This window comes from Drosophila sechellia, chromosome 2L, assembly GCF_004382195.2.
Source record: "Drosophila sechellia strain sech25 chromosome 2L, ASM438219v1, whole genome shotgun sequence".
In the NCBI taxonomy this organism is placed as follows: Eukaryota; Metazoa; Arthropoda; class Insecta; order Diptera; family Drosophilidae; genus Drosophila; species Drosophila sechellia.
Window position 1 is genome coordinate 7135015 of NC_045949.1, and position 282367 is coordinate 7417381.

Genomic DNA, 282367 nt, shown 5'->3' on the forward strand with positions numbered 1-282367 from the left:
TTAATGCATTGGCTGCAAGCCATTTTACGCCTAAGCAGTAAGCGCGATTACCTTCACCACGCCCCAAATATTAACTTAACTTAAAAATAAACTTCATTAACAATTACATATAACAACTCTAGGCAACAAGATCTTGTCGCTGTAAATACGATTTTGTTATCTTTGTTATTGAATTCAGATCTTTTAGTTGTGATAAGGTAAAACTATTTCTTTGGCACGTTAAGGATTGCCGATAACAATTTTGGCTTGGCTTTTGAATCTCCAAACAGAGTTTGTGACACGCCAATTTGAGCCTTAAGATGCCATATAGGTGAAATGGAATTCTAGATTAAAAATCCTCAAAGGGTGCGGTTGCACTCCAGTTGTGTGCGCCAAGCCTTTGTTTCTGCCACTGACTGCAGACGAATCGTGCAACATTTTAGCCCAACCATTGCATTTGACACTTATCATCCTTCAAGAACGGCAAATCTGCTTCGTTAACCATCAAAAAACTCCTCCTTCTGGCACTCAATCTTCAACTGCTTGGCATTGCAGCTTCCGCTTGTTGTTGCAGTTGCAACAGCAACATGCAGTGCACACAGCTCTCCCTTTCATTGAATACATTGCCAAACTATTTTTCAGCTAATATTAGATGATTTTGTTGTTGCTGCCGTTGCTGCCACTGCCGCGTTTATGGCTGGTATTTTCTCGTTTATGCTTGAACGGCATTCCAGCAATTTGTCTGCATTTCTTTTCATTTTTGTTAGCCGCTATAATTTCTCCAGCATTTTACAGAGATTTGTTGTTGCAGAGGTAATTTTGTGTAAAGACCGAAAATACTCCGCCAAATATAGACATCTTGTTACTGATTTATAAGATAGCCTTTGCATTTCAGAAATCAACTTCCAATTCCCTCTAAATTGAGACTTATTTATGGAATTGTCATAACATTATCTCTTCTCCGCCGGGCAATTAAAATTAATTGCTGGCATTTCGGTCCTCGGTTTTCCCGCTCTTCTCCAAAGTTTTCCCATAAAAATTGCCAGCGAATAGATTTAAATTAATTTTCCTGGCAATTTTCCTTTTAGCTCCAAGGCAACGACCACCAGCGGGGAAACAAAGCTTAAGCTTAGCTATTAATGATTAATTTTGCGACTTGGCTTGACTGTTTTTTATACACTAAGAGAAATGTTCGAAAATCATGATAATTATAATTACATTCATTAAAATCCAAATAACAGTAGATTTTATAGAAATCTTTGACTTTCTGTGAGATTTTAAACAATTATTTAAGCTTATAAGTTAATATAAACTTAAATATTTTCCTAAGTGCATGTGGAAGAATAGGTGGTGGAGTAAGAGCTTTGAATAAGAGACTCGCATAAAAATTAAACATCAACGCGAAACGCAATCAACATTAAAAGTTTGCGAGGGAGCTCTTGGCTTACATTTTATTTACTTTCCCATAAAAGAGAAACGCACGGGTATAAACCGATAAGAACCCGCATCCACGCCCAGAATTCTGGCTCAAACCGAGAGCCATGGACTCCAGACTCACTTGCTCTGTGGGATCCGGATCCACTCAAATGCGTTTCGCATAAAATGCGTTTTTATGACCATGACGAAAAAACGATCCTGATATCACACCCCGAGCAGGCCACAGCGAAGCTAAGAAGGAAACCCCCCGGCATCGCTTTCCACGCCATCATCAGCTCATTTCCCTCGGAAAACGAGAAACCTTTTGCGGGGGTGAAAGCGTGGCTAACATGGCCGCAATGATGTATTAATGGACGGTCACGTAAAGCTCGTAAGATTTTTACAAGCAACCTTCGCTTCGCGCTGGCCTGGCTCACAAAATGGCCTTGGAGGTGGTGTTTTCCTATATGCACTATAGGTTTTGTATGGGCGGGATTGAAGTACCATCGCACACATTCCTCGACTCTTTCCCAGCTCTCCAAGTTGTTCATTGAGTGCTAATTAAGCAAAAATCCCGCCCCACAAACGAGGCCAAGTTGGCGCCATATACACAAAAAAGATGCCACAACCAACAGGCAACATCCACGCATAGATTCAGATTCAGATACGGACACAGATACACATACAGATACAGAGACAGATACAGATACACGTACTTGTACCAGATAGAGATACAGAAAGGTCTGTGCTTTATTCTCTAAACAAATCAAATGCTGCCACGAAGGCATTCAATCAGTTGAGTTCACTTGCTGGCACTGTTGTTGTTATGAGGTGATAAAACAAGTTCATGTTGCACGGATCTCTTGCCTTCTGGCATCTTCTGGTCTGCTTTCGATTTGTAAACTTTACAAATTCGATTATTGGCCTATTAGTCGAGAGTAGTTTCCTCCAGAGCTTGGCAAGATCGATTGTAAATGTATCATTCCAGTTAATGAATATTGATGCCAGCATAACAAAACGCATAAACATTGGAAAACAAACTAGAAGCAACAAATCAAATGCATTTTTAAACATAAGCGTAATGGAGGAAGTGTTTTAAGAAAATGGTACAATCTTTCAGGGAATGTCGCACTCTGTTAAGATTCTCTAAAAATACTGTTATGAAAATATTTTTCCTAAACTCAATTTTGCCACTCCATATTCCCAATTTGTTGGCCGCTTCCGTTCGTTGTTTCCACTCAACACTCTAACAAATTTAAGCCAAACAAATGACCAAACACAAACGAAAAATTCAGAGGAACAGATGCACAGAAAGAAAAAAAGCCAAAATTCCTTAAAAAAGTCATTTGATTTTTAAATTCTTAAGAAAAGGTTTTTCAAAAATTATTAAGACATCATTCGCTACGATTTTCAAACTCATCGTTTTAATCTTTGCTTTTGGAAGTTCTTTTGAATATTTTCTTGAGTGCATTTGATTTAGAAAAACCGAGGGGCTGCCGATTTCGGAATTGAAAAAAACTTTTGCTGTGACCACACAAAATTCGCTGGTCTTCTCGTCGCATTTTGCCAGCCGGCTGTCAACGCCAAGAAGCGCTTAAGCATTATTAATCGTTTTCGAAATGAACTGTGCGCCATGATAATGAGCGGCGAAATATGCAATGCAAATGCACTTGCCGCGAAAAAGAGTTTGACAATCCGATGGATGTGGCGGGGAAAGTTGCAGCAGCAGATCGCCAGTCACATCCATTGGCATCTGCTGTATAGCTGCTGCTCTGTTGGCCAGAAAGGCAATTTTGCATAATTTCCGAAACACATGTTGCCTTCAATCATGCGAGAAAGAGCAGCAAGGGCTGGCAATGGGAAAGGGTATGGGTATGGCTTGTAGGGAATATGGGATATGGTAAAGCGCCCCGAGGGCACATAGACAAATTGACTGACTGACTAACTGCTTGACTGCATTTGAATACATCTGACTGCCTGAGTGCCTGCTGAATGCTGCCTGTTGAATTTTACCCGGGAATCGCAATGCGACTGGCAGTCAGTCGGGAAGCAAGTGAAAACGTAGCGGAAAGCATTTTAATACTAATTACAAAGAATTTGTGCCGCCGCCACTTTTACTTTTTGCCCTCTTTTGCCCAGATACTCTAACTGAAAGAGCGCAACCCCATTGCGATATCTTTTATAGTTCGGATTGTAAATTATTTTGCCCTCAATTCTCAGAAAATATTTATTTGGACAGTTACAAAAGATATGTAGTATTGAGAAACCTGAATATTTTGTACAAAATTTGCTAGTCTGTTCAATTGGTTTTTATATCCTTTTTGTAAAAGCGCATCAAATATTCATTGGTAAACTGCACTTTTCCCACAACTCACTCTCACTTTCCAGTGGGTCATCGCTCGTAGCCTGGCTCTACTTTTTTCTGGCTCGAACTCTTTGAATTTTTTCGATTTCCGAAAATAAATGTTAGCGCATCGCCTGCGGCACAGGACTGCGTTTTAATTGGAAAACACGGAGAGCAAAGTGGAGTTCCCAGCTCCATCTCCAGCTCCAGCTGTTGGCGTTCGTATCTTTATTTCGTTTTTATTTTTGAGACCTCGAAGGCGGCGGTAAAATCACTTTAATCAAATCGTTTTATGACAGCGCGCTCACTCGTTGCGGAAAAAAGGCAGGAAAGTCAGAAAAAGCCGACAAATGACACACGCAGACGGTCACAAAAGACACATGAACGTCATTAAGTAAACAATTGGCTGGGAAATCGTGTGTATTTGTTTGTGTGGAACACGGGTGGGTGGCAGGTGAGTTTTCCCAGTTTGACATTAAACGCGTGTTAATTTCATTTAATTTGGGCCGTGATTCGCCCAAAGGGGAAAATGGGCTGCGGAGCAAGGGGGGCTTCAGACATTCACGGTAAACGACCCGTCCGTACTTCTGTTCATCCATCAACGCCCCGATCGCTCAACTCGCTGTGAATTTTCCCCCAACTGCATTTGTCAATCAGCGTTTTTCCTCTCAGTCTGTGGCATTTTCCTCTCATTTTCCTTTTTTTCTTCGACTGCCATTCAAGGTCCATCATCTCTGTTCCTCGCTCTGCTATTTTGCTCTTGAATTTCGCCTGTGCAAAGTGAAATTTACTGGAGGGATCCAGAGGGAGATATTCTATATGGTTTGTGTCTGGGCGATCACACAACGTTTTGTCAAGTGGATATTTATGTTCCGGGCTATGATCTACAAAACTTGAGATGTCAAGTGGGTGGTGCGGTTTATTGATGTGGTGTGGTTGGGGGCCAAAAGTGATACCAGCTAATAGGAAAGTTCTTGGGGTCTGAGTGGGCTGCGATATGGGGCAAGAGGGTGGACTGATTTGGGGACCTATCAGGTTCGCTTAAATATTAGCCAGCTAAATTAATTCATTTTGGAAATACTTTTGACATTTATTTCGTTACGAAATCTTCATAAATTGTGGTACAAATAAAGGAGACATATTTAAACCAATTTTTATATCACAGTGCGGCGGATTTATTTTTTTATAAGTCATTTACTGCTGTATCAGTAAACTATGGTAATTTACTTATTAGATGACACTTAATAATGCTGATGTTAAATCATTAAAATGAAATTTTATTTTAGATTCCTATACAAACCTCTTTCCACAGAAATTACTAATTTTCCATTTCCTTAAGCTTGCTGACTAAACATCTTTCTTTCCAGATTCAGTCACATTACTCCCCAACCTCAAACCGAGCATATCCATTTCATTTTACCCCTCGACATGCCCACAAATTGAATTAAAATACCCAGCATGTTTGTTTTTTTCGGGGTAGCATTCAATGATGATGTCGTGCTGTCGGCTACTTCTTAACTAAGCTCCTGTTTTTTTTTTATTCTTTTTTGAGAATCTTTTTTTATTCCTCATTTCCATAACTGTTTTCGGTTGTCTGATTGGCTTGGAAAATTCGGAGATGCTTGGCTTTTATTTGGTTTTTATGTCGCCGCCGTTGTCGCGTCTTTTGTTCAGGGTCAAATTGGCCATATATATCGATCTGAGGAGTGATTCCATCCCACAAAGAAATGCACATTAGCACCTACGACACTCGACGACAAGTGCATCAAGCGGTGCCATCTTGGTAACACCTCTGAAGCAGGCGAGATGAAAGCAAATGAATCCGGAGAGGCGGCTTAGACCATTAGGCTTCAAGCCTGAGCATCAATTAGGCTTAAAGACCCCGCCAACGATGTTTGACGGCATGCCATGACTCTTGTCGCTAATTTGCGCAAATTATGTGCCGGGCCTCTTAAAGTACCGCAAAGTGAGTGCCAACAGCCCAGCCAACCCAACAGCCCAGCAATCCCGGCCAGGAACCAACCATCCAAAACTCCAATTATGTCAACAGCAACCGCGGCAGGCGCAACATCAAAGCCCAGCCAGGCGGCCTGTCTTGCGGCTCCTCACCTCTTAGAGACAGCACAAAGCCGGGAAAGCGGGGAAAAGCAGGGCAAAAGCCGGGAAAAAGTGCATGGGATGCCGCCACGCGGACAACATGTTGCTGCGGGACAGGTTGCAGCAGCATTTCTTCGGCGACAATCCGTGGCAGACAAGATCAATTGAGTCTTGAAGGGCGCAAAAGATATACTCTTAAAAAAAAAGAATAGAATTCACTTATGGCAAGTCAAAATAATTTATAATTAGCAAAGAATAAAATTGCTTTAAGTTTTCTATAAAAATAGTTAAGGCTGCATCTAAATATTCTAGGAAAGTGTTATAATCATTATAGAATTACAAATAAAGTCAATTAATTGACTAGCTCGTTGACGTAAGAGTTTGTTTTCATAACTATCTCCCATGTCAAAACTCCAAGCATTCTGCAATAGATATTTTCCAAAGAAAACAAAAATACCCACAAACGCCAATCGCTTGCGAAAGTTATCATAACCCGAGCAAAGGGTTAAGTAAACAGGAACGTCAACGCTTTGTAGGTTAAACCGTTTAGACAGGATGTACGAGTATGTGAGTGGAGAATGGGAAATGGTGGGGGGTATTTGGGGCTTGTGACTGCAATTGGGAGTCGCAAACTGCGTGTGGCAAAACGCTTAGGCCCCCTCTTTGATCTCGCCCTCTGACGCTTTGATGTGCGGTGCGTGCCTCAAGGTCCACAAAACTTCAAGGTCCCAACTGCGGGTGTATCTGTATCTATGCCTTGTATCTGTATCCACATGTGTGTGGAGCAACTCGTTGTTTGTCTTTGATGCAACTTCCTCAATGCGCTGCCAAACTGGCAAACTGGGAAAACTTTGGTCCAGAGACAGAGACAGTTAAAAAGATGGATGATGAAACGGTGGGGCGGGGGCGAGGGATTGCTCCGCGGCAGATGAGATCAAAGGCAACTCGAAAAGCCATCACGCTTTTAGACACACGACCAAAACACGGCAAACTCCAAGAAATGAAATAAAACAGAATCAACCGCATCTTGCACTTGGCTGCCACCTAAGACAGCATTTGTAGGTGCACTAAGAAAAATATTTCAACTCAAAAGAATTTAGAATTATAATAAAACGAAGCCAAATGCATCTTATTATTAAAGAAGAAAATTGGCTCAGGGGTATCTGCTAAATGAAATCAAGATAGAATTTTTGGTTTATAAAAATAATATATTTTTCCAAGTGTGCAACTGCATTTGGATCTTTAATCTGTTTCTGCATCTGCTCCTCGAAGTTTGTCTTACTTTTTACACCTTTCAATATGTGTGTTTTGTTGTCTGATTTTAGGCTTCACGCTTGAATCGCTTTGGAATCCGGCTTCGAGCTGCCTGATGATTTGTTTAAGTCATTTGGACGATTTTCTTTACGCACTTTCCGATGATTACATGAAAATGCATTTTATGTCATGGGAACGCTGCGCTGAGGCAGCCGAATGCATTCTATTGTTGTTGTGGCAGTTGCAACCCTCGGAAATGCAGTTTCTTTTCGGTGCTCCGGAGTTGTTCGCCATCAGCAGCATCGACACAGAATCATCGGCATTTCTGTGCTGGCATTTTTATTGGGTTTCATCATGGCCAATTTATGACTCCGATCTCGCTTTTGTGTGCTGCTCCCTCGTCTGGCAGCTGCTTTTTGTTTAAACTTTTATGGCGCAGCTTTAGCTTTTTCTTTTGCCCGCCTTTCATTTCAACAAAAGGACATTCGGCATAAAGGAATTTACCCAAAACGGGAAAAACTTATTCACAAAAAAGTCCAAAACGAAGACGGAGTAGAACCCCAGTTTATCATTAAGAGACAAAAACCTCAGCAACGGAAATGCCATCAGGAGTTGGAGGAATAAAAAGATGTCGAGAAGCAGTCCAAGTTGAGAGACAACGGCCTCATAAAACGCAGCCATCAAAAACGACAAAATTAAAAAGTTCAAATGGCAAATGGCAGGCAAATTGTTGGCCGTAAAATCACTAGAAAAAGCTATGGAAAACATTTTCCATAAACAACGACGAAGTGCTAATACTTTAACCGACTTGAAAGATAGGAATATTCCAGAGTCGAATAATCGCTAATTTATTAGCATAATGATGTGAAATTCCTCGCATGCTGATCCTCAATTGGGTAGCTAATATATGGGTTTTATAAGAGATGGAAAAATGCAAAATAAAAATATCAGCTAAATTTATATTTAGTGGAAATTAGGTTAAGGTGTTGGTGGTATGCGATCAGGCTAAAAATCAGTTAATAATGTTTGCATATAAATTCGCTTATTCATACTAATCAAACCAAAGTGAACCTACTGTCAGCAGAAAATGAAGTAGTACAAGAAAACAAGAACTGCCTGAAATTACATTTTTCAGTAACAAGTACAGGGTTCATAAGTCGTCCAGCTGCTGCCCCTCATCCTGTTGTTACGCCCCATTACCAAATCTGAACCTCAAGACCCGCCGACATTTTCATTGTCGTCTTATTGAGACAAATAAATTTCGGGTGGTGCCACATGGCGATGCCAACTGCAGTCGTCGCAGAATTTGCCTGGATATTTTTTTTTAATTTTGCGGCGAGAGTAAGAAACAAAACTTTGCACATAATCGTTATCGTCGATGTTGAAAGGAAAAGCCCTGGGAAAATCCCACAGGAAAACCCCTCGACTTGACCATAATTTGCGGCCAAAACAAAGGCTTTTCTTGTGTCTTGGAAATTAGCATTTTTATGCTTCCGCCAGGGTTACACACAACCCACACTCGACTCGACTCAACTAAGATGATATAGTCGAAAAGTTTTTATCCACAACAATGGAAACTTGCACCCATAGTTGGCATACAGACATCCAATGAGGTAAGGACATGAAAGCAAGGACATAAAGGCCGGGTGAGGCAACCAAGGAAACGGTAAGTAAGTTTTAATTACTCTTTGACAAATATTGAAGTTCGGGAGTTGCCAAAGAAGCGCAGGGAAGGGACCTTGTCTTACGCACAATTAAACAGATTTTTGCCGCTTATAAGGCCAATGAAATCACGGAAGGGCACAAAGACAGTCTGGGATACAGCAGATACGGATACGGATTCGAAACTCAGATCCGTTGGGGTTGTAACAACATAATTCTGCGCCGTATAATGTCATAAATGCCTGTTAACAAAACAACAGACGACGGAGAACGGTGACGCAGACTGTCAAACATTATTACATTATTTGCCTTTTGCCTTTGGGTCCGTCAAAAGGCTGAATCTGAAACTGAAACCAACCCCGTGGCTTCTATTTTAGCATCTTTGGGATTTCTGGTTCTTAGACTAGCAACACTCATTGCCAGATCAACCCTGACATGGGAGATTAATTGCGCCAGTCTTTTACAACTCAGAGTTTTGTGTTCCGGCAACCGGAGGGAACTTCATCATCATCGAGAGTGCCCCCTGACAGCAATTATTAAATTTTCATTACATCCCCTAATCAGCATTTTGTGCATATTGATTGTGTAAACAGGCGTCACGCAGTCGCTCCAGAATCTCGTTCACATTTTGATTTCGAGCTCGGGCACGGGGAAATTGATTTCAAAGTCGAGTTATTTGGCAAAGGGTTAGTGCTGTGATTTGCTGGGCTGGCAAAATGGTTTAGGCAGGTGTTGAAGTGGCCAGCTCAAGGGGAATGGCTTTTTAATGGGCTCAATTGATTGAGGACCTAAATGGAATAATTATCAAATGGATAAAGGGGTTATTAAAAGGGTTGCCTACTTTTTTTCCTAAAGTCTTTGGCCTGTAGTCCGAGTATCTCACTGGCTAAATCCAACAATCATTGCCTAAACCAACTTCATTAAGGCACAAATGCAATCTGCTTCAAAACCAAACCCTTGCAAATCACATCGTGTGTCTTGGGCAACTTTGAGTGTTGATTTGACTTTTACGATTCGTGCTGACATTTCGAATCAATAAAGTCGCACTTTGCACTGCCACTGCCACCTGATCGCAATTACGGCGAATTTGGTGGGTCGGCAAGTGGGGGAAGCACACACACGCACACATAAACCAGTATTACCATCCAGTTTAATGGCCAACAGCAAACGATGTCTTGCTCAAATAAGCCGATTAATTGTAATCAAGCAGCGCGTCTAAATGGACACCGACTTCGTATTCAGCTGGGCCCGGAATCGAGCGGAACTGGACGTACTTTCTGGATGGGATCCCCTGTCTATCGATTTCTGTCGTCTGGCCGCTTGGGTCAATGCATGTGCTCGCAAGGAAATAAACAAATACAAAGAAAAAAACAGAAAATAACAAAATTACAAAGCAAAATAAGTGAAACACTTTCTACCCCACGAGGAGCCTTTTCCCCACCAGGAGTATTGTGTAATAAACAGAATGGCCAATTGCGAGAAAGGCTTCAAGCTTATACGCACAGAAAAATATTTGTTAATATTGTCTCTCTGTTACCACCAATGTTAACTAAGGATTTATATAAGTTTTTACGTACAGTTTAAACTAAAATCCTCTAGATTTTTAACCAATCTTTACAATGTCTCTTTGGTAGAAAAAACATAACTTCTATTATGGTTTAAGGTAAAAAAAAAATAATAATAAAATAAACAAAATTTTCCAAAAGAAAATGCTGACAAGTTTTTAAAATATTCATAAGCACACCTATGACTCAGAAAGAGCCGCGCAGTGCAGAATCTCATCCCTCCAGTTGCAGAAACATTATGGGATTTTCCCCTTTTGTTGGGTGGTTTTGTAATGACAAATAATAACTGGTGGTCCTGCCCGTTGGCCCCCACCCATGGCTGCCCTGTCAGTGGGCAAATTAATGGTGAAGTGTAAGTAAAATTTACGCTCTGCCACCGCAGCTGCCCCATCCCTGCCCCATTCCCGTACCCACTTGCCACTTGCCACCTTGCCACTCCACTGCTGTTCGCATCTGCTAATAATCATAAAAAAGGCGGCTAGCAGCATTTTGACAACCGACAACCCCCCACAATTGCAGCACCCCCTTGTCAGAAGGTTTCGGCTGACAGCCGCTGAATGAGCACCAGCCGCAAGCTAAACAAATATAAATAATTTTACTTTATTGTTTAAACCCAACTCGGACCCCATCCCTCCCCTCTGCCATTCCGAGTGTCTGAGTGCGGTTTCTACTTATGTTGCATTGCAACTGATTAGCAAATCGGGAATATCGCAGAGTCCAAACTGAAAAGGGCTTGAAGTTCGATTCGTATGCCGACTGCTGCAATTTTCGCGTTATTTTATTTATTTGACTTGGCAAGTAAATTGCCAGATCAAAAGAGCGCTGAAGATATACAGAAGTGTCTGGGGGATCAGGAAGCGATTATTATAAACTTTTCAGAATTATAAAGGCATTTGAGGACGGGCAGATAGTTTTAGGCAAACAGGAAATCAATATTTTCGATTTCTAGAATTTTGTCCGAGTTCTTAGAATTATTTTATTTTGCATCCCGCACTTCATTGCTTATGGTAAGTTAGGTAGAACTTTTATTTGTCAAACCTAGAACTGAACATCAACAAATTCTGAAAATAATTTCCTCGAATAACAAGAGCTTTTGACCTTGTATTAATCTAATTATGTTTTAATTTAAGAACCCCTCAACTTGTGCTTTCCATTCACCTAGTTACCGCGATCTGACTTGCTCTAGCCATAAATTGTCGATTTTAAGTAATCAAAGTTCACCGAGGGCTGTTCAGTTAAGAAATCAGAATCCCAAGCAAACCAGAGTTCACAAGATGGGTTAAACTTGAACATGTGGGCATGTTTTAATAATTGCGGACACAGAAAATAATTGTAAACGTTGATTGCCCAACTGGAGTTGGGGCCACAAAAAGCGGCATAAAAAAGCGCCCATAAAATGCGGCGACTGCAGAAATGCTCGTAGGACAAAACAATTTGATGGCCGAGTGAAAGATCTCCATCAATTTATAAGATTTCAGTTCAATTAAGATGGGGAGTAGCTCTAGATTGACTCACTTGTAAAGGCCTTGCTGCATATCCATGTTATTAGTGCTGGAGCCGATTCCTAGGCCCATTCCGGCAGCACCTCCAACTCCTCCGCTGTTCAGCATGGTCCCGCCGTATCCCAGATTCCCAGGTAATCCTTGGCCGCCCGGCACTATGATGCCCAACTTGGCCAGTCCAGCCAGAGCGTGTCCATGCGGATGGGAGCCCATGTTGCCGCCGAGACCGTGGCTCGATGGTAGCCCCATTCCGTTGCCAGGAACTCCGAGTCCGACTGCCGAATGCCAGGGGTTTCCCAAGGACCCCACGCCGCCTCCAATCACCGAGGGCACACTCGATGTACTGCTGCCCAATTGGTTGATCATGGATCCGCCGCCACCCGGGGAACTGTTCACCACCTGACCAGCATTGTTTCCCATCAGGGTATTCAGTAACGTGCTGTTCATGTTCCCGTTGTTCAGATTGTGATTGCTCTGGTGCTGCTGATGCTGCTGGTGTTGTTGGTGCTGTTGGTGTTGCTGGTGGTGAATCGCAGGATTGCTGCTGTCGAGATCGCCATTCTGGCCAACCATCAGCAGCTGGTCCTCGTTTCGCACCTGGCCCAAACCGAAACTCAGGTGGGTGAGGATCATTAGCACAAAGACTCCCGTTGGCGATGTCATTTTACTGATTTATTGGACTTTTTATTATTTATTGTTGATTATCGAAGCGGTTGTTGGTGAATTGTGGGTTTTGCTAAATGCGGTTTCTATAGTCTACTTTTTGGCGTGATATATTGTGGATGCTTTTGTGGTAAGTACTTTAGTTAATAAATTACTAGATGCTAGGGTTCTACGTTATTTAATATTTATTTCTTTAGCGTTATTATTAAATTTACGTTTTGTATGTTTGTCAAAATGATTTCGATTAATATAAAATTGTTAAGTGGCCGTATAAAAATTGTTTAATATTCTATTCGATGCGATTTTGTTTTGAGATTATGTGCTTTGATAGTTGCGTGAATTTTGTTTTATTTTTGTGTAACTTATTTTGGACTGCTTAATACTTTTCGTTTGATTTCCACTTGCTTGTTTCAGATAGCTACATTTTTGTTTTTCCTGCTTGTTAGCGGACAGTATAAACTTTTAACTTTTCACATTGGCACTTCAAACGTTTTTCTCTTGTGATTTCGAACGGCAAAAGATGATTTATTTGCTTAAGCTATGTGCGTTTTTCCCGAGTGGTATTTTCCTTTGCGCTTCCTGGGAAATCGAAATCTCTCCGATCGCAGAGCGCTAGATCAAAAGGCGCACTTTTCCCCCCACCCAAGACGATCGGGCGTATCAAAACGCGGGGAAACCCGTTTCGAAGGTGTTGCTGCTGATGCAGTTGGAAAGAGTGTTGCTGACCGCCAGCGACGCCGTCGCCAGTGCTTCTTTATACCGCCGATCCATCCATCTGGGCAGTCTGGGCTCGAGGGTTTTCCGCAGCACATGAAAAGTCGCCGCCACGCATTTGGAGAATTTTCTTGGGGCCGGCCGGCCGGCCACTCGCCATACGCACAGCAGCTAAAAGATCACAGAAGTTATCACACACCGGGGATCCACTAGAATTTCGGAGTTTTTTCTTTTTGTTTTTCTTTTTCCGGATGCCAGCAGTTTTCACGCTTTCCCAACACTTTTGATGCGTGCGAGTTTCGCTTTCGACGGTACTGTCTGTTTGCTTGAATCTGATTTCGGGATTTTTGCTTGGAATTTTTTCAACCACCGCGCCACACGTGCGTCCATCAGCTCGTTCGGCACTCGACTGAATCTGAATCATCGACAGCCGACCGTCGTGTGTTGCCGTTGCCGATGGTGTTGCTGCTGCTGCTGCTTCTGCTGTTGGTGTTGCTGCTTTGGCTGTTGCTGTTGCTGCTGCTGTTGCTGGTGGTGTTGCAGCCGTGCCTGGCCGTCTTTAGTGGCCGTTCTGATAGGCAAATGCGTGTGCGTGCGCAGCCAGTGACAAACTTGAAACATGTTGCTCGCCAATTGATCGCCGTCACAATATGTGGACATCACTTCATTAATTATGGCGACAACTTGTCAGCCGTAATTGCTCCGTGGCTAATTGGCAGGCAAGTGTCTCTGGGTTAGTCACTTGTACCAGCTACCGCGCATTTTCCGGCCACTACGTTTATCTTCTTTACCCAGATAAACCGGGGTTTGGTTTGCCGAGGTTTTTCCATGTTTGCTTGCCCAGTCCATCCATCAGGCAGTCTTTCAATCTCTAAGACACTTTTCTCCTCAGGCTTATCCATCCGGTATTACTGTAAAAAATTCTGGAAAATCTGTAATGTATTTTGATATATCCTAGAAGTATAAAAGATACGAGTATTTTGGAAGTCTTAAGAATAATAAATTTTCTTATTGCGATTGAACATCAGCTTTCGTTTTTTTTGTTTACCAGAAGAAAATTGAAGATATTTTGAGCTAAATTCAATTGACAGGTGACTTTTACAATAAGTTGAATACATTTCTCCCTGTGCATGCAACTCACCTTTCCACTTGTCTTCAACTTTAGCTGTTTGTTATTTACCTTTTTTCTCTCACTCACCAAGACTCTACGCACATTCCCGAAAGGGCAAGGCACTCGGCAAAAATATTTTAGCTACACTTTTTGACCCAAAACCCTACGATACCACAGATACTCTTACCTGACCAGTACCCAATATTTGCACAAGTTAATTACAAAAACAACAACGGGGGAAAAATCATCGCTTGGTTTTTCTATTTGTCCAAACATTTGTCGATTTCATTGAGCTCTGACCAGGCATATTTCCTGCACCATCGATCGAAGGGGCGGCAAACCGACTTTGATCGTCCATCGCCGTCGTCTTTTTTGGTTCAATTAAGATTCATTTTAACGCTCCAAGAAAGGCCAGTAAATATACTGTATGGCATGATTGTTCGTTCTCGGCGTTTATCTAATTTACTTTTACTTACACTTACACTCCCAACTACAAGCGCCCCCCAGTCCCCAAAAAAGATAAGTGTCTGTCCGATGGGAATCGGAATGGGAACGGGATCGGGACTGGAATTGGGCATGGGCATGAGTATGGGACAAAAAGTCGAGACTTGAGACTCGAGAATCGGAGCTGACCAGTTTTATTGGCTTGACAATGGGCCCGTGTCTTTGGGCGAGAAAAGGTGAGGGAATTGCTGTTCAAGTGCCTTTTCATTGCGGCACTTTGAGATCCCATCCCATCCAGATCCCGGAGAAAAGAAGGAGAGAACGAGACGCCGTCTAATCTCTGCCCCGGGCCTTCATTCTAATGGTTTCTAATGAACTACTTAAGCTGCTGATATGGAAGTGATTGACGATGATTCGGCGGAGGCATGATCGGTTAATCTCATCGCTGAAGTGCTGTCAATACACGAATCGATAGCGAAGGGGCTTGAAAAATATTAGCCATCCCCAAGGGTTTATCTACAGAATGAGTCCGTTGAGGACCTGCACAAGTATCTAAAGAAAACATTAGATACTCCTTGGTGTCATATGTGTTATAATTACCTTGAAGAAATCGTGAAAAGCTTGGTTATAGTAAAGCTGCAGTTTTTAAAAGAAATGCAATTTTACCCGTTAGCCACCTATTAGGTAATGAAGCAAGAGAGCTATATAGAAAAATGTAATATTCGGCGGCAAATCAAACACCATTTTATTTCAGAGTAATTAAGCCTAAAAAACATAACCCCTTTATGGCAAGAAAAGGTTCAGTGACTGTGTGCCATTGGGAATGCTTAATGTAGCGTAAAATTGCAAATGTCAAAACATTTTGTGCAAATCAAACGCCCCCAAATGTCCAAAAACTCCCCTCTTTCAGCCCCATCTAATGTGACAATGGCATGACTGAGATCCGTTTAAAGGTTCGGCTAATTGTCGCCGAAAAAGGCACTTTAAAGTGGCAACTTCACTTTAAACTGTTGTAAACCATTTCCTGTGTTTTTCCACCTGCGAGAGAAAATTCCATTTCTCTCGAAGTTGTTTATGAAAAACAAATTTCGTGTGGAGGAGAAAACATACACAGGTAAATCAAACACTTGCCAAGCTTTTTGGGCAGAAGTCTAAACATTTTTACAGGCACCTGCCACAAAATGACGTCTTGTTTTTCGCCGTTGGCCCAAATCGCTCAATCATCTCAAGTGGTCAGCGATCTCGATCGAGATGCTCCCTAAAATCCTCCTAATTGGCCAAAGGGCGCCACCCGATGCAGTTATTATGATTATGACTAGCAGCACTTCAAAGAGCCAACGACTTCAAAGAGTGCGCCAGGTAAACGACACTCTAAATGCTATATGCCACACAAGTTGGGAGGAAGAAAAGCGAAGACCAGGTGGAAAGGGGAGGAAGGGAAAGGGGACCGCTTCCTTCATTTTGCGGCTGCACGCGACATTAATTTCAGTTCCTGCCTCGGAGACTGCAACTAACAGCTTCTGTCCTCCACTAAAATTAATTTCATAGCCAATTGCTCCGTCGTAAAATATACTTTTACTTGGACGACCTCTGTTCGCCTTCGGTTTCGGTTTCGGTTTGGTTCGGCTTGGTTTTATGGTTCCCCAATTGAGGGAGGCCAAGTACCGCCCGGGAATTCTTTAACTCGCTGCAATTAGTGCGTCATTATTATTTGCAATTCAAAACTATGTGGGAATTATCAAAAGATGAAGACGAGCTCCCCGCATTCGGATATATGCGGTTATAATGGACCCGCATGCCAGTTCGCCTGTCAAATTTATGACAAGTTATGAGCGGCAGCAGCATAAACAAAAGCGAAAAGAAATCATACAATAAACCCATCATCATTAAAATTGAAAGCGATCTCGCAGGGCCCAGACGGAAATCGAAACTAAAACTTTTTCATTGCCTCGAGCTTCGTTGGCTGCTAAACATGCGATAAGTTGGTGTAACCTCTTTAAGCCGCTTAAAGGATAAGTCCGGGACTTATGCGTAGAAATCGAAATATGCAAGGCGTACACTGAGAAAAAGAATCATTGTAGTAACAGACTGCTATGCTATCATTTGTATCAAATAATTAAAATACTAAAGTTATAGCACATAGTTCAAAAATGAATAAGACTGATAATGGCACTCAATAAAAATAGCCAAGTTCGGCTTCAATTTCGTTAGTTTCTCGAGTGTATCTGTGAAATAAGAAAACTGCTCCTTAAAGCTTTCAACGCAGCAGCTCCATTCTCAGTCCTTTGGGTGAACTTGTTTATGCGACAAATATCCATAAATAGTTTTACGCTCTTACGGGTTCGAGTACTCGAAAGGCGAAAGGGCTCGGCCCAAGGATATACGATAGGCAGCTCCTGCTGCCACTTAAGGTAACCAACTGGAGAGCCGGGAAAGGGCCGAGGGCTAGACACATTTGGGCCAAAAAAAAGGAGGAAAAATATCGCCAGCTATTGAAAAAGGTGAACGGGAACAAAGGCGGCGACCAAAACGAAGACGCCGTCATCATCCTCATCGTCTGAAGTAAGTAGCAATTTAATCAGCTCGAAAAGTGGAGCATGGTGATGATGTTGTCAAATGGTTACTTTTATCCCAAACCCCCGTTTGTGTTTAATGTGGCGCAAGAAAATCCGAAAGGGAGCAGCGGAAATATATACATACTTTGGCCACTCGGCCGCTTCCTCCTGCAGCAGCGGAATTCGAAATATTGTTTAAATGCTGTTCAGTTTTCGTTTTTGATTCAATTAAAGCGCGTTTCGTCCGATTTTGCTTACAGTTAATTAGCACAAGTCAAGAGCCTGCGGGCCCTGAAAAAAAGGGGTCGATGGCAACGGTGGGCCGTGAGCCAATGGTAACAAAAACGAGAAATATAATGCGTTCCAATCCAGTCCCAACAAACCTGCCAACCTGCAGTACGGAACACCCAGCCACATGTTGCCCCAAACCAAAATGGGTGCGCTGAAGAAGTGGCGCGTGCTGGTTTCCGATTTGGGTTGCGAATACGAGACGAGGAGTTATTTCTATAGACAGCCCACAATCAATTATCAAGTGAGAGTGGCTGATGCAGATGGATTGAAAACTTTAAAGAGGACGTTGGGATAGAAATTCTCCATTTATGGTTTGAAGTACGAGAAATTATCTTTAATAAAATAAGCGAAATGAATTACTCTAACTCAGGTCAGTTTTCGGGAATAACTACTTACAAAATACTAAAATTACAATTTTTCCCCACTTTATTTATTTATTTTATAAGAGTTTTCTAAGTGTTCCCTGTAGTGGCGACACCTTTCGCTTTAAAAGGTTACTAAAAATGAACAGCGCCCCGCGTTGGCAAGAATTGTGATTAGCCAAGAACTGCACCAATTCTGGGCATATGTAGAAATGCGTGTAGAGAACAGGTAAATTATGCGTAAGTATCAGTAGGTTAACGGATTTCACTGGCAAAATATGTTGTATAATATAAGAATTTAAATAACGTACTTGAGACTTTTCTATCTATTTACAAGTTTGCATGGTAATTGATAATTGCAATTATTGATAATTGGAAATATACTGTAAAGTAATGTGTAGTATAATAGAATTCTTTTAATTATTAAAGCAAAAAATAAGCTGCTTTTAAGTATTTGCTTTAAATCTTAAAGTTGCTCTTACACAATTTTAGTCTTTTTATTTGACTGAATTGCAGTTTTAATTCAAATATTCCCGTGTGGTTATGCATCAGCAGATATTATGCACCTGGTTCGGGCCTCTTTTCTTTCAAGCGCTCTTCGCTGCACCATATAATAAGGCCTATCTACCAACATGCATCTATATGTGTGTGTGTTGCAGGCTGCTGGTGCAGCGTCCTTGTGGCAGCTACAAAATGCGAAAACGCCCGCAGCTGCCAATCTCAGGGAAACACACGTTTCGCACAGGAAACAATGTTAATTAATAAAAATATATAACTATAGTAGACTACAATGTATTACATACTTACATTATGCAATTAAGTGGTTAAAGATGTAAACACCCTTACTTAAACAAAGCGATCTATGCCACATGGTAAAATTATAGATTTATTATCATCAGGAGAAAGCAAGTCTTATCATTTTCAGTGTGGAATTTGGGAGTGGTTTGGGGGTGGAGAGTTTGAATCTGAAGAGGGAGTGGTTCCAGTGGTGCAGGGTGCAGTACACTTGACGCAATCTTAATAACCATAAAGCAGCGTGGCTAATTAGCACAAAAAGCTTGGCAATAACCATGCTCAATGAGGCACAGGGAACACCAGGCAGAATGGAGAACGCAGAAGTACAGTGAGGCAGGCACCGCAGCAGCATCTGCAGCAGCAGCAGCATCCGCACCACAGCAGCAATAACAATAACGATTGCAACGGCGAGGGCGTGCAACACGCGTCGTATGCTCAACGAGCCGAGGCTTCAGTCGCTTTCTCCCCCTTTCACCCCATCCAGCCAGCCGCTCTTGAGCTTGCCCCATGTTGCGTGTTGATTTTTGTTTCAGCTCTCGGTTTACATATCAAAACAATTAGCTTTCAATGCTCCACACTAAGGGTAATCAAGGCAAAAGAAGAGCGAAGGGTCACTGATTAAAAAAAATCCTAAATTGTAAATTGAAGCTACTTTATCTTGGCATTTCATATAAACTATAGATCTACATTCCAATTTCGGAAGTTAATTATTTTATAGCTCCATATAGATCTTTCTGTTATGTTCTGTTTTATAAAACAAAAGTTTAACTCTTTTGAATACAGCACATAGTCCCCAGATATAAGATATTTTTACTTCGCTTTTCACTTAATTAGCTGAAAGGGTATTAAGCTTCCAACAATACAAAACAGGTTTAAAACGGACCTATGGGAACTGCAGGTGGAGACCACGGTTCCTCTTGCCCCTGCTGGGTGCATTTTGCAACATGAACTTTGCTCTGAATGCAGCGCTGGCTGACTGGCTGTTTGCCCCCAAGGCCATTGCTGATGAATTGGCTGGGCCACCCTGCCCACACCCACAAGCCCCCTCTGCTGATTCATCACAACCCGAACTCACTCAGCTCTGCCACTTTCCCCAGAAGTTGCTCAATTGTTTACGTGATGTTTTGACAAAATGAGAAAAGCGAGGTGAAGAACAATTCCTGGTCATTGCGTATACGGCAGGTGGTACCACCGCTGGGAAAGTGTTTAACCCTTAGTACCGATCTCACATGCACCTACAACGAAGAAACTGTCGCTTTTCTTTCACAATAAAAATATTGATCTATTGTAATACAATGATATGGACGAAAATTGTTATAATAGTGTTAATGTAACATGGTATAGGGTTAAAGGAACCCCACCTGAAAACTGGGAAAACTTTTGCGTCGGAATTTAAACAGTGTTTGCTCGTTCGCTTCAGTAACAGCCTTGAGTCAAAAAATTTCTATTTCTCCAATTTTCCGCCAGACGCTCACCCCTTTCTCTATCGTTTTCATTAATTGGGTGCACATATTGCCAATTAAGCTTGGGAAAACGGAAAATTAATTTGAATTTGAAAGTTCGAAAGGTGGTAATTGAAAACTCAGTTTGACGTTTGGGCGCAGAAGGAACAAAAAATGTGAGGGGCAACTTGCAGCTGGTCATAAATTCCGCAAGAAGGCAAAACGGTTAATTGATAATGGCTGATTGGAAACTAGTTTTCGTTTTTCGATACCAGCATTAACATAATCGCTTTAAAATTGAAACTCAGCCAACTGAATTTGAAAATGCAGTTAGCAGCGCCAACAAATTGTATCTCGAAAAATGTATCTATATGTGTGGATTTGCATTCTGGCCGGTGGCACGGGAATTAACATATCAACATTTGTTAAACGACATTTGACTTTTGTGTGACAACGCGATTCAGATTCAGAGCGCCGAACCGATTCGATTGCCTTTGGCCTACCCACCTCTGCTTTATCTTATTTTTCTGGCCAAATAAAATATTTAAATAACTCAATTAAGCATAAAACGCAACTGGTGGGCACTCTTCGGCACCAATTTGGTAGCGGAATTCCCAATGAAGGGCCCTGATATATGGCCAAATAACAATAACTGTCAACGAACATTTTTTAATTAGCAAAACCCCCTCGCAACAAAAACTGTTTGTCGATAGGCTGACTAACGTTTGGGAATTCGCAGGGCGCCATTACTATATGAAAAATACTCGAAACAAAATGAAAATATATTTATATATTCATCTAAAATAAATAAATTTAAGAAAAGGGTATGGGCAAAAGTGGGCTGGATCGACACCATCAAACTTAATTCGAGATTGTTACATATATCATAGGATATAGCGAACAGGTTATTTATCATAAAATATGTTTTTAGGTTATTAATTGTTATTTCATATGTTATTTTTTATTAGACAAAAAGTAATTAAAACCATATGCAATCCAGAAATGCACCACGGCATACCCAAATATTTGTTATTACAGGGAATCAATAAACTTAAGAAAACCAAATCCCTCATTTAGCATATCTCATAGATACTTCCAAATGATGATGATATGGTTTACCGCAGGGCAACTCGTCAGCAACCATAAGATGTCGAGCAGAGTTTAAAAAATTGCTTATTAATATGAAATAAATGCTTCGGCCCACCAACGAATAACGATTAATGCGACTGGAAGGTTTTGCGATTTGCATCTGATGAATATGCAATCAGACGCTTTGAAATTCAGAAACTCGGAAATTAATAGAAACATTTGGCTTGAATTCAACTTGGTTTTCTGCTGGAGTGGCCACCAAATGAGCGTAGCTGTTGAAATAAAAACATTTGGCATTTTATTTGATTTCGATTTTCGTTATTAAGTTGTATGCATTTCATTACTGCGCTTCGTTTTGGGAGTTTAAGACTGGAGGCACTTTTGATTTCTCTTGGCTGAAGTATTTTTAGTGATGGAAATGAATCACTTTTGTGTTTTTTATGACTTAATTACTTTATTTGAGATCGCACTCTCAACTTTACGACCGTTGCTTATGGGTTTTTAATAAGAACTGATGGGGTTTTTTATTAGATCATTCGGTCAAGGGAAAATATTGACACAAACCGCTGAACAAATTTACAGTTAAAGATATTTATAAATTAATAAATATATTTATATACATATATACCTTTTTAAAATTTTAAAACTCCATTTATTATTTGGGCAATCTTGAGATAAGGTAAATTTAAATTGACAACTAGGGGATGGTTAATAACATAATTACAGGAAATCATTAAATGATTTCAGCCAAAGAGAATACCTATGGTATTATACTAATTTAATAATCGCAGGAATATGGGGCACGACCCTTCTCAATGCATTTAAATCCGTCGGCAGCCTAAATTCAATACCATCCTAAAAGAGTATAACCATTTTTCGAATAAATTAAATTCATGGGGATTATGCCTCAGACAACTTAGACTTGGCATTTCCCACACACAGTGATCAGACCGAAAAGAGGGGATAGAACGGGTAGGTTTTAAATGAATAAAAATCCACACAAAACGTATGTTTAATCAAGTTATTAACTCGTGAAATATCAACACATACGAGCAATCGCCCAGAAAGATTAAATAATAAATACTAAATGACATAGAGAAACCAACAATAAAATGAAAACAATGCGAACGAATGGAAACATCGAAAACGTATGCGATATGAAGATATTGAGACATGAATAATTAATTTCACTGATGAAAACTTAATGAAGAAATAGAAATAAGTGGAATCTCCAGCAACTCGAAATAAATTTGTCATAGTTTCGAATGCGACGCAAATGCTGAAAACCAGAGGCCAAAGAGCGAAATCCCAGCTCGAAATAGAGACGGAGACCACACACTTGGATCGTTGGAACGAACTCTGAAATCGTCTGATCATCTACGTATCCAATCCAATGCCTAAGCAGATGGGCAAGTTTTTGTTGGCTAGGGCAATTAATTTATTATTGGCAACTTGAAAATTTATCGAGGTGACCGCCGTGCTGGAGAGAAAAAAACGCTTGATCAATTTGTAGATCATAAAATTTTTTCCTGCTTACACGATCGTAACTTACGCAAATTTGACATTTTTACAACTCTGGGGGTATATGTCCATCAGTAGCTGCCATTGATCAAACCGCAAACGGCACGGCAATTCATTAAAGTCTAGGAAACAGTGGGAACTAAAAGTGCACATGAGAAAAACTGCATTAGATAGCACAAGTAACAACAATAATTTTAATATATTAATAGAAAAAAGTTTTAAAATTTTCAAATGACTGAATAACTTATTATTTGGTTTTAGCAATTGTCAGTGCTTTAAGTTCTAGAAACATTTTCTTCAAGTGCACGGGACAAAAAAATGTTGTCTCTAATCAGCAGGCCAAATAACAACTTAATTAAAGGCCCTAAAACGTAGCTCCCCATGGCTCCAAAGCCCAAAGACTATACTCAATCCTCACCTGCAACTCCGTTGCGCCATTGTCATCGTCAGTGTGTGTGGGGTGCACCAAAAAAAGCATTTCCAATTTACACTTTGCTGCTAATTTGCGTTGACGCTTTTAGAACCGCCTGGGGCGCTATCCCCCGACTTTTTCCCCCTCCTAACCCGCTCCGGCGCATTCCACGAGGTTGTCCTTGTCCGTCAAGAAGTATCTTTTAGTCCCGATCCGACTGTGTGCGTCTGTGTGTTTTATTATTATGATGCATGCAGGAGGAGACGCTTGGCAGGAGCCTTCGTGGTCGTCGTCGTCGTCATCATTGACATGCTCCTCCGGCTTCACTACCCCGATCCCCATACCCATCTACTCCTTGTGGCTGTTGTCATTCAACTTGGTCGTCAGCGCTGAAATTGTTCATTTCGAAAATGCCTCAATAACAATAACAATTGTCGTAAAACTGCACAGGATACTCTAGACTGTGTGTGTGTTTGAGTGTCTGAGCTTGTGTGCGCGATTATCTATAAAAGGATTTTCGAGCAGATTAATTGCGCGTGATTGAAGCTCGCTGTTTTGTGTGCTGTCATTCGGCAAGGCACATTGGTTGAAAGGCAATCGGAAAGGAAGCCAATAGGAGGAGATGCTTCTGATGACGAGAGACGGAAGTTCACGTCGCTTACGAAGGGCGAATGAGAAGCGCAGAGAGAGACGATTCATAATTAAAAGGAATTGCACTTGTATTCAGGACAGTAACTTGACAAGCTTTTGTTAGGCGTCGAAATAAAACAACAATGTGAGACTATCATTAACTAACATTTAACTTCCTAAAATGTTTTTAAGTTGCAAGCAGGAGAATATGTTATAGGATATGCATAGATACATAGAAACAATACAATTCAGTTTATTTATTTGAGCTTCCAAACACAACCACTGTCGAATGGATCCACATCTCTTTCTGGCTTGACCAAATTGGCATGTGTTTGTTGGTATATATACCCCGCATCATATTGCCATATAAGTTTGTTTGGCCCCTGTACCCCGTGTCTGGCTTCTTCTGCCCCGACCCTCTGTGAGCACAGCGGTAATATGAGCAGTAATAAAATTTGAATTTATGACGAGATTCCATTAAAGCTTCTTCGCAATACTCACGCACACAGGGGCGACCCAATATTTGCCCGGGGTGAGATAAAAACAAACGTGAGAGTGAAAAGGACAAGACTTTGGGGCTAACAACAAATTCATTGGGCTAAAACAAAAAGATGAAGACCAACGGCAGCAAAAAAAGCAGAAGCTGTAGCAGAAGCAGCAGTTGCGAGCGAGCTGAATGGCAAAACACTCGTAATAATGTGATTTGATGGTGGATACCCACTCCTGGGCCCCCCGATAAGTACGAGCGCCAGCAGCTGGGCAACAACTTTGTCTGGCTTTGGGTGCCAGATATATCTGTATCTGAATACAGATGCGGAGATACTGACGCACCGACACGGACTCGGATTCACATTCAATAACTGTCCCGGCCACGATTATATGACTTCCATTTCATTACGCGTAAACGAATTGAAATGAATTTTTATTGCACAACAGACTCCCCCTTTGGCGCTGCTCTTATCTTTTGTTTAATGTAAAAACTTTGTTCAATTAGTCGTCGATTAATAATTTTTAAATATTCCTCTCCGCCTTTTCGCACATTTAATCGAATGGCATTCGTTAAATTTATAATTAGCATTGCGCTAATTAATTAATCGCCCTGCCATTAATGCCCCGAGTGCTGGTGTGTTTATCCACGGAGGGATGGGGCAAGAAACACTCGGGTTAAACAAGTAATGATACTCCCACGCTGCAGATATGACACTCGTCTCCATTCTCCCACGCCAAAAGGAGATATTGTCATTAAACATATTGTCATGGAACAGGTTGGGGGGGAAAGTTGAAAGAAAACGATCTGTGCCGCAAATGCGATTTCCAGGAATTTTCTCTCGTCACAAGCAAAAGTCAAACAAATTTCCACGTTCCCATCAATGGGAATGGGAAATAAATATAGAAAATACATAATATAAAGCACTCTCGGCCGGGGCAAACAATAACAACAAATTGTTTAACAACAAAAAATAAATCTTAATTGAATTGTGATACTCGCACCGATACTGACAGACTGCCTGGCTGACTGCGTTTAGGTTGGGCAAGCGACAAGGTTCTCATTCTTTATTTGGTGGGTTCCCTGGTGGAGCACATGTTCTCCAGTGGGTACAAGGGGGGGGCGAAAGGGCCTGGGCTTTGTTTTGAAAGTGGGTGTGGCCCACGGCAATGGCGCATTCCTCACAACTGGCCATATCTGCCACAATTTACCTTTGTGCTCGCTCGTCAAGTCAAAGCTATCTGCAAGATACAATATCTCCCATGCCCATGCGCTATCAGCCCAGTTCAGAGTTTGGCTTGTATTTAAAAGTTCCCTGCTTTTATGACTGAGTACACATGTCTTTATTAATAACCATTATTGATTCTCGTTTACCGACTGTTGGCTGCATTTGTTGCTCTTGTTGAAAAGCGAGGAAGTAGTTCTGAGATATGACATTTGCGGATATAAGTGCTAAAGAGATTTACAGGTAACAAATATATATTAAGTTGGAAACTTTCTGAGATAACTCAGAATACCCAACATTGATTTGTTTTTCTTTATTGCATCAAATTATCCATTTCGCTTTTGCAACAAAGTAAAATCATAGTTTAAACCCCTCTGAGAACATCTTCTAAATATCTAGCTTAAATATGTTTACCTATCCCATCGATTTTCAACTGCTCCCATTGTCGCAACTTCGATTCATAAAATGTTTGCCTAGGCGATTGTATTGTGTGTTTCCTCTTGAAATTTATCTGGAGATTTGCGAATGTCAAAGGCTGTTGTGCGGGGCCCTTGAGGAAATCGCTCGAGGAGGCTTAATACTTACGAAATGTAGTCCAATTTCCAGGCATTACCCTAACGCCCTTGCCCCTGCCTCTTTGAACTCTCGGCCCGGATCCCTGATTAGGATTGGGATGTGCAACCCGTGCTACTTGATGGACACAATGGAGCGTTGAAATGCAAAACAATAAACAGCCGGAAAGCGATCGGTGCGTACACAGAGGTTTGGATTTAAATTAATCTAAATCCGCTCAAGCGCATGCGCATATGCGAATGCCAGTTCCGTATCCGAGCGAAAACGCTGTTCGCTAATAGACAACAAAAAGGTACACGACAATCTTGCAGATACAGATACGAAGGGGAACTCAGAAACTGGCAGTGCTTAAGTGCCGAGTACCTACCTCCTCGACAGTTGGACAGCTCGACAACAAGTGCCACAGCGGCAACAACAACAACAATCCAGCACCACAATCGCAACAGTGTTGCCAAGTTGGCTATGCTCAGGTGCCTCAAAGGATAAAACGTTCGGAATTTCTTATATATGAAAAATAACTTCACAGCCTCATTTCGCTACCAAAACTGCACAGAGCAAAAACGATCTATTACTTAGAAGATTGACGAAGTAGCATAATTACTCAGAATGATATTCAGATTGATTAAATTATAAAGAGACCTTTATCAATATTGTAATTTCACGAACATACATTTATAGCATTTATTGCTACAGTCTCTATTGGCATTACTGCATCGAAAAGAAGCTGACAATGAGCGGGGCCCATAAAGTAGGCTAAAAACTCACGTAGCTGCCGATGCTGCTGCCGTTGCTTAATTTGCATAAAACTTAAGATGCGCAAGAGGGAGTCGGGTGCGGGCAGGGTGAGATGGGCCGATGGGCCACTCGCGTGAATGGGATTCAGCTGGATGGCTCGAGTTGGCCTGCGACTGCTTGCTGGATGGCAGCTGCTATGAGCGCGCACGCCAGGCGCAACTTCCTGGAAAAGGACCGCCAAAGTTGCTGCCGCTGCTGCGTGCCACATCTCTCGCTTCCTCTTCGGATACCGACTCATACCTGTGCCGGAGGTGAGTCCGTGATTGCGATTTAGTCGCGCAATTTGGTGTTCTTTAGATGAATACACCTTGAATGGAAGTATAGCTTAAAAGCAAGTTTGGCAATTATTTAGTGAAATATATTTCAACAAAATATATGCATTTCAAATCTGTGTAATATGTTCCTCACGAGCACATCCCTAATCTAAGCGGCGTGTGTGTGAGAAAAAAAAGAAACGCTGCTCCAGATCATCAGCGTTGTACCAGTTTTTCATTTGGCCCTGTTTGGCCAAGTGCAATCGATACTTTTGCCCAGTGAGAAGGAAAAGCTGATGGGCGGGGAGCGGACTCATTAAATCGCATATATCTCAGTTATCTTTATGCATCGGCAGGAGTTGAGTAATATTGTCAACTTTGTGCAGTTTTATGAATGAGCGCCGATCGGCGATGTCTGCTTGATGATAAGCAAAAAGGTACAACACGATCACCGGCCCCTGAGAGCCTCTTTTCCGCCTGCGTATCCCTCTATCTAAGCATCCATATCCATATCTATATATGTATCTGCAGATATGTGTATCTATCGTGCGCAGCCGAACAAGCCTCCTTTCAGCAAAGTTAATCATTGGAAAATCACTTCCTGCTCAGCTGCTTGCTCCTCACATGTGCAAGATTAAGCGAAAATTTAATTTGTTCAAAACAAAAAATGTTTCTTTTTTTTTGAGTTTTCGAGTGCTTTCAGGCATGTACAATGGAAAATGGAGTTTGGCAGGAGATAAAATCCCAACCACACACAAAGTGCATCGGCAAATTTGCATAGGAAAACGGATCCCCAAAAAATGATGCCCAGCCGAAGGGAAAATTAAATGCTACGTTTCCATTTTCCGGCTCACCACTTGACAGCTGTCAAAAGAGTTTGGCAAATATTTTGTCAGCCCGAGAACGGAAAGTCTGCGTCTTCAAGGGTTTCCAACCGACATCGACTAATTAAGCCATTTTCATTTTCCCTTCTTGGCCCGAAAAGTGAATTCTGATTTCTGTTTTTTTAACAAATTCTCAAATTCCCGATGCTGTTTGTTGTGTCAATTTAAAGAACTCACGCGCCACGACCTTAACCCTATATAACAGACTATATATCCGTGCTATATGGCCAATACAGGTACGGCAAGGGCCAGCGGTGAAAAAAGGTTAAGAATGCATTTAGCCTTCTGTTTGAACAGCGCCTTGCACGCGTTCATAAAATGCATCAGCGAATTGGGAAATGTTTTGGGCAAACAAATCGGATAGCGAAGAGGCGGGGAGGAGTAGGAGGTGGTGATGGAGGACGAGGATGGAGGGCAAAGAATTACTGAAAGAAAAAAAGGGTGCCAAATAAATATGCCTTTAATTTCAAATCTTTAACATAAAACAACTTAAATGAATTTTAACTCAATGTACCTAACAAGAAAGTAGCGTCTACGTATATATTTTTGTTCGATTAGTTTCTCATTAAAATGTTCAACTTTTTTCTCAGTGCAACGGCTTAGGTCTAGGCGGCAAAACGCTAAAATCTCTTTTGCTTCCACGGCCTCTCACTCTCTGTTTGCTCACATTCATGGGAAGATGGGCAAAGCAAGTGCCTTACTCCCCGCCATCCTATCCTATCGCATCCCGTTCCGTCCCATGCCATCCTCCTCCGCCTCCAGCTCATCCATGAAATCCACTTGCCACCAAGACTGCGCACTTTACGATATTTGATTTCCTCATTTACGGATTTAATTTTCTTTCAAATTTACCGATCGGCAAGATCTCTACCCGTTCCCTGATCGCCCCTGGGCCAGTCGTCCGCATCGGAATCCATATAGACATCCACACGATCTGCTGGCCCTGCTTTTTGTCCCTCTCTGTTTGCTTAGTTTTGGATGTTTTATCGCTTGATTGGTTCGTTTTAGTTGGTTTAGTTCGCCCGGGTTTCTTTGGTTTGGTTTGCCGCTTGGTGGCTGCCGCATCTTGGTCTGCTCCTGAGATGTTGACCCAGGGGCGATCTCTGGCCAGGCATCGGTGCAGATTGTGATTGAGTTGTGCTAGTGGAGCACACAGCACTTAGCCGTAGCTCCTCATCCGTGATCATGATAATTGCTATGATAATAATGTTGGTCAGCGGAATAAAATATGAATAGAATATAGAATATGGAATATGATATGTTGCTTATGTCTTCCCAAGCTCCTCCTATATCCCTGACCTGCCCCAAAATTTCGACACTCTAACCGTGATTAATTCAACTCGCTGCGCCAGTTCCTTATATATTCCAGAAATCGTTCTCAGTTGGCCACACATCAACACCCCAGCTTGAGATCGGCGGATAGCCCCCATTCTCAACATCCCTCTGTCGTATACGTAACCTCAATTTGTCGCCACATGTCACACCAAAAAGAAGGAAAAATTGTGTTTTTGGAGGCGCCACCAGCTGCTGCGGCTGCTTTCCATACTGTAAAACTGATGACATCTTTGATCGGATCGCCTGGCGTTTCATTTAATTGAGTTCACAGCCCGAGAGCAAGCCACCAAAAAGACAATAACAATAAAAATTAATTCAAAGGCAACATCCACAATGAAATGTTGAACCTTTTAACCTTTTTCCGTGTTCAGGTTTGGCTCGCTTAATGGTCCAACATGGTGTTGGAGATGGAGCTGGAATCGAAGTTGAAGCCAGAGGTGAGCACTCCTTGATCGGATCGCAGTTGCTACACTGAAAGAATTGTCTTATACGTTAGTAGTTCAATATTATGTTATAAAGACAGTGTTGAGACTGTGAAAATATTTTCCAATAAGGTTTAAATTGATAGTGTAAGGATTCTTTGCTAAGTTTGAAATTAATATTACTTTCGAACTATTTGCACAAGATGGTCAGGATTTTTATCCACCCTAAATTTGATATTTTTCTCAGTGTTTGGCTGTGGACATAGCGCCAGCTGCCGTTTTCCGGTTACTTTTAGACCCGCGGTTGTCAATTCAATTAATGCCTAGCTTCATCTCAATTAGAACCTCTTAGGCCCGAGCCAATAACAAATTGTGAAACATTAAGAAACAAAACCATATTTTGTAGTGGCCCAAAAAAAAAAAGGGAAATTAAATGTGCGTTTGCGTTTTTAACATTCCTGCGGTGAGGTGACTCCACGGGCACCATGCCCATGCCCGGCCCCGTCCAAGCCGAACCGATCCAATCCAATCCAATCCGATCCGATCCCATCTTAATGAAGATGAAGCCAATCATTAACGCCCTGACTTGTTGATCTTTTGTGGCACAATTAATGCTGCATAGGGCTGCACTTTGTTGTTGATTGTCGATCGCTGATCGCTCGGCTGATCGCACAATGAAGATATTTCCTTTCTCACACTTTCCACAAAAAAAAAAAGCGAAGGGAAAGAGGGAGCTGGGGAAAATGAAAAAGAGGCGGCATGAAAACGCACAAAACCTGACACGATGGATGACAGCGCAAAAAGAAGCGCCAGCACCGGAGATCGGATCCAGCATTAAAACTTGACCAATGGCAGTACGACAGTCCAACAGGCCACCAGCTGGATCGTGTGGAGTTAATGCGAGTATTAAAACCTTTTAATAAAAATCTTTAATGAATCAATGAGCGAGCGAGAGGGCGAGTGAGAGGGCCTGAATGAACCGAGAACGAAGATCCCACAGCACCGGAGATTCTTGGCTCAGATTAGGAGCATTAATCGATTTAAGCCACAATCATTCGGCCTCTTTTTTTGGTTTCTCTTAACGAAAATTAAGGAATGTGGGAGCCTGTTCGTTCAGCTGTGGGGCCTCAACTTTGTCTGCGCTTATCAAAAGGCATTTTTTTGAATAAAAATTAAATTAATTAAATTACAGGCTCTTGGGTTACGGTTTCGGTTCCGACTTGCTCTTGGTTCGGGCTTCGGCTCGGGTTTGGGTTTTGGGATCCCAGCCAAGCGAGTCCAACTAAAGAGCTGCAATAAAATTGTTTTTAATCTTATCTGGCCTCGACGACAGCCAGAGCCTTTTAGTCGTTTGCTCTCGTTTTATGCCCTCCTCACTCGGCATCTGCCTTGCTCCTCCTTATACTAACATATAAAACCCACTAAATATGCCGCATTACTTTGTCCCACATCCAGGCGAGATATCTGGACTTGAGGCAGCTGCCCAGCTGTTCCGCATTGGTCGAACAGATAGGCAATACAGTAGTTCCTCGCCAAGTCAAATTCATGTAACGAAATCTAAAGGTAGTGCAACAATATTTATTATACTGTCTCTTAATTTATTTAATTGTAATACTATTAATTTCTAGTAATACTATTACTTTGTTAATATAACTAGCTTGTTCACCTATCGACGTGCCACTGTATGTTTTGCTCATCAAGGCAACCTATCAGTTAAGGGCATTTAGTTGGAATTATAAGGGGTTTGTTGGGGGGGTCACTTTAAATAGTGCCCAATTCTGTCCCTTATTTATTTTTATCTTTGTGGCATATGCGGCGCCGGAACTGACCAATGGAAGCATTCAGGCCAACGGGAAAACTGGGAAAGGGAAAGCAAACGGAAGCACTTGACGACCAGCTGCCAATTTGCGACTCCGTATGGGATACCGCTCTATCCAGAGTCTGCTACCATTTATCTCCGTTTCTAGTCAGGGGCGATGACAGGCCGAAGAATGCCAAACGCAACGGGCAGTCCCTCAGTTCCATTCCGATTCTTATGCCCATTCCCGTTCCCATTCCCATCATATTCTCTACGAGATCTCAGGTTGGGCTGAGCTGGGTGGTCGCCTGTTTTGTTGGGCTGCTGTGCGGTTGGTCCGACATAGAGCTGCATATGTTGATGATGACGAGCGGTCCGGTCCGGTCCGGTCTTGAGTCTTTAGTCTTTGGTCCGATCTTGGCTCAATCTTGGCTACCGCCACACGCGGCATGCGGTCGACCAAGTCGGAAAACTGAATTCGAGGACCGAAGGGAGGCGAAATCAAAGAAGTGGTAGCAGCGAACTGAAGTGATGGTCAAACTGCAGCTCCGGCAGCAAATGAAGTGATAAAGTTATGCTCGCCAGGGGATCCCATTATTCGCACACTGGGCTGAGCTCATACAAAATTATGGATGTACAAGTTGGTTGAAAAATTAGTGATGTCAAATATGAAAAATCACAGGCTGTGAATGTGGTGTTCAATCAAGATAAACCTTCATTTTTAATAATGCAAAATGAAACTGATTGAGCTGATAACATATCATGATAATTTATAAAAATAAAGACCTTTGTTCTATGTTATGTGCTTTAAATAAAATCATACTTCCGTGTCAAATTTTTCTAGCCCCACTGTGCACAGTCTCATCGTCTTCGCTCGCGTCTTGTGCGACATTCCCACCGGCGATAATGCAGCCTCATGTTGCTGGCCATTTGAATAAAAATTGTGTCATGTCAACCGGCAGGGGCCTTACGCCTTATCACAGCAGATATATATATACATGTGTGGATGGATGGTGCTGGGGCTGTGGACCGGAGGAGATACAATTGTGGATCGGTTGAGGTCTCATTGATCGGATCCGGGCCCACCTAGATGGCAATTTTCAACGCTGTCTTTCACCTTTCCCAGCGAGCTGGCCCGGCTAATATGTGTAAACCACGTTAGTTACGCTTCAACAATAATGAAGACATTATTAACTTGTATTTCTCTTCTTTTTTTTGGGTATGTGTTGTGTGTTTCCTGCCGCAGCTGACAAGCATTTACTTTCACAGAGGGTGAGCACCCGAGGACCCAGCCTCCTTATCGACTAGGATTTTGGCCCATTCTTTAGCTGTCAGTTGCTGGCATACAAACGCCTCTGTCCGACGGTCCATCGGTCCCTTCCTCTTCATCTTCAACGTGTGCGATGAACAGTTAGTTCCTTTTGTCGGCACATCCTTCAGGACCTTCAGGGTGGCCCAGAAGTAACCAAAAAACTACCGATCGCACAATTGCAAATGTTTTTTAAACGATTTGCGCCACAAGTGGCCCGCTCATCATCTAGAAACTTTTTTTCTGATCTGCTGGCCATTCAGTTGTCTTATCATCCATAACCTCGTCCAACTTCCTCATTTATGGTTTTGCATATTGAGCGGTCCATTATGGGTATAAAAACAGATGGGCGGCCACATGGCCCTCGAGGCAACTCCGTTTCCATTTCCATTTCAATTTCAATGTCAATTTTCATTTTCGTTTTCCCCATTCTCCAATCAGAAAGTCTTTGCAAAATGTCTGGAAATGGAAACGATAATGTCGGGCCTAATGGGGCGTGTGTCTGCCTCGATGTCTGCAATTTTCAATTCAGATTGCCTAGTGGCCCCCTTCTCCGTACTTTGAATCTTTCACCTGCGAGATACACTTTGGCAAATGAAATGGGGGCGGTTATTGACTTGGCCGGAGAAACAGATCCGGAAAATAAAAACTCTTGCTTTGTTTTAGGATTAAGTAATCAAAGTGAATTAAATAAATTGGATGTGTTTACGACTTTGTTGAATCACTTAAGTACATAAGTAATATGTAATAATAGCTAAGAATTTGTTTTAGCTAGATGGAATAGTTGACTAAATATTTCTTCGACATTATTTTTATCAAAATCAGGAAAAATCGAGAAATCTCCTGAACCTACCAGCACATCTTACTCATCCATTTAATTGCATTTTGATTGAATTTACAGATTTTGTACACATCATTCGAGTGGCTCCCATGGGTCCATTTCGATCAGCTTCCAAAAATCCATTAGATGAATCAAATCGAATCGCAGGGAAGCAAACAAACCGTGGAAAAAATGAATGTCGCTACAGAATGTTTAACCCTCGTTAAAAATGAATGAAAGCTTATTAAAAATATTTCTTTATTATTGAACAAAGAAAATGGTCGAGCGAGAGACAAAAGAAACGCTTTTTTTATTGTCATGACCTTACGTGAAAAAATCACGAAAAGCTAAGCAAAAATTAATAAATAAAAAACAGGCGTACAAATGTTAAACATTTGCCACGATGCCATGACGAGAGTTGACTGTCCAAAAGGATCGAAGTTGGTTGAATTGAACACCGACTGACTGACAGCTCGGGATCTGCCCAAGAAGATAATGACGAATCCGTCGCGTAACAAGGATCTGCAATGCAAAACCGTCTCAGAAATCCTTAACGAAAGAAATAAATCTCCGAGGATCGTTCTAGTTTTTTGCTGGCCAGTACAAAAATGTCTCCGGAGAATTGCACGCTCTCGGATATGAAATGTCGAAGAAAAAGTCTGCAAAAAAATCCAAAAACCAAATGAAATGCGTACACAAAAATGCCAAAAAGCAGTAGAAGCCACAGCAGAAGAAACAGAATTTTTTGCCAACTTTTTGACGATGCGAAACTGTCACAGGAAAAAGGATTTTTGGTTCAAGATTGGTTTTTTCCATGCCTCTTCGCTGCTTCACATGGCATATTTAAAGTTATGGGCCTCCGTCTTAGCCATTTAAAACGTTTGCGAAATTAATATTGGCCACAAAAACTGTGAAATGCTGTGAAAAGAACGCGCGGCCAGCAGTAGAGGTCCGAAGACTTCTTTGGTCAGCAAAAAGTAATTTTTGCTAAATCGCAAAAAATCAAACAAGATCATGATCGGACGGATGACCATAATGATGGCCATGGTCATGATGGCCAGGCCAGTCTGACAAGCGAATGACGAATAGCCCATAGCTCTGCGGCTCGGAACGAATGCGAAATTTACGGAATCCGCCAAGACCCAAACCAGCAATTCCAAACAATTCCCCACAACGACAATTAAGCACGAACAAAAGGCGAGCCACGGCGAAAAGATCGTGTTTGGAGTATCTGGAGGATCGGGGAATTCTGCCAACCCACCTATGTGTCTACTTCTCTATGTGTCAGCTCTCTGCAGAAACTCCCACGGCCCACCCAGTGCTACAATTTTTACTCCTTCGCCGGCACTTTCCCATCGGCATTGCTCGAGCTTTATGCACTCGAAAAAATTGTTTAACTTATCATGTAGAAGAAAAACTAACTGCAGTTGTAGTCTTCAAGGCTCCTGTGGCCCAGCCATAGTTTAATCAAATTTTGGGCCACTATTTTGGCCAATTTTGTCCGGGTGTATGGGCCACACCTCCTAACTCATGCCATTGTCAGCAAACAAAGAAATAGAGGAGGCGAAAGACAAAAGACACTCGACGGCAAACAGAGAAGGCGAGGAGTGACTATAAAAAATATTCTGTAGTGAAACATTTTTATGTGCTTGTCCATCCGTCACAAATTATATAATTATCACCTGTAGATATTGGTTAGGCCGCTTATCGCCGGTGTGAATCTGACTTCGACTTGACTCAAACCGACTCTGCTCGAAATGTTCGATTAGCCACGCTTTATGTCTTCATCTGTATTTCATTCCCATTTTTCGGGGAGCGAGTTTTGGTCAATGGGTGAGGTCGAGCCAACCCGATTCCGATTCCGATTCCCTTTCGGCCTTATCTTTCCAACGAAAAATGCCACCCAAAATGTAATCTTTATATGAACAGTAAGTTGCTTCGATTGCTCTCACAGAGAAAGTGCCGACAGCCAAGAAGACTATGTATGTATATACGATTATAAAACAAGCGCAACTTTCATTGAGCGGAAAGCAGAAGAACGGAGGCAGAAAGCAAATTCCACGTTGTCCTGGGGAATTTCCCAACTCACTCTCACATAGTTTTTCCGGGCCCTGGGAATGTTTTCGGGTACTGCTGCACTGTGTATTGACTCTTCGCATGGGAAACTCAATGCTTGAGAGGGATTAGCATTAGCTGTACGGAATCCGTCATCAATTGGAGATCACTTAGTATTATGTATTTGCAGGATCTACTTTTTGGCAACAATACGGCAAAGACAGAATTAGCAAGGTATTCATTACCAGTAAATTTTAAAATCATGTGTGTTAGTGAATTTCTCCAAATATATAACAAAATATTTTAAAATATATTGCCAACGACATTTATATACAAATTCGCTGGCACTGTAAAAGTGTGTTTTCTAATTTCTACAATCAGCTGCAATGGTTTTTCTCAATATCCCTAATTGCTTCCTTGTCATTTGAAACCCTAACCTTAGTTAATATGCGTACTTTTCCCGGACCACACGACACGGCCACTTACCGCTGAAAAGGCCAATCCGAGTGGGAAAAAACAGGGACTAAATAACCAAACAGGGGCTTAGCGTAGAGCCAAGCCCTACTTAGAGAGTTTTGGATATGCGGACATGTTTAGCATCGGTTCCTGTTCCGCAGGCAAAAGTCAATGTCCTAGGAAAACATTTAAAAAGTCCTTGATCAGCGGACGGAGCGGCACGTGTACGTGATTTTCCTACGGCATTGTGCATCCACTTAAGCGTGTAAATTTCCCAAACTACTCAATGACGACAGAAGGAAAACAACGTTGAGTGCGGGAGGGAGACACTTGCATAAAATGTGGAAACTTATTAACTGCTGACCAAAATTCGTTCCGAGTTGTCGCGCCGCCAGCGATCGGAAAAAACGCCAGCGAATGTGTGAAAAACCTGAATCAAGTCGAAATAAACAAAAAACTCTCTCGAGGATTTGGCGAGACCGAGGGAAAATACCAAAAATAGTCGGCGGCGGCTGGGTTTCTTTTTTGTGCGCCAGTGTTTTGGTTCTGCTTTTGGTGGCTGTCATCTAATAATTAAAATGACTTAATTATTGCGTCAGACTGTGGAGATCAGTGGAGGGAAATCAAGTGCAGGTTTGGCGCCGCCTTGATGTCGCTGGATTTCCTGCCACTACTTAATAATTGAATTTTCCGATTCTCCAATTTTCGGATTTTCAGATTCCACCGATTTTCGTGTGGGGCCGCAATTAGATTATGCATTTTATGAAGTGCGAATCCAATTGGGAGCGGGGGCACCACCATTTCTGGCATTCTTTTTGGCGCCAAGATCGAGTCGCGACCTGGTGACGCCGTTGACGCTGCCCTTTGACCCAATGCCGCCGACCCACGTACGACAGCGCTCTGTCTTCTATCGGATATTGAATAGAGCCAACCCATCCATCCAATCGAAATCCCGGCCCCCATTCGCTATGGTCGAAGGATAACGTTGAATCCTCGAAATCGATTTTAAGTGGCCAGCTGTTGGCTGTTGGCTACCCTCACGAATCCGAATCTATCCTACATGTGTCCGTTCATATGTACGTGTGACTTGTGCCGCCAGGACAAAAGGTCAGCAGTTCGCAGGCCGACAAAAGCCGTGAAAAATAATGAACCCCTAAACAACTTAATTATTTGTGTAATCTTCCAGGAAATCCTCCAAACCATCGGTAGCCAAACAATTGTGCCAAAAAGGCCACATATTAATTAGTCATATGGGGCGAACAAAGTGTGCATTTCCAGGAAGCGAAATAAACCATTTTGGGTGGTCGCTTCATGTGATTTGATTTGATACCTACCACATCACGGATCCGCTAGCTGGGATCCTTAAAAAGCCCCTGGTGTAGCTTAATTCGTAGAGAACCTATGGTTCTTTTGCTGCCACGATAAGCCAACGATCTTGGAGGATCCATCTGGAACAAGGGCAGCCACTCGCGATTACCATTTAACGCCACTGATCTTCAATGATCTCGATTTCGCCTACTCCCATCTCCTCCTCCGACGACCACAATCCCCGCAGATGGGAGGTGCGCATCAAGTTTTGTTGGCTTTTCCCACAGTTATTGACAGGCGGCGGTCGAGGCGGCTTAAGGCCATAAACAAATAGGCAAACACGGTCGCTAGTCACAGCGACCAACGCAAGCCAAGTGGCTGAGTGGCTTTTGGCCAACTTGTTTTCTTCGATGTTTGCTATTTGGTGTTTCTGGCTTCGTTTTGTATTTGGTATTTCGTCTTTGGTATTTTGTGTTGGTTTGTGTGGCGGATGCTGCTACTAAGATCTCTCGGCTTTTTTGTGTGTGCTTTTGTGGCGCGTCACAAAAAAAAAGAAGGCGCAGCGGTAGCAACTTGTCTTCGACTGCTGTTTAAACGGCAAATAATGAAGACGAGGTGGTGGCTACTGACGGCGACAGGCGACGACAGCTTTGTCATTGTGCAATTAACGCCAGGAAAAATTCAAATTAATTGCCACCAAAATGGCGCCAATAACGCTGCTGAAATAAAAAGCCATCGCCGATGGTTGATGGCCAACTGACACGCCCAAGATATGTGGCCATCAAATGAGTGGTAAATAAATGAGTGGGGCGTGTTACCCAAAGAGTGGCCAAGCAGCAGTGACTGATTAACTTTTTACTAACTAAACCATATTAATTCTGCACAAGCAGGAATTGTTTTTATTGGGAACTCCGTGTTATGTTATATGTAATATGTTATTATTAAGTCAGGCATTTGGTAATATAGTAATTCCATTTAGGACAATTACGTTACTTTTTTAAGTAAGAGATATCTGAATAATATCCTTTTTTCATAGAAACCCATTACCAATCATAATCAATTTCATTTGTTTTTATCAGCATATCGATCCCTTTCCATCCATTTCCCTGATATTTACCATTTCGGTGCCATTTCCAAGTGAACCCATTACGGATCTTGTTACCATAATGTCAGCACTAAAATGGCTTCCTCTGCCGCCGAAAAGAGATCGCCACCACCACTCCACTCTTTTGCACATGCCACCACCACCACCACACGCTCCGGTGGTTCCCCTTTCGCCCCGCCATGTTTCCTCGATGGCTGCTCGTCGGATCGCACTTCCGGAGTTCGCGGACCGCCAGCGTGGACGATGATAATGCATTATGCATTCCGCCGCCTGGGTTTTAATTGTTATTAACTCGAGATAAGCAGAACTTTAACACCTATAGTTAGGCCGGGCCAGAAAATGTAGCCGAGCATGCTAAGATATAATTTCAACATTTTATAAGCACTTAACAACCCAAAAACCGCTGGTCATGCACCGAAAAAAAGTAGAAGTAATGTGAGTAATAATAGAATATTAGTTGTGTAATAGTAAAGAAAGAAAAACATTAAATGGCAAGAGAGTTTATTTTTTGAAATGAGAAATGTATCTTTATCCAATTATAAAATATATCCCTGATATTGAACGATTTAAATTTAGTTGCATTCTTTTTCCGCTGTGCATAAATTTTTTGGTAACAAAAACTGGCTGCCTTTTCCTTTCGCTGGCGGGGGAACGGGAAATATAAATTGTCGGACCCCGAAATTCTACACTGTCATCAAAGCGTAACTAAACGCCCATTTTTCTCAACTTTTTGGAGTCTCTTTCGGGCCGGACAGCCATTTTCGGTAGTTATTAGTGGCATATTTTGGCCTAAAGTGCGTGAACCATGTCGAACAGCCAGCGCAGGCAACAAAATTTATTGTTTAGTAGTGGAGTGAAGTTAACAACAAAATGGACCTCCCAGCGAAAGAGAAAGACACGCAACGATCCCAACGCGGACATGGCCAGAAAAAATATTAACGCCTCGAGCGGTAAGAGAACCAACAGTTGGTTAGTGGTAACTGTTGTTTTTGTTGCCAGGTGAGAGGTAGTGGGAGGGGTGGACCAGGCGGCCGAACCTCTCACCTTATTGGTCGACCAGGTCCATAGACCGACCACCCGACCACCATCATCGATGCTTGGATGCCCCGGCCCCTTCATCCTCTTCTTCGGCCGATGATGATGATGATGGCGTTGATTATGGCTTATTTTCAAATCTCACCCATATACATGCGCACCTCTCCGTCCAGCCTCATTCCCACTTCTTGGAAGTGAAAAAGTGGGCAAGAGCAAATTATGTGGAGTCATCAATGGCAGGCCCAGGCATCAGAATCGTAACATCTTAGCCGGAGTGGGAGTGGAGAACACGCAAGCCCTGGCTCTGGAATCTGGAATCTGAAATCTGGAGTTGGCCATTGGTGGTTATTATGGCAATGAGTGTGGGCAATCTTCAGGCTCTTAGATGACCAGCATAGAAAGTCTTGGAATCTTTAGCTGATCTTGAATTACTGCAGCTTAGACTCGTTCATTTCTGAGAATAAAATCGATCACAAAAGGATCTCCACCGATCTGTTGATACTTGCAAAGTGTTTCAAAAACCCACTCCAACAATATACAAGCTACTAAAATAACAGATTATATAGAAATTAGGCGGAAAAGAGAGTTCCCTCCCCAATTATGACCAAAAATGCCCTAATGGTGTTGATCTGCCATAAGAGCCCACGAAAACATTTACAACCTCTTGCACCGGGTTAATCGTCTCATGTCATGCCCATTAGACTCGATCAATCTCGACCTATGCCCGATCATCTGGCCCGATCTCTGCAGCAGATTCGAGCGTAAAATCGAGTGCAATAAAACATGCAGAAGACACACAGCAAGTGCCCGGCTGTTTTCCATCAACAAAGACACGACACGCTCAGCTGAAGATCTCCTCCGATCGCGAGCTGTCCATGATCGCAGCAATGATCACGGGACCTCAACCTGAACCTGGAACCTGGAACCCCGGATCCCGATACCGATCCCAATCCCAATACCAATCCCGATCGAAGCGTAGCATTTTTGCACGGCACATTAGCTGTTTGAGAAACAGGAGGCCCATAAAGTTGTAGTGTTGCAAATTTTTATTTGGAAGCAATTTTCACACCCTGCGAGGGACGAAACGGGCCCAGCGAGTCATGCGGCGATCGGTGCTGACCTATGACCCCTGGCCAGTGGCCGTAGCTGCTGCTGCTGCTGATTCTACCAATTCTGCTGACAGGACACAGCGTGGCTAATTCGGAAACGCTTGACAACTACATATTCAGAGGGTAAAAGGCGAAAATTGGTAGAGGGAGTCGGAGTCACAGAGACGCAAAGTTGCAAATGATGCCAAATGATTGCCGACCATATAAATTCCGATTGTGAGCGATTAGCAGGGAAGTCTGCCTGCTGTCCAGGTACAGGACCACGCCCCCCGCCTCCAGCGTTTTAGTCGCGCTTCAACGCCGGCGATTATTTGCAATTATGAGGCGAGATTTTACACTTTTAGTGAAACAACTCCCACTGAAAAAATGTGCTAGGAAATGGCTGTGGAAATTCAAATGCAAATGCAACGCAACACAAGTTTGACTTTTCGACTTGTTTTCTAATCACCTGAGTTTGGGAAACTCCTCTGAGTCCCAGCTCCTTGTTGGTTGACCAAATCGTAGACCTTCAATAAATTTCCAAGGACACACACCACTCGGTTGGAAAATATTTGGTTCTCTTCAAGGTCGAAACTCTCGGGGGTTTTGGACATCGATCGGTTTTGGTTTGTTTAGAATTGTTGTGGCGTTGTTTTACGAATAGATATTACTTTGATGGATTAGCCATATCGCATTGAAGGTCGCCTCTTGGTTAGCCTCGAATTTGTTACGACCTGTTTTGTGTTGGCTAACCAAAATACAAACTCCGCACTAACAGTGCGAGCAACAATTATGCAGAAAAAACGCACAAATAACTTATGGAATTTACACTTTGACATGTACAGATATTGAAATATACTTCCTTTTTCTATATGCTTTGATAATCATTATCGTATATATGGAGTTAGTCTTAGAGATATATTGTTATAAATTCTTCTTAGCATTTTAAGTTATGCCCTACTATTTCGAATAGTCTTTGATTTGATTAAAAATTTGTATTCCCAAAAAGACTTTAATTGCCTCAGATAATTGTTTATCGTAAAGAAATTACCACCACTCTCGCTATCTGCCATTAGTTAATGAATAGACCCACCGGACTTTAGTAGGTCTGCCGATTTGGGTTATTTTTACAACCTCGGAGGGCGAGCGGGATGGAAGACGAGGAAAGGTGATCACTACCTACAGCGGAGAGAGGTTTAGATTTTATGATATATTTACATTCCAGCCTTCTGTTCTTACTCACTCGCCGTGAATGTCTGGGAGTGCGTGTGTGTCTCATCATTTGGATTTTCCGCGGTAATAAAATTAATAAGAACTCGCTAATTTTTCAGGCCCCGGGGCCTAAGCAAATAAACATACACTATTTCCTGCAACTCCTCCACCCTTTTCCCCTAACTCTTTTCCAGCGCCCAGACTGTGCTAATATTTGCCAAGGGATATTATTGGGCCTAAAACGAAAACGGAACTCTTTCCGTTCGCCATTTTGCTGGCCAGCAAAACGCTCTTCCTGTTGTTGTTTACCGATGAATTGAAAAGTAAATGAATATATTTATTAGAAACATATATGTCTTGTCCTACACTATAATTAATTTAAAATCACTATCAGACCTGGCATGCTCTGAACAGCGAATAAATGTATAATTCATTGAAAATGGCTGAAAGAAAAGTTTTCTATAGGTGGGGAGGACGGATAAGGTGGGGGATACCTGCTCTTCTTGGGCTGCACACACTGTCCAATTAGTGGAAGCGGCCAAGCAAATGGATGAGGAAAAGGTAAGACATAAACTCGGTTCGGAATGCCAAAGTGTGTGTTAACAATCCTCTGAGAGTGAGGGAGCTGGCTGCATCCAAGCGCAGTATATAAGACTACTCCGAAATCTACTCCGAAAAGCAGCAGAAAACTTGTTCTGACACGGCAAATGCATGGAAATATTTAGGGAAACAGGCATATTAAAGAAACTTCTGGTTTAATGTTTCTCAATATTTATAGTGATAAAGTGACATTTATTTGCTATCGATATGAGAATACTTTCATAGCCAAAAGCTAGAGCGTAAGGGTAGTAATACCTCTTTTTGAATAGGATTTGATGCTAAAATTATACAATCATAAGCTAAAGATAAAAGACCACCTCAACAGTCGAAAATAATAGTTCAAACCCTTTATTAGCCAAACAGTAAGCGTATCAAAAGCACCATGAAAACCAATCCCATAAATACCTTACAGAAATAGGCGAAAAAATTGCGACAAATATGTATAATTAAATGCAGTCAAAGCTATGACGAAATTCATGAGGTTGCGCAAATAATCGGGCAATACAATCGATTACACCGAAAATGCCGGGCAGAGTTTTTCCATTTCCGCCATTTCTTATTGGGCCATGCTGGCTATGTACCGCACACACACTCACGCACGCACACTTCAAAGCGCAACACACACGAAACGTTTACGAAGAGACAGAGAGAACGAACGATCACCGCGCCATATAGCGGTGCTCTTCTGGCGCACGCAGCTGCAAGGCAGGAGACAGGGTATAGCTCCACCCCACTCGCACACACACACCATCGGGCGGTCGTGTGTGCGATCCGAAGACGAAGACCGACGATTCGATCGGATCGGGGATCTCGGGTCGCTGCTGACAAACGCAGAGTCGGACGAAAGAACGCACCGTGTGTTTCAGTTAAGCGTTGGCACTGAACCGGGCAACAATCTTCACTCCTCCGCTCGAAACGCCGCGATCGACCGATCTATAACTAGCCATCTATAACTAGAGCGAGCAAGCCGAGTGTGTTCTATCGAAACAGCCGAATTTACGATACAAGATATATTTGTATATGCGTGGAAAACTTACAAGTTCTTGTTGTGTCCCATGATTGCCGTGTGATCCAGCGGAATTAATCGCACAAATATGAGCAGCAATATCGGCATACGCATGCTAATGATGATTATGCCTCATTTATAGTGCGCTAATTGAACGCGAAATTGCTCGATACATTCAATATAACCAAACCATTCGCAAACAAACAACAACTCGAAGGGAAGTATCTATCATACCCCGTGTGTCAGTGAGAGTGTGTGTGCCGTCGAACAGATAAACCCGATCAGCAATAATGGATATCAGCTATATCTTCGTCATCTGCCTGATGGCCCTGTGCAGCGGCGGCAGCAGTCTGAGCCAAGTCGAGGGCAAACAGAAATCCGGAAGGGGCCGAGGCTCCATGTGGTGGTAAGTTCATTGAATATTTTCCATTAAATTGGGCAATTAGCGGGTGGGCGAAAATAATATCAGCAAACACCAGCCAGGGAAAAATTGAAAAGCAGAAGTCAACGAACAACAACAAGGCACGCGCCGAAACATTTGGGGAAACATTTCCCACAGTAACAAACCTACACGCAAACAAAATCAAAAGAAAAAAAAAGTTTAAAGGTCTTGTGCGTCACGCACCAAATGCGGAAGCCACAAAATGCACACACACTTAAAACTGAAATAAAGCTTCGACTTCTTCCCAACTTCGTTCATCTTCTCGCCTGATGAAAGCAATTAAAAATTCTAAGCGCGCATTCAACTTTTACTTGGGATAAACTTTGTGTGTGTGTGACACAGTTTTAGATATGAATGGGGTTTTGGGTGAATGGCAGGGGAGCAATAAAGACTCGATAAGGAAGTCAAGACTTGGGGATCTACCGCAGAGATGCAACAACAGTTATTGATGGAGTAAATCAAGTTCGTTGCCTAAGTCTTTCGTTTGGCAGGCGGAAAAATGGTTGATGTACATTTAAAAAATTTATTAAAAGTGTAAATTGATCCAAAGTAGTGTGAACGAATACGATTGAAATTAAGCAAAAAATGGTTTGTTTCGTTAAATATAAATAATTTACTAAGGCTTCTAAAACATTTTGTCATTGATATTATTACCCAGCTCCCAGAGATTCCCAACTTTGATGAGTTGTTTGTTTGACTTTTATCATGTGCAAAACTTCAGCTAAGTCTTAATAACTTTTTATAACGGCATAAATTTCGGCCTGAACAATAAAAATCGACACAAATACATAAAAACACAACGACACAAATTGCGACTGCGACTTCGGATTGCCGTCGCATAAATCTCAGTTCGGGGCATCGATTTAATCCGCCTGGGAATTGAAATCGATTGGCAATCGCTGACCCGCGGATACTCACAGATGTTACACTTTCGATCAAGTTTTTATTTTATTTACGTACTTTTATTAATTTTCGATGCATTGCGCAACGTTCTGTTCCCACCCCAATCAGCATTCAATTGAATTGGCAATTAATTTGCATTCTCCGCTGCCTGTCAATAAACATTTGTTTATACTTGTTTATTGTTTGTTATGTGAATAAATAAATGTATATATACGCGTTGTTGCTAATGAAGCGCAGAAAAAATATTATAAAGATCAACAATTGAAACAAGAAAATAAATTATGACAGGTCACAGAGAAGAAAAGCGTTAGCCGACAGGTGTCTGCAAATATTTGTCCATCCCCGTGTGAGTGTACCTAATTTATATATGCGTTTGCTATGTGGTTTATGCTTGAGTAACGCCGGCAATTGACGTATACCGCCCAGAAACAACAAATATTCGAAATAGAAAAGACACAGAAAAGCCGCAAATGAAAAACCGAAAAAACCAAAAGAAAAACAGCTCGATCTCAAGTCAAGTGGAAAGACACATAAGCCGCTGGAAAATATGACAAAAAAAATATTGTTCAGCTGGTGGAAATCCTCGTCCCCTTTATTCTCGTTCTCATAATTAGGCGAAAAACTCAGCCAAGCGTTTAATAGTTTTGACAACCTCTTTCCGAAGATTGCTCTATTAACTTTCGGTTTTCTGGCTCATTTTCTTTCAGGGGCATTGCCAAGGTCGGCGAACCCAACAACATTACGCCCATCATGTACATGGACCCAGCGATCCACTCCACGTTGAGAAGGAAACAGCGTCGCCTGGTCAGGGACAATCCCGGTGTACTGGGAGCCCTGGTCAAGGGCGCCAACTTGGCCATAAGCGAGTGCCAACACCAGTTCAGAAATCGCCGCTGGAACTGCTCGACGAGAAACTTCTCGAGGGGCAAAAATCTATTCGGCAAAATCGTTGATCGAGGTGAGCTAACATTATGATTTTTTCTTGATTGAAAATAACACTTAATTTAATCACTGCCGCAGTACTTGTAACTCACTTAAGACTCCTTTCACCATGGGAAATATGATCCACTGATCTATTCTTGGCAACGCCTTCTTTTTTGCCTTAGCTAACTACTAGAAAACAAGGCTACCACACAAATTGCTTGCATAACCCAGCTCGAATCCAGTTTTTCCCTTTGACTGGCCCTTTATTTATGTTATGAAATGTCACTCCCCTGGACCTCTTCGGTATATGTGGCGCTTGTTTGTTATTGTAATACGATCTGAGCACTTGGCAGCATGTATATATTTTGTATATGGGTTGACTACCCTTTTGAAGGGGCCACTTTCCCCTGGACGGACAAGCGGATCGGATCGGTTCGGAGGAACAAAGAGTTGGCTCTGTGCTCGCTGCACTTGCTCCACTTGCGATTCGGTTTCAGCGTGTTTATGCTAATGAGCACAAGTTGGCAGCACCACTGGAACCAGTGAACCACTGTTGTCACTCACTCAGTCATTCAAATCAATCAAACGTGCTTGTCTTCTGGGAGTTCAGTTCGCCTGCTGCGCCAGCAAAATCCCAGGAGAACGGCCAGTTTTTCTTATATCAATGTAAACAATGTAAACAGTCGCGCATGCGCAGTTTTTGTCCTGGCGCGTTTTTAGCTGGAAATCCATACGACTCCTGCTGTTTTATTAGCTACTGTTTTGTCCTGTTCCCTGAGATCCTGCAACTGAAACTGAAACTACCTGATGTCCCTATATATATGTTCATGGTGGGCGTGGCAAGCGTCGCGTGGCTTCGATATTCTGATTCCGCTGCGTCCGTCTGTCAACGGCAGCTGACTTTTATAGCCAGGCTCTTGACCTTATCAAGTTATTTTGACTCTCCGCCAACATCCTTTTTATGAGCTCTCGACATTTTATGGATTACTTTAAAAGAAAAGGGAAATTATTGCCCTGGTGACAGCTTTTTATCGCAGCACTTTCATCGCTTTCCACAATCAAATTTTTAATGTATTTGCCGTGCCGTGCCCTTGGCCCTAATTAACACCTAGAGCGCACCATTAACACTTGGGGTTCGGAGCTGAGTCAGTGGCTTCCAAACTGCTGGAAACTAAAAGAAGAAGGAACCCTGCCAGCGGGGCATAACGAAATTCCCGTCTCTTGACTGGGTTCTCTTCTTTTTGTCGTTTTTAGTCCTAGGGCTGGCCTAACTTGTTTTCTAATTGGTGACACCTTGTCAATTTGCCACGCCACACGCTTTAACAGGCAATCTCTATTAGTGAATTTTCGTTGGGTTCCTCGTACAGATCCCTTTTTGGCAATCATCGGTTCGTGACGAAGCCGCCCCGGGTGTCCCTGAGTCCCAGTGTCTCTATATTCCTATGCCTATATTCCTGTGGGTTTTATATCAAGAGGTCTAAACTATTCCGGGAACTGCTGACGCTCCTGTCACTAAGCAGCTTAACCCCGAGATGAGCTGTACTCCCGGTTTTTGGTGCGAGGCTGAGGATCAGCAAGGCATCCTGCTTCTGATTTTCGTCCTCGAGCCACGCCCACTCGCAGCGGAAATCCGTTTTGGCAATTATATAAAACAGAAAGACAGAAACGTATCGCATTACATGCGGAAATTTATTTTTTGGTTGCTCCATTTTGGCCACACCCTTTCTTTGCTTAATTGCTCAGGGTGCACCACCCCCGCTTTTTATTTTATATTTCGTATTTATTATCTTTTGTTCGCTATTTACACATAAAACGAGGAAAGCAAAGCCACAAAAGGAGAGTACGAACTGCAAACAACATTTCGCTTCCAAAAGGTAACGCGAATTCTTGCTAAGCTAATCACCAGAAAAAAACAAAGTCACCAATGACTGTGTCACGCCTGAGTCCGCTCCTCCGCCCCCCGTTCCGATCCCTCCTCGCACCCCCGCCTCTGTGATTCCCATACCGTTTGCGCATGCGCCGCCGTCTTATCGCGGCCCAAACATCTTGCACATATTTACACACAATTTACCTGTGTGCGCCTTCAATTTCGTTATATACGTGAAATTATTTAAGGAAAAACGAAACCACCAACGACAAACAAACAAACATTAACCGGGAATTGGAGGCTAACTCCGGTATAGTTTCGAAAAAATAAACCAAATTATTTCGTGGTCGAATTCCAGGAAATCGAAATCAAAAGCGGCAAAATTCCTAACACCAAGCGGAAGTCGTTTTCCGTGATACGGAGAGCGCAAGAATGTGTCAATCGTCAAGTGCAGACTAGTCAATCACAGATGCGTCAATCAACACCTCAACAAAAATAAGTTAGGCAGTGATTTTGGTTGGACTGGCTCCTTTCGAACTGTAAATGTTACTACTAATATCAAATCGGGAAAGAGTTTTTCATTTAATAATAAATACTACACTCAAAGTACCTTACACTCTTCGAAACGCAACTGGAAATGCCAAACAAGGTTGACAAGACTCTACCCAGGAATTTTCAGCTACCTGACCGGCGGGACCATCCCTATATATATATCATATCTTGAGCTATGAACCGAGGCGAAACCACTTGAAAAATTATCTGCAACATGTAAATTCAATTTTCATTGTTCTTTATCTGTGATGGTCTCGCTCTCAGAGCAGAAACCGAAACAGAAACAGAAACGGAGGCAGTTACTAAAAATAAAAAATAAATGTAAGACCACAAGGGGAAACTGTCCACTCAAAATGGATTGTGCCGAGATGGGCCCAAAGTGTTAAGTTGGAATTTATAGTTGAGCGTTTAATCTGTGTCAGGTTTTGGTGCGTTCATCTCTCTTTTCCGCCGTGCCATCGTGGCATTGATAACTTGAAGTGTCATAATTGACCAGGCTTTGGAAGACAAGTGCCATTACTCATAACGAAAATTTCAACTCTTGCCCACGACGTCTCCGGCCATCACTTCACTTGGTCGAGATTGAGATCTTGTCTTGGTCGCGGTATTGGTCTTCGGTGCCAAGTGGAACACCCAGAAGGCGAAAATAATGACTGCACAGAGAAGAAAACTCATGAAATCAGCCACGTGGACATTCCAATCGCTTAAAAAATATATTTCTGACCCAAATAGTATTTTAATTTTCTAAAAATATGTTACATTTGACTAACTGAAATGTTTTATTTGTGATAATTCTAGGCTGCAGAGAGACGAGCTTCATTTACGCAATCACCAGCGCGGCGGTAACCCACTCGATTGCCAGGGCCTGCAGTGAAGGAACGATAGAGTCCTGCACCTGCGACTACAGCCACCAGTCGAGATCCCCACAAGCGAACCACCAGGCGGGCAGTGTGGCCGGCGTGCGGGATTGGGAGTGGGGCGGCTGCTCCGACAACATCGGATTCGGGTTCAAGTTCTCCCGGGAATTCGTCGATACCGGCGAGAGGGGTCGCAATCTGCGCGAGAAGATGAATCTGCACAACAACGAGGCGGGTCGAGCGGTAAGTTTAGCCACACAACATTAATACACTGGGAAACGGATATTCTAAATAGAGCCAATATAATACTATACGAAATGAGGTATTATTTGGCTTTATTTCGTATACTCTTTTCGCAGTGTACCTCGTAATAAGTAGTCCAAATGTTCGGTTTAAGCCTGTCTGGGCGATTTACGACTGGAGCGCTAATAAAAACCAGCGACGACAATTTCCGTCCCCACAATTAATTGGAGCCGAACGCCAATTGGCCTAGCTTGTAGAGATTAGCGCTCTCTCTTTCGCTCCCCCTCCAGCTGTCTCTTTCATTCGAATGAGAATGTGGGGGGATTTCTGCACTCGTTTGCGCTTGTGTCGCTCGTATATTAACTCGTTGACAGCTTCCAGTTCCCCTCCACATGCAAGAAAATAGTAGGACTCTAGTTTTGGGGGCACTGTACAGTGGTCGAAAGTTGAGAAAATTGTGATTATACAGAAATGTAAATAAAGCAATTTTCTTCATTGCCGATAAATGAGTTTTACTGGTGGGACTATATTTAATTATTCACATATTGCAATGGACTTTTTTGGCCTGACCAAACCACTGTGCACCGCCACTCCTGCTATCCACTTTAGTGGGGCGTAGAAAGTAGCACACTGCGCCAACATCCACTACATGCACTGTATCCAACTAGAGTCGACCGATCCCTCCGGATCCGGGCCTAGTCCTCCAACTTTTTGGGGAGGGAGCAGGGCCCACCGCCTGTGTTATTATTTTATTACTTGTTATGGGCCGCAGCTCCGTAATCATTGCGATCAGCATGATGATGATCATCGGGCTGCTGCGGCCGCTGCTAACCGAACTAACTGAAGGCCCCCAACTGCGTTGATTTCTTACTTTTGGTCCGCGCACAACAATTACAACCAGCAACTTCGGGGGGGACATGCAACAAGCGCACAGCAAGTTGCAACAACATTTATTGATTTTTAATAACTGCAACAACGTGGCAGGCGGGCCGCCAATCTCCCAGCCAGCCAGCCATTCAGCCAGTAAAACGGCAAAAACAACCGGCCAAGAAAAAACAGCAAAATAATTAAGTGAAAAACATATTGCGAGTCGATACGCAAGAAGCCTAATAAAGTCATACTAATGAACAATCTCTCCCCGCTCTTTTCCCATCTACAGCACGTCCAGGCGGAGATGCGACAGGAGTGCAAATGCCATGGCATGTCCGGCTCGTGTACAGTGAAGACCTGTTGGATGCGACTGGCCAACTTCCGTGTGATTGGCGACAATCTGAAGGCCCGCTTCGATGGAGCCACCCGCGTGCAAGTGACCAACAGTCTTCGGGCCACCAACGCTCTGGCCCCAGTTAGTCCGAATGCAGCCGGCTCGAATTCCGTGAGCTCCAACGGCCTGATTATCCCCCAGTCTGGTCTGGTCTACGGCGAGGAGGAGGAGCGCATGCTGAACGACCATATGCCGGACATCCTGCTGGAGAACAGCCACCCGATCAGCAAGATCCATCACCCGAACATGCCGTCGCCCAACAGTTTGCCCCAGGCTGGGCAAAGAGGCGGACGAAATGGACGTCGTCAGGGGCGCAAGCATAATAGGTAAGGATCGCCAGGATATTTTTGTTTACAAATCATAATTTAATTTCTTAAAAAGAACACAGCTTAAAGATTATAGTAATCTCACAATATAGCATGTTTACTCATTACCTTCTCGATTTGTTCCTTGCAGATATCACTTCCAACTGAACCCGCACAATCCCGAGCACAAGCCACCCGGCTCGAAGGACCTCGTCTATCTGGAGCCTTCGCCGAGCTTCTGCGAAAAGAACCTGCGGCAAGGCATCCTGGGAACCCATGGGCGCCAGTGCAACGAGACTTCGCTGGGCGTCGACGGCTGTGGGCTGATGTGCTGTGGGCGTGGCTATCGGCGAGACGAGGTCGTCGTGGTGGAGCGGTGCGCCTGCACCTTCCACTGGTGCTGCGAGGTGAAGTGCAAGCTGTGTCGGACCAAGAAGGTCATCTACACGTGCCTGTAAGGACACTGCCCGCCTCCAGCCATCCCGTCCTCTGAAGCCGCCCTCTTCGTTCTTTGTATGTGTTATGTATTTTGTCTACGCTTAGCCTTTGTTATTAGCACCTTAAGAACCTAGACTATAGCCTAGTTAAAGATACGACTAACCGCCCCTGAAGTGTACCATGCAAAACCCTTTAAACTCTCACTTTTTTTTTAGCAGTATTACACAAGGAATATTAACGAATAGATTTCAAGAAGAAGTGAGGAATACAACATGTGTTTGCCCAGTTTTTAGTCATGTAAGCCAGCTCCCAATCGAAGCAAAATATTTTGTAAATTACAAAGCCCCCCATTTTTGTACCCCTAGATAATAGTTATCGATTTAAAATACTTTAGTGTAGCTTAAAGTTTTCGAAGCGCGCCCCCTTTCTGCTGAATCCCTCCCCACGCTGTCGTTTAAAATCTTTTTAAATCATTGAAAACAAGACTGAAAATTCAAAAAGCGCGCAGCTCCTTCCTTCTCTATAGCGAGCACTGCTTGAACTGCTTGCATACTGCTTTGGCCAGGACCAAAACGTATGCGAAGTGGGCAGTATAATAGTTCGAGAAAATCGGTAACCAGGGCTGGAAAACATTTGGAATGCAACACTAAAAATTCCACTACTGTTTTTCCATTTCCATGGTCATACAAAGCAAAACTAATTCTTTTGTGTACATAAATAAGCTTAAATTAACTTTTAGTTTTAGATTAAATTCATACCAACCCCACGAAGTACAGAAAAAGATTTTAGTTGCTTGGAATTTATGAAATTTTGCACACGAAATATTTTTTTTGTAAACACATTTAACTTAAACCACCCCATGTAGGTATTACTAACTAATTAAATGCACTTAGCTGGCTAGTTAAACTAAGTATATGAATAGCTCGATATGAATATAATATTTAATTAATTTATACTAGCTCATAGACATTCAATTTTGTAAAGTATTAATGCGAAGGAAAACAAGAAACAAAAAAGCGAGCAGAAAAATGCGAATGCAATCGAAAACAAATCAATAAAAAAACACAAAACGACAATGAGTAAAAAATTACAAAAAATAAAAGCCAAGTGGAATTCATTGGTACGGACTGTTGTTGCTGGGGCAATTATTTGGACCATGTGTGGGGCAATTAGCAGGGAAGGTGGAGTGCCGGGGCAGGGGCACGGGCACGGGTCAGGGTCGCCGATCTGCTCTGAGGCATTTCAATATTTGATTTAAGCCAGCTCGCGGTGGCAGCAGCAGCGGCATCGGCAGTGGCAGTTTCCCAAGCGCATTTTTTGCTCTTGCAGCAACTGTCAAGCTGGGCAGCTACAGAAAACAGAAACAACTGCTGCAACAAGAAGCGACAGTTGCATCTTTTGTATATCGTCGGCAAAAGTCGGCGGATAAACCCCCCTGGCTCAGCACCGCCCCTCCTTCGCCGCCCATGCCAGCTGACAATGCGAACGACAATTCCGCGCTGTCAGCGGCCAGCCATCGAATGCGGCTTTCAAGTTTTAGCGACTCAGGATTGAGGATGTGGATGTGGACGCGGATGAGGTTCAGCTTGAGGTTGAGGCAGATCTTCGGCGCTGGACGATCGCGACATGCAATTGCCGGCCCAACTATGCAACCTGACATACGACAGATCTAGACGAGAGCAGGCGGTATAGATAAACCTAAGCCTGGATGAGGTTCACATTGATCCTGATTTCAGCTACTGATCTGCAGATGAAGATGGACCTGGAACTAGAGCTGGAGCCGAAGCTACCAGGCTAGCTAAACACACTCTCGCCGAAACAAAAAAGTGATCGTGCAACATGTGTCCACTCTGCTTGACAGTTTTGTTTCGTCTTTTCTTATTGCTACGGGTGGGAAAACAATTTTTCGTCCGGAAAGCGGGATTCCATCGAGATGTTTGATTAGCTCGAGATTTCTCTGAGACCTTGAGCTGAGTGATCCTTATCTAATTGCTCGCCATTACCAAGGCTAACACCATCTGAGGTGCTACACGCCTTTTAAAATAGTATTCCCCCCACATTCGAAGATGGATTTCTCTCCTCTGACATCATGTGGTTTCCGTGTACCTTAACCCACTCCATTCCCATTACCCATTATGCCACTTGTAATTAGAGAATATCTTTCAAATGGTCGACAAACGATTCACAATCTGTTGACTCCAACGATGCACTGAGAAATCAGTTATTTAATATTTGGCCCACATTTGTTAGTATATTATTAATACTTTAAGAAATATTTGCTTTCAAGTTTTGTACTTTAGTAATACTAAGTGTATGATGTAGTAACGTAGATTCGTTTTTTTCAGTGCTGCCCAGGGATAGCCTATTGGGTCTATTGGCATTATTGGGAATCTCATAACCCCTCGGGGCACACAGTACGCCCAGTTAGAGAGTGATGTGCCATTGTTGTTATTTAGTTGGCACCCCGAGGCGACAATTGTTGTCTCCAATGAGTCGTTGTCCTGGTGTGTTGTCGCTGTCTGGTCCGAGGAGACATTGCTCCTAATCAATAAAACTAACGAGCGGATTAAGATTATGTTGGCATGGAGTGCTATTGCTGCTATTGCCATTGCGTCCGCCGAGGCGAGAGACCAAAAGCGGCGCACGCTCCTCCCAAAAATGGTCTGGCGGCCTAATGAATTGCGAGTCGCCAGCGTCGTCCACTATAAGCAGCCTGTCCAGCATACAAAATTTAAAAAAAATCGAAAGAAAGTAGAGCTTTATGAGTGGAATCCTGAGTACCCTATAATAATTAGAATGAAAATGTTTATAAAAACTTTGAATAAAATGTTCAAAGTGTTCGATATATGTATATATTATTATTAATATGAAGTTTATATTAAAGATACAAAACGTTATTAATATTTTCATATGATGCTTGAAATAACATAAATATATGAATTCAAAAGTAAGACCTTATTTAATGGACTCCTGCTTACTATTGGCCCAAAGTGTCATACCCGCTGGAAGAGTCCGATGAAAGGAAATGAAGGAAAGAAGATCGGCCCACAACAAAAAAAAAGCGGATCGGGATCCCCATGTCGGTCATCGTCATCTTCCTCCGCTCGGTCGTCAATCGCTCGGTGGTTCGATCAGCGGATCGATGGTTTGCCAGTGCGCATGAGCGTTCGATGGATCGACTGTTTGGCCCGGCTGATGTGAATGTGACAATGACAGTTGTTGTTCGTCATGTTTGGAGCATGTAGTGCCCATGCCCCTCGTCCCCTCGCTGCTGCAAGCATACCTCGCTCCTCTTTTGTGTTGTAATTGCAGACGCCACACGTTTCGCGCGCTGTTTGATTTGGAAATTGCAACAGATCGGCTCGGAATGGGCAATATATATGGCGATGGGGGCATCTCATTGACTTGGCATTCCCGGCACGCGCACTTCTTGGCATGACAAGACTTTCAAGCCTCCCCTCCGCCCCCCTACCCATGGCTTATTCACTCTTTCGGCCCTTTGGCCACAATGAAAATTTCGACTCAAGCCTCCACGAAGTGTGTGTGTGTGCGTTAATTAAGTGGCAATTGTTGCGAGGCGTGAGAATTTGGCGGATTAGGCAAAGAAATGTAAGTGACCTTCGACAGTCAGCACTTGGTTTTGGATTGAGTTTCAGCGCTGTTCTCCCATTTGGGGCAAGGGTCTCCCTATATGGCATCGCAACTTGGGAGTTTTCTGCTCCAAAGCAAACTTTTGGGGTTAATACTATGTTTATGGGGGTTTTTAAGTTGTTAAATTGAACGTAATGATAGTCTGTATCCAATAGATTAAATTATTCAAAAGAACCATTGGCATAGCTGTATTCTTCTTCAATACTCTATTCAATTCTTCACCATAGCCATTGATTTGTATGCCCTTAACCAGGACTGAAACGTTGGCCTAGTGCCTATGGCTATCAATCATCGAGCCGCGATCTGTTAACATGGGCGACAAGTTCTGCGATTGCCGCAACCAGGAAGCAATGACCAAGCAGCGAGAGGAGACCAGCAGACCACCAGAGGAGCAACTGGCCACTGGTAATGCCCTCTGAGACCGACTAGACCAGACTCCCGACCATGTAATTAACAGCACGCAAAAAGTGTTTGCGAAGCGTTTATGGAGTATGGATGGGGTTGGGATTCCGCTGAAGGCAGCTATTGGATATGGGTGTCCCATTGGCCGAAGGCGACACGCATGTAAACATTGCCATTTTTGGCTAAAGACGCGACAGCTGCTCTGGACATCGGGACTGGACTCATCACATCACCCTTTCTGCTTCGCAGTACACAGAGAAATATTACAAAAAGATATTTTGTAATTTGGCGGAGAACTTTTTTCCTTTCTTTCCTTACAATGAAGAACCATTAACAACGCATAACAAACAGCCAGGTACAATTTAAATTTAAACAGATTTTTTTCTCACCGTGCAGTCCAATCCATTCCCATCTGGGTGGCCAACTTGGCAAAGGCGATCTGAAGATCGTAATTGAGTTACAAAAAGGTCAATCGATCCACTGGGCAATGTGGAGTGTCAGTGCTCGACTTTAATTTATTTTATAATTACACGCACTTTATGCCTAATTAGTTTTGTTTTTCTGCGCCCCTCCGTACCCCATGGACCTCCCCTCCCAGTTGCCTGTCTGTCGGATCGGGGCCACAAAAAAGTTTCCCATCATTTGGCTTATATTATGCAGCGTTCGCGGCCACCGAATTCCAAAGGTGCGCGCGAATGGGCGTCAGGTTTGCACAAACACACATGTGTACATGAATATGTGGCTCGAACAAAGGAGCAAAGTCAGGTGAGGAGCGGAGCGGAGTGTGGCGGGGGGTGGTGGTGCGCCTGGGTGCCCACTACGATTCCCAGTCAACGGATGCGAGCACATTCAGGTCGAGACCCTGCACTGCGGGAAAATATTCATACTACTAGCAAAGATGTAGGTATTTCGGATATACATATTGTTTTAAGCTATAGCGTTATTATATAGTTATTTTTTCACAGTGTAATTTCGCGCTGAGCGTCGGGGCAAGGAAGTCCAAGGAGGAGACTGGAGCGATCATCTCATCGGGGCGCTTTTGTGGCCGTCTTCATCGACATGAACGCGCTCCTTTGTTTGCCTGGGCCCTTTAGCCTGACCCTTGTGCCCGATCCCGATTCCGATCCCATCCAAACCCACCCGATCCCAGTCGATCAGATCCGATCCGAGATCCGAAAAAGAGAGTGAGTTGGTGCGCCAACTTTGTTTAACTTTGCCTCAGCTTATTGTTTGTTGTTCTTTTTCCACATTGCCTGTCCTCGTTGTTTTTGTTGGCCGAGTTGTTCCTGTTGTTGGTTTTTAAGGATGCCCTTGCCGAAAATGAAGAGGATGCCCTCGGGCATTTCGATTTCGATGCGGCTTTGGTGACGCCAGCTAATTGACGATGAGACGTGGTGATGTTGAGTTAGGAAGAGTATAAATGTTTTACTTATGAGTTTTTAGTTTAAAAAAAAAATAGATAATAAGGTCTTGAAAATGCTGGACGCAATTGTTAAAAATTACTCTATATAAAACATTTTTAAAATAAAATGAAATCTTCCTATCGAAAGGGTATCCACAAATAGATTTTGCTCAGGAGATAAGCCACATTTCGGTGGGTGCGATTTGATAATACTTATAAAGCGCAGGGCTGGACATCCTTACCACCAATTATCCGAAGATGAAAGGAACTCTTACGCCGGAGACACACCCTCTCAGCTCAGCTCAGCTTAACTGATCTCACAACCACTTGACTACAGGAAGTTTCACATATCTGCAGTAACAAAAGATCTTGGCTTGACCAAAACCCAGGCATATCGAAATGTTTGCAGTATATATAAATACGATCCATCTCGCGACTTCCTTTTCGCCGCAGCACTTGAGACAGTTTTTTGTTGCACTTGTTGTGTTCGCGAAGAAGACTGAACTTGGCGCGGCATCTACTCCGTGCACCTTGATTGTGAGAAAGATAACAACAACAAGAGACAGCGGGACATGAATATAACTATGCACTGAGAGAAACACATGGGGTTATAACTTAGTATACTTATTCATTCCTTTGAAATAAGATATGTAGATATGGCACGAAGCCGAACCTGTTAGGTAAATCTGTACATTACTTCTGATGTTTCTTACTTTACATTTCTCTCTGTGTAGCAGGGAAACAATGAGAAGGCCGCAGGAATTCCTCGGCTGAGATTAAGGAGGGGCGAAAAGAGCGGGCAGGGACTTCGAACAGGTGCTGAGCAAATGGCGAACTATGCCACAAGGTATTGGGGCAATTAGTGCTCAACTAATTGATTTAAGGCATTTCCTCTCTGTCTCCATGGAAAAAGAGGAGATCTGGGGATGCTGGCGATACGTCCACCAGTTGCCTGCAAGTTGGCGATTTCCGCATGAGACCAAAGTCGTCTTCTTGTCTCCGATGGAACGTCTTCGGTTGGAATCTTTGGCATTTGGACATCGCTTTATCGCTATCCTGGAGCTGGTCAGCTCCCCTGCCCACCAAATAGTACTCCTCCCTTTCTCCTGGGAGGCAATTAAAAGCTACTCCGCACTGATTGCAACAATTTCTGGTTAAATAAATGGAACGAGCAGCGCTCGACAACAGCCATATCTCTCTAAGCTAGAGCTCCTGGACCCGCAGTCCGATGCTGCTGGAACCGAATCTGTATCTCATCCTGCGGCTCGATCTCCATTTCCATGGGCTCGCACTGAAAGTATTTAGTTTCAATTTGTTGCTTTGTTACTGCGTGTTCTGAGATTTTTCATCTCTGTGTTCTCTGTGTCGTCGATTCTGGAATAATGATGATAGCGTGATTAAAAAAAAAAATGTATCTCTGTGGGATGAAAATTTAGCATTTTGCATTAAATGAGCGAATTATCTCAATATTTAAAATGAGTCAGGAAATTATGAAAAATCATCGAGGAAGCTTATTACAAATTTTTTAAAAATACTTTTTTGTAATACTCCAATATCTACATTATATTTCCTATGTCCTGTTTCATTGGGCACTGTCTTCAAAAACATCCTTAATGGGGAATTGGACCCTCGCAGAATTCAGTTGTTGACTATTTCTATTCTCGTGTCACGCTTTCTTCTCTGACCTTGGGGAGAACCTGCTCCAGCTATCGAGCCCCCCATCCCCTTTTGGCAGCCCACAACGCTGATTAATTTTTGCGCTATTTACACGCTCGTTGGCCCGTTGTGCTCGAGTGCAGCAGTTGCCTTTTAGCTGCAGCTTTAATTTTGTAAAATTAGTCACGCGATTTTTATGTACTCGCCAAACGGGAGGAGCAGCGATATTGGAGGAGGAGCAGCAGGGGCAGGAGCAGCGGGAGGAGGTGGTGCAGGATGGACGACAGTGGAGCGCTGGCTGGCTGGCTAACTAGTCGAGCTCCAGTCAGATGACAAATGATTTTATTAGCTTAGTTGAGTTAATCAATGTTGATGGTATTTATTAATTATGTTGTGGGCCTGTGTGTTGGCTGCCCGGGCCTCGGTTATTCGATCTCACATGTCGATCGATGGGAGGAAGGAAGTGGCCGACGACATGCAGCTATGTTAGTGGCGGTGCTCCGATCTGGTTTTTGTGTTTTCTAGGGAGGGAGAGGCTATGGAAGAAGGCACCATCTAGAGATCCCGGGGATCGGCCTCTGCAAATATTGGAGGCGCAGCGAATCCGTATGCCAAATTCAAGGCAAAGTCAAATTACACGCGCCGGCCAAATTGAGTTCAATAATAAGCATGAAGCCAGATACAAGACTGGACCTCAGTCATCGTCACGAAACGTCTTCATTCGCCTTGGTCGCGGGAAAGGGATGCCCAGAGGTGCACTGAGCGAAATGAATCATTAAAATAGATTTAAATATTTAATCCATAGTTTTCAAAATTGGTCGTTTCGCAGTTGTTTCTTTGTTTGGTTAAAGTTAAGGTTAAATGTTATTCTACTTATTATATTATAGTATTTCTGTTATCGGAACCGCTTTCTTTCAGCGCATGGAGCCAGGGAGAGACCTCCGGATGCGCCTGGCACTTCTCTTAGAGCTTAAGCGACTGCACCCGATAGTAGTCATCAAAATACACAGACAGACAGTCGAAGCAGCAGATATCCAAAGTGCCCGGGGCCAAAGGGATGGCTGAAATGGACTGGACTGGACTGGACGGGAGTGGACTGGAGTGGACGGATTTAACTCCCAGGTAGTCACGGCCAGTCACGGGTGGGCGCATATGCAAAAGCTCAGCGCCTCGGATTTTCAGATCCACCGGTCCAGGCTCCCTCGCCATGGCAATTTAACACACTTTGGCGCGTGAATTAGGGCCAATTTGGGAATTAAGTAATCTGGCTCTGGGTTCAGGCCATCCTCGGCATCAGTTGGCGTTGCGTGATGAGCTGGCCGATGGTTTATTAGTGACACTTTGCCGATCGGGGATATTAATATATATATCCGTGTGATCTCGCTTATTTTAATTGTATAAATGATTAACCAAATTTGGCTAGATATCCTGCCAAATGCAGCAATTATTATTAACATGACATATCACTTTAAGCCAACACGGCCACTTTATCGGCGTGTCAGCAACTTCCTGTTACCAAAGACAAGGTCGGGCCCAAATGACTTCATCCCATATTCATATTGTTGACAAAGTGCAACAAGGGCGAGAATCGTTAGCCGAAAAAATTAAGATTCTGTTAATGAGAAATGTCGTTTGTCGGTTTTGGTTGGCTTTTCTCCTCCTGCCAAAGTCGAAGTTGAAGTTGAAGTTGATGGCTGTCAGGCTAAAGCTCATTTCGCTAATCGCATCAATAAAGCTTATCAGGCTCACCACAAGGATGGCGATCGGGGGCAAATTAAATGCCCCCAAATCTCTAGAAGTCGGCGACGCTGTCGTCGCGAAATGCGAAATGCGCTTAAGCGTGTTGATCGATAAATTGGCACAGATCGGGGCCAAGATCCCCTCGATCGCTGGCATCCAATCCGATCGGATCCTCGAGTCCAGACAAAACGCACACAAAACGCGAATGAAGTCATCTCGCCAAAGTCGCTTTGTCAACCGATTTCGCGTGTAGTTCGAGGCCTAAGCTGACAGTGGATCGCCCTAGCCGCAGATCCAGTTAAGGGTTCCTCGATTTCGATCCCGATCCTGATTCAGATTCAGAATCGGTCCCAGACCCTTTATTTTCTGTCGCTCACACGGCCGCCGACAGCTGAGCGACATTAATGCCTCCTGGCAGTCGCCCTGCACAAATTAGCAAAAATGTCGAACTGCCGGTTTGCCGCGAACTCAGTCCTATATGCCTGCCCTCAAAGGGGAGTATTAAAATATTGAAATTACCTAAAGTAACAAATAACCTTAAATATTTACAGAAATGAATAATGCCTATATGATCAATAACTATCATCTATCTATAATAATTTGTCTATCTATTATCAACACTTTATAATGTAGTTATGACGATTTTATTACCCAAAATAAAGGGTATATTCCACTTCGATCACCATTGTTGAGTTTTATGTTCATTTTGTTGTCATGATATTTTTGGGAACTTTGATGGGTTATCTGCGGAAGATCGCTTATGATCGCGCTTATGTTTCTATGATTCAGCAGCCAGATTGGTAGCCATCCATCCACATTCAGCCAGGCATTGAGGCATTCAGTGGTGCTTTTCCTTTCCATTTGGCCAGCCCTCAAATTGCTTTGATTTCAGCTTTTTGTCTGCGCTTTTATTTTTGTTTTGTTTGCGGTTAGTCCGCATCATAATATTTTTGCGCATGGCAGATCTAATCTTTGTCCGAAAAAATGATAATAAAAAAGGGTTCCGGCGCGCGCATTTTTCGACATTTTTATGGGGAAATTATTGTAACCCAATCTGGTTTGGGCGCACCACAGAAACCTCGCATTGCATTTTGTCCTAACGTTGACATCTTGCGGTCAGCACAGCTCTCAATATCGCACCCATCACTCCAAATTCGCACTGACAAATGCATTGGGCATGGCGATCGGATATGACGGTATTGCGACAGGAGCTATGGGAGGTTTTTAACGATTCCGAAACTCAAAAGATGTACATTGGTTAGATTTAAAACCTAGGTTGTATTCTATTTCGACAAAATCGAATAAGAATGGCATGTACGTATTCCAACTAGTCTCATGTCACGTATCTTTTCATGTCCGTGGTATTTCTGATCTTATCAATACATATGTTCTTCCATTAAGATCGATTCTCCTATCTTTTCAATGATTTTTCATCTGATGCGTCACAGAATCAGTAGCTGACTCACTGCGATTCAGTTTCAGGAATTCACGAAATTCATTTTATAGTTGCTCCACGTGCCCTTGAATTTCTCAGAGTCTGACTAATACTTCCTTCCGCTGGGAGAACTCGCAGAGCAGAGATGAGTCCACAACTCACAGCTGTAACTAATTGGCGCTCTGTGGGGCGGGGGATCGCCCAGATTGGAGATACTTATTTCAGGTAATACGGAGCTGGTAGCACACGCTTCCAAAGCGGCATTCAAAAAGGCCGCAAACACATGTAAAACTCAAATGGCAACATGCCACACGCAAGTTGAACTTGGACTGAGGATCTGGGGATCCGGTGAGCTACGGAGCTGCGGAGGAGCGTTGCCAAAAAAGGCAAAAGACCGACAAACGATGAAGCGAACTCAGACCGCAAAGCCGCAACAGAAGCTCAAACAAATATATATATATATATATTCTGTTTTATTTATTTTTTGGTAATAGTTTGTTGTTGGCATTGCCTGGCTTTCTGCTATTGTTGCCGGGCTCTCTGCTGGCCGACGTTTAGTCATAAAATATTCCATTTTATTTCGTATCTTGTATCTGTTTTTGGACCGCCGTATGTGAAACAATTTCTCACACAACCTTCGATTTGCCGAGCGCTCGAGCATGGATATTTTGTTTCCGGAGCACACCTTGCGTGTGGTCTCTTAATTTGCCCCGATGCCCCAGCGATTGAATCCCGAACCTCGAATCGGTGAATCAAATGAAACTCAATTAAGCCGCCTCCGTTAGACAAAACGCCGCGTGTCAAAACAATCGTTTTTTCTCCCAGCGAACCTTTTGCCTGGGAAGATCGGTGCACTCGACAAAAAAAGTTGATCTTCATAAATAACATTTAGTCAAATGCGAGAAGTAAAAACAGTTTTATACATTTCTTACACATTCTGTATGTCTTTTCATAGAAATTATATGTTATATTCAAAGGACGTTAGATGGTTTGTATTTCTCTGGGTGTACGATCATTGCCTATGAGGCGGCGTCCATTTTCATTTCCATTTCGTTTTCGATTTCAGCCGGGCTAGAGAGCAACTTGGCCTGACTGTGGGGCCTTTGATGTCATAATTCATGTATATTAACTCATAAATAAGCGAATGCAACTTTATGCCACAGTTCACCCCGAACTGGGACTCCTTGTTCGCCGCTGTCCAGCCGTTTGTCTGCAGCTCCGTCTGCGTTTCTGTTTTTCCGTCTTTGCGTCTGGCGATCGGCGGGAGTCAAATCGTTTCTGGCTCTTCTAGCCGGGCTTTTGGTATTTAGTGCACTTAATCTACGCCAAAAGTACCAACTAAGCGAGATAAATAGCTGCAAAATAAACTAAGTCAGTGCGATGGAGCGCCATTCCGCAGCATTGGGTTGGGATGGGTTGCTGCTTGGGTCTCGGCGTGGTCTGGGATGGGGTTTGGTTTTGGTTTTGGGATTGGGATTGGAATTGCGAGATTGGGATATTCCTGTGTCCAGTGTGCGGTGTACAGTGAAAATGGCTATAAAATCGGCACGACTTTTCAATAAATGTTGACAACACAGCGAGCCACAACGCAATGCACCAAGTTTTATGATATCCTGAAGGAAGTGAAATATGATATTATGAATCGCCCGCTCAGACAGTTGGGACAGTTTTTTTCTCTTTGCTCCATCTTTTCCCCATCTAGATGCAGTCCAGTTGAGTGGAGGAGTTGGAGCTGGAGATGGAGTCGGAGTCGGAGGTACTTGAACCCCCTTTTATCTTGTGGTTGTGGAAACCTGTTGTCGCCGATGTTGTGTATTACGAGTTTGCGGTTTGTCATGTTAAAGTTAAATGCATGCAGCACATGCCCTGCATTCAGCACTGAGTGCCATTGACAGCCAACAAAAACAAAATATAAAAAATTAAATAACAACAAAAGGAAAAACAAAAACAACGACGACAAGTTGATGTCGCTTCCCCAAAGGCAGCGCTTTTTGCCCAGGTGAAGCACTTTCTGCTGCTTCTGCTTAATCAGGTTCAAAATTGTTGAGTAATTACCGATGTAACCAAATCTCTAAAACATAGTAAACGAAGGGTTGACATGCGAAATGCGATCCCTCAGATGAGAGTTTTTAGGATAGAAAAGTCATCCTCGCTTAGGATTCACTGAATTGATTGCTTTTACAAACAACGAAGTTTTTATGGTACATCGTTTATAAATGTCGTTTCATAAATCAAATGCTTTACAAATATCACAGTCTTGCAAGTTGTATGAATACTAAACAAAAGATCTGACAATCTCAATTAGTACGAAAGTGTGCAGCGAAAATATTTCACAAGTTAAGTTAGCAAGAAATAATGAAAAGAAAGAAAAGAATCTTCTTTATCAAGAAGAACCCAAGAAAAAAATTACCAAAACAATAAATTCCAGCAAATCATAAAAATAAACCTTCTGTTAACCCTGACTTTCTCCTGGAAACAACATTTTTCTTGGGAACCCTCATTAGTGTGAGTGAATCACAGAATCTCACTACACTCGTTCAACACTGCGTATGAGCAATATGGGAGTATACGTCGTAGTGTATGTAATTCACTTATATGGCTAAACACGCGTCCGCCATTAACTCACATGGCGCATACGCAATATCAGCGAAAACATACAAATGCGTTCAATTATATGCAGATAGATACATACAGTAAATTTGTTAACAATTACGAAGCGGAAAAAATTGCTATACAATTGCTAGGGGTTTTTTCCACACCTCTTTTTTTCGTACAATTGAAATCCAATTGGCCAATTGGCCGTGCAACAAGGCTGAGACCACGAGCGCCAATAAATTTGCATTTTAATGAACTTCGGTGCATAAATATTAAAATAAATTTCGGCATTGGCCTAACCAAACTAACTAAACAGCCAAACTAATGCTACCTAAACAAATCGTTAACAATAATTATAATTGCCCATTTTGTCGATCATAACTTGTTGGCGCGTCGGACAGGAAGAGCTCTGGATATCTGGTCGAGACCGAGGAAATTAATGGGCTGCCGAAACACAAACCGAGCTACACCAATTGGCGTCGAATAGAAAGATCGGGAAATAGACCACCAAATCAGACACCCTGTAATATGAACAATTTTAATTTAATGTTCGTTTCTCAACATTAGCTATAGGTTCTTTAATAATACCACTACCACTAGTTCTTAAAAGTGTGATATTTAAGCAATAATTATAAATGACACTAAAATATTGGAAATATCCAAAAATACCTTGAGTTTTCGACAACGACTGGGACATTTTTAAGTTGGCCGCTTTCCGTGACAGGTAAATTTTTATTAATTTTATGCTCATCGTCGCTGTGGTGGGTGCAAAAACGTAATTTGTTTTAATTTGTTTAATCGCTTAATCCGCAGCGAACGCAGCAGTCCGGACCGAAAAAAAACCCGTTTTGGCCATTATACAAGCGCATCGGAGATTCCTGGTGGTCCTGCGGCAAGGCTGCTCTTTGTTTTTGATCGGACCGCTCGGCATCAGCTCAACACTAAGGCCAATTTATGATGAGCCGCATGAGCGCTGGGATGTGGCTTAATTAAGCTTTGGCACTTATTTTTCGGTAGGTGACCGAGAATGGAAATGGAAATGGTCGAATTGCTGGGGCGATAGTGGCTTAATTTATGTCGGCCAGTAAAAATCATGTTGAAATCCATTTTCATAGAGTCTGAACTTGAGAACCGAGTGGCGGAATGTCTGCAGTGAGTGAACAGCTGACAAAATGGGCATAAATCTCTTTTAGCACTCGGCCGCCGCTGATGCTGACTGTCCGTTTCAACACGCCTGTCCCACACAGATACTCGAATGGCCAGATACACAGATACCCAGATACTTGGATACTTCTTCGGGGGCTGGCTAGTAAATCAACTGAATCGCTCGTAAAAATCCAAGCAGTTGACTCGAAATATATTATTTTTGTGGCTCTTTTCGTGCCTTTGTGTGGATTTTTAATTGTTTAAGCAACAATGGGTGGTAAAAATGGTAAATAAATAATAATAAAAGCTGAAAATAATTTATAAACTAAATCTGTTTGCTGTCGCTTTTGTTTTTGGCTTTTATACATTTTGGCGGTTTTTGTTCAGTGGTTAAACGGGGAAGAATCATTTCCTGTGGCCGCGCACTCAGCACTTTCTACGTTAATTACGACTAAAACCGAAAAACTAAAGCAAGAAAAAAATCCAATTAAATTAATAAAATTTTATGATCGCCGTGTGTCGGCGCACATAATAAAAACAATTGAATTATGAAGAGAACATTGCGTAAAAATGAATTCGAGGCAGAGTATTAACATTTTTCTCTGTTTGTTTCTCGTTATTGCTGTTGTTGTGGGGCTACTTTGTTGTTCCGATTTTATGCGTTTTTAATTACAAGCCGAAAAACTCAGACACAGATACCTGAAATGAGCCAATTCGAGAGGAAAACGAGAACGGAGAAAGGAAGAGAGTGTTCAGATTGAGCTTTTTTTTAATATTTTTTGGTTTATCACGTCTCCGAAATAATTAACATTCTGAAGTGAATTAATATTGCATAATTGTAAATTTACATACCAACGGTTTAAGGGGGTTGGTCTTAATACTACATTGCTAAACGAAAGTGGTTAACATACTTATATTTAAGTAATTTCATATTTTCAAGCTACTGATAGTAATAAATAATTGTATCATTTGATATTAAACTATAGAATACCTTTTAATTAATAATAAGCTGCCTTCCCTTAGCTTTATTAAAAATCCGCCCATTAAATTCCTTTTTAGTTCAGCTCTCTGTTTATTTACCCTCGTCTTCAGTAGCTTCAGAGTTTTCATTGTAGTGCATCAAAGAGCGCTCTAATTCCCCCAATGCCATTTTCCAATTACGTTAATAGCTCATAACACGACGTTTTTGTTTGTTGTTCTTCGCTTCGGACTCTTTAAAGCCGTTTTAGAGAGAACTGATTCCCCGAATCGGTCATTCGTCCGAACAATACCAAACAATCCGTGTAGCGCCCTCCCCCACGAAAATGTTTGGTTATCGGGTAGAGCTATATATACAAAGTGATATTTGTAGATCTGTTGTGGCATATTTTTCAGCTGACTTTGGGCTCGAGAGTAATTACGCCGGAGGGCACTTAAAAGAATTGTGTCTGCTGCTGAGGCAGCTTCTTTTTTGCCGGGGAGGGCCATAAAGTTTTAATGATCGCCATTAATAGTGCGAGAGAATTCAATGGCCAAGCGCCCTCCGCCCACCGCCTTTTACGCCCACTCTTTGATTTTCCAGCCAGATCATCAGATCGGATCAGATCCGGTGTACATCACCGATTTGACAGTTGATTCTGAGTGGTGATCGAAGCCAAATGCAGTTGTCCAGGGGAGCAGGTCCCTCGGAAGGCCTTTGTCTCTGTGGTTTGGATTTGTTTATAGGACTTCACATCCGTTTGGCACCCATTAGTCATAGCGGTGGAAGTATGTCGGACTTTTCCTTTCGTTCCGCATTTTATTAAGAGAGGCTAAGTGTTCCCTAAGTGTGCACAGAAAAAAATGCAAAAAAAATCAAATAATCCGATTTCAAATCTAAAAGCCAAGCTAAATTAATAAGGGTATATTTTATAAGGATTTATGCACATTTACCTTCACATTTAAAGGCTAGAAGCAATTAGCAACAAACTTAAATAAGTTTCGGCTATAATTTCTCTCCGTGAGATTTTCACCTTTTGTTTATTTGTTGAATCAGCCCGTCAAACTGGGGAAAACACATCTCGAGTTGAACGTCAGTGCTGGTAATGTGTTAACACAGAGTCAGATATGTACGGGCCACTAAATGCTCCGGGTCTGAGACTTTAGCGCAAACATTTTGACAACTTGTGAACTTTAGACTGACAACCCGCCACTGCTCCTCTACATCCACTTTCCTCGGCTCCTGCTCGATACTACAATGTGGTGGTATCATAAACCATAACCGCAAAGCTCCCCCCCCTAACAAATAAGGAACAATCACAAAAAGCTGCCGAATTCTGGGGATGCGCGAAGAAAAATAAGTTTGAGATATATAAACAAACAGAAAAGCGCCAAGCAGCTGTAGCATCATCGTGAGGGGCAGCTACATCAATAATACCAATGGCGATTAGCCCATATTTGAGCAGAGCTACCGAGCTATGAAGCTGACCAGAAAAATCGAGATCATCAAGCTGGGACAGGGTGGATCGAACAGTTATGGAAGTTATGGAAAAGGCAAGAAATGATTTGTAAGACAATCATATTTCGGAAAATATATGTTCATGCTTATAACTCTTCTTACAAAAATTTTGATAAAAAATAAACAAAAAATAAATAAAACGTGCAGATAACGAGGACTCTGACAGTGAGTTAAACTAGTATGAAACGCGACTTCCTCTTTAATAATACGTGGTCGTTTTGGCCTAGAAGAAACTAATGTGAGTCACTTTTGTATAAACAATTATGGTATTTTAAAAATTTACATAATAAATAATTAATATAAATTAATCAGCTAGACAGCATAATTAGCAAGCAGAATCTTAAATCAGAAGCACGAGATTAGGTGGTTATATAGCGGAGATTTGTGCCGACTGTTGACTGATGTGGCTTTTGGTGGCTGCTCCCGTTTCAGTTTTAGATGGCTCTTAGCTTCTTGGCCATCAGCTGAGCTCTGTGAGATGTGTTTTTATGGTATTTGAAAATGATTAGCCGCCCAGATACGAAGCGAACGTGTACGGGGATGGATATGGAGATGTAGCTTATGCAAACTCGGTGGCTTGGACGCAAGATTTCCGAGTGACTAGTACAGTGATGGAGTTCAAAAGTGGCACAATTTTTATGATCATGCGACTTCGTTTGATGCTCATTGCTGTGTGTGTTCAACCTCTCTTTTTTTTTTGACCACCAGTTGATATTGTTTCTGCTTTTTATACTCTGTTTGTTGTTACCTGAGCTCGTGGCCTAGCCCAACAACCGGAGAGCATGCCAAAGACCAAGTCGCTAACCTTTTTTATCATCCGAGATGTACACGAAAAAAAAGATGACAAGTTTGTCGCGTGTAAACAATTCGCGGCGGCCAAAACAGCGCGCGGGTGGAGGAGCAATTCAAGGGGGAAGAGTTCCCGGAGGAGGAGGGTTCAGAGGTGCGGACTGGATAGCAGAGCAGTGTCACAGAAACGGAAATCAAGAGGAAAGATGTCGGGCTGAGTCGGTGACCGTAACAGAGTCAAAGAGGCAACAGTGAGTAGGAAAAGCAGTTTCCAATAGAGTGGGCGACCACAATATAATATTGTAATATTCGAAGTGGAAATGTTAGACGCCAAATATTGCCAAATCTAGTGAGTAATGTAAACTTATTTTAGTTCTTTGGTTTTTAAATCTGCACGCTTAAGATAATTAAATACCGGTATGTGCAATTGTCTTATATTTATAACCTCACTTTCACTCAGTTTGATTACAAATGGCAAGCACTGTAAAAGCCAAATGCGCCGTCAAAAAATAAAGCACATCCAACACAATCTACAGATACATTAGAAAATATCTCAAAAATCAACACAAAAACTACGGGCGGTGGCGTCGCAGCCAACTGAGACGTCAACTGCGCTGGCGACGTTGCACAGTGGGCCGGATCTGCTTTTTTGTTTAACAAGCTTAAACATTAAATAAACGGCAATAAATTCCATTCTGTTTGAAAGCAATTTTAATTAAATTAATCAGCCTGATTAATCATAAAAATGTATCTTTTACGAAATGCATGAATATTGATCATCTATATAAAGTATTTAGCATATTAACCATTCAAAAAAAGGGTTGTATACATAATTAGTATTGTGCTATTGCTATTTTGTAGGCTCTCTCGCAAATTTTTTCGACTTTTGAGCTGAAAATGCCCACTGTTCGTGGGGGGTACAGAACAGAACGCCACAGATTTTGAGCGTTCGGATCGCGCATGAGTGAAATAAATTTTCACGCTTCCAAACAGAGCGTCAGCAGAGCAGCTGAAGTGGGAAGAGACTTCGACGGCGACGTATCACAATCAGAAACGATCCGACAACCGACCGACAACCGCCGTCCATTCATAGAGTGACTTATATTTTTTGTGGGGTCGCAAGATCTCTCCGATCCGATCCCATCCCATACGATCCTATCCGTTCCGTTTGGATACGATCCGATCCGATCCGCAACCGATCCGCAGAATCAGTTAAAGAGTCCGGGCCCGATCGGTATTCGGTACAATTCGCGAGTGAGTTTTTCGCGAGCGCGGAGGAGGTGGAAAATCCCACGGTTGTTACGCCTTTACGTTCTCGAAATGATCGGCTAGCGATCCGCCAGATCAGATCCATATGAACGGTCAGCGCGAGTGTTCCGAACGCGAGAAGAATTCTCCTCGACTCGACTCGCCGCCTCGAATGTGTGCGTCTTGTGATGTTGGGAACATGGGAAAAACGGGCGCAAAGGATGCGCCACAACTTCTGCGGAGATCGAAATTAACGAAAACATAACTGAGGAGCAAAAAGGAAGAGATTCAGCCAAAAGGCAGCGGGTATAGCGAATATAAAAACCAAAATAAAAAGTGCGGACAAAATCAGAGTCGCGCGACTTGGGTCTTCGGCCTGGGATTCTGATTAAAGCGCACGTTTAATTTCATTTTTTACGCTACTCCCTGGTCGTCCTGCATCCCGCCATATACCAAATCCCCATATCGCGGGGCCAACAAAAAAATAAAAAACACAATTCCCCAGTTGGACTCCACCCTTGGCCAGGCTTTTGATTCGCTGTTCAACTTTTTGGCCTGGGACTTTTTGTTTGTTTCGTTCGCTGGATCGCGAAACCCGGCCGACAACTCCTTGCCAATATTCCTTTTGGCCTTTTGGCTCAGTACGCCGGCAGCTTTCTCCGTGTGCGTACGCAGCCCCAGTCGCAGACAGCAGCGAAAACAAAAAAGTGAAAGATCGGGAAAGATCAGCCAGATCCGACAGATCACCTCGGATCAGATCGGTGATCATGTCGCCCGGGATTCCGCCACCGACCGCCAACTTCCCCCTGATGAAGTACACACATAAAAATATCCACTCAGCTCGAGCCGCTTGATTAATTCGCACACGTCAACGGTATTCAACTAAGCATCTCGTGTACTCATCGTGGCCGCAATAAAAACGGCGTTAACTTTTACTACCTGCCAAAAAAAATACAGCAAAAACATTATATATACATATATGTATACATATATATATTGCACTCACTCACTAAACAAAGTAAATTAAAACAGCTCAACGGGCCAAAATTTGGTTTGTTGCCGCTACATTTGGCGGCTTCAATCGATATGCGTTTGCTCATGGTAATTGCAATTTTAATATTCGCAATGCCAATGACTGGATTCGGCTGGTAAGTGGCACTTAAATACCTATTATCCATTCAGAGATACTTAAAAGTCTGTACAAGTGATTAGTGGGGAAATAATGTAATTGTTTAATGTATTTGTATTATTTCCACTCACGCTTTTTATAGCCTGTTAAATAAATTAAGTTGCTCCAAACATAATAAGTTTGCGATTTCTTGAATAATTAAAAGAAAATAATAGATATTAGCAATTAAGGATAGTTTAACCAATATAATTATTTTAATCACTTTACTTCACTGTCAGTCGAATATGAAGTACATAATTTATTATGCATGTTTATGTTTGAATAGTATAATTATTATGTTATGTGCTTGTACTAAATCCCACCCGAATATTATTTAGAAAGTCTCTTATTTGAATCATCTAGTTTAGTCTTAGGCACACCGGCTAACAAAGTCGCTTCGATTTGGCTCGTTGGTGGTGGTCGCTCAACATGCAATTTATGTTCTGTTTCAATGCCAAAAAACCCATTACCACCCTCGCGAAGGCCTTTTGGCCACAGAGCATCTGTGTTCACGTCAAATCGCATCAATTTACGAGATAGAGATTGGCGTAACCGCTTCCGGTTGCGGGGACAGAAAATAAAAAAGTTCATGCCCCAAAATAAATGCGTTCGAAATGCAAAGGCAAATGCAAATGCAAATGCAAGTCCAAATCAGAGCCAATCGAGCGTGGCGACCGACTCGGCGGACCTTCAAAATGTGACGTTTGATTTAGATTTAATTACATGGCAACTTTTCTACTCTCCCTCTTAGTTTTTGTGGCCAAAATAAATAGCAAAATGTGTAGAGGCGGATGAAGCCAAAAAGCCAAATGACACTTGGAGCAATTTATGCGCGAAATTACAGGCGAAAAGGCGTCCAACGAGATGAATAAATAAATAAACAAACCGCGGAGGACAGACATCAAATAGAAAGAAAAATGGTGACGGGCCGGCAGGGGCTTCCTTCTAACACACAAGTTATGCACTTTGCCAAAATATTTGCCAACAAAGTGGCATCAATGAATTTGTCCCAAGAGGTCTCATCCTCCTGTACTTTATCTATATACATATATGTATATTTGGCAAAAGGTAGAAATATTGCGGCTGTCAACGGCGTCGAAAGCTTCAATTTGGCAGGGATGCAGGGTGGCCAAAAGGGGGCGGCGTGGGCGTCGCGTGGCGTAGACTGCATGACGATTACGTGGCTATATCCACTACAAACATATATATTTATATATGTACTTTTCATTCTCATTTATTTAATTTGAGTTCTGTGCAACTGGGCGCGTCAGCAAACGAAGGTGGACACCTGCGAAATTAAAGGCAGGCGGGGTGAAAAACGTCTGGGTGTTTCCATGCTGCATCCAATGCAATTGCCCCTTTTTCACCATAAATTAATTAAATAATTAAAGATCAAGTCCAGCGCTGTCAGTTCTTTTTGCTGCCTTTTGATGTCGAACGTTGAACGAGTTGTGAGTGTAAGTGTGCGTCCATGTGATGTCGACACAACCCGAAAGTTGCACAGAGAACAAAAATGAAGCCTTCTTCTGTGCCACTTTCTATGCTTCATCTGTTGCGCTCAAGGGCTCTATATTAAAACCTAAAACAGCTATAGTTTAGCAAATTGTATTTTAGACTCCAGAAAAAGGGCTATTTACAATTGCATGCATCTAAAAAACTTAAGCCCCACACTATCAAAAAGATCAAAAGCAAACTATAAAGCAAATGTGGCTAATAAAACTTCACTCTTGCCATATCCCCAATATAAGAGCCACCGAAAATAATACAATTTTAATAAAATCTCTCAAATCCATCAGCAACTTAAGCGCACAAAACCGATCGATAGTTTTACAATAACCACTCAAGTGCGGATCTGCGCAATTTGCGTTTTGCAATGGGTCCGGAAATAGCGAAAATTAGGCGATTTGGGGGGTTTACAGCCCCACAAAATCGTATCTCATTTTGTTTGTGTGCATTTCGCGAAATTCGCAGGCGAAGTGCACTAAATCAAACGGTCGTTGTGTGAGCGATTGAGATCATAATCGATGGGCCAGAGATGATGGGCAGAGACGAATGTGGATCGCACTCGTATTGTGGGTAGATGTTGCGTTAAATGAATGGAAATTCCAGGCAACAGAGGGGCAGCCAATTATACTTACATCAAATTGCCGTTGATCGGGCAGAAATTTAGCGCTGATGTGTCTGGAATTTAATTAAAAACAGCGCGCGAGACGATGATGAAGATCTCGCAAATTGGCGAGATCTGCTGAAGTTTGATTTTTCCACTAAGAAACCCTAAATGAGCTCATATCCGTTGGAAAATCATTTGACATTTGCCGGCGACTTCCTGCTTTTCATTCAATTTACAGCACAAATTTTCATTCATCGAAAATCCGTTCAGTCAGTGCCCCTCGTCTGGTGATTTTCCTTCTATTTTTTTTTTTGGCTCTCGCAGCATGTGAAATGGTAATTAATGCCAGGCGCGGCAATAATGGGTTAAGGCAAACAGGGGGTGGTGGGTGGACCAGTGGCCACTTAGTCTCAAGCTGTGCTGGCTCCACAGTCGGTGGTTGCATCAACAACATTGCTCATACGCCCCGTGCACCACGAGATCATCGATGCCGCGAATTTGGCACACTTCATGAGCCAGCAGCAACAAGCACCCCCAACAAAAAAGCAAAACAAAAACGCAATAATTATGTTCAACTAACGAGCAGACAAAAGTCGGCCAATTGCCAAAATCCAATGCAGATGAGTTGATTATGAGCAGCAAAAAAGCGTCTCTGACACAATTCGCTCGACATTAACGAGAATACCTGTGCCCGTGCCTCTAAAGAAAGTTTCACGTTCAAGTTTCTTTCCCCAACCTTAAGCCCCAAAAGTAGCTAGTTACCGTGCTCTAGATCGCTGCAAATCTCTTAGTCAAGAGTCATGCCATTTGTTTATGTTGTTAATTTGTCGCTTTCCCCCTGTTACATTGACGAATGTGTCTGTCTTCGGATTGTCTGCCAGATGCATCATAATTAAATTGGATGACGAACCAAAGAACGCGGACAGACATGGGTCAAGTTGGAGGACGGTGTGGCCCATGAACAGGTAGAGGGCTTGGCCATGATGTCTGTCAAGTGGCCCAAGAATATGTGCTCCTCGCCATCTCGAAAGGATGATGATGCGCTGGGATCAGCGGTTTAAGAAAGTACGGAAGCTGATTAATGGATTCAAGAAATTCAACATAAAAATTTGAGTTTTAACAGAACTTTATTAATTTATAAAAAAAACCATACCGTACATTAAGTATTCCATTTACCTTGCAATGTCAACATCATAACAAAATACTTTTTGATCTCTAATGCCGCTGGCATCCTAAGCTCCATGGAATCCTTGTCCATCGGCCGGTGCCCAATTCCTCTTTCCCACAGCCTCAATCATCGTGATTAAGCACAGTTTAGACATCCTTGACATGAACATGACCATGTCCGTGTGCCGATGATCGTTCCCTGGGCCCAGCTACGCCTATTTGAGTCGTAATTAAGTTAAACGTTGTCGCAATTTGCGCACCTCAAAGTCACCAAGCCCTGAGATTGATGTCGCCTTTGTTGGCCCAGAGAGTTAAGCCAGGTTAAGGCACTTAGGGCTAAAGTTGAAGTCGTGCCCTGCCCACTGGAACCAACGAAGGAGGCTTGTTAAAGGAATGACATTGCCTGGCATCGTAGAAGACACTCATAGTAAATATGCCTGAATTATTAGCCAGCGTTTTTGTTGCGCCAATTGGACATGGACATGTCTGGGAAACAGTAAAAAAGGCTAGCTTAACGGATATGAGGACCAACCAAAAATATGTTTTAAATATGTAAGGGTAAACTTAGTGCTTAAATAAAAATAGAAATTATATCAATGTGAATTTGAATGTGTTCTTGGCATTAGAATGGTTTTATTCACTCAAGCTTAAGATTCATATGCAAATCAGTGATAAATAAGATGTTTATCTTTTAGAACGAATTAGAGGATATGTCGGGTGCCAAGTAAACATGTTAATATGCTAATTGTCAAATGACAAACATCAGTGTTTCCATACCCTTACTCCTATACTCCTTCCCCAAAAAAAGGTGCCAAAAAGCAGCATGCGGCGCCCACACACGATGCCGCACCCACCGGATCAGATCGGTTGCCAACTCCCAGACATGTCAACACCTTTTCGGTGTTTCTTATTTATTTTGTCGACTTTTTGCCAGTAGCTGTGGCTGCGGGGATACCTAATCGATTGTCAATGCTGCCGCCCACATCAAACGCTTCACCCTCGAAATTCGTATGCACAAGAGATCAGCACTTGCGCTGAGGCATTCTGTAGGCAAATATTTGAGCGCGTAAATGAAACTGACCAGCCGCAACAGCACTTCACTTGGCCAAGGCGATAATCCAACGGACCAGCTCACAGGCAGTCAGCAAGAGCAGTCAGAAAAGTCAGCAGGCCAGAAAATAAAAAAAATCCAGAGAGCCGGCCAGGCGACCAATCCAATGGCCATTCATTCACTTCTCAACGCTTTGTTTAAATACTTTGCCACTCGCATGTTGACAAGTGGTTTAAGTCGTTGATTTGTTTGCACGGACCCTGGAGAAAGGGGGCAAGAGTCGGGGATGTTGCAGCTATCCCCGACTCTTCCCCCCTTTCTCCAGGGTCCTCACGAAAATGAGTCAATCAAACAATTCTACTTATTTACATAGAGATATTAAGATAGCAAGAATTAAGAACTTCAGGGAAGTGGAGTGTTAAACTACTTGTGCATTGAAAGGGAACTTAAGTAAAGCAAACTAATAACCCTCAATATCCTGGAAAAATGGTATTCAAGAGTATTGATATACTTCAATTAAAGTTCCTGCATTCCAGGACAGGCCCGAATAGTGGGGCAACTTTTATCCCCTCGTTCATAGAAACTGCAAGTGCACGGGGTATGGGTTATTATGGGAAATTTCAACCACTTGTCTGTTCGGGAGTACCAAACCAAACCGGGCACTTTGATCAATGCCACAGCAGGCAAGGAGAGAGAAAGGCAGATACAAAAGAAAAGAGAGGGAAAGGAATCACTGAAAGTCCATTGAGGCCTATAACGACACCCATACCAGGCAAACAAACGCACACAGATACTGGGCGCAAAATAAAGATACGTTTCCAAGTGTTGCTTTCCTGGATGCGATGGTATGGTGTAGTATGGTATATTATGGGGAATGGGATGGATGGGAATGGGAATGGAAATGGGCAGAGGGATCGGATCGGATCGGTGGAGGGACCTGAGAGACCTGAAGTTGTGCTGGCTCCTTTTCATGTTCGCCGACAACTTCGCTGCCGACTTCGCTGGCAAGTAAACTTCAGTTCAACTTCAAAAACCAAAAAGTGTCGAACGATCTGTTGCTCCACTCTCTGTGCGGCTATTTTCCGCTTAACGAAAATCTCCTTTTTTTGTGTTGAGTTGCCATGTTTCGAGTTGCTATTTGTGTTCGGTGGTGGTGGCAACTTGTGTGGTTGAAAGGTGTTTGAGTTCTTTAGATCTCTCCAGTCATCAACGCAACGCAGCCAAGACGTCATCATCATCAAAGCAGCTACATTTAGAGTAGCAGCAGCAACATCTAGATTCCCAACAGCAACATCTCGATCGAAGATGAAGATGATCATTGTGATTTGAACTTCAATTGTTTCTACTTTGTTTACCAGCGCGTCTATCATTTGAAGTTTGTTTTTGGCGGTCGATAGGCGGTTGTGATTGTTTTTGTTGCCTTTGGAGTTAATATTTTCGTTAAGTACTTGTGCGTGCGTGTGTCTGCTCTATTTGTTATTCGGATTTTTTTCATTTTGTAGCTATTAAGTTGTCATAATCTCGTCGAGTGTTTGGGAAGTGTGTGTTCACATTTTGTGGCATTGCCACAGGGAGCTGCACTGCAGCAACAGCCAGGTGGCAAAAGCAACCCAGGTGGGCATCGATAATGGGAATCTGAAGCGGTTCAAGTGGTTTATCTACTTGCTCCGAGAAAATTGGGGCCACCAGAACTGGGTTATCTGATATGCGGGAATGCGGGGAATTTTTCAGTAATTGGAATTTGTTAAGGATCATTGAAGTCAGCAAATTATTTTATATAAAATTATTATGATAAAAAACTAAATTAAAATTGCAATTCTTGTAACGAAATTTCCGATTTGATGCTACACAATACCACCCGGAAAGTTCTTTCAAGCACTGCCACGTTTCGCAAAACTATAGTAAAACTGTTAATATATATCTGAGACAACAAATCAGATCCACATATCATCCGGTAATTGGCGTATTTGTCGGCTAAGCCACTACACTTATGAGTCTGGCGCCATCCAATGCGTAAACCATGCCGCACACAAGTTCATTAAAAATAGTTTTATTTATTTATTTGTACTGCTTAGCCGAAATTTGTCTGCGCTTATTTGCTCAGAATGCCACAACTGCAGAAGAGGGAAAAGCACATACTTCCAAAAAGATGAACTCAATTTTAGCGCGGTTTTTCTGCGTATTTTTTTCGCCGTCAAATGCTGCGTATACGTAATGGCGACGATAAAGAGGTCCTCATCGAATGTTTATTATCATAAAGCCGATGCGTAGGCAGAAGTCAATCAATAAAACGTTCACACATACATGCAGCCACCAATATTTAGCCAATTTTTCCAATAGATGCAATTTTCGTTTTCATTTTGAATGCCATTTGCCGGCTAGTTCTGCGGCGTTAAAATTTAATTTAGGTGGAAAATTAATAATTACCCAACAATGTGGGTGCAGTGAGCACACATCGATATATAGCCGTGTGTGTGTATACCTATAGTAAAGTATATATATTCATTTCGAGATCGACTTCTCGGGTATGTGTCAGCCAGCATTCAGAAGCGGCCACTGGAAATTGTTTCTGCGGGCACTAGTGCTCGCCTTTTGGCGCTGATTTATGTTTTTCCATTTCAGATTTATGACTTTTTAATAGCTCAATCGCTCGGCTCTTCGCTTTTTTCACATTGCACATTCGCGTGAAATTTACTTTGCCTGTGTTCCTGAACTTTGCGCCGATTTCCATTTGTGTGGCAAGTGTTTCAGATGGTTTATGCTCGTCCCGGTTTGAGATTCCTGGGTAAATAAAGCGCTTTGTAGGGCCTGCTGTTGTTAGTTTTGCTCAGCCCTCAAGCATCGATTGATTGATTTGTCCATCATCTATTGCTGCCAGCAAATCGCGATTGCCATTTTCAGAGCCATAAAATTGAGGGGAATACTCAACTGAGTCAGTCTAAAAATACAAGAAATCACTGCCAAGCCTCAGTGAACCTCAAAATGTGAGCTACGTGCAGATTATTCATCGATGACAAAGTGCTTGTCTGGTCTGATAAAAGGCTTCGGGGCAAACCCTTCAGGGAAAACAAAAAGTTGGTCATAGATAATCGAATTTGGGTGCGCCCTAGGTGGGAACTACGTGAAATGGGTCTCTGAAAGGGTTTAGTCAGAGCAGAAGACTAAAAGGCAATACTTTGAAATTAGAATGAAACATCTTTTGGCAATCAATTTAACCTAAAGCTGATGCAGAAAGTATTACTGATTTATGTGTGTGTTTCCTTTAATTTTTTCAGGGCGGAGGGCACCAACATCCTTCTCGATCCAAATCTAATGTGCAAAAAGACACGTCGTCTGCGCGGCAAGTTGGCCGAAATCTGTCGGCACGATTCGGCCCTGCTCAAAGAGATCATCATCAATGGCATCAACCTGGGCTTCCGCGAATGCGAGTTTCAATTCCGCAACCGCCGGTGGAACTGCACAATTCTGCGCAAGAGCATGAGGAAAATCTTAATGCGCGGTAAGTACTTTTCATAGTCGAAGGAAACTAGTTTCGGTGCAGGGGGGATATAGTTTATTATGCACTGCCAACGGGCAATGGGCTGTCAACACTCCGGGTGAGTCAACCTCGGTGGGGAAACCAGGTGGAGTTGCCATCGCCGGTTAGCTGCCTAATTACAACTCATCGTTGCACGCCCCGACTTTGACTTTATTGTACTTTTTTTTCGGGTTGTCATGGACAAGGCCTTGCAGACCGCACCATCCATCAAGTTGCATAATAAAAATGCAGCGACCCGCGCTGATGAATAGCGCCTGAAATGAGCCTACAAAGCTGTCAATTTTAATAAATTATTGCATGGCAAAAAACGAAAAGGAGGAGGACTGGATGGGATGGGATGGATACCGCTCTCCTGATCCTCGATCGCCGCACTTAATGACAACAATGCGCAAACAAAACACATACCAAACGGTGGGTATGTGCCATAAATTCCACGGGCGTAACCACCGAAATTCTCCGCTGGTCGGATTAAAGCCTCGCCCTGTCAACCTGTCAGCGAAACTGAAAAAAAAAAAAAAAATATTCGCGAACAGAGCCCTCATGTAACACTCCATTTTAGGGTGACTCAAGACATATCACCTGTCGCGGTGCAAAAAAGAACCAGCACTTCAACTTCGAGCGCATTACAAGCGTATGCAAATTAAAATCCCGGCGATTACAATTGCGATTCGGATTTCGATTGCGATTTCGCTTTCATTAAACGTGACTGCAAACACCACTTGCGATTTGTGATTTGCATAGAGCAGCGATCGCTGATTGGTGATCGCCAGTCGAACGAGCAATAAATCATTTTGTCGCCCAGGCTGGCAAATTAAAATCAATCAGGCGACACGCGCTGACAACGCCAATGATTGACGATTGATTGAGCACGCTTGCACTTAATTTTCTTTGAGGAAAATATTGAATAAAAATTTAAATTCAAATTAAAAAAAAATGGTAGTTATAATGCATCCTTTAAATACTTAAATAGAGCAACTCCTATTTTCCAGATTCCCGAGAGACGGGTTTCGTGAACGCGATCACAGCCGCTGGAGTGACCTACGCCGTGACGAAGGCCTGCACAATGGGTCAGCTGGTGGAGTGCTCCTGCGATAAGGCGCACATGCGCAGAAACGGCGGCCAGCCGCAGATGGTGACGGCGGCCACGGCAGAGGCAGCACTGGAACGGCAGCAACAGGCGGCGATGCTGCGACAACAAATGCCGTTGCAGGATCAACATCCCAGTCAGCGGCTGAGTCGCATGAACAACACCAACACCATGACCGATATAGCTCCGGTGGAGCATAGAGGCGGGCGAAATCGTAGGCCCGGCGGAAGGCGGGGGCGCCGCAAGTTCTGGGACAACATAAAATTTCCGGAGGGGCAGTGGGAGTGGGGCGGTTGCAGTGACAACGTGAACTTTGGCCTTCGTCACTCGCGCGTTTTCCTCGACGCCAAGCAAAGGCAAAGACGCAGCGATCTGGGCACGCTGGTTAAGTTCCACAACAATAACGCAGGTCGACTGGTAAGTAATACAAAAATATTAGCCACTAACGCTAGCCACCATTCCAATCATCTTAGTTAAATATAAGTTATATAATTATTATAAATAACAAATGCATCCTGAATCCTGGCATACTTTCAGGCCATTCGCGATGCCATGCGGCTGGAGTGCAAGTGCCACGGGCTGTCCGGCTCCTGCACGGTGAAGACCTGCTGGCTGAAGATGCCTCCGTTCCGGGAAGTGGCAGGACGACTGCGAGACCGGTACGACAGTGCCAGGAAGGTGACGTTGCGCAACGACGGGAACAGCTTCATGCCGGAGAGTCCGTACGCGAGGCCGGCGAACAAGTACCAGTTGGTCTTCGCAGATGAATCCCCCGACTTTTGCACACCCAACTCCAAGACGGGAGCACTGGGAACTCAGGGCAGGGAGTGCAATGTGACCAGTTCCGGATCGGATCGATGCGATCGCTTGTGCTGCAATCGAGGACACACACGCAGGATTGTGGAGGAGCAAACCAACTGCAAGTGCGTCTTCAAGTGGTGCTGCGAGGTGACCTGCGAAAAGTGCCTGGAGCACCGGGCGGTCAACACCTGCCTCTGAGAGTGTCCTTCATTACATGTATTACTTTCTTCGGTTTAGTCAGGAATAGAATTTTGAAAGCTTTCCATTTCGCGTGATAGAAAACACACACTTACAGAGAAAACGTTTTAAGTATTAACTAACAAGTAAACACGAGTATCTCTAATCTTTTAGCTAGTTGTAAATACGAAATAAAAACCACATAAACATGCCTACGTTATATCATTCATATGCAGCTCATGTAAGCCTTGTAAATAGTCGCAATAAAAATGAAAGAAAAACTAAGCCAGACAACTAGTTTTTATTTTTAGCTAATGGCAAGTAAAATATATTTAAAAATAGTAACTAACTTATAGGGGACAAATCTCAGCCCATTCTGGATTACAACTCCATCCGCTTGTCAACCAATTAATTGCAAACAAATTGAATTTTAAGTAACCAGATTGTCTACAACAAAATGATATGCTAAACGGAAATGTATTTCAAAACGATTCGGCCATTGATTGAAATCTGCATAAATGATTAAACGTAAATTAATGAAGACAACACACAAATCGATTGAACAGACGGGCAGCGAAAACGAGTTCCCAGTTTCATTCAAGTGTATCTATCTATCTTTTGGGCATAGTCATTCCGTTGACTTTCCCATAAATTAACACAATTTTATTGTTGTCGACACGAGATAAAAATCTATAGAAATTTGCCTAAACAGCAAACAAAAGTTCGATGACAACGGAATAAATGCAAAACGCATTTTGAACAGAATGAAAATTGATTTGCCCATTGTGCATAAATTACCATTCACAGACGGATCGATAGAGCGCCATCTATCTTTGGGTGCATAAATTAGGAAATCAAATCGATTTCGCTAAATGCATGTAATTAAATGAATATCATATTGTTTCATTATGAGAAACAGAAGCAAGCAAATATGCATTTTAAAGGTTGCTATCAGCAAAACGAAATTCATTGGAATTTCAGATTGGATGGTCAAAAGTTGGTGATGAATGAGTTAAAACGATTTGTGTGTTTCACTATATAATTTTTTGGTTGAATTTATTCGATCATAAGTTGATCATGCTTAGAATCACTTCTTTAGTATTATATTTTAGAAAGTAATACTAAATAAACCAAATTAATAAGGAAAAAATTCTCTGTTCGAACAAGGCTTCAAGACATCGAAGTAAGGAGCCCAGGGAATTATCCAAAGCACCAGACTGATCCGAATTCCGATCCATTTGCCTACTTGGAGCTGATTGTGGGCTCTCTTATTTGGTTTATTATTTTGGGGCTGCCGAGGAGACAAGCCCATGCCAGCGATAAGATACTCCCAATCCCAGCAACATCAGCGGCAGCAGCTCTCCAAAAGCAACAACTAATTAACAATCGCATTCATTTTATTTATCGTACAAATGCAAACCGCTTGACTTCCAAAAAAAAAAAAAAAAAAAAAAAAATGAAAAAAAGGAGAAACAAAAGACGAAAACTGTATCTCCATGCATTTATAAAGCCTCGGCGATGTGGATACGGGATTGGGCTCCAGATTGGATTCGAATTGGGATTGGAATCTTCTTGGCCGCTGCTCTGGCTTTAGTTCACTTGACTGAACAAAATGTACGCCGAGATATATGTGCCTTGGTATCGCATCTCTTCTCCTCCGCCTCGCGTTGTTTTTCCAGATTCCAGTGGCTTTATCTTGGGCGCGTTAATGAGATTTGCTTGTATCTGAAGCCATTCGGCAGATGCGTATCAGTGGATTTCAATTAATTGTGGCGACGCTTATTAGTCATCCATCTAACAAACTAAACACGCGGCTGGCGCTACCTCAATCTCACTCCTGCTCCGTTCTTTTTCTCTAGAGTGCCATTGACCTCCAACTGACCTTGGCTGCCGTGGTTGAAGAGGGCCCTTCATTCAGCTATGTCAATAAAATTAAAATTTTTTTTTCGTCCTTACACAGGAAAGGAATTTGTCGCTTGGCCATGTGATTAATATTTTATCTACAAAAACTAACAACTTTAATACTGATACTATCAATTTAATGGCTTTTCAGCTAGTAATATGTCATCAATTTCCTGAAACAATCGGTCTTTTTAAGTATTCATTAATATTTAGTTTATATACGCGCTTGGTAACATACAACGTAGTTTAAATTATTTTCTCTATCTGTAATTAAATTCTGTAATAGCGGCTTTTTTCTTTCAAGTGGCGCCTAAAATGGCGCCCCATATTAATCTGATATATAGGCGATATATAAATGTGCCCATATAGACACCAACTAATGGCTTAATTCGAAGGTGTACATATCGATCCTCAATGATCAAGCAGCAGGAACCATTTTAGCCAAATTGCAGTTCTTGGCCAGCAGAGCTCTCGAAAGGAGAAGCAACAACAAACAACGGCAGTCGGGGCGCTACAACAATAAAGAAGAACAACTATTAAGACCGCTTGAACGCCTGTCCCGGGCTCCAAATAACAGCAACAACAGCAAACAGCAACGAAAAACTACAGAAACAAAACCTGAAACATGAAATTCCTGCGTAATTTGTAAGGAAAGGCGTGAAGAACACCAACGAAGGCAACACCTTAATTAATGTTATTAAAATGGAACGAACGACCGACCGATGGACCTGGAACCTGGAACCTGCAACCTGGAGAACCTGCAACCTGGACCTGGAGACGAGACCTACAGCCCATGAAGTCCCAAAAGACAACCCGAAGAATGGGCAGAGAAGAAGGCAAGCGTAAAAGAATGTGGCAAAAAAGGGAAGGGAAAAGGGTAACGCAAAAAAGGGTCGATCTTCCACAAAAACCTTCTTTGGGTTTGGTCAACTCCTGACGTTGACTTCGAAAGTGGTCATTCTGACCATGGAAAATGGGAAAGTATAAGTCTGTATAAAAAAGAAAATTTCAGGACTATCATGGAGCATAAAAAAGCATAACTAAGAAGCTGCTGAAAACTAGAAACCATACAAATTTAAATTTGTTTCTAAATGTTATTACCTAAAACTATATCTTCCTAACCTATCCAAAGCTTACATAATTTGCCAGCTCAAAACTCTGCTCCTTCGGAAAGTTCCCAGGCTCAAAGACAAAATATGACCATCTGGTAATCAGACACGCTCCATAAGCAAACCCGTAGACTCTCCACAGATCCATGGTCTGCCTCAGAGTCTCTGGACTCTGCTGTCAATTGCGACTGGGTTCCCAACGTTCGTTCTAAGACGTTAAGGCAGATTTATCACTGGACACTATGGAGCGCTGACTACTTGACATATTCATTAAATTTGCCACATTGTTGCCGGCAAAGAAACGGCAGACAAAGCAGATGATGCTCATCATTTTGACACCTTAATGTGGTAATTAGGGTTTTTCCCCACTTCCTTCGATGCCGTCGCAGATCCTTAAAAGCCGATGATCGTGAGCAAATATTAACACAGATCGGATCGGGAGGATCGCAGATGGATGGGCAACGCCTCGTCCCGGCCTGCTCCGACCCTTAACGGTTTACGGCGAATTGGCTTAAATTATTTAAAGATTACAACCTCCAATCGGTCCGGTCCACAAAAAGGAGCCGGAGGCGGAGATGCGGAAAAAGATCATCACCCCGAACGATCTGTCTGCGATCGTGAATCCTTTTTTCGGGTGTGAAGATTATGACACAGCAGAAATGGCAGGCGGCGGAACCAAAACGAAACGAAGCGAAAGTCTCTGGCAGCAATTAATTTCAAATTTTTTTTCCGGCCTCATGGCAGCAGGGCAGCTGGATAGCTGGATGGCTGGATAGCTTGGGCACCAAGGTGATCCAACGAAATTGCAGACAAATTAAGATAAATGAATTGTTTAATTGTTCCATGTGGCGCAGGATTTTGTGTGGTTTTGTGCCCTGCTAATTTGACTTGTAATGTGAAAAATTATGTAAGGGGTATGATTTAAAATTAAATTTTATGTTTAAAAGGTTTATACTGTGGAAGTATAAATAACATTTTGAGATCAATAACCTATCTATCTGAATATTTGAAATGCAATCTGAAATAAAATGGTTAGGCTTAAATGCAAGATTCGATGGAGTTGTTAAATTTGCAATAAATATTTTTAAAAACTTCCATCCATAAAAATGTAATCAATTTTAGTGTTTTTACAATTCATAATGCTATTAATTAGGCATTAACACCCTGGCAATACAACACAAATGGCAGAAGGGTCATCAATCAATGTTCTGATGTCTAAATAATGCAACACCAAAGTTGAGCCTTTTGGCCAACCTTTGTGGTGGGCCATTGTGGCCGTTTTCAGGGCTCAACACCACAAAGGACTACCGCGCTAATTAATACCAAAACGAAAGCCAAATCTCGATCCGTTCGTGCCACAACTCTTGGGCTTAAGCCACACACGGCTCACGATCGCCATCTTCATCGTCCATCCCCACCATCTCCATCTAAGCTAAATAAAGTTATTAAGCCTTGAAGCCAAGAGGGAAATGTTGCAGTGCCAAAAAAAAAATAAATAAAAAAATGGGGAAAACAAAGGGAGGAGGAGCAGAAGAAAGACTGAAAGGCTGAGAAGCGAAAGGCCCAAAACGCAGCATGTGTTAAAATTATATAGAGAGTGCGTGTGTGGACCGTACGAGTGGACCCCCCTAATGGCGATGGACTCAACTGAACTGGACTTGGAGTGAGCTCTCCCCCCGAAGGCCCCACATCTCGGAGTTAATAAAAAACACATAATTGCGTATGTTTTTGGGTCTCTCGGCGGAGATCCGTACCATATAGCCCCACATCCACGTCCACATCCACATCCACATCCCATCGGCCGATCAAGTGCGAAGTTCTGCGCAAACGCCAAGCGCCTGTGAAAATATGATTTTTGTTGCCATTTCGTGTTTTGCCACTTTGGAGGTCTTCATCATTTTTTCATCGTTGCTCTCGGTTATTGTTGCCCCTGCTGCATGTTGGATGTTGAATGTTGCTGGTTGCTTGCTTGCCGGTTGCCGTGTTTGTGTCGATCTTGGTCTTTGTGTTTCCATAAAACTGACCCCATGGGCAGTGAAATTAAGTTGATTTTTAATGCAGTCATGGTGGGTAGTCAAGCCAGGTGGGTCTCTGCCCGTCTTTCTTACTTTTTCATTCCAGTTCCTGTCTCCCTCACTTGATTTACATCGATGCAATTCAAAAGTTATGCCTTGGAAAAAACATATTTTGTTTTTAGTTTTCATTTCTTAGCGAAACAACATTCGTCAAAGATTATATATATGTGAAATGATTAAATCAGAAAATATTTTTGGTCTTATAGGCAATGTGTTTAATTTTTAAAACTTTAACTACAGCTTTATAACAATACTTCTTTTATTATTCAAACTCTATACCACAATTTCATAAACCTCATTAAATTAATTTTACAAAATTATTTCTTCCATTTCCTCTCACCCGTTATGCAAACATAAATTCGCTTAAAACCTATAATAAAATTAATTACCCCGCCGTTGCCAATAACAACTAACCCAAAATACTTCCGTCCGCTCCTCTTAACCATCGTTCCCCACTCCGCCCTGCCCACATTTCCTTCGACGTCGCCATAATAAATTTCAACTTGTCTACACCTATTTTTACAAACATTTAAAAATTATTACACAGTCTTTTTCATTATGCCCGGGATGTGCGGACCCCATGATGCCCATTGCCCGGGCCTGATGACCTTAAATTAAATGTGCAGCACATGAATTATGTAAGCTGTTTAATAAAGTGATTCCATTTGCATGCAAGAGCCCCGCACGCATGCGCAGCGGGCAGTCCCCAGTCCAGAGTCCCGATCTGGAAGTGGACCTCAAGCCGGACTCCGACTTCAACAACTTACTCAGTGCACTGAGAGAAATCTAGAGAATGAGGAATGGATAATATGAGTATGGCAAACTTAAATGAAATACAAGAGATAGATCCTGAAAAATACATAAATATCAATTCGCAATTTTTAAAACAAGATCACTAAAAGTATTTTACTATTCAAAATCATGTAATATTGATCCGTTTAAAAACTCATCTTATTTCTCTCCGTGCAAACTGGACCATGGAGTTGGGTGTTTAAAGATGGAAGTGCAGGATGAGGAGCCTGGAGATCTGGACTTCAGGCTGGAGTTGGGGATTCACTGAGCTGGACTTCGCGCAGCGCGCGCTGATTGTCGCTTAATAAAAATGGTTATTGTGTTTTACATTTCTTTTTTTTTTGCGTCTCCTCGGCGTGCAGAAGGGGCATGCAGTTGGGGTGGAAGATTTCTGTAGATTGCACAGTCGGCTATTTATGTGTGGCTTTTGTAAGAATTATTAATGTAAATCTTTCATAATTTTCAAAAGCCGTGCGCGTGCTCAATGCTGAAAAATCAAGGAATAAAAATTTATGGGATGATTAAAGGCAATACGACCAAAAGATACCCTAAATGGTATGTATTTGTTCTTTGGCATAAGTAAAGTTAATCTCAGTATTTGAAATACCCTATCAGCTAAATATTGTCAATTCAAGTTACAAATCTTAAATCATAAGAATATGATTAATATAATGAACCAAAAAAATCATTGTATTCCAATTTCATTTACGTTGACTTACGATACCATCTGGCAACGCTGTGTTGCATCCTGTGCCGCAAGCTTAAAGCTACCCCCGGTGAATCCCCAAAGCAGAAAGCTCCCAAAGCTCCGGCCCTAGTTCATTCCGATTTGGCTCCACCCACACAGGGCGTTCATTTTGTCGGGTAATCGCGGACATGCGCAGTGGAAGCCAGGGGGTTGGATGTGGATTGGATGCACTCCGTTCGCCAGACGGCAAACAAAATGAAGTTGCCAGGATGCCAGTGCAGCACATATATCGCAAGACGGCCACATGACAGCAGCAAATCAAAGTCAGCGGCAGCTATGGCCAAATGTTATGTCTTTCCCCTCCAGCCTCCAATGGGAATGCATCTGCAAATTCCACGGCCTCCGGCTTTTTTCCCTCGTCGGGTTTTTCGGCCAACTGTTGCTGCAACTTGTTGGATGACGAATGCAGTCGTCGTTCAGCGCCACATCAACGTCATAAAGCCCAGCAACAATGGAGTCTTCGGCCGGCTGTCCATTCCGATCCCTCATCTGCCCATAGGTGCCCCCATATCATCTCCGTCCATCTCCATTCCGTTCGCCCGGCACTTCTTCTGGTTGGCTGGCAGTCACTAAAAGCCAAGATGGCCGCTATGGACCCAACGAGTGGAGTGCTATGCACTTGAACTTTCATTTTGATGATGATGATGATGACCACAATGTCGACGAAAATGTGAATGAGCGCTGGACAGTTGAAGTCCGGCTAACCACCTTTCTTTCGAAGGGGCTGGAATGAAACTTTAACTGGGATTTGACATTTATTTACAGGTCGTAATTGGATATAGACGATTTTAATAAAAAATTTATAAATACAAAAGTAATAGAGTGAAACACACAATATAAGCTATAGTACTTCGAATCCATCCCTGGCCATCTGAGCACTGTTTACACCAGCTCGTTGCGGAGTTTTGTGCGTGCTGTGGTTTGTAAACCACTTGAAACAATTTTTAATTGTAATTTGCGCAAAGCTACGCCTTCCCGCCAACTCCCCAGGATCGTGGTAGCTAAACTTGACATGACCGCGCACCGAGACTGGGGCGGAACCCCAGCTGAATGGTGGTTGGGAAAGGGAAAGGGGGACAGACTTCGGAAGCTCCGCTTGCATAGTTGAGAGCCAAAACATTGCTGGCATGCCAGTCGCGGCTGCGACGAGATGCTGCCAGGAATTTTCATAGAAAGGCGCTCCCGGTATGCAGACGCGAGCTGCACGAACTTTGTGAGTTCTTCTTCCCCACTCCCCTGAAGCACCGGTTAACCCCCACCCAACCCCCGTGAACCCCTGACCCTTAACGGTCGGGCGATATATGTAGGTGGGCCCGCGGATATCGACTGTTTCAATTTTGGGACGACAACGCGCAACGTGCAATTAAAATTGAAAAATTTTCCCACACATCTGCAACCGAAAATTGTGAATAAAAAATAAAAAAGAGACGGGTGAAAAAAAGGGGAAAAGAAGGAAGAGCGAGCCCTGCACTGATTTCTTTTTCATGTCAGGGCAATGCAAACTGTGTGCACTGATTGGAGGCCAGCGGAATTTTTCCCATACGAAAGAGCAGACCCGCTGCCCCCATCCTCATCCTCATCCGCAGCCCCAAACCCTTTTTACCTTGTGCCACTTTGGCCCCAAGAATTCCACCAGATATGTTCGCAATGTCGACCGATTTTGCAGGGCAGGGGGTTGTGCAGTTGCAGTTGCCGCAGAAGCTGCTCTCGAAATTACTTCGATTAATTTTCGCTTAATTTTTATTTTTATTTCTTACTCCGCCGAAGAGATATTTTTTTTTCGACGCGAAAATTTGCGTCATTTTGTCAGATTTTTGTCAGGATTTATGAACGCGCCATCGTTTCGAGTTAATTAAAACCAAAAAATCGATCTCAATGGCGGGCAAATAAAGCCAAAAGCAAATAAAGCGAAACTGAAAATTAACTAAATTATGGTGGCTTGTTTTTCGGTAACCCTGGGCTACGTCATTATGATGAATTTTTCTTGGATTTTTCCTTTTTAATGAGCGCAAATTGTTTGGACCTTTGGCGAGGGCACACCTATCCAATGATTGGAATATATCGCTGTTGTTTTTCAGGGGGATTGGACTTATTAGAGGCATTAGAAAATAATTATGTAAATATTGTTATTTTTGGAGGAGCTGCATAATAAACAAATGAAAGTACGAACATTTCAAAATAATCAAATCAAATTATATCATTTGAATCTGTTCTTTTAGGTAGCGAAAGAAAACCTAAATTAGTAACCCCACCGAGTTCAGGGCGGAATCATGCCCACTTTCCATGTAATTTGCAAGTGCTCATTAAACACATTTCCCTAGTTGAAAATTCAATAAGAAAGCCACCCCTCGCCGGGCAGGGGAATCCCATCAACACTTGCCCTGGCCCAAATACTCATGTTAATATCTGTGAAATTGATCTGATTGTAATTTTAACATCATGCTTACCCAAAACCCTTCCACGTCTGAGCGTTAAGCCCCCGCCTCGGATTCCTTGTTCCTGTGGAATCCCTTACGGTTCACTGAACAGCGGGAAAAACAATGATACTACCCTCCGGCCCTCAGCTGTCTGCGTCTGGTTGGTTAATCCTTTCGGTAATTTATGCGCCCTCATCCAAAAAAAGCTGCCACTTACCGAACTAATCATCATCAGGCTGATTCCGATTCCAATTCCGAGTCCAACTCCTGCTCCTGTTCACGTCACGTGTCCTCCTCATTGGCAACATTGTTCTTGTTGTCGTCGTGGTTGTATTGTTTATTGTGACAATTCTTGTCAGCGGACCAAGCAAATGTCAACGGCACATTGATGGATGTTCCTCTCCTCCGGCAGAAGCGACTGTGCCCGCTCCAAAGGCAGTTGAAGCCACCGCCGCCAGGTGATGGTGATTCATGGCAATTGTATGCGGTAGATGTGATGGTCAAATGCCCGCTGCCGTTGTTTGTCTCCGCCTTTTTTTGCTTTTTTTTGTGGTTTCTTTGCGGTTGAAGTGCCTGCAAAATGGATTGAGAATGGATGGATGAAGGGGTCAGCTAAATAAGAGATGCAGTGCTCGGAGCTGTTAACGGATAATTTTTAATGAGCTTTAACATTAACATTGTGGCCAAGTGGAGGGAAAGGAATTTTTACGCAAGAGTTACTAACAACTTATATAATACAAGGAAGTATCTATATGCGTCCTTAAGGAACATATCTCTACGAATCAATTAAACAGATAATCAACCAACTGATTGCACTCACTCAAAAAATAACCTTATTGACATAAATAGTTTTAATTTGACAGGCCATTTATGATTGTCAAGATCTAGCAATTGCGTAACAAATGATTAGTGACCCCCATTTATGGATATTACTTTACAAACTACAATCATTCCCACTATGTTTTCCTTTAAATAGGCTGAGCATTTTGCCTTCAGCAGCAGCTGGCAACAAGTGTTCATTCAGCTAGCCGAGAAATTCCCTTTGAAGTGTAACAAGTAGCGAGTGAAAAGTCAAAGAGGGTTAAGTTCACATGCACACACGGCCGAAATGAAAATAAAAGAAAAGCCGCCCGCCTAAACGACCCATATTTTGCGCCGCTTCCTGCTGTCCTTGTGTCCCCCAAAAACCCCCACACACTTAACCCCTTGAACTAACTAAGGAAGCAGACGTGAATCAATTGCCGCACCCTTTGTTTTTCGCCGCCTCGAGTATATAAATTAGCATATTTCAAAGGCCAGCAACAACAACAAAGGAACGAAATTGCAATAATTGGAGTCCTTGACAGGACAACAATGAGATGGGAGAGAGAAGGACGCCGAGAGAGGATGGCGACACTGCACCAGTTTCACTTTTGTTGTTAACCCTTTGATGTTCAGCAGAAGTGGCACTCGGTCGTGTGTCCTTGCCACAGCAACAAAAACACAAGGATGCTGCTTAATCAGTCTTTAAAGGCCAGACAGGCAGTCAGGTGTCAAGTAGACGTCAGGGGTTAAGTATTAAATCCATTAAACGTTCCAAGAACCCGTAGATTTGAAGGAATTTATACTAGTTAAAGCGTAAACAATTAGATTGTTTTCATTTGATTTCCATAATTATAATCTCTAATTAAATTTGACAACGATGATGATGTGCTTACTCGTAGTGTGCTAAGTGAACCGCAAATCGGGGATAACAAAGACATTCTCTCGCATGCGATAAATGCAACCAGAATGAGCAGCCCTGCCTCAATGTGTGCTGTGTGTTTTTGTTGGTACGCTTGCATCCTTTGATGTATTCGTACTTTCGCCAGCCATTCGCTGAGCCAGGAATAGGCAAATTCACCCTCCAACGGAAAGGCACGCGCACATTCCACATCCACCTCCCAGCGAAAGTCCCAGGCCCACACCACACGGCACATCCCGTGGATCCGTAATTCCCAGGATAACACGCACAGGACAACGAGGCTGTCGACGAGGACGATGCGAGGACAACGAGGACGAACGACGATGTCGATGGCGATGGCGATAACAACGAAGCCAGCCTCCGTTTCAAATATTTCAATTTTAATTTGCATTTAGAGGTTGGCGAGCTCGGCTCTCGTCTCATAGTCGCGCGACTCGTTTTGCTGGCAGGACGTTCGTGTCCTGCGTCTTCATACATATTAGTTGAAGTTTAAACAGAAAAGTGCTACGAAATAATAATCTTAACATCGTATTCGAATCAATTGAAAATAACCCTCGTTAGCGTTATATACCAAAATCATGTTTAATTAAAATTAAAAGTTGAAAGAAGATTTAATATGCACTTTTGATAACTGCCCTGCAATTCAACAACGAATAAGTAACCTAATCAAATTCCAAATGTAATAGTAATAAAAAATTTAAATAATCAAAAATATAAAATGAATATGAAGAAAATGTTAAAAACAACCACATAAGCACTTTACGTTGTCTATATTGATTATTGCTTATTACTGAAAAATTCTCCTTAGAAGAACCATTTTAATCTAACTAAAAACACTATAGTTTATTTAAAATACGTTCACTTAACATTAAAACAAAAAAACTCAATAATGAAAATCCAAATAAATAATCTCGTCTTTGTGAACTCGATTAACACACAATAATTTAAAACCCTCCTAAAACCGCAAAGCGAATCAAATCAAAGTACACAAACCACCCAGAAACAGAAGCAATAAAGCAAACAAAAACAAGGAAAGACCTTATGCAAAACTACAAGAATCCAAAACTTGTATTACAGACCAATCGGACAAGCCCAGTCTCCTCCTGTGCCAGGCACAAAAAAAAAAAACGATTGTAAATGAGAAAAAATAAAAAATAACGATCGTAACGACAAACATTACGAGAAAACGATTTTCGCCAGTCCGCCAGTAGCCACGGAGTTGAGCTCAAAGTTGAAAGCCAGAGTAGATCGCAGAATAGTCGGTCTTTGGCCTCTGGTCAAGTGGAATATTAAATTAATTTAGAGAAAATTGAGCTGGTAAAAGAAAGGAAAAGTCGCAAAAAACAATTTTAATTAAATAAATATGTTAATCACGAACAAGTGCAAAAACCAAATAATAATGCTCTAAAGAAAATGATTTCTTATTAAATAACTACCTTTTCTAAGAAGCATCAAGCTAAAATTAAAATACAAATATAAAAGTACATTCCAGTTAATTTCCAAGCTTAAAATATAAGAAAGACTAAAAGGTCGTTTTGATACTTTTTTGAATAAACATACAAAAAGTGATTTCAAAAACTGAAACTATTTCCCAAAACTCAGAAAATCGAATATTTTGGAACTTAAATTAAAACCCACCTCTATGATTTAATTTAATTATTAAGAAGAACCTTTTACTTTTGTCCTCCTAATACTATTTTTTAGAAACACAACATTTTTAGCACTTCTAAGCCGACAAAAAAAAAAATGTGAATATATCCAAAATTGTTTGAAAAACGGAAAGTAATCAAAAGTTAACGCAACATGTGAGAGACCAAAGAAAAACAGTTTACTTCAGTTCAAATGAGCTCTACAAAATGTTTCCTGCTCCTTGGCCCCAGCGAACGAGTTCAAAAGCCGCTGCAACGACCAAAACCACTGTGCCCAGTGATAAATTGATTAACGAAAATGCCGTGCAATTAAACATTTGGCCCCAATTGTATGGAAATTTATGCAAATCAAAGCCGAGCGATGACTGCGTGGCGAGCAACATCAAAAGGCCACGAGCAGCAGCAACTGCCGCAGCAGCAGAAGCAGCAGCAAGAAGCAGGAAGCAACAGCAGCAGCAGCAACAACCTGGTTGCCACACCGGCCACATCGCGCCATTGCAATTTGCATTTAATTGTTATGATTATCTTGGCCTGCTGCACACGCTGGTGAGTCTCTCATCTATCCTAAGACCTAAAACGAATCCATCACCATTCTCCATTCGCGAGCTTGTAAAGCAAAACTCGTAGCTGTAAAATGCCTGTCGACATATTAACTCCCTTTCCAATCGCGGGCTCATTACGCCGTGTTATTTGTGGCGGCCTGTTGGCGGGTTAATTAATTAAACGACAAGCGGCAACAGCGACAACAGATTAATCAATCGCCGCAGTGCGCCCGAGAAACAGCTGTCAGCCGAAGGTGTTGGCATAATTAATATCGATCTAGTGATAGGCCAGCGAAATTAAGCCAACCTAATTGTGCCCGATTAAGTCAAGATTGTTCGCGGTTGTGGGAATTACGAGGTGGAAAGCAGACTGTTTTCACCTTCATGCATGGATTATTGTTTTGGGTTGGGAGAGCATTGAAAACGAGATGGGAACTAATTTAATTGTGAGATAAGAAGGTGTTCAGAGGCACCTAAAGATCACCCAAGATATTATAAATAATAGCTCAGATACTCAACATATTTAAGTTTAGTACCCACACAATGATGCATTGATTAAGCTAAACCATTCCTCGCAAGCAAACCTATTTGGCGGCCATGCCACAAAAATGGCAACTTACATGTTAGACCATTGGCAACAACGACCGCCATTTTGGAAGGCCGCAGCTTGCCACAAATGAAATTGCCAACGGGAGCCCGTGGTTGCCTGCCCCAACGGCAGTGGATGATTGGGAGCCTAGGATTGCCGGCTGTCGGAGTGGGAATCGAAATCGAAATCGGAATCCCCTCCAATGTTCGCAGTTGCTGAACCACGGGGGCCTACACACAATTGAGCTGATTCCAATTGCAGGGTGGTCCACGGCACTCAAGCTTTATAATGCGCCTGGGTTGCTTGTCAATCCGAGTCTTCTGTCCAGGCTCTCGATTTTCCATGTGCGCAGTGAGGCGGAGCCGGGTACAGGGTGCATGGATCTGGAGGCAAAGAGCAGGGAGCAGGGAGCAGGGATCGGGGAGCTGGGATGGATGGATGTTGGATACTGGATGTTGGTTGCATTACTGTGCCTTGCCTGACTGGTTGCCTCGCCTAGTAGTTGCAGCTTGTTAATCTCGTTACTCTCGTTGTTGTCATACCCTTTCAAAGGGTACTTTGTTTAAATGGGTCATAGATCCCCGCAAATGAAAAAAAAAGAGAAACCACAATAATCCTTTTTATGTAAAGAACCCTTTACTCAGCCATTCAATATTGAATAAATATTTGTTTTAGATATTAAATTGATTTGCAAGGGTGTTACCATCTTCGAATCAAGAAATGGACTTCAACCTTTTCTTGTTCCTTGGGGTTGTCAAAATACTTTTTGCTCTGCTCGTTGAGACTGCAGCAGTGTAACGTTGTTGCAAGTGAAGTGCAGCCTGCAATTCGCTGGCGATGCTGCTGCTCTTCTCGGCGTTGCCTTCGTCATCCTTGTAGTTGCAACGTCATAATTGCAACGCATAATGAGGCGAACACACACACACACCCACATACAGCGCCATGGTGCGCCACAATTTCGCCCGTTTGAAATGCAAATGAATTGTCGAAGTGCCACGCCTCCGGGTCGCCAGTGCTGCAGTTTGCAGCTTAATTGGGTGCACACACAACACACATCCACACACCCACTGCACACCTGCGCAGAGGTGAGGCTGCACTGCAGCGGATTTCACACGTTCAAGGGCTCTTCAGGTGTTTTCTTCTCGCCTCACCACCTTCGAGCTTGAAGTGCATTTATTTATGAGCGAAAAGCTGCCAATTTGCCACTCGCTTCCGCCAGCCAGCATAATATTATTATGAGCAAATCAATGGTCTACATGATTACATTGCTTTAGTTATAGTTCATTAAACAAATATTAAACATTTAAAAAATACAAATAAAGAAGAAAATTTTCACGGCATATTACCAATATCTATATTACATTATATTTCAAATTAAATTATAGTTATAAAACACATTTAAATTCCCCATCAACTTTAACTTTTTCTTACTGAGCATTTAAACAAAGAATCAAAAATATGCGATAATCGCATTTAATAGCCAAAATCATTCGTGGTATATGGAAATGAAATACTTTTATGCCGGATCACCCTGTACGGACGGATTGGATCAAAGACATTCCTAGCTGCGGCTGTGGTCGCCCAAATTCAATCCCCATCCAGTCGAAACAAACTGTTCAGTTCAGGAATGTCTCCACCAAAGTTATCTGCCCCGTCTGAAATGCTTCAATCTCCGGTTATCCGTCTGTATTCATCTATCTCTGTGTGGGAAACATTGTTTTGCCTAACTGGCTTAGGCTAGCCGAATAACAAAGATTGTATATATAGTTCGCTGAAGGCATAAGCCGAAAGCGGCAGAAATCCTTGATTTATGCATGGGCTACCGTTTGACAGACCAGGCAAAAATATACAATACATATATATTTATATATATATATAGCAGAAAAGGGGGGAAAAAGTCTGACTGTGGCGGCGCCTATTAAAGCCTCAATCTTTTTATGGCATTTCAATAGAACTCGGGAATCAGCGAGCGTGAGAAAGGACTGCAGCGGTTATGAAAATCGAAATTAAATTTAGAGCTGACCAGTTGCCGGCTTTTATCTTGGCCCCAACACTCTTTGTGGCTGATAAGCAAACGTCTTCGCTCCTTTTCGAGGCAACAACGATCGATAAATTTTATAAGCGAATCAATTGCATTGCTATCGCATCGCGTGAAATACGCAAACGAGGAATCTGGGAACTGAACTGGCTTGAAAAGCATGACTCAGAGTCCTGAAACTGGCGATTCATTCACATTTGGTGCACAGAAATAATTTTAGATTTAGTTTAAAATATTTGATATATGAAGAAAAATCCAAATCCCAATTTTCATTGCAAGCATATATATTTTTGCCTTATTTTATACATTTACATTTTATAGACGTCTACTTTATTTAGTTTCAGTGAATATTTAACATAAATTTTTCGAAGTGTACTGCTCATTCTCTCTTTGCGTTCGCTTATCAGTTTTATTGAAGTCGGCAAATGGCATCGGCAATGGTAACTAAAAGCCATATGCTTTATAAAGCTGTTAACAAAATGTGCATCAGTTTAAATTCTTTATCTGGCGAGATGTCTGGCCCGCATTGCGTATTCGCGTTCGTATCGCAGAAACGTCAGCCAATTAAAATGCATTTTGCCCAAGAAGTTGTTCAGGTTCTTTTATCCTCGCTTCACAAGCTCGATATATCTTTTACTCCTTTAAATCGCAGCTTTGTTGCTGCGATTGGCAAATAACGATATGGCGACATAACTGTGTTGAGATTTCATTTTATTGGATTCTAATATTGTTTGTTTGCAATCTAGATATGAATGCTCGCCAGTTAAATTTAATGGGTTTTAAATCGTACATAAAAACCAATATTTACACGAACAGATTCTTAAAAATGCATTAAAACCGAGAGCTATTTAAGCCGAATGGTCGGTGTTGCACTAATTTCATATGCAAAATTCACTATTTAAAATGACAAATTTCGTAAATTATTTGAACCTGCTGTGCGGATCTGGCCATCTGGTGATCTGCTGGCTAAATCAACGACTGCAGTTACGCCGCAACGCGAGTGGCATACAAATGAGGCGCAATGCCGATGAGGATCTCTAAATCTTGGCTCTTTGCAACAAAGAGACGTGTGTGAAAATGGCACGTTTATACATTTGAGGCATTTTTGTTCGTTTTTCCTACACGCGACGTGCCACAATTAACCCCGCGAGCAAGAAGCAGCAGAGAGTGAGTCTGGGCATTAAGAAAATATATATTTACCAACGATTTTAAGTTGCAGACGCCAGACGCACATCACGTATACGCCCGGTATTCCTCGCTGCGTGTCGTAGATCGACGCGATTTCGACGCGATTCAACAGCGATGCAAGTCGCGATGTGGCAACAACTTTACCCCAACATCAGCTGAGGTTAGACCTATAGCTAAACTCAGATGAAGTTGTTCAACGTCAACTGGCACTCACTCACATACTACCGCTGGAAAAAAATCGAAAAAAAAACTCGTATCTGTATCTCTGGCTTAAGATCTGAACACCTCGGCTTGGCTTAACTCAGCTTGGCTGACCTTGAACGCTACGGCCCGATCTTAAATGGGTTCAGTCGGGAGCGAAATTGTTAACCCCTTTTTATGTACATGGGAAATAATGGAGATTTAACGTTTAGCACATTAGAACCATATGATTTAGTTCTTCACCCCAATAAAATATGTTTCGTACTCTAGTTTGTTTGTTTTACCTTTTACACTTTTATTTATCACACTTTTTAAAAATTAATAGATTTTCTAAGTACTCAGGATTAGTCATTTCTGTGGGGTTAAGAATCGCTAGATCTAGTTCTCCATTATTTTTTTCGGCTGCTGCAGAAAAGAGTGATTCATGGCCCAGCAATTTGACGAAAGATTTACGACAAACTTGGTAACAAAAATTATATTTAGCTACTGTCTCGAACCCGCTACGCTGTGAATAACTCGATTAAATCTCAGCTAAAAAAAAAAGGCAAATTTAATTTCACATCTAGAGAAACAAAAACAAAACGAAATTTAATTAGTTTAGTCTTGTTTTTGGGGTCTCTTCTGCGGTTTGTGCCAGCCACTCAAGGTTAATTACGGTTTTCGAATTGTTGGGTTCACTTTTTCGGGGCATTTATTGCCAACTGCGGTTGCTGGCTGTAATCAAAATTTAATTGGATTTAAAGTTCTGAGAGCAAAGTCAAGCGGTGCTAATCAACATTTTTCCCATCGTTTATGTGAACATTTGATTTAGACTCCTTGCCTAACACTATACCCCATTTTGTTGCAGGCTCTATGGCTTGCCGGATGGCCGTGCCACCTGCCGTTCAGTGCCTGGATTGACCAAGGATCAAGTGGAGCTCTGCTACAAGGCCAGTGATGTGACGGCGGCAGCTCTCGAAGGACTCGACATGGCCATACGAGAATGCCAAATTCAGGTGGGAGAATACCAATAACAATTGCTTATGAGAATGTTATAATCAAACTTATACAAAAATCAAAGATTGGGTAACAAGCCATGTAGTAATAGCAAATTTTCCCTATATCTAAATGAACTCCAGTTGAGTACCATTAAAATTCCCCTATTTTGCCTGCATTCACCCAACAGTTTCAATGGCATCGGTGGAACTGTTCGTCGCTGAGCACAAAGAGCCGCAATCCGCATGCCTCCAGTTTGCTGAAGAAAGGTGAGTTGGCCGAGAGTTTCCCAGGTTCAGGTTGCCGCCGAGGTAGCCATGGCCCAAAGCCATTAAGCTGACACTAAAATGTGCAGTAAGCGTGGCTCAGCTTTCACGCAAACAAAATCGCTTTATGACCGGCCCGAGTCCGCCAACAGCTCAGATTGTCAACGAGTTTTGCGGTTCGGAAAATACAGGGCTCTGCAATTGGCAGGGGACGGATGAGGGGGAAAACATTGGCGGCCCACACGCAAACCGCTAGGAAAAGAGTCTAATTAAAATTGCCCATAGCGGAGACGTTTGGTCAAGCAGACAATGTCCGAAGCTATTAACCGTCGCATTATTAGACACGACATGGCACAAAAGCCACAGCAGCAACACAATCCCAGCTTCTAATGCCTTTCACACGAAAAATAATAAACTTAAATCTATTTAAATTTTCTATATTTAATTTATGCGTTGTTAAGGCAATCTAATATTAATAAAACCAAAAAGTCATAAATTTCATAAGCAAAAGTAATATATATTTTCAAATGCTTTTGTGCAGCTTTGAAACTACATCAATAGTATAAATTTTATAAATAAGATTTTTTTCTGTGTACTGCTCCCAACCGGACTAGATCGAATTTCTATGTGGCCAAGTAAGAGTGTCGAGTGGAGCTCGTTCTGAGGACTGGGACCCACCGTTTTGTCACAGCCCGGTGCATCGCATCGCGAAAACGGCGGCTATGCGAACTTTGACTTTGATATCTTAATCTGTCCGCGGGGCATTGTGTTACCAAATCCGCTGTTGGGAAACCCACGCGACGTGTGCCTTATGACGGATAGATCGCACACTCACTAGCCCATCTAAATACAACAAAGAGGAGCCGCATTCTAAGCCCCTTTTGTTGACCGGGCCAACAAGTAGCGGTAACTCTGATCACAGGCGCCGATCTCGGGTTCTCCATCAGCCGGCAAAAGCCTCCTATTATCCCGTTGACTACTGTTATGAGTCATGGTATAAATGGGATGGGGTGACAAACTACTAAGATTTTCTAACAACCAAAAGATAATAAAGGATTATGGTTGGAAAGTAAGTCATTTAAATTAAAAACACATAGATATGAATCCATTTAAAGTCCTTAAACGTCAACTGCAAACCAGAACTCGGTATGCAACTCATTAAAATGTAAACGCAATTCGGGGAAATAAATCCGGACTTAATTGACCACTAATTTGGCCAAACACTTGAGCCGTCCTATGGGAATAAGCCCACTTCTGCGAGCAGAATGCTTCATTAGTTAAATTATGCATCATACGATTGCTGTAAAAATGCCAAAGAGGGGGAAAGGATGGCTTGGAGCAGGGTCCAAAGAAAACACAATGGAAATGGCCAAAATGGCGGCACTGCAATCCAGATGCAAACGATATATAGCCGGAGATGTTCGGGTTCGGGAGATTTCTCACAAATTTCAATGCGACAGGCGACAACAACGACAACAGAAGCTGAAAAGCTAAAGAGCTAAAAGGGAAAGGCCAGGGGCCTCATCTCGTTTTCGTCTTTCGTACGGCGTAATTTATTTGCATTCATCGTATAAATTATATTGTAAGCAAACCACTTCATTCAATTTCAATTTAAAAAATTGTTATCTCCGTTGACGGATGCTGCCGCATCCACTGACAACAAACAGCCCAGACAAACGAATGCTTTTTGGAGAGCAGAAGGCAGGACAGGACAGTCCTGGGAATGGACATTGATATGGGCTGTGGGATATGGGATATGGGATGTGGATCTGGACGCGGATGTGGCTGTGGATGTGCTTGAGTTTGTGGACACGGACAGAGTCCCAACATTGTCATTGTCATTCCTCTGACGTGATTATCAGCATCGTTACCGCTTCCTAATCTAACTAAATTCCGTGAAACAGGAAAAGCTGCCGCTTTTGATTATTAATTTTAATCAGAATCATAAGCCGAAATAAACGCTTTGAAAATAGTACCAATGCCTATGAAAATTAGTGTATCTTTGACCAAATCATTCCATTACACAAAATGTGCATATTATTTGCATTCGGGGGCATGACAACCGATTGGGGCAAATAGCAAACCGGCGGGTTAAAGTTAACAACATTGCCGAAAAGACAATGCCGAACCATAAATCTCCAAATGCATGCCACACCAGCAGCAGCAGCACTTCCAAGTAACTCTCGACTAGCCTTCAGCCAATATGGTAAACCCAAGCTTATGTCACTGACATGTCTAAGGATCGTCCGTCTGTCCGTCCGTCCGTCCGTCGGTCAGTCCACTGTCCGTTTGTCAACCCGGTCCGTTCGTGCGTCCATTAAATAAGGAAGGAACTGCACATAACGAGAGTCAATATTGACAGGCCAACAGCAACGCGTGCAACGATCGCGGCCAGCGAAGACGACTTATAAGGGCAGAAAGGCAGCCACAAAGTCAGGGATTCATTCGATGGACAGTGGACAGTGGACACTGGACGGTGGACAGCGGACCGTGGACCGTGGACAGTGGACATGGAACCTCAACGATGGGGCGACCAAGTGAAACGAAACAAATCAAGTCGCCCGGTCGCCGAGTCGCACAATGACTGACAATCGAAACGGCGCACGGACAGGTCAACTATTTTGCATACATCTACTATAACTTATGGAACTCGTCGATCGTCGATCGTCGCAACGTCGTCGTTGCAGATCGTTGATCTTGGATTGGGTTGCTGCTTCGGCTGCTGCTGCTGCTACCATGCATTATTGTCAATCAAGTGGAGCAGTGAAGGGGTGGAGGCCACTCCGAAAGGCTGAACCACAAAAGTAGTTAAAGGATTACCTACACTTAAACAGGAAGCCACTATATTGAAGATTCACCTTTTAATATATAGTTTAGGTCTTCCAGGACTTACAAAATGTCTGATCTTTTACAAATCTTTTTTAAGAAAAAAAGAAAACTCAGGGAAATTTTATTATTTTTTTTATATAGAATATATTTCTTAGTGTGTGACGTAGGGTCGACCTTTGTGTGAGGACCTCTCTTTCTCGCTCTCTATCTCTGGGTTCTCTTGGGTTTCTCTCGACTTGTGACAACAAGCGAGCGACGTATGTCGCAAACAATTACTTGGGATTGCGACACACGGTACAGGAGATGGGGAGCGAGGTTGGTCACTGCAGACTCTGGCGGAGATCGAGACAGGTCGCCAAGCCAAGTCCACCAGTCTCCCGATCACGGGCTTGTGGCCAATTTATGCGCAAGGCGGTGAGAGATCGCGAGATCGGGAGATCGGCAGATGGAGAGACCCCAAGGCATTGTCAAATGTAACTGTTGCCAATGATGTGATTTGGATTTGCAAATGGCCCGAGAGGGGACAGCCCGGCCAGACAAACAAAGCGTGCATAAATCAAGTCCGCGAACGCTGATCAGCGATCAGCGATCATTGATCAGCAATCGGCGAGCGCGATCGGTGATCAGTGAAAAGCGGGAGTGGAGCAGGCGAAGTGAGCTGGGGCTACTGTTCGCTGATGCCTTGATTGATGGCGTCTTAATCGTCAATCAAATGCGCGCTACACACACAATTTTCCATTGCACTTGCACTTCAATCGATCGCTGGAGCCCCGATCTGTACGACAACTTGTCACAACATTGACATTTGCATTCGTGCGCATCCTGAGTGACGGACTGGCCAGCTTGACTGGCTGACTGATTGCTTGACAGGAGCCGGAGGGGATCCGCACCCGGATCCGCGACCCCAGAATGATGCAAGCCTGTCACGCTGACATATGTACTCGTACTGTCGCCGATTTGGAGATCTCTCTCTTCCTCTCTATGGCTTTGGCCAATTTGGCATTATGCAAAGTGGCGCTGGCCATTTGCATGTCAATCGATTGACAAATGTTGCCAACTTTGGGCCACTCACGGCCATGTCGACCGTGATTAACGTCAGCATTTTTGACAGCCATTTGACAGCTGTCAGCGCTGCATAAGGCATTTCAAATAATGCACTTGAACAATTTTCAAGGGGGTTCTATAACAAATATTTATGATAATGTTTTTATAAATCCGATTTCTTAATATAAATATACCCTTAATATGAATATATGGAATATGAATAGATACCTAAAGAATTAACCTATATTAACCAGGTAAACTTTAAAAGCCATTAATAATTAATTTTGAAGTAACTCCTATTTATTTGAAATTTTCGTTTTTTGCCAAGTGCATGCCAGCTTTGGGTGGGTGTGGACTGCATCATTAAAAATGGTCTTGCCACAATCGCCTGGCTTTGGGCTGTTGTCAAAGCTGAAATGCCGCTGAATTCCCAGGGCGGCGACTGCTTCGAATGCAGCGTTAAAAATAACACCGCATAAATTGGAATAGTGGCCAATGATTCCCAGGGGCAGGACCTGCGCGCAGTCCAGTCATTTCGATACCATTCCAAACATGCTCCACCTCATCGCACTTCTGCTTTCCGTTTTAGGCTACCGGGAGAGTGCGTTCGCCTTTGCCATCTCGGCTGCCGGGGTGGCCCACAGTGTGGCCCGCGCCTGCAGCCAAGGTCGTTTGATGTCCTGCGGCTGCGACCCCACTATCAATCGCAAGACGCTAAACAAGAACCTGCGCCAGTCTCTGGACAAGGAGAAGAAGCAGTTTCTGCAGTACTTGGAGACCAACCAGATTCTAACGCCCGAGGAGGAGAAGAAGTACGAGCGCTCCAAGATCGCCAGCCGCTGGAAGTGGGGCGGCTGCTCCCACAACATGGACTTTGGCGTCGAGTACTCCAAGCTCTTCCTCGACTGCCGCGAGAAGGCCGGCGACATTCAGTCGAAGATCAATCTGCACAACAATCACGCCGGCCGGATAGTGAGTTCAGCTGTTCATTGGAAACTAAGTAGATGAATTTACTTTATAAGTTTTCTTTATATTACTTATTTGATTCATCATAAAATATGTTTAGTAACGAAGATATTTTCCGACCACCTTTCTAGGCCGTCTCCAACAACATGGAGTTCCGGTGCAAGTGCCATGGAATGTCCGGCAGCTGCCAGCTGAAGACATGCTGGAAGTCCGCCCCCGATTTCCACATTGTGGGCAAGGTGCTGAAGCACCAGTTCCGCAAGGCCATTCTGGTGGATCAATCGAATCTGGGCAACGGGGAGCCCGTGGTCGTTTTGAAACGGGCGCGCAATAAGAAATCGAACGGCGGCAGCGGCTCCGGATCCACGTCGCCCGATCTGGACAGCACGGATGCGTCTGGTGGTCACGATGATAGAGGGACAGGTGACTCCGAGACGCGGCGGCATGACGAACTCGGTGTGGAGCGGGGCACGCGGCAACCGAGCGCCGATAAGAATGCGGCAAGAATGGCGCGAAAACTGGAGACATCGCTGTTCTACTATCAGCGCTCGCCCAACTTTTGTGAGCGTGATCTGGGAGCTGATATACAGGGTAAGTCATTGTTCGTACTATAAAATTTTTATTTTGTAATTGTTATACTCACTCATTAACAGCTCAAACATCTTATCAGTTTAACGTCCTACCCACATAACCATTGCCTAATAAGTTAATTTACTATTTTGTCGTTAAGAAATGCGTTGCAACTAATTAAAAATGATTTACCGATACGATGCGAGCGATAAATTTGATTTGCCTCTAATAAATAAATCACAAATGCAAATGAACAACGCCAGCAACCGCAAATGCAGCAAAAATTTATTTATATTTTTTTTTATTTTAAACGGGCTACCAAACCTGCCACATAATTCACGAAAAAAATGCGACAGCGACGCATGCGCACAGCAGCTCAGTTTAGCTTAGCTCAGTTTGGATCGGATCGGATTGGATTGGTTCGGATCAGCTCAACTCAGTTTGGATTGTATAAAGCAGTGGCGGAGGCTGAAAAGTTGAGGGGGTTCTTATTTGACATTCTTCAAATAGTCTTAGAAATGTTTACATTTTAGATATTGTTAGCTCAATTCAAATAGTAAAATCATGATAAGCTGGATAATATTTTATTGACTTTTTGTATTAGCTTTAAGAGTATATTGGGGTAATTGTGTACCCACATTTCCCCCCTTGCTTATACTCTGGTTTGGGGGATCGGTCGAAGCTGCGGCACGTTCACATCGAAATCGACGTCTAACTGCCACTTGCAATTTTCGTTGGCCATTTTGCTGTTGACACATTTGCAAATTATGAAGCTTTGCTGCTGTCCCGCCAACTGCCAGCAGTTTAAAAGTGTTAATTACGACGCAAATTTATAATTAATAGTCGGCTTAGCCAGGTAGCTCCAGCTTCATTTCAAGCTCCAACTGCAGTGAACTGGGGGAGCAGCCCATCGGGCGATTTGATTCATGTGCCCGTGTCCGGTGTCGTGTCTATTCAAATGATGGCAATTAACGCTGGCAATTATCGTCGGCCAAAACAATTATGATACTTTGTTTGTGCTTTAGTTTAATAGTTTATTTATGGTCTTTTAATTGCTTGTCCGACAGTAGGAGGGATTAACTGCGATTTGGCGATGGATGGCATTTGATGAGAACACTTAATCATTTGCTGATTGCGCAAATCTTACACAACCAATATTATTAACTTGATATTTTTATTGCTCTTTATGGATAAATATATTTTTAGAAAAAGAAAAACATGACTAATCTTAACCAATTTCCGCACAGGCACCGTGGGACGCAAGTGCAACCGGAACACCACGACCAGCGACGGATGCACCTCCCTCTGCTGTGGGCGTGGCCACAGCCAGGTCATCCAGCGGAGGGCGGAGCGGTGTCACTGTAAATTCCAATGGTGCTGTAATGTGGAGTGCGAGGAGTGCCACGTGGAGGAGTGGATTAGCATATGCAATTAAGGACAATGGACGCAGGACGAAGGACGATGGAGCGATGGAGCCTCAGCCACATGCATAAGAAAAGACTTTTCTTCATTCTCACAGAACTTAACACACAAAGAAATCAGTATTACAAAAAAACAAAACATAAAGTACGCAATAGGGCAGACATCAATAAACAACGTGTGTGAATGCAATGCCTAGTTTAGCAATCTCCAGCCATTTGGAATACTTATAAATATATTTTGTAAATACGAACAATAAGATGCATAATTAGTCTGTCAATCAGCTGACTTTCACTCGCATTGCCAATTTCCCTTTCACCTGGCATTTTGCCCACCTGTGTCGCTGCTTTTGCACTTTTGCACGTGAATGTCGCCGCCGCTAATTGAATTAGCCAGCTAAATAGTTGTCCAAGGTGTGCACCCAGGTACTACCCATTGAATGGCTTCCTTCCTTGCCAGTGAAAAGCCCACGATTGCATTGGCCCATCATTTAGTTGGCTTACGGCAGCGGTACGTGCTGCATGCGTGCGGTCGGTTCGAAGTTCTACACAAGTACCTCCTTGCAACCATAAAAACACACAGCTGCAGGATAAGTGTGCCACTCTGCGGCAGCGAAGGTGTGTCCTGAAGGATTAAGTGCTCAAAGCCCTGTGAAGTGGATATAATACGAATAACCCCCTACAACCCCTTTAACCAAAGTTGCTGATTCAAAATACAAACCTAAGAAGGATTAATTACCAAGAATTAATCGTACATTTAATTTTTTCGTTTTTATGAAATATTTAGGTGTTTTGTAGAAAATTGTTTTATTATAATTTTACATTTAAAAATTGCAACTTATAAGGTCCTTAAAAACCTTCGAGCTTGCAAAGCAAACATTTCCAAATATCCTTACGTTAAGTAAACCAAAGTAACTTAATTTTCAGCTATTAAAAAAAGGAAATTGTTATTAGAAGCAAAATATTTCAATGAATCCTCTAGAATGCCCCTTCTTAAGTGTTTTGCAACAATGAACCCAAACATAATGCGATTTGCATAGGGGAAAATTGAAAAAGAAACCCCCTTTATGATAACCCCAATAACCAAGTTTAACCCAAATGTTCTTCGAATGTTCAGAATAAGCATCTAAGTCAGGATGTATTTACCGTATGCGCAATTGCCGGATCCCACGGATAAATTCGAGATCTACGAGGAGATAGCCCAAGGCGTCAATGCCAAGGTTTTTCGGGCCAAGGAGCTCGACAATGATCGGATCGTGGCCCTAAAGATCCAGCACTACGATGAGGAGCACCAGGTTTCCATCGAGGAAGAGTATCGCACTCTGCGGGACTACTGCGACCATCCCAATCTCCCCGAGTTCTATGGCGTCTACAAGCTGTCGAAGCCAAACGGACCTGATGAGATCTGGTTCGTCATGGAGGTGAGTGCAAAAATGTAGTAAATGTTTTTTTACACATTTTCAAAAATTCAAATTTTTTGAATTTATCTAAACCATTTGAATATTTTAGTACTGCGCTGGAGGAACAGCAGTGGACATGGTTAATAAGCTTTTGAAACTGGATCGTCGAATGCGAGAGGAGCACATCGCCTACATTATCCGGGAGACTTGCCGTGCTGCTATCGAGCTGAACCGTAATCATGTCCTGCATCGGGACATTCGGGGAGATAACATTTTGTTGACCAAAAATGGACGGGTCAAGCTTTGCGATTTCGGTTTATCCCGTCAGGTGGATTCCACGCTGGGCAAGAGGGGCACCTGCATTGGATCTCCCTGCTGGATGGCTCCCGAAGTGGTGTCCGCCATGGAATCCCGCGAACCGGACATCACTGTTCGTGCCGATGTCTGGGCCTTGGGAATCACCACCATTGAGTTGGCAGATGGAAAGCCACCGTTCGCTGACATGCATCCCACTAGGGCCATGTTCCAGATCATTCGCAATCCACCGCCGACCTTAATGCGACCCACTAATTGGTCACAGCAGATCAATGATTTTATATCCGAGAGTCTGGAGAAAAATGCCGAAAATCGGCCCATGATGGTTGAGATGGTGGAGCATCCATTCCTCACGGAGCTCATCGAAAACGAGGACGAGATGCGATCGGACATCGCGGAAATGTTGGAACTCTCCAGGGATGTAAAAACATTGTATAAGGAGCCGGAATTGTTCGTGGACCGCGGCTATGTGAAGAGGTTTGATGAGAAGCCGGAGAGGATGTATCCGGAGGACTTAGCTGCCTTAGAAAATCCCGTGGATGAAAACATAATCGAGTCACTGCGTCATCGCATTTTGATGGGGGAATCGTACAGTTTCATTGGCGATATCCTGTTATCCTTGAATTCCAATGAAATCAAGCAGGAATTTCCGCCGGAGGTAAGTTGAAAACGGCTTATATTTATACTTAAAGATGTTATATTTATCCCTTATCTAGTTCCATGCCAAGTATCGATTCAAGTCGCGTTCGGAGAACCAGCCGCATATTTTCTCGGTGGCCGATATCGCCTACCAGGATATGCTGCATCATAAGGAGCCGCAACACATCGTGCTCTCCGGAGAGAGTTACTCGGGCAAGTCCACTAATGCCCGGCTGCTGATCAAGCATCTGTGCTACCTGGGCGATGGAAATCGTGGGGCCACCGGGCGCGTGGAGAGCTCCATCAAGGCCATTCTGATGTTGGTGAATGCAGGAACTCCGGTGAATAACGACTCCACCAGATGTGTTCTACAATACTGCTTGACCTTCGGAAAAACCGGCAAGATGAGTGGAGCCGTTTTTAATATGTATATGCTGGAGAAACTACGAGTGGCCACTACGGATGGAACCCAGCACAACTTCCACATCTTCTACTACTTCTACGACTTTATCAATCAGCAAAATCAGCTCAAGGAGTACAATCTGAAGGCTGATCGCAATTATCGTTATCTGCGAGTTCCGCCAGAGGTTCCGCCATCGAAACTCAAGTATCGTCGTGATGATCCCGAGGGCAATGTGGAGAGGTACAGGGAGTTCGAGAACATCCTGCGGGACATTGATTTCAATCACAAGCAACTGGAAACGGTTCGCAAAGTCCTGGCGGCCATTTTGAACATTGGCAACATCCGTTTCCGGCAGAACGGAAAGTATGCGGAAGTGGAGAACACCGACATTGTGTCCCGGATCTCCGAGCTCCTCCGCGTGGATGAGAAAAAGTTCATGTGGTCTCTGACCAACTTCATCATGGTCAAGGGCGGCATCGCCGAAAGGCGACAGTATACCACTGAAGAAGCCAGGGATGCACGCGATGCGGTGGCCAGCACGCTCTACTCTAGATTGGTGGACTTTATCATCAATAGGATCAACATGAACATGTCCTTCCCACGGGCTGTGTTGTAAGTAGTATTTATATGAAGTTACTATTTCATATGCTTAACAATGTAATTTAAATAACTTTTTAAGTGGCGACACAAATGCCATCATTATCCACGACATGTTTGGCTTTGAGTGCTTCAATCGAAATGGTCTGGAGCAACTAATGATCAATACTCTAAACGAGCAAATGCAATATCACTACAATCAGCGCATTTTTATCAGCGAAATGCTGGAAATGGAAGCTGAAGACATTGACACCATCAACTTGAATTTCTATGACAACAAGACGGCCCTGGATAATCTGCTAACCAAACCGGATGGCCTGTTCTACATCATTGACGATGCCTCACGCTCCTGCCAAGATCAGGATTTGATTATGGGTATACTACCGATTCTGGCACCAGTTTGGATATGTGATTTGACTACTTTCCATCTACAGATCGCGTTTCGGAGAAGCACAGCCAGTTTGTGAAGAAGCACACTGCCACTGAAATATCCGTGGCTCATTACACGGGCCGCATCATCTATGATACGCGCGCCTTCACCGACATCAACCGAGACTTTGTGCCGCCGGAAATGATCGAGACCTTCCGCTCCTCGCTGGATGAGAGCATCATGCTCATGTTCACCAATCAACTGACCAAGGCTGGCAATCTCACCATGCCATTCGAGGCAGTGCAGCATAAGGATGAATCTGAACGGAAGTCATATGTAGGTTTATCTTTAAAAATGTATCACAGTTTTAATTAGCTAACCTACTTTTTTATATTTTTGTAAACTATTCATTTCAGGCCTTGAATACCCTAAGTGCCGGATGCATCTCACAGGTGAACAATCTCCGTACCCTGGCGGCCAACTTCCGCTTCACCTGCCTGACCCTGCTCAAAATGCTAAGCCAGAATGCAAATCTTGGCGTGCACTTCGTCCGCTGCATTCGCGCTGATCTGGAGTACAAGCCTAGATCCTTCCACTCGGATGTTGTCCAGCAACAGATGAAGGCCTTGGGAGTTCTGGACACTGTTATTGCTCGCCAGAAGGGATTCAGCTCGCGCCTGCCATTCGAAGAGTTCCTAAGGCGGTGGGTAATCGATTCCATTCCAATTTCCATATAAAGATTTCAATATGTTTAAAATATTTGTATTAGGTACCAATTCCTTGCCTTTGACTTTGATGAGCCCGTGGAAATGACCAAGGATAACTGTCGTCTATTATTCTTGCGCCTCAAGATGGAAGGCTGGGCGTTGGGCAAGACCAAGGTGTTTTTGCGCTACTATAACGATGAGTTCTTGGCCAGGTGAGCTACCAATTCATACACTTTAAGAAAATATAGTACTATCAACTGCTTTCAGATTGTATGAGCTGCAGGTGAAGAAGGTCATCAAAGTGCAGTCCATGATGCGAGCTTTGCTAGCACGAAAACGAGTTAAGGGCGGCAAAGTGTTCAAATGTAAGATATATAATACTTATAAAGTATATGGTATGAAATCTAATTTTAAATTCCCTATTAGTGGGCAAAAAGGGACCGGAGCATCATGATGTGGCCGCGTCCAAAATACAAAAAGGTAAAAAAACGCAGGTGGATAGGCTAAGAGAGTACGACGAGGAGCACATCGACATAAGCGAGACGCCCTCGGAGGCGGAGGAGATGTTCCTCGAGGCCAGAATGGATGAGGCTCTGGCAGCGGTGCGAATAGCCAAAATCGAGCAGGCCTCCGCCGAGGAATAGGCCCCTACTATATACCATTTATACACACTATATCACTATATCGATCGATACTACTCGTAATACAACTACCAATAAAATGTAGAAAACGCAAACAAACAGCAATCATCTAGTCTAGGGCCTCGGCAAACCACTTAAGCCGCTTAGTTGTGTCCAATGTGGATACCATCCCACCCCATCCCGCTGGGCGGTTGTGTTCTCCATCTGATGCAACCAATCGGCTTATAGCTGTCTGAGACATAACACTTAACATCGACGGCCCCTGCGAAAAGAGATGAATTATAAGTGCTGCGTAGAAAAGAAATGAAAATTTAATTAAATTAAGGTGACTTCCCTCTCATTCCCTCCACCGTCCGCCACGACCGCGACCGCTTTTCAAATGGGTTACTCTAACGGCCTTCCATCGTTTCCATTTTCCCACAGCCTTCAGGGGATTCCGCGACCGCGTCCGCCTCCCTCCGCTGGTCAACGAGAAGTCCGGCCAACTGAACGAGAACACCGCCGACTTTATCCGCCCGTTTGCCAAGAAATGGCGCGAGAAGTCCATCTTCCAGGTCCTCCTGCACTACCGCGCGGCACGCTTCCAGGACTTTGTCAATCTCTCACAGCAGGTGAGTTCAAATCTTTAATTCTAATAATACATCTATTGCTGAAATTATATTATGTACCAGGTCCACATCTACAACCAACGAATGGTGGCTGGCTTGAATAAATGTACTCGGGCTGTGCCCTTCGAGAGGATCAACATGCGCGAGGTGAACTCCTCGCAGCTAGGACCACTGCCAGTGCCCATAAAGAAGATGCCATTCCGCCTGGATCAGATACCCTTCTACGACACCCAGTATATGGTGGACCCGGCCAACTCCATTTCCCGCCAAACCTTTCCCAATCAGCTACTAACGCAGCACATGGAGGACGATGAGCCTTGGGACAGCCCTCTGCAACGCAATCCCTCGATGACTTCTTGTGCCCTGACCTACAATGCCTATAAGAAGGAGCAGGCTTGCCAGACCAACTGGGATCGCATGGGCGAGAGCGACAATATCTACAATCAGGGCTACTTCCGAGATCCCCAACAGCTGAGGAGGTTAGCAAAGATACTTAAAGGTTAAACTAAGTTTCTCACATTTGTTTTCAGAAATCAAATGCAGATGAACATGAATGCCTACAACAATGCCTACAACAGCTATAACAGCAACTATAACAACCAGAACTGGGGCGTACATCGATCTGGATCCAGGCGCAACTCCTTGAAGGGCTATGCGGCGCCTCCACCTCCTCCTCCACCAATGCCCTCATCCAACTATTATCGCAATAATCCGAACCAGCAGCAACGCAACTATCAGCAAAGGTCCTCGTATCCACCATCGGATCCAGTTAGAGAACTCCAGAACATGGCTCGCAACGAGGGAGATGTAAGTGTATGTCAATTTCCTAAGGAAATTCTTCAGATATTTTCTTTCCAGAACTCTGAGGATCCACCATTCAATTTCAAGGCCATGCTGCGCAAGACTAACTATCCGAGGGGATCCGAGACCAACACATATGACTTTAACAATCGCCGGGGATCGGACAGTGGTGACCAACACTCGTTCCAGCCCCCAAAGCTACGCTCGACAGGTCGCCGGTACCAGGACGATGAGGGCTATAACTCATCATCGGGAAACTATGGTGTGTCTAGGAACTTTGGCCAGCAGCAGAGGGCTCCGACTTTGAGACAATCTCAGGCCAGCGTGGGTCGCAACTTTGAAGATAGCAATGCCAGGTCCTTCGAGGAGGCAGGATCTTATGTCGAGGAGGAGATTGCACCTGGAATCACTCTTTCAGGCTATGCCGTCGATATCTAAAACTAGTGATTAAGAGTAAAAATATAAAAATTAATAGTTATGAAAACCATAAGACAATTTAGCTAAAAACCCACCTAAAATTCCATCATAATGACTGAAGTTTTCTTCATCACTTTCTCAAAAATATTTCACACAATGGAATAAATAAAATGTCTTAGTGTAAATCGTTAACCGAATTGATAGCACCTTGGGCTTCTAAAACAAATGGTATTTTCACTTTTTTCTTACTACTTCTACTTAAATTATAGGTTCAAATGCTGTCTTTACATACTCAAACATTTAACTTTAAAGCCATTGATATAAATTCAGCAATTAATTTGCATTTTATTGACGTAGGATAAAAATGGGAAAAATTCGACGAATTAACATTGCTTATTATGCTTGCTTCTTTGTTACATAATTTAAATGATTTCATTTTCACACTTTATGATCTAAAACGCAACAACAATACTCTCAGTATTACATAAACTATATCCATTATACATTGTATATATAAACATTAATACCTAAACAAAAACGTTTATAGGAATGGATTGAACAAATACTCTTTTGTTCGCAGGACTTTTTTTGTGTGTTCGATAGGGATCGCAAAAAAGCTAAGGAAACTGAATTGAATTATTAACTGCACACCCATATCGGGCATGGTCTCACAAATTCTCGATGATAAAACAAAGCTTTTTCCTTAAATAGTTTCACATAGTATCAATCATCCATGCTGGGCTCACGCAATCCATCCGAGTGCATTTTCTTGCCCGCAATTTCCAACATGGCCCGATCTTCCAAATTGCCATCCAGCACCGAACGTTTCTATGGGTTAAAGATATAATATATTATACTTAATATAATATTGAGTTTAATTTGACTTACTTGACCCTCGCCTTCTTCGTCTTCTTCTTTAACTGGTAAGTCTCCCACGGCCCAAACTTCCATGTTTCGTATTTTGAATTGCTTTCGTTTACTTGGGTAAGAAAAATATTTGGTACATTAACCATCATTGTTTAAAATTATGTTGAATTAAAATTTAGAGTCTAGTGGTTTTGTGGGGTGAAACATAATCAAGATGTCTACATTTTAATGTACACTCACCTCAACTGCACGTAGTCTCGATATGTAGTGCAACTTTCAACGCTCTGTCCATCGCCGAAACTGCAGTCAATCCAAAGGCCCCAAAAATCAAACTGACCGCCCATGCCCTGTATACCAAAATTATAAACATTTAGCGAAGCAATCAATCAATTACCCATAAACATTACTCACAAGGCCATTCGGCATAGTCTGCTGATTCAAATTCAAATACTGATAGTGATTGTTATAAGTTGTGGCCGAAAAGCACCGCATGGCAGGGCTTAAGGTATAGAGCAATGAGCTGTCATCGCCTCCAAATTGCGGTTTCACTGACCACGTTTCGGAAGCGTACCCGCCAAATATGTATTGATCCTCGTCCTCAATAAAGAACAGCGTTGGTCCTTTGTCCAGCACTTTTCCCAGCATCGTCGAGAAGCTTTCCCCGTTGATTTTCGATGAGAACAGAAAGCGCCATTTGTGCCGATGTTCGCGGGGCAACTGAGCATTGATATACAAGACGTGAGGTAGTTCGATGATTGGGCGATAATGACTATTTTGCGGAGCATCTGGAAAATAAGAAACAAGTTATAAACGATTTTACTAAATTCAATAATTTAGTTTGTCCTACCACACAGTGCTGGCAGAATTGGAATTTCCATTTCCTTAATTATGTTGCGTTTGCTGCCACCATGGCGACAATACAGCTGGCTGAAGACATCGCGCCAAATCTGCAGAAATTGCGGAGTGACGTGTAGCCAACGTTCCAGAGCATCGTTGGGCATAGTGTGCTCCAGCTCCTTGCCCAGATTTCTCATTAGGCCCTTCGCGAAGGTGGCGGCGGACCTTTCCGTGGTGTTAAAACCCATATCGTGCCACTCCTTGATGCCAGAGTTTTTTGCTGTGCTCTCCAAGTGCACGTAGCTCTTGATCACCGAGTAGATATACTGAGGGATTAATAAATTGGTTAATTGGCGAGCAATAGATACAAGAATTAAATAAACAAGTGGTTCATATGACAGCTAACAAAATAAACGTGCAAAGCTTTCAGGATAAACACAAATTTAGAGCTAAACCTAATTCAATAACAAATATGTTATGAATCCTAATGAGGCTCGGCTGACAGAAGTTGTAAATATTATTTCCGCGATATCTTATGATGACTACTTATTTATAGACTCACTTGCTCCAATTGCTTGCTGTTGAAGGTGTCATTTCCACTCCTCTCCATCGAACCCAGGAGCATTTGCATTTTCTGGTCAATAGTACCGCGTTCCATGATGTAGTACGGCTCTCCGAATTTCTTCAGCTGAAGGTTGACACATTGCTGACCTGGCTTCGTGGGCGTAAATAGATACTGAGCCGTACTTTCGGCCAGGGATCTTTCGATGGTTTGCGACCAAGTTTCCTATTTTCGAAACAAAACAACAGATATATGTATACGTGTGTACATAAACAAAATGCGCACCGGATACGTGAACATAATTTTCCCGCTGCTGTCAGCAAATTCTTGCAGGGAGCGAAGGTCTGGGAAGCGCTGACACAGATTAACCCATTGAGGGCCGTACACAAAATCATTATTATGTTTGATTCAAAACAAAGTCTCTCAAGCTTTATGAAAATAAATACTACTTCAATATATGTAAAGTGCCAATTCAGAGAGTTTGCGCTTAAATTACACTATATGAATGCAAGTCTCACAATTTCCTCATTCTAAAAATCAACTATTTCACATGCCATGCTGCAAACGGGTTAAGCATATGGTTTATTTTTAATTCAATTGGGTTTGGCCCTAATTGACGACCCCAGTCATTGAAATAACGACTAATTCGTTAGCAAGCAAATTCAACAAAGCAAAAGACAAACATCGAAATGCGGCAGCAAACAAATTAGACAAATTATGGACACGTTCGCACTGGCCCAGGAATTATCAATTCGAAATTGATAACGCTCGAGTTGAAGATATCGAATTTTGGTATACCCTAGGCAGCGCTGTGATAATCAAACACGAGCTATAAATAGATGCAAATATTATATGGAATCATCATCTGGTTACAAACAAACATTTTTTGAGTGGTTGCATTTCCGTCATCTGTTGTGATAAAAATAAAACACAAATCTGGGGCCTTGAACCCGCATCGGAAAAATTATAACACAAATTGTGTATGATCAAATAGATTTAACTAAACGGGTTAAAATGACACTTTTGGAAAGTAAAAGGACTAGTTAAAATAACAGTTTTTAAATAATAAAAGAAGAACAGTACACAATAACATTTTTAAACAAGTTGAATAATTTTGCACTTAAAATCGAAAGAGAACTGTATTAAAATTAAGTTTAGAAACATATAACTTTTGTAAAATGCCGGATAAAGTTGTGACTCACTTATATAACTTTGCTTGTTTTTCGGAACACAATACTTTGATTAACTTCAATGTTTTATCATTGAAAAATGAAAAAGGAGTTAGTGACAAAAACCAATTAATGCCTTAAAGGATATACCCTTCCAAGTGAAGGGTGGCCATCGCAGCAGGTGGATGGACGGCCATTTGTCATGCACTCGAAAGTCCCGATTTCTCTTTTCGCCGAGGAAAGTTCACTCCGCGCGTCCTTGAACTTGTGACCCTGACCCTTCCGCAAATGCAGAATGCAGTTACCATTGATTTTCGCAGTGCACACGTGGCACGGTAACTGGATTTACTGGACTTACCACCAATCTGTCTTGGGTCAACTTCTCAAGTGCTCCGCCAGAGGCGTTTTTGTACGCGGATTCCAGCATGCGTAGCTCCTCCGAATTGTAGAGATTATCCGTCTCCCGCTTGCCACTCGCATTTCCCATCTCCGGAGACGAAATTCAGTTGGCTGATGATACGACAGCTGGTAAACAAACAATGCAGCTGCAGCTGCGGATGATCGCGGATTTTAATTGAAAATAAAAAACAAACAACACAAGCTGGTGATGGAATGGAAGTCGATTTCCCTGCGATACCTGCGATAGTTTCGGAAACGGGTAAATTTCGCGGGGGAAGTCTGTGCTATATGCGGTTATTGTCTATGCTAAGTCAGGTCGATATATTTGCTAAACAGTTAACCGCTAAGCGAATTCAACCAAAGGCAAGCGAATAAAAATAAATTAATAGATTTAAATGCAGGGAATAGCTGTAGATAAAAATGTATTAAAATAAAATAAACTTAAAAGCTTTAACTAAGATACCTTTGCCTTAGCCCCCTATTTTTGAAATTATTTCAGTTACCTTAGCAACACGTCATATTAAATCAATTGACTGGCCTAATAAAGTTCTCCCACACAAAAACACAATAAATTCCGATACAAAACTGAAGATAGCTGGCATACCGACAGATATTTCCGGAATACGACTGGCCAACGCGAAAGAATGATTGGCACTAGCAGCGGAACGTCCCACAATCGGAGCCGGAAGCCCAAGGAACAGTGCGGATCCTGTCCCAATAGATTCTCCAAGGATAAGCGGCAGGTGGCCGCCGATGACTCGGATACCACGGAAGTGGAATCGTCTACGGATGAGGAGGACCGCTGGAAGGAAGTGGCGCGAGCCGCTGAGATTCCGGCTGACTATTATAATATCCAGAAACTGGTGAAATACATCAAGGCGGGCAATCAGACAGCCACTATAGTATCGTTGTGCTGCTTGAAGGACTACGATCTGAGCACCCAGATCAATCAGTTCGCCATCTCGGACATCGGCGGGCTCGATGTCCTGGTCAACATCCTGGAGTGCAGCGACACCAAGTGCTGTTTGGGCGCCCTCACAGTTCTCTCGGATATCACACTGAACATCGATATTAGAAAGACCATCGTGGATCTGGATGGCATTCCCCTCATTGTGGACATCCTAAACTCCTCCATGAAGGACCTGAAGACCATGGCCGCCGAGACACTGGCCAATGTGTGCAAGGTGCGACTGGCCAGGAAGTATGTGCGCACCTGCGGGGGAATCCCCAAGCTGGTGGATCTCATCGACATCAAGTTGAGGTGAGTTGGCAATGGATGAAGTGGTTCACACTACCTCACCATATAAGAAATAATTACCTAATTGTATTATAGCATTCTGAAGACGCCTCGTGACCAATTGAGTCCAGATGATCTGGAATCTCTGGACATGACACGCGCTGGAGCCCGAGCTCTTTTCACTCTGGCCGATTCCAAGCACAACATGGAGCAGATGCGCAAGAGTGGAATCGTTCCTTTGATGGCTCAGCTCCTTAAGTCCTGCCACATCGATGTGGTCATTCCCATAATGGGCACCGTTCGAAAGTGCTCCTCGGAGCCCAAGTTCCAACTGGCCATCACCACCGAGGGCATGATTCCCGACATTGTAAGCCACCTTAGTTCCGAAAATATCGAGCTGAAGATGGAGGGCAGTACAGCGATCTACAAGTGCGCCTTCGATGCAAACACCAGGGAGTTGGTGAGGGAGGCTGGGGGCTTGGAGCCCTTGGTAACCATCATAAAGGACAAGAATGTGAGGGAAAATAAGCCTTTATTGAGAGGCGCCACTGGAGCGATTTGGATGTGTGCCGTAACCGATGCAAATGTAAAAGTGCTGGATCAACTCAGGACGGTGAACCACCTGGTGGCCTTGCTGAATGATGAGTGTGACGAGGTCCTGACCAACGTTACCGGAGCTATATCTGAATGTGTGAGGTTTCAGAGCAATAGGGAGCAACTGCGTCAGTCTGGAGGATTACCAGCAATGGTTTCCCTACTCAACAGTTCCCACGCCCCTCTGCTGGAAAATTTGGCCAAGGGCTTGAAGGAGTGTGCCGAAGATCCGGACAGCATGAGAATCCTAGAAGATCTAGATGCGGTCAGGCTGATATGGTCGCTATTGAAGAACCCTACCCCTAGAGTTCAGGCTCATGCGGCTTACGCCATATGTCCCTGTGTTCGAAATGCCAACGATTCCGCTGAATTGGTCAGGAGCTTGGTTGGCGCCATGGAACTGGTGGTGGGTCTGCTAAAGTCCAAGGATATCATGGTCTTATCCGCCGTTTGTGCTGCCATTGCAACGATTGCCCAGGATCAAACCAATCTGGCCATCCTAACCGATCTGAAAGTCATCTACAAGCTGGCCGATCTCGTCCAGACCACAGACGATCTTCTTCGAATGAACTTGGCAGCTGCCGTGGCCGCCTGTGCCTGCTTTGGAAATAATACCGAGGAACTGGGACGTCTGCGTACTGTCACTCCGATTGTCACCTACATGACCAGCGACAATCCCTTGGTGCACCGCAGTACGGCCATGGCACTGGAGAAGCTATCGATGGATCCGCAGAACTGCATAACCATGCACCAGGTCCGTTTCTACTACCTAATCACATTTAGCAACTCATTTAGATCCTTTTATCTTACTTCAGAGTGGAGTTGTTCCCTTCCTGCTGGAGTGCATTGGATCCACTAACAAGGAGCTCCAGTTGGCCGCCGCTGGTTGTCTGCGGAATATCCGCGAATTGGCCTTGCGTGCCGAGGAATATCTGCTTAAAATCGACGATGACTAGCTTCCTGTTATTTTCTTTGTTAAGTTATTTGATTGTATTTGACGAAATATATGTGTATGCCGATGCTACCAATTTCTTGAATTTTTAGCAAATAAATTAATAAGTTAGTACATTTTTAAACCAGAAATCCAAGAAAAATATATATTATTTTGCATGACAACATCTAGCTATACATTTATATTTGTCGCTACATATTTTGACTAACTAAGCTCGACCCACCCTGCGTACAATTCCCCTCTAGTAACTGGCGTTACTGCCCCTGGTGGAAATGCTCATCCGTCGCTCCACGCGATTCGTGTGTGGCAGCAGGCATCCCGGCGGTGGATACCGCCATCTCCGTGGTCGAGACAACAGGGTTCCGTCCGTCGAAGCTCTACTCCGGAAGGGGGCATCGATGTCGCTGCGCGAGCTGCTCAAACTGCTACTCGCAATCTCATCCGTGGACTCCGTATGGTCACCGTTGCTCTCCTCCAAACAGGCGCTTCCGATGACCAGAAAGGAATGTCGACCGACGCCCAAAGACGAGGCATCGTAGAAGGAACAGGACCCCGAATCGGGCGTGAGGATTCCATCCGTATTGGCCACATCGCTGGTGGAGCGCTTGAGCTTGGGGAATTTGCTGAAGACTCGCCAGAAGCGAAACACATCGCGAAAAACATTCTGCACCTGATTAGGATGAGTGAATAAACAAATTGTACTTTTATAAGGTGCCATGTGATGGAAACTGGAATATTCATTTATCAGGCAAAAGTTTAGTTTCACTTAAGCTCAATATTTTTCTTCTTACTTGATCCACGCTCTCTCTGACGGAAATCTCGTGAAAACAGGCGCAGGATAACTCCCTGAATCGGCGCTGGCCCTCCTCCAAGCTGACCATTCGATCGCCCGGCTGATCTGTCTTATTGCCCACCAGTATGACAGGAATATCCAGTGCATATTCCTGGAAATATGGTATATAAATTTGCTTCCTATAGGTGGATCAAAATAAAGTAATTTACTTACTTTACTGGCCGAGCCCAACTTGCGTCTCCTTTTATTGTAATTGATGAGGAACTTTAGGCGACTGCACTCGTCGAAGGAACACTTGTCCGTAATGGAGTACATAAGTAAAAATGCGTCGGCCCAGCGGATGTTGGACTCCAGACTAACTCCATCTAGTTCCTAAAAAAAAAATGGTCTTTAATGTCTTGCAAAATGGAAAATCCCATTTAAAACCCACTTGCAGCTGACCGGTGGCGTCCAGAATGTCAAACTGAATCTGCTCCTTGTCCAGCGTGGTTTGGCAGGTGTAAATCTTCTCCAGGTTAGGATCATACTCGCCAATGAAGCGTCGGGTAATAAAACGCACCACCATGGCTAAATGGGAGAGTGCCTTCAGTTTGGGTTCCCTTTTCTGGAAGTTGGGCGCACAACTCACCCGTTTTTCCCACACCACTTTGGCCCAGGACCATAACCTTCAGAGTCTTTTGTTTATTGGTATGCAGACCCAACTTGACCAGCGATGACTTTGGCGAGGTGGCATTCATGGCAGATACCAGGGGCAATTGTCTGAAAAATATAATAGAAAAGTTTTTAAGTGAGAGGTGAACTTTCTAATATGACTTACACCTACCCATTATGTAAATCTTTTATACTAATTACCTAGTTATGATTTATTTACTAAGGGTTAATTTAAAAAACTATAGAATGCATATAATCGTATATATATTTTAAAATTATTCTGGTATAATATTTAAATTTTGTGGAACTTTGTTTCTGTTTGATTGAGATTATTAATATATATTTTAAGAATTAGAGTTAAGCGAAGTTTTTAGCCAAAACTACCATCCAGTTTACAGCTCCATCCCAGGGTACAGGCATGTCGTGTTTTTGGATTGGGTCTGGGTGTTAAGGTCTCGTATTTCCGAGACAATATGTCTGTTAGGAATGAGTGACACGACCTTTGTTGCCCCCGGATTCCTGATGCTGTTGTGGCTAGCTCTAGCCTTCTTTTACCCGCATCAAAATATCTAGACACTTGGGAATGGGACTAAACCACGGCGTTTTCTAATTTCGGCCAGCGATTTCCAGGCAAATTGCATACCTTTGTCGCATAAAGACACAGAAAGACAGCCCGTTTTACTACTCGCACTTAAACATTACAAAACTAAACAAGTTAACAAAATAGTAGAATAATTTTAGATACAATGAGAATATTTCTGAATGGGGGTTGGTTATGAACTACTTTTGTTCATATTAAAATCAAATTCTAATTTTACACAGAAATGTTTTGCTTGTCCGTTAAACATTGCTATTATTGGCATTGTTAAAATAAATGTGATTAAATTTAGATACACTGAAAAATTGCGCGCAAAATAAATACAAAATTTGTATTTCGTTCCATGCTCAAACTTTTGTTTCAAATAAAAGTATCCAAAGGTTTTGTAAAGTGCTGCATTTTCAAAACCCATCAGGAACACTAAACAAAAGATGCTCGACTTGTGTGTTTTTTATGGCCACCCATGGACTTGCACATACAAACATGTGTGGGTGGGCATGTGGGTGTTTGTGCTTTTGATAAGGTCAACAATGTCAGACTACCGACAACTATGAAACATTTATTGGACACTTTCTGCGTTGTCCTCCAGCAGAAGCAGTCGCAGACACAGACGAAATGGGCAAAGGCAGGAGGTCGCGGTGTCCTTGGGCATTGTCATGGTCATTATTATAAATGATAAGGACACGCCCCGTCAGCCGATTAGCGCAGGATGTCAAAGGATATCGAAATATGGCACAACTGGCAAAATAAAAACATTTGCCGAAGGACGAGCAACAAGTGACGACAATCAAATATCAATTATCTCCCGACTCCGTTCGGAATGTGACTTGTTCATTTCGTGTCCTTCGTTTCCGGATATCGATGTGTCCTGCTATTGTGGCCATATATGTGGGAAAGTTCCTCACTCAGTTCAACGCCACGTGCGAGCATATGAGTTATTAAGGGGAATATTTCATCGCACGTTAATGAATTGCTGCAGATAAAAACGTATATCATTCATATGAATGTGTGATTAGCTATCATATATCACTATATATAGCCTGCATAGAAGTAATTTGTAAAAATACTGAATATTAATTAATCACTTTACATATATTTCTAAGTAATTCAAACACAGAGTTCAGAAAGAAATGAGTTCGAAGAACTTTAAGCTTCAATGAATAGAAGAGCTAATATTGACTTCATTATTTGGGATTGCTGCCATTTAATTACTTTCTGCAATTTAAACTTATTTTCGGTTAAAGAGCAATGCCAGAAGTTTTAAGGTTTTGCCAAGTGAAACAAATGTGCTCGGCGGCACAGCCAGGATGATGGCCAAACTAAGTCCAGCTTACCTCACCTCATCGAAATACCAACCCACAGCATTGCTTCGTATTCTTCGCTCCAAGTTGTGCTGCGTAGATTTTAATTAGTTGGATTTAAAACTCAAACACTCTTCGGTGCGTGCTTAATGAAGCGTTTTCCCGCTTTCCTGCCATCCTGGCTTGAGCTGAGTCTACGATCCCCTCAGCCAGCTGCCGCATCAGCAACAGCATCACCATCGTGGCGTATACGTAATGCCCAGCATCAAGTGGTTTTTGGGTCGAGCTTTAAGCCGATGCTGAAAGTTTTGTCTGTAGCCAGACGGTTTTAATCCCCAGCAGAGAGAAACTTTTCTGTTTCCCTGCTAATTTGTATTTAATTATACATTTCCGGTGAAGTTCACTCAAAAGGCGGTCTCGCCGTAATGTTTTGCTTTTCACACGCCCAAAAGTATACGATGGCAATCAGGAATTTGTATTATTATACCACATTCTATTCACTTTTTATTGCGCAGAAAATCAACCAAAACGGGCAGGGATGCTGGTGAGGTCCTTGAACAAGAGATGAATTGTGGGCGCGAAAAGCTGGGGAATGCACTGGAGCAAGGTGTAAGCCAGCTGCCCAAGCGAACACTAATGAGTTTCCAAGAATTTGCACAAGAAATGCTTAAGGGTATTCGTTTTCTTACAACATCCGAGCCCAATAAATGCCCAAAGCAATGTTTTTGAAAAGCTGGGCTCTGATCAAAATAAATTAAGAAGTGGTTGCCGTCGGACAAGCAACAAGTACTTATTATTGGACGGATAATTAGGTGGCTCTCTGATTGATGTTGAAACTATATTTAAAACTGAGCTTAGATGTTGATATAACATCATAAGAGGTTTGAATTTAAACTATGGATATACTTTGTAACGAAATAACATGACTCTGTATATTTGAAAAATGATTTCTTCTTACTTTATAGCCATCTTAAGTAATAAATATTTTTGTATGGTTAAGAAATCTCCAACGTAACTCGTTTAATTAATTTCTTAACAAAGGAATCAATTGATATATTTCTTAGCTTCCAAAATCTATCTGACACTTGCGTAGTTACTTTTCAGGCAACAAAAGAACAATATATTTATGTGGCAGCTTATCTTTCTTTCTTTATCGACGAATACCCCATATGTCAGGTAATGACAGGACTCGCATGTACGAATTACCAGGACGTCGACCGGACCTTGGCAAAGGCATTGAAAATGAAAACCCCACCGGCAGAGAGACGAAATGAGTTGGGGGCCCATCGGGCTGTTGACCTGGTTGTTATGTTTACCAACACATGCCGCTCGCTATTGCGCACCTAAAATACATAATTCCAGAGCCCGGCGAAGATTGTATTACATCTCTATAGTTTTCAACAACCGCCCGCCCGACCGAGCAACCGTCCTTGGACCCAATTTTTTTTCGGGGCACGTGCTAGGCAGTTGTAGTTGTCATCACCCGAGAGTTGATGTTGATTTGGTTGATGAGGATGATTATGTCGCTTAGAGCTCCACGGAAAACAAATCAAACTGCCCAGCCAACAAGTGGTTGTTCAGGAAATAAGGTGGCAACGGAATGGTTGGATGAAGGAAGGGGGAATGATTCCGAGTGGGTTGTCATAGTGCCAACCACCATTCCACATTCGGCTAAGGCTAAGGTCATGGGAAGTGCGCCACTTGCCATCCGACCCATTGTCGATGACTGGAGTTGCCCACTCCACGCAGTCACGATGCCCCTGCCCAGACCACTTTTTCCGTGTTTTTTGCTTGTCATTTCATTTCGGTATCGAGCAGCCAGTTAACATTAACGAAATGTGCACACGAAGAAAAATTATTAACCAAGATTGGAAAATTAATAATTCATCATAAGTTTTTACCCATTTCTTATACCAACATTCGTTTTAAATTGTGTTTTTCAGATGATATTTATTTAAAAGTGAATATAAATTGAATTATTCAGCAAGAACATAGTCTTGTGTATTTAACTTATAATTTTTAAATTAATTGACTTTGTTTTGAGATTTTCTTTCACTGTGCAATAACAGCGAATGTTGCCATTGGTTTTTCTCTCACTCAGTCAGTTTGTTTTGCTGAGCGGCCCTGAAATTGAAAATGCGTAAAATTGTCGAAGTTGGCGGTCAACTTCCTCACATAAGTATTCACCTTGAGTGGAGCTTAAATGTATATATAAAAATAAATCTACGAAAAGAAATTCATTTCTCTCCATTGTTAGGGAACCATAGTCGCAGACATTGGTAAATCAGCCCCATAAATAATACAAGTCAAGCGTCATAAATGTTATTTTAGTTAGGCTCACACGGGTGATTTTTTGCTGACTAAGCACCACTTAAATAAACATAGACATGGTTTGTTTTTACCGGGAAAAAGGGGCAAACCAAAAAGCTGAAAAGGGTGAAAGGCTTATGGTACAAGGAAATGGGATGAAGGACAAATACTAAACTGTTTAAGGACGTTTGATATATGAGATGATGGTTAAGCGGGGAGGAGTTTTGAAACGAGGTAAAACTTTAATCGCAATTTAATGAGCAAGCCAGGATATATTTTAAGAAATTAATTGCTTTTACTGAAAGTGAGGTTTAAATCTATCTTTAAGTTGTTCTATTAAAGTATCCACTTAGGTTTGGTTTCAAAACATCACCCATCGCACAGCATTAATATCAAATATGGCAGGCTTTTATCTGCTTATTTCCATTTCAATATAAATTCGTTTTCCTCATAAATATCAATGGAATTTATGAAAACGAACGGCGCACCCACAAATTGAAAAAGTCTCCTTAGTCTCAGAAATTCCTTGCCACATTTGCCACTTGTCGTAGGCTGAGATGCAAAATATCAATAACTCAGAGAGCACCATAACATGTTATGGTCCCCTATACCCCTATTTCCCAGCCCAGCCCTTAACTTGATTCCAGCTTTCTGGTCTTTATGATCACCATCCTCATAAAATTCCCATGCACTTGTCGTACCCACTCATTGTGCCAGTTGCTTGGAACGATGAATTACATTCGATACCCTAGATGTAGAGGGCGATATTGGTTTTGGGAATGTGAAGGCTTCTTGCAAGTACGATTTTCTATAAATATACCTCATGCATTTCGAATAAGAAATCAAAAATAAATCTGCTAGGATATGTGTATTTTATAATTTTCATGCAAAAAGCCAATAGCTTTAGAAGTGATTGCAAATAATCATTTCACATGACGACACAGGGTAGCTGATAGCTCAATCCACCGTATAATAATTTTGCGATTATATTATTCTGCGGCTATGGCGTTTGTCATCGTTTGCTACTGTCTCCGCTCGAGTCTGCGGTCTTCTGGCAATAAAACGCTTTTGTTTGTGGCTTTATGCCCCGCACCATAAAGTAAGGTGCAGGGGCAGATATCGGGCGCTATTAACTAGTCAGCTGCTTGTGGGGATTGGAGGTGTGGCAGTTCGCGGGGCAAGGTGCTAAGGCCCCTGATTATGTTTTGTTGATATAATAAATCTTGGTGCGCCGTAAACACCTTTTCCTGACCCAACGCCCAAATGAGATTTCGGATAACGCATGGTGGACGGGTTCGAATAGAACAGAATTTGCATTTCACTTTTGCACAGACAAGCTGGCGACCTTGCCGCCAAATTTAAAACATATCAAACAAGCAAATCAAAAACAGACATGGCAAGATGGAGAGGCGCACCGCAATTTGTTTTATTTCTGAAACCATTTCAAAGTCAAACAGTTTTGCACAAGACTCTTTTTTGGCGGAAGTAGCAGCAATCAAAGCCAATTAAAATGATTTACAAATCAAGAGAATCGAGAAATATATGTGCAGAAAGCCATCAGGTGAAAAGTTATCGTTTATTCCGAGTCTCAAGTCAAGGCCGACTGGAGTAGCAAAAATAATCGAGCATGGGCGGAACCAAAGGGGATTTCAAATAAGCAGGTATTTAAATTCAGTTGATTTTAGTTTCATATTCCATTTTATGCAAAAATATTGTTAGAAAAAGCCCCCAATAATGCCCTTTTCTACGCCTCTGCGGCAGACATAAATGTTTACAAATCGAACAAGAACTAGAAACAAGCAGAAATATTTTACTTTTGATTTAATTTATTGTGTATTTTTGAAATGATCTGTATGGAACATTTTTGAAACAAAGTTCTCATCGTTTTGATTGCTATAAATTTGGTATTTTTATTTAGTTGTAACAACAATTAAGTATACGCACCGTTGACCGAAACAAGTTTTTGTTTTCCTCAAAACTGCATTGTTTTGCTATATTTTCATGTTGTATTCGAATTAATTTCAAGAGACGCGCTGCTTTAAATTAGCTTATATTTTTATGTTGTTTTTAGGAACATTTGATATACACAGTGATTAAAAAAATATATACGACAATTATTACTAATTTCTCAAAACATGAATATTTGGCAAAATGTTGTTGGTTTTTCTTTGTACTGGTTGGCAACTTTTTTTATATTCAAAAAAAAGCTTCGGATAATTTGTGTTTTTAAAATTTATTTATTTTTTGTAAAGTTTTTAGTGGCTTTACTTTTATTAATTGCATTTAGTTATATTATTTATTTGGTTTTTTTTTTTATAAAATAAGTTTTTAAATATTTTTTAATCACGTTTAGAAAGTTATAATATTTAATTGTTGTAATATTTTTTTGATTTATTATTTTGGCGAGTTGTTGACACTTCAGCTTCCTGTTTGCTATTAAGCCGCTGGCTCGCAGCAATTATGCTTTTATATATCCAACTAGTACCGCCGCCGATGCCATCGAAGTGGCTTTATTGCGACGCAGTGCCGACCGATGCGTTGCCATTGTGAGGCAATAATATAAAACACCACCCACTTTTCCGCCGCCTTGCCACCTTCGCAGCGGTGTCGTCAAAGTGCTGGCGATATGTGGACCAATGTAAAATGCAAAAGAGTTCGCAAAGGAGGTCCACTAGATCCAATATCCACGTCCACCCACCGACACGCGACTCCAAACCGGTATCCCAATATGCGGCACAATCCTCGACCGAAGTTTTTCCTCTGCGACCGCGACGCGTCGCATCTGCTGCGCTGCCGTTGCTTGAATGAAATCAGCGAAAGCGCGCCAAACACAAAAGTGTTGCCAGCAACATGCTGTGAGGCCAGACACACATGTTGCCAGCAGCCATGTTGCTATCAAATATGACTTACAAGTAAATGTAAAAACTTAATGGTAATGTATCAGTTTAATAATTAACTAAGAAATGAGCATTTAAATGTTTACTCAATTTTCAATTCTCTTTATTTTGGCAGCATTCACCATCTACTTCAACCGGAAGTTTTAAAGAGCCAATTTGAAGCCGGATGTGTCAAAGACGCAATTATTTGCAAACCGAATGGTTCCAGAAGCCGTAAATCGTATTTTAAAAATAAATCGAAGCACAGCCAATTCATTTTAACTGCGCTTTCTTTGGCCAAAATGTATTTTTATCTTACGCTTTAATAAATTTTTACTTACAGGTAGCTTTTATTTTATTTCATAGAACTGTGATATCCTTCAAAAGTCCTCGGATTCTCTGCAGTGCATTTTGATTTTCTACTTCTGGCAACGCCAAAAAAAGCATTCGAAATACACTGAATTTAAGCATGACTAAAGCTTAATAAAGATAGCAACCATTTTTTTTATATCAAGTTTCTCGGAAAATATAGATATATGAAGATCGTATATGCTTATCAACAATGTTACAGGGTTATTTAGAAGTCATGCTACTATTGCAGTAGCAGTCTTTTCAAAAGTTTCAACCCAAGTTGCAGTCTTTTCAAAAGTTTCAACCCAAGTGGTTGTACACCATGTCCAAGTCCATTAGAATATTTTTGTGCGCACTTATGCTCGTGGAACTGCTTGGATTCCCGACTGGAGCCCAGAGTAATACATGTTTATTATCCGATCCTCCGAGTCAGTGCAGCGCCTTCTGTGTCTCCGCACTACAGCCAGTTATCGATCACCTTAGAAAGGATCTAGAGGATTGGGGCAGCAGCGATGTGAAACTAAACGAAACGCAGGAAAAACTACAGCGCATTGAGTTGGCGGCGAATGAGATACTTTCCGGAACCCAGCTCATTTTCCATTTGTCAAATGTGACGCACACTGTATCAGAGGACCTCGCGAAAGACTGGACAGGATTGAAGGCAATCAGGCAGTCCTAGGAAGCCAGCTGCAAGCTATAATGAACAGTACGGAAGTCAAACTAACTGCGATGCGGAACACCCTATCCAAACTAGAGCGCAGATCGATGTTGCAAAGCTATCGAGGAAAGGAAGGACAACGAAAACGATCTAGCTATCTACCATAAAATGGATGGATTATTTGCAACCTTTTAAACTAACAAAATATTAAATACTACAAAAATTAAATTAACTATGTTATCAGGCAAAATACTAAAATTACATAATATATTATTGCATTCTAAATAAACAATTCAGATTAAAAATGATTTACGTATGCAACTTGACCCAAAATTTCTCTCAAGCTTGGCAACATTGTTGCCAACGAATGATGTAGGCCTATTCCTGTTGTCACACTCCCACTGCAAACATTCTCCCTCCACGGGGGGCAATTGAATTTCGGTTTCTGGCCAGCTGACCTTCACTTAACATTATAAGCGAGGAACCAAACAAACAGAAACACAAAAAAAGCAGGCAAGTATGCAAACATTTTCCATGTAATTGGCAATAGACCATGCCCTAATGCTAGGCCAAACACATGCCCACACAGACGCGCTGTGTGGAAAATGTTTACACGCCTCGCCAAGTGGAGAAACCTCCAACCCCCAGAAAGTAGAGAGAGTTCTAAACCCCCCTTTTATCGGTGTGCATCTGCAGGGTGATGTGGCAACCTGTTGACATCGAAACGCCTCGTGGCACGTCCACTAATTGCTTCTGACAGAGGCAACAGGTTGAATTTAGCCAGGCGAACTGAGCATTAATTTTGACCAACGTAAACGACATACGCTCGACTGCCCTGGGCTCCAAGGCCCACGCCCTTTGACCCCTCCTTCCCCGATTTTCGGCTGATTTATGTGTCCAACCTAAGCCTTTGCCCCGCGACCTTTCAACCCCATCCTGACGTCAAGCCTACCTGTCACTTTGCATTCTTGTGTTTACGGGTTAAGGACGCAAAGGTGTGAAACACAACACCCCTACCTATTTTCTACAACTATCTTAGGCAGGTAAATAGCCTTAAAGGTGGTGGTGTACGTTCTCTTGATTATGTTAATTTGTGTTTATCAAAAACATATTTACTGTGAAGCCGCGTGGAAACTAAACTTAAATGACTCTTAAGGATTTTCCAGTAAAATGCCTTTGAATTCGTAACCATTTCTGGAATCTAAAAAGATATATTTATAATAAATTAAATTTGAAAATTTGCTAAAAATATATAAATAATTTATTATTGACAATCCTTCATTTGAAAATATTATATAAATATAACAAATAACTAACCAAAAACATATAGTTTTTAGATTTTAGTTAAGCAACAGCACACTGTGCCTACTTTCAGCTAATTCATTTTCCTGTCCCCTTCCGCAAGCGTTTTCAAAAATCTATTTATGTAAGCCCATATATCTTCCCCACCCCGTCATTATTGCCCACCTTACTAGCTGATTCACCGAACTTGATCGAAGAGCTTCTGCGAAAGCTTTTCTAGCCAAACAAAACAAAATTTGGTAGCGAAGAAAACAAAATTAATTCTATCACTTGCAAAATATTTACCAGAAACTTGGAATCAAAGCCAATTGACAGTTTTTCAGTTGAAAAATAAGCCAAATTAAGATTGTGACCGATCTATTAGAGCAATTCGTTGGAAAAGTGAGTGAGAAAATTGGACAAAATTAAATAAGAAATATGTTGCTTTTCCACTTTTCAAGGGAAGGGGTTTCCCACACACTTGTTTACCAAGCGAAAATTAGTGGCCTCGCAATTAATTCGAAATTAGCAACCAGATGAAATCGGACAGTTGGGCTCGTGCCCCGCGAAAGATTCCATTGAGGGTTCCAACTTCATCGGAATTGTTTATGTTTAATATGAGAGGGCTGTCTACACTCGAATCCTCTTGAATTTGGTCTGTCTAGCTATCCTAATATAAAACAGTCAAACCTCATTAAAAGGAATTAGACTTTTGCGAGCTCTAAACTCTAGAGAAAAATACAAAAGTTTTAATTTTTGAATTTTTTATTAATTTCATATGTTAGTATATTAAAAAGGCTCTTCAATTAATATTTGTCTAAATTGAAATTTATTTTTGGTTCGTTGTATTGAATCTTGCCTGTGCTAATATCGAGAGTAAACAGTTTGGCCTGGTCAGGTCTGGATTTGTTTTGGGTTTGGTTGGTATCGGTGTTTGTCTGAGCATGCTTTTGGAGCATGCTGCGGTTCCCAGACAGCGTGATTCACTTTGACTTTAACCCTCTAAAAGATACACTAACCCAGATATTATCATAGCTAATAGATATTTTCTTCAGTTGGGATTTAAACAAAAAATCTACTTTTTACATTCTTTTTATTTGTGCATATGCATATTAATTAACAAAATTGTTACAAGTCCTTTAATCCTCTTTAGCTTATGCCACAAAGTACTGGCTGAGGCCTAAACTTGTTAACCCCATAGATACTGCAAGATTTCCCCCACATTTTCCCACTCCAATTTCCATAGATTTCGCGTGTCGCTTCCATGCTGTGCCTATTTTTAGAGTCACTGTTGTCGCCTAATCAATTCCACTGCATGTAACAAATATTTGTGCCCCAAATCGCGTTGACATCGTGGTGGAGGTTGGGGGAATCGTCCTTAGGTTACCTCCTGCAGGGACACGCTTATCGGCACGTCAAAGGGATTTCGCAAGGACAAACGCGAGTACATAACCAGATTTGCATGCTCATTGCTAATTAACGACGGGTCCCATCAAAGTAGAGAGACGGGTGCAGAGGGGGTCGATGTCACTGGGTAGTGGGTGGAATTTATGAATTTCGGTTGCTGTTTTATTGCCCTCGAATGTGAACTTTACAATCCGGGGAGAAGGAGGCAATGCACGCACCGCACACGAAGGCAACGCATGATGCACTGAATCGGCGAGTCGTTGAATCGGCGGCGGGCGGTGGGTGGCGTACTGCCTTTGTTCTAAAGCACAAAAACCCGGCGACAATTTGTTTGAGGAAATCACCACCGACGGATCATTATAAAACTGCAGCTGCCGGAGAAGTAGCAAGTCAAACCGCCTCGCAGATCCATCAGGGATAGGTGTCGATAGCCACTCGAGAAGTTCCAAGTACCCGGCTACCTTAAGGTGACTTGATCTTCAGAGCTGATTGTACTCGGGTGATAATTACCCGCTGAGAGGAAAAGTCTGTGGCAGAGAATCTCCATCGATTTGTGTTTCTTATCTCCAGAGAGTGAGAACTATTAAACGGTTATAAAAACGAGTCTCAACCAGAAAATCTCCCAGTTCAAACTGATGCACTGAGACATCAACACGCTGATAAGACGAATTCAAACGCGGAACTAATCCTCTCACACAACTATTTCAGTGAAATCCATCGTATTCTTATTCGCATTCCTTCTAAACGCGACAAGGAGTTATCGGGAAATTGAGAAAATGCCTGAGAAACAAGTGGCACCTGTGATTCGTAATCTCGAGGATTTTGAGCATAATTTACCTGGGTAAGTCGAAATTATGTGATAATTAGCGACGAAAGTGTGACCTTGTCCATGTCATGTAACGAGCAAATTACTGATAAGCAATTCGCTTAATTTCATCAACTCACTGCTTAATTCTCTTTCATACAACAGAAAAGTTAGGTGACTAAATCCTCCGCAATCTTTTTAGGTATCTAAGTTCGGAAAGCCCCGTTGCCGTACTCCTGGACTACGATGGCACCCTAGCTCCCATTGCCGATAATCCAGCGAAGACCAAAATGCCCGTGGAACTGGAGGCCATACTGCACAAGATAGCCAAGCATCCGAAAGTTTTTCTCGCTGTGATCTCGGGTCGCGGCCTGAAAGATGTGCAAAAACAAGTAAACATCGATGGCATTACCTATGCTGGTAATCATGGACTGGAAATCGAGTATCCCGATGGCTCCAGGCACGACTACGAGCTGCCAACGGAGATCCAGAAAAACTACACACAAATGGTTAGGGAGCTCAAGGAGAAGGTGGAGAAGAATGGAGCCTGGGTGGAGGATAAGAAGGTATCACTCACCTACCACTACAGAGATACGCCCGTAGCCCTGAAGGATCAGCAAAAGCAGTTGGCTTCGGAGATCTGCACAAAGTTCGGATTCCGTGCGAATCAGGCCCATGAAGCCATCGAAGCTAAGCCCCCAGTAAATTGGAACAAGGGAGAGGCTGCCCTGTATATTCTGAAGCAGAAATTCGGGGATAATTGGTCGCAGAAAGTGAGTGTTGTCTTTGCTGGCGATGATACCACCGACGAAGATGCCATGAGAGTGAGTTTAAATGCTACTTTTTCATAAAACTATAATTTTATATATTTAACATTAAATATTTTAGGTGCTAAGAGGCTTGGGTCGCTCGTTTAGAATTTCTGCAGATGCCCAGATCCAGACTTATGCGGATTTCCGGTTGCCCAAGCAGGCTGTGATGACCGATCTTCTCAAATGGATAGCTAATGTGTATGTTTCTTAGATATAATCGAATTTATAAAAGCAAAAAAGTTTGTTAATTTTTTTCATATAATTCAATTTGAAATTCTGTTTTTCAATAAGCAATATTGAAATTTAATATAAAATGTATATGTATTTGATTAGTTAGTGGAATTAGAATAAAATACCTGCTCTTAATATGATCACGATTTTTTTCCTCCTATAATGTAACCTTCATTCACCGGCAAATAAATATTTGTTGACTTCAAGATAATCTGATACAAATTAGTTCATTAATCTTAAAGGAAGCACAGCATTCACTCTTCGTTTGAAGATCAAAAGAAAATAAATAAATCATCGAATGGAAATCTTTTGGGAACAGAACATTGATCCAGGGAAATGATTCTTCCGTTGCTGAAAAATTGTCGAAATTCGAATGTTCCAACATGTTTAATAATTAAGTCTGATAAACTTAGATACCCTAAAGTGTGTCATATAAAAAGAAACACTTCCAAAAGACAAACAATCTCAAACAAAGGTGCATGAAAGACATCATCAAAATATATATACACACTATATACTCACCTCCCTGCAGCACCACAAGCCGAAATTTGCGGCTATATAGATAGACATTCGTGTGTGTATATATAAAGTCCACATATACAGTCGAAGATCCATTATAGAATGTGCTTTTTTATGCGCATATGCCTCATAAATATTGTGGGAATTACTTGGCCAACGTACGGGGCCAGAGTTGCCACCAACCATTTGGAGAGAGGCCAAAGCAGAAAGAGAACGAGATGGGATCGCGGATACTTATAGATCGCAGGCGATATATGGCTGCTGGGAATAGCTTTTCATTAGTATTAAATCGGTCGAGGAACGTCCAGCACGGCGCGCAATATCCGTTAGATACAACATAATCTGAAACAGAGATACTCATAGAAAATGGCTGAGCAGAAGAAGGCACCACTGCTGAAGAAGGAGGAGGACTACGTTAAGGCCCTCGAGGGGTGAGTTTCGAAGGATCGGCGGCGCAGGAACTTCAAGGATCTAAAGTGCTTTGTTCCCTCGACAGATTCATTAACCCTGAAACCGATCAGGTGGTCCTGTTGCTGGATTACGATGGCACCCTGGCCCCGCTCACCGAGGAGCTGTCCGTCATGCCCAAGGATACCGAGATCAACATCAAGAAACTGGCCGCCAACGAGAAAATCTTCATGGTCGTCTTCTCCGGTCGCGAACTGAGCGAGATCAAGAACCACCTGAAGTTCCCCAATGTGACCTATGCCGGCAACCATGGTCTGGAGGTCGAGTATCCTTCCGGCAAGAAGTTCAAGATCGAGATGCCCGAGGAATTGCTCGAGAAGCACAACAAACTTGTTTCTGAGCTCAAGGAAAAGGTAAGTTGAGCTCAATGGAAATTTAAACTAAAGAAAGCAGAATTCAAAAAGTGATCTATATTGAAAGTGGCCTAAGATGGTGAAAAGTTATTTGTGTTATCTAAAAGATACAATCTGATACAGAACGAAAATTGCAGTAAATATAAATTTTAATTAAGTTCAATAATATAGAAAACTAAACATTTGAACCTTCCACAGGTCGTGTGCTCCGGTGCCTGGGTGGAGGACAAGAAGATCTCCGTGACCTATCACTACAAGGGCGTCACCGACAAGTTGAAGGCCAAGCTGATCGCCGAGGCCAAGGGACTGATCCAGGCCCATGGATTCCAGCTGATCGAGACGCCCTACGCCCTGGAGGGCAAGCCCCGCGTCAACTGGGACAAAGGTTAGTGGGAACCAAGCGATGCTCCAAAGGGGCTATTAATACACCCGTCATCGTTAAACAATTTGCCAACTGCTGCCATCCATTTGCAAGCTGTCCCCATGGGCATTCCTTTCAGCGTTTCAGCACTTTGGCACCTGCTCGAACAATTCGATTTTTGACTCGACGCTTCGATGATTTAATTATTGCTAAAATTTCTCTATTTTCTCTATACCCCAATGGGAATCCGACGTGGGCGGCTTTCACAAAAAAATATTTTCTACGAAAAATTTAACACACACAAATTAAAATGTCTGAGAAAAATATATACACAAGACGGCGGTAGACAAAACATCCCGCAGCCAACTGATGTCAAAAGCGCGCCTAAAACTATATATACTTGTCGTCTTCTATATATTCATATAGTCACTAGCCCGATTCCTTATGATAAATTAACGTATCTGTGTAATTGCTCATAGACACAAGATTTCGCTTTCGTTTCTCGAATTTTTCATCACTTGTTTTTGCCGCTAGTCACAATATTTGCGAAAAATTTTGTGTTCCAATTGAAAACACACACTTTTCGGTTTGGCGGGGGTGTTTGTAATTTTAGCTTTTCTAAAGATGAATGAAGCCAAAATCAAGCGAAACCAATTAAATTTGATGACGTTTTCCACTAACGATGCGTGCTTTTAAATACATACTTTTTGTAAGTCGGACATATATATATATACACAGATTATTAAAGTTGTAGTTCACTTTTAGTATCCATCCCACATATCACTTTGCTTTAATCTTCAAGTTTTTAAGATATAAAAGTATTTCTAAATAGCAATGCCAACTTTTTTGTCCGCCTATCAGAAAAAAAAACATATTTTTGGGATCACAGCCGTCATTTAAACATATCCCCAATTATTGATCTCCTTTAATACAAACAAATAAGCAAAAAAGTATTTTCCAAATTCCCGAAAAAATATTCACAATAAATTTGTACCCCCCTTGACGAGATTTATGGACGCCACTTGTCACCTCTGTCCTCTAGAAGACAACCAACCCATTCCGAAACGAAATGTCGCTCAGGCCAATGAGCCGTGGCGACGAGATACATGAAACATATTTAAGTAGATATATTCGTGTATGAAATGCGTGAAAATCAAAAATTAATTATGGTGTACGCCTCCAAAGGCAATAAATTTATAGGGGCCAGAACAAAATGGTTGCAAAAAGTAAAAGCCAACAGAAATTTGAAAAAAATATTATTTTCGACGGGCGCATACAAAAGAGAAGAATTGTTGGTGCCGTCTGAAAAATAAGAGAAAACTGCAACATTTCGGGAAGGCGGTGGAAATCGCTGAATAGACTGCGTCACCAATTAAACAAAAATGTGGCGTTAAACGCTAGAAACGGAAGATGAGAGCTGAGTAATTAAAATAATTAGATGTGGTAGATTAATATTCAATTCTAATGTTCTAATGTACTGATTTTTACTGCACACCGAGGTGGCAGCTAAATGATTCGATTTCATCTTTTCAAACATTCACTAACTTGGCCAAACCAAATTACGAAACGAAAAATAGAGAAGATCCGCCCACGTAGACACCTAAAAATAATTCACACAAGATGGGGAAGAATTCGGTTCTGTTTCTTGGGGGCTGCATGCGATTTATATGATCTATAAGATGTGTGCCGAGAAGAATTTTAGACATTTGAACATTTTGGATGAGTTCCAGCAGTGCATAGCTGTTTGTATACATTCCACATGGCTTCCACAAGAAATAAAACATGCTTCGATCACAGATTGCATTTATGCAAATACAAGAATATTTTAAGAGTGGTTTGATCTTCAACTAAAGATTTGTATACACTTTAAAATAGCTGAGATAGTAAATAAATCTATTCTAATTGTACTTTGCCTTTGCAGGTGAGGGTGCCAAGATGATCCTGGAGAAGCAGTTCGACGCCGACTGGGCCAAGAACCTGAAGATCGTCTACGTGGGCGACGATACCACCGATGAGGATGCCATCAAGGTGCTGCACGGCATCGGCAAGACCTTCCGTGTGTCCGAGCTGCCCACGCTGAAGACCTATGCCAACTACCAGATCAAGACCGTCGAGGAAGTTGGATATCTCCTGAAAGCCGTGCAGGCCTACTACGAGAAGAAGAAGAAGGCCTAAGCGCAAAGCCAGAGGATATTAAGCCTAAGCTAAATTCCACGCACACTCACACTCAACACACATCATAATTACACTTAAAAAAAAAGAATGATTCGCCCATTTGAGTTGAAGTATAATGCAATACAAGTTAACTTGCTGGACAATTGCTCTCGAAACCTTTTTTGTGTCTTTGATTTTGCCAAATAAAATATAAATACAATCTTTTTTAAACTTACAAATTGGGTGCTTTTCTTTAAGTTTCTTTTCTGTCTGCATCTTAAATGCTTTGCTAGATTTAGTCTAGATTAACTTTAAATTTCGTTTTTTATAGAGATATGATAATACGGAATCGGTAAGTCAAGTAATCTGATTTTAAATTTGTAATTGAATGTTTAACTGATGCTCATAAATGCAGACATATTACGTAAATTGTAAAGCCCAAATAGTCTAGATAACATACCAAATCCAGGTCCGATCTTTTGGGATGTGTAAACATGTCTTATTAAGCTACGCATTATTGTAGAGGTTTGGTTCTTGTTCGCTTAGTTCCTGGTTCTCTTAAGACCCTTTATCGCCGTTCCCCCTTAAGGCCACCTCGTCCTCCACCTCCACGGCCGCCACGAGTGCCAGGTTTCGTTGTCGTTTGGGCTGCGATTGCTGGCGCCGCAGCGGGAGCTGTGGTCACGGCGCTCTGGGTGGCGGGAGCACCTGGTGCAGCAGCCACCGCTGGCTGAGAAATGCCCGTGGCACCACCCTTGGCGGGCAAGCCAGAAGCACCACCACCGGCCGGAAGCCCCGCCGGAGTAGCAGCAGGATTTGCCACTGCCTGCTGCTCCGCCCGTTTCGGCTCACTCATGTTGACGCTCTCGTTGAAGACCATGCAGAACTCGCCGATCTTGAACACCTCGCCGTTCTTTCCAGAATAAAGGGTCAGACAATGCCTCCAGATGGAGGCGTAGCCCTTTGTCAGTCTCACAATATCGCCGGGTGCTATAAGTTTGCCCGGCTCGTCCCAAATGGAGACATTGATGCAGGCCGTAGGATCGCCCACCTTAAAAACGTTGTTGTCACTATATAATTGGTTTTTATGCGAATAATGCAACGATGAACCCACCTTGAAGTTCCTCACTTCGCGGTTTTCCTTCGTAACGGTGGCCACGCCAACCTCCAGGACAATGAAGATAACATTTATGTTCTTCAGACCCGGCTTTATGTCCTTAATAGGAATGCATTCCACGTTGTACATTGCAAAATAAGCAAGTGTTTTCAAGAAGTACCAAAAATGATTTGTTTTGTTTTGGCGTTGTGCAGCGTTGCCAGACGTTGAAACGGCTTTAGTGTGACCGCTCTTAAGACACCAAAAATTACCTTAGCTTACTCTCGAACTGTTTATTCCAGCCATTTCATCAATTTTTTTAATTTTATATCTTACTATCTAATTAGGATTGTTATATATACAATTATTTTATTATAGTAGTAAATTAAAAATGTTAAATGTTCTTGATCAATCATCGCATGATAAGTAGAACCGATGTTGAATAGATTCTATTTAAAGGGATAGATAACATTATTTTTACGAGCAACAATTACTTTATCTTTATTGTTAGTTCCTAATTATAACCCTATTACTAATTCAAAATCTAACCCACAAGCAACAAATTTAATTGTGGTCACTAAAGTAGGGAACCACCCTAGATAAAGAAGCTTTTTCATTTCCGGCATATGTGAATCATTGTAAATTTTTACATATATCTTTCTTCTGAGTGTGCTAGCTGTCGATTATTTCTGAGACATAGATAAAATCTACAATTAACCAGATAATTTAATTGGAAACCTCCAGAGCAGTTAAGTTCAAAAAACCGATGAATGTAGGCACAATAAGAAATTCCTGGAAAAGGAAACAAGTTGACATTAATTGTTTCCATCAAGTGATGATTATCTAACATTATAGCCGTTACACGTCGAGAAAAAAGGGATACTTCTTTAATTGAAGAATATGCAACAGGTAAAGGAATTCACAATCAGGATCAGTAGTTAATGTGCCCATGTTCGTTTGTCCGTGTATGATTTTAGTTACTATTAAAACTAGAAAGATAAGATCGAGCATGCAGATCCTTGAGACGTAGACGCAACCCAAATTTGTCTCAGAAGATTGCCACGCGCAAAATATTTTTATTTTATTATTTTATTTGTTAAATTCTAGCTGAGTGATCTAATAGTGGACGATCTTGACTTAAGCGCCTATTTCGGAAATGAAGTATGTCATTAAGTTAAAGTACATATCTACTTTACTACTTTACCATATTGACAAAGCTTTACAAATAATGATAACTTATTATACCACATCAAATTTCTAGTGACAATATTAATAAGAAGATCAAATATGCTTATCAACCATATTCGCGGGTCTGTAAAAAGAGCGCCAATTACTTCAGTATCAGTTCTTTATCAAGCTTCAACCTCAGTGGTTGTCCAAAATGTTTAGCTCCACGAAAATTATTTTGTGCGCATTTCTTTTGCTGTATCCTTACGGATCCCTGATAGAAGCCCAGGAGGGCAGGCGCTATGTGTGTCTATTATCAGATCCTCCCAACCAGTGCAGTGAATATTGCGTATCCGCACTGCAGCCGGTCATCGATCACCTCTCGAAGGAGCAACAGGACTGGGGAGCTTGCGAGGTGAAAGTTAATGGAACCGTGGCGAAACTGGATAAGATAGAAGACCAGTTGACGGCGACACAAATCAAAATAGAAGCCCAGCAAGCATTCCTTGTGAACAATATCTCGAAGGCAATCGCCCAGGACGACCTTGTGCAAAAACTAAAGGATATCGAAGGCAATCAGACAGTCCTGGGTAATCAGTTGAAAGATGGACAGAAGAGAACGGAAAGCCAGCTGACAGCCATCCAGAAGTCTCTATCCGATATCGAAAGGAAACTCGTGCTGCAGAGATACCAACAGATAGGATCGAGGTATTTCTACATCGAACACAACTTACAGGTGAACTGGAGGACCGCCGAGCAGATGTGCATTGAAATGGGCGGCCACCTCGCAGCCTTCCAAAATGCCCAGGAATACAACGCCATAGTGTCCCAACTGAACAAGGCGAACTACTGGCTGGGAGTCAACGACCTGGCCAAGCAGGGCGAGTTTATATCCTTGGCCTCCGGAAAGCGAGCCACCTACTTCAAGTGGCGCAAAAATGAACCCAAGTACAATAATCCCACCCAGCACTGCGCCTACGTTTATGGACACGAAAACATTATGATCGTTTTATCCTGCACCACTGACGTTATGCATTTCATTTGCCAATCAGATAGTGATGTTTAGTTTTGAAGAATCAACATATGTTTGAATAAATATTCCAATAGAACCACAAATACTATAATTCACTTTACTGAATTTTAGGGACAAATTGATGGGAACATTTAATAACGCATTCAGCAATCATTTTTCTTTGTGAGAGGGTTAAAAGCCTATTTTTATTTGACAACAAGTGATTGCCACAGATAGGAAATTATTTCGTTTCAAATTGTCATAAGATATTCATCGACATGGCGCCGTAAATAAATTGGCTCAAATGAGTAATAGGCTTAAGAGATTGCTGTTATCGAATTTATTATATTTGACTTTTTTGATCCCTCGTCAAGATTATTTTATTTATCGCACTCAACATTTACAATGCTTCATGTATTAAAACATATTTTGTCTTTATACGCAACAAATGAATAAAGAAATTTTCGATTTTAATCACAAAAACTTATATCAATTTTAAAAATTTCTAGCATGGCAATAAACTGTGTATTCCAATTCCAATTAATATTGGCTAGCTAAAATATTTTTAGAATACGATATTTTTGTGCCCTAGTTGCACATCTCTAGCCTATTGTAAACCGATAGCTCCGGCCGATTCCCATGGCATTCCGCTTGCACCCACCTCTGGTCACTCTAATCAAAACAATACAGGAAAACAGGCATTTTTGTGTACAAATATTAAAAAAACGTTCTGCGCTACAAAAATGGCCTTGGAGTCCGGCAGCAGCAGCTCGGAGTCGGGCAGCTCCTCCACAAGCGGATCCACCAGTTCGGAAACGGGCAGCAGCTCGGACACGGATTCCAGCAGTGCGACGCCGGAGGAGAAGCCATCCACGAATTCATCCGCCAAATCCCAGACGCAAACACAACAACAAACGAATTCCGGAAATGCACAGAGAAGAAAGCCTGTTCCTGCGGTGGCGGAGGATAAACCCAAGCCGAGCGTAGCGCCATCCAGCAAAAAAGGAAACAATCCTCCCAAAAGTAAACTCTCCAGCGATGACGACGAGGATGAGGACTCGGCGCCGCCGGCCAAAAAGAACTCACGTGCAATGGGCAGTTCCACTGTAACAGCGGCAGCTGCCGCCTCAGCAGCCAGGAGGAAACCACCCGCGTCCGTCAACAAGCCCAGCAATTCAGCTAGCAAACCCAGCAATCCTACCCAGCGATCGGCCAACAACAACACTAATCGATCACTGGAGAACGGCGAGGGCAAGCGACCCTCGCTCTCCTCCTCGTCCAACAGCACGGATGACTCTATGAAGATCGTTAAAAACGGCCGCAAGGTTCCCCTCAAAATGGCCAGCACGGTGAGGCCCAAACAAATCCGAGGAAAATTGCCGCCGGCAAAGAAAAACGGCGGGGGACCGGTGATCAGCAGTGACGGCAGTTCGGGCTCCGAGAGTGGCTCCAACTCGGGCGACGAATCAAGCTCAGGAAGCGAGTCTGAGGGAAGTGATTCCAGCAACTCCTACAGCTCGCAGCCAGTAAAAGGAGGAGCTAAAGGTAGGCAGGCTATAAACTATAGAATCTACATAAGAATTTTAGTAACATTTAATTTTAACACTTATTATTACAGGTAAGAGAAGCGGTCCACCAAAACTGCAAAACTCCGACAGCGAAGAAGAGCGAAAAGACAAGGCCAATCCCATGAGGAAACTAACGCGATCACTCAGCATGCGAAGGACAAAACAGCAGCCTAAACAGGAAACCGATTCTGAATCCGATGGAGACCTAGAAGATGACAAAATTATGATCTCCAAAAGTCCCGCCAAAAAGCCAGCGCCCTCGAATTTGAACGCCAGCAAAAGCAAAGTGAAAAGGGAACCAATCGGAATCAGCAGTGGAGTCCTGAGCTCCATTAAATCCCGACCCGTGTCACCCATTACCCAGACTGAGAAGAAGTGTCCCATCGAGGGCTGCGATTCATCCGGACACCTGAGTGGCAATTTGGATAAGCACTTTTTGCCGGAGGCCTGTCCTATCTATCACAACATGTCCGCCTCGGAGTGCAAAGAGCGGGCCAATGAGAGGAAGCTGAGGAATGAACAGCGACTAAAGATGCCCGTCAACATTGTAACGGCGCCGGGTAACCAAAACACCAATCTCAGGACGCTTTCGCCGGAGCAGCGCGAGTTTCTGGCCAAGATTCGCGAGTCAAGGGCTAACTTCAAGCCGGCGAATAACAATTTTTTAGACTCAAAGGTGAGGATAGTGGGATAGCTTTAAAATCCATATAAGACTATTGCTAATTTTTTGATTACGCTTCAGGTTAAGCTGGAAAAAGACGTAACGGACGAGGACCGGGAACCAAATCTGGCAGGCCTGGTGCCTGACTATGATTTGCAATTGTTCCGGGAAGCGCAAGCTCAAGCCTCCGAAAGGATCGAAGACGAACTCAAGGACCTGCCCGTGGGAAAGGGAATAAAGTAAGTGTTGAGTAATATAACTAACTTATGGAGATCCAATTATACCCCTTCCGTATGATAGATATATCAGCATGGGCAAGTACAAGATGAAGGTCTGGTATCAATCCCCCTATCCGGACGATGCTGCCCGCCTGCCCAAAATGTATATCTGCGAGTTCTGCCTGCGCTATCAAAAATCAGAGACGGGCATCAAGCGGCATGCCGAGAAATGCGTCTGGCGACATCCGCCGGGCGATGAGATATACCGTAAGGGTAAACTACAGGTGTGGCAGGTGGACGGGAAGCGTTATAAGCAATACTGTCAGCATCTGTGCCTGCTGGCAAAATTCTTTCTTGATCACAAAACCCTCTACTACGATGTGGAGCCCTTCCTTTTCTACATCATGACGCTGGCCGATGTGGACGGATGCCATATTGTTGGTTATTTTAGCAAGGTAAGTGAAGTATTTATTTGTAATTGATAATTTTTAAAAACTTAATATGCTACTCAAACATCAAACAGTTGAAATAACAAATCCACTTAGATTTACCAGTTCATTAAGTACAAAAGAAAGAAGTTAACTAAAAAATTAAAGATTCGAGCGTTTTAACTAGTAATAGTCTTTACTAGTTTAAATATAATTTTAAGTTACATATTGAATAGATTAACATTTAATAAGGAGCTTAATAGAAGGCTTAACTAGAAACACTACCGCTTCCCTTTGTTCCTAAGCAAATGGAAACCAAAGCGGAAATCTGATCCTGCTCTAATGATTTCGATTCCTAATTGCTTAATATTTTAATAGTCGCGCTGCAATCGTGCGCCAGAAATTTCCAGAACTTTTATGGTTATTCCCCAGCATAAAATTGAATAATAACATTTTACAGTTGTATGATTCCTTTATGTCTGGAGACGGAATAGAGATGCGAGGAATGTAGAAGCCGGTATCCCAGACTCCCAGAATGGCAGCCACAGCCCATGTACGGTGCATACATATGTACCGCCAAGCAGACTATATGGTTGTATCCAGATGCAGACAGTCGTCCCTGCCTTGACCATGCCCACCAAAAACAGCAGATGATTTTTCCATTTAATTTTTTTGTCAACGTTTTCGGGTAAATAAGCAACAGACAGAGAGAAACAAGCAGGCGCGAACGAGAGAGTCATTTCCCCTGGCTTTAAAAAGCAGCCACGGTTTCTTGACCTCCCCCAGAATGTACGGAAAATACGGGTCCGGCGATACATTCACGGGCTTTGGTGGGATCCCACCTTCGGTTTGCAGTTTTACTGCAGAATGCAGAAAGTTTTTGGGCGCTGGCAGAGACTGGGTTTGTGTTACAAATTGCGCATGTCGTTGGCTGATGCTGCAGCTGCTCCTCCTGCTCTCCTCCCACTGCCCCTGCTCCCGATGATGTCCCTCTTTGGAGCGCCTTTTGTGAACCCTCGCTGTGCTGGCGCAGCAGCCCGAGGCAGTCAGAATTTGGCAGTTTCTACACATACTACAAGTTTACATATATTTACTACGCTCGTGCTGGGACATTCATAATTTCTTTACTACCAGGGTACGAAATGTACGCCCATGAAAATGTTTAAAGAATGTATTAACGGAGATATTGAAACATTTTTAAACTTATCTTATATAACTGCCTAGCGATAATCATTTGAATCATTTAAAATTTATTTTTTTATATTTTGAAATAACTTCTAAGAGTAACTTAGTAAAAACTGCTTATAGGATCAAAGCTATATTCCTAAATCATGACATTGCATCTGCAAACTAGGCTGCGTATAAACTTGAGTGGAAACCCAACCCCTTTTCGTTTGGCAGTGATAATTTTCGGCAATCCTTTGTCCCGCAGTTAACCTCCAACTCTCTGACTCCAAAACGGGGTCCAGACAGCAGCCAGACACCGAGGATTGGAGTAGGTAGATGGTTTGGCAGGCAGGGCACGCTGCTCCGATGCTCGGATGCTGGGGACACGATTGAGGTCGTGCACCTCTGGGCCGGGTCCGGGAATTTCTGATTCTGATACTGCGTCTGCGCCTGCTCCACAAACTGCGATTGCCCGGGCTGGGCCAGGAAAATCCGGGGTGAAGGATCTCGGGGTGTTGACGGGGCGGGGGATCAGATTGGGAAACAGGGACTCCTCTGCTATGTGGTTGCGTTCCCAGACATCGGGGCAGACAAAGGAAAAACGAGCAAAAAAGCAGACCTCAGAAAACAAAAAGCAGGCGTACTACAAAGGGAAAATCAAAATGAAAAACCCGCAGTGTACATAAATGAATTTCCGAATTGTTGCCATATTCCAGATTCAGCACACAGGACTTAAAATGTGGCCATTTAATGGGAGGTTTAAGTGCTCTTACGATAGATATTCTTTAATTTGGGAAGTTCTTGGATAACTAACCTTGCATATCATATTGTAGTTTATTATTTGAAAACTATTTTTCTAATGAGAACTAAACTCTTCATTTAAATTATTGATACATGTGGTATTATCTCAATGATTTTCCACTGTGTTGGGATTGTTTTTTTGGCAATGACCGTGAGACAAGGGGGCTGGGCATGGCTATATCCATGTACGAGTCAGTCTGTCTTGCGTATATATCCCGATCCCCAGACTCTTGGTCCTTGTTCTCCTGCGGCAGCTATGTATGTACATATGTGCGTATGTTTATGTATTTACGCACAGTTCTCTCGCCAATTTGGCCATCTCTTTCCGCCGCAGCAGCCATCTCTGTCTGACTGTCTCTGGTGCTGGCTGTCTATCGATTCATTTAATTTTGCTGGTCATTGAACTGCCGAAAAAAGCCAAAAGCGACAGATAAATGTTGCCATCATCTCTGCCACTTGCAAGGGCCCCATTTCCCCTCATCTTTTGTCTGGAAAATGTCTGTCTGATCCCCCAACTCTGAAGTTTTTCCCATACCTCTCTTCGTGGATTTTTCCCAACTCCAAGCTTCAGTTTCCCCACTCCTTTTACGTCTGCCATTGTTCTTGAACCTTTGTAATTGATTAAAATTTAATAATATGTGCGCTAACCTTTGCTTACTTTTAACTGGATTGGTGATAACCTTAAATTAACGCCTGTAAATGCCTGGTTTGTTTTTATTTCTGATTTGCTAATCATTTCACACACTTTTTTCTATCTTTGCAGCATATTCCTTTCCTGCAGGAGAAGAACTCGTTTTACAATGTGTCCTGTATTTTAACATTGCCGCCATATCAGCGAAAGGGTTACGGCAGATTACTAATCGATTTCAGTAAGTTAGCACTTGAGATTCTATACAGAACTTAAGAATTCTTAATACCGCCTGTAAGTGGGGATTTTCTTCCAAGTTAATGTCACTTGTTGTCAATTTACAGCAATTCTACAATCAAATGCATCGAACTCATCTTACTATGATTGAATAAATCATTTTTGATATACTATGAATGCAATTAACAAAGTATTCCCAATAAGTTTCCCACAAGAAAGCTTAAAATGTAATACTTTTTATTTGAAATATTTAATATTGTTCTGGGTGTTAGTATAGTAATATGAAAGAACAAGGAGCGAATATATTTGCTTCTTTCTTGTCAGCCGATTAAAAGTATAATTGACCTCAAACTGCGAATTCTTCTGTGGTCTCTTCTGCGCAATTCTTTAACTGGAAGAACACAGTGACCCTGAAAATCATATGATATCAATTACGTTGGACGGAGTGGTTGGGATTCCACTGAAATTGGGCTTAAATGAGGCTTGTTAGTGAAAAAGTATATTGGCCACTAAAATTTGCTGGCCAAATTGAATCTTTGTTCCCCTTCTCCGTCTTCTTTCGCTGAGTCATAAGTGTGTGTGTGTGTATGTGGTGTGCAGGTGTGTGTGAAATATAATCATCATTGCATGAGAAAAGCCAAACATGAAGGAGACTATGGCTCAGCTTTCCAATTGCAGTTTTCCCCCACCTTTACCTCCACTTCTTCTTCTTCTCCAGGTGCAGAACATGCAATTTCTGCATCAATTAAACGTAGACACACACAGGTGCACTGCATATCGCATAAGTAATTTTTAGCGGCTGCAACGAAAATTGTTTAAAATTAATCCAAGCCCACAGACTAGACAATAAAAGCACACACAACCCAAAAAAGGTAGCTAAGTAAAAAATTATGAAAAAAAGAATTACCCAGCGCTATCGAAGAGCGGAAGGTGGGGGAAAGACAAAGAGAGTCTTGAGTCATACATTTACATCCACATTCGACGCCGACAGCGACGCCGGCAGAGGCGGCGGCATTTGTGTCTATGTAGAGTCAATACATGCAATGCCAGGGGCGTGGAAGATTGGTGTGTTGGCCAGGGGGGTTGGGCGGTAATGAACGAACGAAAGAGCGAGCGAAACGACATTGACCTTACACAGACACACGCGAAGGCCCACAGACACAAAGCCAAGTGCCGGCCGGCAAAAAGAGTAATGGTCAACCAGAGAGAGAGATGGAGAGAGGGAGAGCAAGTTATGTGGAGAGAGCGAGTGAGGTGCACGGAAAATAATTGATTGATCTAATCTATCCCAGGAAAATTTGGTATAATTCTACTTTTAAATAAGAGCTTTGTTTTAGAGTTCGGATTGATTTTTTTATTGCTTATACTGTAGCGCTTACTTTTAGGTTTTTTGTAATAATATGATATTTAATGAGGTTATGTGGTAATCTCAGCTTATTATCAAGTTGTGAATTTTTCTCATAAAAATCTCTCTATCCATTAACTACATTATCTCAAATCACTATCTTAAAGTAACTAAATCACTTATTAATTTTGTATTTACAATTTACATCTTTCATAGCCACAGTCGAGTTCCTAAGACTAAAATATTTATTACATATATTTTTTATAAATTACCCTTTTCCCACTTGAAAATTATTTTGTTGTATGTATGAGCCGCGTGGGGCGGCGTGCAAATCATTTTCGTCATCATTAACTGGAATTGGTTATTTTGCACATGGCAGGTGGAAGGAATACTAGCAGACAGACAGGGGTTAACTTAACCCACCGGTCCCCCGAAAATCGAACAGATCTACCCATATGTGTTAGAGCGGTACGGCCATACACCATTTATGTATGTCCAGGTGTACAAAATGCACCACGCAAAATGCAAATGAGGGGGCCAAGTTTACAGGGTCCGAACAAGGGTTGCCACCTACTGCATTAATTAACGAAACTTTCTAAAAACCCACGAACAAAATTTACCCAAGTTGCCAAAATATACGAAACGTGCCGCTTAAAGTTTGCTTTTATCTTTTGCAAGTCCCGCACAAGCAACATACCGCAAAAAGCACTTACAGTGCGGATTCTATGAAGTAAACTTTGATTAAAACAATTTATAAAGGTAACAAAAACTATCTTTCTTGAAATATTTGTCGGTGGCAGCTTAAAACTGTGTTTAGATCAAAAAAAAACGTTATAGTATATTTTTATACTAATACCTAAAGAAAACCTATTTGGGTAACATGAATATGTTCTAGAAATAATTCAATCCTAATAGATATTGCTTGTCTGTTTATAGAAGCTTGACTGTGGATAAAATTTAGCAGACACAACAACACCAGAAGAGCAACAAAAACAACAACTGTTGGCGGCAGACAACAAAGGTCAGGACAGGTCACAATGAAAGGGCGTCGTCCTCTTTGGCGAGCACAAAGAGCGAGTAACGGTTACTCTCTCTTTGTTTCATTCTCTCGCTGCTTATTACTCACTGCTTTTCAAACTCTGGTAGCTGCATAAAAAACAAGAAAAACGCATAGAAATAATAATTAGAGCCTTGCTAATTTGAGTTAAAGTTGAAGTCGCCGTCCCCTTTTTCACATTTGGCGTAAATTTTCATTCTTTAACTCATTACTGTTCGTTCGCAGCGCCTATGGCTATGCAACAACAATGTTGCTGCGTCAGCGGCGAGTGTGCAAGTGCGAGCAAGAGCGAGAGCTCGACTGTGCGAATCAGAGTGGATCGATAAAGTCGTCTCGACGTTCTCACCCATACTCCCCCTTTCGCTCGCACCAACACCGCTTCCCCGTCTCGCTGCGCCAGGATTTATAACGTTGTGGAGTATGGGGAAGGGGCAAGAAGCGAGACGAAGTGCGGCACAAAGAAATCAAAGTGCCACCCGAAAACGCCCTCTTCTGGCCAAAAGTCGCATCAGAAGCAGGCCGAGGGGGCTTCCTTTCGAACTGCATAAAATACTGCGCACAGTGGGCCGAGATCAAAAGATTACTTACAAAACGATCATGTATGGCAAGAAGTACATATAAGCCGAAATACTTATCCAAACTGTTTTAAGCTAAATTACGTTTTTATACGTAGTATAGTTAAAATTACTTGCATTACGGGTCTATAAACAGAGTTTAAACTGGTTTTGGTACCTTGGTTCCAATTTTGTGCAAAAAGCAAAGCGCTGCGTTTATTTTTGCCTGTGTGAGTTCAACCCTGCGCTCTTCCAGTCAGTCAGCAGGATTCTTCCCCCTGCCCCATGCTTTTTCCATCCTTCCCGCCTTTTCCGTCGCCTTCTCAGCTGTGTCTGCCATTGAGTGAGTGCTGCTCTCCCATTTTTCTCTCCTGTCGCTTCACAGCTGGCGCCATGGGTGCAGCAAGGGGAATACTTCCAAAAATATTAAGCTCTTGGAAATAAAAATTCACTGCATTAAGTAAAAAGGACCAAACTAATTTCTTTTTGTAAGTTCCCATCTTCCGCAGCAAACTATTGCCTGCTTTTAGGCGTATAGATAACTAACGGCGCTTACTACGCCCATGGTACTGTTCTCCTCTCTCGCTCTGCTCCTATTTGCCTCCTCTTCTTCTGCTAACTGTTTTTTTCCCGAGCCTGCCTCAGTGGATTTTGTGTTGTGTCCTCGCTCTCTCGTCCTCGTCAATTTACTTAGCTTGCACTCATTGTTGCTGTTGCTGCTCCTTCCCACCGCCGCTCCTCTCTCCGCCATGTGGTTGTTGTTATCTAGAGACGGGAATTGTTGCTGCCAGACGGCTCTAGAATCCAGAGTATAATTTCTTGGGGTGGGTCCTTCGGGGGTGACACTGTCGTTGGGTTGAATGTACGCCAGAACGTTGCTTAAATGTGGATCCCCTGCCCGCGGATCCCCTTGAATACTTTGCGGAATCCTGTCTAGACACAACACGAACACACTTAAGCACCCGCACACAAACACTGGCGAGGCAGAGGGCGGGCCCAAAGTTGGTCACCATAAATAATACGCCGGAACTCGAGGAACTCCGTTTCGCCTCTATCTGTAGCATACTCCTTGGTTCTATTTTTAACCCGCATCCGCATCCTTTCCCACTTATTTGCAGGCTATCTGCTGACCCGCGTGGAGGGAAAAATCGGCTCGCCGGAGAAACCTCTATCCGATCTGGGCCTGATTTCGTACCGCTCGTACTGGAAGGATGTGCTCTTGGACTACCTGTGCAATCGATCGGGAAACACGATCGCCATCAAGGATGTTTCGCAGGTGAGTTCGATCCCTGCACATTTCTTACCATAAAAAATACATTTTAATTTACTTTATATGTATCGCTCGTTTAGGAAACTGCGATTTACTCATACGACATTGTGAGCACCCTTCAAGCTCTCGGAATGATGAAGTACTGGAAGGGCAAGCACATAGTGCTCAAAAAGCAGGTAAGTCCTTTTGGTGAACTCAAACGAATTTCCCAACTGATCTATGCTTCTTTCCAGGACGTATTGGATGAGTACGAGGAGAGGGTGAAGCGAAGAGGAACCTTCCCCAAGATCGACGACTCCTGCTTAAGATGGCAGCCCTTCATCAATATCCAGCCGAGCTCATCTCCATAACCACGTGGTTGGAAGCATGCCAGGGCATGCTTTGCGGACGCCGACGACGATGACGAATTCTTGGCTCCGAATTCCTGATTTCAACGATTTTATTTTTGGGTGGACCTCTGAAGAACCACATCTCCAGTCCGTGCTAAAATCATCATTATTTGCATTTTTATCCTAGCGGATATATGCATTAATGTAGAATACGTTTTTTAACCACTTTCGTAATCTTGATACAATTGGAGAAAGGTTTTTAAGGAGCTTGTAACTCAATTTTTTAATATTTGTTGGTAGATCTTAAGGCCAGCCTATTGTAAACATATGTACGTGTGTGTCTGTACTTGTTGTTAGCTAAGAATTGTAGTAATTAGAGTCTTAAGATACATAGTGAAATTCTCAAAACGAAAAAAAGCTTAAAAAGATAAGAAAAATATACTCGGTTTACGATCAAAGACTTGCCTTGAGATTTAGATGAATCATGGAGAAACCGAAGGCCCGTGCTGGAAGAGGAAGAGGAAAGGAAGAGAGGTGAGTCAAGGAGTGGACTGTGTGTGCGAGTGTGTGGCAACGCAAAAAGTGCACACACACCAAGAAGCCCAGGCGGCGGCAGGGAGGCGAGCGCATTGACATTGTCGCTTCGCTGGGAGAGACAGGTGAGAGGAGGAGCGAGAGGTGAGCAGACCAGACGGGTTGGTTTTGGGCGCGGGGTTGGCGGGGTGTGCCCAAAAAGCATACACATGCACCGGGAACAGCGCTGCAAAGAGTGGAGCAGAGGGCACCAGCAAGAGAGTGAGAAGGAGGGCACAGTGGGCAGTTAAGTCCACAGCTGCCACAAACCTAATTAATTACACAAGACTTTAAAAATTAAAAATATTTTCTATTACAAAAGGTTGCCAATGGTTCTTGTAATCAGGATTGGAAAGTAATGAAATACGTCTTGATCTTCAATCATCTTATTAAAATAAAATAAAAATTTTAAGTATTATTGGTTAATTATTTAAGCAGATTAAAATGTTTGAGAAAGAAAAAAAAGAAAATGGTAAAGATGTGATACTGACCACAAATTGAAGCAATAACATTATTGCAATCTTTATTTTGCTGCAATGCTTTCCAGCTAATCGAACTGTAATGTAATTCCCAGAAATGGAAGACTAAGATCCAGCGAGTGACCAAATCAAGAGTTAGTCAGACCAATGAATATTCCTAGAGGTTTTTGATAACATGTTTTTATACTATACTATGAATCTATAATTTAGGGATTTCCTAGAACTCGAAAAACGGAAAAACTTACCATAAAGTCGGTTATTCTAATTTTTTTAAACATCTATGTTGTTCATTACTGTAATGATCACTATGAATTATTTTATAAGACCTTCAAAACGTTCTTTTTTTGTCAGCCCACTGTGCATAGCTTTTTGTTGCAGTATGTTTTATGGTGGTGCAGTTTTATAACAAAGGAGCTCGAATGAAAGCTGGGGAATGTATATACAGTGGATATTCTTTAAAGCTTATGGCTTCTAAAGTCAAGAATCCCAAAAACACTGAAATAAGAATTCCGAGTTAAAACCCGCAATAATACATTAAAGATTAAAGAAGAACTAAGCCATTTCTTTTTCGAACATGTTGTATGGTTATGGCTTTTCAATAAATTGTTTTTTCTTCTTTAATAATAATTCGTATATTGTAATTTATAAATCTGTTGAACCGCGAGCCCACTGTACCCCCATATTCCCATATGCATTTCCCCTGCACGTGGCTGTGTGAGTGTATGTGAATGTTGGTAGGAAGAGGAAGCAGGAAGCAGCAGCAGCAGAAACGTCTCGGCGGAGTGTCGCCCCCTTTTAGTAGCCCCTTTTTCGGCGGCGGCGCCACTGTGCGAGAGAAACGGCAACACTGCCGCTGCCGACGCCGATGCCGACGTCGACGTCTGCGAATAAAATTCGCGCATTTGGCTCTTGATTTGCCGCCGACATTCAGCATTTGATCGCCAACAGCCGGCAAACGCGGTTCGCTCACTTCGCAGCTTTCGCCACTCTGGCCTTTTGCCGATTTTCGGTTTATCTCTATCTCTGTGGGCAGGAAAATCGGAATCGAATCGGCCCGGCCATATAAAATAAAAGGCCAGACAGTGTCTGGGCTTTGGCACAGTCGTTCGTTTCGCACCAAATGGGAGACAACAACGTAGGAGAAAAGAGAGTGAGCCACAAAAGAAAAAGAAATAATTCGCAGAAAAATAGTTAACGCGCGTGTTGGTGTGCGTGTGTGTGTGATGCGTTCGTGTGTGAGAGGCAAAGCCAAGGAAAATGCAACGGAAGTTTTCAGTCGCAAAGAAGAAAGACGAAAAATCGCAAAACGGAACTGAAACATATTGTGAAATTCGAGCGAGAGAGAAAGCGATACATCAACGTGGTTTCTGGAGCTTCTAGGTTTTTCTACCACCAGGAATCAAAGAACGTGAAAGAACTCTTAAAAGAGATGGCCGGAAAGAAGAACGAGGTGTATTTTTAGCATTTTGATATCACAAGGGAGCTTTTTTCGCTACACTACGAGAAAAAAATGACGCAAATGGTGACCACATGATTCTACATATTTCCATATAACCAACCCATACAGACGTAGCTTTTTTTGGGGAACTTTTTGTCGCTCAAATATTAATTTTAGATTTTTTTTAACCCAGACAAAGCTCATTGTGCGCGTGTGTGAGTGTATTATCGAATTTTTATGAGGAACTTCAATATTTTCCTCATTTTCGTCGCTCAGGGTTAAGGGCAACAACAAAAAACGATGGCTTGGCTAGGAAAAAGCATGTGCTGCATTTTTGCTGAATAAAAAAAAGAGAAGAGCGAGGAGACAACCACACAGGCATACACATACAAACAGACACATGCACAAGCGAAGACAGTCGGTTTTTGAGGTTAGGAATGCCCCACCCAAGCAATGGCTGCTCACTTATGTACTGCACATATATACAAAAATTATTGTACATATATATAAATTCGTCTGTACTGCAGAAATTCGCCATTATTCACAGTCCAAAGCTGTTCGCGATCGCAGGTTTATGAAGCGTGTTGTAAAAAAAGAAGCCAGCCGAAAAGGTAGTTAAAAAATACTTTTGCAAAAATTTAAATACCCACACAGCTTTGAGAGAATTCGCGAGTGTATGGTAGGCACGTGTGTGTCTCAGCTGAATTGTGTGCCTATGTGCGAGAGTGTGTGTGTGATCACGCACGTATATGCGGTTAGTAACAGTGGGAGAGAAAGAGAGGGCTATAGAGAGAGAGAGCTTAAAACGCCGGTTCTTTTTTTTCTCCCATTTTTATGCTCACTTTTATTGCGTCTTCTTTGGCTTTCATTTCCTTTGCTTGTCTCTTTACAGCGTTTCAAATATAGAATATCAAGGGTCTGCCGGACGAAGCGCAAGAAAAAGAGAATTTGCTGAATGAAATGTAATAATTCGCCGACGGATGACGTCACGTCCTATGTGGTCATTAGCACTCCAGTGGCGCAACCAGGGGGCCAGTACTACGCTCCGAAATAGTTGGTAAAACTTTTGACATTCAAACCACATTAATACACAATTTTCAGCACTTAAAGAATGGAAGACTACAAAGTGAAAACCCCGCAATTTGAATCTAAATACGCCCCTGGTTCCAGTTTTCTGCTCTCATATGACTAATTTTGGCATTGTTATTGCATAAAATTCGCATGGCGTCATCATCATCAACGCGTACAACTACCAAGCTCAAAAAGATCGTTAACCCCAAAGCGACGGAGACCTAATACCAGGCACAAGGTCGCCTCCCGTGACCCCCTCCCCAGAAGGGGGTCGCCATACGCTGATGCAGTTTTGTTGCCAGGCGGCCGCCAAACATCTGTCTCAGAACTGCAAATGCTGAAAAAGAAACCTGACTGGGCTTGGCTTGGCCTGGTCTGGCTTTATATCTACATCTTCAACTCCAGCCGCAGCTCCTACTCGTTATATGTGATGATGTTCCCCCGACTGAAAAGTCTCCTACCTTGCGCGCTAATCAGTGACCGGGGCTTGTTTTTTATATACAGTCAGGTACCTGAAGTAGCGCGCGTGGTGGCAGACATATATCTCCATCTCCGTCATATAAATAAGCCAAATGCTCGCAGGCGAGTCCTCGCCAGAAATCCCATGTGTATCAACTGTCTCCCATGTCTATTGTACTTCATCAGGTGCTCTGGTGTGTCTCGTAACCCGGCACATGTTGAAGTACACTCAATATGAGGCGATTTGCATACGAAAGCGACCGATACAAGTGTTCAACGGATTGGCTAATCTAAAGATTAGTAAAATATTAAAGTACTCTTTTTATTCAGTTTTCCTTCAATAAAACTTAGGAGCTGTTCGTTACAAATAAAATTATGGCTTCTTGAAATATGTATGTGTTGTTACTTTACACCTTAATTGGGATCATATCTTTTACAAAGGGAACAACAAACAATGCTTATTGTTATAAGCATTATATATAATTGAATGAAACGAAAATACCATCTGTTCATGTGACTTGAAAACATTTCGAAAATATATTGTGTGATTTATTCAGTGGGCCAGTTTTATATTCTTTTCAATGCTCCTCAAATTTCCAAACAGGTTGTGGGCTTTGGTATAAAAATAGATTGTTTATGCTCCGAAATAAATAATAACAAACCGTCCATCATCTATCATGACATTTTATTTGCGTATATAATTTCTGAGAAAATAATACATAAGAAAGTATTAATTGAATTACATATACAAAAACATTATCTTAATATGAACTACATTTATACTAATCTTTTATTTAAAAGCATTTTCGTAGTTAGTGAATAGTGGGCATGGAGCATAAAAAACTATCGAATGCCTACAAACACGAAAAGAGTGTGACCAGACGCCTCGCCGCACTTTTGCCTTCTAAAAATAGCCAAATTTCCAATTGGAAAATTAGAACATCATTTTAGAATCGTTACTTTTTAAGACAATCCATTGAATATAAAACGGAAATGAAAATATGAATTCAGCCGAATATTTTAACTACAACTTTCTTCATATGGTTCATATGAAAAAATATCATTCAGGGGAATCTCCTTTCAAAACACCTTGATACCTCTGTCAAGCATTTCGTGTACATTTTTTGAAAATAAATTCGCAGACCCGCTAAAAAAGTAGCTGGTATGTTTCGGTATATTGAATACCGCTTGTACATTTTTTGGCGTTCCGTCTGCGTTCACACTGACCTCCGTAAGGTTATCGGCATAATTTTGTAAATTCTCGACTTTGCCGTTTTTCGACTCGATTCGCTTGTCAAAATTCCGAAAGACGCGCCGCCGTTAGATCCACTTCACCAACGCGCGTTGCCACATCACTTGGATTAGGATTCCCCAGGCAGACCAACGATAAAGGACGAATATGCTGCGCTCCCTTGCAACAACACGAAACGAACTTGGGGCCCTTCGCTCCGTGCTCCTGCGATCGAATAACGCCACCTATGTCCGCCGATCGACGGGAAATGTGGTAGTGCGCGCCCTCAGCAGCCAGCTGATCAACTCCCGGAATCTCCAGAGCATCAGGTAAAGATCTCCCAATTCTCCCCGCTTTCGTTGAGGTTAGAAATGGTTGTGTAATATTGCAAAATGCGTATACTGCAGCGGGATTATGTGGGACCTGCGGGGGGCGATGATTGACAGTCCCGTGTCCAACTATTTAGCATCCATCTCTTATTCCCCAAAAACACACACATACCCATGCGATTTGGGTCTGTGGTGCGTGCTCCACTGCTGATTTGGTTTATGGCCAAGGTCGAATACACGCTTCCCTATATCGCATGATGCGTGATAGTGTTTCGGCTGGCTGATAAGCTGGAAAATTCCGTCTAATGATTTAATGGGTCGCTCTTTTTGGGTTCCATTGTTTACATCTGACGAGTGGCCGATCGAACGCCTAAATGTGTAGATAGTACAAGAGTGTGGGTACGTAAACAACAACAAACTAACAGCTGATAGAGCGTCCATAAATTAACCCATCCAAAATGCTTTCATTAACATGGTCAGGTAAATTTGTAATTATAACAGGTCATACAAAAATTACACCGTTAAGAATCAGAAGTAAAAATACTTTCCAAGGATTCTATATATGTATATAACCATATTGCAAGTAATACACCTATACCATTTATGCAATATTACCAAATTAATAATTTATAATGAATTATTATGTTTCCTAATAGTGGATACAATCCAATGCAACCCACTTTAAAAAACGAACTTGAAACTAAACTAGTTTTGTTTGAATATCGCGCAGGTCGAAACTTAACACTAGCCAGTCACCGGTCACATGGAGCTACAACTTCGCCCGTGCCTATGCAAACCTTCCGGAACACATCAGGGTGCCACTGCCCGCGCTTTCACCCACTATGGAGCGCGGATCGATTGTCAGCTGGGAGAAGAAGGAGGGCGACAAGCTCAACGAAGGTACGTACGCTACCAAAATAACAGAATCCCAGGATCAAATTTATGACACCTTGATTTCAGGTGACTTGCTGTGCGAGATTGAGACGGACAAGGCCACCATGGGCTTCGAAACGCCTGAGGAGGGCTTTCTGGCAAAGATTCTCATCCAGGGCGGCACCAAGGACGTTCCCGTGGGCCAGCTGCTGTGCATTATCGTGCCGGACCAAGGCAGCGTAGCTGCCTTCGCAAACTTCAAGGACGACGGTGCCGCCGCAGCACCAGCTGCACCGGCAGCAGCTCCAGCTCCAGCACCCGCAGCAGCAGCAGCACCGCCACCACCACCCGCCGCAGCTCCAGTTGCCGCTGCGCCCCCACCAGCTCCCGCTGCTGCTCCAGCTGCAGCAGGTACGGGCCGTGTGTATGCCAGTCCCATGGCCAAGCGACTAGCCGAGGCACAACAGCTGCGTCTACAAGGTTGTTTAATCCTAACTGATGCCACATTTACACACATCCTGTCCCATTTCGCAATGCATGCATCGCCTGACTAAAACCCATCATAATCATTCGTTACAGATGACAAAACCTCTCATATACACTATCCAAACGTACACCTTTTCATATAGCACCCTTTGTCCAATTGTTCCGTTACTAATCCGCGGCTTTTGTGTGCAGGCAAGGGCAGTGGAGTCCATGGCTCAATTAAATCTGGTGATCTTGCAGGCCAGAAACCAGCAGCCAAGCCAGCTGCTGCGGCACCTGCCAAGGCACCCAAGGCAGCTGGAACGCGCTACGAGGACATCCCGGTGACCAACATGCGCGCAGTGATTGCCAAACGCCTGCTGGAGTCAAAGACCCAACTGCCTCACTACTACGTCACTGTGCAATGCCAAGTGGATAAGGTGGGTAATCACGAAAATATTTCCTTCCAAATAAAAATGTAATTTAAATGAAATGATTACAGCTCCTGAAGTTCCGCGCGAAGGTGAACAAGAAGTACGAGAAGCAGGGTGCCCGCGTCTCTGTGAACGACTTCATTATCAAGGCCGTGGCCATCGCCAGTCTTAGGGTTCCCGAAGCGAACTCCGCCTGGATGGACACTGTAATCCGCAAGTACGACGACGTCGACGTTTCTGTTGCTGTCTCCACAGATAAGGGTCTGATTACCCCGATTGTCTTCAATGCCGACCGCAAGGGAGTCCTGGAGATCTCCAAGGATGTCAAGGCTCTGGCAGCCAAGGCGCGCGACAACAAACTGCAGCCCCACGAATTCCAGGGTGGCACCATCTCGGTTTCTAATCTGGGCATGTTCGGTATGGGAAATTCAAATAAAAAGCCCGGTCTCAATTTGCTAATTAATACGTTATTCTACCACAGGTGTGAACCAGTTTGCCGCTGTCATCAACCCTCCTCAATCGTGCATCCTTGCCATTGGCACCACAACGAAGCAGTTGGTTGCTGATCCCGACAGTCTGAAGGGGTAAGTTTCATATATGGAGAATAGCACACTAACTAATATACTTGTAATCTACTTTTCTATGCAGCTTCAAGGAGGTCAACATGCTGACGGTCACCCTGAGTGCTGATCATCGTGTTGTGGATGGTGCTGTTGCTGCCAGGTGGCTGCAACACTTCCGCGACTACATGGAGGATCCTTCCAATATGGTATTGTAAGCGGACAGAAACGACCCATCACATTTAGAGACTCCAACGAAAACAAAAAGGATAACAAATTTAGCATCCTCTCTTTAAGCGAGGAGTTTCAGTCGACATGCAATATAAGTGAATATGTGGATTCTAATCGGTGTCACATATGTAAAGTTTTAAATTGGATTTAACTCATCGGTCACCTATATATATATATAGAAATTAAATTGTGTAATTATTATTGATGTAGTTATTGATGGTCACCGTCGTTGCCATGATTGTAGAAAGAGTACACAAAATACTTGAATGATATTCGAATTAACCCCACTCACCGAGCTGTAACTTTCCGTTTGATATGCAAAACGTTTTGTATGCTTTGTTCGCATATGTTGATCATGATCGAGAATGAAAAAGGAAGTAGTTGAAAGTCCAAAGACGCGTTGAATAAACCCAAAACACTCACATGAACTAGCCAATTCTTAAATAAAATTGACTTTTATTTTAATTACAGTGGGGGTTTTCTGGGTGAGCCTAGCCTGAATTTAACCATGATTGGAGGAATTTGGAACGTTATCTGATGGGTGCCACCAAAGACACTAGAATAACAAGATGCGTAACGGCCATACAAATTTTTGGCACGCGATTTTTTGGCCGTGGCTCTAGAGGTGGCTCCAGGCTCTCTTGAGTTTTTGTTCGAGAGAGAAAGAGCGGAGAGCGCTACAGCAAACAGCTCTTTTCTACGCATACAGTGATAGCATACAACTGTATGTGTGCACACGTATGCTCATGTATTGTAAATTTGACAAAATATGCCCTTCACCTTAGAAGTTCGTTGACTGTAAATCTATATTATTTTTTATCAATTGGCACCATGCGAAAAATTCTTGTTTTGCATTGCCTCAACGTTATTATTATTTAAATAAAGCTTAGAAATAGTAATAGACAAATCTATGTACATCACAAAATAAATTTCGAAAATGACTTTATATTAGAATACTTTTCATTAGGGTATTCAGCTTGCGGCGCACTGTGGTCCAGAATTTAATTTTTTTGGCATAAAGTCTAAAAATTGAGCTACAGGCTTTAAACTTTGTACATTTTGTTGTTCAATCACAAATAGTTTACGCACAAAATTTGGAGTCTGTGCGACCACGCCCTCTCTTGCTTCCCATATTAACTACTGGTATGACTCAGGAGTCAACGAAATTTCATTGTTTTTTTTTTTAAATAAAAGTGTGTATATTGTTGTTTAAAAAATAATCGCCCTCTTCTTCTTTTAGTTCTACATTATAAATTTGCGAATCTGAACTCGAATCAGAATCAGAATGTGAATCCAATATTTTGTCTCATGGATCAGGTTTAAAATTAGACTGCATTTCCAAAAGACTTATACTGCCTTCAGAAGTGGTTTTTCCTATTTTTTCTCTCTTTCTTTACATACAGTCTAATTTTAAACCTGATCCATGAGACAAAATTTGTATGGCCGTTACGCATCTTGTTATTCTAGTGTCTTTGGTGCCACTATAAAATATCTTGTGCTACATAACTAGAAGTTTTGTTTAATTTCCCAAGATTGCATACTTAAACTTTTAAGCTTTCTAGAATCCATCTATTTTTCAACTAACAGAATTCTATTTTACTTTTATCATTCATTGAGGTCACCTCAAATTTATTGTTTTCAACACCCAGTCGAAAGATAATAGACCTTTATTTCCGTGGTTTATAGTATTATGTAACTAGTTTATTGCCAAAATGTTACGAACTAAGCAAACACATGTTGAAAGTATTTACAAGCATAAAGTTAAGCTAATGTCAGTAGGATGTGAATGTCAGTGCGGTATTGAAATGGGCAATCACCACTGGGCAGGGCCCAGCTGGCTCCACTCGGCCACATACTCGGCCTGCTGCTCCAGAGCGGGGATCCACTCGACGCCGCCGTAGTCGATCGCGGGCAGAGTACCCTTGTAGTTGGCGGGCAGGACGGAGGGGTCGAGGAACTTCTGCAACGACTTCATGTCACTGCCGTGGAAATGAATCTGTTGAAAGAAAATTATTCAATGAGTATATATTGTTATTAATATTCATTTAAAAGGAGGGGGAAATGATGTAGTTTGTGCCAGTTGGTTATTTTCATTGGTTATATTCTTTAAGGACATTAATTGATTGTAATAATCAGGTATTTTACATTGATTCATTCTTCCAATGAAGAGAAATTGTAGCCTACTTTTGAGGGCAGAAGGACAAAGTATGAGTAAGTACAAGTTTTACTTACCCTACTGTTCAGCTTTTGCTTGACGAAGGGCTTGAAAAGCGACCAAACCATGTTGAAGATGAACGGCTGCTTAACGAAGTGCACCTCCTTCATGCGAAGGGGCAGCGCCTCCTGGATGAATGTGATCAGTCGCTTCGAGAAGCTCGGCGACAGGGCCTTCACCTGCTTCATCGACAGTCCCTCGAAGTCCATGATGCAGACCACGCCCCGCACCTGGGTCTCCTCCTCCAGCTGGGCGGCAAGATGCACCATGTAGAGCATGCGGAACATCTCTTCGCTGGTAATATCGCTGGGATCCCAGAGCTTGCCACTGTTCACGATGAGCACACGACGACCCTTCTGGTCGCAGTTCTTGAGCACATTGATCACACTGCCCTTCACGAATTTCTCCTTAATCTGCTCGACCAGGAGTCCTCGGACCAGAGAGGCGTACTCCTTGCGGAAGCTCGCTGTGGTTTTCATCTGAAAGTCATTTTCAAATTAGTCCAGATAATGTATTTTATGTAAAGATAAAAATGTAGTCTAAGCAACCAACTTAATTTAGCTTATCATGCTACTCGTGTAGCTAATGGAAAACTTTATATTTTTGATATTTTATAGGGTACACATTATAAACAGAGCAATTGCCTCTATAAATCTTTGAACCGATGACGCTTACTTCTCACGGAACTAGTCATTGAGCTTCATCTGTTGGCAGGTGTGACATGGCTAGATTAGAATCCATAATTGATAAGGTATTGACCATTGGCCAGCACTATAAAATGCCCATATAAGTTATGCGGTTTCCTATGATGATAAATTTAAAATGGCGAACATTCGATTTTTATGGCCCGATTCAGTCATTCTGCTAAAAGTCATTGAACACTCTAACATGCATAAAGTAAATCCGATCGGATCGAAATCGACTGCGTTTATCAGGGTTTTCTTTGCCGGTCAGCGAGTTCAAAAGCAATAAGTTATCAGCAGACGGGTGCTGGAAATGATCATGTTGTTGGGTTTTATTTCAGATCGCATGTTGCTTCTTTTACAATATCCCATATATTACTTTAGCTAGACTATAAATGAGTTGGCCATTTTCTGGGGAAGTTTTTATGCAGCCGGTTAATCATTATTATTATGTAATTAATATAATGTTAATAATATAACCACGGTTATAAGCTGATGCAAATTGGACTTTACAATATTACTTTCTAAACTTCTCTCTCTCTTAGCTTTTGATGCATATATTATTCCCCCACTATCTACTGCACTTGTTTGAACTTCGGTTATAGATAGACCCCATTTCAATAGCTCTGGTTGACTGATGTTTGCTGGCGATAAGGCCTGTTCGAGAAGTTCCATACATTTGATAATCCCTCAAATGTTGAAACAAATACCCGGAGACACTTGTGTTGCCGGCGTTAATAAGCAAAAGTCATTGAATTGTGTTTCTAAGGCGTTCAATTCATATTATACATAGTATATGCTTGCGATTTGATTGAAGCTTCAGATGCTTTTCATAGTGCTGTGTAATGTTAAGCGATTATTAGTATTATGAATTGAATATTGCTTGCACATTTTGGAGATTCTTTAAACTATGTTTCTTTTTTTATCATCATGGTACCTAAAGAGGACTATGTTTATATTACTTTAAAAAATACTGATTATACGTCTTTAAATGGGAATTTCTATTGATTTTGTAATTGATTAGTCTTCAGAACTAAACGTTTGGTTATATTGCACTATGTATTAGGGAAGTAAATGGTTCAAAATGAAAAGAAACATGAAATTTTAAGTTAATCATTAATCATTAAGAAGTTAAAATGGAAAGTGAAGGCACAAGAAATAGAGCCACCTGCATTGCTGACACTTAGCTTTGCATTATCACTGGCACGCGAAATGCTTTCATGGTACGCACCTTTTCCAGGGCTCCCTCGGGGTAAAAGTGGCAGGCGCGCAGGAAGACTGTGAGGAAGGCGTCGTCATCCTTGTAGTTCAGCTCGGGCGTGGCCTTGAGCAGCTCCCGCAGCTTGAGGATGGCCTCCGCCTTGACTTCTTCGGTTTCGCGGAGTTCCACACGGGCGATTTCCACGGTCTCCGGCTTCAGATAGCCCAGGCGCAAGTGGAAGGCCTCCTCGGCGATATCGGTGGCAGCCATTATGTCGCTTGGTTGTTGTTTTTTATGTGTCGGGGCCTGCGTGTTGGATTCGAGAAATGCGTTCTGTGTTAGTTTTCCTGATCACTGATTGCCATCGTAAATTGCAACTTAATGTGAGGTAATTTGGCACCAGCACTTTCAGATCGATTTGTTTGAACAATCTTGCCCGATCATTTGGGTTAGAAATGGTTGGCTTTTTTTTTTTGTCTATGTACTTGTATTTACCTAAGGCGAAGTCAAACGATTTTCACTTATTGAGGGTTTTTCAGCGTTCTTTAGTTTTGCTTCCTCGCGACTCGTGCGATTCGAGTCAACTGAAATTCGGTTCGCCTTTGGAAACCCTTGTGAGTTAACTTCTATATTATATATCAGCCGAACGATAGCTTCGACGTCGACGTCGATGATAAAGCACGCCGTGGCAGAGGCGATCGCAGTCGTCTTGAGTCGACCTCCATTTTCGTTCCTTATCTTTTAGACTAATGGCGCTGTGCGAAATAAAGAAATAACAACAATAATCAGAAAAAAAAGGCCCCCAATCCGGCTGTCAATCACCTTACGCCTTTAACCCTCCGGCATCTCCATTGAACCCCCGTCGTCTAGGCCTGAAATCCGACTTTCGACTCCGTTCCAAATTTTGGTTAATTTCGTCATTGATCGTGATGTTTACACGCGCCCGGCATCATGAACCTTAGTTTAAATTACCTTTACCTCGAACTTACCCTTGCTACACTCCACTTCGCAAACTCAGCGTCTGGGGCACGTAATAAAAAAGACAAATTTGTACAAAAAAAGCATAAATATCAATTAGCAACGAAAAAATGGTTGAACCAGACTATTGACAGCGGAAACAGCGCACTGTTTTATAGTGCCTCTCATAATACCTGTAAGGCATTAATATAATGCGAAAAATATTGCTTTGAGATACCCTATAGCTAGTACAACGGCTGGAGTGTAAGATAACTAGATAATATCTAACCTCATATGCTCTATGCCGGTTTAAAATTATATCGGGTGGTCTTTAGATATTTCGTACTAATCAATAATTAAATATTGTAAGATATATTATTAAGGCGTTGAATGTCTGACTCTACATCAACCATATTAACCCTTAACTGTTCTATTTTTACAGGGTATGCAAACTACTTTCGACTAAAGTCCAACGTGGAATTCTTGAGTGATAACAGCTCCCCAAAAATATTCTGCTTCCAGGACTATTATCGAATGTTTCATGTTCTACTGGAAAAACAAGTGCCAACCATTCTAATCACAGCTCATAATCCTTATCACTGGCAGCGCTGCTAGCGCCGATAGTCTTTCTCTATCGGTTTGTTTTACTGAGAAATATTGTTTTTATTGCCAAATCCACGGTGGTTGTTTGGTAGATGGTGGGTGGTGGGTGGTGGGGGTTGGATCTTCGTCTTTTCACACCTTCGGGGCATTGAATCGGATCGCTGATCGCGAATAGCGAGCCGTTATCATTGTTAGCCGCTTTTGTTGCTACATTCCATATTGTTATTATATTGGTACGTGATCGGGTCTTTGTTTTGAAATTCATGTTCCAAACACAAAACCCCTTTGGTAATATCGACTTATACGTGTTCTTACATATACAAATACAGTGAACGCTCGACAACAAGAAAATTTGTTTATAGAATATTTTTGTTTCTTTGTTAAATAATAGTAAGATGACAATATATATCAATTAAATCAAAACCAGAATCGTTAAAAAAAATGTATAAAATATTATTAAAAAGCTTTGTGTTGTGACTAGTTCATGTTATCGGTTAAACACTATATCTATAAGAGCACTGTTTTCTACAACTGCCATATAGTGTAGTCATAGGGCAAAGTCTTCACTTCTGATACGATTTGCTGTCGAAGCTCAACGTAGTCGTCAACCCGCTACTATTTTCGCTGTTGTTTCTTTGGTTTCAAGCACATGTATTTGTTTTTGTTTTCACTTATTTGTTACTAAGTTCTTGATACTGCCATTGGTGCTGCATCAGCTGGATTATTGAGCTTCTGTTTTGCTTTTGTTGATGAGTTCAAAAGATTGAGATACTTGTTTGGAGTGTGCAAGTTCGATTGACACTTTTATTTGCCCACGAAAAACATTCAAAAGATTCCATCAACAAACTTATCTCGATTTCCACAGTGTTGGGAAATAGCTTTTATCGAATTTTATTCAGTGACAAGTCATTTTTAAGTATAGAATTTAAAATACAGATAAAAATATTTTTTTAGGAATATGTTTTTGTACAATTTCAAACAACTCTTGAGTATGATTTTGAAAACCATAACTTAATTTGAAATTTAACAGATTTAGTGTATCGTAAATTTAGTTTGATTAAGCCCTAATTTTGCCAAAATGAGTCTTAAATAATAAGGCAAAAGTTAGATTTTCAAATTTGAGATTTATTGGCTAATATCGAACCCTATTCAGATTAGGTATGCCCAACGAATCGTGTTTAAATAGCATAGTCACAATCCAAGACTTTATTCTTTGAGATTCACCGATAGGGATTGCTAATCGCGACAACTATTGAATAATAATGCGTAAGCCATGGCATCCGTTGATAACTGAAAGTCCCCAGCGGAGAACACTTAATACCTTAGGCGACAAGTTTAAGATAATGCATACCTATTCTTGACACATGTTTTTAAATAATGAGGGTAAGAAGGTTTAATTTGAACTTTAAACATCTGAAGAAAATTAGCTGGCTTCGCAGGTGAGCTTACAGTTGCTCACCAGATACGTTTAATTATTGCAAAACCACCTGCTCAAAGTGCAATAATTTAATAGAGCATACGATTGATCGATGTCTTACCCGAACTCATATTCTGAACCGGACGAAGTTTACCAATCAGGCATATGTCGAGCTGATTCCCCAGTTCGACTTTGATCCTCCAGTAAAAGCTAAAGTCGGAAGTGCTACAACGACAATGTGCAACTAAAGCCAACAAATGTGTGTCATCTGTGATGAAATATTGGCATTGAGAAAATATTTACGAGGGAAAACCATAGATGAATAATCTCGAAGCTGTATTTAGAAATGGATTTAACAATTTTGGGTAAAATTAAATAGCTATTCTCCAGTATTCTGAATTACGAGCATTTAAAAATATTTTGGCTGGACGATAGACTAGGTTGTAGAACTTCCACCTATGTTGAAAGATTTTGGTTTTATAGCTGTCTGGATAGGTTAGTTACAGTGCGAGTTTTTGCGTATACGTAATTTGCTGCGTATACTTAATTTTTAAGTATTCATCTTAATTTACATTGTCGAAAGTAGATTTTACGTATTCATAAATGTTCCTGCGGTCATATCTTCATAGCTTGCCTTTTTTATACAACCAAGTTAAGTAATTAATCAACAAGTTATTTGGCTCTCAATACGTGGTCATTATCTTTATGGCAAACCGTTTTTTTCCCCACATACTGTCATAATTTAGATAACTCAACCTGCGAAAAATGTTTAATTTATCAGCTCCAAGAGGTAGCGATGATAACGAAAGTGCTGTTTGGTCAAAAAAGAAAACTGCAAGCATGGCCAAATGAAACAAAAGAACTGGCCAAGAACAAATGCTATGAACTTCACCCGGTGGCCCTGAATTTGGCTAAAGAAAGTTGAGCATTTCAGCTGCGAGTGCTGCCATCAGCAAAATGTGAAGCACTCAAAGAGGTAAAAATAATTGCAATTATTCAAGCGTGGTTAACGCTCGCCCCCAAGGGTTCCACCTTGGCTAATTGATAGATTGGCACGATCTGATATTAGCTGATAAAAACATGTTTACTATTTCAAAGTCAACAAGTAGGAGCTTAAAAAAGTGTTGAGGTTCGGTTCCTTGGTTAAACCAGTTGGGCTGTAAGCTATCAGCCAGTGCTAAAAAGTGTCGAAAGGGGTTAATAGAAATCCATATAAAGGTTTTTACTTTTTACCAAATGTGTGTACCGAATCGAGTTGACTTTTCTTAATCTCTACATTTGAATTACTTTACTTTTTATATTTTTTTAAACTTTATTTCATTTCTTAATACCATGCCTGGTTTAAAATATAAAAGGGAATTAAATCAAATATTTTTAATTTGTTTGTAACATGATTTGTGTTATATTATCGATAAAAGAATGTTTGTCTTATTAAATACAGACGTTTTTTAAGACCTGCAGAATGTTTACGTCTACAAAAGGCGGTTACATCTTTGAAAAGCTTACCGCTTTAAAACCTTGTGGGGGTCTTGCAAAAGCTCTCGCAGTGCTGGGTAATGCTCCCCAAGAGACAGCTTTCATTCGGCTCTCTCATTTGTTTAGCATTCGCCGTAGCCGTTTTATTGTCAAGCTTGAGTTGGCCAGTTAATTAATAACAAGAGCTCGAGAGTGGCTTTCAATCTCAGAGTTGTTTTGACCGCGTTGCCATTTGGACGTCGCCGCCGCATTTAACGAATTTGTTCCGCCAAGATTCGCACCTTATATTGCGCGTCCTGTCCGCATAGGAAAATCGAAAATCACCCCCCAGCAACTCCACCTCCTCCGCCTCTTCCGCTGCCTTTTTTGGCCAATTGCAAAAGTTTGCCAACAGTGAAACGTGAAATCTTTGAATCTACTTTTGCAAAAAATAAACGAAAACGAAAAAAATTGAATATCTCCGTGCCGTTCGAGGCGTGTAATTTTGTGTGTATTTTTGCGGTAAGTTGCGTTAACAACATTATGCTCCATAGAAAGCACGATTTGGCCATTGTGCTCGTAGATTTTACTTTACTTTTGCCTTTGGGCAATGCGCATGCGCAGCCCCGTTGACACACTTTACCCGACCAGCCTGCCTGCCACAAGCAACTTATGGCTCTCTGGCTTTTGGCCATAAAAACAATTACCACTTGGCTGCATTTCGTCAGCGCGTGCGTCTTGATACCAAACAACCCCGCCCTCCCGATGGTCATCTATATCCCAGGCTATTACCATTCATAATCTCCGCAAGCTCACCACTTCGGGGCACTCCGATCTTCGGTAGCTGATAATATCTGTGTGGCTAAGTAAAGTGGGAATTGCCTAAGGCAGATGGGCGGGTGGTTGGCATATTACACCATTTGAGTGTGTGAAAATGTGTGGTTCCAAATTATTTAAGAGCTGTTTCGCTGCGGCAAGTAAAGTCGTTTTGAATGGCGCACAATAATGGAACAAAAGTGTTACTCTGTCGTTTTTTGTTAAGCATTTTGTTGCTGCGCCGTTTCAGTGTGGTAATTTGAAACCATTTTAATTGTGCATAGTTGAAGTAGGGGTACAACTTAATGAAGCATTTGAAATAACTTGTAACGGTATGCACAGTGCTATATTTGAAGTTAAAAGCTATAATTATTTGTTAGTTTACTTGCTTGTTCATTTAAAATAGAGAAAGCTTGGAAACATTTTTATGCAGGAATATTGTATTTAAGCTGAGATAAAATTTAAAAATAATTAATTTCATTTAGTTTGTTACAAGGATCCAGTTCCTTGCATTAAAATACATTAAAGGCTAACTAAAACTTTTCAAAGCTGTTCCTTTTAGCGTGTTTCTACTGCATGCAAATGTAACACAATTGAAATGCAAATTGACGCATGGTGCTGATGTCCCGTTCGCACCCAGCATTAGTGACAATTTTCTGTCTCGCTCCATCTGGCTTCAATTTCTGTCGATTCACGGGATCGATGGTCGTAGTTTATAAATATTTCAGACCTCAATCAGCCGATTCAGTGGGCAATGAAAACATTTGCTCTATTGACACTAAAACATTGGCAGAGTTTATAATGATTTGCCCGTATTAACATAGCGATTTGGACAACTTATTTAGATCTCATATTTAACTATTGCAAACTCCGCTTAATTCTATATCCACATATAACAAGCGACCTTGTGGTTCTCAGCGTGCCGAAAAAATAAGTGAACTCAAAACCACTTAAACATCTTACGGCCGATCGTGTTGTGTATGGGCATGAAATTTACCCAAATTGTTAACATTTTGTCAAGTGAAGGATACCCATAACATAGACTTGCGAAAATATACAATGAGCCGTTATTGAATCTGAAAATTTACATATCTCTGAATACTTCTCTATCGACTTCGTACTTGGAAACGAAGGCGATGTTTTATAGCCACGTTCGTACGATCGAGTCTGTTGATTTTGGCATTGTGAAAGAAATCGAAACCGGCTATTCCTGCTCCTCGAGAATCATTCGAGTCGAGTATTTATTTATCTTTTGAGCAGCCGGTTCAGTGGGTGAGCCAAGTAATGCAGTTGCTGACTCGTAATGTCATTTGCCTACTGTTGTTGGCCCAGATCATGTGGAGCTGGGAAATGCATTGTGCAAGAGTTTTTAGCCAACTGTTCAGTAACGACCTAACATGTCTAGTTGTTCTATAAAAATACCATTATTACATTAAAATAGTTAGTCAAGCATGCACAAGCCTTTAATTTGCCTTAAGTAACTTTCTAGCATCTTAAGTTGTTCTATAAAAAGACCATTAAATAGTTAATGTAGACATCGTTAGGGTTGTTGAAAGTTCAAAAGTCAGTTGGCACCCTAAACAGGTAATTCTGGATATTACCTAGCTTGCGGTTAATTGAGCCCGATTTGCATTTAATGCTTTGATCGCTTTCATTGATTGGCTTATAACCGGCTAATTGCTATGAAATCACACATGTTTATATCATTGCAATAAAAACAAAGTCCTCCACTTAGCCAAATAGATTGATATGCAAGGCACGAGAAATGCATTAGACTTTTGATCAGAGCTGACATTGTACTATATATACCGTATTCACAAACTGGATTGACCCATTTAAAAGTCAGAGGCGAGACTAAGCCGATAGCAAAGTGGGCTGTAATCAATTTATTAGCTGGATCATTTGGTTTATAGCCCAGGTGTTTTAGTTTTAATAAACTCTCTATTAAAGCCAAGAGTTTGATTGATTAATCGTGCAGTTAGGCCAGTGTACATGTATTTTCACTCGATTAAGTATAGTGGTTTGTAGATACAATTTAATTAAACAGTCGATTTAAAAGATTGTTTTTGCGATATACCACTAACATTGTTTTTTATATTCTTTTGGCATGTTTATGTCTTATCGCTTTCACGTTTTGTAAAAAACGATAAACTATTGTCGTTGAATCTGTCATGAAAACAAAGGCTACAGCGGAGTTGTTAGATAAACTTTCCAAGGGTATTTAAAACTTCGGATTTTCTATATCTTTTGCATTTTGCTTCGTCATCTGTGGCGCTGCAAAATGGTAAAATGCATAAAGAAAAACAGCTATTTGCATCAAATAGCTGGCTAGTTGATGTTATTGATCATTTTTCATATGGCTTGTTTATTTATGCATATCATGTTGGCTCGGAGTATTGAGTGCATTTTTTTTTATTATAAAAGCAGCATTGTTTTGGTTTTTTTTCTAATACTTTAAAGCCCGGGCAGTTAAGTTGGAATTGATTAGACAGTAGTTTGCTTTCGGGATTACTTCTGTTGTTGGCTAATCTATATACAATAATAGCTCGTTTATATGAGTGGACATAACCCGATTAGACTTTCAAGCTGAATTTGAATGTTCCTTTGTTCTGTTTTCTTCTGCCTTGCGATACCAGTTATCAGCTTATTTAACCGACCCACTACTACTGGATTTGTACCCAATCGCAATTCGTTTCTCGGGGCCACAAGTAAGTGAAACGCCTCTGTTCGATTCGGTTGCGGCTATGCTAGCGAAAGACCACATAAGTTCAACCAGATAAAGTGAAATAATCCCCAGTGGAGCACAATTGTTGAGGCAGGTGAAGTTGGGGCACATAATGACAGCTATTAAATGGGTATCGCACGGAGCAGGCCGGTAATTATTTGCTTGCATCAGACTTTGATCGGCGGTTGGAAGTTTTCCTTCAATGGAAACATCAGATTCTGCCGAAAGTGCATCCGGGAGGTTGGGTTCGCAGTACACTGTTGTGGGTCATAAAAAAACAAACAGGGTTCACAATTAAGCTAGCTGAGAACGGGTTTTTTTGTTGAGGTATTTTTCTGTTTTAATTAAAATTGAGAAGTACAAAATTCCCATTAGTTAAAGTCCAGAGGCTATTTATAAATCAAGGGGAGATATCTACAGCTGTGGAACTCAAGAATTGTTTTCTATAAGCATTTATAGTTTAACATCAAGACAAAGGACTTTCTGAACAGAGTACCGGTTTATCGTTTTAACTTTCCCTTTAAGGAATAAACTAAACTAGTTTAAAATGCATTAAAAGCAGGAATCATTTTCAAGGATGCGTTCGATGACTTCAACTTAAGACCAAGGCCAAGGTCCGTGAAAACTCGTTTTTATATAGATTCTGTTGCTTATATGCAGTTCACAATGATATTTCCTAGCCAAAGAGCGTTAAATATCAGCGGAAATATTTACATTCATTTTTAAAACGTGTCCCTGAGGCACAAGATCATTTAAAATTACAACTCCATTTAACTTGATTGCTCCCTACTCAACTTAACATAACTTAAAACTGAAGGAACGATAAAAACCGGATTCGTTTAAAGCTGAGTCACTATGATTCTGAACAATGGCACTACCCTACATAGGTGACTAAATTTAAATTCGATTTTTCCTAAATGCACAAGGCGCAAACAAAATGGTATTAAGTCAGCAATCAAAGTTCATTTCCTCGCAATTAGCACCAATTTGCTATTTGTCAGATAATGTGACGAAGACTAAATAAAACTTTGCAATTTGGTTCTACTGTGATAAACAAATTAGCTTAAATTAAGTTGAAACTTTACAAAATTGCACATACGGATGTGTTATTTTTTTGACACAATTTTACATGATATTAACCCTTTTTCTGTAGTTGACTTGACATATTGCGTGCGGTTAATTGACAATTATTTTACTCACGAAACCTCTGCCAAGGAAATGTCTCAAAACCAAGATTACAATTATTTGGCGCATTTTATTTTATTATTTTCGCATGTCACACCCAAATTTTTGTCACTCATTTTCCCACTTTAATTGGATTATACAACATCAGAAGACAAGATTGACCAACAAATTAGTATGCGCATAACTTTATGGGCTGTTGAACTCCACGGCAAAAGCCAAGTCAAACACAAAGGCCCAAAATAAATAAAAGCATAAATTACCCAAGATTCATTGACGAAATTTCTGGAAGCCACGAAAATCAAAAAGCCGCAACGCATTGCAAGAATAACAAATGCCTCTATGTCGACTCCAAGTTTTTCAAGTTTTCGACTCCAATCTACTATACTATATAATGATATCAAACAATCTCTGCTCTTGGCCTTGACTTTTACCTTCATTCGCGTTGACCGCACAAAAAAGTCAATATCAAAAAACGTACTAATTGCTTTGAATCATAAGAGCAGCCGTAAATCAGATTTAATGGCCAACACCGATTTTCACTACTCTGCGGCTCAATCCACCGACCGAAGTTCTTTAACTTCTCAACTTCGAGTCGGACATTTCTGTGCCATTGTCATGTCCTTCATGACAGGGCATAGATCACAAGTGCTACGTCATCGAGCCGATTTTGACCAATTTTGTTTTGGCAGCCAAGGTGTTTCCAAGTCGTCTGCGAGCCAAAAAGTCGAGGCACGTACTTGTTGATATGTATCATACATATAGAGAGAACGAGTGTTGAAAGACTGTAGACCCTAAGAAAATCATACTTAAAATAGTTATGTACTTATTTGTTCTTAAACATGTATTTACTAGAAGCTAATGTTGACTTTATGTAGCTATAAAACTATTATAATGGCATACTTATAATAAACTTAATATTAATAATTAATAATTAATAATTAATGGCACACTTATGCAAATTTAAACATCTAACTTCATCTAAATTTAATTCCGTTAGTATATGACAGTCTTTAAAAAATCATGATAAATGACCCAAGAAGTGCAGCAAACGCCCTGACCGAATTTCTATAACCTTTGCGGTGAGGGTATCCAACGATTTTGGCCATCGAACGCACGTTTTGCGACCAGTTTTGGGCGCTATTGTCTATTAGTCGTCTATCTGTGTCTATATCTATATATATTTACCCGTTTTTCCGGCGGACTCTTCTTCCGTTGTGGCGGTTTTCGGCGACTTTTGCCTATGAAGATCAGCTTTGACTCATACATAAACATTGAGGTGTATATATATATATATTATATATTAAAACAGTTTCCATTGGAGCGAGGCATTGAACTGTTGCCGCTTTTGCTTTCTGCTTGGGGTTTTGGCCCAGCTGCGGAAGTAACCCAGTTGTACCAATCGCGTTGAGGAAATGGTTGCCAAACCACTCAAAATGTTTGAGCCGAGACCAAAACAACTTCATTCTCGTTCGCAGCCTGAACCGGTGAACAACTAGCGGCAGATCACGGCATCCAGATCTCACAACACATCCACACCATGGGCAAGGCAGAGTGCATTAGCTACGATGAGCACAAGTTGCCCTACATCGATCTGGGCTCGGCACAGATCCGCATGGAGAAGGAACCAGCGCCGGAATGGGCACTAAAGAAGGCACAGGACGAGCTGCGGGAAGTGCCCGGCGTCAAGGAGCAGGCCATCAAGGATCTCAGGGAACTTATTCAAAGTGGGTGAACGCACATGCTCGATGGTTAATAAAACTTAAAACAAATTGCCAATTAATAGATGAAAAGTACCTGAACCTGCCATTGGATGATGAGTATATGATGATGTTCCTGCGTCCCACCCATTACTATCCAGAAAGTGCCTTGAAAAGGGTAAGTTAAAGATAAAGATCCAGCTGAATGTTTATTTTTTATTTATTTTCTCTTACATTGTGTACAGCTCAAGAACTTTTATCACATGAAACTGAAGTACGGAGTCGCTTGCGAGAACATAATCCCCAGCAAGTTGAGAAACGTTTTCGAGGCAAATATTCTGAATTTGCTGCCCCAAAGAGATCAACACGGCCGTCGCCTTTTGGTGCTGGAAGCTGGCAGTAAGTTTGGCTGTTTAAACAACTTAAAAGTGTCTATAAATAATTGAATAACCCTAGAAAAATGGAAGCCATCGCAAGTGCCCTTGGTGGATCTATTCCGTGGCATTCAATTGACCGTACTGGGTTCTATGGTGGAGCCCTACTCACAAATTTGCGGCGCAGTTGTCATCATCGATATGGAAGGTAATGAATTCTAGACAGGAAATACAAATTATACAAGTTACTTAATACATGTTAACCACTTTGCAGGGCTGCCACTTAGCCACATTACACAATTTACCCCGTCGTTTGCGGCCATGTTGCTGGATTACATTCAAGAATGCATCTGCATGCGTTTGAAAGCAGTTCACATTGTGAATAATTCATACATATTCAATATGCTCTTTGCTGTATTCAAGCCATTCATTCGCGAAAAGCTGCGCAAGAGGGTGAGTTTCAACAAGAAATACATGAAATGAAGTAAAGTTATAAGTAATAAATTCTTATTTTGTAGATATTCTTCCATGGCAAGGACTACAAGTCCCTGATCTCCCATATTGAGGCGAAGGCTTTGCCTCCGAAATACGGTGGTTCTGCCACATGGGAACTGCCACCCGGCAAAGTCCTGGGCGAATTCTTTGAGTGCTATTCCAAGGATTATGAACGTAAGATATTCATAAACAATAATATCAGGCTTTTCATACTTATAAACTTAACTTTTTTTAGTTGCTGACAGCTATGGTTATACTGAAGGGTATAAGATGAAGAAGTAAGAGTACAAGGAAAAGTCCAAAACTATCCCCCCAAATCCGCACAATCCTCACTTCCCCCTTTCGATTCGTATTTTAGTCACTTAAGTTGGGTCATTTGTGATATTGCAAATATTGTCGTACGTTAAGTAATAGTCTCTTTGCCCTTTAAATGTAAGGTTAAGAAAAATAATCACAATAATTAAAATGGTCACGATTCAAGCTGATGAGCTAGGCATTAAAGTTGATACCATATGTACTATATATTTTGTATAATTGTTATTGAACTAATAAAGATGAAAAAATTTTGTTAAAATTCAAAACAAACGTTGTGAGCTGTAATGAAATAAAAATAGTTAAGTGCAATCTTGATCACTTAACATACTGAAATGATAATTTCTTTTTAGTTGGAAATTTTATTTGACACGAAAGCCATGGGTCAAGAAATCATTTTAATACAAAACATATCTAACAACTAAGGAATGTAAAAAGAGTATTCGTTAGCTAAGCGAAGACCGCCAGACGGTTCGACTTCGGAGGCTATCTAATCTTTGGCATAGGCACGGGAATGCTTGCAATTTTCACTTGGGTGTTTTAGAGTGTCACTAAACTATGAGCTACGACTAAAGCACTAGGACGGCTTAACTATCTAGATGGCGTGGATGTGGCGGTCCGGTTCAATCCTGCTTATTGTCGCTGATGGCTGTGGATGCAGTGGTCACACTTTCACCCGTCTGGGATTTAATGATGGTTGGCTTTCGGCCTTTTTCGAGGAGCGGCGAACTGTCCGGAGATCCTTTGACACTCTTTTCGCAGACCAAAGTGGAGGCCTTGGACTTCAGTTCCTCAGCACTGGAGAATTGGGAGCGACTCTTATACTGGCCATTCGTTTTGGTTTTGGTCTTCAGATCGTATCTACGATTTCGACAGGAAGCCAGTAGAATCTGAACCGGAGTCCAGCAGAGAAGAGTTATGCCTACGATCAAGCAAATTCCGGCGAAGATATGTCCGGAAAGCATGACAATGGGCAGCACCTTCAGTTGGTCTGCCATATCTGGAGTGATTCTTACTTTCTGCTCGAACCATACGAGTGGGAAAAATACCTTCGGTATTCCAGTGTATAAGCTGATCCCTTGGATTGGCTCCACGAGCATATTCACTTGAAATCGGGCAGCCACCTCCAGGGGAATACCAGTACTTGGCTGCACAACCATATAAAACTCGTGATCCTTCTGGTTAGGAGTCAAGCCCTCTACCTGATCTAGGTAGTAAGGATCGCCGTTGAAAAAGTGCGGATAGGACATGAACACAGGAGATCCAAAACGACAGGAACTGATGTTCATCACTCCCGAGGGAACACATTGGCCACCACAAAAGCAAAGGTTCTCGGGATACTGAGTGCCTGAAATATAAATCTATAATAGAATGTGTACTCACAATTTACCAAATCTTTTCAAGACTCACCATTATCTACAGATCGAGCTCCACCTGAGAATTTAAAACCCTCCAGTCCCTCAATATCCAAAGTTTCCACATAATCCAGCGGAATCGTTCGGCACATATCGGGCGTAAATAAACCAACACTATCGCCGGGTTTCAGATGCTGTGGCTGGAACTCCCCGGCGGATCCATTGGTCATTCCGCAATAGGAATCAAAGAATCCAGTGTTCTCCTGGTAATTCCACGAGTGCATCTGACCCAGTTTGGTCAGGTGATCGGCACCAGTGAAGACATTAAAAACTCCGGTAAGATCGGCACTTCCATTGCGCGTATAGAACCAACCGAACTTATCGAATGGAACCTTCACCTCATCACCGAAAATGGGCATGGCCATGGCCACGTCGATCATTGCGTCATTGTAGCCGGTGAAGAGGAGCTCGTCGATCGATTTTTGGACGGACATCTCGGCGCCGTACATCTTGAGACCCACGTCGACAAGGGAACGCTTAACTGGAGGCCAATATTTGGCAGTGGCGGCTGCAGACTGAAATGTAAATTTATATTTATATAATAAAAGGGAAACAATTTGTAGGATATTTACCAGAGCCACTGCATTAAGCGTGGTAATCTCATCGTCCAGACTCCCGTTACTGGCCTCCGCATCAAAGTAGAACAAGCTGCGCCTGCGATAGCTGACGGATGCGTTTTCTGGATGCCAGTGGATGTCCACCTTATCGGGTCGCTCGATAAAACGATAAGGACCCACCTGCTCCAGAATGGGCTTCGTGGAAAGGTTGCCGAACTCCTCCGGGTTCGTCCAGTTGTACAGGTAGATGTCCAGACTGAGATCCATTGGCGGACTCTTCCAATTGTCGTAGACACGTGTGTCGGGGGCCAGAGCCATTTCCTGTGGAAGAACAGAAGCCGCCAATTGGTATTAATTGAAAATCTCAACGAGTTTTCCTCGATCTCTGATTCTCGTCAATTGAGAGGCGGCTGTTTTCCTTTGGCTCTCAATTGGCTTTAGCCACTAATCGAATGCAGCTGGCCGGGCTAACACACTGGAGTGAAGTGAACTGAACTTAACTGAACCCTTGTCCCTGACTGGGATTACCTTGTGCATGATCCAATCGAACAGGTCCACCCAGAACATGCCGCACAATATGCCAAATAGTCCCAGGCAGAAGCCGAAAATGCCGATAATTAATTTGCGATTACTTTTTTGGCCCCACATCGCGCTGTTTTGTGTTGGCATGGCTCACGCTGGGCTGGGATAGTGTGTGGATACCTAATGGTGCCTGTAATGATATGCAAGTCATTGAAACATCAATGGAAATGGATAAATTGACCGTCTATTTACAAACATATAAAAATATGTCAAATGAGCGCGCTCATAAATGTAGTGCAAATTAAGAATGTTCTGATAAGTTTCCAATTATAAAATCATCTGGAACAAATATAATAACTTTACACAAATTTATTTTTCATTTATATTAAGTCTTATACTGATGAACTAAGTTATGATTTATTTTAGTCATTTTCTTAATTTCGTGTTGCCTACTTTCAGGCAGCGTTAGTAAAAGATTAAAAAAGATGTAAAATCAAATCTCTTTTTAACAGATGCATCAAGTCCCATATTAATATAAGTATGGCGAACAAAGAAATGCTCAACAAAGAATTGAATACAAATAAAATGCAAAAAGCGCAGCAGTTTATTGAGTGACGAATTCCCATAGCGTCTATTTTTATCAATATAATTGAATCAATTTAAGCAAAGCGTGACTTTCAATTGCTGTTTACACTCATGTAGAATATACTAAGTCCGGTAAGTATATATGTATACAGAACTATAGTCGAATCTACTATCAGTGGTGATAATTACAAAGCTTCCCCCGACACTCTACGTTGATGTGTTTTAATTGGTTATGATAGTTTGAAGCTGCAATGTAAGCAATATGGTACGTGTAACTATCAGTTTCATTTACGAAAAACATGCATGAATGTGGATAATATTATATGATCGCATTCGGTAGGCGAATTTCCTCATAGGGGGCATTCACTGTGGTCCGATAAGCGGATTCTGAACTCCTAGGTAAACAAACCCATGAGGAAGCCACAGACAATTGAGGAAATTGAACTGCACTGCACTTATCGCTTATCGGGAACCCATCCCCTGGCAATTATTTGACCAATCTGCCCAGAGTTCCCATCACTAAACACTATGTATCACTTGAGCATAAATATTGCATATGTACATATGGCACAGGTTCGCATCTCTGTGATATATCTTCATAATTGAGTCTATCAATTGACCCCGCAGTGAGCTATGGTTGGGTCTTTGACACTTTGCGTTATTGCACATGAATACGAGTGGGAATCTATATATATACCCATATATACATATATGCTTATTTGGGAGCGTGTCAGTTGTGTTCTGGTGTCTGGTAAATTGATATGATTATGTCTTTTGAATGATGAATAGCTGTCGAGCATTTGTCGGCGCCTTTTTATTGTCTTCACAATTAATCTGAAGTGAGTTTTAATTGAAATGGACGTTGGACAGGTGCATCATGTAGAGTTCATCCCGCATTTTTCGCTTAATTCAATTAGATCAAGAGCAATCCCGCACATAACGACGATAGATTTTGAATGGAATTCTAAAAGAATTTGGCAAGAATATCTCTTTTTGTGAGAAAATATATACCTACAATTTTTGGAGTTTATAAAAGTGGTGAATTTATAGCAAGGTACGTTTTTTTCAGTGCAGTTCTTTGATATTCGCTCTTGAAGCTCGAAGCCTCAACACTGAATAATTGCGTTTAATTAAGCTTAAATTTTGCTGGCCGGTATATTTGATTCATTATTAAATTAGGCATGCTCGTGTCTTACTCTCTGGTTCTTGATCTTTTATATTAACATTTTTATAAATGCTCCGAACGCTTTATTCATATTCTATGCAAATGCACCGAGTACACTGAACTCTGATGTGAAGCCACATCGAAAGTGAATGCATTCTGAAACATTCTAGCAAGAATTTCATAGGAACTGCATTTTTTGAGTACACTTCATTAGTGCAAGTGCACTTGATATGAAACGGAAATTCTAAGTACTAAATCAGACGCAGTAAACCCGATACTTCAAGATCGTCTAGTGAGCCAAGTCAACACCTTCTCAGTTTTTCCTGATGTTTTACAACCCCATTTGACCACAAAGTCTGCCATTGAGATAAACCGCAGCTCACAGATTTGACGTAGTTCGCAAACAGTCATGTAATTCACATATGCTCGCCCCAGTTTTTTGATAACGAGCTATCGGCATGAAAATCCCAGAACGATTTAAGAAAATGCCAAAAACTATAAATAAAGAGCGAAAGGCTAAACCGTAAATAGGCTTGGTACTTTTAAAGGTCCCTGAACCGCAGAAAGTTATTTTGTTTCTTTTTATTGAACTTTAAGCATGGTCTAAAATTGTCTCTAAATTTTACTTTTACGTAGCCAAGACATCAGTATTAACCAAAATGGTTTAAGCACTTTGAGATTTTAATTAATTCATTGTGAATTGATTAATTGATTTGACTTTAATTGTCCAGCATGAGTTGAATTCTTAAACAAAACTTAAATGAACATGCTATTAGGGGCTAGTTTCTTTTATCTTGAACTATATTTAAACGGGTCCCATGAGTAATTTGCCAACGAACAGTTGTTTTTATTGAGGATTCGCCAATCTGCGCATTGATTATTCAATTAGCGAATAGCTGGAAAATGAATGGGAAGTTTCTTTGGCTCTGACCGTTTGGTTAATTGCATACAATAAAGAAAATTTAAATAAATATTCTTATTTAGACATTTGTATTTATATGAGTATTTACAATATTTGTTTTTCAGATATTTATTGTCTTATAAAGGCACACGCAACTGCAATTAGTTGGGAGCAAGTTGATATTAAATTATCTTGAACTTTAAATCGCCAACAGGTCGCATACGCAATGTTTTTTAACACCACCGTCCTGTTTGGTATATAAGTGAGATCACCTGTGGTTCTTTTGCAGAATACTACAAACATATACTTTATAATTTTTTAATTATAATTTAACATCCCCCACTTTTGTTTTCGATTTTTTGTGTAAAAGTACAAGCTACAAACATAATTCGTCAACGGGGCGAATGCTTAATATCTTCCTGAGCAGTTGTGTTCCATGGGAACTGTTGATACCCAGACTAATTTTAGACCATTAATCGCACAATCAACAGGTCGCCTCGTAGCCCAAGCTGGAAGCCCTTTGTTTTGCATTCCGACACTCTTATTTCTTCGAAAGGAGACGACACACAAAGCCAGTATAAACACAAAAAGAATGTACAATATAGATTGCCACTGTACATACTTATATATTTGGTTTTCTGTCTGGCGACTATTTTTCACTCTTGTCAAGTTGATTTCATTTAATGGCCTGTAATCTTAATAAGTCTGCCGGCGATTAAGCCAAATCAAGCCAAAACGTAATGTGTTAACCAAGCAGGAAGTGCTCAGAAATTACGTGATATTGCGAAAGGAGTTTTCTTTTGTCTTCCCAAATTTTCTTTGTTTTCTTTTAAAGGCACTCACTTGACTTTTATTTGCTAAATAGAAACAAATCACAGGCTCTTCAATTTCTCTTTTTCGTTTTGGTTTTCCTTGCGAGGAAATTGAAATTCGATAAGGATGTGGACAGAACGCTTGAGCACGTGGAGGATTTCTTTGCACAGAGGCCGGAAAAGTGGACACGAGTCCCTGGGAAATGCCGTAAAATGGTACCGCTTCGCCCGGCGGCTTCGATGCGACTGTGCGGCGGACTCTCGGCGAACGGACCGCGAGCAGAGCGGAGCGGTCTCGGCGACCGATGAATGTCAGTCAAGTGCGGCACATGGAAATGGAAATGAAAATGGAATTGGGCTTGAGAAGAGCTCCGAGTATCCGAGCAACGGTCTGTAAGTGTGTGTGAGCGAGTGGGTGTTTGGGTTAATTTGCGCTTTGGGCTTTTCATAGTTGTGCCATTGAATTTTGAATTAAATAATATACAAACTGAAACGCGAGTACGACTTTAAAACTGTAGAATGCATCAAAGGGAAGGAGAAGTCAGAAACAAAAGTGTCACCATATTAATATAAATTTTGAGAAATAATCTAAATTAAACTATTTTCTTTGTGTTTTAATAGCATAAAGCATTTAGCAAATCTTGAATTGAATTTCATAGGGAAAATTACATATTTGATTATGTACAAGAAAATTATGAAAAATTTAAATTAAGAATCAAATATCTTTAGGTTCACAAATATTTAGGTTTCTTATATATTTAAATTAAATGATTAAATTATTAACATGCAATAAATATAAAATGTCTTGAACTGAAAGGGTCAACATATTTTCTAGTGTTCAGTCGAATAGCAAATATAACTGGGTCACATTTCACAAAATCACAATCAGCGAATGAAAATCCAATGCACTTAGATTTCATAAAACTGCGGATTTTCGCATACGAAACGGGTGGCGTGTGGAAAAGTAAATAAATCGTAAAGTAGAAATCCGAATTGATAACAAATTGTCGAAGCCTTATCAATGCGGCTAATCGTGATGATTAGCACTAGGTGAACAGCGAACATTCACGACTAACCCCACACACTTGTAAGCTGCGAAAATCGACAAGCGATCAGAGCAATGTTTCAACTGTTTTTTATTTCGCTATCATAGGGGCACAACTCCCACCAAATGGCATAGAAAACACCAATGGATGGCAGTCTGAGGCAATAAAACAATCAAATGTCGTTGCTTCAGTGCGTATTCAGGCTGGCTTCCTTATTGGATTAGTGTTTTGCCTCCTTTCACATGGCGTGCTAACTGGGATTAGCTATCAGTTGGGGCCAAAAGTCAGTTACCGCTGCAGATTATGTTGCAATGTGGTGAAGTGGAGCAAGCAGAAGTGGGTCAAGCCAGCCCTTAGCTTCGAAATGGGTCTCGGCCAGCATTCTCCATTTGAGTTCATCAGTGAAATTCAAGCAGCATATGTCAGCCAGCAACACAGTCAGTGACGTAGCAACCAGCTTGTTGTAGTCAATTGGCTTACGTTACGTGAATACGTAACGTACTGTTTAAATGCAATTGAAATGCCTTGAATATTATATTATTGCATAAAAAATACGCTTTAAAAATTGATTTTACTGCGAGCTGGAAAACTTTAATTTATTTATCATTTGTACGTAAGGACACTTTAGGTTAAAATTGAATTGATTAATGTGCATAAATAATTTTAATCAATCGCCGAGATGAATGGAATGTAAATGATTTGTTGAATTGGAGCTGGTGTCGTCCATGTGATGCGTGAATCGAAACTGTATGAGTATAATGAGGTAGCAAGTGGCAGCACCAGTAATCTGCAAATATATTAACTTAAATAAATAAAATATTTAACTACTTACAACAATAGTTCACCGTAAAAATCAGTGTGCGATCCAGACGAAAAAGTCCTGCGGCTGTGAAAAGGACCTTCCGATGCGATAGTTGCAAGGACAGTCGGAAAAGCCGATCTCTAAGCGCTGGATCATCGGTGATATTGAGAATCTTGTGAACTATAGCTGCAGTATAGCTGCTATGCAAAATAGTCCGACTGCTGCCCTCCACGATCAGCACGATGATGACTATATACCAGATGAGCTGCATTAGAAAGAAAGCAAAGAACTCATCGGCCTCAAAAACATCCAGTCGTTTGGGATTCAGAATGGCCTCCAAAATGTAAAAGTCATCAAAGAGAATGAATAGGAAGGATATGGCTATGATTCCAAGCAGCGGATATGTAAAGTATTCCTCGATGGTCTGGCAAATGTCGCAGAGCAGGTTGTGAATGTTGGACACCTGCTTGATTGCGTATTCCGGATTGAGGCGTATTACGGAGGTAACACTGTACCGCTTCATTGGCGTGCTAATCAAATTTCGCAGGCGATGAGAGTAGCGTCTGTGATTGACAACCGAGTGCATGGGCGAGAGTTCCAAGGCGCTTAATTGCTCAATATGGGCATCCAAAATATCCTGCAGGATCTGTCAAAGATAAAATTTTTATCATAAGCTAGTTCTTAAACTTAATAACACACATTCAACTGGGGCTTTAACACTTCGCTGTTTATAAGCATGTGCATTGAAAAAGTATGCTACACAAATTATTCACTTCAAGTTGGCAAACTATTTAACTTGGAAGGGAGTTTGTGATTTAATCCATCGCATCTTTTTCCATACATAATGCCACTGCATGCGCAATAAAGTCCCATGACACTCACTTCGTTTAACATACTAAACCGGCTCCTGGCCAAGTCCGTGGTGCAAAGAAACTTGAAGACCATCAGACTGATATTGATGTGCGGCAGGGCGAAGGTTGTGAAAGTCACAAATGAGGGCGATATGGTGGCACTGACCAGCAGGCTATAGCTCACACACAAGTAAATGACGTTGAACAGCAGCATGCCCAAGGATATGAGAAAGCTGGACAACAGTATCATTCGGTAGTCCAACTTCATGCCCAGCCTCACAAATATCTCGTCCACCACTATGTTGTTCTGTATTATGCTGACCAAACGTTGCCTCTTGAACATGGCAAATCCGAAAATAGTGGACATTGCCAGGATGCCAGTCAGGCGTAGGGTTCCATCGCTGAATCTGGTGATATTGGTCTGGAAGAAGTAGCCTATTATGGAATCTCCCTCCATCACGGAGATACCAAAACACAGGACGAAGAACAGGAAGTGCACTATGCCGGCGAAGAAGGAGAACTTCGATGTTTGCACCTCCTTGCGGGGATTCAAATTTAAACGAAATGGAGCCAGGCCCAATAGCGATATGAAAGTTAAGGGTCGAAGTGCCTGGAACACATTGTCCGCCTGGGAAAAGCGCTCCCACAACTTAAAGGCCATTGATAAGACGTTTAATATGGTTTATTTAAATTTCGCTGGAGGTGGAACGTCCGCTCGACTCGCGTATTTTCCGCCAACTGACAACGGAAGTCTTCGCCGGCTGATGATGATGATTACCTTTGTGTAAACTCGAGACACGGCTGATATATCATATATCAAAATCGTTAAAGCGCTGACACACACCTTCGCACTCTTAATAGACCAATATCAATAGTAGCAAATATTTAATTAACCTTAAGCGAGGGGGAGGGTTACGGGTGGTCAAGGTCATTTACATACAAGTTCAACGAGTTCAACGGAATTCGTGACATGTCCATTTTTTGCCAACTAAATGTTCTACACATTTCACACATTCTACACATTACAATTGGCAAACAATTTACGACACCCATTATGGTAAACGACCAAGCAAAGTGGCCCATAGGCCCAATTTTTGGGCGGTACTTGCTACTAATTAGTTGATGGACCGCAACAAAGGGTTGCTTTCGCTTGTACGATAATTTGTTTAACTTACCAACAGGTATTTACGCGAAAAACTGAACTGATATGACAAGAACATATATATTATGACTCGAAGATTCAGTTACTTTAGCATTTTTGTGTCAAAGCGTGGTGTTGATTATAATAATCTAAAATTTTATTTCTAATTGTTACAATTTTTAGAACACAGAAGGTATACTAGTTTCTGAAGTTTCTCATTACCAATTTAAAACACTATCTATGTAACCGATTAAAAAATTTATTTCCAATCGTTGGTTCATATTGACAGAAAACACTTTTTTAGCAACAACAATATCATTTACAAAAAATACACATTCTGTTGGACGTATTCTATACCATTTCACCGGCTCCATCGACTTCCTTCGATTTCCATCCCCCATCTAAAGCGTATGATTCGTCATATTATTGAAGGTCTCACAGCAAGAGCTGCCATTCCCATAGCCATTGTTGGGGGAATTGGATGTGAACTGCAGCAAGATGATGAGATAAGTGGTCAAGGCCCCGCTGATCTGTTGTAAATGATTGTTTCATTAGGGAAATGTCGAAAATATGTAGACATGTGTAGCAACTAACCGTGAAATACAAAGTGCGGTCGATGTTGAACAGACCGGCAGCGGTGAAATTAATTTTGAGATGCATCAACTGCATGGAGAATTGCTGCAGTTTCTCCTTGACCTCAGCACTTTTGGTTTTATTGAGTAGGGAGTGCACTATGCCTCCAGTTTTCTCGCTCTTCTTGATGGCGCGATTACTTCCCTCGACAATCGAAATAATGGCGATTAGATACAGGATCATTTGACACGAGAAAAACGTCACAAATTCCACAGTTTTGAACTTGCTTTCGCGCTTCGATTTTCCCAGCAGGGTCTCCAGGACATAGTACGCATCGAAAACGATGATCAGAAATGCTATGGATATAATGGTCAGCAGTTGGTAGGTAAAATATTTGTTGGCCGTGGCAGCGGCCTCGCAAATGAGATGATGTATCTCCATGGACTCCTGTATAATCTCTGCAGGATCCTTTGTTACAATGGTGTACATGGAAAATGAGTTCAGACATTGTAGAGAACGCTGTTTTTGAGTCACTGCCTTGAGGCTTCGGGTGTCCCATTGATGGGCTAGGTTCTTCAACACCTTTAAGTAGAAATAAATAGGAAATATAAGTTGAAATATTAGAAATGTCCAACCAACTTAACCTCGTTAAGAGCACCCAGATATATGCGTAATTTTATCATTACATTTCCAGCCAGAAAAGAAATCGCGCACACGATAAAATGTGGTGAAAAATAACTAATCACCGCTGAGATGGAAAATGTGGCCGTGTCTCTCAAACCGATCATCAGAAAACTACAGGTTATATATGCCACCATACTGCCAACCAGGATCATAACCAATCGATTCATTTTCTTATTAGCTGCAACCTGCTGCATTGCCACGCCCACGCGTGGAAACGCCTCCGTCTCAAGTCCATCGAATAGGGCCAGCAGTTTCAGCAATTCCTTCCGGTTCAGCAGCGATATAAGTAAAATGGCAAATATTCCCAGCATTCCGTTGATCTTTTGCAAAGCATCTATCACATTCGATATGTCCGTAAGGAAAAAGTTGGACATCAACGTATCCCGATTGACGGCACCGTAGAATGAGTTGCCCATATATATGGCCATTCGTATGATGATGTTGATGTAGCCGATGTAGGAGGATGTTAGTTTTCCTCTGCCTTCTGAAGATATGGTCACGTAATACGGCACAATTCCGAGGCAAAGTGCCATGAATGTTGTCAGCCGATAGCAGGTGTATACGTCGTGAGGTCGGTTGCCCGATTTCCCAACCATTCGCCTAAGGAGCCACATGGTGTATGGCTGCTCAATGAAGTCATTGTGTCCGTGGAATACGCAAAATGGGATTACAATCTCACAACGCAAATGAATTGCGAGGCTCATAAAACGACGGATAGTGTCAATAGGTTATACGAGGGATATATATTTAATTAGCTGAAGAGCTAGTGCTTTGCGAGGTTTAAAGGCTTTAGAGTGGCTTAGTGAGCTTAGCGGGGAAATTCAGACTTTAAACAAGCAAATGGTTTCTGTTGTTAAAGATTAAGTTTCACTTCAGCTTAACCCACCTGATTCAGCACAATGAAATGTTGCCAAAGACGATGTAAAGTAGCGTTAAACAGCATAACAATGCTTAGTAGAAATATTTGGGGCACATAGAACGCCACAATTGCTGTGTAGATGGGTCGCACATCATTTCCCAACAGCATCCAGTTGGAACTAATCAAATAGCCCAATTGCACGCCATTAATGAGAAAGATCTGTAGAAGTCTCAATCGCATAATGGCGGGATAATTGAAGCATACGCCCAAGTTGAGAAACCGATCATCTATACAGGATATACGATCCCATATACGGATCAGCAATCTAACGCGAATGCTGCTGCAGAGGAACAGTATCGACATTCCAGTCATGCCGATGAATTTTTGCAGTGAGTCTCCCATTTGAGATATTTCGGATTTGAAAAAGTAGCCAACAATACTCTGCTGTTCGATGAGAGCGGCCAAAAAGCAGTAGCTGAAGAAACTCAACTGAAGAAAAGCATTCAGATAGCCGATTTTACTTAGATGAAACTGCCTCTCACCAGCCTGACCCCTCAAACGAAAAGGGGTCAAACCGAGTAGATAGGTGTAGAAAAGTAAGGTTTGCTCGGCTCCGAAAGCATCTCGAGGTTTGAAAAGATCACAAAAGAAAAATGACATTTCTTCAACGTATTTTTGAAATATTTGTAGTATGTATTAAATGCGTTGCATTGTTGCCGAAAAAGAAAGAACTCCATCAGAGTCCAGTTCAACTTGCTTTTATAGCGCCGCCGGATACAATTCATCAGTGATTGGCTTTTAAAGTATTTATGATCCACACCTTGAACGTCGTGGCGGTTTAATAGTGTCTACTTTTCGCCGTTGACAGGTCAGGTAATGTAAACCCGTCCATCAGCCACCGACAAAATTCTCATTTAATGGTAGTTTCTGCGGTTTTCCAGCGTTATGAAATTATAAAGTGGGAGTTGATGTCCTCCGGTTGGCGGGTTCACGGTCACTGTTTGTGTGGGCTAATTAATTTAATTGAATCAACTGAATGAAATTGAAAACACTGGCGTACTAAATGGAAAAATATTATGTCGTTACTATTTTAGTGTCCTCATGGGAAATACACAATTAAAGCTGCTAACTAGGTGAATAAATAGTTGCTAAACGATACGAATTTGATTGTAATGGTTTTGATTATTAATACATATAGTGACGTATTTGGGTGGTCCAAACCAGCTGAGATCCAAAGAATAAAGTCGTGAAACTATTTCTCCTAAAAACTATTTTTTATTTCTTGGCGTTGTCCTTAGTCAACTGACGGGACATTAGTTCGACTCAAAAATAAAACAACAATTTTACTATATATACTAAGAAGGACAAGGAATAATTTGTCACTCTGTGGAAAACAAAACAAGGTGTTCCATCTTTCTTTCCACCAATCTGTCCTACGGTTAAGTGCCGCCTTTGTAATAGGAAATCCCTTACCTTATTGACCATCACCAGTCGCATCTCCACCAGATAAGTGAAGCAGCTGAAGACCGCTATGGAAATGGCGATGACCGTGTGCTGGATGAGGAAGGTGAAGTGCAGGGCCATGGTGGGCGCCACTTGCGAGGAGTAGAGAACCGAGAAGGTGCCGCCGGTAAAGATCACGTTTACGAGGAACATGGAGATCAGGACCATGTAGCTAAATCGCAACACCTTGCTGTACATGATCTTCACTCCCACCGTCTGGAGTTGCACGTCCATGGTGTGAAACTTCTGGAGGCATCGCTCCAATCGATGGTTTGGTACAAAGGCCGTCAGGTAGATTACAGTAACTCCAATGAATCCACTCACTATCTGCATCAAATCCCCGAAATAGGTGATGCGAGACCGAAAGAAGTAGCTGGCCACCGATTCGCAATTGTTATAAATCGTAAGGCTATAGGCAAAGACAAACATGGCAATGTGCATGATTCCATTGATGTAGCCGAAAATGGTTTTCTTGATGGCTCTCTTGCCGGTTTTACTATCGCAACTAATGTAGAAGGAGGTGAGTCCGTGGATGTAGGTCACATGGAAAACCGGACGCAGGCACTCGTACAGCTGTTTGGCGGTAAAAAATCGCCGAAATCTACGACGCAAGGGCTGGCATAGTCCGGAAGCCACTTCTATGTCCGGAGTATCCGTTGGATTCACCGGCTCCTTGGCCGTTTCAATGTCCATGACCGCTTCGTTCGAGCTTCAACCGGCGACTGACGCCAGGGACCGCAAATGATTTGCATTTTACCAGGAGTCGTCGGACCAGGAAATTTGTGGGTGGGTTTGGAAAAGTAAATAATTTTCCCATTTTTATATGTACCTCGGGTCTAGACAAGCTGTTGTCCGCTTATGTTTAACCTATTAGCTCTAGCTGTTGCATTTTAATTAATGGCGCAACCCGCCGGGGAATTATTTCCCCAGGGCAATCCAACGATTTCCCCACGTTAAGGGAAGTTTTCCATGTCTATATCCCTATTTAGATCAATGAGTGACCAGAGACCCTCTTAAGCCAAATTAATTTCACGGCTTCCGTGAAGAGCGACAATGAATTTATGTCAATTGTTCGAAAGGCTTTAGTATTTCATGTCCTGCGTGTAGATGAGATTTGGTTAGTTACGTTGGAATTATGGCCATTATTAAAGACATCGGATATTACTCATTCGTTTTATCGGTTATGAGGGTCATTGACATTTTCGGTTGGTTTAGGCAATGCGTAGAAGTAAGAAATATTGTTGCAAATTTATGATAAGCACAGTTCCCAGAAGCCTTGAAATTGAATCATTTCGTATTCGAAACAGCAAAGTGGGAAGAGAAATTACATTTTTGTGAATGCGAAATGGCGTCTTTGTTGTGGTCATGTTATACTTTGAAGTACTGAACGGATTGTGTATTTGTTGATATTATTAAAAAATAATGGAATAGAATGCAGTAGTGAGCAACTGTTAAATTAATTCAAGCGCCTTGACGTAGACAACACATTTTAATCGAATGATTCACATGCCCTATAGAGAAACTTAATCCATTGCCGAGCAGACCTTGTTGATAAAACAGTCTAGGCTGTGTTATTTGCTAACGTAATTACTAAACATGTCTAGTGGAATCATAGCAAATAATCTAGTTTGATGAGAGTGTGCGGTATGTAACCATGGCTTTACATAAATTAATTTTCCCGCCTGATTTGTGGTTGAGTAATAAAAGCGATGATAGCGAGTCCCCCACTAGAATCCAAGTCACGCATCCCAGACGCGCTGTCTCCACCTGCTGCAGGTAATTATTTACCTGTACTTGCTGGTCGTACTGATAACCATTACCCCCACTCACCTGATTGATGATACTGAGGCGCCGCTCGAAACTGAAGGCAATCACGCAGAACAAACATATCGCTATGGAGACAACCGAATGTTGCAGAAAAAATGTCATACAAACGCAGAACGAAGGTGTGACATCCAGGGAGACGAGCAGGCGGAAAACTCCAACGAAATAAACACCCAGGATCAGTATCTTGAAGATCAGTAAGAGTAACGAGTACCGGAAAATCCTCGAGTATTTCACGCGTATTCCAATGTTCGAGAAGTTCGTATCCAAGCTGTGTAGAATGGTCAGGGTGCCCAAAAGCTTGCAGCGTTTTAGGATTGCCGAAGTATAAATCACAGCCCCAGCTATCAAACCATTAAAGATCTGCAGACGATCCCCGATTGTGGAGATTTCCGTGCGGAAGAAGTAACCCACAATGGATTCTCCCTGCCTCAGGGATGATATGTAGCAGAATCCACAGAGGCAGATGTAAATGAAGATGTTGAAGACGCCGAAACAGGACATCTTCAAGTAGGATTCCCCCATCTTTCGTCTGACCACATGAAATGGCGTCAGTCCGTATAGAAACGTTAGGAAGAACAGTGGACGCAGTGCCTCGTAGACCTGAGAGGATATAAAGTATTTGCGCACCCGACGCAGGGCGGACATAGTGGCGAAATCGAACTAATGCACTCCGGAAGCGGAAATGAAAACAGAGCACGGCGTATCCCACAACCGTTCGGTTGAAAGTGTCAACGCGAACTGGCTGGTGAATAGGAAAAATGGCGATGAGAAAGGCTAAAAGCTAAAGGATAATAAAAGGACGGGGGGTCGCGTGAAGTGGGCGAAGAGGGGATATAAAAACGAAATGCCGGCTGGCGAAAGCTCATTATCATGTTGTCTAGGACTCACAACAGCAAGTGGCGGGCAATAGCAACAAGTGTTATCGTTTTCTCACTCTATCAAGCTGCCAGTGATGACTTTGAGAAATTTTATGCACACAAACAAATAAAATGGATATAAATTATGTTAATAAAAATTACAAAATAAGAATAAGTGAGTAATGCCTATATCTTGGGGGTACATGGAAAGAAAATCACAACGAATTTGGCTAAATGTATTTGCTAGAACCCTATGATAGCATCATCAGCATCAGCATCACCGTGTCCTTGAAAACGAATACGCCTTGAGTTTAATTCAGTCGCTAGACTTTAAAGATATTCCCCCGTCAAGAGCTTGAGCATCCATGCGAGTTTGCTTCGTGACGAGCAATTCATTGTCTTCATTATCAAGAGACACTCGAGTAATCGCATATCTGGTCACACTCGGTGACTGGGTGGATATGGTAATGAAGGTGAAGGATATCAATGGGGAATCGTTCCTGGCCATAGCTTTAGCCATAAGCTGATCAGATTTCTCCACTCAGCTTACTCCTTGGGCCCAGGGAACGAGGGATTACACTGATTGACAGGTGATATATGATGATTGGATGGCTGGTTATTCGCTGTAGATGAACTGAGTATACTCACTACACCGTATTGTGTTGAGACTCGTGTGCTTATCTGGGACAAATGGTTCCTCATGAAATAGCCAATCAGACTCTCGTTGCTCAGGTTAATGTAGCTGTAGCAGTAGGCGAGCAGCAGCCAGCGCAAAATGGCATTTAGGAATCCATACCAGGACTGCTCCAAGGAAGTTTCCCCCAGCGCGTTTCGCCTCACCAGAAACGGTGTGATGCCCAGAGCAAAGGCAATGGCCACCAACAAGGAAATGGAGCCATAGCAATCACGGGCGCTCGACCAGTAGCGGAATCGTTCTCGGCAGCGGAATCGTCCTTGCTCGAATCCGAATAAATTACGCTTCCTCGTCAAAATTTGAGTTGGATTCATTTCGCTGACGTGCATAGCTTATCGCAGATTAAATTGCGGAGATATGGTAATTGCTGTTGTTCGCTGTGCAGCTATGGCAAATGTTATCTAACGGAATGATATCCTAATCTACATTCGGTCAATTAATAACAAAGCAAATAAGTAATGTGCATAGAACCCCAGTCAACACGCTTTTGAAGAGGTGGAACATGTATATTCCGAGAATAGTGAAAGGAGAATTCTTTTCTTAAAGCTTGGAGAGTAAGCGTTTCGAAATCCTATTATAAAAACCGAGTTTATCATAATATTATGTTAATAATATTTATGTTAGAATGCAGCAAGACAAAAGTCCACATTAACGAAACTGCGCATAAACAAATTCAAACAAGAGAGCGGGCCACCAGTGCCGCCATCATCTTCATCTGCTGCCAGTAAACTCAACAATGCAAACGAGATTGCGTAATGAACCCCCCCGACCTAATGAGCTCCCAGTTTCGAGCACTCGACTCCAACCCAACTTCGTGCCACAATGCAACAAATAATGTGGCTGGCTGGCTCAGAATTTTTGTCGCACAATTTGGCTAACAACCGCCAGTCGAAACAATAACAAGAGTGTCTCCCCCGAAATTTTGCGTTTTTGTTTTTAGATTTTCTATGACAATGGCGCCGGCGTTAAATGTTTATTTTTCACACGTGCAACGCAATGCAACGCTAAGTATGTGCTACAAAATGATATACGAAAGTGAGAATTTGCAAGTGAAATACCTAAATCGATTTATAGTGAAAAGAAAAGGTTTCAGGCGAATTGAATTTCCGTTGGCTTTGCATTTAAAGCAACCTGTTTAAAAATAAAGCAATTATTTTTAAAGTCTGCAATAACTTACCAATTGATATTTCTTTTTCGTTCCCGCGTTTAACCTTTTAATAAAATGTAATTATTTATTCGATTTAAAGAAAACAAAACCCAAATAAATAGTGTACGAAATTAAGTATAACAAACAAAGCTGGGTAAATGTTTTCCTTGGCCAAAACTGAACTGAACCAAACAATTATTTGAACAATTTAAGATTCCAAGCGGTTTGATGCGAATTTATTTCAGGGCCAAAAACAATGAAGGCTTTCCTCAATTGACAAAAAAAAGTGAATAAAAAAATATCTATAAACCGCACATAAATAAAATAAATAATTGTTGATGGCGGAAAATGGTTTGGATAATCGGCAGCTGACCGAATCCACAAATCTGCGAGCTCCGTAGAAACCTCTGACATTTTGGCCACCAAAGAGTGGCGAAATAGATGTTGCTTTTTGGCAACGAAGATGCGATGAGTTACAGAACCCAAGGGGCCGACGCCACGTGATGCGGTAAACAGTCAAAGTCAGTCACTGGGTTATGGCAACCTCGGATATATACATAAATATGTCTGTTTGTAAACGTGGAAACCCATCGACATCTATATTCAAGACAGTAGAAGATGTTAATTAGCATCATCGCCCCAGCTCAAAGTTAATTATGTTGTGTTATTGTAATTTATAATTGTTCACGCTTTGTGGCCGCACTTCTTTTTAAACGGCAACTAATTTTTTTTGGCCGCTCCACCTGGCCCTGAAAAATGTTTAATTACTGTCCAGAACATTTCAACGAAATTGTTTGTTTTTTTGTCTTAAGCGTCTTAATTAAAGAAAGTGAAGATGAAACATAGTAAGCACCTGCCAAATGGCCATCTTCTCTTTTCCTTTATTGTTAATTGCGCAGAAACATGCACTTTTTCAGCAAAAAAACGGTACATTTAACTTTCAAATAAATAAGCCTATTTTGTAAGGCCTAAAGTTTTTTTTTGTACCAACTCGCAATGAGCCAGATAAAGAGTTTTTATGTCAATCTAATGATGACTTTCCTCTGGCAATCGCCACGCAATCCGAACGTTGCGTAACCACAAAATGTAAGCCAGAAATCGCGGCTCAAACAATGAGCCCAATTGTAATTAAAAAGTTGTCAGAGGGCGGCGGGGATCAGAGATGTCAAATGATAGATTAAGCGACCCAATTATGAGTATGTGGCATCGAGGCTGCGTGGGATTTTGCCAATTTCGTTAAGTATTTGGCAAAGGAAAGTGAAATTGCAGGCAATGGAGCACCTCAATCCCACAACAGTCGTGAGCATCAGCCGAGGGCCATAAAATATCAGCGTCTCGTGCGTTTGTATATAGATACGATATATCCATCCGTGACGCCTAAGGTCTCTCGTACTTAACTTCATGGTAAGCGGAGCTTTAACTTTTATTGTTGCTCCACCGCCAAGACCCATTTTTATTTGTTGCTCGCCTCTGGGTAACCCATTTGGAGTGGAGTGCAGATCTAATTGCAGACGCAGCCATGGATATGCTTTTTGGATTGTGTATATATTTTGGAAACAGATTCGTGTTGTTTTTTTGGTGCGGCGGCCTTTTGCAAGTCAGCGTTCTTCAAGTTCAAGTTCGGGGCTCCATCATTATGACGATCAAAGTTTGGAGCTGTTCACACTAATGATTTCACACATCTGCTGCTTCGACTCATTTCGAGATCGGATGTTCGGATGCATAAATCACTTAAGCAAATGCGTTCAAAGTCACAGCAAAAAACAAGAAATGCAGGCTAAGTACAGAGTTACGAGCTTCACAATACTCTTATAGGGATATTGCTGTAAGCTAGTCAGACCATAAAGTAGATGTTCATTTATTTTATTTTAAAGTAATGCACTTGAAAATAAATTATTTTTCAATTTTGTCTAACACTATGATGTAATTCTTTCACGTTCATTAAAAATGTATTTGGGTTGTATGATCATTAGTGTTTTTAATGGAACATAAAAATTACATAGTCTTTTTAACAAAGACTGTTTAGAAAACAGTCGATCTTTTCGTAGCCAGTTTTAGTTATTTATGGTGGCAGAATCATTCCGTTTCACAACTTCACTTTGTCTAAAGATGTGTTAAAGTTGACATTTTGATATTCTTAAAAGCGTTGGCCAAACCTAATGATTTCTATAATTAATTCAATTAATCTGTTGTCCGCTCAACCTCTGTTTAGAGTATACAAAAAAGATACACCCGTATCTTGGCAAATTTGAAGCGATTTCGAATCGATTTGAAGTTGTTGGCTGGCACTCCACCGCACTTCGCAACTGCTGAAAATGCAATTAAATTTAATTTACCGAGCGACCTCACATCGGCTATATTTTCATGTTTTATGTTAAAGTATTCTCGAGATGCAATTTGAAGATGAGCTCGAGGTGCGTGAGAGGACACTTGGAACAAATCAGAAGCTGATTCTCCTTGTAGGGGTGAACTTGAGCAGCTGCAGCATTGGAGGCTGCTTACTGGGATAAATACCAACGATATTAAGCAATATTATTGGGTTGAGCACAATGAAAATTAATGAATTATTTTCCTATGCTCTCATTAGGCAAATCAAGAAATCACATTAATCAAATTGAGTAGGCCCACAAAGGCAGCTGAAATTCATTTTTAACAATTTAAACATATTTTAGCTTGTGTTTATTTTTCCATTTTTCGTTATCTTTGCGCTGCCCTTTTCGCTCGCTTCTTCAACACCTATTGGCTAATGATGAGCAAATTGTGCCGGAAGCAATTTAAGCTCCATTGATTTTATTGACACCGTTTTGCTTTGTATCGAAGAGTCAAAAAATATACAATTGTTACATAAATGTAAAAAAAATGCATGCAAAAATTTAACCCGAAGGCAATTCGGCTTAGCGGAAAACAATTAAAATAAAATCAAACATAAATACATATTCATTTCACTAAAGAAAGCTTGTAACGGTCATCAATGCGATTTGCCTTTTCGCACTTATTAATTTTGCAAAATATGAAAAACAAAAGACTCAAGCAGCGAACTTGCTGCTGCAACATGTTCGAAGCAGCAAGATGCACTCGACACTCCAAGTTATAGACCTCAAACCAGTAGCACACTGACACATTTATGGCAGCAGTAGCTGCAACTAACTCAATTAGCCATCGAATGCATTCCAAGCTCGTCTCCGGCTAAAAAGACCCCGCTGTTTAGGCCAATTTTGTTGGTGTCTGTTTTTTTCCCCCACGGAGCACTCGATCACTCGTATAAGCCAAGCCTCCAGCCCGGTTTGAAGCACGTTCGAACATCGAACCGACGACCGTTTTTGCTCTTTTTGGTTTGTTTGGCTTTTTGGGGCCAAGCTATAAACCCTGGCAAGATCGTCACAGCGTTCAGTTGGTAAAAGTGAATCGTTGCGTGCGATTGTTCCCACAACAACATTTTAAGCTTGGATATCTGTGCTGTTCCCTTATCGAGTTTTAAGCCCCGCTTTGTGTCGTTCGTTTCAATCAAAAGGTGATTATCGCTCATCACATGCCATATCCTTTAAGGAAAAGTGACGTCAGAGAAGTGTTATCTTATTTTAGAGATATTTAGTTTTAATATTAGCGGTCAGAATAAATTGAGATAAAGAAAATTAGGAATACAAGGAAGAGTACTTTAAGCTTTACATTGAGTTTGGGATGGGTGTTAAATTATGAGAATCGAGCTTGTAAGTGAATGGAACAACACAGCAACTACTTAGAACCGGCAATGACAAATCAAATTTTGATTAAATTCTGTGCCGACCTACCACAACTAATTCTGTCACATCGTATTCTGTCAGTTTAAAGAACATTGCAAATAGTGTGAAAAAGGCTGTTAGTTAACCCAACAATGAGTGAGTTGTTTTTCTTCATTTCTGGCCTCATTTCGGCCAGTTTTTAGCTGACAACCACCCACACCCAGGGCCATGCAGTGAAGCAGAAGATTACGCAATATGTTGGCAGTGCAAATGAGTGGAAAATCTAATTTTCCAGCAGCATGCAAAAATTCGGGTAGTAATTGCCAAAATGTCAGGCTGCGCCAGCTGTAAGCTACTGCTGCTACTGCACAGAGTATGGGGGTCGTAAAGTCTAAAGCCAACATGCCAATAATATTTTATGGCTAGCAGTAACAAAAACTTGATAAGAGGCGCTTTGACATTTTTACAGCTGCAACTGGAGATGACCTCACTTGTATAGCTATTTAAAGTCGGCTTGGACAGGTCAACGGTTTAACAATTTCAATGCCGTGAATTTTCCCATCATCCGCAATTGCGGAGGAGGACTAACAGCTGTCCTCTTTTGGTCTGCAATCTCCGAAAATTCCACAGTAGAAATCTCCAGTCACGATTCCGTCTCCAATTGACAATGAAATAATTCATCTCCCCGGAATGCGGGAAAGTCTTGGCAAAAAATCTCCTCTTGTCACTCTGTGGAATGGATTCTGCTTAAAGGAATGGAAAGTTTTTCGGCAGTGGGCGTATCTTTTCCGCCTCTTTTCCGGTTTTTCATATGCGAATTTTGTGGGTCTTTAAAAGAAATGACAGTTTTTTTGATCTCAATGGGTCTCAATTTACTCACTGCAATGGTTGTGCGTACTTAATATAGGGTCTGCAAAAATAAGTGCTGTGTCAGTCATTAGGGTTTGGTTATTCACATACATTTCCACCACACATAAAAAGTCTGCCATTGGAAAAGTCTGCCATGTTTTGAAGACCAATGAAATTCTATTTCTAAAATCGGTTTCACTTAACATTTAATTCCAATACCATTTGATATAACTAGTTTGCTGTTAATAAAATTTTTTTTTTTTTTTTTTTTTTTTTGAATACTAATTCTATTTATTAAGGTTTCAAAAGGAATCGTTCAGTAATTCCTCTGTACATAACCTAATGTGTGAAATCTAGTCTAGTTATCAATTACTTAAAATGAAATAATAAAATCTACTTTAGAACTAGTAGGTATAAGTCGTAACTTAAAATTGATGAACTAGAGATTTTTCTAGGTGCGGATTCTAAGAAAAGACTCTCATTTTGTAGATTTTCAGTACCTACACTAGCATGTTTATTTATCTGACCATGACAAAAATTTGAGCTACTCATTAGCGCCTGCTCCGAAGATGAAAGTGAAGATGGTCGCTGACAATTGAGAAGATTCCACTTGAACCTCTCACTATCCACCACCATTCCCTGCTCCTAATTCAACTTGACGAGCTGTCAATATTTATCGATATGGCATATGGCCTGCACATATAAATACGATTTTATGTGATGACCAAAAACTGAAAGAAGAAACATGACCATTTTCACTATCATTTCGCTTCATTGTTATTGTTTTTGAGCGCTGCACTGTCTGTGGAATTTCAGTGTTTTGCTCATCATCCGCGAAAACCAGTAAGCTGCAGGTGCTGTCGCCTCTTGACCAGTAAAAGTAACGCTCCTTCAGCCTGTCTGGCTGTCTGTTGGTCTGGTGGTCCGAAACTGGCCGCAGTTGACAGACTTTCTTCTACAGTCTGTCCAGTTTTTCTGCATATTGTTTACTGTTGGCCAGCGGCTTCTTCATCGGGCCAAGACGAGAGCAGCCAGATCTGGCCAAGACCAGACCGCGACCAGGCAATTAAGTGGTCGCATCCGCCTGCAACTTTCATAACGGCAGCATCCTGCTCCCTTTTTTGCGGTAATTCCGTGAAAAAGGGGTCAAAGTGGTTGACCCACGGCACAGGTGGCGCAACAGCAGACGCAAACATTCTAATTAGCACTAAAAAGAGACCTCGACGCCATCAAAAGCGAGTTATCTAGATACACAAAGGTGGGATGTTGTTGCAACAAGCCATCAAGTGGGTTTTGCAGGTGGAAAATCCGTCTTCTTTATAATTACTGTCATCGCACCGCAATGGTGCTTAAAAAGCTGAAACTCGTCTTGTCTTCGGCTTCGTTCTACAAACAACCTGCAAGTGCAAGTTTCTCGAAGTTTTCTCTGGAGAAACGTCTTCTTGTCGATTGATTTCTAATTAACAGGAAATGGCAGAGGCAGATCTTGGCAGTTTAAATTAAGTTGAAGGGGTTCTAAGATGGTAGATGAATTGCTTAAAGTCAAACCTAGTCTTTAAAACAAATAATAAAAAATAGGTAAATAATGAAATAGCTTAGTTAAAACTCCTTTTTGTCTTATCTTACATAAGGGATTTTAATAGATTTGGAGTTATTGGGAAATCCTGCAATCATATTTATATGCACATAACTTATAACTAGTTTTTTAACAATTTAATATATATATACCATATACCCTGTGCAACATGTAACTTAGACACCTGCCTCACTATTAGAAACTAATGACAATTTTTTTCAACGATTTTACGCTGCCTAAGAAAATGCTTAAGGATCGTGATACATAAATAAAATTTGCTTGCCATCTGAGAAGAAAAATCCAGTAAAAAACCAGTTGAGTTGCTTCGAGCCATGCAGAGACTGCTGTAAAATGTAATGTATAAGACGGAGATTAATTGCCATGTTTGGGGGGTGGTGAGTACAGCAGGTGGGAGGGGCTTGGCAAAAAAAAAACAACTAAAATGTTTGGAAGATGCAACCACGAAGTCAGCACAAGTGGCTTGGAATTAATTATCTAACAATTCGGATTCGGAATGTTGCACAGATGTGCTTAGGAAAACATCTTTCGAAGATTTCGACTGCTTTTTGCCGCAGTATTTTGTAATATTTCTTTGGTTATTGAGCACGTTTTGGAGGTTAAATAACCATTTCAAGAGCCTAAAATCATCATTAGTCATTAGGCCGCAAAAAAAAAGCAAAAAAAAACGCGCCTTTCTCCCACAATTTTCGTTTACAAGTGCCTTCGTTGAAATGTTCAATAAAGCAAGTATTGCATAAGAAAAGAAAACAAGCCCGAGATACAAAAGCCAGGTCGAAAAAAATTAAAAGCCAAACAAAAGTGAGACAAAATAAGAGCTACTTGGGAGCAAGTGACCCGAAAAAAAAGAGAGGCGAAGACAATCGGTTCGGAAATATTTTAGCAACTGCCAATGCCCTTACCCACGGCAATTATCCACAGAAACAACCTGTCATATAGCAAATAAACCAAACATATCGGTAGTGCTTGAAATAGGAAGAGCAAATGAGGCAACGGAAATTTAAATTACAAAATTTACAAGCCGTGAAAAGGGGAAAAAACATGCAATTGCGCGTGGCCAAGACAAAAGGCCTGAGCAACAGTCTTATCAGGCGGAAGAGTTTCGAATATTGGCCTGGTCAACTGAAAGACCCAGCAATATGTGAAATGCATAACCATGGACGGGCCTCGGAGCCTCGAACTCGGGCAACTTTCTCCATTAACTGCGAGTATTTATTAGTTTGGTATTCATGAGACAAACTCTGGGCTTCAGTTGAGCCAGAAATGCTGAATACTGGAATGTCACTGACTTATGAGCATATACGTACGTTCCGGACTGTATGAACAGTGGGACCGGCAGTTTCTAGACTTTGGATAGGTCAGTTTTTTGGGCTAGGTCAGTTACGGTTCAGAAATTGCTTTTAAGGTTTCTTTACCTCCAAATAAATTCACTCCAGGCCATTTTTTCTTTAATTATTTTATCTCTTTCAGTCGATTTTTATTTATTTAAACTAATTATCAGTCTATTTGTATCTGTTCAAGCTAATTAGTTTGTTTTTAACATATTACATTTTAAGTAATTGATAACTAGACTAGGTTTTTTCTTTCTTTTGTACTTTATAATTAAGATACCACTTGGTCTCATTTATCTTTATCACACATTAGGTTATGTTCAGAGGAATTGCTGAACGATTCCTTTTGTAACCTTAATAAATAGAACTAGTTCCCTTTTAAATAGTTTTTCGAAGAACAGACAAAGTTTAGCACGCGTTTCAGCCATTGCCAGTAAAATTGAATCTCAGCTTAGCCAACTTATTTAAATACGGATCTAGTGGCAAGCAAATAGTTTATATAAGATGTAATTTCGAGTTGCCAAGTTGGTCATAATCACTACCAGTCGCACATCAATAAACCAATAAAAATTTGCATACAATTTTCATGGTTTTTATGTATGGATATTAAACAATAAGCCCATTTGCATACACTGTTGCTGGGTAAAATAAAAGTCACTTGTTCTCACGTTACGAAATAGAAACCAGGTTGAAGGCCCCTGGCCGAAATGGAATACTACTTAATTAGACGAAATGGAATCAAATTGTGCTAAATGACAATTGTAAGCGACAAATTCCATATACAAAATACAGTCAAAATTGATCAAATCAATGCAAAGCATTTCCAATCAGTGATTTTGCATAAAACCCATCGAGTCATCCAAGCGGAAATGAAACAGGTGGGGCAAATCAGATCCAAGCCTAGTCAGAATCAAATTCTAAATCAGTTTTCGGCTGAACTTTGGGGTTTAGGCTACTCTAGATTTGACTGAGTAGTTCTAAAGTCAGCAATGTGGTAACATTAAATTAAATATGAGGCATCAAAGTCATCTATAAATAAAATCATTGAATGTGAGAATGAATAAATAAATAATAAATTGTTTTATATTATCTTTAGCTATCCAAATATGTCTGTGCTGCGAGCACTGATGCTTCTGGCCTTTGGTGCCACCGTGGCGCTGGCCCAACGTCGCCTGGCTCTTCCCGATCCGAGGAGTTGCGCCAACCGAGTGCGCCATGCCAGCTATCGGGATGCCAGGGGCGTGTCCCACTCGTACTTCTTCAGCTGGGAGCATGCTCCTACCCGCAGCCTGGAGGTGGATTGGCTGGATGCGAGGAACATCTGCCGCAGGCACTGCATGGATGCCGTTTCCCTGGAGACGCCACAAGAGAATGACTTTGTGAAGCAGAGGATTGCTAGGGGCAATGTGCGATACATTTGGACCTCAGGCAGGAAGTGCAATTTCGCCGGCTGCGACAGGCCAGATCTGCAGCCCCCCAATGAGAACGGTTGGTTCTGGTCGGGATCGGGAGCAAAGATTGGACCCACTTCGCAGAGGAACACCGGCGATTGGTCTTCAACGGGCGGATACCAACAGCCGCAGCCCGATAACCGGGAGGCCGCGCAGGGCAACGACGAGAGCTGCCTGTCCATTCTGAACAACTTCTACAACGATGGCATCAAGTGGCACGACGTGGCCTGTCATCACATCAAGCCATTCGTGTGCGAGGACTCCGACGAGCTGTTGAACTTCGTCCGCTCCCGGAATCCCAATGTCCGCTTGTAATTCTAACTAGCCTAAGCCTGAGGGAGATGATTAAAATTTACATATTTATGTAGCCTTAAACGGAACATTCATTGGTTGATTGATTGATTGATTGTTTGATTCAAATTCATTGACTGTTCAATCCAACATTGATGGCTTCCAAAACGCGTAACATTCGTTTGTTCGGTTTAGTTCGCAGCAAAAGTTCTATAAGCAAAATTTGTAATAACATTTCTGTGTCGATCCGCGCATCAAAAACAAAATTGTTAAATAATTTTAAAAATTGTTAATAAATACAAATTGAACCCATAAATGAAAGACTTTGATTTAACATTCAATGCGTATATTTGTATTTAGTTCATTATACGATTTCACTAGAAAATGCATGTATGTAAATATATATCCGTAGATCTGTTAAATAGGTTTTTCCTTTATCTGAATACTTTGGTAAGTTCTGTTGCTTGCGGGAACTTATTTGTCTAACACTAAAACTAATTTCATTTAGGAATAATTAAATTATCAAACGATTCCTTAGCCATTTCAAGTTCTGAAGAAGACACAAAGTTAGCAGATTTTATCTAATAAAGTAACTGGTATAGGTTGCGTTAAGTGCATCATTAGCCGATAGCTCAATAAAATTAATTTAAGGACTCAAATTAAAATAATAATAATAATATACAAGTTTTAAACTTAAATTTAAAACTATTTTCGGGCTCCATTCGGTAACATGCATGCTATGAAAAATCTTACAAATATTTTTTGTAATTATAATTGTCCAACATAAAAATCTAACAACAATAAATTGGGAATCTAAATCATAGTCGCTCAAGCGTAGTCAAATTAACAAGTAATATCGATTAACTGGAACTTATGGAACTGGTCGTTTAGCACATAATATATTGTTCGGTTATCGGTTATGAATGGTGTGTGGAGTTCTGTGTGTTTATGTGGGAACTGTGGTGATGGGTGCTGTTGCTGGTATTTTGATCAACAAAATACGGTCCTAAAACGGGAGAATTACAAACTCGTTAATACAAAATGAAAAAGCTATGGGCAGGGTCACAGAACATTTAGTTAGATTAGCCGAATTTAGTTAGAAAGCGCTTACGGTTAGTTTCGGTTCGGGTTAAAAGCCACCAAATTTGGATTGTTTATGTTTTTTTGTGGTGTTAGTCACATGCGGATTCCACCAGCCGAGGCGCAAACCATTAAGCCCAAAATCGAGCTTTACCTGCCGCAAGACAATTTTGAAATCAACGACAACTTCAAACAACGGAACACCAAGAGAGCCTATGTTACGACTACGTTGTGGTTAAGCTAACGCATTACAATCTCTACGCCTACGTATCGGGCTCGTGTTATTTGAATACTTCAACATTCGGTTTGGTTTCTGGTTAGCCGTGCGTGTGGGTGACTGAGTTTCAGAATTTTGATATCTTATTATGATTTTGTTGGACTTAAGCAGTACTTGAGTTATGGGAGGCGCCACTGATCGCATTGAACAAAGCCATGCTGTTGCGCTGGTTTATGCTGTCGGCATCGTCGCCGAGCGGCTGGAAGGACTCGTCGTCCAGCAACTCACTGAGCGCCTGGCACAGCTTCTCGTAGTTCTCCTTGAGCACATGATGGTACTCCTTCTGGTCAGCGCTAATGATACGCTCGTTGAGGAACAGGGCCTTCTGACACACCACAATGAAGTCGCTGCAAGAAAGAGACCTCATTTAATAAACTTATATGACTAGTTACTAGAAATGCATACCGAAAAACATCCTTTAGATCTCCGACGCGATCCATTGAGAAGTTGTTAACCACCTTTGCATCGAGAAAGGCATGAGCGTATGCTAAAGGACCAGCATTTACAGTCACCGCCACACTTCCCTGCAGACGCAACTGCAACTTCTTCACATCGGCCGGTGGGAGAATGATCTCCTCCAGCTCTGAAACCTTGGATTGCATTTCATCGATGGCCACCTCAATGGGGCTCAGTTCTATGATTTCACGGGACTTTACGGGTATACGTTTAAGAACATATGGGAAGGAGTATTGAGCTGCAATAATTGATGCTTTAATATGGGACAAATAAGATCAGAGACGGTATTCACATACTTTTTATAACCGTCTTGCGCTTCCATTGTTCTTCTACGCTGCCACGGGCTGCACCCGATTTGGTGAACGGAGTCTCGTACATAAAAGTGTCCACATCATGATTCTGCTCGAATTCATTTAGCCTTTGGTCTAGCTCGTCCTTGGAGAAGAAAGGAATCACATGGGTGACCTGTATGTAGGCAAGTTTGGCATCAAGTTCGTCTACTTTAACCTGAAAAAATGAGTTGTAAAATTTAATTATACCAAATTGTTTGTCTTAAAAAACCGTCTATCAATAATAAATAATAGTATAATGCAATAATAATGCAATCAATGGTGGACCTACACTTGTAACTTCGAGATCAAGTCGTCCCTCCAGCAAATATCAGAATGAAGTTTGTTTCAGAATACTTCCCACCTTCAACAGATTTGGTTCAAATAGCTCAGCAACTTTACTAGGTACTAGTAAATTGTTTGTTATTTTTATACAACTACAGCAGTCCGTACACTAGAGCCGCAAAAATATCCAAATTTTGTAGAGTTCGAGTTCCTTCCTTTGGCACAAACCATAAGTTCATCAGATTGTCGGACATACGGTAACTATTCCACAATACATTGTCTGTTCCCTTATGGAGCAGATCTTTGAGTTCCCGGCTCGTGCAATGGGTCTGGGATTGGTCCAGATGCCGCAGATGCAGATACCAATCCCATGTAGGAGGGGGTACTCGCTAAATCCGAACGCAGTGGAATTCGTGCCATCTTTTCGCCAGAAGCCCGAGCTTCCAAGTCTATCGACCAAAACGGAGGCGACCTCAACTACAACATTGCTGCGTCCCGAGGTCGTTGGTGATGCCGCGAATACTGTTGAAAATGATGTTTTTCTCGAGCGCCAGATCTTTGACACACTTAGTCAACTGGGAGATGAGCAAATGCCTCTGGAAGAGATCGCGGTGGGTGTATTACCAGGAGGACAAGGTCTTAGTATGACTTTCACCACCAAAGAGCACGATCAGCTGCAGCCTATAGACCGAAATACTCTAGTAAACCACAGTCGACAGATCCTCCAGCTGGCTGTGGGCGATCACGAGAAGCTGGCGAACAGACCTGAGACCGTCCTTGTTGCCCAATTCCTCATCCGGGTCAACGATCTTTTAAACGAGAAGTATGACTACGGTGGCGATGGATCCGTGTGTCCCAGGTGCACCCTGTGCTCAAATCGCAGCTATACGGAGCTGGAAATCGAAAACCAAATCGACTGCATAAAGGCTTTTGAGAAATTTTTCACCTTTACGGAATCAACTCGCTACCAAGACATAGTTTCTCACAAAGCCTTTAAAGAGCTGTGCCACAGGCTGGGATTAATCGTGAGCCGAGATCAGATCCAGGTGAACCGCCCGTACACAGTGGTCCCTCCACCCACGGCACAGTCATCTAGTATAACCATTTGCATGTCCAAGAACGAAATGAAATCTGATGTAGAGGCCAAGGCTTATAGAGGAGATGACGAATCCAATTTCAACGGTTGTGAACTGACCGCGAATGGAGGTCAACAGCCATCTATTTCTAATGAATATTTAAGGGGAAAGCTTTACAGGTGGGTGGGTCTTAATTTAAGTGAAGGAAATACAACAATTATTGTGATTTATAATTTTAGATACGAAGACTCTCAGGGATGCCAGTTGGTCAACGAACTGAAAGTAAGTCAACAAAAAATTGAAGCTATGGAGGTAGATGAATTCGAGTTGGATTTACCATCTACCACGAAGCCCAAGACCGTGGTAACCGCTAGTGTGCCGGCAACCTTTCCTCGGGTGTACAAATCAGCCAAAGCCAAATGCTCGGCTCGAGGGGCAGGATCTAGTGGTCAACAGAGTGGCTACAATAACAGGGCAGTCCGTTTAATGACGCAGCCGTCAAAGGGCTCACCCACGACTTCACATTTTCGGACTATTGCAGTTGGTTGCCACCACCAAGCTGGATCGGCTGCCCCCCGAAAGCTCCAAATGGATTCGTGCCCAACCGGGGCTGCCCGCAAGCAAAATAGGTTGACTGAAGCTAAATCAAAAATTTACCAGACATCTGGCAGTTCGCAAAGACTTTCAACAGGTCGCGATACAAAACTAGGAAAATCTGGTACAAACGTACCAAAACAGAAGTCAAATCATATGTGAGTTAAAATTTGTGATCATTAAATGCTTTTAATAGTCTATTATTACGTGTCTGTAAAATGTCTATTTTCTATTCCTTTTTTTCTTTAGTTGCAAGTCAGGAAAAATGTCTAGCACAAGCAGGATTGCCATGTCTAATCCAAAGCAAACCAATGGCATCCCACAGCGAATGATGCCAAGAAGCACAAACGCCTCAATGATGCGTCAGTCCGAGGTCAAGCGGGTAAACCCCTCGCAAGTCCAATTTCACAAATAATATAATATATATACTCCATTGTAGCGCATGAGTTTGATGCGCGCCGACAGTGATTCGGATCTGCTATACAACGAATATCTCTTCAAATGATTTGCAATAAGTTATATGGATTTGTTCCTTCCCTTTCAAAAATTAGTTTTTCCAATCCAAATACCTAGGTTATGTTAAAATTAAAATTGAAACCAAGACTGGGAAAACAAGTAAAGAAAGTGTAATCTTTATACTTACCGGTGACGAATCCATGATCATCTTAACTACATCTGCTCCAAACTTTTCTTTGTACTGTTTGGCCAGTCGCTCAGAGATTTCGCTGAGTGATGTTAGCTTGGGCTCCTTGTACACAAACTCGATGGCATGATCTTCTTCAAAGTACATCTAAAAATAGCATTAAATTTAAGTGTAATATTCATTTTAAGGGTATTCTGTAGGATACTCACCAATCCATAAAATACAACCCTGTAAAAGCGACCCAACATTCTCTTTCCTGAGCGATTCACTTCAACTATTTTATTATAGGCTTGTGTGAGATGCTCATAGCAGTGTGCCAGGTCCTGGTAACTACGATCTCTTTCGTACATGGGCAGGATGAGTTTGTAGAGCTCTCCAAGGCACTCAAATCTTTCAGCGCGGTCCAAGAAGTCAGCACATAGCTTAAGCTGCTCCAGAAGCATTTGTTCTGTGTACTGGGAATCCTGAGCACCGGCATCCAGTTTGAGACCTTGCTCATCTAGGGGTATATTCGTAGATATCTTTCCGAATGCAGTGGATGACCAACTAAGAGTGCAACCTCCTTTTAATCGGAGATATTCGCACATTAAAGCAGCAATGTGGAGATGGCAACAGGCAGCCTCCGACAGATTCCCATTCTGCTCGTGATTTCTGGCCATGGTCACTAACCAAGTATGGCGAAGTTCTGGTGTCGAGGCATACGAATTGGCCAGGGAATACTGCAGTTCCAGCAATCTTTCAGGATCCATATGATGAGCCTGCATTTGGGCAGTGGCCATAAGTACAGTACGCACTCGACGCGTTAGGTCTTTGACCTCCATAGGAAAGCCTGTGCCCTTCATCGCCTTATCGCTATTCGCATAGCTATTGATGATCGACAAGCTTTCTTGGAATCTAGCATTGTTCAGTCCAATTACGTTGCCAATCATCTGGGATACTGAGATAATAACTTGCAAGTGTACGCGGGTTAGGGCTTTTCGGCCACTGAATTCGAAGTTACTGCGCATGAGAAGATATAAAACAGCGCAGGATTCGTGGCGAATCTCCACTAGGCGACTATCGCAGGCCTTAAGGAGCTCATAAACCATCTGACCACACAACATGGCATTTCCTTTGAAAAGGGCCACTGCATAGTTGTTAATAAATGCTCGCAGAGCTGCAAATACGTGTTTGGAGAGCCTTTCTGATTGACCCAACTGCAGGAATCTCAGGTAAACTCTGGCCACCTTGGGCAGGACTAAACTATCGGCCAAAAGTTGTCTGAACTGCAGGACATACAGCCCTAAGCAGTCCAAAATAATCATGCCCACTTCGGTGGCCAAATTCGATTCATAGAGAGCCAACTGACTTCTAGCTAGTGTATCCATGTCCTCTAATAGGTGTTCCCGGGTTTGATTCAGGGTTCCACTTGATGGCTGCTGTTCCTGACTGCCGTTTTCCAAGCATGTGGGTGGTTGAGTCCTAGCTGGAAGTGTGTTGGCCTTGGCCAAACGTCCCTGACGGGTTTCTGTAGGTATCACTACACTTTTCTTGCCCACATATCGAAATTGCAGCAGGCAGAGATCCAGAATGGAGAGAAACTGCAGAGTCTCGGATTCATTGCAGTTTTGCCACCAACCAACCATTTGCTCTTGTGAAAGGTGTTTAATGATGAAAAGAAAGCCCAGGAGAAGATCCTTGCTTTCCACAGAACTGAACTTATCGCAGCGGGACAGGATCTGTGCATGGGTAACACTCACTGAGCGATTGTGCCCATTTCGTAGGGCCACATCTGTGTCTCCATTCGTATAGGCTCCTATTGTGGTGGTGTCCTGAGAGTGCTGAAAAGAGGATGCATGCTAGCAACGCTTGACAGGATTTAATTAGACTACAACTTACCCCCGAGTCCGTATTTGAATTTAGTGAGAGATTTGAGATCCCATTGCTAATGGGTTGTCCAGCGATAGCGGCCAGATAGTTGTGCTCCTTCATGTGAACCGAGGTGCGGTATGGACTCGCTTGATCACAGTGTATAGTCAGACGATTCTTTGAACGCGGCGTCGACGTCAAAGAGCCAAAAGTGGAAGAGTCCTTGCTGAACACATAGCTACTTGAACAACTCAAGCGCTTAGTATAGGAAGCGGAGTCCGCATAAACGTGTCCATTGGGCGTACAAGCTCCAGACTCCGATAAATCATCAATACGATGGATGTTGTCCATCACGACGCCCAACCACGGAACATAGAGCAGGGCAATCCTTGAGAGCTGACCTTTCTGCTGATATCGGTTATCCAACTCGTGTTTGGCCAAGAGATCTTTGAAAATGCCAAGCGCATGTCTCCTTACATGACCCACTTCATTGAGGCTACTTTTCAGTTCCTGGAGTAGTAATCCGGAAAGAAAATGTTGCCTACAGAATTGTTCGGAAAGAGTGAAGTGCTGCATCATCTCAGGAGGTCTGTTCTTTGGATTCAAAACAAATGGCAGATTAAGTGGCACATAATGCTCATGCTGGCAGATCTCCTGCAAAAAGTTGAACTTGTATTCGTGAAGTATCCTCGGATTACCAGGCGAAAATTCTGCCATATAACAGCGGATCAAGCGAAAGACAAATCCTCGGTCCATGTAGCTCAGACACTGGCGAACAAACTTGGCCAAAGATCGATTCAACAAATGAGTTTCCTCACTTAAATCCTCAAATCGTGTGGTTATGTAGGGCATTAGTGCCTTAATCAACTGTTCCACACGATCCCCATATTCCTTGGGAAACCGCTCGTTGCGGAGCATTCGAATCCTACCGGTGGTCAACAAGTGCTGAGCCATGCTTTTTATAATCAGATCAAAGAATATCGACGAGTATCTCATGAACTTGTTCACGATGAGGAAATCCGGATTGCTAGGATTAAGGAGGTAGGGCAAATGCTTGCAGAGTTCTCCATGAACAGTCCTTTGCCTAGCAGTTTGTTGGCTGTAGTAGGGTGCGTGAAATACGTATTTTACATAGGCTCCCAAGAGATCGGATCTTTTCGCCTGATCACTGATCAAATGGATGATGTTTGTAATCAAGCGGATTACATTCAAGCCGATTTCTTCCGACTGAGTGTGAACTAGCAGAGTAAACAGCTCATTGAGAACCGTGGGTAAATAGTTAATCAACGAATTCATATCAATGGCGTGGGCAGCTTTCAAGATCTTGCAGGTTTCCGTTTCCGCTGGCACTGCTCCAGTTTTGCCCCCCTCCAGCAATCTTTCACAGTGTCCAAAAAAGTTGTGCAAGTGCTGATCGGCAGTCAGAACCGTGGAATCCATACGCAGTCCCACCGTATATAAATTCCTCTGGTTGTCGATCCACTGGATATCCGGACCGCAGTTCTGCTGAGAAATTGGAAGGGTTTGTAGGCAGCCAAGGGTGGGGTGGGTAGTGGGTGGTTGATGGTGCAGTAAGCATGCATATCAGTGCGGAGAAAGAGAACAGAGAAAAAGAGCACAGGTTAGTTGGCAAGCCAGGGAATGAATGTATGTGTATGAGGTATGTTGGGTAAAAGACAAAACAAACATTTCATGAGTTGATGAACGACTTTGCGCAGCACACAACATACACAACTTACCCCTTTGCCCCATCCCAAGGGTTGGATGGATAGATAGCCGACTGGCAATGTGGCAGCCACCGGAAGCTGTTGTTCCTCCAGGCATATCCGATTCTTCTGAAGCAATGGCAACCACGCATAGCCAATAGGTGTTTCGAACGCCGCATGCGCATCCCTTTTCTTGCTGAGATTACATGACACATGGTAGAAGGAAAAGAGCAGGTGGTGTTCCGGAAATAGTCCCAGCGGTAGACGTAGCTTGATTTCCTCGTACCAGGTGGGCGTTACATTGTGATGCAGCACCGGGCAGGCAATCTGAGACACTAAAAGATCCTGACCAGGACGACCATATATGCACTGTAATCAAATTGTATTATATTCATATTCATACTTTTAAAAATGTTATAAATTGTACCTTTAAGGGTTTGCTGTACTCCCCATCGCCATCACGTAGCTCCACCACGACCGTAATATTCCTGGCTCTTGAGAACAGTTTCTGACTGTCGAACTGCAAACTCAGTGGGTACACATAGAGGTGGTTACAGAAACTGGTATAAGGGTGTGCATCCCGTTCACTTTGGCTTTGGAATTCGGCCACTTCTACAGTGGGCGGTTGTTTGGAAGATGGGCTAAAGGTGGACAAGGGTGCCAGCGATTTGCTTAAGCTGCAAGGTGTGGTTTGGTCCAGGAACTGCATCTGCATCTTAAGACTGCCAGGAATAATTGTTAGTTTGCTCAGTTTTTCAGGTTTGCGATAATCGACCAAAAGCTTAAGAAGTTCCTCATCTTTCAGTTTGGGTATCTCCTGGCGATAAATGGGACTGAACTCAAACTCCCTTTTGGGATCTACATCCAATTCGTGACTGTATTGCTTGAAGAGCGGTCTTGCTGCCCAGGCAAAAGGCTGCCGGTAATGTCCAATATGTTGAGCATAGCTCTTCGCCGCTTTGTAGACTTTTTGGCCTAGCTTTGGATCCTTGCCAGCTTTGAGATACGGTTCGGCAACCTGGGCTATTCCTGATTGCAGTATTTTCTCTATGCGCACAACCTATACGAGATAACTTTTTAATTAATACGGCATTTAGATTTCATGAATTAATTACTAACCAAATATATATCTGCATGTGGAGCTGTCACGGAAAGCAGACATTGCCTCATTTGCTGAAATTGCTGTCGATTGGATCGCAACAGCTCGGCAGACACTCCATCGAACAGGGAATGTGGAGCCTGGCAAGCAGAGCTCCTTTCATCGCCCTCCGCTGACTTTCTAGGGACTCCACAACCAGCGACTGACGAAGGTACCGGGGTATTCGGTAATAATTGGGCTGCCCACTGCTCATTTACATTAAAGTAAAAGTTCTCGCTTAATTTTCGGTTTGCCTTGGCATCGAACAATGCCAGGCTGGTGATATAGGGTTCCACCTGCTGTTCGACTCCACCCGCGGAGCCCTCGTCCTGGGGAATGCACTGCAGCCGGAAACGCAGGTTGTGACAGGTGAGCAGTAACCGTGTGCCAAAGTGCTCTCGATACTGCTCTACATTATCGCTACCGCTGCCCTTGACTGGTGACTGATAGCAAGCAAACAGCCGGCGGCGCTGTTCCCTTCTTGCCAAAGCTATCGAGTGATCCGTTTCTCGTCCATACTTCATCAATTGGGGATGAAGTGATTGATCTAAGCCCTTCAAAGTGCCAAAGGTAGGGGGGTCCATTGCGGGTGGCTGGAGCTGTGGGCTTGGATTCGAGCCAATAGATGGGTGCCGCTCCAGTGAAGCATTTCGCTTCTCCTCTTGTGCGCGATTTTGGGCCAAAACCGATGAAATCTTGCTGAGCCAGTCCTTAAAGTCCTGTTCGTTTTCGGCAGCCAAGGTGAAGGATTTATGACCCGTCGTCATGCGGAGCTCGAAACAAAAGCGACCACGTTTGGGATTCTGAAATGGATTTAAAATTATTATTTGTCGCTCTATACATTCCGTTTGAATGTAACCATTCACCTGAACCACATCTGTGCAAAAGTCCATTACTATTGTGGCTTTGGCTTCGCCCTGTTTCTCGTCCTTGTGCAGTTCCAATATATATGTTCCATCTATCTCCTGTCGCAGATAGCAGTAGCGTCGTTTAAACGATTTATTGCCAATATTGGCAAACATTCGATCTGAGGCCGAATCGGGTCCTTTTAGTAGATATCCCTGCTTGGTAATGGTGTCCGCCTGTGAGCGAGTCATCTGCTCGTCAATGCGATCCTGATCCGCATCGATTTCATAGACCTCTTCCACCAATTCCTCAGCAGGCGATATGCTAAGATAAAATGGTTCAATTAAATTGTCATCGTTATAAAAACAGTTGCAATATATACCTGGGTAGATCGTGACAGTTTCCACCGTAGGCATTATATTTATAGTGGATCAAGTGATTCTTAGCCCTGTATGTGTAGAGAGCCTGCCGTGTGAATCTGGTGCACTCAGCCCTGGATCCGTGAGGCTGTCCATCGACTAAATCCTCGCCGTTTCCATCGTCCGCAAACTCATCCACCTCCTCCGGCTGAGCCAAATTCGATCGGAGTGTAATCGACGACAGGGCTGACTCATATGAGGAATCCTTGTGACTGGAGGAGCCATTCGAGCACTGTGAACTCTTTCTGGAGAGTTGACCGTGTCCATTGGAATTGCTCAAGCTGCTGCTACTACTGCTGCTTGTGTGCCCATTACCATTTCCGTTGTGGTGGCTTCCATTCGACTGTATGCTACCCTGCCGACTCACTTGACTGTGTCCATTTCCATTCGTTATCATGGAAGGACCATGAAGGGGACACACAATCGCCTCATTGGGAGGATCGAATCTGTCCGCCACAGATTTGGCATTGGTTCGCTGCTTGCGGGGCATGATAATCTCCTATCGGAACAGAAAAGAAGATTCGATTATATCACGTACATTTCTAAAATTTGTCAATTGTAGTATATTATTTCACTCACCGATACATCATCTGTGGGACAGATGAGTAACTCCCTCTGCGGATCATTTTGGATAACAGTTTTATTTTTGGCTATAAATGCTTCAAAATCGATCGGCTCCACCACGAGTGGCTTGTTCTGAAACAAGAAGATTGAGTTAAGTATACGATTCTATTTTCAAAATGTTTCTATGCTAATTTATGCGGGCCACTTGTAAAAGCAGAGCGTCCCTATTAATAGCACTCCCCCAAAAAGTAATGCCCAAATGTTATCCATTCCCGATGCCGGAATGCAGACGGATTTCGAGAGATTTATAGATACAACGCACGTCATAAATTTATGGCTACTTAGTGATGTGTGAGGTTGGCTCTTATTTTTACTACCCCACACAGAAATGACCTTGACCGCATTTACACAGCGGATGCCTCCACTTCTACCCCTAGTGTAATGATATTTTCCATGTCTGCCACTCGGAGTAAACAAATTCATTTTGCTTAAACTCTAAACATTGTTAGTTTTAGCATTTTGCATTTCTTGGATCCCGCAGGCAATTGTTGATATTTTCAGCTTTTTGCGTCTTAGATTTCGCAAGATGATGATGAAGATACAATAATATATCTGTGCCACGAGGTGTGTGACCCAACCGGTGACCCCACCCAATATGACATGTCCACAGAGGGTTAAAGTGCCACTTCCGTTTTGGCATATCCATTTCAGGCGACTTTCGGATGTGCTGTCATTTTATTGTCTTCTTGAAACTCGAGGTGTGTGGGCTTGATGTGTGTTTTATTCTTGGGCTTGGTTTATTTCAGGAAGACACGGGTCAACTCGGGCCATGGGAAAAGTTAATTTGGAACAGCGTTTAAAAGACGTTAACTGCGACATTGGAAAAAGGATTGTTATAGGTTGGGATCGGTAATTAGAGAGAATCAAGTTTGGGTGGGGTTATTACACCACTTTTCCACTAAGAAGTCATTATGAGTTGTACAAGTAGGTAGCCTAAACTGAAAACACTGCAGTTTGAAAAGTTCGACATTAAAAGGTCGAGCTTTTTAGTTTAAAGGTTATTGCTAATAAAAATCCATAACATATTGGCAGGCAATCCATCTACACATATCGGCTGTCAGCTAGTTCCACTGGCAAACCTTGGCTTTGGCCCTGATTCCAATCGCAAGTGCTTCATGCCCAGCCACGCCCACAAAAGTATCTGGCCTGTCCACCCCCCCCTTTCTCCAGCATGGACTGCAATGTCATTGCACTCGCCCACTTAGCCACTTTTGGGCTCGAGCTTGGGGGAAATCATTTTCCATTGTGAGCTCAGGCGCGGGCCTTTTCCTGGAGCTCCTCCATTTCGCCTCTTGGCACGCACCGCATGCAAATTGGCAGACGTCGCCGCTTGCGTAATTAAAACCACAAACCGGCGACAACCTCAGCTAAAAAAAAAAGAGCTACAGGTAAAAAGTACACCTACGGCTATGCGACAAGTGCATGGGCATTGCGCAAAAAGGCAAACTCATCAGCGATCGGGTGGGCAATTACCAAATCGATTGGCCAGCATAAAAGCACGAGAAAGTTGGGCAAACATTTTCGGTGGCTAATTTTTCGTTTTTTTTTTTTAGGAGTGTTGGCTAAAATTAAGTCTTTAAAATGCATTGCCATCGATCAGTAGACACGCAAATTTGCGGTGCAAGATTCCATGAGGCACAACTGGTCCAGCTAGGCGTGAAGAGCCCAAAGATTCACCATCGACCACATGCCACTGCTCAGTGATCATGATCTGAAGCCATTAGGCACTTTATATGAAAGTGTAATGGCAATTATGGCTTATTTATATCGAATTTATAAAAAATATAAACTTCATTTAGCGATAAAATTGAAGCAACTTAAAATGTAAGTTTTCTGGAAAATCAGTAAATCTTTTAGTCATTTTTCGCTGCATGTTAGTTGCATATTTATAGGTACTTATTATTTGGCTTTTAGGTTCCGGCATCACTGATGATTATCTCTGCCAGCAGCCAGTTTCAATTTAAAGCTAGCGGTTTGAGGAGCCTCCCGCCGGGCAAAACGTGACGATTTATGCATATTTCAGTAAAACATTGACCAGGCCTCAAGTGGCAGTGGCAGTGGCAGTAGATGTGGCAGTTACGACTCTCCCCATCATCCGACGCCCCTTCTAAACAAGGCTTGACTTTCATTGATTTAAGCATGGCAATTGGCCCTGGCATGTCTTGAATGTCACTTGAGTTGGTGTCCCTTCATTTTCCTCGCTTATCAATTGAAATTGCTGCAAGGCGGCAGATGCCATTATTTATATCTGCTACATATTTCTTATAAAAAGTAGTATGTGTACGTAGTAGTCGAGAAATGCGGGAAAGGGTCACGAAAAGTTGGATCGGCTCATTCGGAATTCGCTTTGAAGTGGAAACCGTTCAAGTGGTCTATACTATAGACTTTTCTCTTCCTGATTTGCATTTTCTGGGCACGGAATTATTGTGACTAAATTTAGCTTAACTTATTGCATATGATTGGTTGTGTCTGCGTCTGGCGAACTTTTGACCCGCACGAATAATGCATTAAAGGGCTGGGTAAGTGGGAATCTAACGTAAAAAACAATTCAAGGGGTTTTCCAGAAATATTTCAAATTTTAAAAGCTTTGGAAAAGATAGCGTGTGAGTGCTGGAAGTTCAGCTAGAGAGGGATTTTGGTAAGGTTTTCGATTTAAAATTAGTTTTATTTACATTGCAAATATAGATCGCAAAGCATTTGCTACAATTTCGTTCGGCATTTCTGGGCTTTCGCCTTGTGTATCTAATACGATTAATATGTAAACATGTGTATGTGGAACAGAAAGTATACAAATGTTATGATTTGTTTATTTGCAGTGTATGGTCAATGGGAATAAGGCAGCTGGCATGCGTTCTGCGATAGAGGAATGCGGCATACAAATTCCATAAATTTATGCCCATGCAGGGATTTCCTGCTCCCCCGGCAAAAAAAAAACAAGATCCGTGATATGCATGTGAGAGAATTCTACTGATTAAATTCATATAGAAAACATATTTATTTATAATTGCATATACAAATTATAAGGTTGTATAAAGTTGCCTTTATCAGTGGTTCGACTAAAGGAGAAGGGGTTTGTCCAGTCATCGGATTTGCAACTTTAAAACTGGTTTCAGCCCAGTGAGTTAAATGTTTTGGTCATCTTCGGTGGGTTTCACTGTCGCTCGGTTCAACGAACCCAACAGCATGTTTAAGTAATATTAAAAAAAGTGCAAATCTGTAACTGGCCCACCCATAAAGGTGGCGACAAGTCAGCTATTTTCCTCACCCATTCCAGACATTCCACTCAAACGTGTTGCCCAAAAGAAATAAATAAAAACTGAAAAGACAAGTGAGCTAGCTGCGCAAATAAAAATCCAACTCAACAAATTTCTCGCCATTAGTTATACAACTAAATAATTTATGGCCCGGGCAAAAGTTGAACTTTCCAAGCAAGATATTCTATTCAAAATGGGCAACGAATTTCACCCAGTTCCAAGTCCGATTCGTAGGCAAATTTACATGTCCGGACAAATGAGGAAGCTTATCATTAGCTCCGTTCAATTCAAAGTAAATACTTTGGCAGAGCGGCATTCATTAGATGCTTTTTGTTGTCCGCACAATGAGGGAAATGTGGCAGAGAAATGTCTGCAGCATAAGCGGCATTTAAATCATAAGCGCGACACAACTATAGCATAACTATAAGATATTTATGCACTAATCGGGGTTATATAAGCCACAGATGACGATGATGTCTTATGCCGTTGTAGATACATTTGAATAAGCTATGGATCGGTAAGGCTAAAAGTTCCGCCAACACTTTCATTTCTTTAGCGATTTATAATTTTTCCATTTTCTAAGCAACTTACATTAAGCAAAGTCTATAATACTGTAGCCTCTATAAAAATCTAAATGTAAGCACTTACTCTACATAAAAACACTTGTCTTTCTAATGGAGCAGGTTGAGACCCTTAATGGCTTTAACCCGTCAAGGTCAAAAGCTAACTGGTCGGCAGCTCGTGTTGGCCAACTCAACCAGAAGTACGAGAATAACCAGAAGCAACCTTGAGGACAATATGTGGGGGAAATAGATGAAGACTACGCCAGCAAAAGAAAATAATTGCCCTAAAAGCAGGAAAAGCAAGTGCAGCAAAAGCTCAAGATAAAAAACCAGTGGAAAATCCAAGGCAAGAGACAAAGACACAAAAAGTTCCCACGCAGAAAAAATATGAAAAGTGGGGAAATAGGGGCGCGGCTAAATAATCACATAGGAAACTCATCCAATATCCAGTTCTTGGTCAGGTCTCGTCGTTGCTCAGCGAATAATTAGCCATTGAACGGAGCCGAAAGAAAGTAAAAGAAAAGCAAAGGAAAACCAAGAAAAGTGCACACACATTTTTGGAGTACGCGAGCAAACAAACAATCGAACGAACGACAAACATTTGCCGCAAGAATATTGTGGAAGACGCATTAATTGCCGACCGCAGTAGCCCCGATATCTTCGCATTTACAGATACAGATAGATATGCCTTGGAAAGTTGACAGTTTCAGTGCAGTTTTCAGTGGAAAATTGGGTGTCGGCGAGGAGCTCTGATGGATTCTGCCATCTGTGGCCGCAGCAACTTTCTAAAAAGTACTTAGCACTTTCAATTAGAATTGTACAATGTGTCTGGCGACGCCAAGAGGCCGGCTAAAAAAAAAAATATACGGCAGCGAGAATCTGGCAAACTAATTACATTTATGGCCGCGTCGGTTTTCCATTGTGAATGCATTGGGAGAGTGTGAAATATGTGTTAATTGCATGGCGGCGAATGGTCATCGTAAAATTCAAGTGTCTCTCATTAATTGCTCAATTGTAGAGAGATCCAAACAAATCTCCGGGGTCGACAGACTCGCATTTGGCCAAAAGTTGAAGTGCCACACGACACACCCATTTCATAATCTTCGGCTTGCCATTTAATGCCCAAACGAGCATTAAGCTGGAAAACCAGTTTTCAAAGAACGAAGTTCGTGGGAGTATCTTAAAGAAGTAGGTAATCGTTAAAGGATTTTATAGAGGCTGATTCAATACGATATAGCAAACTACTAAACATCCATTAGTCTTCTAATATATCTCCAAATATATTGTTTTATGTGATTGTTTGAGAAATGTATCTATTAAAAAAATCGAACATAAACTGAACAGATTTTAATTCCATTTTAATTAACAAATAAAAAAGCAATCTTCCAATTAATAAACGTCAAGATCTACTAGCTATGCTTTAAATTCAGGCAGACGAATACGAATTAAAATCAAATGAAAATGTCAGTCTTGATTTGCTGTTTTGATATGCAAATAAATCCTCCTGTTTGAAGTTTATTAAAAGATTCATTATCTTGTTGCCACACATTTTAGTTCTTTCCACAAAGAGAAAATCTGTCAGAAGATGACGGTCAGTACTCACTTTCGGTTAACAGAAAGCAGCAGAAACAGCAGATCGTGCTGTCTTTTTGAGGGCATTATGTTAGATACGATGCCCAATAGCAACTTTCATTCTGCGGAAAAACAAAAGCCGCCGCTTACAAAAGTTGCAAACAACAGAGAACAAATCACACATGCGGATTGAAATAAAGGTTACTGACATGTCAAATGAGTGTCTCTGTCTATGCCAGTAGCCTTTTTACCCATTTCCAGAATGGGCATGAGATACAGTGGTACCGACTGACGCAAAACTCCAACTGGATATTTGCGCAGAACTTCAAACACAAAGCTCGCACATTGTGATTGCGAAACGGAAGTGAGTTAGTGTGTTTTTGCCTTGTTTTATTTTGCAGTTAGTAAGTGTGTCAGCTGTAGCAAGTGCTAACTGCTTGCTCACACCCCTTCTACCCTTTTAACCGCTTTCTTATTTGGCAGTTCTGGCCAAAAGTGAATGACATTTGCACAAAATATTTGCCAGTGAGTATGGGTATGAACAGAATCAATTGATTCTACGTCCTGATGGAACACAGGGAAATCTATTATTACATATTATGAAGAAAACTACAATACACTGTGCAGAAATAGAATAACCCAAGTCATAATTAAAATTGCCTTTAAATGTTTTGTTTAAAAAATGTTATTTTCCAAAAAAATTATCTTGTTATACATGTAAATATGAATAAAATTGATATGAATACCTAATTAAACATTAAAAGTAGATTTGAATGTATATTCGTTTCTTCTTCGGTAGACCTTGGCAATTTCTACTTATGCAAATTTAGTTTCTCCATAAAGATGGAAGATTCCATGTTGAAATTGTAAGGGTGGGTCCGATGTGCAAATGAATTTGCAGTAAACAAGTAAAACTCGACAGCAAAGTTGAATCGAAATGCGAAAAAGTTGAATGCGAAGTGGGAGGACTAAACAGAGCTCCCCGGCAATTGTGTTCATTATGCAATAGAGCAAAGTGCAACAGCACCAACTCCAACAGAAACGACAACAATTGTCAACAATAATTGTCGCAAATAAACAAAAAAGTTGTCTAGAGTGGAACGTTTATCACGAATAGATGTTTGAACTTCTGTGTGGGTGTACAGTGGGCGTAGAGTCGGAAGTATGTGTGGGAGGGCGTGGTTAAATATATATTTTCAATTACTTGATGATTTCATCGAATTCCAAAATCGTGGGCAGAAAAATGTTAAAAATAGATATTAATTTGCAGTTGGGCAACAGAATACACTATACTTTCACGTATCCCAGCATCTTAAGGAAAATACGTGCAACTATTGTTATCTAAAACGAATACTAAATGGGTTATCTTAATATTAACATGTTTACATTATGATAGCAAGTAGTTAAACAGATTAGTTTGGAACGCAATCTGGTGTTTATTTGTAAAATATTTCCATCTCAAATGAAACTACATTGCGTACCAGCAAATGGTCAACAAACTGCAAGCTATAATCATTATTACCTTCTAACAAGTAAGTAGTATTAGTAGTTGGAAATCCTCTTTAACTTTCATTGTAGAAAGAGAAACCGACTGAGCAGAGACAAAAGACCCTTCAAAAACCATGTGACAGCAGTCGAAGTTCCATTATTTCGTGTTTTGATAAGCTTACACCGCGACCAACGAAAATCTCGACAATACTTTACACCTTTCACTTCCAGCGAGCAGAGTTTCTCCTACGAATTTACAACCGATTCATGATCAGCACTTCATTTGGCACCTTTCTTAGGTTCTTTCACATTTTTACTTCATTCACTGTTTTTTGCAACTTTGTTTTCGCAGTTTGTACTCGTGTTCGTTTGTAATTTATCAGTGCATAAAAATCTGGCACATTTAAATGCCATCCACTTGTTTGAAATGAAGGCTGAGAAGTCTGTGAACAAAATGCTTATTCCGAAATTCTTGCTAAATCCAGAGTGTACAATAAAATAGAACGAAATTTAACAATGATTAAGCGCCGGACACCTCAAATTGATTTATTTATTTGGAGGATTGTAGCTTTTGTTGGTCAGTCGAGAGAGAAATTTAAACAATTTAATTTTTGCAACGCAATTTGAAGCTTTATTCAGCAGTAAATAGCCAACTCATTGAGAGGAAGCTACCTATTATACTTTTTTTTTTGAATGCCAGAGCTGGCACTGCATCGATAGTTCTAACGGCACTTTCGATAGCTTTTAGCAAAGATGAGTATTCTGAACTTAATTGTGCGCAAATCCACTTTTATTCACGTCCTAGCAGTTGCAAATTAATGGGGTTTGTCAATGAGTCAATCTGTAGAATGCATTCGACGCCTTGCTCGATTGCACCTGTCGATGCGATTGGAAAACTGGAAAATGCGACTCATTCCCACTTGAGACCTGTTTGATGGCGATACTTAATTTTTGATGTACGAGTTCGTGTTCGGTATTCGGTTTCAGGTACCAGTTACAGGTAGAGCATCAGGTTCAAGTTCTGTTCTCGTGGGGAGGCACGATTTCAATGTCAATATTTACACGACAATCGCACCGATAAACATGAAAAGTTAGCATCATCGTCGTCGTTCATTGCTGTTTTAATTGCTCGGCAGCTTCTTCCTAGTTTGGCCGGTGCAGAAAATATGCATAAAAGAAAGTTTATCTCTTAGGCCAAATCAAATTAAAACACTCATGACATATTCAAATTATTCACGCAGCCGGGCCGAAAAAGGAGCGTCATCAAAAATAACGAGAGAGTGAAAAATCGAGCAGATGCAGTGTGGGGTGGGTGGGGAGGTTGGTGTGAAAACTCAGGAGAAGAGAGTCAAGGTCAGATCGAGGAATCGATAAAAGTTTGTCGCCACCAGGCTCGGAAAAACGGAAAGCGAATAAGGACACATTGAGGTCACTGATTATGGTTATTGTTGATGGCGGCGCAAAGCTACGCATATAAATTAACTGACATTGCTCTAGATATAAGCAATGCACAGCGAAATATGTATTATACAATCTTATTTTAACACTGGTTATGAAATTTTAAGATCAATAATACCCTAGACATTTTTTTAGTAGTCCCATGGCCTTTCAAAAGTTTATTATATACTCGCATTATAAAAGCAAAAGAAAGGCTTCCCGTTAGTAAGTGCCAATAAAATCACTTGCTATGTTTTCAGTGTAATATATTTTTACCGCAATGGAGGGGCTACGCTGATAGCGGCCAGTGCAGTTCATCTAAAATGATATAGAAAAAGAAGGGGGAAATGTTTGGGTCAGTATTACAAGCTCTGTTATTAATAGCCAAAGGTTGATCGGATGGGGGAATGGTTAGATGACCATGATATGTTGAGCACGCCCGCCAAACAAACTGAATCGGAGCAGAGTGGCGGTCATTAAATCGCAGACAACTCACGTCAACTCGGGGAAAAGCTCAAACAAAAAATAAAAGTTGCGAAACGATATTTCCGGCGGGGGATGGGAAAAAAGCGGTGACCGACACTCAGAATAGAATCACGGAATACATAAAATAAACAATAAAGAGGAGATGCGCAAAAAGAGCAAGCTACTAACAATAAAATCACAACAAAATATATAATATACCTATGTAGGATACGAATACGCCATGACCTGGAATTCAACATTTATAATGAATGTGTTTAAAAACATTTATCGCAAAAGCAACCCAATAGGCTTAAGTATTTAAACATATTAATAAAGAACATTCCAATTAAATAAAACTTAAAATATATATTGTTAAATATTCTAAAAAAATACTAATTTGGTTTAGTTGGTATGGATTTTCAGTCTTCTTTTGTCCAAAACTATAATATTTAATTAAACAAGTTAAGTACTTTGCATACCCCACCTTTCAAAAAGTTAATAGGTAATCAGTAGGAAAGTGCGAGCAGTTGAGCCATGACCACTTTACCTACTCCACTTCCGACTACAAATTTTCCTCTTACCCTTTTTTGGACACTTTGAACGTGCAGCTTTCAAAAGCAATAAAAAACACTAAAAAGTGGAAGTTCCCAGAAGGTTTAAGCAATTAAAAAAACATATGGTATTATACTAAATGGGTACATTAATTACATGGAGAAGTATTAATCCGCGTAATAATGGATTTAAACTGTAGATTCTCCTACATCTCAACTACAGGAAATTTTGAGCATGTTTTGATTTAGGTTCGTTTTCTTCGACTTATAAGGAACCTCTTCAGTTTATTGTTTTTTTTTTATAGTAGTGCTTCGCGTAGTTTGGAGATGAGGTCATGACCAAAAAGGTAAATGGTGCCTTGATATTCCCGAAATGGAACAAATAAAAAGTCAAATTCATTCTCATAAATCATACGGAATTTTTTGTAGGATCAAATTGTGCGAAAATCGTGATAGAGAACTCAAGTATTTCAGTTGTAATTAAAAACCGGATAAAAAATAAAATATCAAGGCTATTAGGTTTTTTTTCTTAAATCTTTCTAATGATTTATAATTTTGAAAAAGTTTGCTGCAACATGTATAAATTATATACACTTTAATACACTTTAAAGTCGCAATTCGCTGACGTCAAGACATTCCAGCTTATCCAGACCTTTTAAATTATATGAGACCCCAACAATTTTAACCGAAACCACACATTTCATATTTGCTCTGATATCGGATAACATGTGCGCAGCAATAAGTTAACAAGTATTTAAACAAACAAGGCGGAAACACATAAACAAAATTCCATAAGTATGTATAAGTAGCTAGCCATAAAAATTAACCCAAACTCAATGTAACTTATGCTTATGGTTAAGTAATGAAATGATGTTTTTGGAAATGGAACTCCATTATTTTGACCCGGTGAACTATAAAAAACTTGACTTGAAATATTTAATTAGTGCGTTTGGAGGGGAGGCCTTTTCCATTTGGGATGTGCAAAACCCCATGACAGGTGGAAAATGAGGAGTACGACTCATTGCAGCCCACTCAACCGACGAGCCACTCTTCTTTTTATTGGCGTGGAGCTATCTATCTGTCGACAGTTGCTTATTATGGTTTGATTGCCTGTCGGCCTGTTGATTGCAGCTGTAAGTCGGCAATTGCTTATCAATTTGGCTTCGACTCTCACTCTACGCACTAATTTAATTAGGAGTCCGCGGAGGAGAATGAGAACCACAAACACACACACACTCTGTAATTGACATTGGAAGCGCGGCTAATGGCACCCTAATATGATTTTCGTTTGGGACCGTAATAATGCAATTAGTAAGTACTATCGTAAGGGGGGGGATGGGTAGGAACATATAGCTGTTGATGCGCAACACGTGGGTGATGCCCCCACAAAATGAAGTCACACCTAATGCTCAAGCTGGTCTTAGTTATGCCCGAAAGTACAGATAGGCCTCGATAGATTAAATTCTTAATCTAATAGAAAGTCATGTTAAGTAAAGAAATATTATATTATTAAGTCTAAGAGATCTTTTATAGACTACAGTTTTCAGCGCAAGCTAAGACGCAGCTTCCTTAGGGAATTACCACTGTGTTCGTTCTACAGCGAACATCATTATCGTTCAACATGAATATAAACAAACAAAAGTAGAAGCTGCGGCGGAATTTACAAATCTCACGGCCTTGACGGATTCTTCGCTCTTGGGGCCTCTCTTCTACAATCTTTGGAAACAGAAATCGAGTCTTTTGAGTCTCTCTTCTCCAACAACAACGAATAGAAAAACGATGAGATAAAGAACAAGTTTTCCCTTTCCTTAGCACATTTCCAATGTTGACTTTTCTTATGCAACCACTGATGGGTGTATGGAAACTCTTTGCCTTATAAAACATTATGATCTCGATGATGTGTGCTAAGTGAAAAGAAAACATTATCAAAACTCACAGCATTTGGACATGTGCCAAGCGAAATGAAAACATGACCATGTCTACAAGTGTGTTCGAAAAAATATATAAACCTATTTTAAATAAATGCTAATATAAAGCCAATAAAAGGAAATTAACTTAAACACAAGTGCAAGAACACTGACATTTTAAAAATTGAAGTAAAGGAAAAACTAGTGTCAAAGTTTTAACTATTTGTAAGCCCACATATTTTATAATTTGTCAAAGGGCATTACATAATTTTAATAATATTACTATTTTGACCACGGCTGTGTGTTTGTAAATGTGTTGCAATGTAGGAAAATGTGCGTTTCTGAGTGGGAAATTCTGTCGCATACAGCCAACACACAAAGCCATTTGCATTCCGACAAATTCTATATAATTTATCTTTTATTTATAATGATATACACATGTTTACATATACATATATGTACATACATATATAGTGAGGTAAACAAAACAAAAGGTGACATGCATTACTGGAGACACACCCACACTAGCATATACACATGTACGGAAAACAAAAACTGCACTTCTGAAAGTCAAAAATAGTCTAGGGGGAGTGAGTGAGATGGCAATAAGCAGGTGTAATAAGGGAATTTCTGAACTTACCAAAACCGCGCTCTCTCGCACCAGCTGAGAGACATTCTCTCTCATTTGCACCGCTGAGCCGAGCTTATTTAAGCCGCGCGTAAACTTTCGCTCCATCCTGCTCGCTCTCTTCCTTGCTCTCTTTCAGGGATCAAACAAACAAGTTGTTGTTTTTGTCGCACGGCCACTGTTTCTCTCCGCTCTGTTGCTTTTGTTGTTGTTGTGCAGAAACCGGCGGAAATTCAAAAATAGAGAGACACACACACGCACGCACACCCGCACAGGCAGCCAGGATGCGCTGCCGACTGCGCAGTCGACGTCGCTGCCAGCGATGACTAATACGTTATCCTTGCTCTGTCCACTTTTTCTTCACTTTATTCTCCCCTCTCTTTTTGAAAATTCAAAAGTGCATTAGGGCAATACTATAATTTGTCGTGAAAAGGATTCATCTGCGAAATTCTTAATATCCATGTTATACACAAAACACTAATACACGCACGCTGTAATTCCCACGCTCCTTTCGGCAAAAATGAGGGGGGTCTTGGCGAAAAAACACAAACACCCACGGCAAATATTTTTAGCAGCCTCAGGCTTCTAGCATCCCGATTAAGAATATAAACAATATATTTTAACGAGCTACACACAGCTGTTTACACATTTTTATTATCTGGTTGATTACTCGCAATTTACGTGCGTTTGGCGTTTAAGGTGTTTGTGCGTTTGCAGCGGCGATTTGAACGAACCGTATTGGCGTGGAGTTTGTCTTTTCGAATTGCCGCTAACAGAGCGCTGAGCTCCTCACGCGAACGAGATCCACCGACTTTTGGGGAACGCAATTTGTTGGGGCAACAATAACATGAAGCAGCACAATTCACTAAAAAATACTTGCAAGTGTGACAAAATACCGCCATCAGAGAAACTACCCTCGGGTTGGGGAAAATGATTGAGTTAGCAGGGGCTCGAACCAGTTTCTTTCAGTAACGAGGCTATGTTAAGTTAGTGTAAAAAAGTGTGGCCAGGCAGCACAAAACTGTTATTTTCGAAAAAGTGATGTCCTGAATTTTTCCCGATACGCATTCAGATATTTAAACATAGAAATTGGAGACTTCCAAATCCTTTTTTAATGCATTTATTTTACTCGAACTCGATTATTCAAAACTTATAGATACAAGTGTGTGATTCCAGGTAACTTTATCGGCGTGTCCAGGCGGTGGGGCTGTATCAATGGTTATAAGAGTCCATGTTTCTTGGCCTCGCCCTTGAAGCAAGCGCCGTAGGCTTCGGCGGCCTCGCAGTGATCATCCGGCACAGTGATGGCAGCACAGGTGTCACCGATCTCCAGAGCAATCTTTAGCTTGGCCGGATCGTTGCCCGTGTACTGCTTGGCCTTCTCGCGACCTGCCTCCGTGTCCAGTTTGCCGTTGGCGCCCAGCACTCCGAAACTTTTCATCACGCAGGCGCGCAGGCACTTGCCGGCATATGTGCTGGCTGGCTGCTTCTTGACCAATTCCTGCAGATCGGCATCGCTGGCGCCCACCTCCGGAATGCAGCCCTCGGCTGTCTCCATCAGCTTGGCCAGGGCTTCCTTCTCGTCAAAGGCTCGCACCAGTGCGGCGCCGAGGAGGACGATTGCCACCAGAATGATTGGAGTAGACTGCATGATGCTAGGTCGATGTATCTGAACTGAATTTGTCTCGGCTGATGGGGACTCAGGCTTTTATAGCTAAATCGGTGACTCGCTCGGCTGTGAAATAATATAGTACACCGTTTAACAATCTTTACAATGGTCGCTTAATTGGCCGCATCGCGATCGTTATTAGGGGTTTTCAGCTAATGGATCAGCTAACAAAATGTGGCCGGTCGACCAATAAGTGCTGACCGCCCCCATAAGACACGCACGTCCCCAGAAAAGGTCGGAGTGATTAAAAAAGTGTCCCAACGCCATGTCAACATGACTGGCTTTTGTGCTTCGTTACGCATAATTCATAGGTATCAAAAGTGTCTATCAGATGTGCAATCCTGAAGACATCGAGAGCAAAAGGAAGAAGAATGTACAAGCCAAAATTTCAGACCATTAAAAGAAGACGTAATGTAAAGATCAACTGTTCTGATCGAGCGTAAAATTATTTTTCCCATTGAAAATCCATTTAAGACACAATATTATGTATATATTCCATATATTTTGCATATATTTGTTGGTTTTTTATACTTTACACAATAAAAATGATAATGCATCTCAACAAAAACAATTATTCGCGGTACTTATCGGATAGATTTCAAAGATTTTGGAATTCATTTCCCAAATACTACTTGATTGGTTTTAATTTGCGTGGCTTTCATTTGTCGGTTATTGGTATTTCAGTAATCGATTAGAAAATAAAATAGTCATAATTAATTTCGACAGATCCGTATGTGGATCGAGAATTATACATCGCTCCTACACATATATACATTGAATGCGGCATGCAAATTCTATTCGTGAGTCATCAATTCATTGATGTTGTGGTTTCTGCGTTTGGTTAAACTTAAGTCATAATTAATTAACATACAGTTTAGGTAAAAGTATTTAAAGCAACTTAAACTTAAGGTTAAGAGTTCCCTCTCTTTCTTGTTTATTTCGCAGAGTGATTTTTGTAAAGTGTTTAAATGTAAAATCATATATCGATCATAATTTAGTTATCTTCCATTATGGGTATGAAAGTCACAGTAGCAGTCACGGCAACAGTAACAGTTTACGAGTGCGATTAACGAACGAGTAACGGTTTTGTAAACCTCAAAACTTTGCTACATTGGTTTTTGTTTCATTTGTGATTATTATCATAATATATCGATATCGATCTCTGTGTGATGCATTGTGATTGATCGCTTTCTACTTAGGTTAAAGTTGGGATGGGTTCTGGAATTGGTTTGGGGATTATGAAGTACGGTTAGGGGATTTATTCTTGCGTTAAATATGCTTAAAGACTTATATTATATATTTGGTGTACTTTTTTGAGTTTTGTGTTCTGTTTTCATTTGCTGTTTTATCGCTTTGTTTAGTTTAGTTTGTAACTGTTTGTATGTAGTTTATATAATAACTTGTCCATGGGCATGCCTGCTGCTACCTGTCCGATCTGCGGGGATCTACATCTACAGAAAAGTAAACTAAATATAATACAGTTTTTGTTTTGTTTTTGTTTGGGGGTCTTGGGGTTTTGAGGGCTACGCCAACTGTCTGCTATTCAACTCTCCAAACGACTCTGCGATCCCTTTCTCCAAAGTGTTATACACGGCACAGTGGTTACTCCTTTTCCTGCCTTCCTGCCTCATCCATTGGGTTATCAAAGGTTTGCGTTTTACGCTTAGATGGGCGATATGGAGAGTGGTGCTGAAGCTGTATCGGGCATGTATTCCTTGAGGAGATCCCGCAGTCGCAGGATCTCTCTGCCTGCCGCCGATAGATCGCCTTGAAGGGAAAGTTCCCGCTCCCGAAGTCGCTTGATGTCGCGCTGACAGGTCTGCAAAAATAAATATACAATTAGTACAACTCGTGATGGGACTATGTAATTTAATTTAGTTTCGCTTATGTTTGAATACCTACCACATTCTGTCTGAGTAGATCCAGCTTGTCGCACTTCAATCGTGTGACCTCCTGGCGCAGATTCTCGATCTTCACGATCGTCTCGTTGCTGGGGGAACTACCCATTATGGTGGACTGGACTCCATCTAAGCACAGGGAGCACGCCTTGGTGGTGGCCTCTGCCGAACTCATGCTTTCTAGCCCAGTATCACTGTCAATGTAGGTGGCTCCGCCGTCCAAGTGCGCCATCATTGGATCGAGATCCACGCTATTCAGACTGGAATCATCGCTCGTTTCCGACATGGTGGCCACTGCGACCACTCCGTTTTGGGCGGCACTGACAGCCGCTGCTACCACGCCCCCGCCGGTTCCATTTTGGGGGAGGTGTCCACCGATTGAATTGGTATTGTTGTTGTTCGCCTGGCGAGAGGTAATGTCAGGGGAGGAGGAAGTGGACTCGTTCGATGACTTCGACTTGGATGAGGACTTGGAGGCCGTGCGACTGCAGGTCTGTGGGAAAAGAAAGAAATTAGCTTCCATTATCAAATTATTGCAATCAAGACTTACATTTAGATTGGGTGTCTGCATTTCGGGATGGGTCTCCTTCTTGGAATTCAATGTGCCCAGCTTGGTGTTCACACTGAATTTATCCGTTTGTCCAGGTCCATGACCATTTCCGGTGTCCACGCTCTGTGAGCGCACCCTCATGATTAAAGCCTTCTTCACCGTATCGATAAAGCGGGAGCCGGCATTGCCGCTACCACTTTCTGCTTTCGGGGTCTCGGGTGTAGGACTTCCTGCCGACGTCTGAGTAAGATCGGTTCCCAGAAAGTCGCGAGTCTTCTCCCGCAGTTCCTCGCATAAATTCTGGAGCAGAGAGGTCCTAGTGCGCTGTTCCAACTTTGCAAACTTCTCAGCTTTGTAGCACGCGTTCTCAGCGTTGATCAGCTTGGTCAAGATGAACTCCTTGAACTCCTGTCCCTTGCGGAAAACTGCGGGATTCGGCAGAGTGGGGCCGAAGAAGGGAACATCATCCCTGGCGGTAACGCTGACCTTGTACCGGGTATGTGGTGTGTTCGGCTCAATGGGCTGGACCACGATGAAAGCGTGCAGAAAGTGACTGGCGATCATGTCAGGTGAGAATGGAGTGTTGGTCTCCTGGAAAACGATGGCCACGATGTCATTGCCAATGTGTCGCTTCCTCTGGAGCTGCTGTGGATCGCCCTCGGTGTGTGGCAATAGAGTGGATACATGGAACATGATCTCTCGCTCCTTGAAGACCTCATAGACAGCTGTGTCGCCCGTGTGACCATTCTGAATGTCAAGCCCACCCCTGTAGCCCTTGTGATCCTTCAGACGTATCCTTTGACCCAAGACATCCAAGAACTCGTCGAAAGCTGGTGATGTCTGCTGGTTACCGAAGAGTTCCTCCTCGGTGGTCTGTCCATATCTTTGGTAGAGAACTCCAAACTTGAAGTGCGAAACGAGAACATGCTCGTCGTATACACTGATGAGTTGTGAGGCCTTGGGGCACAAAATCGGCATGAAATGCTCGACCGTTATATTTTCGTTCAGTGTATGCGCCATTTTCGCCGGACTTGGCTGTGGTAATAGGCATGAAACCGGAAGAAGCTCATGCATCGTACCAGTTCTCAATCTCATCAGTATTCGCATGTGCTCCTGGTTGGCTACATTTTCCGTTTTAATAGAAAGCAAAATCGGTCCCAACTGCTCATCCACTCCAATCAAATTCGAGTGCTCCCTAGCGGCATAGAATCTCCTGTAGCACTTGGCCGTATCGTCCGTCTCGAACTTGGCCATCCAGGTGGTCTGTGGGAGCAGAGGATTTCCTCTCGCATCGTAGCCGCACTCATGCTCGGTGCCATCCATCCAGTAACCACCGTGCAGTGGCAGCAAGATCATGGGGTACGGTGCCGGTTTGGCCAGCGCCTCCTCAAGCAATCTCTGCGAGGCGGGAATGGCCGAAACGATCGATGAGTTGGAGCTCACCGACGACTGAGATTGGTAGTGGTGTCCGTTGGACAGCAGCTGGCATCCGGAGGCGCTGACCACCCCACTTAGTTGCGGGGAGGCGGGCGTCGAGCTGCAGGCGGAGCCCGAGACTGTGGAGCTGCTCGAGTGGTTCATCGAGTGGCGCAGTGTTGCCCGCGATCCCGAGTGCTGCAGGCCACCGTTGTGAGGATGGGAGTGGCTGTCGTGGGGTGAGTGTGGTTGGGGCACGCGCTCCTCACTCGCATTACTGCCGCGATGGTGGTTCTGTAAGTGGAAAAGAAATCGATTATAAATAAGTTTAATTCGTTAAACGATTTTTCAATCAAACTTGAATTGCTGGAGGGAAAACCGTCAGGATACTATAAATTTGGTATTTAATATCAGTGTATATTTTTCCATATACACAAATTGAATGTCACAGACAGCCCCAAGAAACTACCTTTCAAAAGTCCCAATCTTATACCTCCATAAATGCAAGTATTGCAGACAATGCCGCCTAATCCTTGGCGGAAATAAAAATAATTTTCCCTAGCCATTCTCTGCGAGTACGAAACTCGGGCTTGATTGTTTAGCGGGATAGTGTGTCAGAGATCCATGTGTGGCACTCTGCACACAACTGGGGCCTGATTATGTGTGAGTGGGTGCCACAGTGGAGCCTCCCACACGCCGACGGGCGGAATTAGAGGCTCTGCAGCACTGCTGCATTATAATTTCATGCAATTATCGTCAGTGAAACCCGCCCGCAGCCCGCGCCCCAGCTTCATATGCAAATGGGGCGGCCTCGAGCCATGTGGATGGATTGGATAATGGCAGAGTGGTGCAGGGTGGTGCAGTTGGTTCGCCGGAGTGGTGCAGAGACTGTCGATGGCTTTGCAATTTGGTTGGCACAAACTATTTGCAAAGGCACCAAACAAATATGGTATGGCAGTGGGTGGAAGAGGCGTGGTCGTGGATTACGTGATGGATTTGCAGAGAGGGAAACTTCCACTTCCAATAGCTTTGAATTTTTGATAACATTAAGCCAACATTTTCATTTGACATGAACGAGGCTCCTGCTCCCATTTCCTTTACAATTCCTGGCGCCACTCGAAGCTTTTGTCTGGTCGACCCCCTTTTGACCCCAACCCCTCTTGCCTCTTAACCCGATGCCTCCTAAACAAGCAAGCATATTAAAAAGTTTTCTTTTATTTGCAAACAGTTTTTCCGTTTCTGGGATTCTTTTGTTGCACTTTGGGGCGCTGGCCTGCAGCCAAATGTGGCACGTACCCAAGGGGTTAAAGGGAGCGGGCTAGGGTTCATCGATAGTTCGTGCCTTGATTTAATAGTCTGCCTGCTGCCAATTGCAACTGCAGCTGATGGCTGGAAATAATGAGCCAAAGGAAGTAGGAAAAAGGCAGGCAGTCGAGGTACCCACTTGATAGATGGAAATAATGAGCCGAGAAAGGATGGGAAATGCAAATGCAACTAAAAAAAAGAAATACCGTTTGGCAAGCACTGTGGGGTCACCGCCTCTCACTTCTGCAATCGATTGAAGGTTCGCGTTGTGTGCCATTCAAGCCGAGTTTCCAGCCAGTTGACTGCACCGCTAATGAATTGCATTGTCAGTCATTTGGGTGCATATCCAATGGATTTTGACATCCATCGCTCTAGCATTCATTTGTTTGTATCTGTATCTGTTGGTATCTGTATCGTGTGAACCGAACTATGGTCTAAAACAAAATATGCAAATGCAGTTTCCTACTGTAACTCCCTCTTTGCAGGCAAACAAAACGAATGTGGCAATTGAGGAAAATTAATAAATTTTGTTGTAACCCTAGACGTTCATTTGGTCGCGGGGCGGGGAATTAAATGGGAACTGGAGCTATGGGACTGTTGCAGATATTGCTTATAGAGTCGGTCACGTCACACGCTTAGTTGGCTTCATTTGCTAAGGGCGGTTGGCCTTTTAATGTTTGCCTAAATGGGAAATGGGAAAACTGGTAAATGGCTGAGGAGGGGGAACCCTCATCCCCAAAAATAGATAGTTAGTTGGATAAGCTGTCTGTGGTTGGGTAAACAAAAGAAGTCAGCGGACAAGTGACTCATCTAATAAGGAATATTGTAGTCTTTTCCTTCAGTTAATTTGTGAAGATTTCCACTTTGGCAATTGGTTTTGGTTTCAGTTTGGCTTGTTTTATGAGATCTAATTAGGAAACCATTTGTGCGGAGGCTGCTGGAGAAGTATTAAGCACAAGCAGACAACTACACAAACCGGAAAATGCCAAAGTTAAATGTAATAAAGTGGAAAGCATGACGAATGTAGAACTTGAGCAGAACAAGAAACTCGCTTCTGACAAATGATCATTCCGCTTCACGCCGAACAATAATGACAATCATAACGCCGATGATGATGTTTATGTGCCGATTCCGAGGAACTTAAGCGGATTACATACAGCCAGTTCGAGTACACGAGCCACAAGATGTGGAAAAGTGTTACGAGCTCGAAGCAGAAAAGAACATATAGAACACTGAACACCGAACAGAAATGGAACCAAAGGGGGGGGAACTGAAGGAGGAACTACAGCCATATGGCAAACCGAAGAGGGGCACGAACTGCACAGAGAATTAAAGTTATGTCAAATGATGTTATATCTGGACTTCATCTCTAAAGGCTAACAAGTTTGTTATTAGCCAAAAGAAATGATTCAACTCAGTGGTCGATTCTTGAATTTCCTTCTTCAGACATCGACATTGAACTAAACAATTTTTCTCACTGTCGAGTGCCATCATTTCGAGGTTAATGGGGTAGTGGCATGTGAAGAGGGACTTGCAACGAGTGGAAAGGGCAGCCCCTGGCAAAGTCATCTCCTGCCTTGAACAAGCGATTTGCATAAGGCGAAGGGCAGCAGTTCCTCTTTTGGACACCTCCATATGTGCAAAAAATCCTGCGACGTAGCCAGAGTAAACAAGGCTTGCTTGTTGTTTTTATTGTTGCCGCTCAAGTGCAGGCGGGCGTCATTAAAAATGTGCATTTTGCATTCAACGCCCTCGTATTTCTCGCTTTTCTCACACCCTAAAAACGACAAAAAATGAAAACAAAATTTAACAAAAGCACAGGAAGCAGGCCCCCAAAAGAGGGTTAAAAAACACGAGGCGTTGGGAAGAAGAAGGGGCTGTCTATCATTCGCTTCAGTGCTTTCCAAACTGTTAATATTGTAATATTATTTCTGTTTTAGCCTTTGTGAATATCTTATGCAGTTCACATTGCCTAGCTCAGAAAGTGTCACACATACGAGCTACCCAACTGATTGATATATGTATGCTGTCTACGCACGTGAGACAAATGTCGGGAGAGCAGGAGATATATGTGTATGCGGCGACAAATCCCAATCCCCCAGTGCGACCCACTCCCCACATGATTTATTCGAGTCTCCAAAGGGGGCGATGCAAAAACACAAGCCAAACTCGAGATTGAAGTGCTTAAATCAAAATCGCATAAATCACAAATGTCACAAGTCAAGAGTGCGTGTAAAACTGTGCATGGGGTAAGGCAAGGACTCGAGACTTTGAGTTTAGACAGTTTATGACATTAAGATCGCAAAGAATTTGCAGCTAGTCATTTTTACAACAGTAGTAAGCACTAAGATCACATGCTTTTATATTCTTCTAGCAGAACTTTAACAATACCGCTATATCATAAAGACAAAAACACCTAATGGGTTCAGCTTCAGCTGCGACGCACTTTAGAAGCCATTGAAAGTCGATCTTTCAACTTGGGATTCTCCACACGTATGAGTGATTCGAGCTCATCGTGAGCACGATTGTTCTGTTTGAAACGCTTTCACAAACTTAATTAACATACACACATATTCTTTCTTATCGCTCAACAGTGAGCAGAACAAAATGTTAAAATGGATATGAAAAGACTTCACATATCATAAAATGAAATATAACGTTCGTAGAAGTTTATAGACTGCAATCGGAATGAGATCATGTCGCGAGTTTGCAAGAAGTGTATAAAAAGTGAGCTCACACACGGTTTGGGGGCGTTTTTGTTTGGCCAAAATCGCATTTGTTCAACTGGTTCATTGATATTCGTGTTTTGTTCAACGATTATTGAACACCAAACACGGCCTAAAAAGGCAATCACTGAATGTTGTGGCTACAGTTTGGCGACATTTTCATTAGCGGAACAAAGCAAAAACGTAAACATTTTATGGCAGAAAGCGAAAGGCAGCCAAAAATGGATTCAAGATTGCCATAAATTATGCAAGCTACCTGATTGATTTTTAAGATCCACTAATTAATATAAAATACCAAACATTATTTGCGGTTTCGGTGGCGGCTTAAAAATAGATTTTTAATTGCAGCTCACAGCTGGAAGCCGCACTTCGCAGTTCGGATTCGAGTTGCATGTGAAGTCACGGTGTGTGTGACCCAATTTGTGCGCAGTGAACCCAACACCCGTTTCGAATATGCCCCTTTTGCCAGTACCCATGCAGCATAAAATTAGCTGCGACAATTCCAAGGCAGAATCAAGAGGACCGAGAAGCCAGAGCCAGAGTCAAAGCTAAAGCCATTCCATTCCCACACGCCCACGGGAAGCAATTTCCCTCGATCTGAGGTAACTCGAAAGGTATGAGGAGCATGACTCCATGTCACGGCTTTATGAGCAGCGAAAAAGATGGGGGGAAGTTGTAAGGGGTTGGCGTAATAAGATATTCTGCGATTCACACAAACTAAGTTAAAGCCGTACTGAAAATGATTGTGGGTGTCATCAAGTGATTTTTGGGCGGGGCTAATAAGCAAGAAGACAACGCTATTCAACTCGAAGTCTTTGTGAAGATATTAGTACTTTTCTAAATTTTTTTCTGGTCTTCAATTAAATTATCCGTAATAACTACTCTCAATTTAATAATATATATTTTCTCTAGTTTCACTAATCACTTGCCCTCGACTGTACAGTGGCTCTCAAACAGTTTGCAGTGCCTTCCTACGACTTTCGTGAGCTTGCCCAACCTTCTTCTCCCTATTTAACCCTTTCGCGCTTGCGCATTGAAGCTGCTCCGTTTCCACTCGAATGCCCAAGACTTTGTGTAACTTTGCACATTTAAATTACAAACAGCTGACAAAAGTTTTGCCGCCAGACCAAATCCCGAGACCAAGATGGCCAAGCCACTGTTCATAAGAAAAAGTGCTCCCCCTGTTTTTATTATTTTCCTCCGCTTGGCTAGCTTTTCTCATAAAATAATTGCTCGTGTGATCGAGACTCGTTGCCTTTCAACTTGAGTTACCAACTCCTCCCCGTGGAGACTTGTGAAGTCAACGATGAGGAGTTCTTTTGTCTCACGAGAATTTTGGCAGTCAAGCGTGAAACATGAAAGAATATGTACAAACTGATGATGTTCTTGGCGAACCCTTCCTAGAATCTTCTGAAATGCTATAAATTACCAGGCCCCAAAGTTGTGTACTCCCATTTGGCTTCCTAGGAAGTTTTCTGCATGTTTTCAGGCAGTTGTCAAAGCTTCAAAAAGGAAACACGATATGAACGTTTCCTGCCCGTAATTAGTGTGAAAATGTGTGTTATCCAAGCCGTAGGTAAACTCAGTTCCCTGCCTCATATCAAATATTGATTAAACAAGCCTAAAGTGGAGCATAACCCAGCCGTATATAACGCATTGTTTACTTGGCCAAAACATGCGACCAACAAGGTTAACAAATTGAACGTGCATATTGAATTTGTGAAGGCAGTTTCGATTGGTTGTGGTTCAAAATGTCAGCTTCAGTTGCAAAATGACTGGGAAAAAAAGAGAGAAAAGGCTTGGAACTTTCGAGCAAGTGGAATGGCTCTTCATTCGGAAAACGAAAGGGGAGGGCTGTCAATTTAACCAGGGCTCAGAAAAAGTTTTTAATAGTTAGTCCAGCATGAAGCCTGAATATAAATATAGCTCTTAAAACTTTTTAATTTGGGTAATTTTGTAAAACAGATGCCTAGATATCTAGGTTTATCCACTCTCGTCGTACTTTTGGTGTATTTGTCAGCGGGTTTCTAGATGATTTATGGCAGTGGATCTGACATTTCTCTGCTTGATTTTTGCTCGAAAAAAGTTGCCTGACCACCAAAGCCGATGCGTTGGCGTTTTTTTGGCATCGGCAACATTCACTTTTTACTTGACATATCTGTATCTACATATGCATATATATCTTTGTTTTTTATTTCGTTTTTTGGGAGGGTAATGCTGCCCAAAAACTGGGTCAACGCATGTCGCCAGCGCGATTTAACACTCGCTCATCGTTAATCTTCATTCATTTGCATGCGCTGCACTGCATTCGTTGTTCATTATTCATTATTTGGGGCTTGCAGCCTGGCTCTCAAACTGTAGTTGCATCCAATAAGTGGCAATTGCCGCAAATTGCTTCCTCAGCTGCTGTTGCTTATTTATAGCAAATCTTTTGACGCCAAGTGAGTGCCCACAAGTGCATTTACCAACCCCTTCGACCTCTCGCCATCCACCGCTTATGAGTCCAATCCCATTTGCCGCCCGTCTGCAAACATTCGTTGACTTATTTATGATCGCACACGAGACTCGAATCGTCGGCGTTTTCTTTCTCTTTTTTGGATGAAAATTAAACAGCAGACGCCAGATGGAAATCAGCGAAAGGCCCATAAAACTATTCTCAGTACCCGACTCCGTTGATTGTTTACCCCGAAAGAGTCAAAGCGACTTAATGGCTGACTAAGGAGTAATGGAAAAGCCTGAATCATCTGTGTTTTCCATTGCAGCATCAGCCATCTTCAGATTGCAATTGCAGATGAACATTTTAATGAGCAGTTTTCCAACATATACAAATTTGAAGTTTGAAGAGTTAAGAAATAGTTGCATCTTAAATACAGCCAAGTAGTAATGTTCAAAAAACAAGTTTTCAATCGAGTCTCGAATACCCGAATAATTGCATCATTCACTGAAGTAGTTATAATAAGTATAATTAAAATATTAATACAAGAATAAATATATTTCATGCAACTGCCAGATTTATCTGAACTCCCTTGATTTCTTTATGCTCATCGCCAATTCAATCAGCTTACTTTTTTGTTTTACAACGTGTCTGGCATAACTCACAAGTCGAAAACAAAACTCCAACTGCAGTCTGGCATATAAATCAATAAATTAGCAGTCCATAAACTTAATAAGCCAGATAAATAACAAAACCATTGCCACAACAAAAGTTGAGCACGCAATGCAGCCGAAATTTATATCAAAAATTAAATATAAATGTGTGAAAGGAGCGAAGGAGACGAGGCAATCCACTTTTGTAATCAATCATTGACATCCTGCAGAGTGCATTTCGTAGTTGGAGAATCATTGGCCAATTGCATGTTGGGCGCCAATTAAAAAAAATTCCGAAATGGCCAACGGCGGCTAGAAAACAACAACGCCAACAATGGGGAGTCATGCAAGCGGCTAAATTGGCCGCAAAGTGAAATTCAAAACAAAAAATAAAAGCCAGGCCTAAAATTCAAAGTTGAGCAATGATCAGTAACAATAGAGAAAAAAAAACAGCGAGCAGTGACCATTGGTCAGCAGATTCGAGTGAAGCCAAAGAGTTGGCCAAATCCAAAACCAAATCCACATCCAAGTCCCATGTACATGTGCAATGCATTTAACACTTTCAACACAGCCACAATCGCTTTGGTGATTCATTCGGCGTCAGGTTTTTGTTTATGCTTTGTTTATTTATTTACTCTTTTTTATTTTTGGGTGCGTTACAGTTTGTCAGCCACTGTGAAACTTTCTTTTTACCAAATATTTATGAAGAAATTCACACAGCGAGAAAAACAGACAGATACAGATAATAAAAACAAGTGTGGGGGGCGGGCTAGCCGAACGCTCGTTTGTGGGCGTGTTAACCACTTTTAGAGCCCTTTCCCAGCTCATTGCCCGGGGGCAACGGATTTCGGTCTCTGCCTAATGAATTTATCTTTTCCTCTTTATTTTTTAACACACCACATTGCGAGCAATTTCATTTAGAAACTTTCTTTCCCAGCAACATCATCATCAGGCAGACAAAAAACCGGAACAAAATCTCGGAATTATCTTGAGGGCATATCAACAATTTGTTTGGCTGGTATGTCTCCAGCGAATGCTTTTTATTGTTATTATTATTTCATTATTATTTAGTTTTGAGTTTTTCTCAAGTTTGACACGAACGCGACGCTGTCTAAAACCTTGGCTAAGTCTTTGGGTTATTTGTTTCTTTCCCGTCTTAGCCGAATTTGAATTGATTTGGTTTCTTTGTTTTGCCCGGCCAAAAAGAATCAGAAAGCAACGAGTCTCTACGCCTGAAATTCAATTAACAAAAGCCATAAAAAAGTGTCGGAAAAACAAATGAGATTTAATTATTAATTGAACCAGAGTCAAGGTTTCTCTGCGCCGAGTAATTTACATACAGAGGCATCGAAACATATGAATATCTATCTAGCTTTTGTTTATAAGGCGAATGAGGCCAAGTGGGCTGATCCGTCAGATGATTATGGTTTTTGGCAGCAAATCAATCTGAGGCGTGTGGACAAGAAGTGCGGGTGTCTGATGGCAAATGGTGATTTTTAGTTGGGGGAAATGCTCTTGAGAGTTGTGTAAACAAAAGAACAAGGTTGCGGATATGTTGGGGATATTTTTGAAACTGAAGAGGACCATGATATCTCATTCAACTTTGAAGTTCTCCAAATGCGGTCACCCCTTATCAATTTGATGTTTGCTTGTGGATTTCCAATAAAATAATATTTCATAAAAATCGTAAAATATTGTAATACCGTTAGTTTGCAATCAAAATAAGTTTAATCTTCACACCTTTTTAAATCATTTCTAAACACACCTCCGCGTTTATCTTACTCCATACTCCAGTCATCAGTTCATTGAACCAAATAAAGTAAAACCTACGGCAATGCGACAATCCCATTTGTCATCTCTGGCTGTCGGTTGCCTCTGGGGTAAACCCGGTGACCAGGTCGCCCAGCAATCTGCCAGATCCCCACCCTTTTACCATCTTCTGTGACAGTTTACAAGGCGTCGTAAAAAAAAAACAAGAACAGAAAAAAGCGAAGAGAAATGAACTTTTTCGCACTTGATGGCCATTAATTTCTTATGTGTTGGCTTGTTTTTTTTAATCTTTTTGTGGCGTGCCCCGAGTTCATGAGGGGCAGACTTTATTCTGGTGTAACTGTTGTGAACTTTGACATGGATTTTTGGCTCGCGTGACCCGAGAAATGAGGAGGGTACCCCATATGCAGCACTAAGTGAATTGCAAATGTCCAATAAGGCTAATGGCAAAAGCTCTCGATCTTGGCGTGCAAAAAAAAAAAACTTGTTTTTAAGCCGCATGAATATGTCAAATGACTGATCCGCTTATGAGAAGCCTTGGCTACGAATAAATCTGAGTATCTTGTATCTGAATCTGCAATGCTAGAGTGAGCTTTATCAGCTGCCTGCGTTTTCTTTTTTTCTTTATTATTTTTTCAATTTCTGTGTCAGCTAATTTCCATGGCATTGTTGACTGAAATAACAAATAACAAGCAGCAAATAACATTTACATGGGCACACTGAACAAACGCTTTTCACACACCCATGCAGTCAGATTTTCAACTTTTCTTGCCAGCGAAAGTTGGCAATAACAATGCTTTTCCGGCATGCCAGTAGGAAAAGAGATAGCCATAGACTGACAGCTGGCAGCAGAGTGAGATGGATACACGCTAAGAAAGTATGGAGCCAAACTAGTTATAACTCCTAACAAAATGAAGAAAAACTCTTGATGGGATTTTGGACAGGCCTTAAATGTGCGCAATCCCAGACATCGAATTCAAAACACCCTTTAATTGAGTTTATAGTTTGGGGCATTTGGCTGCTTCATGTGCGCACTTATTCACGAAAAAAGAGTTTCTATTGTAGGAGTAGTAGGAACTATTACAAGGCTGTTGCGAGTGCATTTTTACGTGTTTTGGCATAAATTAAGCTTAAGGTCGTTGCTTGCCCTGTTGAAAACAACAGTTAGACAGTGAAACGGCACAAAAGCAGTTAAGAACACAATGCCAGCACATAATTTACACATCACACATAGAAGTTAATCGCCAGTAGATCTCTTTGGATGGAACTGTAAAAATCAGACGGAATCGATGGATGAAGGTGGGAAACAAAGTCTTATATCACTCCCAGTTACCTGTTAGCCATTTAAGCTCTGTTCCCTGATCTTGTTCTCTTTGGTTCTTCCTTTTTTCTCGTTGGCATGCTAATGATCTTCGATCTCAAGTCACTTTATTTAAACACGTCCCATTCATAAATAATTTGCTGCTAATTCTCATAATTCTTGCGCAGTAATTTTACCTTTTCGCCTCCTTCCTCTGCAGCTTGATCAATGTAAACAATGTTTTCCGCTTGTCATTTTTCCTCCAAAGTTGTTGCTTTTTGAGGGGCACAAAAACTGAAAGTTGAGCTGGCCAAACCAGCTAACTGGTTTGACTTTAAAAACTGGCTAATCAAAGCTCGGCATTTGTTTTAAGCCAGTTCCCCCTCTACTTTTAAGGTAAGCCGATAGCCAACTGCCAGCTAACTATCGAAGCCTAGGCTTGGGATCTAGCATTGGCTCGAATTAGACGCTTTGTTTAAGTACAAACACTCACTCAATGCAACTCTAGAAGGTCTCAAGCGAGTTCTGCGGAAAAATTCTGCTCGTCAGGGTATCAAATGATCAAAAGTGTACAGAAAGTAAGCCAAGGCGAAGAGCTTTAAGCAGAAGTATAATGAGCGTAATTCGAGTTTTACAAAATCAGTCAAGTACACTACAAGATGGAATTTGAAAATATAGATGATCCTCTCAAATATTTAGGTTTTAATTGATATTGGTACTAATTTATTATATATATTTTAAAAGCTGGAATGAAAACATTTCGGAAAGTGTATTCATTTTATATAAAAGGCCTTAGCCGGGCACCCAAAAACCCAATTAATCTCACTCTCTTCGCCAACTTGACCCTAATTTGCCTAACCCCCATTTCGACGATTATCCCGCTTTTGGCCAGAAGCGTTTTCGATAATGGCCAAAATCGGCAGTGACTGGAATGCTAAATGCAATTACAATTATCAACAGCTAGAAACGACATTTAATTAGGCTAAGAAGGTTTTTATTTGCTTTGGCACATTATTAACCCATTAATGGCTCACAGCGCTTAGGTCATCACAACTAGCCAAGTTCATAGAGGCGTTGGGGGATTTTTCTTGCTGGAAATAATTTGATTACAGTGAGTGCAGCGATGACCTCAGCGTGTAATGGAAAACCCATTAAAAACGGCTTTTATTTTTCTTTCGCACTATTTACCTGACTTTGCACCTGTTTTGTGCCAACGCGTGCCAAGTGAAAGGGAGAGAGACAGCGATAGAGAAGTTTGACCGCAAAGTATAAAATTTCAAATTGGCAGCTGCCGCCAGCAGCTGACACCTAAATTTAGGCCACCAAAAAAGGCAATAATTAATAAAAAATAAACCAAAGCCAATGTGGCGAAGCAGAGGAAGCAAAAGAAGAAAAATAAATCCATTTGGGCCGGAAGTTCCAGCGAAACTGAGAATGAAACGAAACCACAGAAAGCCGAAAGGCGAGCATAATGCATCCTTCCGTCTTGGCTTCCTTTCAACTTCCTCTCTGGTCCCTCTGCCCCTCTTCCTGTCCAGCTGACAGGGATGATTGAGCTCACCGCGTTTCCTTTACACAGTGCGAAAAAGTTATGGAAAATCAAGGGTTTTTTCATTGCCAATCTGTTATTATTTGGAAATGCACACTTACTACTTTTATTTTCCTACTTTACTTTAGGTTTTTTTGACAACGACTTTAACTACAATTTTCCCAGTGCACGAATGGACATTCATTGGCTCTCGGCATGACGTCAACAAACTCATTTTCTGGGTCACTCTCCGACACGGACAACAATAGTTTTATTGACATTTTAGCCTGTCGAATGGTGGGGCAACCCTAAAGACAGAGTTGTGCCACAATCGAATTAATGATTGGTTATGTTCCCCAACTACCCCTACATTTATTTACCCATCCCCTGACGATGACAATGTGTGTTTATAAGCGGCATTTATTATTATATGACAATGACGAGCCAAAGTAAACTGATATAAGCCAGGAAAAGGTGGACGAGGAGGCGTGACAGAGCCACGTGTCACAATTTCCAGGACAGCAGTTGTTTTCCCAAAAGTGGAGCAAACAAATTGCGTGCGAGTAGTAATCATAAATCTCCCCACTCGAGGAGATTTAAAATTCATTACAGTTTGACAAGCACAAGCGTAGAGCATGTTTGCAGTTCTGCAGGTTGGGGACAGTGGAAACCCGCTTATTGTCAACCGGCATCGTGCCGTCTCCCTCGTCTAAAGTGCCAAGAGCTTGCCATAAATTTTAAGCCATTGCCAGACATTTTTATTAATGACGCAACGCAACGCAGAATTCCAGTCTTATGCAAACAAGTGGCAAGTGGCCAAAGAGTCGACTTCCAAGACTTGATTTCCTTATGCACGGCTAGAAAAATGGGCATAATTTTGAGTTTTTTCTAAATTAAACTGAGAACTTTTATAAATAACGATCGTTAAAATTAAAAATACTTAATATTTAAAGTAGTTCAACTCTTAGGAAACTATTGGTGCCACTGATGAATCTAGGTTACTCTAGATTCAAGTACGATTTTTTCACTGTGCCGCTCCTTTCCCTTGTATTTCCTCCTCTCGACTAAATTTGTTGTCTTGTCTGGTGGCAGTCGTCGTCTCAATCTCAATTGCAGCCTCTAGAACCCAACTTGCATAATTGCAAATGCAGGCAGAGACACAACAACAGTACTAACAACAACAACCTCGAGGAAATCCACAATAGCAACGAAAAGTGGCCGTTGCAGTTAGCCGGGGCTTACCGTTAGCCAGGCCAAGTCGAGAGGGAAAAACAACGAAATTACAGCAGTAGCCGCCGCAGAGGCTTTTCCAGCATTTTCCCATAATCAAAGAGTAACAAAGTTGCGTCTAATGCAATAAAATTTAAGGCTCTTTTGTACAATGGCGGAGAATGGGGGGAGATACCCCTCCTCTCAGACATTGTGTTACTATTATAATTATTTGCCAGGCCATAAATTATGGGAACCCATGGCGGCGGACAGGGTTGCCACATCGCTTAATTACCCACCGAGCTCCACATCAAATGTGCGAGTTTTTCTCGTGCACTACAGTTTCCCCTTTTAACACCTTGAAGCCCCAATTGTAAGCTAATGAAACATTTTGCCAGGGGAGTTCATTAAACTTGTCTCATAAAGAAATCATTGTGATGATACCTTGATGATGATATCCAACGAAAGCTGCGTGAGATGAAGACATTAACCATAGTGTCGGGCGATTTGGCGAAACTCGCGTGGTTTTGTCTCAAAATGTTATAAAATTCAAAGCTCAAAAAGTCATCTATCATATTTGAAAAAACAATTCAGTTCAGTCCTCATATATCATATGCAGGAAATAAGCTACAGATCTTTTCCAATATCTTTGTCTCTGGAATCGAAATGACCTTGTAAGTCATTGCCTATGGAATGATATTGAAATTAAATCTTAATCGCTTGACATGTAAATCCAGCGATTTTCATCAGCTCCATTAACTCGCTGGCTAATTAATCAACATTTGCTTGATTGCTTAATTGCGAGCTCTAAACGCTGAGCATGAAAATAAAACTAAGACAGATGAGTATGAGCGTCTGAGACGAGCAGAGCAACAATTGCCCTAATGTGTGGGCAAACATTCTCAAAATGGCCCAAACGCTAGATGGATGGATGGCCCAAAAGTAATTTCCGTTTTGGCCTGATCAATGGAAATGTCAACGGATGTCGCATGTAATTAAAACTTGTCACAAGAGTTGAGCTCCATTTGAGTTGCGAGTTTTTCCCACACGCTGCGGATGCCAGTGCGGATGCGGATACCCAAGGGTTATGGCCTTTACTACCATACCATTTTCTTGACAGTACCAACGGCATTCATCTGGGGAAATACAGTCCAAAACTTGTCAGCTGAGACAGAAATCGATTCTGTCTCGGAAAAGTTCTCCCACAGTTTTCAGCGCTAGTGAAAGTAACCAAAAGTTTGAGTTACCGTGGAGGGAGGGGAAGAAAAGGTAGAGACTCTGGGTCTTATGGCTAATTGAGCGCTACACCTGTCTCAGGCCAAAGCCGCCAGGTGAACGATTATTCGCTGCCTTTGGTTTCTAAGAGTGAGCCGATGGCCTAAGCCGCTTAAGAGATTTCGCTGTACACGCACAGAAAAACTATTGTGTTTTTTTAATATTGCCTTGCTGCTCTGTTTTTGTTTGTAAAGAAGTAGGAAATTAAGACAAAGATAAATAATGTCTATTAATCAGTGTTTTCAATATATAAATAAATTGTGTGTTACTCAAGTTTCTCTCTGTGTACAGTGAAACCTGCCTAAGCCTGACCAGAACGGCTTAGCTTCCAACTATAAATCCATAGCGGGGAAAGGGAACGTGCCACAAAATGCCATAAATGCCTCACCAATTACATTTGGCGAATTAAAAATATGCCGAGATATTATAAAACCCGTACCAGGCGCTCTATTGCTTTATCATTCTCTTACTAATCGGATTTAGCTCATAATTCATGAGCATTAAAATTGCGAACTCCGCTGTTTTTAACCCATCTCCGCCTCTTTTTTTCCGCGATCCCATTCATCATGTGCGATTTTTTCGGTACTAACCTGCAAAGAAAGAAGAGGGGAAAATTTTGGTTAGGTTTTTGAAAGTGAGCAAAAAATGTTTGAAAAGGGCAGCTGAAACGCCCCTTCCTAAGTTCTGAAAAAAAATATATATTTTTTCAGTTCCTTTTTTCCCCCTAAATAAAACTGCACTACCAGAGGTTGGATTTTATTACAGCGTGGGAATGGAGTCAAAAAATCGAGGCTAAAAACGGTCAGCGATTTATGCGAAATGAATCTTTGATGCGCAAACTGCTGGCAGGCACTGTTAAATGGAGATACTTAGATAGATAGGAAAACTGGGTCGCCGCAAGGATTTTTCACTTGCTCAACTGCCACTGATTTGTAATGCAAATGAGGCAAAAGTCGGTGGGTAACTAGTCCGAACGGATAAACATCCTTGTGCAGACAGGAAAACAAAAAGGAAAAAACATGAGGAGGCGTACGCAGAAAGAGACAGACGCAGAGTACACTTCATGGGAAACAATTGTTCCTTGAAGAGGAGCAGGTGCAGCCAGAACACTGCACAAAAGCCGGGGGAGAAGCCAAAATAATAAGTAGACAGCTGTTCAGGGTATGAGATACTGCAGACGAACTCGAGTGGTTTTGCCTCAACAGAAACCGAAAAAACGTACAGAAAGTACAGGAACATACCGGGAAACACAGCGAAACAAATTGCAAGCGGATGTGGGATGCGTCCAGGACTCAGAAGTGGTAAGAGATATGGATACAAAGTGGGTTCTGGAACGGATCTGGTCAGCTAGCAGGCTTCACTTAACTTACCCGTTACCAAAGGAGCAACGTTTGCAAACCACAACGAAACTTCGTTCAGGAAGTGCAACTAATGAGGTGGCCAAGCCCACGAACCAGGGATAATAAACTGCTGCCATGATGGGAAAACGTTGTATCACGGTAACTCCTTGCACTGTGCGAAATTAAGGTCGTTTCCATTGCGAATTCCATCCAGACAATACTCCTATTTCTTGGCTTAGGTTAAGTCTCATAGCCATTCGCCACCAGAGGGTGACCTAAGCCAACTCATGACCTAACCCAAGCTCGTATACAAGTAAACCATTGGAAATCCCTTCAACAAATGATGATGATCATTTGCAAACCCTGCCAAATGTGCGATAAAGTGGGAGTGGTGTCTGCAAGTAGATAGGGAAATGTTCGTGTTTGGACAACATGCTTCATTGGAAATGTAACATGTGTAGGCAGCAATGGACTCTCACCGTTCTGTTCTCCAACTCGCATTCTCTGCATTTGGAGCATTGGCAAAGGATTAAGCAAACGGCACCTCGGTCCCCCTGGAGCCCCCTTTTCGACGACCCTTTCTGCCGCATTCAAGCCTGAAATTGTTCGCATGGCGAATGGCTCGTTGCATTTAAATATTAATAAACATGGCGTGCCAAGCTGAGAGCGCCGAATGCCGCGTCCCAAATGCGAGCACAGCTTTTTTGCTGGGCATACATACGTGACTTCCATGAGTCAACCAAACCGGAGGAGTCAGCCTCCTGCTCGACTCCTTGCCCCCCCAGCCCCATAAGTGCTCTGAACTTTGGCCAAAAAAACGTTGCCGAGTCAGGCAACGAAAAATATTCGCCAGTGCCTCGTTTTCCCTGGAGCCGCTAAAGGCGCACCTTTTTTGCTGCCGCCCATTTACCACCATACAGTCAGCATATAGATCCCCCCTCTGGTTATAGCCAACATCTATCCACCAACCATTATCCCCACCCATTCATTCCATTCACACAATTCTTGTTTCGCTTCTCGTTTTGCGGCTTGTGGATTGTGGCTTGTTTCCATGTCATAAGCGAGTTGCCTACATATTAAATCATCATAGAGCCCCAGCAAAAAGCAAAAGGGTTGAGTTGTAGGTTCGATGGTGGGCAGTGCCCCCCCCATATCATTCTACGTTTGGTTACCCCTCTTTTGGGACAGGCGCCGGTTGGAAATTACAATAAGCACATGTCGAAACGCCCAAATGCAAAAATAGCAGCGACAACAACCAGAATTAGCCATGTCGGGACTGAAAGAACAGCAAAAGACATTCAGGAATGACTACACACTGCGAAAGTTAAAAGTTAACAGCGTATTTGGATGCTCTTAAGTTTGTGTGAAAGGCATGTCCTTAATAAATAACATTTATATACAATCTGAAGATTACGCAGGCCTCACCCAAACACTCTTATAAACAATTTCCACCTGGATATCGTCTCATAAATCAACCGCAAACAAACCCATATTTATCTTTTAAAGGGTATACATACATACTATCATTTCCCCCTTTTAAAAACAACTAATTTTAAGAGCTCCTCTTAACATTTCCGTTAGGGCACAACCGCGGACCGAACCGACTTGGCAACCGATCCGGCCTTTGTCTATCCGATATGACATCATGCCAGCTCAGGCGGCGATCTGTTGAGCCAAATGAAAGGAGACAAAGACAGGGCAAAACAAAAATATAAAAAGACCAAAAACAGAAGACTGACCATTTGACGGCTCGTTTGAGTTGACCGAAGGAGCACCTCATTTCCCCCGCCACAAATCATCATCATCGTCAGCTGCTGCAAATTTATAGGCAGCGACAGGGAAAACAATTGGCCACCAAACGATCGAAGCTGACATTTAAATGTTTTATAATAAATGTCATTTGACAGCTGACAGAATGGCCAAGGTAGCGAGGGCTTTCACCTGGCGAGCTCCTGAGTTTGGCCATGTAAGGACTGGTTTCCTTTCCTTCTTTTTTTTCGGTTGGCTGCTGTGGTTCAGGGAATTGCGCAATCTGCAGAGGAAGCTCCTCCAACCCGCATCGAAATTTTCTCGTTTTTACAACTGCCTCATTTGCTTTTTGTTTACAGCCCATTTGACCTTTAGTTCTTGTTGCCGTCTTTAGTTGTTAAGTGTTAAAGCGTCGAGCAAACAAGAACATATAATTTTGTTGACGGTTTCGGGCCTTGTTCTGTTTTTATTTGGCTGCGGCTAATAATCTTGTCAAATGAAGTGACACTAGTTTGGTTATTACCCCCCAAAATAATCTGATTTCGGGAGGTGTGTCTCCACTTTGTCGGCAACAAAAATCAATACTTTTATCATATGCAAATAGACGAACAAAAGCAATTTGGCCCAGCTTTTCGCTTATCTAATGTCTGAAATTGTAATATTTATTTACGAGGGGTGACGTGGAAAATTTTCTGGAGCATTGCATCGATTATATTGTGGGTTAAATGCATTCAAACAGAGTTCCAAATCAGCAGTCATAAAATAACACTGAACGTAAATAAATGATAAGACCGGCAGAAGGGAAGACAACACAAATTTAAATGTGCTATATTTACCATATTTATTAAACAGAGCAAGGCTTTTTCAAAAATGTAATTTAATTAAATTAGGGCAAAGGTGTACAGTTCGTTTTATTTTTAATATTTTTCTAGTCATCTTATAAGTATATTTTAAAGTGGTACAATTTTTCCCGTCTGTACATAACTGCCTCATTAATTTGCAAAACTGTTTGCAACGCCATTTCGACGTGACCAGCCTCACATTCTTAAAAATATATACAAACGATCGTAAATAAATTGAAATTGTCGTACCTGGCGCTGGTTTTCAGATGTCCCCCATAAACATTTCAGAAAATATACTTTTTACGAGCCAAACAAAAAAAGTCAACCGTAAACAATTAACTAAAAATAAAGAAAACCCAAGTAAGAGTCAGATTCTGAAGCGTGTGGCATGCAGTAATGAGGATTTACGAAAGGCGGTGACCATAGGGCTGTGGATCGCGATCCCGAACGTGACATCAGCACATGGCTCGAAACCCCCGGGAAATTCAGGTAGGGGAATAAAAACCTCGGTGCCCATTTCGTGGAAGGCTAAACATTATGGAAGGAGGCAACGAGACGAGAGACGCCTGTCATTAAGTGGCAGGCGCCAGGGACAGGAAACTGAATTAGTGCCACCTACGCGCTGCTGCCACGCCCACAGCGCCCACGCGAGTCCTCCTCCGCAGGATGTAAATTGATTTGACTGCAGCGCAAAAAAAACGAGAAAATAAAAAAAGGAAAATTGGGAAGAGAAAAAATCCATAGCAAAGTTAGCTCAAAGCCAATTTGCGGCAATTAAAGATACATTCGTATCTGTGTATCTTTGTATCTGTGCGACAGCGTGTGCGAACGCAAAATTGGCTGTCCATTAGCAAAACGTTGATTTTGTGTTATTTTACTCAATTTACTTGCCATTGACATTTGAACTTGGGTGGCTTTGATTAAAATAGACCAAAGAGAGTGTGTGTATAGAAATAGCAACAGAAATCACAAAAGATTTATTGAAATTAGTCAAATACAATGCTGAGAACCAGGAATGTGAATAGATAGTTTGTATCTATAGTATTGGTTCCGAATTTATGGGACATTGCTGGGCAATTTATTGGTTCTTGGGTGAATGACTCAAGAAGCGGCTCTTGGTCTTTTGATTTCGTGCATTATTTGATAGTTTTCCGTGTGACTCAACTCACGACTCTGCCTGTTTCGATTAGGTAAAACACAATGTCTAGACTGCCAGACCGAGCATGAAGGATAAATAAGGTTTCAATTTACAGTCCATATCAACAAGACTTCGTTTTCTAAGCTATTTTAGTGATGCACTAGGCGAAAAGTATGCTACATAACATAATAATTAACTTGCACAGTAAATACAATTTAAGCATTAAAATAGAAATGCCGTGATAAACTGTAACTATATTGACTAAATTTATTTTGGCAATCCAATTGTTTTTTTCAGTGATTTTCGCAACTGAAACCTTAGTGCACCCAAAGGCCAATCGGGTGGGTGGTTTCAATCGCGATCGGGTGACTTTGCGAGTGTTATTGTGACGGGTCCGCAAAACTGCTGCTCAGACACACCTTGCACACGAATTTGCCGCAAACAATGACGCCAGCAATAGCTGGTAATTAGCCACGTTTGACTTTTCGTTGAGCAACAAACAATGCAAAGTAAAGCAGCAGAAAAATGTTTATTTTTTTGCCTTTCAAATGGTAAGTGAATAAAAATTGTAAAATTGATCCAAAACCGGTTTTTTCCCCCCAGCCACATGTCCGTCAAGAGTTGTGCTAATTGACCTCTGAAAATTGAATCTGCGGTCGGTTTTCCAATCCACTCTCTTGGCTAGTTATCTGAAATTGATTTTGATTTTGTTTTGCTGTGCTTTGCCTCGCTCCTAATTAAAATGAAAGTTTTGCGAGGCAAAGTGAAATTGTTGCAAAAAGTATAATAGAGTGGCCAGTGGCTTGAATGATTGATTCAGAAAATATCCGAGCCAATTGGCATTGCAATTCCAGCAATTGCAAATTGTCATAGAAAGCATTCGAGTCAGTCAGCGCGAGTCGACAGGCAAATTGAAATAATTGCCAACGCAGAGTGAGATAAATTTCCCGAAGCGAATCTGAAAAAATGTATCAGCAGAAATCTAGCTGAGAACCAATTATAGAATTTAAAAGTGATAAAAGTCGGCCAAAGAAAGTGTCTTTGAAATTCTCTGGGAGAAAAGAATTCTAGAAGATTTTCAAGCTTCTTAAACATCAATCTGTAAAGGCTGCAATGACACAGCTTATATTTATAAGGAAAAACTTAACCAAGTATGAACAACTTTGATTGTGCATAGTTCTATAATTATATCCTGACTAATGGCAAGGCGAATCAAATTTGTTTACATATTGACAGTAATTACACACTTTGATTGTTGTATTGTTCATTTTTCAAGCCTAGCTCAGCTGTCTACAGTTCGACAGCCACTAGGTGAATTATGATTACATAAGCGGGCTCCGTCAACAGCTCGTTTGAACGCCAAATAGCGAACTAAAGCCAAATAAACTTGTTCGTTTAACACGAGAACTGTGAAATCAACTACAGGTAAAAATTGTTTGTAAATAAAACTCGTTTACCACGGAAAAAACAAAAAAAAAAAGGTAAAGAAACCTGTACTTAGCTAACATGTAAATTTTTAATGTCACAAGTTTTTCATTAAACACATATCTACTTTTTAAATGGTGAAGTAATGAAGAAAAAATATAATCGCTTGGCATACGTAAATTGTTGATGGTTATATATGGATAATGTTAATGCAAACTGTGCAAGTGAAAAAGGTAAAACTTAAGTAGTTTACTTTGTAAAATGCAGAATAATCTATCTATAAATCTCTTTAACTTAAATTTGTTTGAATAATAATTGGTAGCAGATAAACCAAACAAACTAGAGAAGGATATTTGAAACTGGCATTTGCCCCCGTATTCAACACATAAATCAATTGGCCCAATGTACAGCAAACGTCATGACCATATGCTCAACCAATTCCGATTCCCACTTGCATTTCAACTGCGACGACAGACGAAGACTCGAGAGGCCCTCTGAGTTCGAAGTGCGGGGGGAGTGGCAGTAAAATGAAGCGACCTGGAGCAAAACACTTGCAGCTGTTCCCGATCCACTGCGGTCGCATTCGGGCACTTTACAGCACCACTGGCACCATCAGAACCGCCAGCGCCGTCAGTTAGCAGCTGGTATGAAAGCTTTTCTGGGTCACCAACGCATCGAAAACGAACAAAAAAAAAAAACGGAGACAGAGGGGCAAAAAAAAACCAAACAAACGCTGCTGCTTATGGCAACTTTTCACTTCTCTTTCCCGGCAAAACAAAGACAACAAAGCGTGGAAAGAAGACAACAGCGCAAAATGATTCTCCAGCCATCTCATCTCGGCCAGTTGGGGATAAGCATCTCGCTTTGGCTCCACGGCAGGCATCAAATGCAGCATGGGCCCGCATATCTCGGCTTTGCCATCTAGGCCCGGCGAACATGGCGTATGCGCAATATGGCCCACAAAGCGGACGCAACGAAAGAGCCACGAAGATGGGATACCCTTTTTGCTGCTCTCATGTGAAATAAGAATATAATAGTCTACGGTTCACCGTTCTAAAGACAAGAAACTAAACCATCTTACATGCTGTGTGCATGATATGCATTTTTGAAAGTCTAAATACCCTTTACTTAGAAGAGGTATCAACAAAATGGCAAACTTGAGCGTGCAATGCCTTGGAGGTTCTTCTCTGGAGCTGTGCCTGCCATGATTATGATATACATAAATCTCCGGCTCATAGAAAGATGGAGAACGTGTGGAAAGTTCAAAGACCGCCAGTTGGCTAATAGATTTCATCGCAGAGTTCTCGGCGGCCAAATCGCCGTTGCTTTAAAAATTGAAATTCCTCGCTCGATGGATGTACGTGTGTGTGTGTGTGACCCAAATTGCTTTTTAGACTCTGCCGCCAATTAACGAAACAGTTGCAGTTAGCCAAATGTATCTAATCATGACAAATTACATTGTGCAAATAATCGAATCGGGAGACGGCGAACGAAGCAGGCGCCGCCAATTATGTTAATTGATAGTAAAAGTCAAGTTGCGATCTCAAGTCTCAGTCTCAAGCTCAGATTGCGTTCGCATCTGTATCTCCAGCTAATTAAAAGCGAACTCCAAATGCAAAATGTTGCAATTAGTTTGTCAACAAACAGACGCGACAAGGTTTCCACTTCGGGCCGTGGAATTTCGTTTCGCTTTTGCCCGCACTTTTGGAAAATCCGAGCCTACCGGCGTCTGTTGGCTCAGCTGCTGCAATTTGGCCCAACCGATGGGGGAGGGAGAGTGCGGCGTGGAGCGGCATGTGCTAAATTTGCCAATGTTTAAACAAAACTTAGAGTCAGATAACAGATATGCAAATACTTGCCTTAAACGGAGAGACAAGGAATGCGTATGAATAAAAGTAATATAAACGAATGCGAACAAGAGCAGTACAAACACAGTTGGGGGGGCTCGAATATAGTTGGGAAAGTTCGTATTTACTGATCGAGATAATTGTACCCTTACCTAATCAAATGCACCTCAATGGCAGGCAAATTAAGTAATCTATACGCGCTGATAAGATAAGATTTTCTGCATGTCATTTATACAATTATTTAAGAATGTTCTTAAAAAAGTATTACTATTTTAAGATACACAGAAGTAGATTCTGTTTTGGCCCAATTTTAATTTATAAATTTTTAGAAGACAATTTTGTCAGCCACAAAAACTGCAACCACTGGCCACAAAATTGATCTGCCGTATATAATTTGAGTTCTGCTTGCATTTTTCACTCGCTGGCAGAGTCGTGTCAAAATGTCAGGCAATATAAATGGCCTCCAGTTTACGGAGTACCATGTGGTCATAAATCGAGCCATCTAGCCTGAATGCCTGCCTGCCTGCTCCACTGTGCCAAGCTCCACTGTTTGTACTTTTTTAATTCGGTTTTTCTGTTTGCTTGGTTCTATTTCGAATGGCAGCCTCGTGTGTTATTCTTTTTTTTTATATACGTTTTCAATTTGGGTCAAAAACATTTGGCAACTTCAGTGCGTCGCCAACAAGAAACGGCGAGAAAAAAGGCGCCAAGTTCGCCGATCGGAGGCCAAAGCGAACATACAATGGTTGCCAAAGTTAATTGCAAATAAATCGCAACAATGGCAACTATTTTTCATTAATTTCAAATTGAAATGAGCTCGAGCAATTTTCACAAATTTGCCATTAAAAAAAAAACGTTTTTCGTTTGAGCTAAGCCGCTTCTATAGAAACGATTTGTTTTGTTTAGTCTGGGAAACAAATAAAGCGAAAGCGATTAAAATCAGTCTGTATGTGTGTATAAACATTCACATATCGATATAGTTTGCATATAGAAAACAAAGTGAAAATCTGGGCGACATAATAAAGGTATTAACAGAATATTAAATCGGAATATCTGGGCTTATTTATGACTGTCTATATAGAAAAAAGAAACAACTTTTACTTTTTCTTGGAGTGGGGGCAACAAAAGATATAGCGGCACAAAAACTGACAGATTCTTTTGAGTGAAACTTTTGGGTGAAAAATTTCATAATTTCGAGCTGTTAAAAGGTGTGGGCCTGGCATATACTATATATATTTATAGTCCAGAACCGATTTCGCCATATAACCACTTTATTTGTCAACAGTTGACATCGACTGTCGCAATTTTGTCAGCTTTCAATTTGTCAAGATACTTTTTTAGATGCTGGAAGTGTGTCTCTGATGGCCCTCGAAAAAGAAATATAAACCAAGCAGCTGCCTCAAACACGAAAATTGTTTAATCATTAAAGAAAAGATACACAAATAATGTGCGACCTTATCTTCAGTTTAAATTTGTATATCTAAATAAAAAAGAATGATAAAAATGTGTTTCTTCTTTATTTCGGGCAAATAAAAGCAGACGAAGACCTCCAAAAAGATATCTTATCTTGCAACCGAAACAGATAAAGATAGACACTGTAGAAATGTGTGGCGAAGATAGCCCACTGAAAACTGTGTTAAGGTAGCTAATAAGCCAGTGTCAATGTTTGGCCAAAGCTTCCATTTCTGTAACCGCAAATGCACAGAATTGACTTCATTGTCTCCCCCCAAAACGCAATTTTATATTTTCATTTTTATTTACACTTTTTTTTATATTTTTTTATTTGTGATTGCTTTTACCGCTGCCATCAGCAGCAGGTACAACAAAAACAATGCTGGCAAGTCAATGTCGTCAACACAACTTTTAACATTACACAATAAACAGCAGCAGCAACAGAAACCAAAACAACAATTGCTGGCTAGGTTTTTCATGCTTTTTAATGCCGCATTGTCATCACATTTGTTGCCATTACTTAGATATATAGTATGCATATGTACATATGGCCATCCATATAAGCCATTGTATATGCGGAGCCAACAATTGCTGCCAGCGCGAATGGGTTAAAAGGGGGAAAATGTAGAAACACGTGTGGTGGGTAGCCTAGGAATAAATGAAAGTGGTAACGCTTTGGGGGAAAATGTTATGCCAAATTATAGTAATGGGAAAGGGTCTACATTCATGGGCGACAATAGCTTATCATAACGAAACAGTCAATAGCGGCGATGCAGTAATGCCATTTCATATGTTATAACATTACTTGTTATACTTCCAAACATATTTTCTTAATCATATATTAGTTACCTAATCTATTCTCTATTTATCACGCATTGTACACTGTTTTTTCCAATTATACCCAACAGTAAACAGCAAGCAATCTATTTCTGTATAGTTTTCTTACCATAACAAGATCTTCAACTGATACCTCTACAAACCCTGAAAACAGTTCTTGGAAGGCCCTATCCCTATCGATAGCTACTTTCTCTGCTGCTCTTGTGTTTGTTTACCATTCATTGATCCATTCCATCAGTTGCCGAGTCTTATCTGGTATATAGGATCTCAGGCACTACCTGCTCTTATCGGTTTCTCGTTCTCCTACTGTAGAGCATTTGCAGTATCGTGTGGGTTATCCTCTGTCTGGTGTTCCCCTACTCGATTTTACCGCCTTCTTCCTGCTTTTCTCCCGCTTGTGTGGGCATTGTTGTCTGCTTTTAATCAGTCTGAGGCATGGCATAATCATCATCATCGTTCTCCTGCCAACATCGTCATTATTGTCAAAGAGAATCACACATTATTATTTTTTTTTTTATATTTTGCTTCATTTCTTTTTTGCAAAATGCAAAATGGATATCCGGTGCTGGTCGTTCCCAGAAGGAAGTACGCGGTGGCTTTAGCAATTGACTAACTGAACGATTGACTAAATGACGCAGTTCCACGGGCCATGAATCACTACAGAAAAGTACAAAATAAGCGAGCAGACAGAAAAGGAGTCTTTTCATTAGCAGTTCTCTGCCCCTCTCGTGCATACTCCTTTTTTTACCCATTAATCGTGAGCCATTATGCAAGACACGCGCCTCCAGCTCGACTGCAATCCATATGCATTATATACATATATGTATATACATTTGTGGTATATAGTACATATGGGGGGTAGAGGGGGATTTATGAGGTATAGGAGTCGCCTGCACCGATCGTTAGTTACATGCTGGCCATTTAAGGGCAGACAGTCTTCGAGTGGCGACAAAAAGCGAAAGCGTTTCCGAGAGACCTTGAGGCGGTTTCTTCAACTCGTTCTCGGTTTCAGAATTGTCCACCCCCCTCCCCTGTGCAGTATCTTGTATCTTTGTACGAGTATCTTGAAGTGCACACACAGCAGGAGGTTATGGGTGGGAGAAAAACGCAGGTCTCTAAACATTTCAAGTGGTACCTTCTATTCAGAATTAGCCGGGAAAACCTTGACATCAAACGCAGCGAGAAATTTCCCCAGCTGATACGTAGGCATCGAAAGTATCTGGCAGATACACAAAGGGATAGCACATGTGGAATGCTTACGAAATCGAAAGAGGGAGATACAAATGTATCTGCTAAGCAAGCAGCGAAAGTTTGCGGCTTTTTGTATTCAACATCATCATCTGTATCATCAGCAGACTGAATGGGGCCTGAAAGATTATTTTTGCTCAGATACATGTGCACAAAAAACGCCACCTTTCATTGATGTATTCAGTTCTTGGGTAAGAATTTAAATGTGGAATATTTATGAACTTGGGTCATGCATTTATTATCACTCTTTCGATTAAACTGCATTTTTTTAAGTGTATCGAAATTCCAAACCGAACCGGCACAAAAAAATGTATTAAATGCGGATAAAATTGCAAGAGACAAAGAAATGTACAAGGTGGCGATAACAATTTTGGGAATTGGGGAATTCGAATGGAGAACGGGGCTAAAAACCTCAATTGGAGCGTGCGATCTATGTGTGTGTTTGGCGAAAGTTGTGCAAGTCCAAAGTATCTTTGAGATACATTTGTTGATACAGCGAGACGGGAAGAGAAGCTTGGTGTAGAAGTAAAAGTGCGTAGGTAAAAGCTTCGAGCGGAGAATGCGGCTAATGGGCATAATGATGATGAATGCAATCACAATCTCAATCACAACAACAACCCAATCATCGTCATCATAATGATGAGTCCCTAGACCTCGTACCAAAAACTTGATTCCGCTTTCGCTGTGGCGACGGCTGTTGAGTGATTTATACGAAATGTGTCAACTCCGGCTGTCTCTTGTATCTCCCTTCTTCTCATCGTTTTCTAGTCGATTTTCCAATCGACCAACAAATTGCCTCCGAAGATTCTTTATTTTCTAGGTAGTCCGGCAACAAATTGCGGGCACTGTCTTGCGACATAAAAATTACAAAGCATCATTCAACATGTGTGTTATCAGCGAGGCGTTCATGGAGTTGTTGACTCTGACTTTATTTAAATTAAGCAACTTAAAAGCACACAACTACACACACTCACAGAGAACAAGTCATGTGTGAACAGACGCTGAGTAACATTTTAATGGAAATTACAATAAAACGACCGTTTTTCATTCATTTTTTTGGTATTAAAGCGGGCCATATTCGGTGGCGGTTGATAAGCCATCGAGAACGATCCGAGAACAGACCCCACAATGCTTGCATGGAGCAGTTTCAAAAGCCATTCAGGGGTATTAAAAAGGGGGGTTTTAAGTAGATGTTGAGACTGGCAATGGCTCACAAACTGTGAACACAATATAAGGCAGTCAACAATCGTTTAGGGGCTTTAGCCATCAGCTTTCAGTAGTTTTTAAAATTGATAAATTTAGTTATGAACTACATTTATACAGCTCAAAACTTATATAAATAACACAAACAATTCTCTTGAAAAAAGGTGTTGTAGTATTATGTTGAAACTTATTATCGCCAATGTAAAATATATACAACTCGATCGATTCAAGCTTTAGATATAAGATATAAGCAAAATCAATGCAGGCAAGTATTTCCCTTGATGTTTTATGTATGAAACCAATTAGCAATTAGAAACCTGTGTGCTGAAGGGCACAGCTATCTAATCACAAATATGAAAAACGATTGAAGTACAATAATAATTCTTTGTTGGCTTCCAATCGCTCTCAAAACTCGCATTTCAGCTGCACTTTGACACCCACACGATGCGCGATTGCTCTCAAAAAGTGCAACAACGTGTTTGTGACTAACCGCAAACAAAGCCAAAAGTGAAAAATAACAACGGACAACGCCAGCGAACAACATCAATTACAAACGCCCAAATTGCATTTAATTAATGGAAATGTATCCCAAACGTAATGCCCCGTTTTTGTTGTTGTTGTCAAAACAAAATTGGAATTGGAATTGGAAATGGGATCGGGTAAAAGATATATGTACATATATGCCCACACATACCTCGCGATTGTTGTTGTTGTTCATATTATTGTTGATGTGGTTGTTGTTGTGTTGCTGCTGATGAGTGTTGTTGTTGCCGCTGCTGTTGTTGCTATTGCTGCTGTGATGGTGATTGTTGTTGCTGTTGCCGCTGCTATTGCCAATTGAGCCCGAAATCCGCGATCCGGGGGAATCGCGCCATCTCAATACCCCCATGACGGCCTGACGCACCCAACGTCTTTCGGCACCTTCGCTGTAAAATGCCACTGTTGTTGGTTGCTGCTCGGTGCTGTTGGTGCTGCTGCTGCAGTAAGTACTGCTGCGGCTGCTCTTACTGCGATTGCTGCTGCTGCTTCAAAAAGATTGTCCTAGTACTGCATTGGTTCCGGGTCAATCTTAAGCTTCTGCTCCGGATCTTCTAAGCCAAAGTATAGATGTAATCCTTTGAAGTTGCAGGTTCCTTAGCTTGATTACTTATATTCGACAAAGTGCATATTATCCTCTTTGATGTCGAGGATGTTTAAAGCTCTCAAAGTTACTGCTGTAGATAGTATATCTTCTATGTCTTCAAGCTATTATTATTTTGTTCTTCTGGTGCTGTTACTGCTGTGGCTTTTTTAGTTTACTTCTTGAAGGGTTTCTGCTTCAATTGTGGGCGTGCTTAGATCAAATTACTATTTTCCCAGATGCTGCTGATGCTGAAACTGCAGTTGCTGCTTCGTTACTTCACAAACTCGGCTTAGCAGCGCAATATCCGTATCTCTGATAGGGTTTTTCTTAGAGGGCGGTTTCGGGCTTAAAAATATATTCTCCGGTATTTGCTATAATTTTTGTTAACCTTTTGCTTTCGGCTATTTTTCTCTCACAAAACAGTAACCATTTTTTTCCATAAATATCTCTTTTTTACGAGTTTTTTCACCCGTTTGACCGGTTTTTTGTGCTCTTGCTCGGTGACTGTCAAACTGCGGCTTATATGCAAATATTGGGGGCTTTCAAATATTCGGCCAACCAATTTCTAGGCAAATAATTTCACTCGGATCGGCTCATGCATATAGATGACAGTATATATATAGGATTGTAAGATTTTTGATGCGTGTTTTATTTTCGTAGATGCACCGCACTAACAAACACCGAACAACGCATATTTACACCGCTGCAGTTTGGTTTATTGCACTCACAAAATCGGTTTTTCGGTTGTTTCGGTTTTATTTCGGTTTCAGCATGGAGAAACCGAGAAAAAAGAGCAGAATCTGCCGCTTCTTCTTTTAAAAATAACTCAAAATGCGTGTGCCCCTCGGTAGTTGTTTTTGTTTTGAATTCGTAACGAACAAAAACACGAACGCGAACAGAAGAGCGAGATTTTTGAATTCAAACCGGCTCAAACGTCTGCTTGCGGCAACGGAGAAACGGCAACTGAAAAATATCCAATGTTGTTTGCTGCCTCTGCCGCTGCGTCTGTCGCTCTGCTCTGCCAACGCACAGTGGGCCAGTCACAACAAGACTCGATGTCTAAGAAAAGCACATTTTGCGTACATATGTTATCCATATGGGCTTTGTAAAAAATGATGTTTAACAACCAATATTCCATCATATTCAAAATTGTTTTATAAGAAATTTAACTTCATTATTAATCGTGATTTTCAATTTATTTAATTTATTCCATTCAACATATAAAAACTTTATCACAACTACTACTATTTCTTCCCACTGTGCAACGTTGCGGGCTCATGAAATACACTAAAAAATACCAAGCCTGGCGCTCAATTGGAGCTGTGTGTGTCTGAGCGAGAGCGCTGTATAACCGAAGAAAGAGAGCGACGCCAAAGGAAGGAGAGAGAGAAGAGCATGCGTGGGAGCTGAGAGGGCGCCAACTTTGAATGGAGTGTTTATTTAATTGCTTTTAATAAATAATTTATTAATCATGTAGCCGAAATTAGCCAGAAACGACATAATATTCTTTAATACCACTGTTTACACGTGGTAATAAGCTTAACACAACCAGGAGAGACTAATTACAATTTGAATAATTTTGTAGATTTACTGACTTTTTATCTTCATAAGTGGTGAATAACTAACTAAAAATCATATCAATTATAAAAAAAAAATTGTTTTTCTCGAAAATAGGGTGTACAATCAGTCTTAAACAATTCGACCCATGCATCAAATTTAGCGGGTTATTCATCTTTTATCAAAAAAAAAAAAAAAAGAAATAAACAAGCACCAACTCAGTAAATGATTAAAAGTTATAAAAACATTTCAAGTTTATTTTAAAATAAGTGCCGAAAACATAAGTCATGCCAGTTTCAAGTAAACTGAAGCTTCCAATCATTCTTCGCTTGTTCTTTTTCTTAGCCCCACTATAAACATATCCAATTTATGATTGCTTCTAGCCTGACCTTGGCATTCACCACTTTAAATCTATCGTGCTATATACTAAATTTAGTTTGATATGGCATAAAGTCCATGGAGGGGAGGCCAGTCAACACGTCTGTTTATAAACAAAATGTGACCAAAAAAGAAGTGAAAGAATAATAAAGACTATTTTTGTTTGGGTTCTCTAGAGAGGTGTAGATATAAAAGTTTGTAGATCTCTCCACAAACTAGTTATGAACTGAAAAATTATTAAATTTAATTATAATATGATAGATACCTTTAATTAAAAGATATTAATTGATTAAATTCGCAATATCCATTCAAAAGTTCTTTCGTTGTCAGTAGCTGCAATCACTTTTGTAGTGCAGATAGATGACTCGCTTAATAAACTCATATCTGCCCAAGTAGATAGATATTAGCTTTGAAAGATGGATAGACAGAAAGATAGATATCGCTGGCTTCCAGAGCGCTTCTCATTGTTAATTGGTTATGCTGAGCCCGCATCTGAAATCTGCCGCAGAGCTTTAAATTCCATGTGAAAGAGTTTTAAGTTGAGGTTTGCCCGGTTTTATTATTATTTTTTTTACTTTATTTCTGTGGCTGCTGCCACTGTCAGCTGGCAATCAACAACGAAGTCAGCGAGGCAGCAACAAGGTAAACATCAGAGACAGCGAAAACGGGGGTAAGGAGTGGATACCCAAGGGTATCCATGGGCGGGGGCCTGTGGGTGGATGACACGGCCCTAGGTTAATGTCAGAGATCCGCCAAAAAATAAGGCAAGCCGAAGGAAAATATTTTAAAGTAAAGTTGCATTGTTCGCAATGCAGGGAAGACCATAGAAGAGGAAATTAAAAAGCCACAAATGAGTAACGGAAAGATTTCCACATGGCAAAGTTGAAGAGTGGCAGAAGGAGATATGTAGTAAACGGGGAAAGATAGAGAGGCCGCATGCAACAAGCGGAAAATAATTATAAATTTTAAGACCACAGTGCAGGAGGGATAGAGACACATTCAGATTGCTTGCTTTTTTTGGGATAATTTACAGGCCCGCGGTACGGATACGTGTAGGTAGATGATGGTGATAAACATCGCACATTTCTGACTTAGAATCCATACGTGAGTGAGTGTGTCTCTGTCTGTTTCTACACTTGAAAAAATGGTTTGGTAATAAAAGTTCCTGCTCTCTTTCGATCCTAGAAAATGTTGGAAAGTGAGAGTAAGTCTTATGTCCTAAAGTCAGTCAAAATACTTTGTGGTTTTTAATGAACTTATTTTCCCATAAACATAATAAGATCACCATTTATTTTCGTTTACATTATGCGTAATTTAATATTGTATATGTGAATTATGGGCAGTGCACCGCTCTTCCCTTCGCCGTTTCTCCGATTGTGAATGCAGCTCATTTTCATGGCGCTGACTGTGGGAGTAGGTTGCTCCGGTCTGCGGACTCCGGGCCTTTCCTCTGTTTTCGGCCAGGTTTTCAGGCACCTCCAGCCGGCGAAAGAGACAGCAACTGAGTTTTAGAAAGAGGCGGTTGCACGGACGGAGATGGAGACTTTGTCGTTGCGGCTGACGACCATCGCAATTAACAACTTCAACGTTCGTTGCATTCGCTGGGAGTCAAGTCCACACCGCTCGCCAGTGACTGCTAAACTGTGAGTAGGGGAGTGGAGAGGGCGAGTGGAAGCGGCGTCATTAGAAGGGAAAAGGAAGAGTAAGAAGAGGCGGGCAGACAAATTGCACTCGGCGAGCACCACAAACTGAGACAAAGACATAAGAGACTTCTAATGTGTGTGCGACTAAAGACGAGGGGGGAATGGGGCAAGCACCGAAGCCACAGTCCGTGAAAAATATGCAAGAAAAAGTCCAAAGCAACCCAAATGAAATGGCCAAAGTATATTTTTATAATGGGAAAGGAAGGGAATTGGGGAGAAAAGCGAGAGGAGCGGGACTCGTGCATAAATTTTCAGCGAATCTTAGATGGCGGAGGGTTCTCCTCCATAAAACAAAGGGCCCCAGATTTCCGGCTTCATGGGAATGCCGGAATGCTTGAAACTAACAAAACTCATATCAAACGAAAAAAGAGTTTTATTTGTTCAAAATGTAAGTTCACAATAATATGTGATAAGTAAAATATCTTAGTGGTGTGTCAATTATAATGACTCTTATAAACTGTACGTCTGTTCTATCTCTCACTTATTTCCAGTGTAGAAAAATGCCAACCCGTAACAACTGATATTTGGGCAGCTTAATTAGCCGCTGAGGATAGAGAAGGCAAGGAAGTTAAAGGGTACCGGACGGAATTTAAACATTCCCAGGCCAACCTTTATTAGCCCCAAACTATGCAATGGAAAAACGTGCGAGAAACTATACAATAGGGAGCGTAGATACGCAGAGAAGTAAAAAAAAAAATAGTAATATAAATAGAAAAGGCTGCGAGGAGCAAAACTGGAATTCCGTACACAATGGCATGCAGTGTGGAAAACTCCAGGGGGAAAACTCACTCACTCACACTCAGGAATGATTTTCCTCACGGCACGTGGCCAAACGTCACAGTTTGACAGCCACTGGCCTCAGCCCAAATTCAATTTTACCAACTTGAGCAAACATAATTTTCAAACACGGTCTGAGAGTCAACCCAGTTTTGCCTCAAGATGCTAGACGAGACTTTCCTCCAGACTCGCCCCTTTGCTTTTTCCCCTTTTATTTTACTTTTACCGAAGGAGAGCCTGCATAAAAGGCACTCGAATGTGGATGAGAAGGCTGCATCTTGAGAAAATATAGCATAGGCTTGGGTTTCGAGGCGGAGATGAGGAATAAGGGATGCGGGTTGCACTTTGCTGCACTACTAAAACCACTTGTGGATAGGGGGTGAGGGGTCGGCTGCTTTGCCTTTTGATATAGAAAAGTTTGCCTCCGAAATTGTTGCGAAAACTAAATTAAAATCTGAAAAGTCTTGCCTAGCAAACGGGTGGGCTGCTCAAAAAAAAAAAAAATGCTAAAGATTGAGAAAAGGCCAAACAGGAAACGATATAATTCTTTAAAAAGGCCAAGTGGATTATGCTCTAGAACTTTGACAAAACTGAAACAAGAACTATATAGTTTAAATGGAGTTTCAAGTTATAATAGAACTTATAATATGTGTTTCTTATTTAGGTTATGCAATTTGTATTTTAGGGCAAAGGAAATCTGCACTTCTATTAGTAAAAATATGCCTTAAATAATTGTTTTATTGTAATATCCTTTTTTTAATGCATTGCCCACAAATGCATCCAAAAACAAAAATATGCAACTTGCAGCAAGCTGAGTCTCATAATTTTAAGAGCTTTCTATTTTTTGAGGCTCTTTGGTACACACACACTGGTTTGCACAACGTGCAATAGGTGGCGCCGGAAAACGCCACTAGCGGTTATAAAGCGCAACTTGAAATTTTAGTTTGCAAAACAACCGACGCATGTGCACATGGCGCCACTCAGCTTGAAACGAAACAAACCAATGAAAGTATGCTACATTTTGAATTAAATTGAAAAGTTGTATAGAATATTTATTAAAGCATACTTTTGAAAAACTCTTTTTGGATCGCGAAAAGCATATTTTCATATACAAATATATCATGGTTAAAGTATTCCCGGACTGCATTTGAATGTCCAAGTCTAGAACTATTTAAAATTTTTATTTTTTGTTAAGTTTTTCTTAGCTCACCGCGTAAACAGACTATCGATCTGTTCATCAAGACTCAGCTAATAAATTTAGCTATGAACTGACCGAGCCACACCTGACAGCTGCCAAAAACTTCAAAGACCGCAGCTGAATCGTAAAACCAACCAAACGAACTAACCAACCAACCCACCAAGCAACCGACCACTTAATCCCTGGCAGCACACACCCGCACCCATATGAATTAACCCATGACTGCCGAACAATTTGCCTATTAAACCAGGAGACGGAACCCCAAAAAGACCACAACAAAGCGCAGATTATGTCAAATTATACAGATGTTTTGGAAAGGTAAAGTCGTTGAAGGTTTTTTTTGTTCTTTGATGGGGATGGTGGCATAGGACTCCTCACATGAGGTATTATTGTTGTTGGTGGCTCTTTGTTTCGATATAGGTTCGCCCACCATTTCGCTGCCTTCGTCCCATACTCCATTCATTGTCCCATTGGCAATTTTTATGGCTTGGCAGCAGTAAAATGAAATTTTTACTACTATAGGGTGGGGGAAATGAGGTACATATATGGGCAACTGCAAGTTGGACTTTTATGGGTCAGTCCATCACACACACTTAGATTAGTGGAGCATATGCCCGGGGACTAGGCGAATCCGAGAGGGCCGATGACCAACGTTGGACAATTGCCAGCCCATTGTCGTAGGTCAAGAGGTGGTCTATCTTGATAACATGCAGGAGTGGTCTACCGTTGAAGGAACTTAGACATACTCAAGCTGTAGCTTAAACCCAAATAGTTGGTAACAATAGTTTATATACATTTTACTATTAGAAAAATACATTCCGTTTGCTCTGCACTGCCAATTTAGTTTCTACAGTTTTGACCAACTTAATTTCGTTTTGAAAACCCCTTATAAAGAAACCTGCAAAAAATTAAGGGTTCCGCTCGAGGGACTTTCTTTACTCACCTGAGAGAAGTATGCGGGCAGGACGCAGCGCTGGTCGTCGAGTCGCGAGCACTGCACACGCTCGAGCAGCTCGAAGAGATCCTGGGTGGCTGTGGTGGCTCCGCGCAGGCGTTCCGGACTGTGGGTGACGCTGCCAGAGCCACTTCCTCCGCCCGCCGGTTGCTGCTTCTGTGTGTTGGCCATAAAGGCATGCTGACGTCTGCAATGGGAAAACAGGAAACGGGTTAATAACATGGCACGCAAAGAGTCAATCACTGGAGCTGGAGTTGGCACAGCTGAGCTTCAGATTCGCGAGCACGCAATCTCTTCATGCTTCGGAGACAGGAGACCTCCTTCGTTCGATTCACTGAGCAAAAACTCAAGTGGCCTACAGGGGTTAACCTCTGCCACTGCGAGGGGTTAAGAATTGGTTTGGTCTACACGACAACTTATGCTATTCCCACAACACGATCAAAAGTGCCACTACAGTGCTCAAGACTTCCTGACTTTGAGAGCTCATGGAGGTATTCTTAAAGAACCATCGATGGATTCGTAAAAAAGAACGTTTAGACGATGAATGAAGTTTACTTAACAGTCTGCGTTGGGAAATTTTGATTTCAATTGTTTCCCGTATTTCAATATAGTTAAGTTTAACTGACAATATCCTGCATACCCATTATTACAACTTTCACTGAGTTCTTAACCATTTCACATATATTTCCTTTGGCATTCTCCACTCTCCTAACAGAAATCTTTATTAGTCTCGCTCGTCTGAAAGTCAAGAACTCTCTGCATATCCTGAATCCTTTTCTTTGACTCTTCGAACATCTCGAGCAGCTCTCACGCACTCTTTTAGAATTATGAGTGGCCACTTGAACATATTTCTCCTGTTCAGTTGCGAGTTCATATTTTTCTCGAGTTTATTGTCACTAGCGCATGTTTTTTGTGAGCAGCTTGCTCTTGCTTTTTTTTTTTTGAGAAGTTTATGTTGACATACAAACGACGAACGCCTCGAAATGAACACATAAAACTTAAAGGAGGATGTTTACCCTGATGTTGTGCAAGGTCCTTTGACGTTGCTGCTATTGCAGCTGCTCCTCTGCTCCACACTTTCCCAAATAGCCGAGGAGAATCTCTTCGCCGGCTCACATCTCTGTTTATTTTTAACAGGAGGAGCTCGCTGCTGTCACTCGTAAATTAACACCTACCCATTCCTTTGCCAACCAAATGGAGCTCGCATACGAAATGATGACAGTTATGGGAAAAGGATATCAAAGACACGACTGTGATGAGCCCGATTGAAGTTGGAGGGCTCGACTCCTCCGAATGTGACTGCGTGTTGATAGTTTTCAAGAGTGTTGCGAGCAAAGTGGCGGTGAAAGTGATATTTGGGTGTAATTGGATATGAGTGGAGAAATTATGTGGATATAGCGAAAAAGATATACAACAATATACAACAAACAATACAACTCACAAAGTAAATCGCAAAATGTTCTTTAACAAATATTGCACAGTTTTTACTTGCTTTTTAGAGCAACGATAGTTGGAAATATGATTTTACCATTTCGTTTCACACATAAAATGCACTTAACCTTCACCCAATTTCCCACCGAACTTAACCCATTTTCCAAGGTAATAAAATCCTATCCATCAATGGTTTTTACTGCTTTTCATCCATTCGCTGTATAATAAATCAAATGATTTGTTTTCCTCATCTTTCTAAAGCTTTACAAGCTGTGCAACATGCATTCACCGATTTTACAACTATTTTTGTAGTAGCATGCTCAAATTACGGAACGAAAACAATTTTATAGCATTTTTATGACAATTTTTCACATGAATTGTTCGACAAATGGCAATGAAATCAAATCGGTAACCGAAGAGAGGGGGAGGGTGAAACCGAGGATGCGGATAGCAGAAGTCAACTGCAAAAATGGCCCAACAATGGGTCGGTGATGATGTGATGCGAATAGGGTTTTAACCTACAGTTATACTGAAATCTGATGCAGTTGTAGATATTTCTTTCATACTGGAAAAAAAAGAAAGAAAAACACCCACCAAACAGACGTTTCCTGTACTGCGGTGACGCCTGCGCTGAAAAAACCTTTTCATTTAGCTACCTCATTATATGCAACCACCCACATAATCAAAACCCATTACAGACATACAAAAAGCGTTAATTCTGGAGGGGCGGCGTCTTCTAGGGCTTTTCGAAAATGTTCATTAAATGCAAATTTATGGGCACCACCCACCGAAACCCCCTATTTGTTGAGATTCTCCACTCATTTGGCATGCGCAGCGCATTGCGCGTGTTTAAAGTTTAGCCGCAAGATGTGGAAAAATGGGGTGGGGTTTTGGGTGGTTGAGTAAAGGAAAACAATTACCACGACGAGACCCAGAGAAGAGCATAGAACAAAGCCATGCGGTGTTGACAGCGAAAGATAGATGGCTTTAAAAATCCAAGAAGAAAAGGGTACTTTGGCTAGGAGTACATAGAGTTATTTCTACAAAAGTTTTGGGTTAATATATTCCCAAAGAGTGGCGGTTATGCTACGTGGGAAAAACACTTTGCTAAGCCGGAAAAAAGAACCAGAAAATAGCACAGGAAGAGAATCGAAGAGAACACTTGCACAGTGGGAAATGTCATTCTGCGGCAAGTCAAGTTCTTTTTAACATTGTTTTTTGGCCATTCCCCAGGCGCTAATTTGAAACGATTTTCCAAAGATATTTCTTCCCACTCTATGCGTTTGTGTGTGTGTGTGTGTGTGTTTGCCATATATCCCAGTGAGAAATTACAGGAAATGTCCAACGTCAAGGAAATCAAGTCCCAAAGGACAAAGGGACACACAGAGACATTCATGCATTTCACAGCTAATAATGGGTCAGGCAAACTGGAAACTAGAGCACTCACAGATAGCATCGCAGTTGGAGAAAAGCGGGGAAATGGACGGAGAAAGGGAGAAAGGCAGGGAGCGATGCACTCGCTCCGATAAGCGGACAGGCGACATATCAAAGGATACTCTCGCACACTCGCATGGCACCAAAAAGTCAAAGTTAGGTCCTGCAAGGGTCGTTGTACCGGTCAGGCGGAGAATAAGGCAGCACCCTGTAATTAATACTATCCCAAAATGTCCCCTGGAAATTCAACTAAAAACCAAGTGGAAAAGGCAATAAATTAACATTTAACTTGTGCAAAAGGGTAAGAACCTATTAAAGTAACTGATTAATTTAAGCCAGTTCCCATTTTCTGATGCACTCTATATGAGTACGTACCGAAGTTTCAGTGTTTAGTAAGGAATTAGGATTTTATTTTAGATTCTAAGGTCACTGTTTTCCAAATCTGCATGCTAAGCCGTTTTACGCGATTATGATTAATGGCTGCCAAACATTGCGAAGTAACCGCTGGGAAAATAGCCACGGAAATGAGTGGCGGAAGGAGGATTTTAGGGAAATGGAAAATCTGCATTTTCAGGGTTGGCCACACCCCGTTTCTTTTCCTGGCCAGTGGTTCCTCCTCCCTCTGCCCATTTTCACATTATCCCGAATGTCGCGACTTCCGCGCCTCGTGAATTGTCATTAAAATTAGTTCCAAGACAGCCGCTGAGATGCAAGCGAAAAGGATTCGCGCACAAGTTTTTCTCATTTCCGCTGCCGGGTGGAAAACTTGCCTCTGCCCAGTTTTCCTTTGTCCTTTGGAGAGTAAAAATCCCTATAAGGGGGTTGTGAATGCTCACATAAAAAGAACCCGTTTCCCCTTTCGTTCAACCTCATAAGTGCAACACGTTCCAGACACTCGAAGTCTAGCGAAGATGATATCCTTTTCATATCCCGGTACAGCCAAGCCGTTCTAGACTCAGCTCATTTCCCTTTTCTTCTTTCTACCTGTGTTGGTCTCATAAATTAGCCACAAATTTGCCGGAAAAGTTTTCTCCGACGCCTTGGAAAAAAGAAAAACTTTTATTGGTCGAATCGGGTTCCTTGCCTGATTTACATATTTTTAATCGTCCATCGTCTTTATTTCACATTTTTTTGGGGTAAAAATTACACAATTTCCTAGGCATTTTCTTGGCAGAACCTGTTTCTCATTTTATTTGCTGACAGCTTTAGGAAATTTATTGCTGCACGATCGCTGAAAAGAAAGTTTGAGTAAAAGTGTAGCCAAGGATAAGGAATATTTATTAGAAAATTACGAGGAACAGCTGTGTGTGCGGTCAGTGGAAAGGATTTTCCCAGAATCCCTTTAAATTCAAATTGAGATTATGGGACTAAGTAGACCCAAATTGCTGTCAGTTTTGAATGGAAGAGGGAATGGGAAAGGGCCAGGAACTCTTGGCAATAAAACGATCATAACGGCAGAGGTTATTGCTTCACTTGGGATGATTTTCAAATGGGACATTTAGAAATGACCTTTGGTAGAATTAGAAAAGGGTTCAACTGAAGCTGTAACCTCTGCAACTTTTTATTAAGATAGCTTAAAGTTAAGTTCATTAAGTCAAGTATTTTTTATTGAATGCGAAAAAATGGCTAGGGGCAAAGTTTGATCCCAACTCTTAGCTATTATTCAATACCATTACTCGTCAACTAATTATTTCAATTAAAAGGAACCATGTTAATTTCCACCATAACCAACAAAGTCATTGCATAATTACCCCCACTTCGTGAGCTTTATGCCAAAGTCTTGATAAATATGCAGAACGTACATATATATGGAAATATTCGAAAAAGGCGACTGAACACCGTCAACAACCCATTTATTCTGGCCACCTTTCCGCAAAGAAGCCTCCTCGCCACACTTTAATATACCCCTCTCTCGATTCCTCCACTTAGTTCGCTAGTCAAGTTCAATTTGACACGCAATTGCTGTTGTTGGAGAAGTACAGAAAAGGGGGTTCAGAACAACCTGTTGTTGGCCATGTTTTCCACCCGTTTTGGCCAGTGCAAATGCAGCATAAAAATGCTGGTAATAACCGTTTAAACGTTGATACTTTTAATGCCTCTTACAGGTGGGTTACTACATAGATAGCAAAAGGGGGCTGGACGGCGGGGTGGGGTGATTCCAGCTGAGCCACTTTGCATATTAATGAAGAGCGTCAGTCAGTCAGTTAGCGTGGCTATTTATAAGGCCACGGAAGGCTCTTTTTGCGTCTTGGCCTTCTTCCCTTTGCCTTGCACTCGAAACAATGCTTCATCAACTTCAAGATGTATAAAAACGAAAAATTATATAAGATGTAAGATAAATAAAACTATATTTGTTTGCTTATTTTTAAAAAATAACACAGGTAGCATATTGTAGCATATTTTTGGTTTAAACATTCTTTTCTTGCAGTGTAGCGAAGTTCCTTGGCATGGAATTAATACGAGCAAGGCACGCGCTTCATCATATCGCTCGTGCCGAACCATAGCTCCCTATTTCCATACATCCCCATTTTGTCACCTTACCAAAAATCGTTGACCAAAATATTTGGCGCGCTTTTCCTTTTGGCCAGGTGTCGTGTTCGCACACCTTAGTCATAGCGTTATGGCTTTATGACTTTGGCTAATAGGTTGGCATACAACTTCCCCCTCTACGTTCCCGACTCCCCGAATATTATGTGGGCGACAACGGGAAGGTCGCGACTTGCAATCTTTGGTGTCAAATCTTCGCCTCGGGGTCTCGTTAATTTCCAATTATTGCCGAGCCGTTTGAACGATGTGGGTTGTCATAGCGGGATTGCCTCATGTCGGCCAACTAAAAATAAACATTATCCATTGTAATCGCCCCGGTGGAAATTCGCAACACATTTCCGCCGCAGTCGAAAATCTAAAATCTGACAAAGATGCGACATTGAGGGATTGCTGGATTGACTGCTTTCCGGCTTGACGCGATTGATGGATGGCCGTATTGGGCTGATTTAATTAAATACTTAATTGCCAATGTGAGGCAAGTCTGTGTTAGTGGGTTAAACGTCGTCGGGTAATTATTACCGCACTCCGGGGATAAACACGCTGATAGCGCGTTTAAAACCGCTGGAAGTGCCAGCGAGCGAGCGACTTACACGCGACTTTGCAGAAGCAATATACTTTAACTATCGCCTCTACTTATGTTGGCTTTGCATTTTGTTGGCTTGTATTTATTACGTTTTTAACAAGGCTAACAACATAGAACTTAATGCAAGCTCTAATGAATTTCGCATGCAACGGAATTGTAATAGCGTTTTCCAAGCGACTTTCACGCGTTTTATGCGCGCTTAACCTAATTAATGCAAGCATCTTAAAAATTCGATTTTTTTAGTTTTTAAAATAAAACTGCTTATTTACTAATTTTTTTTTAAATAATTAAATTTGTATTTACACTAAGATCAAAACAAAGTTGCGTACATAAAAGATGCCCAATAAACGGCCAATAAAACGCTTCGAATTATTTTGATTGCCTGCTAATGCAACTTCCTGCACAACTGCAGACTTCTAATTATGTTGGCTGCTGTTTGCTTGCATGTCTTTTGACCATTTACTACCGGCGGTTAAGACCCGAATCCCCCTCCCCCTCCCCATCACCCACCATGGAAACAGTTGTCTGGGTGCGGGCCAAATAAAATTAAGTTGAGTTGAAGTTATAGTTGGGCACATTATGATTGCACGTCTGCGCACTGTTTGAACTCCACTGCGCGAGATCTTGGACCCTGAGGGGAATAACCATTTTGGCCAGGCGGATATGCATGTGTGGGATTGGCTTAACGGTTTCTTCTTATTTATAGATTTTTTACCCGATCGCAGCCAATTGATAGTCACAGAAGTTCCTCTGTTGACTTAGCTGACTGGCAAAAAATAAATCCGCAAAAAAAAACGCCTAACGAGGGTGCGAAAAAAAACGCACAAAAGGATTAAGCCATATCACCTTACGCGTTTTCCCTGCAATTTTTTCGTTACCCCTCTCTCTCACAGCTGTTGAGGTAAGGAAATGGGAAAATCATCATCATCATCAGCAGCAGCAACACCATCATTCATTAATCATAAATTTAATTAACAAAACAGCCTAAGAAACTGACAAAAAGGTTTTCCTCAGACCTAAGGGTGCGCTGGAAAATGGCATCTTTGCAGAGTCTTAGAATATCCCTTATTACATCCCGATAATCCATAACTCATTCACGATTTTTGCGGTTTGTGTTTCACGCCGAGCAAACAAACCCCGAAAAACAAATGACATTTGACAGTTTGCGAAAAAAAACACTATTGGTGTGAGGGATATTTGCATATATTATGCATTATGCTTATTTAGGGCGCACTCCCAACTTCCTCCCAATCGTAATCCAAATCGAAATCCTGTCGAGTGCATTATTGGCAAGCAGTCGGGGCTAATTAGGGCCCACTGCACATTCAAATGGCGAATCAAACAATTTGCATAATTTTTGCATATGTCACAAAGCGACATAAAGCGACATAATAGAAGGTAGAGGGGATTTTGTCAATATTTGCTTACATGACATTTATGCCGAGATATTGAAGCGTAATCAATGGGTTTTGTTTGGCCAATGAAGGCGAACATACATTACTAGAAACGAGATCAATGTTGAATTGTTTTAAATGAATAAACTAGTTCAATTTGTGAAGGACGCAATTCATAGATCTAAAATCTAATTGCCAGTTTAGGGAGCTCAGTAAATTTGGTATATCCTTGCAAGGAATGTATACGTACAGCAGATTCTTCATGTAGCGTTTGCGTGCTACCAATGTGTAGGATTCCTTGTGTGTATTCGTTAGATATTTCATTTTGTTTGAGATCAGTTCTGAGATTTTCGAACAGGTAGATGTGTTCTCTTCCTTTAGTTAGGTTTAATTCACTTTTCTTTTTTGTATGCTTAGGTCAAGATATGCTCTTTTCTTTTCACAAGCAGGTAGTTTTCAGATTCCGAGCTACTATTTGTTCGGATTTATCCGTAGATATTGCACAGTTAAGTTAACACTAAATACGATCAATTAAACTCGCTTGAATTCCAATGTCTTTGTTCGTTATCTTCGAGATACATTCGCTATGTTCGATTCGCAGTTAATTTTTTCGTAAATTTCCCAGCGAACTTGACCCACTGAATCGGCACGGAACCCGATTATATGTACAACCTAACCGCACGAAGAATGTTTTCAAACTGAATTCTGTGCGTTGGCAAAAGTGGTTGTAGCTCTGCGGAGTTGTAGTTTCAACCCCCGCTTTGAAGCATGTTCGATCGCGTCGCACAGTGGGCTGAAGAGAACGAACATGTTCGATCAACAAAGAAAATAAATTGTATTATCATACCATACAAATACGGATGGGTTCATATTTTAACGTTGCTCTATGCTTTTTAGCTTGACAAATGCAACTCTCTGATATATATATTTTCAAGAACCGACTCGTTTTCCACTGTTCGATCGCATGTTCGATGCGAACTTGAGCCGAAGTTGTCAAGCCATTGGCATTATCATTATTTGATACCGGTACCGGTACCGGATACGACCATGTCAGGAAAGGTTCGGCCTGGCTTTATGTTTAATTTTCGTTTTGGGGTTGGCCCCTGTCCATTTTCAGCTCCGAACAATAGGCCTATGATTCCGATTCCGTTCGGGCAGTTCTCTTCTATAATTTCATACCCAACTTGGTCGCACATGCAAAACATGCAAAACAATGGAACTGTCCATCGCTTTGTAAGAGCAGTAGAATAAGTCATTAACACCTGAACTGGGCGCAGGCTCACTGAACTGACAGATCAGATATCAAAAGTACAGGGATATTTGGTGGCCAAGGGGTGCGATATCAAATGAACGGATTGCAAGTGAGCAGGAAATAAAAGGGTACACTCCTGTGGTAGCTTAAATGATTTAGGCAAAGTTTATTGTTTGCTATTCTAGAGCCATAGCTCATAAAAATATGATGATGTTTTCTTCAACTTTGTCCTAATGTCCTATCCCAATTTAACCCCTACACTCTAGGCAATAATTAAAGTTGACTACATAGCCTCTTCTTTTCGACCTGTTCATCTGTTGCCTCAACAGGCAACACCCATTTCATACACTTCTTTCGGGAGCCCAGGCAACAGCTGACCCAATGCTTACGATCAGACTAATGAGTAACTCCTCAACCTTATCATTAAAATTCAATTCGATTTCTTAAAGACAAGCCATAGCTTCACTTCCTCCGGTGTTACTCTCCATCTTTAAATTTTACCTGAACCTATTTCCGATCTGCTCCCATTTGCAACGCTTTATTAACCGTGTTTTCGTTTAGTTTTCCTTTTCTGTTTTTTCTTTTCATTCTGGAGTGCAACTCTTCATCTTCGGCTTTTCAATGTTGGCCATAACTTTCTATCTATTGTTTCTAGGCCCTGAGATACGCGTCTTCCCTGCACATATTTCCCCCGTTTTCCCGTGTTTGTTGCCCCGGCTGAGGTTTAATGGTCGTTCCGCTAGTCACTCAACGCTCAACACCTCATAATTCTATTGTCTTTCGACCTGTCCCCAGTTGGTTTCTGGTGCCGAGTGTGAGTTTGCATACATAATCATGATAATCAGCGTCTTTGGGCTCGCTTCTAGGCTTCCTCCCCTCGTTAACTTCACTTTCTGCTGCCGCTTGCTTCTTCTTGGCTAGTTTATTTTTCTTATTTCTTTTCTTTTTTTTCGAATTATGCAAATTATGTCGCCAGTCGACGACGCACTCCACCCAGATTTTTTTTTCGCTCTCTGAAGAAGTTTTTCTGTAGCTTTTTTTATGGTTTTTTAATTTGCAGCTCACTTGAAAAAGTGAGGTTCTCTCGGTGGCTCTCCCAGTGTTATTTTATTCTAATTGTCATCTCAGGTGTCAAAGGCGCCTGCGCACGCGTTTCTCACCCCAAAACGGGAAAAAAATTGAATAGGGAATGCAAGGGACGCATTTCACCCTTTAACCCTAAAAAAAGCACTCACAGTTTCTGCCTTTCAGGGGTGAGTATAAAAACTTTTTTTTTTTGAGTTTGAATTTATAATTTCTGGTCCAATATTATGTGCCTCATAGCCTTGTTCATTATGATTTGTTCGCTCAATTGGCAGAGTTTGATTTGTAACCTTTTTTTTCGACCGAAATGTGCATTTTTAATAAAAAATTTACATAATTTTATGAATTTTAATGTGTTTCAATGGCCAGAAACAAACCGTACCAAATTTGACAAAATAAACTATAAAATTAGGTTACAAATGTGGTTCCGTGCATAAAATTAGGAGATGCATTTTATGGTTGTGAAGGAGGTGGTAACAAGGGTTTTAAAGAACAATGATTATGGTATATGGGAATGGCACTCTCTGAGTAACGAAAATATGTTAAAAAAAAAAGAACATAAATAGTTGATAGCTAAATGTGATTAATGGCAACATATATTAAAGAATAATCTCTTTCTTTGTTTTAAATGTTCGTGAAATCTTTCCCCCACCTGATTCCAGCCCCATTCGACCATGACATTGATAGCAGACATTAACCCATGACTAACTTCGATCGCCCCTCTTACAAACAAATTCCCAGGCCAAACGAAAAAGCTAATTCATTTCAATGAAAATTTCCGCAATTATAGAACGAAATTAAATGTTAGAAATGTTCAACGGCTCTGAATATTTTTTCCCATCCAGTTGGACTCTGCGGTGGGGCGTGTGTGGAAAGGGGGGACGGTGGTGGAGAGGCTGTTAAGGGAGGCTGTCAGTCAAGCAGACGCCGCTGCAGCAAAGTACATTAACCCACGTTGTGGAGGCCTCACTCGAATGGGAATTGCTTGGGGAAGGCCGTCGCCTAACCGACCCTCTTTGCCACCTCTTTCCACCCCTTTCACCACCCCCAAAGGCCACTCAAGGGGGTGAAAAGGGGGCAAGAGAAACAGCCACAAAACGGGAGCGACAACGACACCCTTTGGAAACATTTCTACTGCTGATTGTATATGCGTGTGTCCACAGTTGAGGATAGAATAATACATATGCCATGATTTAATTTAAAAAAGATTATTAAATAATTAACAAAAATTTGTATACATACTGTATACTAATCAAAATATTATTTTGAAATGTTCATATTTTTTTTCCAATTGTGTTCCTGATAATTTGATTGTGACTGTGCTTTATGCAGATATTCATGTAAGTTAGTTCTGTACATATGTAGAATGTGCGCGTTTTTGTTACGCTTGTTAAATTGCCTCAAATGCTTGGGAAAAAATAAAATATAGAGCAGAGAGAGGTTAAAGCTACGGGATACAGATTTCGCTGGAATCCGACGAGGCTAATTTAAATGCATGAAAAAAGCGTAAATATTTGAATATATTCAAATTATATAAGCCAACATTTTTATATCCAGTTATTTCAGTGTAGAGAAATATGGACTCCACTCTGGACCCATTCTACTGCAGTGTACCATCTCCTCAAAGTTAAGAATTTGCTGCATTGGCGCATTTTTGCAATGTTTCCGTTTTGAATTCACTTTTCATTCCCCGGTTAACCCACTCCTGCCGCCATCTTCTAGCCACCCCCTATTTTACCACCATTTTCCACCCAACCCTTTGCAAATTAACAAACCGAGTTGAGCCTCGTCCCGAGTTCAGGAGCTGCGAAATGCAAAATGCTGCTGAAACTGTCTCGCGAGTGTCTCGGCTTTTCCCCTAAATCAACCCCCGCTTTTCCGCCTTTCCTCTAGGCACACATAATTAAAACGTCATCGTCGCTGTCGTATTTGTTGTTGCTGCTGTTGGCATAGTAGTCAGCGCTTTTTGTCCGCTCCTTGGGGTAAAGGATATTATATCAACTGTGCCAGCGAGAAGCTTCGTGAGCCAACAGGAGGTTATAAATGGGTATTACTGACAGAAAGACTTAGATATATTCGCTATATATATATTTATTATTTTATAAGTTTTATTATTCAATTGTAAGGCAAAATTTTAAAAAAATGCAGTAGAAGAGGAGTAGAGCTAGGGTATTCTATTTTCGATTCTGATATGAAAAATCCTTTTGATATAGCCACGTTAACAACAAGCGAAGCACTTGAACAGGTTCACACGACTACCTTTTCCACTCCCCCGCTAAAATTCACCCTTACAATTTCCTCATTTAATGAAATTTAATCAGCCCCCCACCAAATTACAACCTCTTCAGCCGCTTCAAGTTTATAAGCATGCCCATTCAGCATTTATTTTCGCTCAGTGCACCGAACACTTTTCAACTTTTTGCCAAGGAGTGGAGCAAAGAAAACACAGTGCAAGAATACAGCTAGCGGGGAATCAACAATTCCGAAAGGCTGAGCTCTTGCATAATTAGAATGCATCATGTTTGGGTTCTGCATCAGAAATTTTCAGGCAATCGTTTGGCAAATTTCACCAGTTTTCGAATAAACTAATTTGCCCGCCAAATTTGCATATCGGGGCATCGAATGTCGGGGCAAACTGGTTTCGATCACATCTCTCAGATAGCATTGAAAAATGAGAATCCAATAAAAGCGATGAGGTCGAGTTTGAGGGGTTAAAGAGCCAAAACGATGGCAAAGTTGAGCCTGTGCTAAAAGAGGAGTACAAATTCAACATGCGGGCCCCGGAGCAAATCGCAGACAGTGGGCACACACAGAAAATGCTCTCATGCACATTAACAGTGCAGTGTCCCTACAATGTATTGTGCACACTCTGTCAGAGAAAGGAGTAAAAGAGTGGGCTTTAAGGAGAAGGAGACCGTAGAGAGTCCTTACAAGTACGCAGACTGACTGCTTAAAAGGGAAAACTTAAGTCATCTTAGTTTCAACGCAGTTCGGATACTCTGCCAACTGTTGTCCTATACTATTTTATAATTTCCATATAATTTAAAATTTACAATTTTTCTTAAAATACATTATATAAATTCTGAAATTTTTGTTTAAATTGTGTAAATACTATGGTATTATATCATTTAATATTATAGGTCATACTAGCAGACAGCCAGTAACTCAGAGCGGTAGCATTCATCAACGTTAACAAACCCATCGTTCAACGAAGTCGGACGTTTTCAAAGCTGGATGTCCTGGGTGTTTTGTGTGTCCTGTACGAATGTCCTGTGTGCGAGCTGCGAGCTCCATGCAAATTTGCTGGCACACGCCTTTAAAGCCAATTTCAAGGAACCTCTGTCTCATTCGCTGCCTACTTGTATTTGCTCGTTGTCCGGAGGTAATTTTTTCAATTAAGTGAGCTCCTGTCCTGCCGTTTTCCCCCTCTATGCCTTGGCCTTTCCAATTTAATTGCTCTGCACTGGCTAAATGCAAAATAGCAAAAAGTTTCCCCCAGAAAGTTTGAGGAGCTTAAGCTATTTATAGGTCTGAATGGGACTCATGCTATTTCCCAAGCCCCCCTCCAGCCATCACCCAAAAAGTCATCCATCCAACAGTCAAAAGTCACAAGTGGAAAAGCTTCTTCAGAATGTATTCCGATGATGCTGGGAAAATTCAGCTCTTGGACTTTCCACCGGCTGCCAGGAAAGCCAATAATGAAATTATATTAGCAATATTTCCAAGAGAAGATGCGAGAAGAGAAACGAGCTCACCCAAGGCCAAAATGGAAAAGTTTTTGGAGAAGGAAATGCACCGAGTTCTGCAAAGACAGATGGTTTATCTTGAAAATGGTTTTAAGGAAGTAGTTGGATCGGATTAAAATGGGTAACACGATATAGAAACAGATACACCTAGTTATGTAGAATATGTATCTTATATAGATTTTACGATTTCAGGAAGCACTTGTAATATTGTTTTGAAAGGGTTCGATTATGTTATTAAAAATGCATCGTAAAGATACTTTATAGCCAAATAAATGTTGTAGCTTGTGTTGCCATGAACTCTTTTCACTGCTTATAGAAAATGGAAGTGTTTTATGCATTTATCATTATATTTTTATGATAATGAATTTTCCTACGCCTAACGAGCCGTGACCGGGATGTGTTATCCTTAACACCCTTGAACATGTGCTAACCATTTTCCGATAAAAGCAAAACCGAAATAGGAACAGAAACAGACACACACATATTGAGGAACGTGTCACAAAATGTGTTTTTAATTTGCCCGACTCATGCCAGGGGTCAGGTGTTAAAATGCACTGTCCTTTTTAGCGGATTCCACATGGCGACCACACACGCTAGCCACGACCACAGCCTCCCACCTTTTATTTTGGCCCTGTCACAAGCTGAATTTTAATTGCCTGACATTTTGGCTCGTTAGCGGCGGGAAAATTGCAATAATTGATGGCAAACAAAAATATTTTAATTAATTTCAATGGATAGGCATGAGGCTTTGCGCCCATCATACTTCTACTTTTATTTATTTTCTTTTTTTGCATAGCAGATACCATTCAGTTGGCGTTTTATGGCCGTGCTCCTTGGCTCATTATTAAAGCCACCTTTTGTGGCTGGTTTTTATGTCTCTTCCACTTGGGTGGCCTCAAAAGGTGTCTGAGAAACGGGAGTGTTCCATTTAGAGCAGCTCTTCAGGTGTCACCTGAGTGCCACTTGATCACTACTAATTAAAATTGCTATTGCTGTATCTGCGTCTACGGCTTATAGCCTACATTTTGCACTGGTACACTGATTGAATTAAGCTTAAATATTAATGAGTTTTAAGTGTGTGCTTCACTCGTAATTTGATTGCCATGTTTTCATGGAGAAAATTATTCCAAATATTTGCTCTGTCAGACACACACAGGCTTTTGGGCTCTCCTGCATCCCAAAATAGACTTCAATTTGTGCCAAATTTATGGAAATGTTTTATTTTCCGCCTTCGCAACATGAAAAGCTATTTCTTTGCGCACACCTGTGGCCAAGAAGAGGAAGACGACACAGGCTCTGTGGAGTTTTCCCTCACCGAGTTTTCCTTTCTTTGTTGACCCCTGAGGCCAGTGGTTCCGCCCTCTTTCTTCTCCGGCTTTCTGCCTTGTCATTCCACTTTGACTGGTCATTTCTCATTTCGACTATTACGCATTCTTTATTCCTGGCAAATATTCTGCCCAGCGTGGGAGTGTGACAGGTGGTGGGGTACAACTTGGACAGCGGTCTGCCCATTTTAATTAAACTTCAATTTATTTTATTGCAATATTTATCGCCTCCTGGGCATAGGGAACAGGCCATTTAATAAAACTCTCTCTCTCTGGCCACATTGCAATTAGAAAACTGGGGAAGGTTGCAAAGGAAAGAGGATACCAAATAAGTGATTAAAGGATAGGCTACCCAAAGCCTCTATTTAAAATTCCCTCAGCAAAAACATAATCTTATTTCAAACTGAATTACAAGATACCTGAAGGTTTGCAATAAAGAGAATATTTTATCATAAGTATTAACTTTGCTGAACTTAGTGGCAGTTTTTTTAAGGCTTTATAATTGTAATTACAACATACATGTTAACATCTTTTTACCGCAATTTGAAAAATATTTGTGCGAAGGTTTCTTATAAAAGAAACATAGTTATTTAATTATAGAAATTATAATCAAAATGTTGCTTGATTCATAATTGTTAAATTTTTTGCCTCTGGTATTTGCCATGAACAAATTGACACTGAACTTTTTTGCTAAAAGACGCTAACAGTAATGAATCTGCTGCATCGTTAATCACATAAGATATATTTACTAAAATAGCTGGGTTCTCTGAACTGAGCCTGATATTCCATGGCAATCCTTAGGCTCCAAAGAGCCGCGGACTCAAAGATCTCTTCCCAGGAGGCCATGAAGCATCGCCCTTTGTGAAGGCATAAACGCATGACCGGACTGAGTAAGGGTTCACTGGAAGCGATAAAATATGCTCGCACGTTGTAAAATATACGCATATTGCAATTCAAGTTCCCAGTCCCATGACTTTCTTATCAAAGAGCCTGGCTGGCGACAAGTTTCTCACGTTTTATCGGGAATCTTTTTTGCGTTTGCGATGGCAACAAAAGTTTTCCATCGTCCTGAATATATGTCTTGTATTATTTGTTGTCGCCTGTCTGACAGGCAAACCCACAACACTTGTGCCAACCACTTGATATTGCTCTGTGGCATATGTATATCCACCTCTTTCTATCTTCGTGTGCCCATCTCTTTCCACCTTGCCATCCACCTCCCCTCCCCAGTGTCCCTTTTCATAAATATATATCTGAGGCACGCAGCATCTTTGCCACATTACCACATTTATCAATAAAGTGCTCGCAATATTGCAACTTCGAGGTTCAAGCCGATGAAGAAGAGATCCCAGCCA

The 282367-nt window shown here is 41.7% G+C and overlaps 26 protein-coding genes and 1 long non-coding RNA gene across 57 annotated transcripts in view; 16 read left to right on the forward strand and 11 right to left on the reverse strand.

Moving 5' to 3' along the window:
* Positions 1 to 13589, reverse strand: part of LOC6611511 (protein Wnt-4) — a 21653-nt gene extending 8064 nt beyond the window's left edge. The window contains exon 1 of the mRNA XM_002036016.2: positions 11833 to 13589. Coding sequence (XP_002036052.2) covers positions 11833 to 12482 — 650 coding nt within the window. The 5' untranslated portion in view covers positions 12483 to 13589. The remainder of the gene's footprint in view (positions 1 to 11832) is intronic.
* A 29903-nt stretch (positions 13590 to 43492) lies between these two features.
* On the forward strand, positions 43493 to 52479 carry LOC6611514 (protein wingless). The gene is made up of 5 exons (XM_002036019.2): positions 43493 to 44021; positions 45668 to 45918; positions 49102 to 49403; positions 50563 to 50993; positions 51124 to 52479. Exons 1-5 carry the CDS (start codon positions 43906 to 43908, stop codon positions 51428 to 51430), a joined length of 1407 nt encoding a protein of 468 aa, XP_002036055.1. The 5' UTR covers positions 43493 to 43905; the 3' UTR covers positions 51431 to 52479.
* A 17280-nt stretch (positions 52480 to 69759) lies between these two features.
* Positions 69760 to 81319, forward strand: LOC6611515 (protein Wnt-2). Its single transcript, XM_032725268.1, has 4 exons — positions 69760 to 71098; positions 78722 to 78945; positions 79974 to 80488; positions 80609 to 81319. Exons 1-4 carry the CDS (start codon positions 71037 to 71039, stop codon positions 81068 to 81070), a joined length of 1263 nt encoding a protein of 420 aa, XP_032581159.1. The 5' UTR covers positions 69760 to 71036; the 3' UTR covers positions 81071 to 81319.
* An 11148-nt stretch (positions 81320 to 92467) lies between these two features.
* LOC6611517 (protein Wnt-7b) lies at positions 92468 to 106371 on the forward strand. Of its 3 annotated transcripts, XM_002036022.2 has the most exons (7): positions 92468 to 92494; positions 93520 to 94010; positions 98870 to 99017; positions 99188 to 99266; positions 103726 to 104108; positions 104234 to 104693; positions 105920 to 106371. In XM_002036022.2, exons 2-7 carry the CDS (start codon positions 93796 to 93798, stop codon positions 106105 to 106107), a joined length of 1473 nt encoding a protein of 490 aa, XP_002036058.2. In that variant the 5' UTR covers positions 92468 to 92494; positions 93520 to 93795; the 3' UTR covers positions 106108 to 106371. The 3 variants fall into 3 exon arrangements, with proteins under 3 accessions (XP_002036058.2, XP_032573691.1, XP_032573693.1); XM_032717800.1 differs by lacking the exons at positions 92468 to 92494; positions 93520 to 94010; positions 98870 to 99017; positions 99188 to 99266; positions 105920 to 106371 and adding an exon at positions 104756 to 105254 and having other exon boundaries at positions 103539 to 104108; XM_032717802.1 differs by lacking the exons at positions 92468 to 92494; positions 93520 to 94010; positions 98870 to 99017; positions 99188 to 99266; positions 105920 to 106371 and adding an exon at positions 105029 to 105254 and having other exon boundaries at positions 103539 to 104108.
* Positions 106372 to 106585: 214 nt separating this feature from the next.
* Positions 106586 to 113185, forward strand: LOC6611518 (neither inactivation nor afterpotential protein C). 2 transcript variants are annotated; one of them, XM_032717770.1, is made up of 14 exons: positions 106586 to 106708; positions 107208 to 107511; positions 107600 to 108463; positions 108522 to 109459; positions 109527 to 109819; positions 109879 to 110150; positions 110231 to 110517; positions 110584 to 110733; positions 110789 to 110886; positions 110948 to 111001; positions 111586 to 111773; positions 111834 to 112249; positions 112301 to 112577; positions 112629 to 113009. In XM_032717770.1, the coding sequence occupies exons 2-14, from the start codon at positions 107227 to 107229 to the stop codon at positions 113007 to 113009; spliced, it is 4503 nt and encodes a 1500-aa protein (XP_032573661.1). In that variant the 5' UTR covers positions 106586 to 106708; positions 107208 to 107226. The 2 variants fall into 2 exon arrangements, with proteins under 2 accessions (XP_032573661.1, XP_002036059.1); XM_002036023.2 differs by lacking the exon at positions 106586 to 106708 and having other exon boundaries at positions 107227 to 107511; positions 112629 to 113185.
* Positions 113186 to 113309: 124 nt separating this feature from the next.
* Positions 113310 to 117018, reverse strand: LOC6611519 (MTOR-associated protein MEAK7). The gene is made up of 7 exons (XM_002036024.2): positions 116782 to 117018; positions 115255 to 115479; positions 114703 to 115018; positions 114267 to 114640; positions 114096 to 114202; positions 113877 to 113967; positions 113310 to 113816 (listed from the first exon to the last, which is right to left on the reverse strand). Exons 1-7 carry the CDS (start codon positions 116908 to 116910, stop codon positions 113712 to 113714), a joined length of 1347 nt encoding a protein of 448 aa, XP_002036060.1. The 5' UTR covers positions 116911 to 117018; the 3' UTR covers positions 113310 to 113711.
* Positions 117019 to 117320: 302 nt separating this feature from the next.
* LOC6611520 (armadillo repeat-containing protein gudu) lies at positions 117321 to 119672 on the forward strand. The gene is made up of 3 exons (XM_002036025.2): positions 117321 to 118083; positions 118156 to 119407; positions 119469 to 119672. Exons 1-3 carry the CDS (start codon positions 117467 to 117469, stop codon positions 119607 to 119609), a joined length of 2010 nt encoding a protein of 669 aa, XP_002036061.1. The 5' UTR covers positions 117321 to 117466; the 3' UTR covers positions 119610 to 119672.
* A 45-nt stretch (positions 119673 to 119717) lies between these two features.
* LOC6611521 (ras-related and estrogen-regulated growth inhibitor) lies at positions 119718 to 138076 on the reverse strand. 4 transcript variants are annotated; one of them, XM_032714209.1, is made up of 6 exons: positions 137995 to 138076; positions 121027 to 121157; positions 120829 to 120965; positions 120612 to 120770; positions 120397 to 120549; positions 119718 to 120275 (listed from the first exon to the last, which is right to left on the reverse strand). In XM_032714209.1, exons 2-6 carry the CDS (start codon positions 121133 to 121135, stop codon positions 119847 to 119849), a joined length of 987 nt encoding a protein of 328 aa, XP_032570100.1. In that variant the 5' UTR covers positions 121136 to 121157; positions 137995 to 138076; the 3' UTR covers positions 119718 to 119846. The 4 variants fall into 4 exon arrangements, with proteins under 4 accessions (XP_032570100.1, XP_002036062.1, XP_032570104.1 ...); XM_002036026.2 differs by lacking the exon at positions 137995 to 138076 and adding an exon at positions 127203 to 127517; XM_032714224.1 differs by lacking the exons at positions 119718 to 120275; positions 137995 to 138076 and adding exons at positions 120295 to 120333; positions 127203 to 127518.
* On the forward strand, positions 128808 to 129164 carry LOC6611522. Its single transcript, XM_002036027.1, has one exon. It carries the CDS (start codon positions 128808 to 128810, stop codon positions 129162 to 129164), a length of 357 nt encoding a protein of 118 aa, XP_002036063.1.
* On the forward strand, positions 130738 to 133819 carry LOC6611523 (probable trehalose-phosphate phosphatase 1). Of its 2 annotated transcripts, none has more exons than XM_032714239.1 (4): positions 130738 to 130826; positions 132540 to 132672; positions 132839 to 133460; positions 133525 to 133819. In XM_032714239.1, coding segments are annotated over exons 1-4 (891 nt in total). In that variant the 5' UTR covers positions 130738 to 130825; the 3' UTR covers positions 133660 to 133819. The 2 variants fall into 2 exon arrangements, with proteins under 2 accessions (XP_032570130.1, XP_002036064.1); XM_002036028.2 differs by lacking the exon at positions 130738 to 130826 and adding an exon at positions 132193 to 132298.
* LOC6611524 (probable trehalose-phosphate phosphatase C) lies at positions 134483 to 137710 on the forward strand. The gene is made up of 4 exons (XM_002036029.2): positions 134483 to 134629; positions 134695 to 135019; positions 135218 to 135404; positions 137302 to 137710. The coding sequence occupies exons 1-4, from the start codon at positions 134565 to 134567 to the stop codon at positions 137553 to 137555; spliced, it is 831 nt and encodes a 276-aa protein (XP_002036065.1). The 5' UTR covers positions 134483 to 134564; the 3' UTR covers positions 137556 to 137710.
* LOC6611525 (SOSS complex subunit B homolog) lies at positions 137757 to 138869 on the reverse strand. The gene is made up of 2 exons (XM_002036030.2): positions 138649 to 138869; positions 137757 to 138585 (listed from the first exon to the last, which is right to left on the reverse strand). Exons 1-2 carry the CDS (start codon positions 138778 to 138780, stop codon positions 138103 to 138105), a joined length of 615 nt encoding a protein of 204 aa, XP_002036066.1. The 5' UTR covers positions 138781 to 138869; the 3' UTR covers positions 137757 to 138102.
* Positions 138870 to 139962: 1093 nt separating this feature from the next.
* LOC6611526 (accessory gland protein Acp29AB) lies at positions 139963 to 140913 on the forward strand. The gene has a single exon (XM_002036031.2). It carries the CDS (start codon positions 140012 to 140014, stop codon positions 140861 to 140863), a length of 852 nt encoding a protein of 283 aa, XP_002036067.1. The 5' UTR covers positions 139963 to 140011; the 3' UTR covers positions 140864 to 140913.
* A 608-nt stretch (positions 140914 to 141521) lies between these two features.
* Positions 141522 to 151530, forward strand: LOC6611527 (histone acetyltransferase KAT7). 2 transcript variants are annotated; one of them, XM_002036032.2, is made up of 8 exons: positions 141523 to 142354; positions 142428 to 143053; positions 143120 to 143277; positions 143339 to 143711; positions 146416 to 146521; positions 150592 to 150749; positions 150824 to 150919; positions 150977 to 151530. In XM_002036032.2, the coding sequence occupies exons 1-8, from the start codon at positions 141553 to 141555 to the stop codon at positions 151091 to 151093; spliced, it is 2436 nt and encodes an 811-aa protein (XP_002036068.1). In that variant the 5' UTR covers positions 141523 to 141552; the 3' UTR covers positions 151094 to 151530. The 2 variants fall into 2 exon arrangements, with proteins under 2 accessions (XP_032579522.1, XP_002036068.1); XM_032723631.1 differs by lacking the exons at positions 150592 to 150749; positions 150824 to 150919; positions 150977 to 151530 and adding an exon at positions 146625 to 146688 and having other exon boundaries at positions 141522 to 142354.
* Positions 151531 to 153057: 1527 nt separating this feature from the next.
* LOC116803618 lies at positions 153058 to 155481 on the forward strand. Its single transcript, XR_004363691.1, has 2 exons — positions 153058 to 153574; positions 154455 to 155481. It is a non-coding gene; the product is annotated as an uncharacterized LOC116803618 (long non-coding RNA).
* Positions 155482 to 156307: 826 nt separating this feature from the next.
* Positions 156308 to 159664, forward strand: LOC6611530 (dihydrolipoyllysine-residue acetyltransferase component of pyruvate dehydrogenase complex, mitochondrial). 2 transcript variants are annotated; one of them, XM_032722658.1, is made up of 7 exons: positions 156308 to 156652; positions 157383 to 157552; positions 157613 to 158005; positions 158204 to 158430; positions 158493 to 158841; positions 158906 to 159008; positions 159073 to 159664. In XM_032722658.1, the coding sequence occupies exons 1-7, from the start codon at positions 156492 to 156494 to the stop codon at positions 159200 to 159202; spliced, it is 1533 nt and encodes a 510-aa protein (XP_032578549.1). In that variant the 5' UTR covers positions 156308 to 156491; the 3' UTR covers positions 159203 to 159664. The 2 variants fall into 2 exon arrangements, with proteins under 2 accessions (XP_032578549.1, XP_002036069.1); XM_002036033.2 differs by having other exon boundaries at positions 158252 to 158430.
* Positions 159665 to 160885: 1221 nt separating this feature from the next.
* LOC6611531 (clavesin-1) lies at positions 160886 to 163911 on the reverse strand. The gene is made up of 4 exons (XM_002036034.2): positions 163810 to 163911; positions 163345 to 163620; positions 161448 to 161909; positions 160886 to 161211 (listed from the first exon to the last, which is right to left on the reverse strand). Exons 2-4 carry the CDS (start codon positions 163582 to 163584, stop codon positions 161029 to 161031), a joined length of 885 nt encoding a protein of 294 aa, XP_002036070.1. The 5' UTR covers positions 163585 to 163620; positions 163810 to 163911; the 3' UTR covers positions 160886 to 161028.
* A 98-nt stretch (positions 163912 to 164009) lies between these two features.
* LOC116802224 lies at positions 164010 to 165312 on the forward strand. The gene is made up of 2 exons (XM_032726021.1): positions 164010 to 164467; positions 164714 to 165312. Exons 1-2 carry the CDS (start codon positions 164266 to 164268, stop codon positions 164884 to 164886), a joined length of 375 nt encoding a protein of 124 aa, XP_032581912.1. The 5' UTR covers positions 164010 to 164265; the 3' UTR covers positions 164887 to 165312.
* A 2640-nt stretch (positions 165313 to 167952) lies between these two features.
* LOC6611532 (alpha-tocopherol transfer protein-like) lies at positions 167953 to 175623 on the forward strand. The gene is made up of 8 exons (XM_002036035.2): positions 167953 to 168268; positions 173948 to 174196; positions 174256 to 174347; positions 174415 to 174568; positions 174626 to 174751; positions 174818 to 174996; positions 175062 to 175212; positions 175274 to 175623. The coding sequence occupies exons 2-8, from the start codon at positions 174010 to 174012 to the stop codon at positions 175318 to 175320; spliced, it is 936 nt and encodes a 311-aa protein (XP_002036071.1). The 5' UTR covers positions 167953 to 168268; positions 173948 to 174009; the 3' UTR covers positions 175321 to 175623.
* A 69-nt stretch (positions 175624 to 175692) lies between these two features.
* Positions 175693 to 181554, reverse strand: LOC6611533 (protein peste). Its single transcript, XM_002036036.2, has 5 exons — positions 181339 to 181554; positions 177851 to 178034; positions 177338 to 177643; positions 176761 to 177280; positions 175693 to 176698 (listed from the first exon to the last, which is right to left on the reverse strand). The coding sequence occupies exons 2-5, from the start codon at positions 177989 to 177991 to the stop codon at positions 175974 to 175976; spliced, it is 1692 nt and encodes a 563-aa protein (XP_002036072.2). The 5' UTR covers positions 177992 to 178034; positions 181339 to 181554; the 3' UTR covers positions 175693 to 175973.
* A 1466-nt stretch (positions 181555 to 183020) lies between these two features.
* Positions 183021 to 184667, reverse strand: LOC6611534 (putative gustatory receptor 28a). The gene is made up of 3 exons (XM_032727447.1): positions 184038 to 184667; positions 183199 to 183801; positions 183021 to 183140 (listed from the first exon to the last, which is right to left on the reverse strand). The coding sequence occupies exons 1-3, from the start codon at positions 184665 to 184667 to the stop codon at positions 183021 to 183023; spliced, it is 1353 nt and encodes a 450-aa protein (XP_032583338.1).
* Positions 184668 to 185390: 723 nt separating this feature from the next.
* LOC6611535 (putative gustatory receptor 28b) lies at positions 185391 to 191253 on the reverse strand. Of its 4 annotated transcripts, none has more exons than XM_002036038.2 (3): positions 190597 to 191253; positions 185742 to 186302; positions 185391 to 185677 (listed from the first exon to the last, which is right to left on the reverse strand). In XM_002036038.2, exons 1-3 carry the CDS (start codon positions 191236 to 191238, stop codon positions 185549 to 185551), a joined length of 1332 nt encoding a protein of 443 aa, XP_002036074.1. In that variant the 5' UTR covers positions 191239 to 191253; the 3' UTR covers positions 185391 to 185548. The 4 variants fall into 4 exon arrangements, with proteins under 4 accessions (XP_002036074.1, XP_032583361.1, XP_032583362.1 ...); XM_032727470.1 differs by lacking the exon at positions 190597 to 191253 and adding an exon at positions 188737 to 189463; XM_032727471.1 differs by lacking the exon at positions 190597 to 191253 and adding an exon at positions 187291 to 187979.
* A 5438-nt stretch (positions 191254 to 196691) lies between these two features.
* LOC6611537 lies at positions 196692 to 202615 on the forward strand. 2 transcript variants are annotated; one of them, XM_002036040.2, is made up of 2 exons: positions 196692 to 196802; positions 201881 to 202615. In XM_002036040.2, exon 2 carries the CDS (start codon positions 201891 to 201893, stop codon positions 202548 to 202550), a length of 660 nt encoding a protein of 219 aa, XP_002036076.1. In that variant the 5' UTR covers positions 196692 to 196802; positions 201881 to 201890; the 3' UTR covers positions 202551 to 202615. The 2 variants fall into 2 exon arrangements, with proteins under 2 accessions (XP_002036076.1, XP_032571013.1); XM_032715122.1 differs by lacking the exon at positions 196692 to 196802 and adding an exon at positions 201707 to 201778.
* Positions 202616 to 202855: 240 nt separating this feature from the next.
* On the reverse strand, positions 202856 to 226715 carry LOC6611538 (dedicator of cytokinesis protein 9). Of its 15 annotated transcripts, none has more exons than XM_032714338.1 (15): positions 225725 to 226715; positions 222438 to 222479; positions 213803 to 213919; positions 213187 to 213722; positions 212825 to 213128; positions 211940 to 212761; positions 211248 to 211880; positions 210854 to 211189; positions 209145 to 210617; positions 207476 to 209086; positions 207267 to 207413; positions 204636 to 204846; positions 204289 to 204577; positions 203998 to 204230; positions 202856 to 203532 (listed from the first exon to the last, which is right to left on the reverse strand). In XM_032714338.1, the coding sequence occupies exons 1-15, from the start codon at positions 225818 to 225820 to the stop codon at positions 203444 to 203446; spliced, it is 6939 nt and encodes a 2312-aa protein (XP_032570229.1). In that variant the 5' UTR covers positions 225821 to 226715; the 3' UTR covers positions 202856 to 203443. The 15 variants fall into 15 exon arrangements, 14 of the variants coding, with proteins under 14 accessions (XP_032570229.1, XP_032570267.1, XP_032570679.1 ...); XM_032714376.1 differs by having other exon boundaries at positions 207476 to 209077; positions 209145 to 210620; XM_032714788.1 differs by having other exon boundaries at positions 204112 to 204230; positions 209145 to 210620.
* Positions 205026 to 207243, forward strand: LOC6611539. The gene is made up of 4 exons (XM_002036042.2): positions 205026 to 206208; positions 206269 to 206781; positions 206873 to 207005; positions 207063 to 207243. The coding sequence occupies exons 1-4, from the start codon at positions 205244 to 205246 to the stop codon at positions 207126 to 207128; spliced, it is 1677 nt and encodes a 558-aa protein (XP_002036078.1). The 5' UTR covers positions 205026 to 205243; the 3' UTR covers positions 207129 to 207243.
* A 101-nt stretch (positions 226716 to 226816) lies between the features above and the next one.
* LOC6611540 (general odorant-binding protein 28a) lies at positions 226817 to 227404 on the reverse strand. The gene has a single exon (XM_002036043.2). The coding sequence runs from the start codon at positions 227361 to 227363 to the stop codon at positions 226932 to 226934; it is 432 nt and encodes a 143-aa protein (XP_002036079.1). The 5' UTR covers positions 227364 to 227404; the 3' UTR covers positions 226817 to 226931.
* Positions 227405 to 228750: 1346 nt separating this feature from the next.
* LOC6611541 (rap1 GTPase-activating protein 1) overlaps positions 228751 to 282367 on the reverse strand; it is a 77507-nt gene continuing 23890 nt past the window's right edge. For 2 of the 4 annotated variants that reach the window (XM_032722739.1, XM_032722778.1), the window contains exons 3-6: positions 266206 to 266404; positions 229830 to 231539; positions 229284 to 229772; positions 228751 to 229200 (exon numbers count right to left, since the gene is read on the reverse strand). In XM_032722739.1, the coding sequence (XP_032578630.1) occupies positions 229045 to 229200; positions 229284 to 229772; positions 229830 to 231539; positions 266206 to 266404 (2554 nt within the window). In that variant the 3' untranslated portion in view covers positions 228751 to 229044. Of the gene's footprint in view, positions 229201 to 229283; positions 229773 to 229829; positions 231540 to 259220; positions 260601 to 266205; positions 266405 to 273856; positions 273946 to 282367 lie in introns of those variants that run through there. The other 2 variants (XM_032722811.1, XM_002036044.2) reach the window with 2 other exon arrangements.

Excerpts from the sequence above, each read along its gene's own strand:
- LOC6611527 (XM_002036032.2), top strand. The coding sequence starts at position 141,553 with ATGGCCTTGGAGTCCGGCAGCAGCAGCTCGGAGTCGGGCAGCTCCTCC. Across the intron at positions 143,712-146,415 it reads TTGTTGGTTATTTTAGCAAG|CATATTCCTTTCCTGCAGGA; the intron begins GTAAGTGAAGTA and ends CTATCTTTGCAG. Across the intron at positions 150,750-150,823 it reads CCATCAAGGATGTTTCGCAG|GAAACTGCGATTTACTCATA; the intron begins GTGAGTTCGATC and ends TCGCTCGTTTAG.
- LOC6611535 (XM_032727469.1), bottom strand. The coding sequence starts at position 187,108 with ATGAGCCTCGCAATTCATTTGCGTTGTGAGATTGTAATCCCATTTTGC. Across the intron at positions 186,303-186,364 it reads ATCTGGGTGCTCTTAACGAG|GTGTTGAAGAACCTAGCCCA; the intron begins GTTAAGTTGGTT and ends TTCTACTTAAAG. Across the intron at positions 185,678-185,741 it reads ACCGCACTTTGTATTTCACG|ATCAGCGGGGCCTTGACCAC; the intron begins GTTAGTTGCTAC and ends CATTTACAACAG.
- LOC6611531 (XM_002036034.2), bottom strand. The coding sequence starts at position 163,584 with ATGGCTGCCACCGATATCGCCGAGGAGGCCTTCCACTTGCGCCTGGGC. Across the intron at positions 161,910-163,344 it reads CCGAGGGAGCCCTGGAAAAG|ATGAAAACCACAGCGAGCTT; the intron begins GTGCGTACCATG and ends AATGACTTTCAG. Across the intron at positions 161,212-161,447 it reads AGCAAAAGCTGAACAGTAGG|ATTCATTTCCACGGCAGTGA; the intron begins GTAAGTAAAACT and ends TTCTTTCAACAG.
- LOC6611519 (XM_002036024.2), bottom strand. The coding sequence starts at position 116,910 with ATGGGAAATGCGAGTGGCAAGCGGGAGACGGATAATCTCTACAATTCG. Across the intron at positions 115,480-116,781 it reads TGACCCAAGACAGATTGGTG|GAAACTTGGTCGCAAACCAT; the intron begins GTAAGTCCAGTA and ends TTTCGAAAATAG. Across the intron at positions 113,968-114,095 it reads CGAGACTACGTGCAGTTGAG|TAAACGAAAGCAATTCAAAA; the intron begins GTGAGTGTACAT and ends TTCTTACCCAAG.
- LOC6611533 (XM_002036036.2), bottom strand. The coding sequence starts at position 177,991 with ATGCCAACACAAAACAGCGCGATGTGGGGCCAAAAAAGTAATCGCAAA. Across the intron at positions 177,281-177,337 it reads CGCTTAATGCAGTGGCTCTG|TCTGCAGCCGCCACTGCCAA; the intron begins GTAAATATCCTA and ends TTTACATTTCAG. Across the intron at positions 176,699-176,760 it reads AGCTCGATCTGTAGATAATG|GCACTCAGTATCCCGAGAAC; the intron begins GTGAGTCTTGAA and ends TTTATATTTCAG.
- LOC6611523 (XM_032714239.1), top strand. Across the intron at positions 132,673-132,838 it reads TTTGAGCATAATTTACCTGG|GTATCTAAGTTCGGAAAGCC; the intron begins GTAAGTCGAAAT and ends CAATCTTTTTAG. Across the intron at positions 133,461-133,524 it reads CCGACGAAGATGCCATGAGA|GTGCTAAGAGGCTTGGGTCG; the intron begins GTGAGTTTAAAT and ends TAAATATTTTAG.
- LOC6611521 (XM_032714209.1), bottom strand. The coding sequence starts at position 121,135 with ATGAATGCCACCTCGCCAAAGTCATCGCTGGTCAAGTTGGGTCTGCAT. Across the intron at positions 120,966-121,026 it reads AAGTGGTGTGGGAAAAACGG|CCATGGTGGTGCGTTTTATT; the intron begins GTGAGTTGTGCG and ends TCTCCCATTTAG. Across the intron at positions 120,771-120,828 it reads ACGCCACCGGTCAGCTGCAA|GAACTAGATGGAGTTAGTCT; the intron begins GTGGGTTTTAAA and ends TTTTTTTTTTAG.
- LOC6611517 (XM_002036022.2), top strand. The coding sequence starts at position 93,796 with ATGGAAATTTATGCAAATCAAAGCCGAGCGATGACTGCGTGGCGAGCA. Across the intron at positions 94,011-98,869 it reads TTGGCCTGCTGCACACGCTG|GCTCTATGGCTTGCCGGATG; the intron begins GTGAGTCTCTCA and ends ATTTTGTTGCAG. Across the intron at positions 104,694-105,919 it reads TCTGGGAGCTGATATACAGG|GCACCGTGGGACGCAAGTGC; the intron begins GTAAGTCATTGT and ends ATTTCCGCACAG.
- LOC6611522 (XM_002036027.1), top strand. The coding sequence starts at position 128,808 with ATGTCCAAGTCCATTAGAATATTTTTGTGCGCACTTATGCTCGTGGAA.
- LOC6611525 (XM_002036030.2), bottom strand. The coding sequence starts at position 138,780 with ATGTACAACGTGGAATGCATTCCTATTAAGGACATAAAGCCGGGTCTG. Across the intron at positions 138,586-138,648 it reads GCGAAGTGAGGAACTTCAAG|GTGGGCGATCCTACGGCCTG; the intron begins GTGGGTTCATCG and ends AACGTTTTTAAG.
- LOC6611520 (XM_002036025.2), top strand. The coding sequence starts at position 117,467 with ATGATTGGCACTAGCAGCGGAACGTCCCACAATCGGAGCCGGAAGCCC. Across the intron at positions 118,084-118,155 it reads CTCATCGACATCAAGTTGAG|CATTCTGAAGACGCCTCGTG; the intron begins GTGAGTTGGCAA and ends ATTGTATTATAG. Across the intron at positions 119,408-119,468 it reads ACTGCATAACCATGCACCAG|AGTGGAGTTGTTCCCTTCCT; the intron begins GTCCGTTTCTAC and ends ATCTTACTTCAG.
- LOC6611539 (XM_002036042.2), top strand. The coding sequence starts at position 205,244 with ATGGAGCAGATCTTTGAGTTCCCGGCTCGTGCAATGGGTCTGGGATTG. Across the intron at positions 206,209-206,268 it reads TTAAGGGGAAAGCTTTACAG|ATACGAAGACTCTCAGGGAT; the intron begins GTGGGTGGGTCT and ends TTATAATTTTAG. Across the intron at positions 207,006-207,062 it reads GTCAGTCCGAGGTCAAGCGG|CGCATGAGTTTGATGCGCGC; the intron begins GTAAACCCCTCG and ends ACTCCATTGTAG.
- LOC6611518 (XM_032717770.1), top strand. The coding sequence starts at position 107,227 with ATGTATTTACCGTATGCGCAATTGCCGGATCCCACGGATAAATTCGAG. Across the intron at positions 110,518-110,583 it reads TTCGAAGAGTTCCTAAGGCG|GTACCAATTCCTTGCCTTTG; the intron begins GTGGGTAATCGA and ends TATTTGTATTAG. Across the intron at positions 111,002-111,585 it reads CGCGTCCAAAATACAAAAAG|CCTTCAGGGGATTCCGCGAC; the intron begins GTAAAAAAACGC and ends ATTTTCCCACAG.
- LOC6611530 (XM_032722658.1), top strand. The coding sequence starts at position 156,492 with ATGCTGCGCTCCCTTGCAACAACACGAAACGAACTTGGGGCCCTTCGC. Across the intron at positions 158,006-158,203 it reads ACAACAGCTGCGTCTACAAG|GCAAGGGCAGTGGAGTCCAT; the intron begins GTTGTTTAATCC and ends TTTTGTGTGCAG. Across the intron at positions 159,009-159,072 it reads GATCCCGACAGTCTGAAGGG|CTTCAAGGAGGTCAACATGC; the intron begins GTAAGTTTCATA and ends TTTTCTATGCAG.
- LOC6611538 (XM_032714286.1), bottom strand. The coding sequence starts at position 225,820 with ATGGAGCGAAAGTTTACGCGCGGCTTAAATAAGCTCGGCTCAGCGGTG. Across the intron at positions 204,578-204,635 it reads GCGCAAGACGGTTATAAAAA|CTCAATACTCCTTCCCATAT; the intron begins GTATGTGAATAC and ends CAATTATTGCAG. Across the intron at positions 203,533-203,997 it reads TGGCGCCTCCCATAACTCAA|GACCGTATTTTGTTGATCAA; the intron begins GTACTGCTTAAG and ends CTCCCGTTTTAG.
- LOC6611540 (XM_002036043.2), bottom strand. The coding sequence starts at position 227,363 with ATGCAGTCTACTCCAATCATTCTGGTGGCAATCGTCCTCCTCGGCGCC.
- LOC6611524 (XM_002036029.2), top strand. The coding sequence starts at position 134,565 with ATGGCTGAGCAGAAGAAGGCACCACTGCTGAAGAAGGAGGAGGACTAC. Across the intron at positions 134,630-134,694 it reads TACGTTAAGGCCCTCGAGGG|ATTCATTAACCCTGAAACCG; the intron begins GTGAGTTTCGAA and ends TTCCCTCGACAG. Across the intron at positions 135,020-135,217 it reads TTTCTGAGCTCAAGGAAAAG|GTCGTGTGCTCCGGTGCCTG; the intron begins GTAAGTTGAGCT and ends AACCTTCCACAG.
- LOC6611515 (XM_032725268.1), top strand. The coding sequence starts at position 71,037 with ATGCGTTTGCTCATGGTAATTGCAATTTTAATATTCGCAATGCCAATG. Across the intron at positions 78,946-79,973 it reads GAGGAAAATCTTAATGCGCG|ATTCCCGAGAGACGGGTTTC; the intron begins GTAAGTACTTTT and ends CCTATTTTCCAG. Across the intron at positions 80,489-80,608 it reads ACAATAACGCAGGTCGACTG|GCCATTCGCGATGCCATGCG; the intron begins GTAAGTAATACA and ends GCATACTTTCAG.
- LOC6611534 (XM_032727447.1), bottom strand. The coding sequence starts at position 184,667 with ATGGCCTTTAAGTTGTGGGAGCGCTTTTCCCAGGCGGACAATGTGTTC. Across the intron at positions 183,802-184,037 it reads GGTTTAGTATGTTAAACGAA|ATCCTGCAGGATATTTTGGA; the intron begins GTGAGTGTCATG and ends TATCTTTGACAG. Across the intron at positions 183,141-183,198 it reads ATCGCACACTGATTTTTACG|ATTACTGGTGCTGCCACTTG; the intron begins GTGAACTATTGT and ends ATATATTTGCAG.
- LOC116802224 (XM_032726021.1), top strand. The coding sequence starts at position 164,266 with ATGAACCTTAGTTTAAATTACCTTTACCTCGAACTTACCCTTGCTACA. Across the intron at positions 164,468-164,713 it reads TAGTGCCTCTCATAATACCT|GGTATGCAAACTACTTTCGA; the intron begins GTAAGGCATTAA and ends CTATTTTTACAG.
- LOC6611532 (XM_002036035.2), top strand. The coding sequence starts at position 174,010 with ATGGGCAAGGCAGAGTGCATTAGCTACGATGAGCACAAGTTGCCCTAC. Across the intron at positions 174,997-175,061 it reads GCGAAAAGCTGCGCAAGAGG|ATATTCTTCCATGGCAAGGA; the intron begins GTGAGTTTCAAC and ends CTTATTTTGTAG. Across the intron at positions 175,213-175,273 it reads CTATTCCAAGGATTATGAAC|TTGCTGACAGCTATGGTTAT; the intron begins GTAAGATATTCA and ends AACTTTTTTTAG.
- LOC6611514 (XM_002036019.2), top strand. The coding sequence starts at position 43,906 with ATGGATATCAGCTATATCTTCGTCATCTGCCTGATGGCCCTGTGCAGC. Across the intron at positions 44,022-45,667 it reads GGCCGAGGCTCCATGTGGTG|GGGCATTGCCAAGGTCGGCG; the intron begins GTAAGTTCATTG and ends ATTTTCTTTCAG. Across the intron at positions 49,404-50,562 it reads ACAACGAGGCGGGTCGAGCG|CACGTCCAGGCGGAGATGCG; the intron begins GTAAGTTTAGCC and ends TCCCATCTACAG.
- LOC6611526 (XM_002036031.2), top strand. The coding sequence starts at position 140,012 with ATGTTTAGCTCCACGAAAATTATTTTGTGCGCATTTCTTTTGCTGTAT.